The 250,888-nt window shown below is 42.4% G+C and overlaps 1 protein-coding gene across 3 annotated transcripts; it reads right to left on the bottom strand.

Moving 5' to 3' along the window:
- Positions 1-7,310: 7,310 nt before the first annotated feature.
- On the bottom strand, positions 7,311-230,092 carry FREM2 (FRAS1 related extracellular matrix 2). Of its 3 annotated transcripts, XM_073342495.1 has the most exons (24): positions 224,823-230,092; positions 216,964-217,053; positions 118,953-119,099; positions 112,450-112,680; positions 107,987-108,112; positions 104,103-104,354; positions 74,532-74,681; positions 72,423-72,632; positions 71,567-71,764; positions 67,521-67,685; positions 67,241-67,423; positions 56,006-56,136; positions 51,894-52,052; positions 48,732-49,035; positions 46,280-46,411; positions 38,563-38,894; positions 28,084-28,276; positions 21,873-21,977; positions 20,550-20,677; positions 20,324-20,458; positions 16,981-17,107; positions 14,414-14,601; positions 13,363-13,509; positions 7,311-11,226 (listed from the first exon to the last, which is right to left on the bottom strand). In XM_073342495.1, exons 1-24 carry the CDS (start codon positions 229,972-229,974, stop codon positions 10,714-10,716), a joined length of 9,498 nt encoding a protein of 3,165 aa, XP_073198596.1. In that variant the 5' UTR covers positions 229,975-230,092; the 3' UTR covers positions 7,311-10,713. The 3 variants fall into 3 exon arrangements, with proteins under 3 accessions (XP_073198596.1, XP_073198601.1, XP_073198609.1); XM_073342500.1 differs by lacking the exons at positions 7,311-11,226; positions 13,363-13,509; positions 14,414-14,601; ... (2 more) ...; positions 20,550-20,677; positions 21,873-21,977 and adding an exon at positions 26,341-26,936; XM_073342508.1 differs by lacking the exons at positions 7,311-11,226; positions 13,363-13,509; positions 14,414-14,601; ... (2 more) ...; positions 20,550-20,677; positions 21,873-21,977 and adding an exon at positions 26,817-26,940.
- Between the last annotated feature and the right edge of the window lie 20,796 nt (positions 230,093-250,888).

Below are 250,888 nucleotides of genomic sequence, written 5' to 3'. Positions count from 1 at the left end.
ATGGGGAAAGTGGTGGATGTGATATACCTTGACTTTAGCAAAGCTTTTGGTACAGTCTCCCGCAGTATTCTTGCCAGCAAGTTAAAGAAGTATGGATTGGATGAATTGACTACAAGGTTGATAGAAATCTGGATAGATCGTCAGGCTCAGTGTGTAGTGAACAATGGCTTAACGTCTAGTTGGCAGTGGAGTGCCCCAGGGGTTGGTCCTGGGGCTGGTTTTGTTCAACTTCTTCATTGATAATCTGGATGATGGGATGGCTTGCACCCTTAGCAAGTTCATGGATGACACTAAGCTCGGGAGGAGAGGTAGATATGCTGGAGGGTAGGGATAGGGTCCAGAGTAACCTAGACAAATTGGAGGATTGAGCCAAAAGAAATCTGATGATGTTCAACAAGGACAAGTGCAGAGTCGTGCACTTAGGGACGGAAGAATCCCATGCACTGCTACAGGCTGGGGACCGACTGGCTAAGCAGCAGTTCTGCAGAAAAGGACCTGGGGATTACAGTGGATGAGAAGTTGGCTATGAGTCAACATTGTTGCCAAGAAGGCTAATAGCATATTGGGCTGCATTAGTAGAAGCATTACCAGCAGATTGAGGGAAGTGATTATTCCCCTCTATTTGGCACTGGTGAGACCACATATGGAGTATTGCATCCAGTTTTGAACTCCCCACTACAGAAAGGATGTGGACATATTGGAGAGAGTCCAGTGAAGGGCAACGAAAGTGATTGGGGGCTGGGGCACATGACTTATGACGAGAGGCTGAGGGAACTGGGCTTATTTATTCTGCAGAAGAGAAGAGTGAGGAAGGATTTGATAGCAGCTTTCAACTACCTGAAAGGGGGTTCCAAAGAGGATGGGGCTCGGCTGTTCTCAGTGGTGGCAAATGACAGAACAAGGAGCAATGGTCTCAGTGGGGGAAGCTGGATATTAGGAAAAACTTTTTCACTAGAAGGGTGGTGAATTATTGGAATGGGTTACCTAGGGAGGTGGTGGAATCTCCATCCTTAGAGGCTTTTAAGGCCCAGCTTAGCTTGACAGAGCCCTGGCTTGGATGATTTAGTTGGGGTTGGCCCTGCTTTGAGCAGGGGGTTGGACTAGAGGACCTCCTGAGGTCTCTTCCAACCCTAATCTTCTATGTATCCAGACAGACAACCTAACCAAGGATTCTTCTACCCAGATCATGGTGTGGACTTGCGGAGACTGTGGTATTTCCCACTCATAGAAGGCGAGTCTGGGGGGACTATCCAGTGTGAAAGGTACCTGCTGGTGGAATCTCTCAGGAAGCAGGTGGGAGAACTACAGGAGGAGGTGGCTAGGCTGAGGAGCATCCGTGCCCATGAGGAATTCCTTTAGAATATTCATACGGAGACATCCGAGGCTGAGGAAGCTATCCGGCTACAGAGGACTGCTGTCACACCACCGGGGGAGGAGGATATGGCTCTGTCACAGGGAGGACAATGGCTGCTGGTTACTTCTGGTAGCAGGCAGTGCTCACCCCTACTCCCAACCCACCCACCAGAGTGATGGAAAACTGATGTGCTGCCCCAGCAACAAGTGATAAGGAATCACCCCCAAAGGTGGAGGAGGAGAAGCCACATACCTCCAAGGCTGGGAGGATCGCAGCCACCACTCCCAAGAGGAAATGGAGGGTAGTGGTGATTGGTGACTCTCTTCTGAGGGGGACGGAGGAACCCATCTGTTGCCCTGACATGGCATCCCAGGAAGTATGCTGCCTGCCACGGGCCCATATCTGAAACATTATGGAGGGATTGTCCCCATCTGGCCCTCTGACTACTATCACATGCTACTCATCCACGTGGGCACTAATGATACTGAGAGGTACGACCCTCAGCAGATCAGAAGTGACTACAGGTGATCTGGGAGTAAGGGAGAAGGAGTTGGGAGCGCAGGTGGTGTTCTCTTCGATCCTCCCGGTCAAGGATAGCGGCCTAGGCAGAGGCAGGTGCAACCTGAAGGTGAATGCCTGGCTGTAAAGATGGTGTCACCAGGGGGGCGTCAGCTTCCTTGACCACGGGATGCCGTTCCAAGAAGAAGGACTGTTAAGCAGAGATGGGGTCCTCCTATTGAGGAAGGGGAAGAGCATATTTGGATACAGACTGGCTAACCTTGTGAGGAGGGCTTTAAACTAGGTTTGAAGTGGGCACATGACCAAAGCCCACAGGTAGAACATGGAGACCTGGGAGAAGGGTCAGAATTGGGGGGAGCATGGGCTGTTACAGCAGGGATAAAGGAGAGAGAAGACAGAACGGGGTGGGGGGAAGTGGAGATGTGGAAATCAAATCAGTATCAGATGTCTGTATACTAATGCAAGAAGTATAGGGAATAAGCAGGAAGTACTCAAAATGCTAGTAAATAAACACAACTATGACATAGTTGGCATCACAGACACTTGGTGGTATAATATGCATGACTGGAAAATTTGTATAGAAGGGTACAGCTTGCTCAGGAAGGACAGGCAGGGAAAAAAGGGAGGAGGTGTTGCTTTATATATTAAAATGTGTACACTTGGACTGAGATTGAGATGGAAATAGGAGACAGACTTGTCAAAAGTCTCTGGGTAATGATAAAAGGGGTAAAAAACAGGGGTGATGTCATGGTAGGGGTCTACTACAGACCACCTAACCAGGAAGAAAAGGTGGAAGAGGCTTTTTTTAAACTAACAAAATCATCCAAAACATAGGACTTGGTGGTGATGGGGGACTTCAACTACTCAGACATCTTGCAGGAAAATAACACAGCAAGGCACAGATTATCCAACAAGTTCTTGGAATGTATTGGAGACAATTTTTTATTTCAGAAGGTAGAGAAAGCAACTACAGGACAGACTGTTCTAGATTTGATTTTGAAAACTAGGGAGAAACTGGTTGAGACTTTGAAAGTGGAAGGCAGCTTGGGTGAAAGTGATCATGAAATGATAGTTCATGATTCTAAGGAATGGTAGGAGGAAGAACAGCAAAATAAAGACAATGGATTTCAAGAAGGCAGACTTTAGCAAACTCAGGGAGTTGGTAGGTAAGATCCCATGGGAAGAAAGTCCAAAGAGAAAAACAATTGAAGACAGTTTGCAGTTTTTCAAAGAGACATTATTAAGGGCACCAGAGAAAACTACCTCACTGCATAGGAAAGATAGGTAGTATGGCAAGAGACCACCCTGGCTTAATCAGGAGAGCTTCAGAGATCTTAAAAAAAAAAAAAAAAAAGAGTCCTACGAAAAGTGGAAACTAGGTCAAATTACAAAGGCTGAATATAAACAAATAACACAAGTATGTAGGGACAAAATCAGAAAGGCCAAGGCACAAAACGAGATCCAACTAGCTAGAGACAAAGGGTAACATGAAAACATTCTACAAATACAGTAGAAGCAAGAGGAAAATCAAGGACAGAGTAGGCCCATTACTCAAAGAAGGGGGAAAAATAACAACAGAAAATGTGAAAATGACAGAGGTGCTTATTGACTTCTTTGCTTCAGTTTTCACCAACCAATGTGGTGATTGGACATCTAACCATAGTGAATGTCAGTGAAAATGAGGAAGGACCAGAGGCTAAAATAGGAAAAAAACAAGTTAAAAATTACATAGACAAGTTAGATGTCTTCATCACCAGGGGGTGATGAAATGCATCCTAGAATACTCAAGGAGCTGACTGAGATGATATCTGCGCCATTAGTGATTATCTTTAAGAAGTCATGGAAGATGGGAGAGATTCCAGAAGACTGGAAAAGGGCAAGTCTAGTGTCAATCTATAAAAAGGTGAATAAGGACAACCTGGGGAATTACAGACCAGTCAGTTTAACTTCTGTACCCGGTAAGATAATGGGGCAAATAATTAAGCAATTTGCAAACATCTAGAAGATAAGATGATAAGTAACAGTCAGCTTGGATTTGTCAAGAATACTTCGTGTCAAACCAACCTGATAGCTTTCTTTGACAGGGTAACAAGCCTTGTGTATAGGAGGGAAATGGTAGACGTGGTATATCTTGACTTTAGTAAGGTTTTTGATACTGTCTCGTATGACCTTCTCATAAAAAAACTAGAGAAATGCAACCTAGATGGAGCTACTATAAGGTGGGTGCAAAACTGGTTGGATAACCATTCCCAGAGACTAGTCTTCAGTGGTTCACAGTCATGCTGGAAGGGCATAACGAGTTGGGTCCCACAGGGATCAGTTCAGTTCTATTCAATATCTTCATCAGTGATTTAGATAATAGTATAGAGAGTACATTTATAAAGTTTGTGGACAATACCAAGCTGGGAGGGGTTGCAAGTGCTTTGGAGGATAGGATTAAAATTCAAAATGATCTGGACAAACTGGAGAAATGCTCTGACTAAATAGGATGAAATTCAATAAGGACAAATGCAAAGTACTCTACTTAGGAAGGAACAATCAGTTGCACACATACAAAATGAGAAATCGCTGCCTAGGAAGGAGTACTGCAGAAATGGATCTGGGGTTCGTAATAGATCACAAGCTAAATATGAGTCAACAGTGTAACAATAGTGCAAAAAAAAGCGACCATCATTCTGGGATGTATTAGCAGGAGTGTTGTAAGCAAGACACGAGAAGTAATTCTTCAGCTGTATTCCGCACTGATTAGGCTTCAACTTCAGTATCGTGTCCAGTTCTGGGCGCTACATTTCAGGAAAGATGTGGACAAACTGGAGAAAGTCCAGAGAAGAGCAACAAAAATGATTAAAGGTCTAGAAAACATGACCTATGAGGGAAGATTGAAAAAATTGGGTTTGTTTAGTCTGGAAAAGAGAAGACTGAGAGGGGACATGATAACAATTTTCAAATACATAAAAGGTTCCCTACAAGGAGGAGGGAGAAAAATTGTTCTTCTTAACCTCTGAGGATAGGACAAGAAGCAATGGGCTTAAACTGCAGCAAGGGTGGTTTAGGAAAAACTTCCTGTCAGGGTGGTTAAGTACTTGAATAAATTGCCTAGGGAGGTTGTGAAATCTCCATCATTGGAGATTTTTAAGAGCAGGTTAGACAAACACCTGTCAGGGATGGTCTAGATAATACTTAGTCTTGCCAGGAGTGCAGGGGACTAGATTAGATGACCTCTTGAGGTCCCTTCCAGTCCTATGATTCTATGTATTAAGATCCAGTACCTTTAAAGTGCAAGTGACAATCATCAAACAGCTAGAAAAAAAAACTGATGCATTCTTGAAGACTCACTCATGTAATGGACCAAAAAGTGTGGTTCAAAAATCTCTTAACTCATCCATTCACTACCCATGTGAATCAAAGAACAGATACTTATCTAGGAGTGGTGATTCAAGATGATTACCTGGATGGATCAACTCTCTGGGTAATTAGCAAGAGATCCAAACCCCAAAGGAAGAGTATCAATTAAAAAGTGATTGCAGACCTGCTTTCCCAGTTTAAGTATCTGATGTAGAGGTTAAATCCAGAGAGTTTTTCTGCCTAAAGGTATAGATAGAAAAGGAAGGTGAGGTAATATCTTTTATCGGGCCAACTTATGTTGGTAAAAGAGACAAGCTTTTGAGCTCACACAGAGCTCTTCTTGAGGTCTGGGAAAGGTATTCAGAGTGTCACAGCTAAATACAAGATAGAACAGATTGTTTAGCATACAGAGTTAACACGTGTTGCAAAAGACCAAGGTTTAGCGAGCAGCTAACACCTCTGAAGTCATAGAACAAAGAAGGATTAGGGGGTTACACATGTTGTAATAAGCCATAAATCCAGTGTGTTTATTGAGTCCATGATTTTCAGTGTCTAGAAAAGTTATGAATTTAAGCTCCCAGGCTCATCTTTTGAGTATGTTGTGCAGGTTTCCTTGGAGGACAAGGACTGAGACATCAGATATGGAGTGATGGTTTTGTGAAAACTGCCCACTGCTGCCTGTGTCTTCGTAAAATACAGGAATCCCTGATAGCACAAAGCTGGGTAACAAATCAAACCTACGAAGGGCCTGAATCTGGCAATGTTTGTATATTTATCCACAATGTGACCCTTTCCAAACTGAGATTTCTCTTAATCTGCCACGGGAAAAGAGGGGAATTAAACCCAAGCATATTTCAGAGGTCATTGTGTAGGTAGGGTGTCATAAATATAAAGGGAAGGGTAAACCCCTTTAAAATCTCTCCTGGCCAGAGGAAAAACCCTTTCACCTGTAAAGGGTTAAGAAGCCAGGATAACCTCGCTGACACCTGACCAAAATGACCAATGAGGAGACAAGATACTTTCAAAGCTGGAGGGGGGGAGAAACAAAGGCTCTGTCTGTCTGTGTGATGCTTTTGCTGGGAACAGAACAGGAATGGAGTCTTAGAACTTAGTAAGTAATCTAGCTAGATATGCGTTAGATTCTGTTTTGTTTAAATGGCTGAGAAAATAGCTGTGCTGAATGGAATGGATATTCTTGTTTTTGGGTCTTTTTGTAACTTAAGGTTTTGCCTGGAGGGATTCTCTATGTTTTGAATCTGATTACCCTGTAAGGTGATTCTTTTACTTTTTCTTCTATTAAAATTCTTCTTTTAAGAACCTGATTGTTTCTTCATTGTTCTTAAGATCCAAGGGTTTGGGTCTGTGTTCACCTATCCAAATTGGTGAGGATTTTTATCAAGCCTTCCCCAGGAAAGGGGGGTGTACGGTTTGGGGAGGATTTTGGGGGGAAAGACGTTTCCAAGCAGGCTCTTTCCCAGTTACATATCTGTTAGACGCTTGGTGGTGGCAGCAATAAAGTCCAAGGGAAAAAGGAAAATAGTTTGTACCTTGGGGAAGTTTTAACCTAAGCTGGTAAAAATAAGCTTAGGAGGTTTTCATGCAGGTCCCCACATCTGTACCCTAGAGTTCAGAGTGGGGAAGGAACCTTGACATGGGGTATCTCTGTTTTCCATCTCCTCACTCTGAACTGATAACTTTTGCCATCTTGCACTGCTGTACCTCCTTCAAGGATCACTGCTCTAAAAGTCATATTTTTAGTGGATTGAAGGTTGCTGCACTGACCAACACAAATGATCTGACATTGTGATGTCATTTTTCAGACTACCCCTTTGCGGTCACTATTTTAGTGATTGCGGTAAAAATATATTGGTCCCTAGTGTGTGTGGTACTTCTGTCTATCCCTCTGTCTAGGCACTTCTGATCTTCTGAATCTGTAACAGTAGATATGAAACATCCATTCTTTATTGGCCATTCCACTTGTGGCCCAGGAATGAAACCATAGTTCTTAAATTAAAAAGCAAACAAACCTTGCACCAATCATTTTATATTGGGAAACAATCACAAGAAGAATGAAAAAAAAAAAAGAGCTTTATTCCAGACTATGGTAAATTTGTGCTTGACTGTCTGAATTATAAATTACAGTGTTTACCCCAGTAGTGTATTACTGGCCATTCTCAATAATCTGATACATATAAATACTTGATTAATAACCAAAAGGGGAAGTAGCTTTATTTTTCTCCTGATATAAATGCCAAATACAACAGCCATAAACAAACAAGTTGTTTCAAATAAATATGGGTGCAAATCATTTTGACAGTGTAACAAAATCTATATGCATCCAAACAACAAATTACAATACAGTAATTACTATATAAAAGTCCTAACAATGCTGGTTATTGCTGGTAGTATAAGCTCTCCCTGGGAAAGTAGGCTCAGTACAAAAATCTGCAAATAGGTTAAATATATACAGTTAATTCATTGAGTGCATAGATAAATATAAATGTATCTGTGCACAGTAACTGGGATTGAGGCACTTATTCAAATCACTATACACAAAGCCCCTTTTTAAGCAGAAGGGCAAATGTCAATAGGCCTCAAATGATCGTGGTGAAAACTGAGATTCTGAAGCCATAATACAAAGGCATTCTGTTACAGATGTATTTATAACCCGCTGAATTCTAAGAAATCCAATTTGTTAATTATGGCACAAATCTGGCAGACCTTACTGAAACCAATGGGTGTTTTGTAAGAGAGGATTTCAGGATCTCACCTCATGCATCTCATTGATACTTATCTATCTTTTCAGTGTTTCATTTCCCCCCCACCTTTTTTTTATCAGCAGCTTTGATTCTATATTGTTTTATATAGTGGTTTTTTTTTAAAAAAACCCAGAACACTAGCGACTTTAATCCCCAACAAAGCAAAGATTTTAAATAAACTGAATTTGGATAACTGCTTAGTTACCGGTCCAGTACCCTAAGGGTGCTATGCTGCTTTCTATTGTACACTTACACAGTCCTCCGAGTAATTAGTAATTGCGTTGGGCTTGTTTAAAGTAATTACTACACTGCCTAACAGCCTCAGTATTTGGCTTGTAAAATAAATGGGTCCCGGATTGACTTCATAAAAGGAATAACAAGAAGATCTTGTATCAATGTTACCAAATGGCATTCCTATTTGTTAACATTCAAAAGCAGAAACATAGCTCTATAACTTTTTTTTAAATTACTTCTCTGCTTGTAGAAAACAGGCCTATTATAAATACTGATGTATGCTATTATTTACATATGTTCCATTTTACTATAGAGTCATGTATTGCTTCTTCTCTGTACATGTAGAACCTAGGGGACAAATTCTGCATTTGGCTGTGCATTACTCCCATTGATCTCAGTGGGCTTGGTATGCAGACACAAAGGCATATTTGGCCCTAGATTGTTGTTGCTACTTATCTACTTCTGAATTTGAGGTAAAAGCAAAAAATATCTGCCAGTTAAATCTTTGATACATCTGGCATGAGTTATAACATGGGTCTCAAAAACACAAACATCATTAGCGACATACAGCACATCAATGGTGAACTTAGTGGGAGAAAGTTATAATACATGGGGTGGCTTCTGTAAATAACTCTTTCAGGCCAAAAATGTTTGGTAACATTTGAAGGCCAGTACGCTTTCTGGCTGATTTAAACAGGAGAAAGGTAGAGTGTGGCTCTCAGGGTAAGTCTACACTGCAAGTAGATGCTCATGGCTGGCCCATGCCAGCTGACTTGGGCTTAAACTGCCTTTTAGCCTGAGTCCTGCGAGCCTGAGAAAGCTGGGCACGGGCCAGCTGCGAGTCTCTAACTGCACTGTAGACATACTCTGAGAGCGCTGAAAATGTCTTTAGATCATACAGCCCATTAGGATAAACCCATAAGGAATCAGTGGGTTAGATTCTGATCTCAGTCACTGGTGCAAATCTAGAGTAACTCCTCTGAAGTCACTGGACTCACATCAGTGTAACTCTAGAGTAAAAGAGACCAGAATGAGTCCCTCCGTGATTCGATAGTAGAGAAAGAGGATGTTCTAGAAATGGCATAAAGAGCCTGATTCTGATCTGACACTGGTTTAACTCCACTGACTGCAATGGAATTACTCCTGCTTTATGAGAGTGTGAGAGAGGGGTCAGACTCGCTCAGAGCAAGGACAACTGCCCAAGACTGTGGAGATGACAGAGCTTCTGTGGGCCAGCAGCTGCAGAGACACCTTTTGGGTGGATCAGGCCCTAACTGGATAAACACTGTAATGAAGCACCACTGATCCAGTCTTCTGCAGATCATGCTGCTGTCATATTACCTTAACCAAAAAGACAGAGAAAACCAAAATTATTCTTTCAAAAGTAAAGTTACTCATAAAACAGCATGTTTCTCAAGAGGCACAATGATTATGCATCAACTTAATAAATATGACCTGCTCCCATAAAATGTTTGTATTTTCTTCCCATTGTTGCCACTTGTAATGTGGTAACTGCCTAGTAAGCACTGAATTCTACATCACAATTCATAGCCTCAGTTCGGACAGAACCTTGTCTTCTGCATTTTGAATCTAACACTATCCTTCCTCTAGACTCTGCAATGTTACCAACTCATGCATTTCCCACCATTGGATGTGCACTGACAAATACAATACTGTACAAATACTTTTATAATCCATTATAAGCATAAGAGGACACAACTGTCCAGCGTTTGTAAAAATCAAGCTTCCTTTTGGACATTATCATATTCTTTGGCTTTATATAAACGTAAATAAGGAAAAAAACAGAACAAGAAAAAAAAGTCAGAACAAATAGCTGATTGTGAGTTCCCAGTGAAGAATGTGTAATGTACCCTGGCATATGTGCCTGCTTATAACTCTGTTGTGACTAATCTAAATGGTCTTTGGAAGAAATGTCAGTTAAACGCAAGCGATACAATTCATCAGTGGTGTAACTTAACTGAAGCCGAAGGACTTCTAACTGGGATGAATCAGGCCAGGGGATTTTCACACTCTACAGACTAACAACAACAAGGAAGTTCTTTCTGAGAAACATTCAGAGAGTGTCAGCATTGCACCTCCCAAGTAGACAAGAGTATAGTAATAAGAGACTTCCTTTTGTATTGCCGAGAGGGGCCCACAAGCACCTTTGGATAATTTCTTCTCTTTTTAATTGACAGAAAACACAAAAACAAAACAAAAAATCATTCCCTTGCGATGCAGTTTCTTTCACTGCAGCTTATCGTTAGCGCATGATGTACGGACATCAGGGTTGCCTACTGTGCAAAACAGGAGGTTTGGGTTGGATTCTTCCTTTATGTTTGAGAATGGTAGCAAGAGCTCAAATCAGTATTTTCAAGTACAGTTAGAGCCATACGATCCTTTTCATTTCCAAGCATAATGGTGACCGTCTGCTAACAAGGAGCAGTTCAAGTTTATCTTTAAGGCACTCTGGAGACAGGTTCAAATCCCATGGTCTTGGAATCAAACCTCAGAGCTGTCAGTAGTGTAATTATGTGGTGGCATCATTGGCTCACTGCTCTCTGAACCCTTTGTGACTTCTTTCTTCTCTGAGCTCTGTTTATGCTTGAAAAACAAAATAATAATTGCAATTAAACCAATGGCAAGTAAAACGGCAGCAGCTCCACCAGTGATCGTGATTATGTTGACCTCTGGGTTTCTGTTATTCAGCTCCCTGGGGAGAATTTCATTGACTGTAACTTCTCTTTGTGGGATCTGTTTCTTGTTGGTGCGGTCCAAAGCTATGTGCTGAATGTTAGTTCCTCTGCTGTTTTCTATGCCAATTTCTTTAGCAAGCTCTGGAGCTTCTTTGACCCCTCTCTTCTGTCGTATCTGCATTGAAGTTCCTGGATTCCCACCACTGACCAGAGAGTGATATTGGTACTCCACACTTCTTTTGCCAATACCTCGATTGGCACTTTCTTTTGATCTCACAGTGTAGATTGTATGTACGTACCACTCTCTACCCAAAGACACCTAGAAAACACAACGTTTTGTTCAACATTACCCACCTCGATGATGTGGTTAAACACCAATACAAACTGAGAAGTAAATTGCAAGCTGTTTCATCATCTGATCCTGAAATGCCCGGACTGCACTCCTGAAGCCATGCTCAGAAAGAATATGCCACATGTCAATCTGCCCAGCACCTCAGCAGGAATTGGCAATCATGCCATCCACTACACACAGGGTGTGGAGCCTGAGTCCCTCCATAGCCAGCCTCCATTGCTGCCTGGTGCAGATGGAGGAGCATAGGCCATCTCCTCCCTGGCCTTTATTGGTGGCGTTGTGTCATTGGCCTCACAGAGTCCTTGTGCAAGGACTACAGCTTTGGCTGTACTCCAAAAGAGAAAGAATCATTGCACATTCTGCCCACTATGCATGCCCAACCAGAGGTGAGACACAGTCTGGCCTTGTATTTGCACCAGCTCATCAAAAAGAGGGCATGCAATGAATAGGCCATTTCATGTTTGCAGCGTTGTTGTAGCCATGTTGGTCCCAGGATATTAGAGAGACAAGGTGGGTGAACTTTTATTGAACCAACTTCTGTTGGTGAAAGAGACAAGTCTTTTCAGATCTGAAGAAGAGCTCGTGTAGTTTGAAAACTCGTCTCTTTCACCAACAGAAGTCGGTCTAATAAAAGACACTACCTCACCCACCTTGTCTCTCTAGGGCATTTCATGGCTAGTCCATATCTAGTTTTAATAAACTATGTTTACCGCCATGTCGGCATTACCTTCCTATAATTTACTTTTATCCCCCCATTGCCTTCTGTATACCTACCTACCATTGTCTCTTGCCACTCTCATTCTGTTGTCAGTCTAAGAGGGCAGAACAAATGACTAGATTACTACTGGAAACAGAACCCTTAAATAGCAAATGGGATTTTACGATCTCTGTGCGCCAAATTGTGAAACCCTTACTTACATGGATGAGCAGTTACTCATTCAAACAATCCCACTGGTTTTAATGGGACTCCACATGCGCTTAAAATGTTCAATAGTCAGAGTAAGGACTCCCTATTGTTTCTTCTACTTGGTTATTTTGACCTTCACATCTGTTTTTGCAAATGTTACAGGGGAAAAGTAAAATTTGTATGGGCTGCATAAATCAAGAGGCTGAGCACGAATGAAAGATATGGCACTGAGGAAGTAGTTGGTCCCTTACCTGCTCACTTCTAGATGTTCTAGACGTTTTGTGCTTTGGACGGTGTAGAACGGTTGTACAGAAAGTGATACTGTTTTGGTAACTTTCGTTAGCTGGACTCTGCTGAAATGTACTTTCAACCTTAACTCAGGAAGCATTTGTTTGATTTTGCCAGGTTTTTTTTTTTTACTGACCATGAAAACATTTATGTTGGGTTGGTTTATAAAGTCCAGAGGAGAAGAGCCCTTCTCTGAAAAGTCTTATGAGGTGCATTTAAGGCCTTAACCAACTCCTGTTGAAGTCAGTGGGAATCTTTCCATTGACTTCAATAGGAGCTGCATCAAGCCCTTAAAGTTTACCGGGATAAGAATTCCCCTGCCCTGTGTGCCCCTTCCAAGTTCCCCCACTTCATCTCTCTCTGAGACGTCAATTCCAAGAGCAGTTAGCACAACTCCATGCCAATCCTAGTTCACTGTTCTCCTTATCATCACTCATCCCGAACTTTTCCTCTCTAGATTTCTCCCACCCCTACCTTTCTACCTCCCAATCCAGGACTGGAGTCAAAAGCAGGTCACTTTATCATCATTTACAAATAATTTTAAACTTTGCAGTGTACGTATGTACAACAGCTTGGTACATTAATGACCTGGGATGTAGCCTCAAGAAACTGGAAAGGGCAAAAAACAAGGGGAAATCCCACAAAAATAAGACAGAGAGCTGCAGGGGATTAGTTCAATCTCCATGAATATTCTGGGTCCTGCTTTCACTTATACTGGTTTACACCTATGCAAATTCACTGACTTCAAATGGAGCGACTCCAGATTCACACCAGTGTTGGTGTCCTTATTCCAGTGTACACATCCTCAAGTTCATTATTCTTATAATCAAGTATTTCCCTATATGATGCCTGACTCTATTTGAGATTCTTAGAACAGTATTCTTGAGGTTGACCCATAGACTGCTCACCTGAAACAGTGGTGTTGAGTCTACTTTAAATCCATCCGAGCCAGGTTGCTTGACTAAAGGAATTGCCTCAGGATCATCTATGGCTAGTCTTGCATTAAAAAGCACATTTCCAAAGCTTGTGGCTTGTGTCTCTGGCTGAGCTTTGTCCTAAATGGTGAAAGGGAAAAATAATTCTGTTTGTACATTGTACATTCACACATTCACTTCCGCAAAGAAAGAGGTTTTTATATTTACATGTAAATGCAACTTTCCCAGGAACATAATCACCACATACTATTTTACGTTATCTGGTGCATTCCTAAGGGGAAAAAGTGCTCTTCAGCAACATTGTGATTACATCTGACTAGCACTTCTTGTGTGGGTTTTCCTGTTTTGAACCATATAATATATGTAGGCTTGGCAGATTTCCATGCTTTTTAAATTATTTATTTAAATTTTCACAGGTGTGGGAAATTATGGGGCAGGTCAGACAATATTGGCATCAGACAATCATTTAATGACAGTAGATGTTGAGATTCAAAAAGTTAAAGCTTTAAACCCAAATTGTCAACATCACATGTCAAAATACATTAAGTAAATATCCTTAAATCAAACTCTAATAAGTTCTCAAACAGCATTTTGTTTACTTTGCCCATCTATAAACTTTAATTATTATCAATGGAAGTATGTTTGTGGTTTGTGTGTGTACAGTGAAATCACTGTTCACCAACTTTTACTGATAAAAATCTAATCCTTCCAAGCTTAAACATATGCGACTATACAAGCAACATGTCATACTATTATCTTGACAAGTCACACTGTAAGATATGCCACAAGTGATGAGAGTCCCTGGCAGGACTATCCCGGTTGTAACCAGCCCATGAAGGTCCTGGATAACAATATTATGCCCTAACCAAGCTGCACTAGACTAGAACTGAAGTCAAAAACTTGATGGAAGCTGCTAGGTATGTTCTTAAGAGACCCTTGCCTGCAGCAGGCTCAAAACAACAAATGGTGTTGAAAATCTGGAAAAAAAATTACACATGTTTTTGATTAAACGCAGAACACTTACCACAATCTTAAATCTATATAAGAGGGATGGAGAATCAGCTAGACAGCCATATTCTGCATTTGGTGGACTATACTTGGGTACATATCCATCCGCTCCGGTGCACAGGAAAACCTTCTCAATGCTACAGTAAAAGGAATCACCCAGGTTCTGTACTGGATCCACCATCACACGACCATATATAATATCACCTGAAAACAATCATTGTTTCAAATACAATATATCGTTCTGTAAAGCAAGTATCCAAGAACGTCAGATGAGCTGATGGTGGCCAGACACATGTACAACAAGCATGCTCCCTTTAACAAATTGGCCTCAATTCTGAGTTGTGCTCCAGTCCCTTTACGCTGCTCTAGCAACATAAATGACCTGGAACCCAGCTGGATTTTCCCACCAGGAATCTTGCTGGCAGTAGGGAATGGGTTGCACTCCATGGCTGGTGTAGTCCTACAACACCTTCCTGCTTAGGGGTTTGCCTGAGGGGCAGGAAGAGGCATGGCTAGAATGCACTGTGCTCCATCTATTCTGGGCCAGCAGAGTAGCCCATAAGTGGCCATTCAAGGCTGCTATAACTTAAAGCAGTCACTAGGGTGGCTCAAAAATTGAGTTGGGTGCTGCTGGACCCATAATTCACAAGGAGTAAAGGTATACAGAGCCACTTTTGTCCTCCCCCCATCCCATCTTGGACTGCAGCCTTTTGTCTTCTAAAAATGTGTTTGGAATAGCAAGATACCTTCTTCTATGTCAGCAGGACCTTGGCCATAGGGCGTAAGAACTTGCTAATACTTAGTCAGATGGGCAGTACTTGGCACAGTGAAAATGACATCTACTCTATGGGAAATTATTCCTCTATTTCCAGAGTGGCTTTTTTTCCCCAACTCTGGCCTCTTAACACTTGATTAAATCTGTTCACACCTAACTTTGCCAAAACTGAAGAGAGACATATGGAGTTTTTAAGACTTTCTGCTGCCTGCCAAAATTTAAGGCAGGTTTTGCTTGCTAAACCCACAAAAGACTTGTGGGTTGTCAAAAAATATGCAACAAAAGAGCACGGCCAGTAGCAGACCATGGTAGTCCATGGCCAAGAGTAAAACAAACATCAGAGTGAATAGGACAATGTGAATTTGTCTTGAGAGAGATATATGGCTTGTTATTTATTATGTGTATTACAGAAGCACCTAAAGGTTTTGACAGAGACTTACGTCCCATTATGCCAGGTACTGTACAACCACATAGTAAGAGACAGTCCTTATCCTGAACAGCTTACATTCTAAATAGCCAAGACAGACACAGGCTGGGTGATTTGCCAAGGGTACACAGCAGATCAGTGGCAGAGACATGGATAGACCCCTCGTCTCCTGAGTCCCAGTCCAGAGCTCTATTCCCTGGATCTGGCTTCCCCTCCTTGGGGTGTGAGCTTAGACCTTGAAAGCAGGAATTCCTGGGATCTAATCTCAGTTTTGACTTTGATTTCCATTGAGAGGACAAATCAATTAATCTGCCTTGTTTTCCCCATCTGTACAAAGAGGATCTACGTGTCAGATATTGGCATCCCATGCACTATCTTCAGGGGACCATATTGTATTAACTCTGTGTGTCACTCTGGGCCAGGGATTGTATGTAGTGCCATGGGGAAGGGTTACCTCAGCTCCTCCAGGAATCAGAAACAATGGGTGGTCATTAAGGTGAATCCCTTAGGTTGTAAACACCTCTAGAGAGGTACCACTCCCTGGAGAAGCTTGCATATACTGCTTCAAACTGGGTTTTCCAGAGACCAACAGACATAGAAAGGGCTTCTGGCATAAAAAGGACTGAATTTAGACGGACTTGGGGCTTTCTCTTTCTGATCCAGCAATTGGACAGGACCTTCTGTCCAAGGGGGGGTCTCAACTCATGAGGAAGAGTTAGCTGCCTATGGCTCCACAAGACTGACTGGTGACTCCTGGTATATTTAGTGGGTGTTTAAATATGCTTATGGTTTTTATATGGTTTCTCTGTAATACTTTTGTCTTAAGAATAAACATGTTTGCTTAGACAGAACTGTGTGGTAACCTGTAACTGCTGGCAATACATTGTTTGTAGCCAAACCACAGGAGCTGGCCATTACGCAGACTGGCTTGCTGGGGATATTCCAGTGTAAGGCAGGGAACTGAGCAGCCTTAAAACTTCCCTGTCAGAAGGAAGAAGACAAGGGTTTGTGCCCAGAGATAGGTGATGACTGGAGACAAGATACTTGTCTGGGCACTCCTAGAGCGGACCACAGAGGTGGGAGGGATACAGGGGCAGTTACCCTTAGCTTTTAGGGATGTTGTTAGAGAATCAGCAATGTTTGTAAAGTACTTAGAATATGAAACTGCTATTTTTATTATTGCTGTTCTGAGAAGTGAGCAATGAGCTGAACAGGTCTAACCCTGAACGGAGACCAGAATATGATCAATTCCAATTTAGGCTTGGCAAAAGCAGAAAGACCACATGGTGGCAGTTTGTTCTGATTGAAAGAAAATGCTGAGAGAGCGGAACATAGTAAAGGGATGTCACATAAATTAGCCATCATCTATGTACCATTTTACCTTCTGTGAAAGCAACATCGCTCTCCTGCCCAAATCCCATCGAGCCATCAGATAACCAGAGAGTCTTCTTCGAGAGGAGGAACATCTGGGTATTCAGGCTGAACTCAGCAGCCACTGGGTCGCTGACCTAAAATACAGCATAAAGCTCTTCAACATGCGGTCATTAATCTGGTCTGTGTATTCACCTATATGAATATATTTACCATGAAAAGTCAGTTATTTACACTATTCATTTCTTAATTAATATTAAAATTAGTGTCTACTATGTTTGCCTTTATATACTTGATACAAATCAATTTTAATTATGCATATTACAGTAATACCCAGGGTCAGTTCAATCAGTATTGTGTACTCTACAAACACAAAACTGAAGACATTCCCAGAGCTTACAATCTAAATATGGTCAAGACGTGACAGGTGGCATAGAATACAATGGAAGGGGGTGGCAGAAGACCAGAGCAACAGTAATAGGAGAACAAGGACACCTACAGTTTGGAGGTTGCACAGGTTTTGTTTTTAAAAAGATAAATAAACAAGAGCTATTAAAGAGTCACTAACAAAAGAGAGAATTCTATTTTTTTTCCAAAAGGTAAATGAACATCCTTCTCACTTGCTCTTGTGTGAGGCTGATGGGGTGAGTCGTAAAAATACCATTAGAAACTATCACTAGAACTTATGCAGCTGACCTACTCATTCCTCTTGAAATCACTTTTCCACAGAACAGACTCCAAAATATCAAAGCAGCAGGGTTTGGCAACTGAAAATGTACAACTGAGGCTCTCCTTATAGACCAACTGCTACTCTCCATGGAGATGAAACCTAACAACACTGTTTATAGAAGAAGTTCCTATCCGATTTGTTTGGAATTTTTCAGTTTTAATGCATGGATTCAGGCTACAGGATCTAAAGTCCTAGAGGTTCAAAATTCAAATGCCTCATTCACACAGCTGGGTTCCAGCTTGTTTTCACAAGCATGTGAAAGAAAATCAAAAGTGGCTGAATCAAACTTTTCTTTTAGAGAGAGTAAATGTCTAATGAATAAGAAACTGGAAGTGTATTTTCAGCTAGTAGCACTGGAATTTAGCCAGGCAATTTATAGTAGCGTTAAAGGGAACTGTATAACTGAATCTTATATAAGATATAGTTATGCAGTTCCCATTAACACTATATATAGCTGTGTATAGCTGTGAATATACCCCTGACACTTCCTCTTTTAAGTCTATCCATTTTTTTGCAATTTCACATGAATGTCTCACTGTCACACACTGATTAACTCGTGGCTGTTACAGCCGTACTTTAAGCATACAATTATTTTCATGACGGAAACACTTTAAGCAAAGGTTCTCAATAATATAAGATGTAAAGACTATTTGGGGTGAGAGGAATATCACCTTACTTGTTTTTAATCTTTGACATTCGCACCAATATTTAACTATCATCACTGCAGATGGCCTGATTTGTGTATGGATGAAGAACATTGTGGGAATTCACTAAAGGGCACATCAGTGGGTCCAGAGGACCTCCTGTAGGAAAGCCACTGTGATCTCTGCTGCACAAAGAAGGGGAAGGATTTGGGGAGGTTGTGAATGGGTTGTACACCCCAGTGCAGCATGGATCCCAATTCCTCTCTGAAGGAAGTGTGCAGAAGGCATTTAAAGGTGAGAGAGGGAAGAGTAGGGAACGGAAAAAAAGGAAGAAATCTCCTGCTTTGTGCAAACAATCCTTTCCCTACTTGGGTAGTAGGGTGCTGTTTACAAGGGTACTAGGATTCTTTCTTCCTGGTCCCCAAGATACTGAGGCTGGGCTTTGGGTAGCAGAGTTGCCACTAGCCATGAATTTACACTGTGTCTTGTAGAAATACCATGAGAACAGTGCTTTCCCAGGGAGAGAAAAAAAGAAGGACACAAAAAGCTTCAAGAAGGAAATGTAAAAACAAAGTATTAGAATGGGAGACACCCAGAATATAAGCATCCTTCCTACTTGATACTTGCTTTTAAAAAGAGCCCCTCATTCATTCATGGTGCAAACAATTCCTAAGAGGGACAACATAAAAATATGCATCATATTATTCTATTTTAAAAAACTGAAAAAACAAACAGGCAAGGTTGTATAGTCCAGTAGATAGGGCACTAGACAGGGAGTCAGGAGAGACAAGTTCTATTACCATTTTCACCTCTGATTCACTTGGACCTTCAGACAAGTGACTTAGGGCTTGCCTACATGGAGCCACAGACTGGTCTACATGTGTGAACTGTAAAGCACTCTCATATGTTATGCTCTAACTGCCCCATAGAGACCCTGCTGGTGCAAACTCAAAAGTAGAATCCTATTTCAAACAGGACTTCGTTAACACACGCTAGGTAGAGGGTCTACATGGGGCAGTTAGAGCACGATATGTGAGAGCGCTCTACAGTTTACACTCCCGTAGACCAGACTGTGTTGCAATGTAGACAAACCCTAAAGCCCACACTGTGATACCTGTACTCATTGACTTAAGTGGGACTATTCTTGGAACAAGGTGTTATTACAATCTGGCCCTTCACCGTCACCTTTTGTTTCTTCATCTGTAAAATGGGGATAATAATGCTCACCCACCTTTGCAGAGCCACTTAAAAATTTTAGGCATCAGTGCTAAATATTATCTGTCTATGTATCTGTGTTCCTATACTGGTGCCTATCATGACGATGATACAGTTTTGGGATCTCAGTCCAGTCTCCAGTGGATAGTTATACACCACAAAAGCCATGACCAAAACTGGCAACAACTAACACTCTATTAGCTGTCACAGCAGAGTGGCCAAAGATCACCTGAGTCTTGAGGCTAAGGGCTGGTCTTCACTACCGGGGAGATTGACGCTGCTGCAATCGATGCAGCAGGTGTCAATTTATCGGGTCTAATGAAGACCCACTAAATCGATGGCAGAGCGCTCTCTGGTTGACTCCGGTACTCCAGCTCTCTGAGAAGAGTAAGGGAAGTCGATGGAGAGTGTCTCCAGTTGACACAGTACAGTGAAGACACTGGGATATGTTGACCTAAGCTACGTTGACTCCAGCTACGTTATTCACGTAGCTGGAGTAGCATAACTTAGGTTGGCTTACCCCGGTAGTGAAGACAAGCCCTGTGACACACTCTCACTCCTTCAGTAGTCCCTCCAGGTCAAGGCTGAGTCACCCTGGTGGGGGTAGCGCAAGTAATTTGCACTGTCATTGCCCATTCTGTACCTGTTCTGTGGCGAAGGAAAGGACTCCAGCCTCCAGGACTGTCAATCCAGCATCCTTCATGACTACCAAAGACATTTTTAGAATTGAAATAAAAACCATGCAAAAAATTTCTTGATGGTACCTGTTGGAATCGGATATCGAGGTCAAATGTGATTGGCTCTCTAGGACTACAGATCACTGGTACACTGTACTCCTGGTGAGGCACCGTGGTACAAGCTATCAGCTTCACGGTGTATGTCCCAGAATAGTCTCGGACCTGGTAAAAGCAAAGGAGAGACATGGCACTTGACTAACATATTTCAGAAGCGGGACAGAGCAAACCAAGGAAGGGAAAGCTGTGGTTTTACCGCAAAATCTGAAACAAAGCTCCATTGCTGTATTGGTTGGTTGTATGTTGGTTCACTCCGCACAAGGCTGAGGCTAAATGTCAGGCCTGGGTGATCAGCTGACATAACCATGGAGCTCAGAGTGGAGGCTAGAAAGATGTCAACAGACAAGCTTGTCAGTTTAAATGTCTAGCTGCAGATTCTCAGAACCTGAAAAGCATTCCCAGCGATTCAGAAGCCACAATATGATGGCTGATGCCAATACATTTACAGTGCATTGGTTTTATTAACTGAAATTAACAAAACCAATTATAGTCAACACAGCTGAGCCTGGTGGACTCTTGTTCAAACATCTGTTGAACAATCTCTTATGGGGCTATGCAACCAAAGCTGTATAAAGATTAAATTAAACAGAAAGGCAAAACGGGGAGAGTGGAATGGTAAAGATCTATAATCCCTCCTATTTTTAACCTGGAATGCCAACCCAGGGAACGTAAAACAATTTCTAGTGCATTGTAACTTTTTCAGCTCTGCCTTGCATGTAAAATGCAAAATGTATTTTAAAAGTAAAGAAAGAGTGGAATTGCTATGAAGGAGCTTTTTTGGTTAATGAAACTTGGTTAAACTAAAATAATATAATTAATGATGCTTTTTTTCTTCAACGCACTATTGTACATGATCTTGTTTGGAGAGTTTAATTTATTCAGATATTCTTGTTCACCTCCAGCATTCATGTCCAGAAGTACACTTAGGCCCCAGTCCTACAATCTATCTGTGCAGCTGGAACCTGCATTTAGTCTAACTGAAGTGAATGGGGCACAAGAATCAACCTGCATGGATCAGATTGCAGGATCAAGGCCTTGGATATCATTACATGCCAGTGAGCATTTTATTAACAGCAAGATATGGTTCACACATTCTTTTCTACTCTTGGAAAGGTAGATATGATGGTCAGACCCTCATCTGGTATAAGTCAACATAGCTGTGCTCAAATAAATGGAGCTACCCCAATTTACACCAGCCATGGATGTGGCATGATGTATTTGAAATTCGTTACACATTATGAATTTATGAGCGTAAAGCAATGGTCTTCAACCTGTGGTCCATGGACCCCTAGGGGTCCACAGTCAATGCCTAAGTTTTCCAAAGGGGTCAGCACCTCCATTCAAAATTTTTTAGGCGTCTGCAAATGAAAAAAAGGTTGAAAACCACTGCCATAGAATAAAGCCCCTGCTGCTGAGCGCAGCACATTAAAAAGATCCAGATTTTAGTAGTAGGAATAAGATAATAAACAGTATAAAACTCACAACTATGAGATATTATCAGACCTCAGAATTGACTTACCAGGATGAGATATCACAAATAAACCATGAAATCGGGCTTCAGTCTTGAAGTTGACAACCAAACGCCCTTCTTCACTGATGCGCATACTGGTTGGGTAGAGAGAACCTGCCAGCAGATGCCAAGTAGCACTGATTATTCAGGATGCAAATGGATCATAAATGAGTCATGGTCTGATGAAACACTGGCACCCTTTTATTTCACATTGCCAAGTCAGTCAACAATTTGGCAGGGAGTCTGCTGACATCCTCTGGATTTACCCATGGTGACTGTCAAGTAAGAATTTATGTGAAGGGCCCATACTTTGTGTGGTACTACAGTCTTCCAAAGTATAAAACATGCCTCCCTGGAACAGCAAGGATTTTGGCTTGGTACCCACAGTCAAACATTCATCTAGACAGAGGGAAGACCATAGCACCAGTTCACTCTTTCTGGTGCAGGAAGGTGCAAAATGCACCTCTTTACACTTATGCAGACCACTGAGTTCAAGCAGGGATTTAGTCAACTGACCTCCCTTTGGGGTTTCCACTGAGGGAAGGTAACTTTAATCTGTGCCAGCTCTTCAAGAGGATTCCTACCAGCAGAAGCTGCTGAGGGGATTGTGACAGAATATACCCCTGTGTTCACACCCTACATCCTATTGTAATAATGTTTGTACAAGGTATGCCTTGTGAGGTATCATTTAAAAACTCTTAACTTGCTGATCTATAAAATCATGAAAAAATGCACCTAGTAACTTTATATGCAAAGCTATGAACATAAGCTAAAATCATGACTGAAATATGTTTCCCAGATAAGTCTGGGTAGTCACCTACCCTCAGAGACAAAGGGCAAGCTGATGCCTCAATCAGATGTCAACAAGACTGATGGAACATTACCAGCTAAGTGGCCATTCTTTGGCAAGGAAGGGGGCAGGGACAAATATCTACATCTTAGCAAAGAAACAGCATGGACGCATTTTTCAAGAGGGTGACTGAAATTATAAAAGGAGGGACAACCACCCCAGGGCACCTCCTCTCTCCCCGTCTGTCTCTGGCATTGCACCTAAGACGACAAAGGGCATGGCTACACTTGCAGATGTAGAGCGCTTTGAGTTAAACCCGCCTTCGGAGAGCGCAGTAGGGAAAGTGCTGCAGTCTGTCCACACTGACAGCTGCAAACGCACTGGCATGGCCACATTTGTAGCATATGCAGCAGCATTGGGAGCGGTGCATTATGGGCAGCTATCCCACAGAGTACCTCTTCCCATTCTGGCGCTGTGGCTTGTGGGAAGGGGTGGGAGGTGCAGGGCATTCTGGGTCCTGTCCCAACGTCTCATGATGCATCGGTTCGCATCCCAGCAATCCCTCTGCTTCCGTCCACATTTGGTGCCATCTTTCAACGTTTTTTGTACTGCGCGCGCTTTCTTCCCTTTCAGTCTGCGGGAATGGAGCCTGAACCTCTGAGGCGTATGCTGACGAGTCTCGACAGCACGTCACGTTTGGCAGTCGAGTTATTCCTTGTGATCCAAAGTGACAGTGAGGGCTCCGACAATGATATCGACTCGAATAATGCATATGACACGAGTTTGCTTGTGGCATTCACAGACAAGCTCACCACCATGGAACACTGCTTTTGGGCTCGGGAAACAAGCACTGAGTGGTGGGATCACATCATCATGCAAATCTGGGATGACGAGCAGTGGCTGCAGAACTTTCGGATGAGAAAAGCCACTTTCATGGGACTGTGTGAGGAGCTCGCCGCCACCCCGCGGCGCAAGGACAGGAGATTGAGAACTGCCCTGATGGTGGAGAAGCAGGTGGCTATTGCAATCTGGAAGCTGGCAACTCCAGACAAAAATCTATCAGTCGCTAACCAGTTTGGAGTGGGGAAGTTGACTGTTGGAATTGTGTTGATGCAAGTTTGCAGGGCCATTAATCACATCCTGCTCAGAAGAACCGTGACTCTGGGTAACGTGCACGAAATTGTGGATGGCTTTGCATAAATGGGTTTCCCTAACTGTGGAGGGGCGATAGATGGCGCACATATTCCAATTCTGGCACCAGCCTACCTAGCCTCTGAGTATGTTAATCGGAAGGGGTATTTCTCTATGGTTCTCCAGGCACTTGTGGATCACCATGGGCATTTCATTGACATTAACGCAGGCTGGCCTGGAAAGGGGCATGACACATGCATCTTTCGGAACACTGGCCTGTTCAGGAAGCTGCAAGCCGGGACTTTTTTCCAAGACCAGAAGAGCACCGTAGGGGAAGTCGAAATGCCCTTTGTGATCCTTAGAGTCTCCGCTTACCCTTTAATGCCTGTCTCATGAAACCCAACACAGGGAGCCTCAACAGCAGCAAGGAGTGGTTCAACAACAGGCTGAGCCAGTGCAGAATGACTGTGGAGTGTGCTTTTGGCTGTTTAAAGGGCCGCTGGTGCTCTCTGTATGGGAAGCTGGACCTGGCGGATGACAGCATCCCCGTGGTTATATCCGTGTGCTGTACCCTCCATAACATTTGTGAAGGGAAGGTTGAACGATTCACTCAGGCATGGAACTCGGAGGTTCAACACCTGGAGGCTGAATTTGAACAGCCAGAGAGCAGGGATATTAGAGGGGCCCAGAGTGGGGCTGCAAGGATTAGGGATGCCTTGAGGGAGCAATTTGAGGCTGAAAGCCACCAGTAATGTCTGGTGTCCTGCATAGGAGTGAAGTGCAGTGGTTCCAATGTCAGTAGGAATCTGTGTTTGTTACACTGACTTGCAGTGCCTGTTTCTTTCCTGGGCTAAGGTATCTTTTACTTCATGCAATAATAAAGAATGTTTTCAAAGCCAAAAAATCCACTTATTGAGAAGAAAATGCATTTATTGAAAAGAAACACAACTGCTTGGGAAACAGAAAGGGCAAGGGGGTTGGGTGGGGAATGGTACAATCACAGATTTGTGTATGTCCTGTTATCATACTCAGCCTTCCTGTCTGAAGTGCTGTGCAATGAGTGCTGCACTTCAGGATGGTTATACTGCATGGTGATGGGGGTTGAGTGCAGTGGGTAAGGATCATAGTTTTCAGGGCTGGGTGGTGAAGCTACAGGTGTTGGAGGCAGCTGGAGGTGGTAAGAGTCTGGATGTTGGGGAAAGTGGGTTGGAGGTGACATGGGGGCACAAGGGAAAGAGTTTTGGGACAAGGGCTGAAGTACTGCTCCGCCTGCATGGCTTCGAGTGCCTGGATAGAGTCCGCTTGTCACTCCATTATGCTTATCAGCCGATCCATGCTTTGTTGCCAGAGCACCGCGCTTTTGTGCCGGTGCTCCTCATTCTGCTGGCAGATCCTCCTTTTACTGTCCTGCCACTCCTGCACTTTTTGATTTTCATTACTTGAATGCTGCATTACTTCATGCAACATGTCTTCCTTGCTTCTACGTGGCTTCATTCTAATTCTTTGGAGTCTTTCGGCCGATGATAACATGGACGGCTGAGATCTCAAGAAGAAAAGGAGGACTTGTGGCACCTTAGAGACTAACCAATTTATTTGAGCATGAGCTTTCGTGAGCTACAGCTCACTTCATCAGATGTTTACCGTGGAAACTGCAGCAGACTTTATATACACACAGAAATCATGAAACAATACCTCCTCCCACCCCAAGCAGGACAGTGGGGTGGGAGGAGGTATTGTTTCATGATTTCTGTGTGTATATAAAGTCTGCTGCAGTTTCCACGGTAAACATCTGATGAAGTGAGCTGTAGCTCACGAAAGCTCATGCTCAAATAAATTGGTTAGTCTCTAAGGTGCCACAAGTCCTCCTTTTCTTTTTGCGAATACAGACTAACACGGCTGTTCCTCTGAAACCTGAGATCTCAAGGTTGCATCTGTAAGGGCAAAATGCAACACTTAACAGATGCAGCATTGTTCACATCAGGCAGAGCAATGATTCCCTTGTACTTAAGGGCAAGCACAGTCTACACCATAGCATAATTTTGCCCGTCCCAAAGCAAGCACACATAACCCACGGGAGCCCCAAAATGGTGAGTAAGCACAGGTTCAAGCATGATGGATTGTTTCATGGCTGTACTGTCCTCTGGGTTTCTGTCCTTGGGGAGAGCCAACAGTGGCAGGGGGCCCCTATACTGAACACTGTCCCCACATTTTCCACAGGAGTTCGTCCTGGAAGATATCTCGCTGCTGAGGGTGACCTGGGAAGCAAGGGAGGGTCTTCTACTACAATGCGGCTTCTGCCCTGGCCCATATGCAGCTTGCCTGTGTGCAGCAATGGTCCCCCCACCCCTCACGGCGCAATGGCACGGACAAGTTAGCCTTATTGGGACAAGGACCACAGTGGCTCTCCTAAGAAACCTACGCAAGCGCATTGCCCAAGTTCTGGAGGAGACCTTTGAAGAGATCACTGAGGCCAATTACCGTGATGTGAGAGAGCACATCAACGCCCTATTCCGCATCTAGGCATGCATGCAGCCCTAACCAGCCTCGTCCCAAGAGCCCACACCGAATAACTTCCTTCCCAAAATAAAAGCTGCTTACTGGGAACCTCCTCTGGTGTTTGTCCTTCCCCAAGCATCGGCTGCCGTGACTGGCTACCTTCCTCCTGGCTTGAGAACAGCTCCTGGCTGCATGCATCTAGGGATTCCGGGGTGTCTTCCTCCGCCTCAGCACCCTCGCTCTCGCTTTGTTCCTCCTGCCTTGTTGAACTGGGCTCTGAAGTGTTCATGGTGGTATTTGGAGTGAAGGTGGTGTTACCCCCAAGTATCGCTTCCAGCTCTTTGCAGAAAAGGCAGGTAGCAGGGGCAGCACCGGAGCAGCTGTTTGCCTCGCGGGCTTTGTGGTAGATGTTCTGCAGCTCCCTCACTTTAACCCTGCACTGTAGTGCGTCCACGGTCATGGCCCCTTTCCATCATGTCCCTTGATATCTGCCCCCAGGTATTGTAATTCCTACGGCTGGAGTGCAGCTGGGACTGGACAGCTTCCTCCCACTAAACACTGATGAGGTCCAGCACCTTGCCATTGTTCCATACTGGGGATCGCCTGGCGTGGGGAGGCATGGTCATCTGCAAAGATTCGCTGAGAGCACTCCATGCCTGGCTGAGCAAACAGGAAGGGGGTTTTCAAAATTCCCAGAGAATTTAAAGGGCGGGTCTGATGGTTGGTCACCTTAAGGCAGGGCAGTAAAGTTCAAAGTGATGACCAGAGTGGCTAGAACAGGCATTGTAAGACACTTTTGGAGGCCCATCAGAGCGCACTAACAGACCAGGGTGTCCACACTGGCGTCGTGGTGCTCCTGCGGGGGGGGGGGCACAAAACATTATTTCACTCGCTGAGGTGGAGTACCAGGAGCAGACCAGCCGCGGAGCCAGAGCGCTCTACATGCCCTGCCAGTGTGGACGGGTAGTGAGCTAGTGCACCTGGGGCTCCTTTAATGCACTGTAACTTGCAAGTGTAGCCAAGCCCAAAGGGAAACAGCTGTTGGCCTCTGGAATTTTTAGCTCTGCAACCTGAGCCCCAAGAACCTGAGTCAGCTGACCCAGGCTCTGAGACTCAGTGCCACGGGTTTTTTATCACAGTGTAGACAGACCCTCTGAGAACCTTTCTCAGACCTGAAGAAGTGCTCTGTGAAAACTTGAAAGTGTTTGTCTTTTAACAAAAGAAGTTGGTCCAATAAAAAATATTACCTTACCCACCTTGTCTCTCCATTATACTGTAACATATCTACCATCATGGTACATAGCGAGTTTATTTTATATGACTTACGCTTCCTTTGAGAGATTAATGCATGTGTCGTCGCTGAGGTTAAAACTGCTTCCAACTGTGCAATATTTCATAGCCAGAAGAATAATGAATTCATGTGACTTAAAAGTTTTATAATCCATGACAGTTTATGTGACAATGGAATAGAAAAACACAACAAATCCTAAATTTCAGTCAACATGTAAGAAAAAGGGAATTTTATGATTTTTCATAGGTGGTTGATAAATGTCTTGATATTTTTCATTCAATGCAATAACACATCTGAAGTCAAGTTTACAGAATTTCAAAATCAGAGAGTCTCTCTAGAATATTGAACAAAATGGCTGACCAATGGCAGTTTATTTGCAATTAATTATTTCACATATATACTACAAAGCAATATTTTCATATTACAGTTGCTTCAAAAATTATTCTTCTGCATGCAACCTAAAGCTTCAGCAACAGAGCAAGAGTAAAAATCAACAACGTCTGAAAACATACCTTGGAGCTCTGCTTCAGGTGGGCTGCCAATTCCATCCTTCCACAAGATGGCAGTGTCATACACAAAAGTCAGCCGAAGTTCAGACTGTAGGTCAAAATGCTGCCAGCCACCTATACCCACAGGTGAATGGAAAACATAGGAGACATACAAGGGGACTCGCAAGGTCACATAGGACTGCACTAGGTTGAGGACCTATAAAGACCAAAATCAGTTAGTTAGGTACGTGGTAATGAAATATAGTCCAGTACAAACAACATTAATGCATAAGCAAAAAATGCAGAAGAAATAGATGACGGTCAACATTTTGAATGAGATGAGTACTCTCTCTTCCGAATTGTACATGATGAATAAAGCACTGAATTTCAATGGCTTGCACGTGGACACAAATCCTCTTAAGTGCCCTGCTTTTATTTGAAACAGGATATGAATTCTGACAATAAGGAACTAATATTTGACCCGTCATTCTTGTTCAATCTTTGTAAATAGCCAATTAACAATGGCTAGATAGAGAACCAGTTGGGGATAGCTGATTAACAAAACAAATCTTTGTTTGTACATTTTATCCTTCTCCCTCAACCTTCACCTAGTGCTCATCTTCTGAGATGTCAAATCCCGCAATAACCTCTGCATGGGAGGACCCTGCATTTGCGTGGAGCTCGTTGCAAGATTGAAACCTCAGATTACATTCTCTTAATGGCTGGAACTGTGGCTTCTTCTATGGGTAGATAGTGGGTGTCATACTGCGTGCATTCCATAAATAAATACTAATAGTGCATTGAAATATCAAGTTAGAATACTTTCAACTGAAAAGAATTAGAAAGTTAAATCTGATTTTAAAAAAGAGTAATTTTGGTTTATATCATATAAATACTAATACTCTATTTAAATATTTTCAACCAGAAAAGGTATGTTTAATGACGTAAAGAAGAACAAGGTTAGAACATCAAGATCTATTATATACAATAGGATTATCTGACTTCTATGCCCTTTTTATTTTCTGAACAGATTTTTTTATATCTATTTCATTTAATATTCATTTTTTGTGAAATAATACTGCAGTTACAGCCCTATTATTACAGATAGGGCCATCGAGAGCCTGTAATTGAGGAACTTTTACAACACCATGGGTTGCATTGGAGGGGAAAGGGTAAGAGAGTAATGGAGAAGACAGAAAGATTTCAGTTTCAGTGGGAGGGGGCACTTAACTGCCATTTGTGGCTTTGAATATCTCCCCCAGATTAATACCTTACAGGGTTTTAAAAGCGTTTTGCAAAACCTCTAGTGCGGTTTTAAAATTTTACAAGTTGTGTGAAATCCAAACCCTTTGTGATTCAGATCCATTTATTGGGTCTCTCTTACTCCTGGTTTATGTTTTCCTGTCCCTGACAAAAAGCATAGTAATTCATGAAACCACAAGTATAGCAATATTACTTTTTTGCAGCACTTCACATTCTGAAGTAAGTACTTGGTTACTGAAAATGTTGGCAGTTGTTAATGTGCTTCTACATGCAAAATCATTTAGCCTGTGCAATGTGCTGTCAAAAAAACCTCCTTCCTTTCATTTCATCTGCTTGTGGAGTCATCTTCTAACACACATTAACATTTAAACTCTATATCATCTGAAAAATTATGAAAAGGAGAGTCTTTTCTTACTTTCTCCTGTTTTAAAAGATATTCTAGGTCCTTTCAAACATTTGTATTTAAAATCAGAGATAGAGTCAGCAAAAGATCACTTGGCTCATCCAGCTGCATGATTTATGAAAGCTCAATTAATACTTAGCCAGTTTCTGTAATCTGGTCTGTAGAAAAACTTGTCTCGCAGTTCAAGGTATAATTGGAAAATATTTTAAAAGGTGTCTGTTATTACTAGTACTTACCAATTGATCTTGAAATGTGTATTTATGATTCCTAAAGTGCTATGTAATAAAGTGGCCTCACAGCTAATATTAGGTGCTACTGTTATGGTCAGTTAAGATTAATGCTCCTTTGTTGGTTTTAATTAATATGTCCAGGAACTTTTTTCTGGATCAGGGCAATAGCTTTCCTGTCTAGGTGTACTAAATGCCAAGAAGTTCTTAGACAAAAAACGTTGCTCCTTCAGTCAACTATGTATCACACGAATAGGGCCAAGTTCACCCTGAGGGAACTCCACTCACTTCAATGGAATGACTTCGGGCACAGATTTGGCATGTTGTTCCAAAGCAATACAACAGGATATTAACTTATGTTAAGACAAATGCAGGCTGTGATGCAGCTCCCGACGAGATCTGATTTGCCTCTGATTCAGAGGCAATCTTGCACTCCTGGCACATAGTCAAGATTCAAACCCATTTGCTTCCATAACTAAACACATCTCTACCAGCTCAAAAGACCTTTTCTTGATCTTTACATAGGAATATTTGTTTTCCATCTGCATGTTCGTATAGCAAAAAACCAACCAACCAACCAACCAAAGGTCTTAAATTCAGTTTGTGTGTGATGAGGGGAGTGGGGAAAACAACACTAGCTAAAAGAGCTAACATGGTAAAAGGTTTGACATATATTCAATCATCTGTTGTAAAGAAAACAAGCATAGTGCAATGTTTTGCTTTTCTGTTACACTTTTACCCAAGCTGTATGCACCAGACATTGTCAGATATTTACGCATAGTTTACATGAACTAATTAACGTAATCTGTAAGCAACAATTTAGACTTGCATTTCCCCCCTCCATTCTATAGGGCACATGTCTCTCTATTGGAGACAATTAATTTCTACTGGTGGAAATAAGTCTGCGGGTCCCCGCTGAGTGAAAGTCTACCGAAAGACGGTTCCAGTGTCAGAAAGCACTGACAACCCTCGCTCTCTAGGAGGGCCTGAAGCCTGCTGGTGCAGCACAGAAAGAATAAAAGACCTGGCTGGGATCAGTGCATTAGGAGATGGGCTAATTCCTGTATGGAACTTAAAAGCTACCCTCCCCTGAGAGAACCCATAAAGGAAAGCAGGGGGTATTGTTAGGGTTGCCAATCTTCTAATCACATAAAACTGAACACCCTTGCTCCACCCCCTTCCCTGAGACTCCAATCCTTCTCTGAGGCCCTGCCCCCTGCACACTTCATCCCCCCTCCCTATGTTGCTCACTCTCTACCACCCTCACTTACTTTCACTGGGCTGGGGCAGGGGGTTGGGTGTGGGAGTGGCTGAGGACTCTGGTTTGGGGGTCTCGTGATGAGCAGTTTGGGGTGCAGGAGAGGGCTCCGGGCTTGGGGCCAAGGGGTTCAGAGTGTGGGAGGGGCCTCTGGGCTGGGGCAGGAGGTTGGGGTACAGGAGGACGGGGTGAGGGCTCTGGGGTGGGGCCAGAGATGAGGGGTTTGGGGTGCAGGAAAGGGCTCCGGGCTTGAGGGGCCGAGGGGTTTGGAGTGCGGGATGGAGTATGGGGTGCGAGCTCCAACTGGGTGGTGCTGACCTGAGGTGGCTCCCGGAAGCGGCCGGCATGTCCGGCTCCTAGGCGGAGGGGCTAGGGGGCTCTGTGCACTGCCTGTGCCTGCAGGCACTGCCCCCGCAGCTCCCATTGGCAGTGGTCCCGGTGCTTGGGGGTGGGGGCAGTGCGTGGAGCCTCCCTGGTCCCCCTTTGTGCCTAGGAGCTGGACATGCCGGCTGCCAGGGAGACTGCCTTAGTCCCGCTGCGCTGCTGACTGGACTTTCAGTGGCCTGGTCAGCAGTGCTGACTGGAGCCGCTAGGGTCCCTTTTTGGCTGAGCATTCCGGTCAGAAACCGGATGCCTGGCAACCCTAGGTAATATTGCTGGGCATGTTTCAGAGAGAAAGAGAAGGAGAAAATATGCCTCTGCCAGAATAGCTACCCTCTCGTGGGTTCAGCAATAGGGCTGACAATTGCACTCCTGATGGCCACCAAGATTAATCGAGTCCATTATCTATACTCCGATTCTACCACAAATGTTATTAAATAAGTTGCATCACTACACTATTTTCTTAATAAACAAGCAGAACCCTGCCAGTGAAAATAATCATTTTAGCCCAGTAGACAGAAAAATAAAATAAAAAACGTGTAGTTCATCTCTTCGATCAAACGAAATAAAGCTAAAATAAAATGGGCAAGCTTATTAAAAAGCTGCTGTGGAGACTGGAGAAGGGATTTTTTTCCTGCATTCCAAGTTGAGTTACCAGTGAACAGAACCAAAATACTTCTGGTTCCAGTCTGGATAGAAAAAAACAAAGAAATCAACTAACCATTTCCATATAGTTTGAGAAACCCTATTTTTCCAGTCCTACTTGGGATATGCCGTTCAACTGAATATGGAAAACATTCCTTCCATTGTCATAGCTCCATTTTTTAGCACTGCCCACAGAGACTAATCAAAGTAAGCAGCTGTTCCTATTTTAACTTGATGTTATGAAAGCAGGAGGCTAACTGAGAGCTATAAAAGTAGAGTATCAGTTTAAGTGCTATGGAGATACAGAACAGGTGCATTACATATCTATGTATTCCATACTCAGTTGAACTCAGCAGTCACATTATCAGAGTTTTAGTCATTAGCAATACAATAATTAAAATAATATCTAGAATAATTTCTCAGAACTTTGTACGACTTTTAACCTTATGACGCTGAAGTGGATATTCATAGTTCACTGTCACACTCAGAGCCAAAAGAGAGGGGGGCTGTGGGATCTAGGAAATTGTGTCTAATGCCCTGTAACCACGTCATGCCTGGAGAACATGAGAAGATAGAACAGAGAAGCTGCTCCAAGCGGTACAAGAAATGCACTCTACCAATACCTGATAAAGCTGCAGATCAATAAATCACTCTAACAGCTGTTTATAGAAGTCATTCCTGTGAGTGAAGCAAATCTTTTATGCCTGTCAGCTCTGTGGGGAGTAGACTTACAAGCATCTCTTTTGCAATCGGAAATGTCAGAATGAGCCTGACGTCTGTTTCTGAACATTGATGGTTCCCATACCAGGATTACAAGAGGTAAAAAACAACCCCTGCCCCCACACACCATTTCTACAGGGTCTCTTTCCATTGGAGAACACTTTATTAGATACTCCAGATATGTTTCAGTGCCAAATCTGTCACAGCACAGATTAAATAGAAACGCACATCAGAAAGGACATTCTCTGTTTCAGGTCCATTTTAGGCACATTTTGCTCATAATTTCACTATTGCAACCCCACTGATTTTAACAAAACAGCCCTAGTGTATGTGAGGGCAGAACCTGGCCCAGGAAAATGATCTGTTCAGTGGTTCTCAAAGCCGATTGGCTGCTTGTTCAGGGAAAGCCCGTGGCGGGCTGCGATGGTTTGTTTACCTGCAGCATCCACAGGTTCGGCTGATTGCGGCTTCCACTGGCCGCGGTTTACCACTCCAGGCCAATGGGGGCTGTGGGAAGGGCCAGCATATTCTTTGGCCCGTGCTGCTTCCCACAGCCCCCATTGGCCTGGAGCGGCGAACCACGGCCACTGGGAGCCGTGATTGGCCGAACCTGCGGACACGGCAGGTAAATAAACCGGCCCGGCCCACTAGGGGCTTTCCCTGAACAAGCGGCGGACCGGCTTTGAGAACCACTGCGTTACATGATCCTTGGGATACTATCAGGGACAGCATGAGAGAGTGTGTCCTCATCACTAGGTGTTTATAGCATGAAAAGTAGTTAGAGGCAAGCAGTATTCCTTGAATCCTTTGTAATATATTTCTCAGTGAAGCAGGATTTTCATGCTAACTATAATTTTGTCCTCCAAGTTGTCCTGAACCTATTTTTCATTGCATTTGTAGGATATATCTCTTCAATTTATCCATGCAGGCTTAACAATGTTATCAACCCCTTATTTACACAATATCAGTTTGTTAAAGTGAAGAGTCAGCCCCAGGAAGGCAGATGGCCAGGTGAGTTAAAGGTAAAATGCAAAGCAGGTTTGTTTAAAAGAATTTGAATGGGGAGGAGAATGGAACGCAGCCTTGACATGTCAGGCCTCTTGAAATGTTTAACTTTTTACTTTGTTGCACAGCTGGTGCCCATACATCCACAAAGTATTCACTTTATAAAATAGTTTTTCTTTTCATCCCTTACTGAATTCACTTATTTCAAAAACAGCTGGGGAGGTGGTGGAAGACTTCTGTTATGGGACCTGGCATGTTTAAGGAAAAATCACAAGTTGATTATGCTAGCTGAGCTTGAAAAACTGCCATGAAAATATATATTTCTTTTTATTTGCAATTTATACTGTCCAGCGAATTCATCAGGAAAACTAACTCACAGCTCTCAGGTCCCATTTTGCTGAAGCTAGATCTAGTGAAGATGGAAAAACACCGGCTCTTTAGAGTAAAAATTCGTGAACTTCCGTATACAACTCACGGTAATAAAGTGATAGCTTTTAAATGAATTTTTACATGGACCATCTAAACATCTCAGCCTACACCATCTGCACTAGAAATATGAGCTGAACAGACTGGAAGGGAAATCTTTTTCAAACCCTGGCTAGAAGCAGCCTCTCTGTTGCAGAGTGAAATACAACTGCTCGGCTGTATTCCATTACAGTAGCTTCAAGCTACCAATCTGTACATTCAACATTTTAATGTACTTTCTTCATCTTGTTGTTTCTGGCAGAGACTTACTTTACTTGATATTGTTAATAAAATTTGTTTGAATGATAATTTTCTTGAGTCACCATGTCAAGCCTGGTAATGGACTGAAACAAGAGAAAGTAACTTCCACAAATAAGCACATGACCAGAACCACAAACTGTCTGGCTCTAGAATGTAATTACAACAGGAGGAAATAAGATCAAATGATACTCTATCAAATAAATCCAGGCTGACTTTTTCCCCCTATATAAATTAAATATGAAAAGGGACACCAACTTTTCTTAGCCCCCCCATTTTTAAACTTCCTTTCAAAAATAATACTTTGCACTTCTATAGCACCTTTCATCTGAGGATCGCAAAGCTCTTCAGAGTCATTAATTCATTAAGCTTCACAACATCGCTGTGCAGTATTTAAGGAACGTATGGGGTCATAACCCAGCCTATATCTATGGCTTGGATCTTTCAAGTATGTCAGATCTATTGTTTTAAGAGCTTTATATACTGTAAGTTTATATACTTTATATATCTTGAATTTCAGACTTTGGCTTACTGGATTGTGGAGTGTTGGCACAATGAGAACTGTTGCTAACTATAAGGGCTGACCTCAGCTTTAGCCAGAACACAGTTCTAATTTAGACTAACTGGTGTAGTGCCAGGAGATCAGGGTGCACATTTTCAGATGTAGGTTCCTAAAGTTAGGTAGCTACATCCTCATTTAGACACTTAAATAAAAGTGGTTTGATTCACAAGAAGGGATGAGCACATGCAATTCCCACAACCATTAGTTGTGGACTTGTGGGTGCTCAGCCCCTCTGAAAATCTCTATGAAGTACTCTGTGTCTCTCTGCTTCAAGAATGCCTGGCAAGAAACTTCCTAGCCCCTCTTCCCTGTCATCATGGTACAGACTGAAGGAGGCTGTGCTTGTATCCTCACACAGGGTTTGCTCCCTCGCAGACAGAGACCCCAAAAGAAATGCTCTGTGTAGGCAGTAGCCACCCATCTGCACAGTGTCTGTGGCTGCTGCACCTCCTGCCCCAGACTGCTTGGAGTGTTGCAATGAAACCAAACAAGTCACTGGTCCTCTGATATCATTTCCCCCAGCATGCACCCAGTCTTCTCCCAGTCCCTGCCATGGGTGGAGCTACCACAAAGCATGACATGGCATGAAGAGAGTTGCAGACCCCTTCCAGGAAGTCTATCCACTACATCCTCCTCAGCACTACTTTTTCGGCTACATGGGCCAGGTGGGGTGAAGAACCAAGACTTGGCCTTAAAGACACAAACACAAAGAAATCTTCACACTGACTGGCAATTCACCTGCCAACCTGCTCACCTTGCACAAAGAGAAAACATGACCCATCAGGAGCAGTGGGTAATATAATACACCTCTACCCCAATATAACGCTGTCCTCGGGAGCCAAAAAATCTTACCGTGTTATAGGTAAAACCACATTATATCAAACTTGCTTTGATCCACCGGAGCATGCAGCTCTGCCCCACTGGAGCGCTGCTTTACTGCGTTATATCTGAATTCGTGTTATACCGGGTTGCATTATATCGGGGTAGAGGTGTACTGCTAAAAGCAATGTCATTTTTGTCATTTCCTTATGTATTACATTCTGCATTGTGGAACACAGGCTTCCTTGGCGTGCTGAACCAAGAGCACGGTGAAAACTGCAGTTGCCAATTTTCATCCCACATAGGAGGATTACTAATTGTTAGCGGGAAAAAAGCAACCATGGTGACAACTGCCGAGATAGGGTACTGACTGACTAGCCTCTCAGCAAGAGGAGGGTCATATGAAGACAAAGACCAAACTCAGAGAAGAATTAAAAATGAAGAAGGCAGTGAAGCACGTTATGATGGGGGAGGTGGCAATGTTTCACTGCTAGAACCAATTCAGTTGGATATTTCACTTACAGCACTGTAATCTTTTAACCACATCCTGCAAGGCACTGAGCAATGACTTCACCGCTGCTTGATGCCTCTCAAGATTCCCCCGCCACACAAGTTTTTAAATCTAATTATTCTTACCTACAGTACAAAATTCTCCCTGAGTCTGAAGCAAGTGCCATGTTTTATCCTGAGCTAGAACACGTAACTTCTTTTAATACTCTAAAAATATTCATTAAAATGAGTAGTAATAATGTCCCTTATTTTTTCCAGCTATGTTTATATATGTGAAAAGCATCTTATCTTCCACCAATCTAGCCTATCGATCTGGCCTCATCATTGTAGTATTTACAAATATTTTAAAATAGAAATAATTACCAAAGAATAATCTGTCTTCCTTCCCAGGTGGTGGGAAAAATAGCTTGATTAGGTTACAGGGATTTCTCTGTGCTTGTTTGTGTGTTAAGGATTGTGTTGTGTGTGAGAGAGAAGAAATTAATGTGTGGTTTTAGTGAGTGTGTTGTATGTCTGTGTGAGAGCTCAGAGACTGCGGGAAAGCAGAGCTGAAGACATGAGTTAGGATTTAGCTCTGAAAGCGGTGGGGTCTGTAATCATTCTTATCTTCTGGGAACAAATTCTGCAGCCTAGCTCCAGCTGTTGTGCAAGTTTTGCATCCCATACTCACTAGCCTCCCCCTTCTTGCTGATAGTTTCAGGGTTCCAGTGGAATGTACCTCTTGGAGGTTCTGGTTGCAAAGGAAAAAGGGAACTCATAGACCAATCCCATGGAGGTCTCTGAATGTCAGAACAGAGACTTTGAACTGGACTCTGTAATAATAAATGAAGATCCAGGCAGAGAATGGAGTGCTGGGATGATGATCCTCCAACTCTTGTGTGGTTAAGTACATCGGCTGCTGCATTTTGCATTAGCTGTATATTTTACAGAGTATGTAGCATTATCCTAGATAGCAGTTACAATGAAGGGAAGGATGGTGCAGTGGTTATGGTGTTGTGGTTTTGATCCTGTTCTCAGCCTCTGAGACTATTCCAAGGTATGACCTTCTCCGTGAAATAAAAAGATAACTCCTCACAGCCAGTGGTGCTCTATTCTGGGGTTGAGTGGAGACAGTCTGGGCTTATGAAACAATTTATTGTACAGAAATGTTCTGGGACGTGACTTTGATGTCACAATGGCAGAAGAAATACAGGCCCCCTTTGCCTCCTTCACAATATTGACATAGACTTGACGGAAACCTAATTCCCCAGCTTTAACTCCATTTCCAGGACTCTACATGACAACCCCATATGACATGTAAAACTGGTGGAATCTCTCTTTCCTTCTTGCCTGAGGGATTTTTCTGTTGAGTGATGTGAAGCACACTCTCTTCTGTGGGCTGTCTGCACTCACAACTCCTGCTGCTCCAGGGAGAAAGAGACTAGCACTGACAGCTAAAGCCAAGCCTCCCACATGGCAGCACAGAAAATTGCCATCAGCATATGGGGTCAGCCTCCACGCCTTCCTCTTTAATGTTGCTTTAAGGGGATTGTATTTTGTCTACATCTAAATACCACAGTACTTCAATCTTTACTGGAAATGGGCTAACAATCACTTGATTAAAAACATAAACTTTTCAGAAGGGCTTCAGTCCAAAGTAGGACTGGAATGGGATATCATCACTACACAATCAAATGTAAAAATGTAAATGTATTGGATGAAAACCTGGCTATGCTGAAGCCAACGGGAGTTCTGCCATTAGCTTCAGTGGGGCCAGGATTTCACACATTATGTTTGCTGGTATTTAGTGGCTATTGATAGTGTTATGAAATAATCAGGTTCAGTACAGGTCTATGGATGGTTAATGAAAGAAAAGGCTTTCATTCTTAACTAAATGCAATTCTTAAGCCATTTAGTCTTAGAGCACATGTAAATCACAGGGAAAATTACTGAACTGGATTCGTTTATTTTGAGACCACTATACAGATAAGAAGTTAACATTTGGTACCTGTCCATCTGTCCCAATGGTGCCTCCACAATCAGTGAGGAGCTCAGACATGTCATAATAGCTGACAAACTCCCATAAACAGGCCTCCAGGTTCAGATTTCGGTAGAAGCGTAAAGTACCGGTGCCCCTGATTGACGCACTGTGTTGGTAGGGAATGGTCTCTCCAATCACATCTGGATTTTTGGTAGCATCAGTCAAGAAGCCATGGTGAGTCTTCACTTCTGTGTAATCCAACAGGTTGGAGCATTTATGATTTCCCACCCTAGTTCCATCATGGCTGAGGGTTAGCTCGAAGTTGGACAGCTCCCTCGTGGAGATAACAGGTAACATGCCTAGAAAACATACGGGTAACTGGTGGCACCGTAACTACATTTTAACATTCAGTTCTGCCAAAATTTGCCAGTCACCAAACACATTATATTAGGTATATTAGACTGTGCTTTGAACATACAGGAGAACCTCACTAATCAATGCACTTTAAAATGTAAACAAAAATGATGTCCGTGCATCTGCGTAGCAGAATATTGGAAAATAATGACATCTTTGTAATATGAGACGTTGGGTAAAATCAGGTGCCGAAGTCACTTTTTAGAATGGGAGTTTGGGTCCTAAAACAGCTAGGTGCTTTTCAAATTTTATGGGAGGTCTCATTATAAGATGTTGTTCCGGATAAATTATGTTATAATGCATTCATTGCACATTATTAAGATTCATCATAAAATAATGAAAACTGAGCTATAGCTGTTAAGATAAAAGCATAAAGTGCAATTTGTGATACAGTTTTCTTGCTTTTTAAATTGTCTGTTTACTTTTTGGCTAATTAACTGATTTCCTAATCATCCCAGCAAATCAGTTTCTACTGTATCCCTCACCATTCATTAAAATGCTTTAAAAACAGTCATTAAAGTCTCCTAAAACCTCTCTGAAATTGGAAAACATGATTATACACAGCTTGCAAATGGATAAACTGAGATCTAATTAGGGTAAGTAACTTGTCCAAAGTTGACAGCAAGACTGGGAAAAGAATTCTAGCTGTCTGCTCTAAACACTTTACACTCAAGCTAAATTTAAAAACTAGTTCACCAGTGGCTATTGCCAGAATGTTTAGATGCCCATTCTACTAGAGTGACACTTCCATGTAACATAAACAACTTCTCAGCTCGTATCAACCTCTGTTTTCTGAAAGGCATTCAATAAGCAGTGCATAGGCATCCAGGAGATTTCATTTCCCCCACCACCTGCATAACACTTAATATTTGACAGGATAAATTCATCTCTAGTGTAACTTAATCAGCTTCAAAGGAGTTATATTAAGCATAGATTAGGCCCAATTTGTGTAAACTGCAAATAATTTAGAAGCATTTAATTTTCACATCGAAGAACTTGAGGAAAAGAGAACATCTTGTCAGAAACTGTGATGGAGGTGGTCAGGCCTAGTGGTTGGAGCCATGGCAGTCGGGTTTAGGTGGGTCACAGCTGGGTGGGTCACAGCTGGAATCAGCAGTCCACCAGGGGTTGGAGTGAGAGCAAAGTTGCAGCAGGTGTAGGAAAAGGGCTTGAGCAGGTTAAGGCTTGCGGAGTCTACTTCAGGGATGACTCATCACCTTACATTACCCTCCCACCCCCGCTCTGGGTGCTTAGACTCTGCTTGTCGGGGTGTGATTGATGGAATTCACAAAGGAGGTCAGGTGCATGTATGTTAATGGCTGGTTCCCATGAACGGTTCACTGGGCCACACCCTTCCAAATCTATGAGATACATCAGTCATTCTCAGAGGAGCTTGGAGTCCAGGATCTGCCTCACCACGTGTTCTTCCTGCCCCTGAACCATGATGGGGAGTGGAGGTGGTTGTGTGCATCCAGGAAAGGAGTTGTCCACATATGTCTTTAACAAGGAAGCATGGAATACTGGATGTATCTTCATGTACACAGCAGCTGGAGCCTGAAGGGCATGGGGTTAATTTGTTGAATGATCTAGAATGGACCTAGGTAATGGTAGTCTAGTTTCCTTGAGGGTCGGGAGGTGCCCAAGTGTTGAGTTGAGAGACATCCTCTGTCTCTGACTGACATGGGAGGATGGTCCTGTCGATGAAGGTCCTCCTTGGCTGAGTTTAAGTATGATTTTAATTCCTCCTTAATGTGGTGGAGGTGTTGAACCAAATCAAAAGCCTTGGAGACATGGAAGGCCCGCAGTACAGACTGATGAAATTGGGGGTGGAAGCCATAGTTGGCACAGAAGGGTCTTTGGAAGGTTTATCTGTGACTGGAGTTACTGTAAGCAAATTCGGCAAAAGGCAAGAACTGGAATCAGTCATCTTGCTGGTAGTTGATGAAGCAACAAAATTATTGTTCTAGAATTTGGTTTACCTTCTCTGTTTGTCCATGCATCTGGGGGTGGTAGGCTGAGGAAATGTGTAGGGTGACTTCCAGGAGTTGGAACAATTCTCTCCAAAAGTGGGAGAAAAATTGTGGCCTATGACCAGGAATAATGTCTGTTGGTGACCCATGGAGCTTGAAGAGGTAGTCAAAAATTAAGTGAGCAGTCATTTCTGCAGTGGGGAACTTTTGACAAGGCACAAAGTGCACCATTTCATAGAATCATAGAATATCAGGGTTGGAAGGGACATCAGGAGGTCATCTAGTCCAACCCCCTGCTCAAAAGCAGGAACCATCCCCAATTAAATCATCCCAGCCAGGGCTTTGTCAAGCCTGACCTTAAAAACTTCTAAGGAAGGAGATTCCACCACCTCCCTAGGCAACACATTCGAGTGTTTCACCACCCTCCTAGTGAAAAAGTTTTTCCTAATATCCAACTTAAATCTCCCCCACTGCAACTTGAGACCATTTGGGTAAGAAGGTAGACAATGACCAGTATAGCTATGCAGCCCTGAGAAGTGGGGACATCAGTGATGATGTCCATTGAATCATAGAATCATAGAATAGAATCATAGAATATCAGGGTTGGAAGGGACCCCAGAAGGTCATCTAGTCGAACCCCCTGCTCAAAGCAGGACCAATTCCCAGTTAAATCATCCCAGCCAGGGCTTTGTCAAGCCTGACCTTAAAAACCTCTAAGGAAGGAGATTCTACCACCTCCCTAGGTAACTCATTCCAGTGTTTCACCACCCTCTTAGTGAAAAAGTTTTTCCTAATATCCAATCTAAACCTCCCCCACTGCAACTTGAGACCATTACTCCTCGTTCTGTCATCTGCTACCATTGAGAACAGTCTAGAGCCATCCTCTTTGGAACCCCCTTTCAGGTAGTTGAAAGCAGCTATCAAATCCCCCCTCATTCTTCTCTTCTGCAGGCTAAACAATCCCAGCTCCCTCAGCCTCTCCTCATAACTCATGTGTTCCAGTCCCCTAATCATTTTTGTTGCCCTTCGCTGGACTCTCTCCAATTTATCCACATCCTTCTTGAAGTGTGGGGCCCAAAACTGGACACAGTACTCCAGATGAGGCCTCACCAATGTCGAATAGGCCTCACCAATGTCGAATAGACATTGGTGAGGCCTATTCGACATTGGTGAGGCCTCATCTGGAGTACTGTGTCCAGATGAGGCCTCACCAATGTCGAATAGGCCTCACCATTGAGATAAGATGCTCATGGTTGGGTGGGGTTGGAAGCAGGATCAGGGCACCTAGCGGTTTGGTATTGGGGGGGAGGGTCTTCGTCCAGCTTCACAACTCACTGGAAGCATGACTTGACGGAGGAGAATAGTTTGGGCTACCACTGTTCAGCTTTGCTGTCTACCCATATGTGAAGTGGCCTGCCAGAGTGGAATCATGGTATAGCTGGAGCACTGGGAGACAAGGTGGTCCTTCAGGGACATAAATGTGATCCTTGTACCAGAGTATCTTGTTTGTAACAGAGAAGTTTGGGTCAGAATTGGCTGACATCCATGTCACCACAAGCACATCACTGGGCATAAGGATTTTACAAGGGTCAAAAGATTGATGTTGGCCAGTATGTTTACAAAATAGCAAGGCTTCAATAAAGGGGAGATTTGTGAGGGTTATCACCCTTATCTAGGTACTCCCCCTGATGGGATAATGCATTGGCTCTCTTATTTCAGGTTCCGGGCTAGCAGACCGGGGTGAAGTTGAATCTAAAAAAGAAGAGGAATCTAATGTATCTGATGCTGGTTCAGGGCTGTGGCAGTTCGGAGATTTCCAGATTTTTATGATTTGTGAAAACCTGGACTGGAAAGCCTGCACCTTCTATGGTGGTGACACTCCTGAAATGCAACCTTGATGACCAGTATTTCCTTATCATAGATTTCTTAATTTTGTTCCTTGAGTATCAATTTCATAGAAGAGAAGGCACAAGGGTGGAGGTCATTTGGGGGCCCATGTTGCTGAGATCTCATTTCCCTGATCTTGTAATTGGAGGCATCTGTTTTGATGAAAAAAGGTTTAGATGGGAACACCATCTGAGAGAATCCATGGATGAATCATCTATAGAAAGTGGTGAACCTTAGGAAGTACTGGATTTGATGGATGATTTTGGGTGTTGCCCAGGTCAAAACTGCAGATATTTTTTTGGGATCCATACTTATTCTGTTGGGAGAGATTGTATAACCCAATAAATCTACAGAGGTGTGATCAAATTTACATTTGTCAGGCTTCCCATACAGACTTGGTTTGAAGATGTTCAAGTACTAACCAGACACACTGGTCATGCAAGGTTTGGTTCTCTGAAAAAATAGGAACGTCATCTAGGTAGAGAATGATAAACTGGTCTAGAATATTCCAGAAGATATCATTAACCAAGTGCTGGAATGTGGCAGTAGCATTACAGAAACCAAAAGGCATGACAAGTTACTCAAAATGTCCATGCTGAGTACGAAAAGCTGTTTTCCATTCATTGCCCTCTTAGATGCGGACCAGGTTATAGGTGCAGTGTAGGTCAAGTTTAGTAAAAATTTTAGCTGAGCTGACCCTATCCACTGATCAATGGCAAAGGATATTTTATTTTTGATGGTGATACTGTTCAGTGCTTGATAGTCTATGCAGAGGTACAGGGTGCCTTCCTTTTTTTGGACAAACAAGACTGCAGCTCCGACAGGAGATGTAAAGGGACTGATAAAATTTTTGCAAAAAGAAAAGGAGTACTTGTGGCACCTTAGAGACTAACCAATTTATTTGAGCATGAGCTTTCGTGAGCTACAGCTCACTTCATCGGATGCATACCGTGGAAACTGCAGCAGACTTTATAAATACACAGAGAATATGAAACAATACCTCCTCCCACCCCACATATTCTCTGTGTATTTATAAAGTCTGCTGCAGTTTCCACAGTATGCATCCGATGAAGTGAGCTGTAGCTCACGAAAGCTCATGCTCAGATAAATTGGTTAGTCTCTAAGGTGCCACAAGTACTCCTTTTCTTTTTGTGAATACAGACTAACACGGCTGTTACTCTGAAACATAAAATTTTTGATAGATTTTCACTGAAGTACTACCATTGGGCCCTGAGTTCATAGGGTAAATTCACCCAAAGGGGATTTTGGCCCCCCGGATCGCGATCTAAGGGGCAGTAGCAGGGCCTATGTGGGTGCAGAGCTGCAGTATTTCTTTTTTTGAATACATCCTCAAAGTCCATGTATTTTGTGGGAATGGGTAAGTTATCCTTACTTGGAGCCTGCTGTGTGCAAAAAATGGAGGCTTTCCCCAGATTATGTCTAATGTCATTGAAACTAAGATGGACTAGGCACTGATGCTGACAATAATCAGACTCAAACTGAACGTTGTGTGCTCTCCAGGAAATGCCTAGACTGTGAAGGGAGAGTCAGGGGATACCAGGCATGATTGGGAAGTGGACTGAGTCAATCAGGTTAAACTGCATGGTTTCCTGCTGGTTTGAATTACAGTTCAGAGGGGTTCAGTCTGACAGACCACTGGGCCCAAGGAGAGCAAGCTGCCATCAATTGCCTCCACCAAGGTGGGGGCGAGTTTCTTTTGCACTGGTAAGTGATTTGTTTTAGCTACCCAGTATCCATGAAATTGCCAGAGCCTCTGGAGTGCATCAGCGTAAGCTGAATGCAGCTCGCTTCAGGTGTATAGAGGGCCCAAAGTCAGAGTGTCACCTGAAGGCGGGATTGGCCATTGTCCACGATGGTTAGGATACATATAGGTAGCAGAGGGGGTCTGGCCAGGGTACCCGATCCTGTTGTTTCATCTGACTGTCTCTCTTCTAATGTGGCTGAATTTGCTCATTTTCTCAGACTAGCCAGACAGAACAGGACTTGAGGGGATACCTGGTGGCAAAGTGGCCTCGTTCCTCACGGTACAGGCAGAGGACATTCAGACAACGATATTCCTTATTTTGATCTGAAAGGCACCTTCATGTCATGTCTACCTGCATGGGTTTGGGTCTGATGACTGCCTGGGGATGTGTGGCACAGGAATAGGTCTGGGCTAGGCAGTGGCCAAGCATGTACCTTTCTTCTTTTCTGGCATTACTTGAACAGTTGGTTGTCAATTTGGATACACAACTCAGTGTTGGAAAGCAATGCCAAGTGGGGATCTACCTGGGCCAGTTCATCTTTAATCTCATCATTCAGGCCTAGACAGAAAAGGTAAATCTGCACTGCTTTGTTCCAGGCCAGTTACCAGGGTGGTGTAGGCTGCAACAGAACGGGGATCTTGTTTGAGTGACTGCAGGGCAACTTCAGTGTAGTGGGTACGATCAAACATAAGTGAAAAGACACAAATGAATTAATCAAAGTCCTGCTCCAGGAGTGGCGATGCCTAATCCAGTGCTTCCTGTCAATAAGCTGCTGATGACATCTATCTTGGTTTGTTTTTTCATGTACATTGCTAGGTGTAACAACAATGATGGCAAACCCCCCCACCCAAACTTTTGATGGCTCCCATCAAATCTCTCTGGAAGCACGATCTTTGGACCTAGATCTTGGGCTGTCATGGCTGAGGGTGTTAGGGGGGCCTGGGACTGCTGGGACATGCAAGCGCAGGAAGGCATTTTCCAATTGTAGCTGGGCCTCTTAGTTCTCGAGATCTCGAACTAGTTCTGTCATTTCAGTGGCAGAGGAGCCTAGAGATTTCATTTCGATTGTAGAGAGCACCTGCCAGCATAGGAGATCCATCTTGTTCATTGAGCCCAAGAGAGGTCAGTCTGCTCTGTCAGAAACCACGATGAGCATGGTCGGGCCTAGTGGTCCGAGCTGTGGTAGTTAAGCCCACTGGTCAGAGACACAGAGTCAAGACCCAGAAAAAGGAGTCCAGTGTGGGGTTGGAATAAGGCCGAAGCGAGAGCAAGGCTGGAGCAGCACTAGGAACAGGGCTAGAGCAAGAGCAAGGTTTGTGGAGTCTGTTGCCATCATCAGGCAGGGAAAAGTTCCAAGTCCTGGAGTGCCATTGAGCAGAATGAGCTGCTGTTCCTCCTGTAAGGCTTATATACCTGCCCTGAGAGTCACAGACCAGTTTCTGGATTGTGGATTGCCTAGAGCCTAGTACAGGAGTGACTCTTCAGTCCATGTAGTTTAATCAGGCTGTAATTCAGGGATGACTCATTTCCTTACACATATATCACTGTGACATACTGTACTATCGCAGGTTCAAATGACACATTCATGGCATTTCTCCACTGTTACAAACACTACGAGATTACACTGTGCTTTTGGCTACTAAGACACTTGCTAAAATAAAATGAAGATGATGTGCACTCTGACCTATAGATGAAATTTTTACATACCATCAATATGAGGCATTGTGATGGTCAGTTTGATGAGATTAGCATAGTCTGGATCTTCCGGTCCAGTGTAGCGCAGCTTGGCAGAGAATGGCTCTGCCCCAACCACACCTGGCACCCGGGGCTGGCAAAGACCTAATGGAAAAGGGAAAAGCAATTTCACTTTGTGTCCAGAAGAAACAACATTTTATTCTGCTTTGCACTAATCTTAAGTTTCTTTTTCACTGTACATACTTTAAAAACTAGACAATTTTTTTGGAATGAAAAGCAGACTGTTAGGAGAATCCAGCATTAACCATAACTTTGAACAGGAATTGTTACCACAGAGGATTTAAGTGGAAATCAGAACTATTTTCCCAAAGTGGATCAAATTTTCAAAACTAGGTGCCTAAATTGAGCATACACATACTCTAAGCATATATCTGTATGCATAACAGGCTTGCAAAGCAAGACACTGTATATGAAAACACACAGGTACCTATTGCACAGAAATGACTGTCTGTTTGCACATGGGACCGTGCTAAATGTGGGGCTATTTGAGTGCTCATTTTTTGAAAGTGTGGTCCATGCATGCATTGGCAGGTTAAAAAAGAAAGTTCAAAATCCTCTTCAGAATGTAGTTTGGTTGCATGGTTAATTTCACTTATTTTGAAACAAGATTTTACTTTTATTTTTAAATGTTTTCCTCATGTTGTACCTGGATTACATCTCTAGAGCAGAGCAAATTGGAAAACAATAGAGGTAAGTTGTTTAGACTCAAATGATTTCTGCAACCATAATGTTGAGGAGGACTTAAATTTAAACAAGCTTACTTAAGATTATATTTATGCATATTGAACTGTTTGTAAATTAAGAAAACTATAACTCAGATGTCTACTTGTAAACCTGCAGTTAGTTTTCCTCATCATTCCATCCATGAAGGATTTACATTTGATAATTCAAAATATTGACTTAAGGGATGTCTACACTGCACATTAAACCCATCCAGTCTCTGACTCAGGTTTCAGTGCAGGTCCCCCTTCCTTCCATATACCAATAAGTCTGACTCGGGTCAGCAAGCACGCAAGATCCAGGTCCTAGGACCTTGCTAGAGGGGGTGGGTCAGAGCCCAAGTCCACCTGTGACTTGGGTCCAGGCCCTGTCATTTTGCAGTGTGGATGCAGCTCAAGCTGCAGACTTGAGTCAGAAGATTGGTGTAGTACAGTATGGATGCATGACCCCAACTGTGAGACCTGGGTCCAGCAATTGTAAGCCCAGGTTTACAGCGCAGTGTGGACACTCAAACACGGACTGGGAAACACCAAGTCCGCAAGCCACGGTACCACAGACCCAGGCTTAGTTTGCAGACATACCCTAAGGGTTCAGGGCCATCAGTTGTGAAAAGTTCACCCTGAGAGACGTTTCCAGCAATCAAGGGGTCTGTCCATAAATTACATAACACAGTAGAGGACAGGTGGGTACTTAATTCTGTGTTTGTTTCAGTGTTACAAAGTGTTAGAAGAGGGTGGATGGGTCTTGAAAAATCACCAAAAAATGCATTACATAATTTATGGCCAGCCCCCATGTGTCTACATTCAAAACTCAGCCCCAGAACCTGGAATTGGCCAGCACAGCCCCCAGAAAAGTAGGCAGAGCCAGTTGGGGAGTGAGTGTTGCAAGACTCTCAGGCAGAATCCCTTCTGGGATGCAGGGTCTTTGCTAGCACAGGGAGGGTGAACTGAGGTCACAAAGCAAAATAAAAAGTGACTAAGTAGAAATTCTATTGATTCAAGCCTCCAGATCCCTTACTCAGTAAAAACTAGAATAGTTTGCTGTGAATAGTTAGCTGGAAAGAACAAACCACTTGGAATTAAAAATGACAAATTCAGGCACAGAATGAACAATATATTCTCTATTATAAATGGCATATTACACAAAATAAAAAAAAATTACTGTAGCAGCAAAGAGAGCAGGGGTGACACAAAGAACTGTCATAATCTCAAATAGGATTTATACAGTGCAACGCTTTGGAATTCTGTTTTGATTGTTTAACAACTATCACATTAAACATAAAAAAAACCCCTTTGATTTCTGGTATGACCCTATATTTTTATTTGACTTTTAAAATAGGAAAGCCTGATTTGTCATGTGGAAGATTATTTAAAGGTGTTCAGCAAAGGCAGAAATGTGTTTGTGCTTTTTATAACTCCTTTATGATGTGCAGAGAAGGCCTAAAAGTTTTTTCCGCCTCCCTCCCCATTTCCCCCTGCAGCCTTTCCAATAAAAAGTTTATTTCTTGCTTGTTTTTTACATTAGAAGTTCAGGTTTTATTGATTTTTGAAGGCTCCATGAATGACTAGAGAACAGGCAAGATTATGACATTAAAGATGTCAAGTAAGTGAAAGCTGATTAAGTAAGAGAGAAAGTCATTTTTTGTGTGGTATGCAAGTTTTGCTATAGTTAATGGATACATTACCCTCATCTGTGCTTATTGTTACAATGGGACTCATGAGCTCTAGGCCTTCATTCCCATCTGAATTTACAGCACGAGCTGCACACTGGACCCGAGAACCAGCTTGAAAGTAGATGGAGTCCAGTGTGATCATCTTGGAGGAAGTGAAGAATGTATCAAAGTCAACCTCTCTCATTGGACTGGTCACACCATCAGGGCCAGTAGGGGCACTAACCAGCCATCGGTATCGAGTCAGCGTGTTATTGATATTCTCGCTGGCACATATTGAACCTGTCTTGTCATAGTCTGTATACTTAGGATTGCAAGCCTGTGGAAAGAATCAGACAAGTTATAATGATCTTATTTATTTCACGATAAAGAAAGCAATTCCAGTAGTGAGAAAATGATCGGGAAATTCAGATAAGGTTTAGCTTTAGCCACTGTTACTCCGGGGGAATTCTGTGCCTCTGTGCATGCACAGAATTAATGTCCCCCATAGATTTCTTTGCTTCCCCGCAGAAAAATGACTTTCTGACTGGGGAGCAAAGGAAAGCCACAACAAGGGTCATGTGACTCTCCCCAGCAATATGTTTTGGGTAGCTGGCAGAGAGGTAAATCACTGTGGGGCGGGGGCAGGACCGGGGAAGACACTTCTGGTGGCTCCTACCCTGTGCTGGGCTCAGCTGCTAGTCTTGGCTGGGCTCGGGAGGACGGGACTTCCTCTTCTTCTGCACAGCATCCGGTGCTGGGTCAGATCCACCCCCAGATTTCTCCCCAGACTGCAGAAAGCTCTGCAAACTCTCCCCCTACTTCCTGCACCCATTGCTCCTCAGCTGCAGGGGAAGGGATCCCTGTACAGGGAGCTTCTCCCCCATCCGCCCAACCCCCATGCATCCAGACCCCCTCATACCCAGACCCTCTTGCCAAGCCTCACCCCGCCCTGTCCCAAGAACCCCCCTGATGAGCCCCATTCCCCCTGCACCTGGACCACACCAACAAGCCACCCGCACCCAGATCCCCACCTCACCGAGCCTCAACCAGCTGCACCTGGATCCACACCCCACTGAGCCGCACTCCTGAGTGTTTGGAATTCCCTGAAGAGTCCCATTATCATTGCACCCAGAACCCCTCAACAAGCCCCTGTGCATCCAGATCCCCTCCACACCCAGATCCCCCACTGAGCCACCCACACCCAGATTGCCCCACACAGAACCCTCTCAACCCACACCTGGATCCCCCCACACTAAGCCCCTCCACACTTGGATACTGCCAGTCTGAGCCTGCCTGCCCACCCCAGTGCACCTAGTATGGAGGGGCAGGGCCCTGGGGTGTTTCTGGGGCAGGCCAGGTCCTTGAGCTTGTCAGGGTTGGGAGCAGCCTCACCGCTGAGTCCATGTACCGGGAGAGAGGAGGAGCTGCACAATTATCTCCCACTTTTGCGTAGCCGCTGGCCTGTGCTCCCCAATGCCATGCTGAAGCCTCCACATTTATGTGACAAATACAATTTGCAGATTTTTGCAGAATTTTAAAATATTGTGCGCAGAATTTTTAATTTTTTGGCACAGAATGCCCTCAGGAGTACACTGTGGAACAAAAGCACCAAAAAAACCTTATACCGAAAGTGCAAGTTATGGATGGAGAGCTAACCTGGGGCTTTAATCACTCAACAGTCAGGAAACACGACAAAGAAGAATTTTAGTGCAGGGCAAATTTAAAAAAATATATTTTAAGAATACCCTTTTAGCAACTTATTCTGCTATATCCTTATAAAGTTATAATTGTGCTTATAGGATTCCAGTTTTGATCTGAAATACTGCATATAGGTCAAATTCAGACCTGGGTTATGTAGTCAGTGCATTCAGTAGAGTTGCACCCCATATGCTAAGTCTGATTTGGCCCTTTGATCCAAGTCTCCCAATGTTCAAATGGCATTGTGCACAGATGTGTAACAAAGTTACATAAAAGCTTTTACTGTGATTTAGGAAAACCTTGTCTCGTGCAATCCATAACCTGTGAAGGTGCACACTGAAAAACTCTAAAGGAGATGGATAGAATCCCGACGCAATATATATAATTTTTTATCTCCACATTCAGTTTACAAAAATTCAGGCTCAGTGCACCAAGGATTACAGAGGACCCTGACCTAATTCACTGCACAGACTGGACAGTGCAATAAATTGACTTTAATGGTGTAGGATCAGAGACTGAATGAGACAAGGGCCATGAGGAAAAAATAGTGTGTAGTCACATAATTAAAGACACAGGACAAGGCCCTTGAGTCTGGCCAAGCTATGGTTGGCACAGGAAACAGGGGTAGGTGGGTGAAGGCTTTCTGTCCCTGTTCTTCCCCCTAAAAGTTGATTTGACCTCCACCCAAGTTAGAGCAGCTTCTATCCTACAGCTTATACTTGCTTGTAATTCACAACAGCAGGGATTGCCGAAGTGTAGTACTTTCTCTGTCCACATTCCTTCCTGTCCCCCTAACACTCCCTCTATTGGAGAGGTGTCTGAGGGATGATGTAGATTTGGCTACACTGGCTCTATGACATGTTCTATTAAAGGGGAATCCCCAGCTGCCCTGTTAAGGCAGATTTTGTGGTAGAAAAGGGCTGGATCATGGGCTGAGAATCCAGCCTTGAATTTTAATGTATGCACACAAGACTCAAGTTTGTATGTGAAACATTAATTTTGGCAATTTGCTGACTTTTGAGTGCTTCCCTTTGGACGTATAACTTTTTTAAAAATTTATCTTTTTGCTATAAGTATGGTAGTAAACTCTTGCTTGTATACAGCTAATGGTGGACGAAACTCTTTTAAAGTCAGATCCAAAAGAGTATTTAAATGTAATTTCTATTTTTAATATCTAAATTCCTGTATTTCACATTTGTTTCCTTTTTCAAAGATGATACATTTTCATATTATTTACCCAAGCATCTTGTATAAAGAAAATATAGTATCACACACAGTATTGGCAGTGAACAACTTTTCATGATGCAACATACATACCTTAATAAAAATGCTTTCTGGAGACATTTCTTATCTATCATTAGTGGCAAAAGTATTTGAAAAAGGTGTTCTATTTTAAAATAGCCCTTCACCACTTCCCTCAGGCAGTATACATTGCCACTGTTTCTTTCAAATCACACACCTACTAGCTTTGTTCCCACTTCTCATCTTGATACTCACCGTGATACAGACAACAGGGTAGCCAGCAACTGGACCAGGTCTGTCTTTGGCTCTAGAAGTATCATCATATACCAAAAGAGAAGCAACCTGAGGGACTGAAGGAAAGGTGACATCCGCCATGCTGTTCATTTCTTCAATGTACACAATGGCCTTGGCTGTCTGGCAATTAATATACAGAAACACAATTTTTTAGTGCAAATGTACAAAACCAAGACAACTCAATCTGAAGGCTGATCAGGAAATATTTCCTAGCAGCAGCAGCATTTGTTAGCCTGCAGAATAGTATCCCAAGAGAAATGACAGAAGCACCATGGAAGCACTGGAAAATATAGCACAGGATGAGAAACAGAATGGCAACAAAATATTTCAGAGTAGCAGCTGTGTTACTCTGTATTCGCAAAAAGAAAAGGAGGACTTGTGGCACCTTAGAGACTAACCAATTTATTTGAGCATAAGCTTTCGTGAGCTACAGCTCACTTCACTGGATGCATTCAGTGCAAAATACAGTGGGGAGATTTATATACATAGAGAACATGAAACAATGGGTGTTACCATACACACCGTAACGAGAGTGATCACTTAAGGTGAGCTATTACCAGCAGGAGAGCTGATGTGGGAGGGGGGGACCTTTTGTAGGGATAATCAAGGTGGGCCATTTCCAGCAGTTGACAAGAACGTCTGAGGAACAGTGGGGGGGGGAATAAACATGGGGAAATAGTTTTACTTTGTGTAATGACCCATCCACTCCCAGTCTCTATTCAAGCCTAAGTTAATTGTATTTGAAGTAATTTGCAAACTGGATACAGTTAACTTAGGCTTGAATAGAGACTGGGAGTGGATGGGTCATTACACAAAGTAAAGCTTTTTCCCCATGTTTATTCCTCTCCCCCCTCCCTCTCACTGTTCCTCAGACGTTCTTGTCAACTGCTGGAAATGGCCCACCTTGATTATCACTACAAAAGGTTCCCCTCCCACCGGCTCTCCTGCTGGTAATAGCTCACCTTAAGTGATCACTCTCGTTACGGTGTGTATGGTAACACCCATTGTTTTATGTTCTCTATGTATATAAATCTCCCCACTGTATTTTCCACTGAATGCATCCGCTGAAGTGAGCTGTAGCTCACGAAAGCTTATGCTTAAATATATTTGTTAGTCTCTAAGGTGCCACAAGTACTCCTTTTCTTTTAACAAAATATTTGTGTTTCTCAGAAGGATGAAGGCATGAGGCCTTCCATTTCCTGCCTCATTGTGTCCTTGAGCCACACAGCCATAATGGCATAACTTATCTCTATTGAATGCTGCAGCTTCACATGTCTGGTGGATCTGTGGTGTCTGTGGCTATATATCTTTTCTGCCTGATAATAGGGAGCCAGGCGACAGGTCTTATTTACAATTTATGCAGTGTGACACAGAGGCCCATTAGGGATTCTCTAATCTGTGTCAGAATCTCTTGTCAGGCCAGACGTACTTCATAACCTAACACACTGTCGTCATGATATATATCCATATAGTGGGATGTAACTTATCATTTCAAAAGTAATAACTGACTTATTAATATTCCTGTGCTGTGTACATGCAGGGTGTGTACTAAGGAATAGGGATGAATGCTAGAATTATGTTCTTAAAATGTGTTTGGCAAGCAACACACAAGCACAGTCTGCCCTAGACAAAGGAATGTGGATTTGCTGGTCATCAGGCAAAGACAACGAATGCACATTTACATAAATGGTAAACAATGCCATCAATGTAGCAAGTGGAGGAGCTAGCCTCTCGCGAAGAGCTGAACCTCAAATGATAAGTAATTGAATCAGCTGATTGTATACAATATTACTGTATTATAAAAGTGTATCAAGCAAGGTCTTTTATGAACGTTAACAACACATTGGTGATTAATATAACCTGAAACGTATGTATTAACACTATATGAGGAATTATGAATACTCACTGATATTACGCTTAAAGTCTATGACCTAACAAAGGGAGAAACAGCTTTTCTCCCAGACAGAAGGGAAGGCAGCTATCTACTTGTCTCCAGTGAAATTAAGCAAGAAGTGACCAAAAATAATGGAAGCCCACATTTATGGGAGGTCCACAAAAAGTGAAGAATGGTTCACGATTATCATCCTGTTGCCGGCACCCAGTGCCCAGAGGCAAAACAACAGCAGGGGTTTGTGGCCCGGTGTGCGTCACCCAATAAACACAATGGGGTGGAGAAGCAGAAAAGTTTATTTGGAATTCCAAAGAAAGGTACAGGGAGAGAAATCTCAAATCCTGCACACCAGAGCAGGTCATTACACACACTTTTATATTCCTTAATGCTACCGCACTACATATCAGCAAATCAAAGCTTTGCACAAATACTCTGCCTTCCTTATATGGGTTACAACAATGTTTATTTCCTGCAACCTCTAACAAGCATTCCTAGCAATTTAAACAACCAGCACATCCTGTCTGGCCTTGTAGCTGTCTCTCCTGTTACCTTTAACTTGGCGTCAGCAAACCTTACACTATGAGGCATTATCTACAACTGCAACATTGTTTTAAGAGCAAAAGAGCTTACTCAAACCAGCCAGGCCTGAGTTCTATTAAGGGGGGTTGACAAGAAGCCCTTAGGCCTTCAGAAGGGAGATTTCCTCGACCCTTATGGCCTTCCATCCCCTCGACTTAACTAGTGGCCATGCCCTGGGGTCTCCAACAATCCTGAGTCTGGGGACAAAACAGTGAGTTTGGGAAGATCCAAGGAGACAGAATAAGTTATCTTGGCATCAGTCACTGGACGGACACAAGGGGCCAGAGCTCTTGTAAGATGAGAAAGATGGGTCTTTACAACCTAGGGGGTTGAAGTCTTTGGGAACTGAATATAGGTGAGAAACCTACTTCAGCAAAAAATATTTTGCCTGGGAAGAAAAAGGAAGCAAGCTGTCTTGACTTTGTGGAAGATGACCAAGGGGGTGGTCAGTCATCTTGCTGGAGGGAGGTGTGGTAAGAATCGTAACAAAACTAGTTTTGGTTCAAGGTAGGTCTTGGTCATTAGAAAGCATTTTTTCACTTTTATTTGTTTGTAATTATTTCCATCTTTATCCCTTATACCTGAACTCACTTAAAATCTCTCTCTTTTTGATTAAATAAACTTGTTTTACTTTCATTCAAAATCAACCCAGTGCTGTGTTTGACTTGAAGGGATTATTAACTCCAGTTAAAGCAACAAGCTGTTGTGCTTTGTCTCTTTAAAGGAGCAACAGACCTTATTACTCCTCTGAACATTCCACGAGAGGGCTGGACATTTCAGGGCAGACAGTTCTGGGAAAATTCAGGGCTGGGAGTTTGTTGGCGTCACTTGGCTAGTAACAATCAAGACTCATAGAGACCAGAGTGTGACTTTATTGTAACAAACATGCTGTTGGCATCTGAGTTGCTGAAACAGGGTGGTTCTACACACAGATACTAAGTGCATGCTTGTACACTGACTGAGAGCATCGAGACAGGGAGCTATAGCAGCAGAGCATTTTAAGGCAATCAGGGCTACAGGACAGGCAGTGACACAACCTCTCACTGGTCTGGGTTGAATCCCACAATGTGACAACTGATTAAGAGTCTAAGTAGTATTGCGGATGTTGCACTTCTAAGTCATGGAGAATATGGAGAATCAGAGAAGGAAAGTATTAGTGTTAAATGCAGACAGAATGTATTAATAGATAAGACTGCTACTACTGGAGTTCAAGCAACAAGTGTAGCAATAACAGAACTATTATAGCAGAAGTTACATTTAATACATGCGTAGGCAGTCTGCTGTTATTACAGGACCCATGGTACTTCCACAGCTTCCAGCACAGGTGTCAGAAAGATCCTGTCAGTGTTTCCAAGGTGATGATAGTTACTGAGAACTATCCTGATAAAGAGAATTAATTTGCAAGGAGATATTATAGATATTTCATATATGTTCCTAAGAACATATATGTTCTCTGTGGCCCTTTGGGCTCTTCAGCCATGGAGGTGAATTATTTTGGATGGAAATTATAGGCTCTTCATTATAACCCAGCTGAAGAACAAGGCTACTAGGATAATAGCTATAAGAGGTCTGCCAGACTGTGCTGTTGAATAGTTTGTGTTACCTGTATCTCTGCCACCATGTTCTCATCAGGCTTCAGGTGAACAGTGAAGGCCTCTCTCATCTCTCTAACACCGTCAAAAAGAACCTCAATCTCCACAATGTGCTGTGTTTCACCCTCCTTAAATTCAATTTCTAAAAAACACAATAAGACATTTTAAAAATAAATCTGCTGTTCACAATAGTTAGGCTGCTGATCTATTCTATTCTGGCATGACAGAGAGAGCTACAAAAGTTAACACTTGTCTTGCAAATTACATATGTGCATGTGACTTGAATAAACTAGTTTACATTATCCAAACACAATCAATAATTAATTAATTAATTAATTAATTAAATGTGTACTAACTGGGCCATCTCATTTCCTGTGAAAGGGCCAAGAAAATACTGAGCTTGTGGAGTTTCCCTGGGATAATCCAGTCAGGGATGCAAGGTTTGCCCCTACCACTTAATGGGCTGGACTCTTTAAATCCACAGATGTTGTGAAATCCATGGGGAAATCCTCTGGATCACAGAAAACTTGCAAAGGGCTGGGGATTTTGGGCAGAGGCCCAGTGTTCTGTCCCTGTGTCTTCTGTGGAGCATGTTTCCCTCAGAAGTCAGACCACACTCTGTTGGCTTACAGCACAGGGGCGGAAGCAAGCGCAGGGTAAGGCTTATAGAGTCAGTGTCAGCTGACACTACAAGTTCCTATGGATCTGAGAAGGGATAAGTGAAACTCTTATGTGAAGGAAACACATCCCACTCAGCAACTGGAATGGGACATTTCTTATTTGACGGTTTTCTTTCTGTTAACAGCTTCTTTCCTCATTCATCACTGGGTAATGGTTAACTGCTTTCCACCTGTGGAAATCTGAGGAGGTCCAGTGTTCTTGCTGGAGGCGCCAGGACCAAATCCTGCCCTTCCTCTTAGGCCACCAGAAGAGTTCTTCCAAAGTGACAGAACTATTCCAACACCTGCTTATTAGCATCCGGTCATTTCCCAGACTACCAAGATGGGTGGAATGAGGAGAGAAACTGCTAGCAGAAAGGAAATTTTCAGCTAAGAAATTTCTCATTGTGCTGCACAGCTTCTTTCCTCACTCTTTTCATGGGAAGTGGCAAGCAGTGAATCACGGAAAGAAAGAAGCAAAGGATAAATAGAGTTTTTAAATTGTTATTAGAGTAGGATAATAGGTGCAAATAGAAGTCTCACCCCATAATATAGAGTAAGAATTTGTATATTAAAGAATTATTTGGAACCAACCCAGCAACATGTTCCTGCCAATAGACATCTCTGCAGAGGAATGGAAACCTACTTTGTAAATCTTCCTCAGATGAGGCTCATATCCTTTCCCGCATGATGATCCTAGGGAGCTTGCAGAGGAAGCCTTGACTCCATCTCAACAAATAAATTCTCAGTTGCTTAACATGGCAACTGGTGCAGTATTTTAACATCTTGCCTGCAGCAACGCTGAGAACCTAAGGCCTTGGTATTTTGGATAGAACGAGATGAACAGGGTACAAGTGATGGCATGTGTACTCCCTATGCTTGAAATATCCCTTTACAAATCCATTTATGCCACCACCTTCCACAGGAGTACTAAGGGCTGAAACAAAATGATGGGAGAACTAATTTCCAGGAATTGTGGAAAGAAGAACTTACTTAAAACAGAAAGGTTTCTGGAGCTATAAGAATAAGTTATTCCTCATTGCAACAGCTACTCCGGGGGGAATTCTGCACCACTGAATGTTCCCTCACAGATTTCTTTGCTTCCCTGCAGAAAGTGACGGGGCAGCAAAGGGAAGCTACATGAGGTTGGGGTGGGAGCCTGGAGATGTGCATGGATGTAGTTTGGGGGGACACTGCCCCCCAACAGAAGTGAGGCATGGCAGGGGCACACACGCAGAGCTGCCCGACTGAAAGAGGGTGCCACTTGGCTCCGCTGACTTTGCAGCTGGACGCCGCCTCCTGGATTCCAGTGCCTGTCGTGCTCCCCTTCTATGTGAAGGGAGCCATCCTGTTTTCTGTACAACAGTGAGTCCCCGTGGTGGGGCAGGGCAATGGGGATAGGATGGGGCTGAGAAAAAAGAGGCAGTGGTGAAGGAAGGGGATGGGATTGGGGAGGGGATGGGCAGGGGACAGTGGGGAAGAGGGATGGGATGGGGAAGAAAAGAGGAAAGAGGATTTGAAGGGGGAGGTGAACAGGAGCCCAGCATGCGGCATCCCCTTGGCAGCAGCTGCAGCTAGGGCTCCCCCATTAAATAGGCCCATAGACCCCCCCATCCTTCGGAGCCCAACTTTCCTGCACCTATACCATCCCATGAGCCCTCCGGATACCCACCCCATTGAGCGCAAACCAGCTGCAACTGGCCCCTACCTCCCCTGTACCTGAATCCCACTACTGAGCCCCCCACACCCTGATGCCCCTGCTGAGCCTCAACCACCTTCACCTGGACCCCTCTGCAGAGTCCCATTGTCCTGCACCCAGAACCCCACCATGAGCCTCTGTGCATCCACATCCCCCACTGAGCTGCCTGCACAAGACTGACCCACACAGAACCTCTAGCCCCACACGTGGATCCCCCCCACACTAAGCCCCTCTACACTTGGATCCAGCTGGGCTGAGTCTGCCTGCCCACACCTGGTGTGCCTAGCACAGACAGGCAGGGCCCCAGTGTGTTTCTGGGCAGATCTTGCCCTTGTACTGAGTCAGGGTTTGGTGCAGCCTCGCTGCCATGTCTCTGTTCCGTAGGGATGGGGGGCTACACGGTGATCTCCCACCTCCATGCAGCTAGTGGCCTGTGCGCCCCACTGCTATGCTGGAGCCTCCACATTTATTTATTGACAAATAAAATTTTCAGAATTTTGCAGAATTTTTAAACAGTGCACAAAATTTTTAGTTTTTTGGAGCAGAATTTTTAGTATTTTTGGCACAGAATTCCCTCAAGAGTAAACAGCAGTGTGGTTCTTGTATGGATAGAGGAACTAATTCCAAACCCGGTCTTTTTGAGGCAGTGGTAACTAGAAAGGCCAGCCACAGGTTTAATCTGTCACTCTAATTAATCTTGACACCTGATGATCATCAGATGAGGAGAGAGAGAGATCTCTGCCTAAAGACTACCACTAGGGCTGTTACACACTTTTCTGTGGTGTTTGGTTATAGGATTCCAATCAGCCATCCTAGAGTAGAAACTCTAGAGTAGCTAAGATCACCAGAACTGTGGTGGTTGCTGTTATTTATATTCTTTATATTATTTATTGGGAGGCCAAGGCCCCATTGCGTAGGGCACTGTACAAACAAGAGGCAGTTTGTTTGTACGAAGTGTTTGCTGTTTCCCCTTGCACCAGAAATATAAATTTGACCAGATCAGTAACTGAAATTTCTGGGTTGAGTTCTGCCTGCATATCAAAGAAGTACTGATGAGGCCAACTGAAAAACTCTGTTAAACCACACTTCTCTTCCATTAACCGGCTGTTAATGTAGGTCATCAGGTCTGTATGAAGAAGTCCCTGCTTTAAGTGGTCTGGTGTTCTCTGCAGGTGCAATGGAGGTTCGTTGGTTGTCTATTAAGTCTGAAGTGCCTTCTGGGCCACTGGAGGAGTAGGAGAAGGATTTCAGCTCTCTCTTCCCCTTCCCAGGACATTATTTCCACTGCTGAGGAGAAGCTGTGACCTCTGTTTATTCCCTAGTTTTGGAAGGATATAGACACTCCTGCTTCAGCAATAAGCCAGCCTCTGATGGGAGGTAGGAGGAGACTTCTCCTGTGAGCACCATGACTGCTCTCTACATGGTTTCTTCTACCTTCTTCTGAAGTAACTTGTACTGGTACTGTTATAAACATGACAATGGACTCGATGGACCCACTGGTCCGAACCCATGTGGCCATGTCTCTGTTTTTGTTCAGATATGCACAGTTAGATCTGTAGAAGTGAATAGTACAAGTTGCTGCCTTACAAAGGGGGCACTTGATTTTGCTTTTTTCAGTCCCAAACTCTCTGAAGTTTGCAAGACTTTCCCCTGAGACGGTTGTGAGGGGGGTTCCCCTCTCTGTGGGAATCCTCACACTCCTGGTTGAGCTTCTCATGGTGGAATCATGGCTTCTGGCAGGGGTTGAGGCCTCACATGCCTGCCTGACTCAAAGCCGACCCCCTGGTAGTGAGAAGGCCAATAGCTTGTGGTAGCCAGGCATAGATCACTCTCTCCAGCCTGTGCCCTGGCAATGTGAGGGTTGATGGCTTGTGGCATCAGGGCATAGCTCGCTCTCTCAAGCCCATATCACATCATAGTAAGGTTTGACGGCTTGGGGAGGCAGCAGGGCACAGTTCTCTGAAGCTCCCAGAAAGCTGCCTCTTGGACTTGGCTCAATGCTTGCAGGGCTTCTCTGCTTCTGCAGTGGGAAGCAGACACAACCCACTTGAGAAGTGCTGTACTGGAGAAGACAGAAGAGTAAAACCTCAGTAGTCCATTGATTCCTCACCTCAGGAGAGGGGAAGAGGTGCTTGAAGCTTAAATGAAGTCAGTACTGCATGAAAACAAATAAGAATTAAAGTTATAAAACAAATGGTCTGAAGAAACTGAACTGACATCTTGTTCCACTCCTGGAGGCAGAAAAATTCAGTGGACTGAGCTAAAAGACAAAGCCTAGTCTCAGAGCCCCCAACAACAACACTGGATTGCCGCTGAATTCCACAGGTGGGAGGCATTATCCACTAGTGATGAGCAAGGAAAGGAGCTGTGCCACCACAAAAATGACTATGGAATGGTTTTCCAGAAGCAACTGGAATGCCCACAGCCCTCTGCACCTTCACAATGAAATTTAACAACCGCTTGAAACTTGCCATCATGAGCCTAATTCATTCCTAGTGTAAACCCACTGATTTCCCTATAACAGAGTTACATCAGGGATTAATTTGTTTCATTATGGCTATGGCACCATCAGAATGGCTACATGATCCCCAAGCAGAGTTTTGTCTGAGGTGAAAAATGGCTGCAGGAAACCATCCTAGGCCTTCAAAGCAGAATGCTAAAGAAAATTAATCTGTTTATCTGTATGAACATTAATAAACAAAGTTGATTAAAAAATTGAAGTATTTTGACGTAAGGAGTAAACACAAAGGATTCATATTTCCCTTTTATTAGCCTGGAGGTTTATTTCAGGTAAGTTTCCAGGATGTCTGCGGCCCTCTGGGCGCTATAGCCCTGGAAGTGAACAGAAATCCTGAGGAGGTGCACATTCTCTGAGGATGCCACCCAGGGATTGTCTGGCTGCCACACCTGTTGCTTCCCTTTGTACAGAGACTATGCCCTGGTCTACACTAGGACTTTATGTCGAATTTAGCAGCGTTAAATCGAAGTAAACCTGCACCCGTCCACACGATGAAGCCCTTTATTTCGACTTAAAGGGCTCTTAAAATCGATTTCCTTATTCCACCCCTGACAAGTGGATTAGCGCTTAAATCGGCCTTGCTGGGTCGAATTTGGGGTACTGTGGACACAATTCGACAGTATTGGCCTCCGGGGGCTATCCCAGAGTGCTCCATTGTGACCGCTCTGGACAGCACTCTCAACTCAGATGCACTGGCCAGGTAGACAGGAAAAGAACTGCGAGCTTTTGAATCTCATTTCCTGTTTGGCCAGCGTGGCAAGCTGCAGGTGACCATGCACAGCTCATCAGCAGAGGTGACCATAATGGAGTCCCAGAATCGCAAAAGAGCTCCAGCAAGGACTGAACGGGAGGTACGGGATCTGATCACTGTATGGGGAGAGGAATCTGTGCTATCAGAACTCCGTTCCAGTTTTCGAAATGCCAAAACCTTTATCAAAATCTCCCAGGACATGAAGGACAGAGGCCATAATAGGGACCCGAAGCAGTGCCGCGTGAAACTTAAGGAGCTGAGGCAAGCCTACCAGAAAACCAGAGAGGCGAATAGCCACTCCGGGTCAGAGCCCCAAACATGCGGCTTCTATGACGAGCTGCATGCCATTTTAGGGGGTTCAGCCACCACTACCCCAGCCGTGTTGTTTGACTCCTTCAATGGAGATGGAGGCAACGCGGAAGCAGGTTTTGGGGACGAAGAAGATGATGATGAGGTTGTAGATAGCTCACAGCAAGCAAGCGGAGAAACCGCTTTTCCCGACAGCCAGGAACTGTTTCTCACCCTGGACCTGGAGCCAGTACCCCCGAACCCACCCAAGGCTGCCTCCTGGACCCGGCAGGCGGAGAAGGGACCTCCGGTGAGTGTACCTTTTAAAATACTATACATGGTTTAAAAGCAAGCATATGAAAGGATTACTTTGCCCTGGCATTCGCGGCTCTCCTGGATGTACTCCCAAAGCCTTTGCAAAAGTTTTCTGGGGAGGGCAGCCTTATTGCGTCCTTCATGGTAGGACGCTTTACCACTCCACGCCAGTAACACGTACTCGGGAATCATTGTACGACAAAGCATTGCAGTGTATGTTTGCTGGCGTTCAAACAACATCCGTTCTTTATCTTTCTGTGTTATCCTCAGGAGAGTGAGATATCATTCATTGTCACCTGGTTGAAATAGGGTGCTTTTCTTCAGGGGACACTCACAGGAGCCCGTTCCTGCTGGGCTGTTTGCCTGTGGCTGAACAGAAATGTTCCCCGCTGTTAGCCACGGGGAGGGGGATGGGTTGAAGGGGTAGCCACGTGGTGGGGGGAGGCAAAATGCGACCTTGTAATGAAAGCACATGTGCTATGTATGTAATGTTAACAGCAAGGTTTACCCTAAAAGAGTGTAGCCACTGTTTTATAAAATGTGTCTTTTTAAATACCGCTGTCCCTTTTTTTTTCTCCACCAGCTGCATGTGTTTCAATGATTACAGGATCTTCTCCTTCCCAGAGGCTAGTGAAGATTAGAAAGAAAAAAAAACGCACTCGTGATGAAATGTTCTCTGAGCTCATGCTGTCCTCCCACACTGACAGAGCACAGACGAATGCATGGAGGCAAATAATGTCAGAGTGCAGGAAAGCACAAAATGACCGGGAGGAGAGGTGGCGGGCTGAAGAGAGTAAGTGGCGGGCTGAAGAGAGGGCTGAAGCTCAAATGTGGCGGCAGCGTGATGAGAGGAGGCAGGATTCAATGCTGAGGCTGCTGGAGGATCAAACCAGTATGCTCCAGTGTATGGCTGAGCTGCAGCAAAGGCAGCTGGAGCACAGACTGCCACTACAGCCCCTGTGTAACCAACTGCCCTCCTCCCCAAGTTCCATAGCCTCCACACCCAGATGCACAAGAACGCGGTGGGGGGGCCACCGGCCAACCAGCCACTCCACCACAGAGGATTGCCCCAAAAAAAGAAGGCTGTCATTCAATAAATTTTAAAGTTGTAAACTTTTAAAGTGCTGTGTGGCATTTTCCTTCCCTCCTCCACCACCCCTCCTGGGCTACCTTGGTAGTCATCCCCCTATTTGTTTGATGAATGAATAAAGAATGCATGAATGTGAAGCAACAATGACTTTATTGCCTCTGCAAGCAATGATCGAAGGGAGAGGGGAGGGTGGTTAGCTTATAGGGAAGTAGAGTGAACCAAGGGGTGGGGAGTTTCATCAAGGAGAAACAAAGAGAACTTTCACACCATAGCCTGGCCAGTCATGAAACTGGTTTACAAAGCTTCTCTGATGCGTACTGCGCCCTCCTGTACTCTTCTAACCGCCCTGGTGTCTGGCTGCGCGTAACCAGCAGCCAGGCGATTTGCCTCAACCTCCCACCCCACCATAAATGTCTCCCCCTTACTCTCAGAGATATTGTGGAGCACACAACAAGCAGTAATAACAGTGGGAATATTGATTTCACTGAGGTCTAAGCGAGTCAGTAAACTGCGCCAGCGCGCCTTTAAACGTCCAAATGCACATTCTACCACCATTCTGCACTTGCTCAGCCTGTAGTTGAACAGCTCCTGACTACTGTCCAGGCTGCTTGTGTACGGCTTCATGAGCTATGGCATTAAGGGGTCGGCTGGGTCCCCAAGGATACATATAGGCATTTCAACGTCCCCAACAGTTATTTTCTGGTCTGGGAATAAAGTCCCTTCCTGCAGCTTTTGAAACAGACCAGAGTTCCTGAAGATGCGAGCGTCATATACCTTTCCCGGCCATCCCACGTTGATATTGGTGAAACGTCCCTTGTGATGCACCAGAGCTTGCAGCACTATTGAAAAGTACCCCTTCCGGTTTATGTACTCGCCGGCTTGGTGCTCCGGTGCCAAGATAGGGATATGGGTTCCGTCTATGGCCCCACCACAGTTAGGGAATCCCATTGCAGCAAAGCCATCCACTATGACCTGCACATTTCCCAGGGTCACTACCCTTGATATCAGCAGATCTTTGATTGCGTGGGCTACTTGCATCACAGCAGCCCCCACAGTAGATTTGCCCACTCCAAATTGATTCCCAACTGACCGGTAGCTGTCTGGCGTTGCAAGCTTCCACAGGGCTATTGCCACTCGCTTCTCAACTGTGAGGGTTGCTCTCATCTTGGTATTCATGCGCTTCAGGGCAGGGGAAAGCAAGTCACAAAGTTCCATGAAAGTGCCCTTACGCATGCGAAAGTTTCGCAGCCACTGGGAATCGTCCCAGACCTGCAACACTATGCGGTCCCACCAGTCTGTGCTTGTCTCCCGAGCCCAGAATTGGCGTTCCACAGCATGAACCTGCCCCATTAGCACCATGATGCATGCATTGGCAGGGCCCATGCTTTCAGAGAAATCTGTGTCCATGTCCTGATCACTCGCGTGACCGCGCTGACGTCGCCTCCTCGCCCGGTATCGCTCTGCCAGGTTCTGGCGCTGCATATACTGCTGGATAACGCGTGTGGAGTTTAATGTGCTCCTAATTGCCAAAGTGAGCTGAGCGGCCTCCATGCTTGCCTTGGTATGGCGTTCGCACAGAAAAAAGGCGCGGAATGATTGTCTGCCGTTGCTCTGACGGAGGGAGGGGCGACTGACGACACGGCTTACAGGGTTGGCTTCAGGGAGCTAAAATCAACAAAGGGGGTGGCTTTACATCAAGGAGTATTTCAGGCAGGACTTCACGGAGGGTTCCAATAAGAAATGGTGCACCTAAGTTATTGTTCTTATTGGAACAAGGAGGTTAGTCTGGCCTCTGATAGATACATGGCTAGATTTACCTCGCTGCGCCTTCTCTGTGAGTGACTACAGTGTGACCTAGAGGAATGAGTCCCCTAGACAGGGGAGGGGGGGAAGCAAATGAGTACAAAACAAATCTGGTCTATTTCTTGTTTTGATCCACTCCATCTATCTTTTACATCTTTGGCTGGCAGCAGACGGTTCAGAAGGACTGCATGCCATCCTCATCTCTTGCCTGCCCGGCAGAAGATGGTACAGTACGACTGCTAGCAATCCGTATCGCCTGCCTGCTCACCATAAGACGGTTCAATAGGACTGACTGCAAGACTAAAGAGAATGACCTGGTCAAGTCACTCCAAATTTAGTCCCTGCGCCCATGTCTGCCCAGGCGCTCCTGGCCGACGTGGCCAGGAGCACCTCCGACATGACGAGGATGGCTACCAGTCGTACTGCACCGTCTGCTGCCAGAAGGCAATGGGTTGCTGCTACTGTGTAGCAATGCCGTACCGCGTCTGCCAGCACCCAGCAGACATACGGTGACGGTTACCTGAGCAGGCTCCATGCTTGCCGTGGTATGGCGTCTGCACAGGTAACTCAGGAAAAAAGACGCAAAACGATTGTCTGCCCTTGCTTTCACGGAGGGAGGGAGGGAACGGGGGCCTGACGATATGTACCACCCGCGACAATGTTTTAGCCCCATCAGGCATTGGGATCTCAACCCAGAATTCCAATGGGCAGTGGAGACTGCGGGAACTGTGGGATAGCTACCCTCAGTGCAACGCTCCGGAAGTCGACTCTAGCCTCGGTACTGTGGAAGCACTCTGCCGAGTTAATGCACTTAATGAACTAAGAACATTTTCTGTGGGGACACACACACACTCGAATATATAAAACCGATTTCTAAAAAACCGACTTCTATAAATTCGACCTAATTCCATAGTGTAGACATACCCTATGACTCTGCCCCCTAAATGGAGCATGGGGGAATCACTTTATGGAGGGACTGCCTAATAATTGTCTCAGTGAGGTGTCCAAATACTTCCCCGGCTGACTGATGTCCAGAGAGTCTCTCCAGGCCACACAGGCTGTAGAATACTGTTCTCATTTTACAGCTCTGAAATGGAGCTGTCAGCCAGAGAGCAGAGAATGGGAACAAGATCATGTATATCAGAAGGGAGGGTATTGCTAAGAGTATCCCAGCAACATGCTCATTTCCCAGAAGATTGCTGGCCTATACTCCATCCCCAGCCCTTCTGTCTACTAGAGGTTCATGGAAGTTACTATAACCCTAACACTGCACTAATCTCACTATGACCTATAAGGATGTAGAAGAGAACCAGGTTTAGGGCTGTTTGGGATTGTTCTCTGCTCCCCACTTCTTTCCAAGCATGGAGTGAGTTGCCTCCACCATCCTTTACACATCAGATCTGACAGTCTTCAGGGTGAGTCAGGTAAGTGAACAGCCAGGTTATGTGACCCTCTGAATCTTAGTTGACACTTATGGCCACATAAACTAGATTAGATAGGCTACAGAATTTTCTTCTTTACTCCAGTGCATATTTCCAGTTATTTCCCAAGGCATTGGTATTGTATACAAATTATCCATATCCTGATTTCAGGTCCTTTTACCTCATTTTGCCCTTTGTCTTTCCTACTGAAATATGCAAATCACATCTATGAGATGCAGCATTAGGTTACTAACTCAGTGTATTCTCTAGTTTATTTATCAGTTATTGCTTCTGGGTTAACTTTGTCGGTATAATTCTCATACAAAATTCCAATATAAAAGTTTTGCTTCCTTTGAGTTTTTATTCTGTGAGTAGGTCATAGGGGAAAGCATTTCGCATTGCTGAATACTTACTTCAGAATCAGTAATGCTTTCTTTTAAAAACATTCATATGCTGGATTACTCTCCGAATTACTGAGAATACACTGCAACTCCAAATTGTTGGAAGATAAAGAATATGAAATTCCATTCCTGTGCCTTATTAATCCAAAAGGCAAAAAGCACTAATGAAGGCAGCTAAAAAGTATTAAAAGCTTAAAAGTTCACAATGCCTTTTCCCCCTTTAAATACTGTACAATTGTGGCTGAAATAATCAATAGGATGTGATACTGATCTGACTGACAGCCGGAGAGTCTTTTCATACCTTCTGACACGGGGTGGTAGTCTTCTCCAGAGGTGGCAGAGCCATCCTTTGTGTGAACCCTCACAATGGAAACCTTTGACGTGTCTCCCAGACGAAGCACTGGAATGTTTACAACCACCAGCTGTCCTGTATCTTTTGGTTCACTGACACTAAATTTGGTCTCACCAAACTTAATAATGGCCTCTGTAATAACAGAAAAAAGTGTTTAATAGTGTTCACAAAAGAGCTTTTCAATACCAAAGTCAAAATGATATTTGTAGGGTCAAAAATAACTCCTCACTGTCTGCATGATCTCTGATCCTTATCAGGGTTTCATTTTGTTCGCCAATAGAAGCACCATAGGAGGAATCACTTCTTGGAGTGCCAAGAACCAGACGAAGCTCCTCCTCTTCTTCATGGAGAGAGTCGTCCACAAGTATGAGGGTGCAAGGTTTCTCAGTCTCACCTGGAATCATCATGCAGAAAGTAACATCATGCAGAACTTAAAATTGTTTCTAGATGTATTACAGGCATTTCTCTCAAGCTTTAGGACCCACAAGTCAATTCTATCGGTCACAGCACCTATACTGGCCCTATCTAAGTATATAACGAATGAAAGTAATAGCAATAGCAGCAGCAAAAACATTTTTATTTACTATAATAGTAAGACTGGGTATTTACATAGTTGTACAGCTAATACCTCACAACGCCTGTGAGACGTAGAAGAGTATTATCCTCATTTTCAGAGGTGGAAAATGAGGAACAGGAAGGTTCAAGACCAAATTTTAAAGAACAGTCTCTAATTTTGGGTACTTTAATTTACGGCAGACCAATTGATTTTCCTATCACTCTCAGTTCCCACTGATGCCCATGGGAGAAGTGGATTCTTATCACCTTGGAAGATCGGTAGAAACATGTCTCTAGTTGAACAATCAGAAAACAATGTGTGTAAAATTAGTCTATTCAAGCCCATTTAGAGCAGTGGCTCTCAACCTTTCCAGACTACTGTACCCCTTTCAGGAGTCTGATAGTTTGATAGTAACCCAAGTTTTCCACCTCACTTAAACCTACTTGCTTACAAAAACAGACATAAAAATACAAAAGTGTAACAGCACACTATTACTGAAAAATTGCGTACTTTCTCACTCTTACCATATAATTATAAAATAAATCAATTAGAATATAAATATTGTACTTACATTTCAGTGTATAGTATATGGATCAGTATAAACAAGTCATTGTCTGTATGAAATTTTAGTTTGTACTGACTTCACTGGTACTTTTTCTGTAGACTGTTGTAAAACTAGGTATCCCTGCCCATCTTGGCTAATAGCCATTGATGGACCTATCCTCCATGAATTTATCTAGTTCTTTTTTGAACCCTGTTATAGTCTTGGACTCCACAACATCCTCTGGGAAGGAGTTCCACAGGTTGACTGTGTGTCCCTAGCCTCTGTTTGCCAGAAGCTGGGAATGAGCGACAGAGAATGGACCACTTAATGATTACCTGTTCTGTTCATTCCCTCTGGGGCACCTGGCATTGGCCACTGTTGGAAGACAGGATACTGGGCTAGATAGACCTTTGGTCTGACCCAGTATGGCCGTTCTTATGTTATCTTCCTTTAGTTGTCTCTTTTCCAAGCTGAAAAGTCCCAGTCTTATTAACCTCTCCTCATATGGAAGCTGTTTCATACCCCTAATCATTTTTGTTGACTTTTTCAGAACCTTTTGCAATTACAATATATCTTTTCTGAGATGGGGCAATCACATCTGCACTCAATATTCAAGATGTGGGCGTACCGTGGATTTATACAGAGGCAATATGATATTTTCTGTTTTACAAGCTATTCTTTCTTAATGATTCCTAACATTTTGTTAGCTTTTTTGACTGCTGCTGCACAATGAGTGGATGTCTTCAGAGAACTATCCACAATGATTCCAATATCTCTTTCTTGAGTCGTAACAGCTAATTTAGACCCCATCATTTTATATGTATAGTTGGGATTATGTTTTCCAATGTGCATTACTTTGCATTTATCAATATTGAATTTCATCTGCCATTTTGTTGCCCAGTCACCCAGTTTTGTGAGATCCCTTCGTAACTCATCACAGTCTGCTTTGGACTTAACTATCTTGAGGAGTTTCGTATCATCTGCAAATTTTGCCACCTCATTGTTTACCCCTTTTTCCAGATCATTTATGAATATGTTGAATAGGACTGGTCCCAGTACAGACCCTTGGAGGACATCACTATTTACCTCTTTCCATTCTGAAAACTGACCATTTATTCCTACCCTTTGTTTCCTACCTTTTAACAAAAAGAAAAGGAGTACTTGTGGCACTTTAGAGACTAACCAATTTATTTGAGCATAAGCTTTTGTGAGCTACAGCTCACTTCATCGGATGCATACTGTGGAAAATACAGAAGATATTTGTTTTTATACACACAAATCATGAAAAAATGGGTGCTTATCACTACAAAAGGTTTTCTCTTCCCCCACCCCACTCTCATGCTGGTAATAGCTTATGTAAAGTGATCACTCTCCTTACAATGTGTATGATAATCAAGGTGGGCCATTTCCAGCACAAATCCAGGTTTTCTCCCCCCCACACCCCCCCCCAACAAACCCACTCTCCTGTTGGTAATAGCTTATGTAAAGTGATCACTCTCCTTACAATGTGTATGATAATCAAGGTGAGCCATTTCCAGCACAAATCCAGGTTTTCTCCCCCCTACACACATCCCCCCACCCCCCAAACAAACCCACTCTCCTGTTGGTAATAGCTTATCTAAAGTGATCACTCTCCTTACAATGTGTATGATAATCAAGATGGGCCATTTCCAGCACAAATCTAGGGTTTAACAAGAACGTCTGAGGAAGGGGGAGGGGGGTTAGGAAAACAAGGGGAAATAGGTTACCTTGCATAATGACTTAGCCACTCCCAGTCTCTATTCAAGCCTAAGTTAATTGTATCCAATTTACAAATGAATTCCAATTCAGCAGTCTCTCGCTGGAGTCTGGATTTGAAGTTTTTCTGTTGTAATATCGCAACTTTCATGTCTGTAATCGCGTGACCAGAGAGATTGAAGTGTTCTCCGACTGGTTTATGAATGATATAGTTCTTGACATCTGATTTGTGTCAATTTATTCTTTTACGTAGAAACTGCCGAGTTTGACCTATGTACATGGCAGAGGGGCATTGCTGGCACATGATGGCATATATCACAAATTGTATGATAATCAAGGTGGGCCATTTGTGCTGGAAATGGCCCACCTTGATTATCATACACATTGTAAGGAGAGTGATCACTTTACATAAGCTATTACCAGCATGAGAGTGGGGTGGGGGGAGAGAAAACCTTTTGTAGTGATAAAGACCCATTTTTTTCATGATTTGTGTGTATAAAAGCAAACATCTTCTGTCTTTTCCACAGTATGCATCCGATGAAGTGAGCCATAGCTCACAAAAGCTTATGCTCAAATAAATTGGTTAGTCTCTAAGGTGCCACAAGTACTCCTTTTCTTTTTGCGAATACAGACTAACACGGCTGTTACTCTGAAACCTATCTTTTAACAGTTACTCATCCATTAGAGGACCTTCCCTCTTATGGCATAAGAGGGAAGGTCCTCTGCATCATAAGATTTACATATAGTGGAAAAAACTTGTTCAGGGCTTGGAAAAAAACCAGAAGTTAAAAATGTCGAGCATATAAAAATGAGGACACAAGAAACTGTTCTCCAGTCAAGCAAAAGGAGGTTTGGATTGATAACCACCAAGAGGGACTCAAGCAATTTTTCCCTCAAAGGAGAAGTAATACCCAATTTTCTCATGTTCCTTCTTTGGGTTCAATATTTTGAGTCACCCAGGCAGACTGAGAAAGAAGAAATAAGCAGGAAGGAGGAGAAACATCAGACAGCAATAATTAATTTAGCTGTGTCCCTATGCAATGTTAAAGGGTGTTTACCCATTCCAGCGACAGATAGCTGGATTTGCTGATGGTCTGCCTAATGGGGCCAGAACTTCTGGGGGTTTCCTCTGTGATATCACCTGCTATCCAGATCTGCCTGCAGCAAAGCAATGGGATCCATCTGTAAGGATGAGTGGTTGGGTCTTAGCAAAAAGATATCCCTTGTGTCTCTATAGATGATCCCCCTCGAGTTCAGGATTAAGGCAGGATGGTGTGAGGAATATTGTCTCTGCTCACACTCTACCTATTCTGTAGAGAGAGAGCTTTGTTCCCCCAAGCAGTCTCTATGTCCCTTGCTATGAGAAAAAAACTCACATGATTTAAAGCAAAACCAACTCTGACAGAATAAAGGATTCTAACAAAGAATTGTAGCTTACCAGGAAGGAAAGTGATGATGGAATCGTCAGTGTTAGGACGTTCTTCAAAGTCCATCATTACCTGGGCTGAACCCTGCCGACTATAGCAGCGCACTGTAGATGTGTAGCAGATATCCCCGCTCCTATATATCATGGCAGAAATCTCTTCATCATTTTCGTTGACAATGTACATAGGTTCTTTAAACTGCATCTTAGGCACTAGACAGACACATACAAAGGAAGGAATAAAATATCCAGAATGATCAATTCCTATAGCCACTGCTTTTAAGATAATGGTGTTATGTGCCATGTTATATATGCTTATGATATGGCAGACTCCTCACCAGGTAGCAACTGATTTATTTAGCACATTTCCCACAATTCAAAGAGTGAAATCTTGGCCCGACTGATGTCAATGGAAAAATGTCCACTGACTTCAGTGGGTCCAAGATTTCACCACAATTGCTTTACAAAACTACAAGCTATGGCCCTGATTTTGATCTCACACTGGTATAAATCAGGAATATTACAACTTATGTCTATAAAATTACAACTAGCAAATGTAAAACTAATATAAATGTATTTATCTTCAGGCCTTATGTACATTTTCTACATTCCCCATGGTTTTAGGAAAATAAGTGAGAAATTATAGCCAGCCGAAAGTGTATGTAGACCGGTAAGTGCCCAGAAATTTTATAATGACCACAAGTGGTCAGGAGCCCGATTTTACACCTCATCCAAAAGATCACAACTTCAGCAATATAGTGTTTCCAAACACCATGCCTGGACATTAGTTCCATATGGACTCAGAAGGAAGAATATAATCTATTGCATTGCAAGCATCATTTTTCTTCCTGTGAAAATAATTAATACTTACAATCAGAGACTGAGTCATTGATGAAGATGGTAGCTTTGCTTGGTTCTCCAAGGATAGCATTCATGGGCATTCGCAGCACAAGCTCAAACCTCTCAATTCCTTCTAATACTGGCTGTCCAAGGTCATCCAGAATGATCACACGGAAAGTCTGCATGTTGACTCCAGGGGCAAAATCCAAATTACGACTGATGCCTACGTAGTCTACCCCAGCTACACAAAGAAACAACTGAAGACATTGATGGAACTGTTTTTCACAGCATTTAGTTAAAGAAAATAAGGGATCTAAAGTCAGGAAGTTGATGATAGTAACTCATAAAAATGTAATTATCTCTTTCTTTTATTGTCAATAAGTACTTTTTACTCATTTAAAACTCTCTAGAACTCTTGCAGCCATGCAAAGCAAAAAGCTTCTTACCTAGAAGGGATTTGGAGCAGGGCTGATTCTAATCTCACTTACCATGTTGAAAATCAGGAATAACACCATTTAAGTGAATGGAGCTATATTGATGTAAAACTTTTGTAAGTGAGATGCAAACTATAGTTTGGGACCAACCAAAGCGTTCTGGGAGAAACAATTTAACAGTTTATCCAGTGAGGGAAGACCAAAAACACAGTCTGGCTGTAAACTCCTATAATGCTGTTATGCTTTTCTGGAACAAAAAGGCATTCAATATTTAGGGTGAGGTAAACCGAACAGATCATATAAAATAATAGTTAAGAAATGAAGTAAATGGACATTCTTTCTAGACATCTTAATAATCTCATTTTCCAAGAGAAAGCACAAAAATGTGGAAAGGCATACTAATAATAAACCCAGACTTTAAGTCTTCCTGTCATGGGCATCATAACAAGAAGGCTTATGACAACTAAGAGTATTTTAAAATTATATCAGTAACTAAACACTAATGTCTGTTCATGCTCAATGTAACCATCTAGGAAAAATATCTGGACTCTTCATGACTTCTCCACATCAAAAGAACACTTTAGCATAAAATGCCATGTTTTAGAAACAGACTAAGTACAGTATGTCTCCAGCTCCAGATACCAATTTAGAACTTGATCCTTTCAGCATGTGGATGAAGGCTCTGAGGGTATGTCTGCATGTGGAGCTGGGGGTATGGACTCCCAGCTCACATAGACCTACTCACATTAACTCTCCTGGAGCTGGCACACTAAAAACATTGGTGAGCTGGGGTAGCATGGGCAGTGGGTGAGCGGCGGCATGGGCTAGTTGTGCTGAGTACCTACCTACCTACCTAACTGGCCCCCTGGGTATGTACTCGGGGCAACTAGCCTGTGGTGCCACTCACAGCTGCCTGTACTGCCACACCTGCACTATCATTTTCAGTCTGCTAACTCTCCTCGAATTAGCACATGAGTGTGTGTCTTGTGAGCCGGGAGTCATTCCCCTAGCTCCAAGGGTAGACACAGACTAAGTATAATAAGCTGAGGACAGAAAGAACTGTAGGCTGGCGGGCTGGCAAGAACTCTGTGCCTAGCATGTATTGGGAGGCAATGAGCAACTGAATGTGAGAGATAATAGTTCGTGGGAACCACTGGAAGGCTGAAGCTCATAATTTGCCCTTGCTTCCATTTCCATCTAAGGGCGGCTCTTAAACACATTTGAATAAGCCCTTACTTCATGTTAGCAGTAGGAATAACTGTGATATCTAAAAATGGGCTGCGTGCATCTCAAATGGATTATGGGAAGTGCTGAGCAGCTTCAATGTTTAATTAAATTCATGGTAGCTGAGGGCAGCCAGCACCTTCTAGGATAAAGCCCATGGTTTCCATTCGTCAGTTTTCATTTCAACACCTGTCCATGCCCCTTCTCTGCTCCTTATCATGCTCACTTTTCCCCTTACTAGCATGCAGTTCAGTGTGGGCACAGAGGTCTCCTCATACTTCTGAACATCACACACTATGGAGAAGCCTCCGTTCGAAGGTTCAGAGCAAACACCAAGTGTGGCATGCCTAGCCTTGTGGCTCTCTGAGCCACTTCTGGGCCTAAACCAGAAGTCTTCAGGATTGAATCCACACTGGATGTACCAGTGCTCCATGTTAAGACATATTAAGGAAAAATGACACAAGAGCGAAATGATCACTCACCCTCTGCAGTTATTGGTTCAGTTTTGCGAGACCTCACTGTAACAGTAGCAGCTTTGGACAAATCAGTTCCAGTTCTCCAGACATGCACCTCAACAAAGCCAGCACTCTCATCAACATAGTATTCAACATCTCCAAAGTAGAAGGCTGGTTCTGGTAAAAAGGTTAAAGTAATTTAAAATTATTAAAGTTTGCTTCTTACCAGAGAACCTACTTTTAAGCATATATAAAAAAATTAAAAATAAATAAAAGAGGAAGGATGGTCCAGTGGTTAAGGTCAGGGACTCGGCAGTCTAGGGTTCAATTCCCTGTTCCACCTCTGTGATCTTGAGACGTCTCTCTGTCCCTCAGTTCTCCATCTGTAAAATGGGGATGGCAACATTTCTCTACTTCAAAGGGGGACTGTGAGGATGAATACATTAATGATTATAAGGCGCTCAGACAAATGTGAATGTAAGTATGGTAGGCAGACAGAAACAAAAGAAGGAAAACAACATAACGTAGAAAAATATACCAGATGGACTGTCCTCATAAAGCCTGCAAAACACAAACCACAGTTGACCTACCTAGACACTTCTTCAAATTTCTTATAAAACTCCACCTCTTCCACCAAGTCTAAATCTACTGGTCAGATCTAGGTGCAACTCTTTCTTTTTAATTGATCTGCATCTGTTCATGCCTTTGATAAGGTCTTCCTCCTAAGTGATTTTGTTCTTTGTTTTCAGTTAGGATATTTTATTTACATGCTGTGTTCTTTATGGTGCACATATTTATGGTCCTATAGAAGTAAATAAAATATTAACATAGACTCCACTAGTTGTCATTCATTGTAGACACTTTCATTAGTGTTGGAGAGACCTAATGCTCTTACAGATTCTCCCCTCCACTATATTTAGTCTTGGAAGGATTACATTTTTATTGGTAAATGTTGGTAAACATCCATTTCACCGCACACACACAAACTGATGAAAACATACTTCCATCAATAATTAAAATTTACAAATAGGCAAAGTAAGAAAAATGTTGCTTGAGAACTTATTAGATTTTGAATTAAGGATTTTGACTTTATATATTCTGACATGTGATGTTGACAACTTGTATGTTAAAGATTACAAAAGCTTATTTTTCTGAATAGCAACATCTACCATCATTAAATAATTGCTGTCTGATCCCACCAGTAATTTCTTGCCACTGTGAAAGTTTAAATAGATAAAAATGAAAAAAAAAACATGTAAAATAAACATTGCTATTATCTGTCAAAATTATAAAAAAGTAAAAATTAAACTCTGCCAGTCCTGACTATAATCTACACAGAGAAAAATACATTAAAAATCAGCCAATAAATATGAAAATCATAGCCTATTTATCACTACTTTGACCTTTCATGACCTATTATTGCCAGTCATTTTGCTTCTGCATATCTCCCCAATTCCTTTCTAATACATTTACTTTAATGTGCTACCAACACAAACTGGATTTCACATGTTCTGGGGATGCATTCCACTTAGCACACTAAATACTAAAACCCTGCAAAATTTAAAATGGACATCATGGGGGCTTAAAGAAAAAAGACTAGATATAGTGAGTCTTCTCTTAAGCTATCTCAAAATGGGGGGGAGGGGGAGAGGGCGCAATGCACCCAGAGTGCCCACAATCTGGAACGTACATTTGTTTCAATGGTAAAACATTCAGACATGCTTATCTGACTGTAAATCAGTGTCTTTTTTTATTTAAAAGCTCCAAGGAAATCAAATAAAAATCTATGCCAATGCAACCTTGTGGCTAAAATTTTTACAAGTGCACAAGTCAATAAATTAAATGTTATCATACCTCTATCCATCTTACACGTAGGGCAGTAAAGTCAAAACAACATAGAATAACACAGAATTCTGTGACAGGGTTATGGTTGGTGTGAGAATCAGAACATTTCTCACTTTGTTGTGTGTGAAACGTCAACCATAACTCTGCCCTTGATATCAATCATAAGGGCTTACTACATTTTTCTATTTTGTTCTTAAATAAAATACTACATAATCCAACTTGATTTTTAAGAACCACAGTGGGTATGTCTATATGGAAAAAAAAAACCCCACCAAAACCAACAACCACCCACTTGCAGCAAGTCTCAGAGTTGGGGTCAACTGACTGCACGTTGCTGGGCTCAAGCTGAGGGGCTAAAAATAGCTGTGTAGATGTTCCCACCTAGGCTCTGAAACCTGGTGAGAGAGGTGGATCTCAGAGCCGTCTCCAGCCCAAGCAGGAACATCTGCATGGCTATTTTTAGCATTGCAGCACAAGCCCTAAAAGCCTGTGGCAATTGACCTGGGCTCCGAGAGTCGCTTCTGCAGCATTTTTTTTTTTTTTTTTTTTTTTGCTGTCCAGACACACCATTTGTGGCCAGACCTAAGCTCCCTCTAAGCTGCATGGGCGCGCAGCTGCCTACTAAGCACAGTACAGGTGCTCAAGGCTGCGGCAGGGAGAGATGTCTCTCCCCTAGCCCCGGACCTGCCATGGACAGGGGACAGGCGCCCTTCCCCCAGCACCGAACCTGATGCTGCCAGGGGACAGGCACCCCTCCCCCAGCCCTGAACCTGCCGCGGGTCGGGGACAGCTGCCTCTCCCTTGGCCCCGACCCAGCCCAGCCCCAAACCTGCCGCTGCTGGGGGACAGGTGCCCCTCCCCTGGCTCTGACCGAGCCTGGCCATGAACCTGTTGTGGGTGAGGGACAGGCGCCTCTCCCGCAGCCCCAACCCAGCCCAGCATCTGCTGCGGCCAGTGGACAGCCACCCCTCCCCCCAGTCCAGGTGCTGCTGCAGGGAGAGAGGGGGGAAGGGAGTCCTCTCTCCCCACCATAGACCCAGGGAGCCCCGCTGCTCCCCAAACCCCTCATCCCCATCCTTGGCCCCACCCCAGAACCCGCATCCCCAGACAGAGACCTCACCTCCCCACCCCATCCCTCTGCCCCAGCCCAGAGCCCAAACCCAAAGCCGGAGCCCTCACACCCCTATATCCCAACCCTCTGCCCCTGTCCTGAGCCAGTTCCCACACTCCAAATCCCTTGGCCCCACCCCTCCCACATGAATTTTTTTATGTGCACCAATATGGAGATGATGTGTCACACATCACCTCCTATTGGTGCACATAACAACATTAATTCGGCACATGGGTGGGAAAAATTAGAGGTAACACTGGACATGATCTATTCTCTGATTTAGGTCTTGACTCAAGGACGTAAGTGCTTATCTTTAACCATATGAACAGGAGCAGCAAACGGGGGAGTTTTGAGTTCTCCAAGTGAAGGAGAAGCGACTACATGACCCTGGGAGTGAGTTTGCTGTCTATTTGTTGTGTGCTTGCTGCTTTCCTGAAGTTTATAGTGTGGTCTGGTTGGGGGTGTATGTGCTGGGCCTAGCGGCCAGGCAGGCAAGGCTGAGCGCTTCCTAAGAAGGATATAGCCCGCCAACCTTTGATCTTAATTCAGCTTTTCAGGGAGAACAGGGATTTAAAAAGTCAGTTCATAAGCAACCAGAAGAGCTTGCGAACAGGAGCAGCAAGCAGGGGAGTTTTGCAAGGAAGTTTAGAGAGGGAACGTGAAAGCCAGATACAGCTAACATTCTCTAAGCTCAGACCAATAAACAGCCCATCCCTCAAAAACAAACAAACAAAAAGCTGCAAGAATAAAAATAATGCCAGCAGAAATCCAGTGCAGAGTGGGGGGCAATCCAGTTAATTGCACTGAATGCAGCATTTACGATTACCTGCCTTGTGGGCAGGTGGCGTACGTGGGCATTCAGTGTAAGCAACTCATGGTACAGTCTCTTGAGACCAGAGTGGCTGAACTACAGGAGCTAGGGGAGACAGAGAGATGCACGACTTTCCAGGACACAGTAGAGCAGTCCCACCCGTACTCTTGACAGCCTCTGTGCTGTTGAGGAGGATGAAAACTTGGGAAAGGAGAACAAGAAAAGGGAGTGGAGGGAAATGGTCCCAGAGTTGGGAACATCCTTCCAGATGATGTCACGGTGTCCTCTCGCATTAAGGATACCTCTCTGAGGGAGAGGACCCCAGTTATTAGGAAGAGTCCAGTAACAGTAATGGGGGATATGATTATTAGAAATATAGATAGTTGGTTTCAGAGTAGCAGCCGTGTTAGTCTGTATCCGCAAAAAGAAAAGGAGGACTTGTGGCACCTTAGAGACTAACAAATTTATTTGAGCATAAGCTTTCGTGAGCTACAGCTCACTTCATCGGATGCATCCAGTGAAGTGAGCTGAGGCTCACGAAAGCTTATGCTCAAATAAATTTGTTAGTCTCTAAGATGCCACAAGTCCTCCTTTTCTTTTTATAGATAGTTGGGTTTGTGATGACCAGGAGAACTGCACAGTGACTTGTCTGCTGGGTGTGAGAGTTGTGGATCTCTCGAGACATCTAGCCAGATTTATGTTCAGCGCTGGGGAAGAGCCCATGGTGATGGTACATGTAGGTACCAATAACATGGGGAAAGGTAGGAGAGAAGTCCTGGAAGGCAAATTTAGTCTGTTAGGTAAGAGATTGAAGTCCAGGACCTCCATGGTAGCTTTTCTCTGAAATGCTTCCAGTTTCACAATGGGTCTCAATGTGTGGATAAGATGATGGTGTAGGGAGGAGGGTTTTAGTTTATTAGGAACTGAGCACTCCATCTAAACCATCTAAACCAAAAGGGAACCAAATTGCTGGCACGTAAAATTAAAGAAGGTCATAGAGGAGTTTTTCAATTAAGGGCTGGGGAAAGACGAGAGATGCGGAGGAGCATATAGTTTGGACAGAGACATTGCTTAGGGAGGATATCCTAGTGAACAGGAGAGGATAGAAGTTGATAAAATACAGATAGGAGCTGAAAAGAAACAGTCAAATGGAAAAAAGAGTCCCATTCAATTACATTACTTGACAACTAAATTAAGAGTCCCATTCAATTACATTACTTGACAACTTGACATTACTTGACAACTTGACAACTAAATATTGACAAATTTGATAAGTGTTTGAAATTTATAAATGCTAGAAATTGAAATACTAAGATGGGTGACTTTGAGTGCCTGGTATTAAATGAGGATATTGATAGAATAGGCATCACAGAAACTTGGTGGAATGATGATAATCAATGGGACACGGTAATACCAGGGTACAAAATATACAGGAATGACAGGTTTCAGAGTAACAGCCGTGTTAGTCTGTATTCGCAAAAAGAAAAGGAGTACTTGTGGCACCTTAGAGACTAACCAATTTATTAGAGCATAAGCTTTCGTGAGCTACAGCTCACTTCATCAAGTGAGCTGTAGCTCACGAAAGCTTATGCTCTAATAAATTGGTTAGTCTCTAAGGTGCCACAAGTACTCCTTTTCTTTTTACAGGAATGACAGAGGCGGTTGTGCCGGTTGGGAAGTGGCACTATATGTAAAAGAAAGCATAGAGTCAAATAGAGTAAAAATCTTAAATGGATCAAACTATACCACAAAATCTGTACAGATAGAAATTCCATGCTTGAATAATAAGAGTATAGCAGTAGGAATATACTACCGACCACCTGACCAGGATGGTGACAGTGATAGTAAAATACTCAGAGAGCTTAGAAAAATCTATAAAAATAGAAAATTCAATAATAATAGGGGATTTCAACTGTCCCCATATTGACTGGATACATGTCACCTCAGAATGGGATGCAGAGATAAAATTTCTAGACACCACTCATGACTGCTTCTTGGAGCAGCTATTCTGAGGTGAGACTAGCAGAACGGCTTGGTAATAATGACCATAATGTAATTAAATTTAACATCCTTGTGTGTGGGAGAATACCAAAGAAGCCCGCCATAGTAGCATTTAACTTCAAAAAGGGCACCAATACAAAAATGAGGAAGCTAGTTAAATAGAAATTAAAAGGAACAGTCACAAAAGTGAAATGTCTGCAAGCTGCATTAACACTTTTTTAAAAACACCAAAATAGAGCCTCAAATTAAATGTATACCTCAAACAAAAAATATAGTAAGAGGATCAAAAAATGCTACCATGGCTAAAGAGCAGAGTAAAACAGGCAATTAGAAGCAAAAAGGTATCCTTTAAAAAGTTGGAAGTCAAATCCTAAAGAGAAAAATAGAAAGGAGCATAAATATTGGTAAGTCAAGTGTAAAAGTATGATCAGGCAGGCCAAATAAGAAATTGAAGAGCAAGTAGCAAAAGACACAAAAACTAATGTTGAAATTTTTTTTTAAGTACACCACAAGGGCAAGACGGCAGAGTGGGGTGAGGGAAATGGGAAAAGAGAGGTGGGGTGGAGAGAAGAGACAGTGGGGAAGGAAGGGGGTGGGATAGAATTTTTTGGTGCACAATTCCCTCAGCAGTAAACTCCCTACACACCTTCTTGATTTGGGTCTGTCCAAACCCAGTGTAGGAGGACAGTACCTGCCTTGAAAAGTTTAGAATCTAATTTAAAACCAGATGCAGTATTGTGCATAAAAAAGAGCAGGAAGGAGAACAAGGGATACAGAAAGTACATATGTATGATTAGAAATTATTGAAACCTACATTTTGCTATCCTGCATACAATTCCCTACCCTGAGGATAACAAGCAACAAAAGAATGAAACCTCACTGAACTATCAGTAGGAGAGCAGCTCTCTTCTTTCAGCAAGCATAATAAAGCATTTTTTAAAACCTATACGAGGGGTTCCTGGTATAGTTTATGTTAATGTAAAATTACATTGTGTGTATTTGTTTACATACTTTGGGCCAACAGGAGATAAATCTGCACATCACACATCTCACTCCCTTCCTGCACTTTCAACTCTAGGTACCAGTGTGTATGAGTGTGTGTGTGTGTGTGTATAGAGGAATGGGTTATCTTATTAACCTTATTCATAGCTGGACCTTGGGCACTAGCCAATACATTCCTTGCATTTCTTACTTCAGTGCAAGCAGACAAAGGTGAAGATAGAAAATGAGACCTTAAATAGGGTTTCAATGCAGAATTCTGCTATCCAGACCAGATCGGAACATGATGCAGCTTTGTGAACTGCTTTGTGAACGGTTGTCCCACTGAGTATGGGGACAAAACCCTCAATCTGATTTCCCACAGTTAACATTTAGACTGAAATCAGTCTTATTTCCCATTCCAAACTATTTGAGTACTGTCCTTATTTTAACATTTTAAACCCCTCAGATTACAAGAAAGAACTGCAAAAAACAGAGGCGAGGGTAAGTTATCACATTTAACAGTGATATATTTATCTGCATATAGTGCCACAAAGAAAAAATGCTTTGCACCTAAATACACTGTATTGCTAAGGGCTGGGAGCCCTACAGCTATCTCTAAGGGGAGAATCTAGTGTCCAGAGACAGCACTGTCAGTGATTTTGTGACCTTGGGCAAATCACTTTATCTCTGTGCATCGGTTTCAGGATAATACTCCTTACCTTCCACAGCAGTTAGAATATATAAAGTGTCATACAAATACTTTTTAGTGTATTATTAACATTAGAGGCTTTCATAGTAAAACCCTCACTACATTAATTTTTCATGATTTGCCTAGTGGAATTATTTCAGAATCGCAAGGCTTCAGTATACTAAATCTGCTGCAAAATATCACAGCAGTATATGACCACTAGGATTTAGCGAACATCTAAAGAAGAACAAATGGCTCCACGTTCTAAATACGGTGCTGTGCTATCCCACACAGGACATTTCAGATCAAACCCTGAATTTAGTTTTCAACTCCCTGAGAGCAAAGAATAGCACAAAGCCAGTGCATAGGGATAAATCCATTGTGTCATTAAGGAATTCTCAGTGCATGATTAGAAGTCACATTAATTTATGCCCTCCCAGCTGGAGGAGAATTGTGGCAACATGTGATGTGTGTACAGGGAGGGCTGAGGTTACATGAAGGAGGGAAAAACTAAGCCTCTAATGGCAGGCAGGTGAAGGCCAGATCCATTAAATTTCATGACCTAATCAAGTTTTCCTCAGCTAATATATATGTTGGAAAAATCTATGACTGATCCTACAGTGTGTTATGTATACTAGAGCACAAGAACATGACTGACTGTCAGTATGAAAGAATCATTGGGACAGAGAGAGAGAGTGCGTAAGCAAGCATGAGAATGACTCTGTTGCCTGGGGGTTAAAGCTACAGCAGTGGTTGGGATGTGTGAGACACAGGATCCAGTTCACCTGCTCCAATGATTTTTTTAAAATTATCTATGCACAGTGGAACAGGTTCAACAGGAGAGACTGAGGGAGCCCCACATCATAATATCCCACAGCCCAGTGGCTAAGGAGTTCACCTGAGAGGTGTTGTTCCCTGTTCAAATCCCTTCTCCCCCTTAGAAGGAAGCTGAACTTGAAGCAGAGGTCGCCCACATCCCAGATGAGTATCCTAACCCCTGGGCTATAAATTGTAAAAGCTTGCCTGCAGGGGCCTGATCCAGCAGGCACATTCTGAGTATGCTTACCAGATTGGGCCCTGCAGGTGAGTTAGGTGGAATTCTCCCAGTTAGTGAATCACCTTGGGCTCAGGCTCCACTGCCTGGTGTGCATGCTCAGAAACACAGATGTTGAGCGAACTTCTACTGCAAAAACATAGGTGCTGATCCCATTTAGGTGCCCACCGGGTGCCGTGGCTGCTGAGCAGGGGCCTGATTCTGGGATTTAGGTGCCTTTTGTGAATCTAGCCCTTAGTGTCTTTTACAAAAACAGCAGAGGACACTGTGCCACTAACCCTAATGAAATTATCACCATTAGGAACTGTTCAAAACGATAGCAAACACAGAGAGCCACTTTCATCTGTGGTGTGACTCGACTTCCTAACGAGGAGACATACCTAGGATAAACCAAAATTTTCTGATTAACCAAGGGGCTCCCCCCCGCCACAATTTTCAGATTCAGTTCAGGTTAAACCTTCCCCCACAGATTTTTCAGAACTGCCAGCAAACCAAAAAATCATTTATTTGCCCAGCTCTAGTTAGTAGAGTCAGTGCTCGGGCATTTCTAGCAACACATCCTCAAGCTCTGATTAGAGGAACGTTTCAGGACAAGATGCTGGAAATACTAGCTTTGTCAAGCTGGATGCCTGCCCAGTTAAAGCTACAGCACTGCTGAAAAACAGGCACTAAATTTGCTACTGCAGCGACAGGCTCACAGAGAACCACATTACTGCAGTAAGTTAGCTAGCCTCATATTCAGGAATGACTGTCACATATTTTGAGACACGTATCTGCAATAGCAGACACATTCTTCATGGTTACTCATCCTAGGAACCAAATCTTTACTACTGTTTTGTAGTTAATTTCCTGTAAGTCCTTTTAGGAGCTCCCCGGGGAAGCAGCAAAGCCAAGATACAAACAGGGAGGCATTGTGTTTCACACATCATGGTTGGAAAACATGCTGCCCCATGATTGGGGGCTCACTTATGGCAGATCTTTAATCTAGTAATCAGTCTGAATAGAGAGCATTGCAAATTTAATGACTTCTCTTTCAGAAATAAGAGAAAGCCTTTCATGTAGCGAACACAGATTGAAGACTGCAGATTTCGCTGGCATACAGTTAGAGTAATTAGAGGAGAGAGGATTGGAACTTAATTCCCAATGACCTCTGATAAGGAAATTAAATTTATGTTTTGTCCTTGCATCCAGCAGAATGGAAAGTATATATTAATTAGAACATCAACCAGCACTCAAGCAGGAAAATTAGACAAACTTTTGAAGCTGTCAAAAGCACATCCACACTTGATCATACTCGTAAAGGCAACAGGTATAAAAAGAAATCAATGCAAATATCCATTTTAATGGACCTTTCTGCCTCTAAAACAACATTAACAGCTACCGTAGAGAGATGAAGTATGACCAACCACAATGGGCAATGAAAAGAAACACACTACTTTTGCAAGATATGTGCAGTGCTTTGCCCGATTCTTGGCTTGCAATGCATGATGATGCACAAGCCAGAAAAAAGACAGCTTTACTCTTGGATCCCAGGGCAAGATTGCACAGCCAACAATAAACTGAGCAGACTTCTTATAGAAATAACTGAGACACAAACATGGAATTGCATTCAGGGTTTTTTGCAGTAACTTCTTAGTCTAACTACACTGAAATGAGGAGGGGTTTAGTTTTATTATTATTTATTTGTATTGAGGTACTAGCTCGGAGGCCCAGTGATGGACCAGGACCCAACTGTGCTAGGCCCTGTACAAACACAGGACAAAAAGATGGTCCCTGCCCCAAAGAGTTTACAATCTAAGTCAACTGTTCTGATGTCAGGGTAGCCTGCATGCCAGATCCCATATGCACTTACAGAGTATGCTCAGGAGATTTCAAATATTAGTAAAAAGAACTACATTGACTTCCTGCCCCCCCGTTCAAATGATGCATACTTCCTGAGTAAACTTTCCCTCAAGGTCTCTGAGGTGGGAATGTGAGGTTTGCCAACTCACTTTCTGAGAATCCATTGTTCTGGACTGTTTTGTAAAATACTATTTTCACTGACCTACATGATTTATAGAGGGGAAGAATAATAAAGGGGAAAATTTTCTGGTAGCTCTAATATGCGAGTATAAACACGAGGTAGCCGCATAAGCAATAGATGGAGTAACTATTTACATCTGGACAACGTGTGCTGTGGATTATTGACTAGACCTTTTAAATTGATATTCATGTTGTTTCTGACTACAGGCTTGAGGCCCTCTTGTTTCTTTGCAGGCTGAACAGGGTGGAATTAGCAGGTGGAAATTGTTTACTAAGATTTTATGATACTTGTGTGGAAATGTGAATTTATTAGACTAATGTTAATAAGGATAAACATCTATATAATTTAAATAATTATAGTTTCTCAGTTCATGTATGTTAATAAGGACAAAAATAAAAAGTTTAAAAAGAAATCTATGTTCACTAAAGAAAGTTTACATTAGCAAGAAGTACTTTTACATTTGAAAGTAGGTAGCACCATTACACAGCTATTTGCACTTACTTGAAATTACACAAGTGACTGAGCTTGCAGTTAGTACACTGAATTTAATTTGCCAAGTCATTTTTTTGTTATTGAGTGGTATAGAAGCAGGGGTCAAGATTACATGCAGAGCACAATTCTGGACTGGATACCCCTTGTGAAAATGCCAATGGTTTTTCATTTGATGTGGTCAAAACTGATTACTTTCCAACTGCATATGCTGCAATCTTAACAGTTTAGTCATCTCAGCATTGTTGTCATAACTTTCACAATAAAAAAATAAATTAATCTTGCAATCAAAATTACTAGCTGCAGTTAAAATTCCACATATAGTATCTCAAGCAAATAATATCAGCATTTACATTTGTCTCCCGTAGCTCACATCTCTCCTCTACCTTACAGTGCTTTTTTTTAAAAAAAAAATAAAGATTATTCAGTATCGTACGTAAAAGTGCAAACTTAATCTTAAAGGCTGCATTAATTTATAGATTTCAATTCTATCTTTTAAGAAATATACACAGAATTTTGTGAACTACAAAGGTAGTTGTATACATTAATTGGGCTGATTTGCTGGGAATAGGACCTAATGAATGCTATAAATAAACATGTTTCAGAATGGTCGTTGCGTTAGTCTGAATCAGTAAAAACAATGAGGAGTCTTGTGGCACCTTACAGACTAACAAATTTATTTGGGCATAAGCTTTCGTGGGCTAAAACCCACTTCAAAACATGTCATATAAAATCTAGTTTTAAGTGATTTCTGATGTATACTACTACATACATGAAGATCTTTGTTTTACTACCTTATCCTTTACATTAAAGTGTATGCATTCTTGGTCTTCCTAATTGCTCGTGCTGCTCTGAACCCAATAAAAGCAAAGCACGCATTCTGAGTGCTACACAAATTATTTGCACCCAACATATCAACAATAAAGAAAGCTACACAGGCAACATGTCAATTCAGAGTGTTCTAACATTCATGTCAAATATGACATGCATCCAGTCTCTGCATAGCTGGGAAATTAGAGTGCTGAGGTTGGTGCAGAGGTGCTGCAAGATCAGACAGCAAGCTTTGCTTTATTAAAAGTGCAACAGACTTGGTTAGACAAATCCTGGTGGACCAACCCTGATGGCAATAGAGCAGGGGTAGGCAACCTATGGCATGCATGCCAAAGGCAGCACGTGACCTGATTTTCAGTGGCACTCACACTGCCCGGGTCCTGGCCACCGATCTGGGGGGCTCTGCATTTTAATTTAATTTCAAATGAAGCTTCTTAAACATTTAAAAAACCTTATTTACTTTACATACAATAGTTTAGTTATATATTATAGACTTATAGAAGGACACCTTCTAAAAACGTTAAAATGTATTATAGGCACGCAAAACCTTAAATTAGAGTGAATAAATGAAGACTCGGCACACCACTTCTGAAAGGCTGCCGACCCCTGCAACAGAGTTTCCTTAATCCTGCAAGAGGGTGCTCCGCACCAGTCTTACCCATCTTCAGAATAGAATTTACCCCCCGGTAGTCCAGAAAGGCTGTGACACCATTAGTTTTGACTGCTGAAGTTCATTTTGCCCACGGCAATTGTTTATAGTTCTATATGGATTTTAGAGGCTTCTTTCTGTTTATAAGTGGATTAACATTTATCGCTGTGTTGCAAAACACTGTTAACCTTTTAAGAACCCCAGATTATCCTACTCATAGGTATAATTATTATTATTGCAAATGTCCTTGAGACAAATTTGGTAAGCAGGTGGACCTTAGTGTCGTCTCAGACAGCGGAAGATTTTTGCATGATGACCTGACCCCAGATGATGGGGTTAGGGGAAGAAGTAGTAGTAGCCATAGTCATCCTTGTGACAAATCCTGCAGTCCAGTGAAATCAGTTTTCAGAGATTCCAAGGCGAGAAGGAACGATTGTGATCATCTAATGTCTGACCTCCTGTATAATGCAGGCCCTAAAATTTCCCCAAAATAATTCCTAGAACATATCATTTGCTTGACTAAGGTTTGAATAAAGGATTGTAGGATTTATCTAATTTATGGCATCATTACTGCACAGACCATTCACTTATCTGAAGAGTTATTTCCTTTAACATTTAAATAAAAAATATTAGGCAGCACTCCATGAATAAACACACACGTGGGATTTGGGGACACACCTGCACAGGATGGGATTGCCTCCAGCCACCATCTGACACTGTGCATTACTTTCCTTTGGGCTACACCTCCTAAAGTATATTAAATGAGTTCAGAATCTTTTTACCATTTTTAAAAGAATGAACAGGAAGCAAAAACTGATGCCTTTAACAGAAACAGCACAGAAATTAGCAACCACAGCAAAATCCTCAAGAAGCTACTGAAAAAGTGAGACAAATACATGGGACAGATTTATTAGTAGTACAAAAGCATACTAGGAGCCTCACAGAACACATAGTCAAGCAAGCCCCTACCTCAAGTAGCTCACAAACTAGGATTTAGACAAGAAATAACAAGTGAGATTGAGTACAAACAAGAGTGGGCAGGGTAGATTTGGACAGAGTTTTATAAATAAGACCAAGCAGAGACTCAGTAGGTGTACATTTTAAAAAGCTTTTCTATTTTTAGGTTAGTTTTAGTTTCATATAGTAATTAGTTCACTTTTTGTGTGCTTTGCAGCAGAGGTTAGCCATTAGCAGGGATTCGAAGGAGGCAAGTGCATTTGCAAAGGCAAAGAGGTTCAGTGAAAATGGCCTGGAAAATTTGAATGTTGTTCTTCCTAAATGGGGTTAGTAACAACAATGAACAAAAGCAAAAATAAACAAACAAAGCAACAAACACAATAAACAAATCAGGACTATGTATTCTGAATGCTTCTGCTTTGTCATCTATATCTTGTAACATCCACCTGACTCACTATGGTGTCTATCTGACTCGATCTCTAGGATTTCACTATCGAAGTCACTCTGGTGAACAAGGGTTTCCTCACCTGGTGATATGGTACTACCAGGGACCTTTTTCTCTGGAACGGGAAAGTACTTCTTTCCCCTTACGTTTTCAAACTTCTTTACTGGCAGGCCTCAGAAGGAAAACAAGGGAAGCAAACACATTTTCACTGACACACCATTACTTATAAACAAGTGCTTGTATAAAGGTTTTTAAGTAAATGCACCAGCTTGTGTTTGTTGTTCTTTGGAATATGCAAAGTGAGAGCAGGATAGAGAAGAATTCCTAGAGCCCTGATGGATAAGACTGATTTCTCTCAGTAAATTCTGACTGACTCTGCATAAAAGCAAATACTTGCAGAAAATGTGAGAAGTGTTTTTGTAATAAAAGCCGTTTGAATTCAACTGTAACTAAAGCAAAACTGAGTATTTGCTGCTATAAAACCTAAAACAGGATTATTCATCTTCTGAGCCTACTCTCTACATGAATATTATTAGCTTGGAACAATCAGAAGAATCTTATCATGGTCACCTTATTTATTTCACATTTAATTTTTAAAAATATAATTATCTCTTAAACATAGTAGAAACTGCTAAGTTTCTTTGAAGAACAATTTATGAGGCAGGAAAACTTTTTTTTTTTTTTGATGAATGACTTCGAGAACAGGAAGTTGACAGTGAATAATGATGGAGAAATATAAACATTATGTCTTCCAGGTGACTTTTGCTACTGACACTAGCTGAGTAAAATGCATCGCCCCACCACAGCATTTATCATATATCTTGAACCAACTCATGATTTTGTTCAATATTTTGTTAAAAAATAGTGAAGTCTGTTCTTTCTCCTGTATGGAGACAAGTGCTTTTCTAGACTGAAGGCATCTTCACCGAACTGTAATGGAGCCCAACAAGCATGTTGTCACACTTCTCTCTCCAATTTCTGCCTGTTCAGTGTTCAGCTAACAGCGCTCGCTACTATGCACGGTGCTACCATAGCATACTATGTTTGTTTAACTCGCATGACACACTGTTTTAGAGATTCCCTGAGATAGGATCAGATTATGGCTGGCCCACCCCAGGTGTGTGTGTTCGCTGTGGGAGGCAAGGAGGGAAGAAGGGAATCCAAGAAACCTTCTGCTTTCCTGCACCTCCTTATAGGAGCCAGTCAGCCATTCCAGCAGTTACTGCTTGCACTTAGCAAAGGAATCAGGGCGAGGGCAGGACAATGGTCTCACGTCCTCCCCACCCTTTCCATACCGCACAGTGGAGCTGAGCTGGCATGATGGGGAACACACTTTGTACCACTTTAAACACTCTTTCATCTGTTCCCCCCAAGCATTTTGGCATCATAGGCTGTGGCTTAACAGCTACCCTAATGCACAAAATGAGATGGTAATTAGATCTTTAGAGGAAGAATGCGTAGTCCAAGAGACTAGGTCTTATTAGAGCTCCAATTAAGCAAAACACACAGTTTTGTTTTAAAAGACACATGCTGTTTTGCACAGTACCCCTACAATCTTATTGGAAGGATTAACCAGCAGTAGGAAAAGTTCAAAAATATATGAAAAAGCAAGATGTGATACAGTGACACGCTCTCTGGTGATGAAATAGGGAGCATCACATCTTCTGCACTGGAGAACCTGTTATTAATATTTAAAACTCATCACGGACAAAATCACAGAAAAAACTTGCTGATTCTTTGGGTGATAAGTTGAGAAAAATAACAAAGCATGTCAAGCAACAGACAGCAAATATCCAGAGCAATATTAATAGCATTCAATCAGCTGAAGCCCATATTTCAGATATCAATAATCAATAAAATGATAGAGTATCAACATAAGGAGTTGCAAGACACACAAGATGATTTGGAGAATTATAGAGAAAATTGTAGGCATCCAGATGCCCTGCATAACTATTTATTAACTGGACCCCAGAGATTTTGAAGATGACCTCAAAAAGGAACAAGTTGAAATATCAACAGGGCCGACCGTATATTTAGGACTGCACCTAAAGACAGAGGATTCTCAGCATGGCATGCACCTCAGTGAGCTCTCTGATATCACAGTGATCCATCAGTCCTGCAAATAACATCGCATAGCAGAACTAGCAATCAGTTTTAACTCTGCCAAATTTAGTTAGAGGCGCCGATTCTGTATAGGTCAGCACCATCTCCTGTGATATGCTTGTTGGTGAGTATTTCTGTATTTGCTGTTAGGGTAACAAAAGTAATGTGGAGTATCCAGAAGCATCTATTCAAAATCTATCTCTGGAAGGGACCAATTTTAAAAAGTTTTTGCTATATATAAAATCACGGACAAGAAAAAGAAAATCTATCTACATATGAAACCACTGACAGTAACAGGTGCTGTAAGAAAAGCAAATTCCAACTAGGCCCAGTTGTCTCTATGATACCCTCCAGTGTGAGATATGATGTTAATTTATTGCTGCAACACAGCCAAGAGTGACTTCCTAATTTATCAACTCTTCTATTATAAATGGAGCATTCTGTTTCACTCATGGTGAAGATGGCTAATGCTTCTAATAATAAAGTATTAGTGAAGAACCCTGGGGTAAGGAATGTGTGATAAATTGGCAGCCTTCCATTTTTTGCCTTGATCAGTTTTCAGTTTGGCCATCTGCTAAAGACTGGAGAAAGGGTAGGGACTACATAGATATTTTGCATACAAAAGGGACACAAGAAATGTGTAGGACAGTGTTTGTCCAGAAGATAAGAACGACCATACTGGGTCAGACCAAAGGTCCACTGGCCAATGCCAGGTGCCCCAGAGGGAATGAACAGAACAGGTAATCAAGTGATCCATCCCGTTGCCCATTCCCAGTTCCTGGCAAACAGAGGCTAGGGACACCATCCCTGCCGATCCTGGGTAATAGCCATTGATGGACCTATCCTCTATGAATTTATCTAGTTCTTTTTTTGAACCCTGTTATAGTCTTGGCCTTCACAACATCCTCTAGCAAGGAGTTCCACAGGTTGACTGTGTGTTGTGTGAAAAAATACTTCCTTTTGTTTGTTTTAAACCTGCTGCCTATTCATTTCATTTGGTGGCCCCTAGTTCTTGTGTTACGAGGAGTAAATAACACTTCCTTATTTACTTTCTCTACACCAGTCATAATTTTATAGACCTCCATCATAGCCCCCCTTAGTCTTCCCTTTTCCAAGCTGAAAAGTCCCACTCGTATTAATCTCTCCTAGTGGGAAAGGGCTGACTCCACTGCTGTTCTCCACAGACACAATTAATGCTTCTTTATGGGTGAGAGTTATTCTCAAAAAAGCTACTGAAAGGCCAATGCTCAAAACAAAATAAGTTGTTCATCTTGCTAACTGTCAACCAGTATCTCCCCCTTCCTTTTTAGTGGAAAGTCACTGAGAAAGAGGCACTTGGGGCAGCTCAGACAGCTTCTCGAGTCCACAGATTACCATGACTCAAGCCAATCAGGGCATAGGACTGGGTTTGGTACAGAAAATGCACTGGCTGATCTCCTCTTAGCCAAGCATGAAGATACATTGACAGCACAAATTCTTTTAACTGCCAGCAGCCTTTGATAACATTGACTGTAAGATTTCATTGAGCTGTTGTCAAACCCTAGGGAGGATGGAGTCATTCCAATGGCTTTCACAAGCACTAGAATAACTGAAACTAACAAACAAAAGTAAAATGGTTAAGAATGGCTCTGATCAGGAGCCAAATTCTGATTGCCTTACCCCCTGTGTAGCTCCACACCAGTCAATGGAATTAGATGGGAGTCAATGTAGAACGTAGAAAGTAGCTTTTGGTCTGTATTTTTATAGCATCTAAACAGAAGAACTGTATCTGACAGAATGACCTGGACATCTAAAGAATTTTCAGTGGAAAAGGGGGTTGGGACTTATTTTTAAAGTTCATTATGTGTTTGGAAAGAGCCAACAATATTGAAAAGGGAGACTTTAAATAGGAAATATAGGTGTATTTTCTTCTGCTTATGATGCTAGGAGTATGGAGTGAGTAGTTCAGCCCAGAAAATATGGGGCTGATTCTTCTAAACTGTGACTGCCTGACTGCACATGCCAGGTGTATTTGTATAGGCATAACAATAACTGAATGCACAAATTAGTAGTGCAATTACTTGGGCATTTTTGCATTCACATAGTATAGACACATAGGGCCTGATTTTCTCTCTCAGCCAATGAATTATCCAAATCAGGTACTAAAATAAGAGGGCCAACCCTTAGTCAGTGTGAATTGGCATAACTCCACTGAAATCAATGGGGCTAGGCCAATGTGCATCAACTGATGATCCGGTCCAGAATATTGTACTGAAATTTAGTTAATGGGTTTTATTTAAGAAGGGCAAGTGCAAAGTAGGGCACTTATGAAGAAAAACTCAAATGCACTGCTACAAAGTGAGGAATAACTGGCTAGGCAGTAGTACTGCAGAAAGGGATCTGGGGGTTATAGTTGTTCACAAATTTAATACGAGTCAGCAATGTGATGCTGTTGCAAAAAAAAAAAAAAAAAGCAAATATCATTCTGGAGAATATTAACAGATGTGTTGTATTTGAGAGTACTGTGTCCAGTTTTGGGCACCACACTTTAAGAAATATCTGGACAAATTGGAAAGAGTCCAGAGAAAAGCAACAAAGATGATAAGTTTAGAAAATCTAACCTATGAGAAAAGGTAAAAAAAAAGCATGTTCAGTCTTGAGAAAATAAGACTGAGGGGGGAATCTAATAACAGTCTTCAACTATATTAAGGGCTGTTACAAAGAGGATGGGGATCAATTATTCTTCATGTCCACTTAGGGTGACCAGATTTAACGAGGAAAATATCGGGACACATGGGGAAAGTGGTCCCGATTTTATAGGGAAGTCTGGTCACCCTATGTCCACTCAAGGTAGGACAAAGAGTTATCGGCTTAATCTGTATGCTTCCTCTAGGGATATTTACAGTTTAACTGCTTGCAGAGTGAGTGCCAGCTAGTGGTTCCTGTAGAATACTAGAAGACCCAGGAAAGTTGGGTTCTGTTCCTAACCCTGCCACTGGCTTGCTGTGTTACTGTGACCAACTCACTGAATCTCTCCATCTCTCAGTTTACCTATCTGTAAAATGGGGCAGAACTGCTCTCCCCTACAAGGGATGGTGTGAAGGCTAACGTGGTCATTTTCTTTGACAAGCTAAATAAACTGAAAACCATGCTGTGATATAAGCCTCTGGCCTTCGCCTCCCCAGTAATGGTGCTGAAATGTTTAACAGGGGTTCCACAGGAGGAGTCTGAATGGCTGCTTGCCAGCCTTATGTAAGTGAAGTGGAACAAATCTGTTGAACGCCCTTCCTGCTGTGAACAGTATGTTTTTTTCAGCAATTCTAATAAGGCAAGAAGAGTGTTCGTATGTCCTGCAGAGAGGCAGTGTGCTCTCTTGGCAGCACTAAGTACTTGGGAAGAAAAAAAGAACACCTGGGGAGATGATAACCTCCCCAACAACTTAAACCGAAGAAAGCCTCTCACAAACATTCTCCTTTTTGCTGTGCTCTACCATTTTATTCATTACTGCTGTTCATTTTCAGATTCTAAACATGATGACCACCCAAGAGTTTGATATTGGCACAAAATCCATTTTTACAACAACATAACACTATTTAGTTCAATCCCCAGGTGCTGCAACTGTTGGTTTTAAACTGAGTGCATTGGCATCCAGAGAGAAATATAGTAAAATCAGATCATTGCATTAAGTGATCATTAGTGCGCCTCTGAACCCAGTCTTCATGCCTGGCCTTTCTTCCCTGATCTTCTTGCAAACAACGTCTCCATATCTGTTTGTGTGGGCATTGCTCCTCTATATCATATTTGTCTGACTCAGACTTAAAGCTCACTGAGGCAATGACCTTGGGCCAAATTCTCCTCTCCTTTTCACCTGAGCAATCTGAGGTGTTCAGCTGGGTGTAGAAGTGTGGCAATAGAACTTAGCCTGAGCTTCTCTTTAATTGTACATGAGCTGTGCACTCTCACAGTGCTCTGAACAGAAGTGTACAGAAATAAGAATCTATTTTAAAAGGACAGCATGCAATCTAAAATATGCTTTTTTGTTGTAAACTACCATTCTCTTTAAACACTGTGAGCCAATCCTGCCCTTATATGAGCATACACAACCTTCACTGACTTCAATGGCAGATACATCTGCATTTCCTAGGGCAGAATTTAACCATGGTAAAAATGATACTTGACTGTAAAGTGGTTCATGAAAAAGTGTGGCTAAATTACACCCCTGGATCTCCCTGCAGAGGATTCCATGAGAATAAGTGAGGGCAGTATCTGGCCCGTGGTTTTTAATACAGGGTGTTTGGGAGCAAGATTATACATTATTCATTACCAGTGGCACTGGATTGTAAATTCTGATACAATCTCTTTATGCTGTTCTATTTACCTAACTGATTTACTTGCTTTTATATGCAGATGAAAAGCAACTGGGTAGACGGTTAAGACAATAAGTCTACATATCACTGGGTTAGTGATTATTCAGTGCAAATTGTTCCAATACGGTTATTTTATGGGAAAATTTAACATCTGCTGTATTTAATGCAGAAACTGTTTGTTTGGACTTTTTAGTGGCCACTTACTTTTTTTATTCAGAGAAATGTTGAATCAGTTTGTTTATTAGATGACTAAACATTTCATACAAGTACAATTTCTGTGTCTAAAGAATATTGCTAAGCCTGATTATTCAGTTGGCTGAGTGAAGATGGTGAAATGATCTTTTAGTGAACAAAAATAATATTTCACGAGTGAAAATGAATGTATTAAATGCAAGCTCATGTTAAACAAAATATTTATTGTTAGCAATGGTGAATACAATTTTTCAATTTTTGTTTATTCTGGGGTCGGTTTATTAATTCATAATATCTTATATTTTTATGGTACCAATGGATCCTAATACATTTACACCTCACGGCCCAGAGGAGCCCCAGGCCAGCTGCAAGAGTGCCTCCCCTCCCTAGACCCCACGCCACCCGGGGGGAAAAGAGTCTCACTCTTGTCCCGAAGAAGCTTTTGATATGCCCCATGCAGGTTCTGGGGTGGCTGAGGAGGTGGTATTTGCTACTCAGCTTCCTGGGTTCATCAGTAATCTCTCTGGAGTCCAGGGAGATTATTGATGAACCTGGGAAACTGAGTAGCAAATACTGCCTCATCATCTGCCCTGGAACCCGCATGGGGCATAATAAAGCAAAACTTCCCCCACCAAACCCCGCAACTGGGGTTCTGGCACCCACGGCAGCACCGGGGAGGCTATTATACCCATCACCCATGTCTGGCTCCCTGCCAGGGCCTCAGGGCTGGGGGAGCTCTCACTCTCTGCTACAGCCCTGAGGCCCTAGTGGGAGGGGGGTGCAGAGCTTCTCCAGTCTTGGGGCTGCAGTGGGGAGGTAGAATGGGGTGGGAAGTGGGTGGAACAGGGGTGGGACAGCAAGGGGAAGGGGAAGAACGGTGTGGGGGCATGGTTGGGGCCACAGATGGAAGATGTGCGGCCTCCCACTTGCTCTGGCAGAGGGCCCCATGAAAACTTAATCCGCCTCTTGGTTTATTACAACCATCTCTAACCCACTTAGCTGCTCTTTTTGTCTTTGACTGTAGAGGTGTTAACAGACCACTTCACCTTGAATAATCTCTTAAAATATATGTTAACTACTTAGGCTAAACAATCTGTTCCATCTTGTATTTAATGATGATACACAGAGTACATTTCCAGACCCAAAGCAGAGCTCTGTATAGCTCAAAAGCCTGTCTCTCTGACCAGCAGAAGTTGGTTCTTGCTTCTTTTAGTTGGAAAATTTTAGGCCACTTTGTAACATACATAGTTGCCAACCTTCACGCAGTAAATAAGCACCCCGACTTTCAAAATAAGCCACAAATCAAGCTAATCCCATTTTAAAATGAGGCCAAAACAAGCCAATTCCTAAAAATCCCAATGCTCTATGTGACTAGATCCCCCTGGTGTGCAGTCTGGGTCTGTGGTGGGCCTGCTGTGCACCCCTGACTCTCTCTCCCCTTGTCTCGCCTTACTGGGAGCCGATCAAAAAAAAAAAAAAGAAGCAACAAGCTACAAGCCAAACAAGCAATAAGTTACAAACCAAAACCGAGCCAACAAGCAACTCACAAGCCAATTAAGCCAAAAACAAGCCCAATTTCTGTGTTTTTTTCGTGGGTTTGGCATGTCTGGTAACATACTATGTAATCACTGCACACACCACTGTTGCTGTTTCTGGGATCTCCCTTTCTGAAAGCAATCATCCCATTTCCTGCAAAAATTTTCTACATTCGGCTTATATTATTCCTAAATAGATATCCAGTAAATATTCCTCCTTACCTTGGCTAAGGTTTTTACAACTCTAAACTATCCAGTAACTTTAAAGTAATGGCACAGACTCCATTTTCTTTAATTTACCTGATACAGCCTGTTGACCTTTGTGTCCGTCACTGGTTATTTTCTGCCTCCCTCATTTCCTAAATGATATTGTTTATTAAAATTCTAACTATCCTACAGAGATGAAAGACTTCACAGTAGTATTCTGAGATGACAATATATTTCCAGATGGTTGAGACTGCCAATTTGAGGCTTGATCCAAAGCCCAAAGAATTCCACTGACTTTAGTTGGCTTTGGATCTGGCTCAACATTTCTGGTTTCAGACTGCTTTAATATTAAGGTTTTCCATCAATTTTAACTGCTTTGTTGTCTGTCTTAATAATACCACCTCCACTTTTCTCACAAGTGGACCAGGATCAGTGGACATCAGAGTGGGCATTGTGCCTTCTTTAACGTACCCGTTCCCCTGTGCAATCAATCCCTAACAGAAACAAGAGAATTTAAGTACAGAACTCAGTGGGAAGATCTCCTACTCAGCACCAGAGGCTGACAGGATTATTCTCAGTACTAACCACAGTACTATCAAAAGTCGCCCCAAAATGCTGCAGAGAGCTGCTCGTATTCATGGTATTTGTGCTCCCCCTTACAAGCACTAACCAGGCAATGTTTAAAATGCACCTAAATTCTATCTTACTGTACACCCTTCAGACATTCTAAAACCTGAATTTATTTTCAAAGCATTGCCACCTTTGTTACTTAAAAGTTGCATTCAGAGTTAGATCTTAGTACCCTTTAAACAGACTGGCTATTAAAAGCGCTGCAACTGCACAAATGCAGCCCAAGGACATGATTTTTCCATTCAGATGTCAGAATATCCTGAAATTTTAGACAGAGCTTTTGATTCTTTCAGACTTTAAATACCTTAAGCCTTGGGGTAAGTCCCTTACAGGATCATAAATAATAAAATGTTTTCTTTCTGCAGTTGATTACCAGCTATCTACTTCTGTATTAAAGAAACATCTTTCAGATATTTAGTTCAATGTTTAAAATTTCAGAAATATGATCATGGAGAGTGTGTGTATATCTATATCCATATCTATATATAGATAAATTCACTGAAAATTATTCTGTTGTTTTTAGTGGTAGGGAGGAGAGAGGGGGGTTCTGCCAAAGGTAGAAAGGCTTGGTTCCCTTTACTCCCAGAAGAGTTTCACATAGTCAAGTGTTTATAACTTTGGAATTGCAAGCTGAAATGACCATATGTAAATACTCTTTCTGTAGGTTTCTTCACCTACTGTACTTCCTTCTGCATGTTATGTTTTGTAACCTTAATCTCTGACGCAAACAGATCCATGTTATTATTTAACATTTCAATTGTGGTAGCATATGTAACATTGAAACAAACAATTCCAAATGCTATTTACATCATAGAATCATAGAATATCAGGGTTGGAAGGGACCTCAGGAGGTCATCTAGTCCAACCCCCTGATGAGGACCTGGACTGGTGTTCCTTTGATTGATTTTTTTTGCCCCTTTTCTATCCTCAAGTTTGTGCTGTATTAGGGAAACTCAGTTTCAAAGTAAAAATATCCCCACAGCACTGTAGATTTTAAAACCATATTTCCTCAGCCTGTAATACACCAGTACTTGCCTCATTTAGAATTACTTCTTTACAAATTTTTGTTCCGACCACACAGTTTAACTGCACATAAGCCACATTTAAATACTGTATTCCCTGAGGGGAATATTACACTTAATCTTTCTTGGGTTCACCATAAAGCTTGAGGTGAGTCTTTTCAATTATTCTTGGTTTATCAATTGTCACTATTATATTCAAACTCAACTATTTTAGTTTAAATCCCATGGGTTTATACCAGAAAGAAAAGAAACTGATCAAAGGTTTTGAAGATGAATGTTTCCTAATTAACTTGCACTGAATGCCAGTGGATATAGGCAAAAAGTTTCTAGTGCTGACTTGACTTCCTTATGAAAGACCTGATGTAGAATTATTAAACTTTGACCTTTCCTGTTTGTGGTTTATGACCTCCAGACACTGATGCATGATGTTAATCCAGTCACAGTGTTTTGGGAAATCAGCACAAAATGACAGGCTGTTACATTTGGCCAAAGAATCTCTGTTACCTAAGTGTAAATCCCATTAACAAACAAACAAGAATAATAATATAGCTCCATATCCCCTACAGATGTGCAGTAATGGGACTCAGGATTAGTATGATAATATTTCTGCACTTGATAGGTTGCTATAAATGTGTCACAACCTTAACTCTTCCATTGGAGAGATGTTTTAGATACAAGTATATTTATAATATTACAAAGCCAATGAAAATGCTATTTCTTTCATGTGGCATATTTTTAACAAATCAAAGGACTGAACACAATTACCAGGAATTTTGTGCAGCATACACAATAATAAAGAAGGAATGATTCTTAAATTCTACTGATCATTTTATGCTACTTTCCAAAATATTGACTTCTCAGGTGACCTACAAAATATTAAATAAGGACACTATCAAGTTAGACAAAACCAAAAAGCATTATACTTCTGAATTGATCCCTCTAGTATACTTCTTTATAGTGCATTCAGATTTTTTCAAACTCTAAACAGAAGAGTGACGTGCTAAATGAATTGTCAGCAGCTTTTTAAAAGCACTTGAATTTCTTCTGGGAGAAGTTTCACTGACACAGAAAGCACTGCACAGCTACCTCTGTGTGGGATGGCCTACAAAATATTTCAGATATACCAGATGCAACATATTAGGCTGTGACAGATAAATTGGGATGTGTCTAGGAACACTTGTACCTAAAAAGAAAATTTACCTTTTAACAGCCAAAACAGCTACTGTTTTTCTTTTGCCAGCCAATATAGAATGTTCCATTACTTCACATTAGAAATATAACACCCACACCCTTTCAACCCTTTTGCATGTGAATAAGTGTACTCAGTGAGACTACTTGTGGGTAAAGCTACTCATGTGTGCAAGAGTTGGCAGGATTGAGGCAATAGCTATAAGAATGCAGTGAACACTACAGTTAAAGCTGAGATGGTACAGGAAGCAAACTGCTTTTGCTGTAACGTTTCCTACTACTGACATTAGCATAAAGATTTTTCTTTTTAATTCCATCTTTGGTGCATGGCCATTATGTAAGGTAACTTGATCTTAGTTTTTCTGGGCTATGTTACTATTGATCAGTTTACCGCCTTAGCTACCTACTCAAAGACATCCTGATGGTAATAACAGATACCATATAGGTACTGTGTTAAAGTGTGTGCATAAGCTGCAACTGCACCTAACAAAATGAGTGACTATATTATTCTAAACATTTTCACTCAGTGGGATAAATGCTAAACACAGTTCTCAGAAGCACTGGTGGAGATTTCACTGAAGTCCGTGCTTTGAACCTCCAGGTGAGTTTGCATGTCCAGTAACTTCTGCGGGGGATACCTGTGGCTTTCTTTTCAAATTTTAAGACGTCTGCACATCTTATAGCCCATGTACGCAGCTGGTTTGTGTTCAGTCTTTAATAAGCCTGCAAACTACAGGTCCCAACATTACTCTGTCAGAAATGGCCGAGAAGTTTGTGAACTCAGTAAAATTCCCCCCAAAACATCAAATATCTCAAAAATTAACTAATTAAACTTACAAAAATGCTCCAATATACCAGTAAAAAGAAAAGGAGTACTTGTGGCACCTTAGAGACTAACCAATTTATTTGAGCATGAGCTTTCGTGAGCTACAGCTCACTTCATCGGATGCATACCGTGGAAACTGCAGCAGACTTTATATACACACAGAGAATATGAAACAATACCTCCTCCCACCCCACTGTCCTGCTGGTAATAGCTTATCTAAAGTGATCATCAAGTTGGGCCATTTCCAGCACAAATCCAGGTTTTCTCGCCCTCCACCCCCCCACACAAATTCACTCTCCTGAGTGAATTTGTGTGGGGGGGTGGAGGGCGAGAAAACCTGGATTTGTGCTGGAAATGGCCCAACTTGATGATCACTTTAGATAAGCTATTACCAGCAGGACAGTGGGGTGGGAGGAGGTATTGTTTCATATTCTCTGTGTGTATATAAAGTCTGCTGCAGTTTCCACGGTATGCATCCGATGAAGTGAGCTGTAGCTCACGAAAGCTCATGCTCAAATAAATTGGTTAGTCTCTAAGGTGCCACAAGTACTCCTTTTCTTTTTGCAAATACAGACTAACACGGCTGTTACTCTGAAACCAATATACCAGTGTTTGCTGAGGGCAGTGAAGTAAGCTAATTATGAACATTCTATGTCAGCCTGTGTTTGAAATATGACATGATTAATAAACTCTGAGAAACTTTGCAAGAAGCACAATTCCTGGATATTTCAAACTGCCATAGCTCATGAATGTTGCAGTTGATTACCTCAAACCTTCCATACAGAAAACAAAATCACCTCTGTCACGTCACAGGGTCACACGTTAGAAATTCCAGGCAGACTGGGTACTTATAGTGTAATTAGGAGGGATATCAATTTTCAGCTTTTTAACAGGTAACTAGTTATATTCTTAAGTACTGAAAAACTACTGTGCCCATAATATTCTGAAATCAGCTTTACACAGGGCATGCACTGTACTGTGTGGTAAGGATACGTTTTTTCATATCGGCCTCTATGAGACATAAGAACATAAGAACTGCCATATTGCATCAGACCAAAGAAGTATCCTGTCTTCTGACAGTGGCCAAAGCCAGGTGCTTCAGAGGAAATGAACAGAACAGATAATCAAGTGATACATCCCCTGTTGTCCAGTCCCAGCATCTGGCAATCAGAGCCTAGAGACACCCAGAACATAGGGTTGCATCCCTGCCCATCCTGGCTAATAGCAGTTTAAGGACCTATCCTCTATTAATGTATCTAATTCTTTTTGAACCATTATAGTCTCAGCCTTCACAACATCCTCTGGCAAAGAGTTCCACAGGCTGACTGTGCATTGTGTGAAGAAATACTTCCTTTTGTTTGATTTAAACCTGCTGCCTATTAATTTCATTTGGTGAACTCCTAGTTCTTGTGTTATGAGAAGGAGTAAATAACATTCCCTTATTTACTTTGTTCACACTAGTCATGATTTTATAGACCTCAATTATATCCCCCCTTAGTCATCTCTTTTCCAAACTGAAAAGTCCCTGTCTTAATAATCTCTCCTCATACAGCAGCCGTTCCATACCCCTAATCATTTTTGTTACCCTTTTCTGAACCTTTTCTAATTCCAATATATCCTTTTTGAGATGGGGCGACCACATCTTCATGCAGTATTGAAGATGTGAACATACCATGGATTTAGATAGATATGATATTTTCTGTCTTATTATCTATCCCTTTCTTAATGATTCCCAACATTCTGTTAGCTTTTTTTTTTTAACTGCCGCTGCACACTGAGTGGATGTTTTCAGAGAACTATCCACAATGACTCCCAGTTTTGTGAGAGCCCTTTGTACTTCGTAGTCTGCTTGGCACTTACCTATCTTGAGTAGTTTTGTATCTTCTGCGAATTTTGCCACCTCACTGTTTACCCCTTTTTCAGATCATTTATAGAATATATTGAATAGTACTGTTCCCAGTACAGACCCCTGGGGGACACCACTATTTACTTCTCTCCAATCTGAAAACTGACCATGTATTCCTACCCTTTGTTTCTGATCTTTTAACCAGTTACTAGTCCATGAGAGGACCTTCCCTCTTATCCCATGACTGCTTACTTTGCTTAAGAGCCTTTGGTGAGGGACCTTGTCAAAGGCTTTCTGAAAATCTAAGTACACTATATCCACTGCATCTCCCTTGTCCACATGCTTGTTAACTCCCTCAAAGAATTCTAGTAGACACAATGATCTAACTGCAGGCCAGATCACAGCCTGACAGGAAAAAACATTCTACTGGAAATTAGAGAACTCCACAATATTCCTTTCACAGAATTTCCAGGAGAACAATCCTCCTGAGTGAGAAAAAGGCTTTCGACCCACGCAAGCCCCTAAAACTCACTGAGCTCAGGGCAGAGTCCGTTAAAGGACTGGGACTGTTACCTGTAATATGCTACCTGGGACTCCTTTCTACTGCTACGGAGATTGCACAAAAGATGCTGCTGCCTCAGGCAGCATTAGCTTTAGTGTGCATTCTCTAGGAGAGAATACAATATTTTTCCCCATCCCCTCCCCAGCCCTACACCTCTCCTGCCACAGATCTCTAGCCCATCAACAAAGTTCTGCTCCTTTCAAAGCAATACATCAGAGCCATGGGTCACTCTGGCCAGAAACAAAGCATCTAATTGTGTTGGTCTCCTGATACAAAATATGAACATTATTCTGACATCAGATTTGTCAACGGCTTGTATTCATATTTTGTAACAAGAACTAGACTCTTCTGGATTATCAGGAGGCAGCAGCCTTTGCTTAACTAGAAAGAGTAAGGAACGTGGATAACAAACATCATCGATTTCCATTCGGTGTGACCTCCCAGATCACACCCTCCAGAAATCATAGAATCATAGAATCATAGAATATCAGGGTTGGAAGGGACCCCAGAAGGTCATCTAGTCCAACCCCCTGCTCAAAGCAGGACCAATTCCCAGTTAAATCATCCCAGCCAGGGCTTTGTCAAGCCTGACCTTAAAAACCTCTAAGGAAGGAGATTCTACCACCTCCCTAGGTAACGCATTCCAGTGTTTCACCACCCTCTTAGTGAAAAAGTTTTTCCTAATATCCAATCTAAACCTCCCCCACTGCAACTTGAGACCATTACTCCTCGTTCTGTCATCTGCTACCATTGAGAACAGTCTAGAGCCATCCTCTTTGGAACCCCCTTTCAGGTAGTTGAAAGCAGCTATCAAATCCCCCCTCATTCTTCTCTTCTGCAGGCTAAACAATCCCAGCTCCCTCAGCCTCTCCTCATAACTCATGTGTTCCAGTCCCCTAATCATTTTTGTTGCCCTTCGCTGGACTCTCTCCAATTTATCCACAGGAGATAAATCGTGAAATCTGTCAGAGTGGAAAGGTGAGCTTCCAATACTCAGCTAATTTTACAATGATTGCATGTTCTTGAAGTTTAAAATAGCAATACTGACTTTTAATTAGGGGGATAGTGATTTAAAAAAAATCACTATCCCCCTAATTATGCTTTCAAAACTTCTGAAGGCCATGATCATGCATTTGAATCAAGTGAGGGAGAGAGGAAATCCAGTAAACCCAGATCTTACATCATGATTGAAGGGCCATATTATATGCCATTTCTGTCCCTCACTGGTAATACCATCTTGATAAATTAAGTCTTACCATCGTCTTTGTCAGGCACAATAGTAACCTGAGTCCCTGGGAATTCCGAACCAATTCTTCCACCCATCGGCATGCTCAGCAGAACATCAAATGTCTCAGCTTCTTCATACAGGGAATCATCTATGATGACAATACGGCACATTTTCTCTCGTTCATCTTTGTCAAAGCGGAGAATGCTGTTATGGTCCTCGGGCCTGGATATGTAGTCTGAGTAGGACAGCACAGACGTTGGGACAGTACCAGTTGCTGTTCCTGTGAGACAGAAGTAAATAAGTACCTGTAATATTTTAAAGAATCCCTTACTAAGGTTGAATTGTATTCTCTTTAGCTTTCCATTTTTATTCCTATTTATTTTTAGACTGATAAGATGCATCCATTGCAAAGTATGTACAGGTATCCATTAAATGCATGTACAAAGAAACACTGGAGTTGCCATATTGGATCAGGCCAATGGTAGATCTAGTATTCTTTCTCCAAGAGATGCCAGTATCAGCTGAGTCTGAGAAAGGTGTTAAGAAACAGTGAAATAGGCAGTTAGGAGATCGCCTGTCCCACGGAAAGTTTCCTTCTAATTTTCCCAATAGTCAAAGGCAGAGTGAAGCCGTGAAGCATGAGGGTTGCTATCTCTTACAGAATTTGTTTGTTTTTTAGTATTTACCATAATACTACATTGGTATTATTATGATGTACAAAATAAACAATTCTTAATAGCAGAACAAGTTGACTAATGACAAATCAGTGAGCTCAAATGGGATTTTTTTGAACTGGACTATGTTCTGTGTGAGAAGATGGTCTTAAAACTGTCCTAATGGCAACTAATGCAAACTCTATTTGTTTTAATGAGCACAAGGAACAATAGTTTTCATTTCTCTGTTTTTTTCTGTTTGCTGGCAAGACTGAAGAAGCCCATGATACAGAACTGATAAAATATAACAATTTCTCTCATCTGAAAAATGTTATAAAGTCACTGCTGAGATAGCCCTGCATTAATCCTCTCCAGTTATCCTTTTAGAACCAAATTCTGGCACTCTTTGTTTTCATTCCCAAACAAGTGTGCACTAACTATATCTCTTTGGAATTTCCAGATAGGAAACTGCTGTAATATCCACATACCAATGTTGTGAAAAAGATTAAAATTCAACTCAACATTTGGCCACCTAACCTTGCATAGAATAACCAGTACAACTGCTGAGAAACTATTCCACAAATGTATTTACAAAATATTACACATTTCTGCCAATAAATAAGGCGTTACACAAAAGAGAGAGGTTTTAATCAGCGCAATTTAACAGGTCACTTTAACATGTCAATCACTGGGAGTTGCGCACAGTTCAAGGGCACAACATAGCCCAGAAACTTTTGGTTAAGAAGAAAATGTTTTTCAAGGTGTTACGGCTTTTCGCAAATATTCTGTTTTAAAAGTCAGCAGGTTGGATTGTACTTGAAAGAGGTGAACTTGGTAAATGTACATATATGTAACAATAATAAGGGGGAAAGGCATTCTTAGGTAACCAGCACTGTTGCAGTATGTGCCCTGCTTTCAGGATTTCATTACAAGCTGCAGATGCACTTAATTTAATTCTCCCAGCTTGACAACTATGCATCCAAGGTCATCTACAAAAAGCATTAATCTTTCCTACTACCCAGATTTCTTTTGATAAGTGAGTATCTCAAAACACCACTCCATTTCTGTGCCTTTAATTTGGTGGATCTCCAACCTTTCAGCTATGCTGAGCCATATGTAATTATTCTTGGGGTTGCAAGAGCCAGGCAGTTGAGTGAGTGAGAGAAGTTTTAAGCTTATGCGCTATAATTGTACTGAAAAAGCATTTTATAACGTGCTCAGCTACAGGCTTTTACATCAAATACCTCAACATAGTGTAAAGAAACTACATCATGAGGTGAAAAATGCGGTCGAAAAGCTAACCACTCAGGTTTTACAAGCAAAAAATTAACCAAGTAGCTTTCATCAAAGGTCTTACCAGTTTCAGAATTAGAGCTGATTGAAAGCTGGAACTTCTGTCCTTTGGGAAATTCTTCCAATGTTTATTTTTATTCCAATTCAGGACAAAATGTTGAAATATTGAAAGTTTTCATAAAATTAAAAGTTTTAAAAAATGGATTCAGAAATGCTGAACCATTTTGTTTTGACAATTTTGAACAAAACATTTTGACATTCCTAAACCAAGATGTTTCATTACAGCTCAGTTCAGCATTGACTTGTATTAAGATGAGCTGCCTGGTGCCTCATTCTCCTGTTCCTCCCTATGGGATGAGCTCCCTGGTTGAACTACATCTCTCACGATGCACCACGGTGGTTCAGTTAGAGGAGAGACCACGGTACATCACAGAGGAGAAATATAGTCTGGCCAAGGAGCCCAGCCCAGAGGGCAGAACAGATGCATAAATCATCCGAACAACATATCCCACAATGCACTGCAGCAGCTCACCTTTTCAAACAGAGCCACAATGAAACATTTTGATTCAGTTCCACTAACCTAAGTATTTCGATTCAGGGCAATCTAACCTAAAATGAAATATTTCATTTTAATTTTCCCAACAGAAAACTGAAAACTTTTGGTGCAGAAACCACATTTTCTGTTCAAAATCATTTTGATGGAAAAACATGGGACAGCTCTAGTCAGGGAAAAAATAAAAAAATAAAATAAAAAGAGACACCTATATACAAAGGCCCTAAATTACACATCCTATTTCGTGCTCATTATTTTGCAGATGCAAACAACTCTGGGCTCTACATTGGACCTGCAATTATTTCCTGCTGTAATATAGATAATTTAACTGTCTACTGACCTGAGTTTCAAACATTATGTTATTTAGGTATCATAGAATCATAGAATATCAGGGTTGGAAGGGACCTCAGGAGGTCATCTAGTCCAACCCCCTGCTTAAAGCAGGACCAACCCCCAATTTTTACCCCAGATCCCTAAATGGCCCTCTCAAGGATTGAACTCACAACCCTGGGTTTAGCAGGCCAATGCTCAAACCACTGAGTATCAAAGTGAACATGATCCCTGAAAATAATTTGCAGATACCAAAAAGGAGACTACTGTTTACAAATCTAGTTTAGAAGGGAAGAAGAATAGCTAGCCAAAATAAGCGCACAAAAGGCTTAACAAAGGGGTGGTTAGCAGAAACAAGAATAATAATAAGTACTATTTTTATTTCTAAAGAGGTTTCCACCCAATTGTTTCTTTACAAACATCAATAAAGAAACCTTCCTGGAGCTCAGCTTTGTAGCACAGCCTCTCCAGACCTCAGGCCTCTTTGAGGCAGAACCATAGTGGTTCTGCTGCTTTATTGGCATTCTGTGGTGTTTCTATAAATACTAGAATTTCTCACTAAAAAGAAGAGGAAACCTGTAATACTCAAGAAAAAAAGCCAAAATATATTTCTCTCTGTCATAAAAACTATGCACTTAGCTATGCTAAGCACAGCTGTATCTTGAAAGCTCTATCAGCTCAAACAACATTTTTTAAAAGCTTGTCACTGTTTAATGAAGTCAAATGGAAAGACTACGTCTACTATCATACTACCTGTAGAGAATCTTTCATCTGGAGGATCTCAAAAAACATAACTGACATTACTTCCAGACATTAGGTATTGTACACAAGACCCTGTGAAATAGGCAAGGAATATCGATCAATGAACTGCAACTATTTCTATAATGGAACACAGCATCTATTTAACAACACACAGAACAGTTTAAGAAATAAAGTGAAGAGGAATAGCACTACCAATTGACATAGAAACTATACAAGCAGAAAATAATTACCAGTGCTGGGAATTATTTGTATATTCTGCAGACAGAAATAATAATTATTTTAGCCTTGGTTATTATTTTCACTTAATCTAGATTCTGTTACCTTGCTGTGTATAGCAGATCACCATCAATTCCTGGCTGACATCTCCACTTCTTCTGACAGGAACGAACAGTTCCCCAATGTCTTCTTCAATTGTGTATGTGGATTGAGGAATAAAAACGGTTGATTCTGCAGAAATCACACATATTTAATTGTGTTATTTTATATACTCAAAGAGTCACAGGAGAAATAGCCAGAAGTTCCCCCCTCCCATAAATTCAATGTAACAAAATACTCATTTCTCAATGGTATAGTGAAATGTTATGTGAAATTTTGCAGCCAAAAAGAAAGCCAGTACCAAGGCCAGATGCTCTAAGGAAGGGGTTCTCAAACTTCATTGCACCGTGACCCCCTTCTGACAACAAAAATTACTATACGACCCCAGGAGGGGGACCAAAGTCTGAGCTCATCTGAGCCCCGCCACCCTGGGTAGGGGTGAGGGAGGAGAGGGGCAAAGTCCAAACCCAAAAGCCTCAGCTTCAGTCCTGGGTCATGGAGCTCAGGCTTTGGCTTCAGCCTCTGGCCCCAGCAATTCTAATGCCAGCCCTGGCGACCCCATTAGAACGGGGCTGCAACCCACTTTGGGGTCCCGACCCACGGTTTGAGAACCACTGTTAAGCACTTACTGATTAGTAGTTCCACTTCCTGGGATTTAATCACTGTAATGGGACAAATCACATGATTTACCATTACACCTGTCAGTAAGGGTTTGAAGGACTGGTCCTCCAATGGGCATCCAGAATTCTATCCAAGATCTTTTAGTATTTCTAGACTATTATTATTACTAGTTGTTAGCCAGGAAAGGTTCACCACTGAGGATCACACAATCATTTCAGTATCCTCCTCTCTGACAGAAGTTTGTTAAGACCATTCTTGCTCATTTTGCACACACAAAACATGTGTTGGAGTCCTTTGGCATCTGGGGTGCTTAAGATGTAGGACTGGGTCCTTTGTGACTTTCACTTTGACTCTACACTATATGAAGTAGTATTCTCCTTAGTACAGGGATCATCTTTTTGTTCTCTGTACAGTGGTTAGCATGTGGTGCTATAATATAAAGATGATAATAATTTGATTTTATAAGAAGTTATAAATATACCAGCCGACGAGTGATCCCTAATTTTGTTCTTTGTTTGATTTTTCTGAAACTGTGTAACCAAAACATAGACTTCAAAAGAAAACTGGCCATTAGTGTGAACTCACAGAAAAGCCTGTAAAACATTTAGGATTTGGGCATGTCCATTATCTCTTTAGGCTTACATATATAAAAAAATAAGACATCTCTTTCATGTTCTCTGGAATTCCTTTTTCTTATCTAAATAAGTGCTGCAGGCATATTTTTTTCTTGTAACCAGTTTTGCTCTTTTGGCTGGGAACGTATCTTCTGTTAATTAAAGCTAGCTATTTCCTTTTGGGTGCCAGAAGGGAAGATGGAAAAAATTCACCACTAGCTTTGAAAGTTATTTTAGCATTCTCTACTTCTGCAGAATTTTTAAAAACATCAAGCGTAAGAATGTCAGGTCCTATTTTTCAGACAAAGCAAATAAAATACTGCACAATCTGAAAACAAAAACTTCTAGTTATTCTATATTCCTATAAAGGCCATTGGCTTTTATGGTGCCTTTGGATTTCAGATTCTATTTTCTTATGTCCACCAGAAACTTAAGAGAAATAGATAGTTGTGGATACAGAGTATCCATCCACCCTTACAATTTCAACAAAGATTATCTGTAATTTACCAAGGTTACTTTAATATAGAGGGTAAAACAAACAAACCAACCAACCAACCTCCATATTTTAAAATCCAACTGCTGTAATGATTCTGTATAACTTAGATGACTATTCAAAGCCAATTATTTGGTTATTTCAGAATTTTTTGTAAGCAATTTCTTGAAAGTGTAACGTGATTTATTTGAAAGGATGTCCCACTACACATTTTCTGCAATTGGAAAATGCTGCTGGCATGAGAGAAGGTTAAAAGACTGCTATGAAAATGCTGTAATTCTGGTTTGATAAGATCTGTTAACTTTCATTATTTCAGAAAGACAAAAAAACCCATGGAAAAATATCAACCTTTTAGTTTTAAAGTAATACCAGCTTAATCTTTAAAGAATTGATTTCTCTTTTTCTGTGGAAATAAATTAATGCAGAAAAATTCTATCCTATGGAAAAAATGTTAAAGATGCAATACGTTTTGTGCATCCTGTCTTTGCATGACTATGTAACTATACTGTTTAAAATTGCACACAACAAATTAACAAATCTTACATGTGGAGGTTGCAAAAATCTTTGGGAAAATGGCCTATGTGTTTCCGTGTTATAATAGCTGCCTAAGGCTCATGGCTGACTGAGTTTATATTCTCTAGAATTAGCATATGAAAATTCTTCTTTATTCAAAACCTTCCTGTTGTAACACAACAGTACTTCGCACTTATTAAGGTCTGGCTCAGCTTTCAGCAGGGTCTCATTATTTAGTGCCTAATTCTGAACCACTTCAGTAAATGGGAGTTTTAACACTGACTCCTGTCATCACCTGTACACACGATCCACCAACATTTTGAAAGATGAATTGAGAGACCAACCCTTTCCCCCCGCACCCTCCAGTTGCCAAACCAGTCCCAGGTTCCCCCTCTTACCATATGAAATCTTGAGGGCTGGCACTGATTAAGGACCACACACAACCCTGCTAGAGCGCCCATTGGTGATTATAGGAACTGCATGCTTAGTCATTTCCATGTCCTCAACATACTGTATTTAATTTTGAACTTGATCTACAAACAGTGCTGCCCTCTGTAACTAAATAGGAATGCAAGATAACCCCCAGGTTTGATATATTCTAAATCTGAAACTAGCAAATGAAAAAGATTTGCTGGACACATTTTTTCTTGCCCAGCCACCTTCAAGTGTTAATTTGAAAAGAACCATAGAAAACAGGCTGTTCCAGCCTTTGCTTCTCTCAAGATTCCTTACTGACATCTTTCTGTGACCATGACCACTTGTTTCAAGTGTCTGGATGCAGTTCAAAAGCAAAACCTCCAAATGTTAGTAGGGCTGCTACTCCAGCACATGCTTTTGTTATCGCTTCTCTCCTCACCTACATTCAACTATCGTTTTATCTATTGTTGACACCTCAGCTGTCAAATGTATCCCTGAAAATAAACCAGTTGTACCTTCACCCCTAATGCTATTTCTCTCCCATAAATCCCTGCTCGGGCAGCAGCAACCTGTGCAGAACTTCTGAAGTTGGGAGGGAAGAGGAAATGGAGCAGATCTTTATATTATTTGGGAGGCTCAAGTGTCACTGAAGGGGCTTGACCATCCCTTACTCCATGTGTGATTGGGTGGGGAGGAGGAACAGGGAAAATAGTATGTTTTGCTGAGGAGCATCAGCCAGGAAGGCTTATCTTGGTCCATGCACCCCAGTCAATCTCCCCTACTGTAATTCAGCTCTAGAGAGGTATTTCTCACTCCCATAGGAACACCAGCCCTGAAGTCAGAAGGCAAATGTTGTTTCAGAGAAACAGGGTTGCAGGCACATCATATTGAAGCCTCTGTGCTGAAGGAACAGCTTGGGCTAGAATTTGGCTCAATAATGCCTAATTGCTTATTATGATGAAGAAGAAGCTACAGTAGCACCCAAAGAGCTTACAATGTAAACTGAAGCCAGATATACCTAATATAGCACTTTACATATTTAAAGGGATTTGCGAACATTAACTAAACTCTGAGCAACTTGCGTTAGCTGGAAATATTATTAGAGGAAATAGAAGATGTCTTCTGAGCTAATCAGCATGATTTGGTAGAGTCACGCATTCAGCTAATGAAATCGTGAGTGATTTACTTAATTCTGGGGTAATGAAAGTGGTTTCTGAATTTAGAACTACCTTTGGAGGCCACTGTTGGTGTGTAAATTATTTCACTGTTTAGTATAAGGTAAATATACATGAGATAAAATCAACATCATCAGGTTACACTTTTTAAGTATATTGAACAACAAAGCAGAGTTTTTTCTCTACTTCTCTAAGCTGATTTCCTTTGTGCACTCCAATAATTATACCTTTGAAGAAGGTTTAAGGTTTTTTTGCCTGACCTTACAAGGCAGGCAGATGCCTACTAGCGCATGAGCACTACTGAGAGCATGGATTTTGATTGGAAAGGGTACCCTAAAAGGTTTAGGAAGACTATGAGCCTCAAAAGCAGCTCTATTAAGTCCACAATAAAACAATGCAGAACTAATAAACGAGGGTAAAGACATGAAAAAATATATTACACACAAAAACACACCACATTCATTAGGTTCTCAGGAACTACAAAGCTGAATGTGACCTCTGACAAAACATCAAGATGATACCTAAATCTGTCCTCAAAAATATAATATTGAAGGAATCACTTTACCAGTCCTTTCTTACAGTTTTCTCTGCAGCTGCATCTACAGATTCAGAATAACATTTTTGAAATGTCTTTACCATCTCCTGGGTCAATAATTTCCACTGTAGCCACTTCAGGAAACTCTAGGACAGCCATGACAGGCTCAGAAAGCACAATTTGGAAGGTCTCAGACTGCTCATGTTCACCATCACTCAAAATCCGCACTCTCCAGGTAGCTAAGGTTTGGCCAGGATTGAATTGCACCTGCTTCTGGGCTTTTCCTTTGAAGTCTTTATCCCTCTCAGCAGTTCCATCTTTAGTGCTAATACCTGTTGAGAAAAACAGAAAATAGGACCATTAACAACAGATCAATTCTATTTTTCTGTCATTCACAGATTCATAGATTTCCAGGTGAGTAGGAACCATTGTTATGATCTAGTGACCTAACCTCCATATGACACAGGCCATAGAATTTCCCTGAATTAACTCCTGTTTGAACTATAATAATTACTGATTTCCCATTACCAAATAATAGTTTAGAAAATATACACTTTTCCCAACAGAGGGTATCTGCAGGGTTTAGGCTGTTGGGTAAATCTTCAGAAATACATAGGAGCCACCCAACGTAACCCTGTTACTCTGTTTCAGAATTTGAGTTGGAACATCCAGCACAGGTAAACACAGATTAACCAAGGTTGGCTACTGTCACCCAAATCAAAACCAACTGCTGGTAAATTCAATACTTTCCAGGCTAAATGTCAGCTTTTCTACCCCAGGACATTTCAGTTACATAGTTGTTTAAAATAACTTTTTGTTTTTGTTCTTTAATTCTCTGCTACTCAAAAATGCCTGAACCCTTTTTGCTGAAACTTTTAAAAAACCATTTACCACTTTCAGGCAGAGACCAAGCCTGGAAAATTTTAGCTTGAAAGATGGAAGTTTGGGGAAGTTATGAAAAACTAAACACGGGAAATGACAATGAATGGTTATGAAATCTGAAATATAGTGACATTCTCACTACAATAACTATATTTGCTGTGACATCAGATTGTTTCAGTCTTTATATAATGGCCACCACTAATCTCAAACTTTTCATGGATAACTCAGGTCAAAATCGGGTAGCAAAGCCGAGGGATGAAATTCAGCACTGTGCCCTTTAGAGAAAAAACACAGAACTTGCAGCCCAGGAAACTGTGGGTCTGAGGTATCTTTAAGTCATCTTTGTGCCCTCCTGAGATTGGGCTACCTCAATGTAAATTAGACAGCCTGTCAAAGTTGTCTCCATCACATATTTCTGCCCTCATCTCCACCACAGGAATGCCCCCCACAACAGGGTTTCTGAGGAGGTCCTCAAAATACAACTTATGGCTGTCTTTCCCACTTCTGGCATGGGGGGATTCCCCCTGCCAGATCCAGGGCTTTTGAAGACCCTTTTGCCACTCCAAGCCATTTACCCTGTATACAGAGACAGGAAAGGGGGATAAGAACCTCCCCTAACAACTTTTGCACTCTTATCCTGGAATTACACTCAGCAGGATTAGGTTAGTCAGATTCAAGTTAACCAGCCGGTCAGTCTTGGAATCACTTCCTTGTTAGAATCAGAGTCCAAAGGATTTAGAAACTAAACTGAATTCACTTTACAGAGGCAGAAAATTTTGTACATACTGTTATTGAAAAGGTCAGACGACAAATTTGTCTTGTTACTTCCTTGAATAAAATCAGTATCTGTTAGCCAATATCAATAACAATTTAAACCAATCAAGAAAATTCCTTAACTTGTGCTTTATTATTACACATAGGTGCTGGAACTATGGGTTCTGGCTTGCAGTGGTTTCCATCAGATACAAGGTTTACAGTTTGGTTCAATGGCTCTCAGCACCCCCACTATACAAATTGTTCCAGCACTCCTGTTATTATATATTATTTTCCGATGTAGCATTTGCTCTTTGAAAGAAAAAAGAAGTACGTAGCCAAGTTAATGGTCATAAACAGAGTCACTTAGATCCTGCTTCAGCTAAGAACTTAAACATGTGCCTCATTTTAAGCAGTGCCTATTGACTTCAGTGGGACTACTCGTGCTTGAAGCGTATCTTGCTGAATCAGGGACTTAAACGGTTTTTCCTCTTCTTCCAATCAGTTTAAGTCCTGCCTGTGCTTTGACCTGAACCTGTGCAAGATTAATATTTCAGCGTCCAAATGTATCAATACTGCCAGTGCAGAGGGAATTGGAATTTAAAAAAAGCAGATCCAGAAGCCAGAGATATGTGTGAGGTTGTAGAATGTGATAGCACTTTTTCCCCCCTTCTCACTCCTCATCCACTGTGAGCAGTTTTCAACACCTCTTGGATCAACCACGAATCACTGGCAACACTGACGGAAGAAAATGAGCCTACATGCTGCAATTCCTAATGCATATGCTGGTCATTGCTGGATCACGATCAGTTCACAGCAGCATGGCTGGTAAAGGATAATATGTTAATGTTTGTCTTAACAGTTTGCTGCCCACTGTGTTCTACAAAACAAATGCACAGGAGACAAACTTTATGACTATACTCTCAAAACAATTCCTAAACTTATAGGCAAAGAGTTAGTGCTGTCTTTGGATTTAACTGGGGCTAGAATCCAAATTCTTTGTTGTCTTTATTTATAAAACACGGATCTTCAGGAATGTAAGCTCCTCAACAGATGCTCTTCTTCGGTATCCCACTAAACATAAATGGATTCAACAAAAAAAAGACAGGTTTCTGTCTTTAGGGAAAACTCTGCATCTCTTTATTGTTCACAGACTCAGTATGTGTGAATTCTTCATGTTTAATGACAAGATCAAATACTGCTCACTCTGCTCCGGGGACTAGCCCTTATCAATTCAATTATTCACATTTTAATTGATCTATGTGCTGCAGATAGACACAACTATTATACACAATTAATCACACACCAGCGTGTGTGGTTTGTATACAGTTATTGTGCCTGTCTGCAGCACGTAGATCAGTGGTCCCACAAATGTAAGGCATGCCCCCCAAAGGGGGCTGGAGGAACATTCCGGGGGGCCCACAGTGAGGCCCACGCCAGCCTCTATGGGGGTGGTAGGGAGACCACGCAGCCCCACTCCGCCCTCAGCCCTGCTCCAGCTCCAACTGTAGCTCCACTTCCCCCCTTCTCCACTCCCAGCCCAGCTTTGCCTCATTGCCTCTCTGCCTCCAGCCACAGCTCCTCCCCCATACCCAGTTCTGCCCCCAGCGCTGCTGCTAAGCCAACTGTGCAGCAGTGGGGTGGGGGCTGGACAGATTCCACTATTGGTAAGGGGCGGCATGACAGGAAAAGTTTGGGCACCACTGATGTAGGTTAATTCCTAATACATACGCCTGGGGAGCCAGGAATGGAATCCTACTCTTTCGGCTCAAAAATACAGAACTAAAGAAAAGGAAATTAGAACTACGGTAGACCCTCCTTAGTTACAAGTAGTAATAAGTCCCTCAGCCTCCCCAGTCACTCAGCTACCAGAGAACAACATTGCACATATGCGTGTGGGCATGCAAATATACACACACACAAAGCCAGTGGCGTCCAGGTGAGTAACGCGAGCAGGATTCGCCGCACTGCTGGCACTGGCAGCATCATCTCAAGATACTTCTTCTTTTGGATTATACCATCCGACCACCCAACCCTATCCCTCATTTTGTAAAAATAAAAATGTAGCATTGAGGGAAGAATTTTTTCCCCCAACAGCTCTTGTTTTTAAACTAGTCCTCAATCTTTTCTCAATGTTGGACTGGCCACGTTTGAGGTGGCAATTGGTTGTTTAAGCTGTTTCATTGTCCTCTCTTATATAGGATTCTGGAGACCATTTAGATTTATCAAGGAGCAAGTTTCCAGAATATAAGCAAAACTCAAACAGTAGTGTAGATGGCAGGAGAACATAATCCACAAATCAGCAAATCAACAATCTTAATACAGAAATATTCTCCTCTCAAACTCATATGGCATATCAATTCCTTATGAGCATAAACTCCCATTGACATCCTGGGGAATTCCACATGCATAGAAAGTACAGAGTAGTAGGACTGAGATCAAATATGTGGACTGGAAAGGAAATTTCTTCCCATGTTGCACAATTACAACTGAGCTTTGTATTAATTATTCTTGCATAAACTTTACTCTAAGTTAAGTATAAGAGCATAAAGTTTTTGCTCGTTTTAATTTGAGTAAAAAGAGAATAAAAATGGAAAGCAATGGACAATTTGTGGATTTTCTTGACATGCTGCAGTACCCAATACATCTTAGAAAATATAGATTCTGCTAAACTCTCAAGCCTACTGCAGTTCGTTATCATGACTGATGAGGATGAGCAGGCTACAAATGGAATGCTTTTATTTCCCAGTTGTTGAATAACATTTCATGGTTAATCACTCACAGGTGTAGCACACTAGAAATGAGCTGAAGTACAGCTGTTGTGGGATGGAACTCCTATGTATGGAAATAATTGTTTATAAAAAGGTATTGTTAATCATTATCCTCGAAGGCATTTGGCAAATTCTGCAAATTGTAACTATTACAAAAGGTAGTTTCAAGTTGTGAGGTGTTTTAAAAGTTTCAGTAATTAAGTTTATTAATTAAACTTACCTGTTTAGCTGTGGTTAATCAAATAAGGCTACTCAATAACAAATGAATTCATGCAAAACACAACTGCAGATGCAAATAATTGTAAGGATGGTTAAAAAGCTTTCTGATCCCAGTTTGACAGTTCCTTTCCACTAGTAAACAGTCTTAGACTATGAAGTGTATGTGCATATGCATGTGTGAGACAGAGGGTAACATTTACAAAAGCACTGAAGAGCCAGATTTGTAGCAGTATTTAGGCACTTAATGATGCCGACTGGTGTCTAGTGGGATTTTCAAAAGCATGTTAGGTGCATAACTCCCCTTAGGCACTTTTGAAAATCTCACTAGGCGCCTATATGCATCTTTGAAAATCTGGCCCTTGGTCACTTAGATGCTTTTGAATATACTGTCCAGTCAATAACAAATGCTAAAATTCTGTAGCCTTAAATCAAATCAAATCAAGAAAAGTTCCCATTGACTTCAATAAATGCTCTACCTGACAAAGAAGTGCTGACTTTGTCTCAAAGAGTATTGATAAAAATTCAATGCTGGAAAATCTGACCGACCAACCAACAAGCTTCTGAAATATATTTTATATTCCAGTTCATAAACTAAAATCTATGTAATTAAAATGTTTTTATTGTATTTCAGTTAATATTCCCTAGCAAATTCTTTTTGTCCATTTTGAACTTTTCTGTCTCAGGAAACTTGAGAGCATTTACAAACTAGAACCTTTTCAGGTTCTCCTTTAGTTCTCCTTTAGACCTTGCTTAAAAGACGACTGTTGATAACTGTTCATAAGCAACATAACTGGGGACTAAAACTAATAAAATCAGAGGGCAACTTTTTTTTTTTAAATAACTTTTCACTTTCCACATGACAATACAAGCCCTCTCCCTAACCATCAGGCCAACTGCCCCATCCGAAAAAGAAAGCGTTTCACAGCCTGGAACTGCTGATGTTAACTGTTGCTGTTTTATATTTAGCATTAATAATCAAAGTCAGCTAGAGAAACTTCCCCTCAAATCTTGGCATTTGACACTCTCAGTCTTGTAATGACAAAGTTCAAGGAAAATTATGGGTAGATACAACACACAATTTATCCTCTCTGATGCCATACTGTGGCCAATTCTTTGGAAATATGTATCAAATGGAATTGCAAAACGGCAAATTTGTTCTTTTCATTCATCTGGTGCACTGAGTGACAGACCCTGTTCATACTAACTTGAGCCAAATGTTCCAAGTAAGTTCCATAAAAATTCATCCCAGAGTCAGAAATCACAGCTCCTTTCATTGGGCTAATGGATATTTGGTCGGAGTCTATAAATGAGGTATTTTCTACAAGTGTGTTGTGCACAACACAGATAAACACGCATAAAATGCACAAATTTATAAAACCACCATTTTTACTGCACATTCTTTAGTTTAAGCATTTTTAGTTTTCAGTGTATAATGGATCAAATTTAGTATTTTTTTAATTAAAAGGCTACTTCATATGAAAAAGGAGTTTGGGGAACTAATTAGAATCAAGGGGGCCCTTTCAGAGCCCCAATTTCAACCCTGTTAACCTAATTTATTTGTAAAGATATATGGCCTTATTTTGCTCCCATTCAAGCCAGGAGAATTTCTACATTTGAATTCAAAGAGAAGGATTAGGTCCCTTGCAGCTATAACCAACGATGAGTTGCTGCAGAAATCAGAAAATGTATAGATGAAAGATCCAATGTGGTTACTGTTGAAAAGGAAATTCCTACTAAAGATTGTTTTTTGACTCGAAAAGGACATAAAACTATCAGTAACTGATGTATAATTTGATTTTGTGCCTTAGTTTAAATGAAACATACAATTATTTGAACAAAAGAACCTTGTTCTAATAAATATTCCTTCTAGTGTACCTAGTTGGATGAGTACCAAACAGTACGAAGGTAACATATTGTGACACATTTTGCTAATCTTGCTGGTCTATGGCTCAGAAGTAATTTATAGGATTGGAACTTACTAATAAAAGAGGTTTCTCCCAGGTAACCTCTCCGCTTAAGAACAACATCTAGATATTTAGAGTCTTCATTTACCAAATAATATTCCTTCTCTAAAGAGATCCAGGCCCAGTTCAAACGAAAATGCTGGCTCTTCAGCTTATTGCCTCCTGTAAAACAAAATGGAAAACAAATGCTTATTTACCTTGCCTTTTTTTTCTCTGTGATGCAAATTAATGTATCCTATCTAAGCCATATGTTTCAGCTGTAAATTCAAATTCCTAATATCGTGGAGGTTTAACAGTAAAAAAAAACTAATAATGAAGTAGTCCATGACACAGTTCGTAAACACAGAAACAAGTTCTATGCTGGATGCATATAAACAGGTCACATTATAACTAGGATGTTGATCAATTAATCGATTTTGAGTTTTCATCAAAATAATGCTTGGAGTTCCCTGTATTTAAAACAAATAAATGAATGACCCAAAACTTCCCAAGTCTGAGTTTGTATTTCCAAAATACACATTACACAGGATATCATGTGGAACTTCCGAGATATGATCAGAATGCCTCAAGCAAAGGAAGAACATAAGAACATAAGAATGGCCATACTGGGTCAGACCAAAGGTCCATCCAGCCCAGTATCCTGTCTACCAACAGTGGCCAATGCCAGGTGCCCCAGAGGGAGTGAACCTAACAAGTAATGATCAGTGATCTCTCTCCTACCATCCATCTCCACCCTCTGACAAACAGACGATAGGGACACCATTCCTTTCCCATCTTGGCTAATAGCCATTAATGGACTTAACCTCCATGAATTTGTCCCGTTCTCTTTTAAACCCTGTTATAGTCCTAGCCTTCACAACCTCCTCAGGCAAGGAGTTCCACAGGTTGACTGTGCGCTGAGTGAAGAAGAACTTCCTTTTATTTGTTTTAAACCTGCTGTCCATTCATTTCATTTGGTGGCCCCTAGTTCTTATATTATGGGAATAAGTAAATAACTTTTCCTTATTCACTTTCTCCACACACTCATGATTTTATATACCTCTATCATATCCCCCCTTAGTCTCTTCTTTTCCAAGCTGAAAAGTCCTAGCCTCTTTAATCTCTCCTCATATGGGACCGTTCCAACCCCTAATCATTTTAGTTGCCCTTTTCTGAACCTTTTCTAATGCCAATATATCTTTTTTGAGATGAGGGTACCACATCTGTATGCAGTATTCAAGATGTGGGTGTACCATGGATTTATATAAGGGTAATAAGATATTCTCTGTCTTATTCTCTATCCCTTTTTTAATGATTCCTAACATCCCATTTGCCTTTTTGACTGTCACTGCACACTGCGTGGATGTCTTCAGAGAACTATCCACGATGACTCCAAGATCTTTTTCCTGATTAGTTGTAGCTAAATTAGCCCCCATCATATTGTATGCATAGTTGGGGTTATTTTTTCCAGTGTGCATTACTTTACATTTATCCACATGAAATTTCATTTGCCATTTTGTTGCCCAATCACTTAGTTTTGTGAGATCTTTTTGAAGTTCTTCACAGTCTGCTTTGGTCTTAACTATCTTGAGCAGTTTAGTATCATCTGCAAACTTTGCCACCTCACTGTTTACCCCATCTCAAGATCATTTAGAATAAGTTGAAAAGGATTGGTCCTAGGACTGATTCTTGGGAAACACCACTAGTTACCCCTCTCCATTCTGAAAATTTATCATTTATTCCTACCCTTTGTTCCCTGTCTTTTAAGCAGTTCTCAATCCATGAAAGGATCTTCCCTCTTATTCCATGACAACTTAATTTACGTAAGAGCCTTTGGTGAGGGACCTTATCAAAGGCTTTCTGGAAATCGAAGGACCCTATGTCCACTGGATCCCCCTTGTCCACATGTTTGTTGACCCCCTCAAAGAGCTCTAATAGATTAGTAAGACACGATCTCCCTTTACAGAAACCATTTTGACTTTTGCGTAACAATTTATGTTCTTCTACGTGTCTGACAATTTTATGCTTTACTATTGTCTCAACTAATTTGCCCGGTACTGACATTAGACTTACCGGTCTGTAATTGCCAGGATCACCTCTAGAGCCCTTCTTAAATACTGGCGTTACATTAGCTATCTTCCAGTCACTGGGTACAGTAGCTGATTTAAAGGACAGGTTACAAACCATAGTTAATAGTTCCGCAATTTCATATTTGAGTTCTTTCAGAACTCTTGGATGAATGCCATCTGATCCCGGTGACATGTTACTGTTAAGTTTCTCAATTAATTCCAAAACCTCCTCTAGTGACACTTCAATCTGAGACAATTCCTCAGATTTGTCACCTACAAAAGACGGTTCAGGTTTGGGAATCTCCCTAACATCTTCAGCCGTGAAGACTGAAGCAAACAGTTCATTTAGTTTCTCTGAAATGACTTTATCATCTTTAAGTGCTCCTTTTGTATCTTGATCGTCCAGGGGCCCCACTGGTTGTTTAGCAGGCTTTCTGCTTCTGATGTACTTAAAAAACATTTTGTTATTATCTTTTGAGTTTTTGGCTAGCTGTTCTTCAAACTCCTTTTTGGCTTTTCTTATTACATTTTTACATTTAATTTGGCAGTGTTTATGCTCCTTTCTATTTACCTCACTAGGATTCGACTTCCACTTTTTAAAAGCTGCCTTTTTATCTCTAACTGTTATTATCTTAAGAAATCGGCACGTATTATCTTAAGAAATCAGGGATGAGATCTGCAATCATTCAAACTGCTACAGCATAATTAAATACAATTTCTGACACATCACTCCACAATTGCAAAGAGACTAATTCCTGTTACTTGGGAAATTAGTCTTTACCCATACAGCCTGCTTTGAAAGATCACTGTTTTGTTCACTGATCCCAGTGTTTTTCTGGATCAGAGATTATAAGTCAGGTATGTATTACATAACATATTTATGACACAGCTTTCACATCTTATTAGCAAATGGGTTTGAGAAAGATTATGTCTTCCTGATAGGTGGGATACTCTTCAAAAGCATATGAAATTATAACTGTAGACTTAATCATAAAAGCATGATTTATCTATGTAATTTAAGGTGATTTAGAGCACTGCAGGTGGTTATTATCACTCCCATGAATCACTTCAGGAAAACACATGCATGTATACTACATTCAGCAATGATTATTTTCTTCTAAGGCTTTCAATTTATATATTCTATTGATTAAGCCCCCAAACTGAATCACCCCGCTGGCAGGGATTTTTTGAAATTGAAATTACTACACATATAGATCAAGAGATGTCCCTAACAGTGTCTGTGACATGGCACAAGAAGCAACCCTATGGCACAACTGAGTACCATATCCATGGAAGCAAACTGAAATCCTGAGTGGGGAAGTTCCCTAGTAAAGCAGCAGCCCAGCAGCTTCCCAGGAATGGTCTGGGACTCTGCAAAGCCTGACTGCCTTGCCTTCAGACACTGCAAGTGAAGTCCAGCATGGCAGTGCCAGCCCAGTGGGAAGACTGAATGGTCAACATGCACTGAGATTGCAGGTCTATGTGTTGATGACATGGCCATCAAGTTGAAGAATATACCCACACACTCATCAATGGAAAGAGCCTCCACAACATCCTTCCTTCCATTCCTGTGTGGATAATGCTTATATTATTCACTGTGAGTGCCCTACTTTTGTGACCAGATGAGTACAAAAAAGAAGAACAGGATCCACAGTTGGAAAGGAGAACTCATTCACATGCCTTCTTTCCCATTCAAGTCCAAGCATCTGTATAACACAAGCCTGCAAACTAAGTATGGACCTGCCCCGTTCCTAGCATCAATCACACTCAAATATATCTACTTTACACGGCCTTATGGAGTTTACACAATTGGAAGAACATAGCACTTAGATATGGTGAAGACGGGCACTATAAAAAAAGACAAACCAGACAGACAGAGCTTAATTTACTCTAAAATAAATGTTTCAGAAGAAAAGTCTGTAAACAGATGGCACTTTAAAGGCCTACATAAGAACACAATGTTTTTGTCAGATGGAAAGATAAGAGTTGCACAGAGGTAACATATGCATCACTGGCAGAGAGCTACGTGCTGGTTGTACATACTTATTTATTTGTATTATTATTATAATTATACATATTTTAACAAGCCAAAACAAAACAAAACAAAAAAAACCCACCATCCAAACAGATTAAAATGATAATAAAATATAGCACAGTTTTATTTTCTCATGTACAGTTTACTTCCATCTGCTACACATTATCCTTGGTGAAAGGGCAACATAATGTCGGATTGCAAATATAGGTATTCTGACTGTCACAGACAAAAGTTCAGAACCCATCAATATTGAGTGAGTCAACATGGTGGAGTCTGTTTGCCATTACTCTGCTGGGGCCCTTCATTTCCAGAGGAAGATTAAAGCAGTGATCAGCATGGTCGTGGGAAAAATATATATTTAGCACCAGGAACAAAGATGTCCTCTTATCAGCAGACTGCTAGGCCTATTTGCTCCTGTGAGAGTATGCAGTCTGGCTCCCCTCCCACAAGGTGCAGCTGAAGGGCAAGGTTTGCAGGGATAACTGCTGGCTGAACTGTGCAGAGAATTGACTCGAGAACTATTGTCATTTAAGATTTTTATATAAAAATTGTAAACAAAATATCTTTTATTGGACTGCAGAGAAATATTTTCAAGTGTTTTAGTCCACTCAAATTTTAACTACAGTAGGAAGGGACAAATGGAAGGTTTTTTTATAATGTGTTCCACTCCATTCCCTTGAACAAGCAGACAGCCTTTTAAGTTACTTCCAGTCTGCTTCCAAAATAAGCCTCCATACGTACTTCTTTATGGAGCTATCAGAAAAAATGGGAAAGCTATATAAATGAAAGCAAAATAGTTATCAAAGTACCACGCTGCAGTCACTGACCTAACCTGTTATTGTTCCTTTGAACTCTACCAACTGCTGTGGAGAGAGGTGAGTCTTACAAATGGATGTACCAGTAATTGCTGTACAGCAGTGGTCTCCAACCTTTTATACACAAGATCACTTTTTTGAATTTAAGTGCAACCAAGGATCCCTTCCCCAATGCCCCATCCATTCCCCGAAGCCCCACCCTGCTCACTCCATTCCCCTCTCCCTCCATCGCTCGCTCTCTCTGACCCTCACTCACTTTCATCAGGCTGGGGCAGGGGTTCGGGAGAGGGTGTGGGCTCTGGGCTGGGCTGGAGGGATTTGGAGTGTGGGAGGGAGCTCTGGGCTGAGCCTTGGGCAGGGAGTTGGGGTGCAGGAGGTGGGTGAGAGGTGCAAGCTCTGGGAGGGAGTTTGCATACAGGAGGGGGCTCCAGGCTAGGGCAGAGTGTTGGGGTACAGGAGAGGTAGGGGGTGTTGGCTCCAGGAGGGGGCTCAGGGCTGGGGCAGGAGTTTGGGGTACAGTAGAGGGTTTGGGGTGCTGGCTCTGGGGGGAGCTCAGGGCTGAGACAGGAGGTTGGGGTGCAGCAGGGGGTTTGGGGTGCAGGAGGGGGTATGGGGTGCTGGCTCCAGGCGGGGGCTCAGGGCTGGGGTGCGTTCCTGGCCATTGGGAGCTGCGAGGGTGGTGCTTGCAGGCAGGAGCAGTGCACAGAGACCCCTGCCCTCCCGCACCCCCCGGGGTCATGGGGGCGTGCTAGCCACTTCCAAGGGTGGCATGGGGCTGGGGCAGGCAGGGAGCCTGCCTTAGTCCTGCTGCGCTGCCGGACTTTTAGCAACCAGAGATCGCAATCGACTGGCAGAGACTCCAGGATCAACCAGTCGATCACGGTATATGGTTTGGTGACCACTGCTGTACAGTGTTTATACATTAAGCACAACGGTTAAAACACTAAATACAGCTATCTACTGAATGTTAATTAAGCCTGTATTTACTTTAGCTAAAACTTGGTTCTATTAGCACAATGAAATTCAGTGTCAATTTCATAATTAGAAGGAACGGAAGTAGAAAGAGCAGTAGAGTAAGGACAATGGACTTAAAAAAAGCAGACTTTACAAAATGCAGAGAACGGGTAGTTTTTATTCCCATGGGCCTACATAAGGGAAAAAGGAGTTCAGGACAGCTGGCAGTTTTTCAAGGAGACAATATGAAAGGCACAACTGCAAACTATCCAGATATAAAGGAAAGATGGGAAGAATAGTAAAAGACCAATCATGCAGGGGTGCTGGAACAATTTTTATAGTGAGGTGCTGATCATGGATTGAAAACCATGTATTTGGTGTTTGTTATTACTACTTCAAGCCAGGGGTGCAGCAGCACCCCCAGTTCCAACACCACTGCAATCAGGAGCTCTGTAATTACATGAAAATCAAAAAGGAATCTTACAAAATAAAGGAAACATGGACAAATTGCTAAGTGGAGTACAAAAGCATAGCTCAAGCATGTAGGTACAAAATCAGAAAGACTTAGGCACAAAACGAGTTACACATAGCAAGGTACATAAAAGGCAATAAAAAGAGGTTCTTTAAATACGTGAGAAGCAAGAGAATGACAAAGGAAAGCATAAGTCCTCTACTCAGTGTGGAAGGAGCGCTAATAACGGATGACATCAAGAAGGCTGAGGAGTTGAATATCTATTTTTTCTTCAGATTTCACTTTAAAAGGTTCATGGTGACCAGAGATTCAACACAATTAAGATTAACAAAAAGGGGGAAGGAACACAAGCAAAAATAGGGAAAGAGTAGGTTAAAGAATCTTTAGGTAAGTTAGATGTATTCAAGTCATCAGGGCTTGACAAAATTCACCCTGGGGTACTTAAGGAACTAGCTGAAGCAATCTTGAAACCGGTAGCAATTATCGTTGAGAATTCCTGGAGAATGGTGAGGTCTCAGAGGACTGTAAAATAGCAAACATAGTACCTATCTTTAACAAACGGAATAAAGAGGACCCGGCGATATGGATCAGTCAGCCTAACTTTGATCTTGGGAAAGATACTAGAACAAATTATTAAACAATTAATTTTAACCACCTTGCGAATAGCCAGCATGAACTTTCTTGAACAAATCATGCCAAACCAACCTAATTTCCTTCTCTGACAGGGTTACTGGCCTAGTGGATAGCGAGGAAGCAGAAGATATGATATATCTTGATTTCAATAAGGCTTTTGATACAGTCCCATATGACATTCTCTCTCATAAGCAAACTATGGAAATACACTGGACACAAACGCTAGTGGAAAGACTATACTCAAAGAGTAATTATCAATGGTTCACAGTCAAACTGGGAGGGTGTATCTTGTCAGGTCTTGCTGGGGTCAGTCCTGGGTCCCGTATTATTCAATATTTTCATTAATGACTTAGATAATGGAGTAGAGATTATGCTTATACAATTTGCAGATGACACCAACCTAGGAGGGGTTGCAAACACTTTGGAGGACAAGATTAGAATTTAAAACGACCTTGATGAATTGGTCTGAATTCATCAAGAGGAAACTCAATAAAAACAAATGCAAAGTACTTCACTTAGGAAGGAATGAATCAAATGCACAACTACAAAATGGGGAATAAATGTCAGTGGTATTACTGCTGACTGAGATTTGGGGGTTACAGTGGATCACAAATTGAATGAGAGTCAACGTGTTGCATTTGCAAAAACGGCTAATATCATTCTGGGTGTATTAACAGAAGTGTCATATGTAAGACATGGGATGTAATTAGGACTGATGAAGACTCAGCTGGAGTACTGTGTCCAGTTCTGGCTGCCACATTTTAGGAAAGATGTGCACAATTTGGAGACAGTCCAGAGGAGTGCAACAAAAATTATAAAAGGTTAAGAAAATCTGGCCTATGAGGAAAGGTAAAAAACTGGGCATGTTTATTCTTGAGAAGACAAGGCTGGGGGAAATTTATGAATTTTTTTTCCATGCCCACAGAAGGTAGGAAAAAAAGTAAGGGGTTTAATCTGCAGCAAGAGAGATTTAAGTTAGATATTAGGAAAAGCTTTCCAACTACAGGGTAGTTAAGCTCTTGAGCAGGTTACCAAGGCAAGTTGTGGAATCCCCATCATTGGAAGTTTTTAAGAACAAGCTGGACAAACACTTATCAGGGAGGATCTACGTTTACTTGGTTCTGCCTCAGTGCAGAGAGCTGGACTAGATGACTTCTAAAAGGCCTTTCCAGAAGTACATTTCTATGATAATGTCCCTTATTAGCTTTTTAAGGCAAAACTGCATGGGGATATTTTTTAATACTGTGTTGTAGACACAGGCTTTTATACAATGTTTTAAACAGCTTATTAATGATTTTGTAATGGGTCTCAAATGTCTTGGTCACTGTTTTAAATAGTTAAACCCTCTTTCTGGTCTACTTTATACTGGCACACATTTTGTACATGAAAAAACTATTACTTAACAGAAAGAAACAAACTGGTGTTAAGGAAAAACATTCACATGGAGAAACCTAATTGACGTGTTACCAAACAAATTTTTGTTGTCTGTGCTAAGGAGGTTGGCAAAATTTAGTCTGTTGGAAACATAAGGTTGGATTAAATATACGATTAAAAAGTTCAGAGAGAAGACTAATGTGAAACATTTTATATTGCCTAATTTCCACTCCTTTTTTTAGATTACGCTCCACATTTTAAACTACTTTATTGTAGGAAAACAAACTTTTGGGTGAGATTTTCAACAGATCCTTTATTTATGTAAGCCTATTGTTACTATTATAATATACAAAGTTGTTAACTCTATTCAAATGATCAGCATTGTACTATAATAATTGACAGATTATAAATTTAGGTGAAGAAATTGTATATTTTTTAAGTATTTTGTGCAGAAATTATTAAATGACATATACAAATAATTTAAAGAGAGTCAAATGTTATTCTGAGAACAAGAGACATTTATTTTCATTTCAAATCCCTTTCAGAATAGGATGCAACTACGCATGCTCCATTCTAGCATACTGAAATATTACATCCATAAACAAAACTATATTAAAAGAATATTAAGGTTTTAAAGTCAAGCACTCAAACATGAAAAAATGACAGAATTAAGGTGGCCTGTGCCACCCTCATTTGGCCTCCTGCTTAATTCACTACCTGTGCTGCCTATAGTAATAAAATAAATACCTGCAAATAAATTAAGGGAGTTTGTATCGCTCATGAACCCTTCCCTTGGGTTTAAGCCAAACTGCTGTGCAAATAATTAAGGTACTATAAATCAATGACAGTTTTGCTTTCATTCCTCTCCCAGATAAGTGCTTGTAATACAAATATATCAGAGATTTAGTGAGGGGAGCCATTACCACAGTGATTTTAAGACAAAACAAAAGGGCTGAGTGCCAAGTTACAATGATGTAGTCCAAGGAAACTCCACTGACATCAATGAAATTTGCCCTTGATGGTGTAACTATGATTATGCTTAAAACCCAATGCATTTAAATACTCATGATGCCAAATTAGTCAGTAACTTTTCTTTATTTCTAGCAGGGCCGCTTCCAGAAAAGTCAAGTCATGTAGCATCTCCTGTTGCAATTACTGAATACAAAAAGTTATGTTAAAAGAAAATTAAAAGGGTGAAACTAATCATTACTCTATGTTACAGGGAAAACAGTTCAAAAATTAACACTCCCATTTAAGCAGATGCTTGAAAGTCTGAACATCTTACACCTTTCTGGTTCCTCTAATTTACCAGCGTACGTACCTAGGTTGGCCACATGCATTTAAAGGAAATAAACACTACATGAAAAATAAAGGATAAAACCCTTGGGTCAGATCCTTAGCATTCACTCCCGTGGTGGAAAGCTGCCCTAACATAGAGGGATTACTGCTGGGTGACATAAAGCTGGCATAGCAAGATCTATACAATCTGCTCTTAACCTCTCCAGCACTGTGAGGTTAAGATGCATCTGGAGCTCAGATGCACTTGAGGAGTTAGCCCTTTGTTTAAGGAACCTCATCCCAAATGTTTTTATTCAAGATACAGAATCATTCTGTTGTAGCCCAGTGTATAATTCTTTGCTTGATTACTCATTGACAACATACTCCAAAATCAAATTTCTACATTACTGTATATTTTATCTTTATTAGCATTTATGACATTCTGAATTTTTAATCACAGTTGAAAGATGATGGATTTTTCTGGAAGGAGTTCTATTATTAATATTTTATACCCAGATTAACACCCAGGTTTCTTTCTTTTCCTACCACAGCCTCATTCTTATGCTCCTTTTCCAAGAACAGAGGCATGCTTTGATATGGTTTTCTTCACAACTGCAGCCTGAAAATATTGAACACTAAGGATCGGTTTCTGTTCTCAGTGTATGCCACTGTAAATGTATAGAACTCAACTGGAGTTTGATGGTGTAACTGAGATCAAAATCTAGCTCTATGAACTCCAAGATTACTCATTACTTCCTCCCTGCTATGGCTAGTAGTGGTCCCCTCCTTCTCACCTCCAGTGCTGGGTGGTAAGGAATACTGAGAGTGAACCTTAGCTCTTCTGCATGTCTGGAATATTCAGCCAACTAGAATCATAGAACCATAGGGTCAGAAGGGTTCGCAAGGGTCATCTAGCCTTATCCCCTGCCAAGATGTTAACATTAGTTCTACTTGCCGAGATTTCAGTACCAGCATTTATAACTGAAATTAATATGGCACATACAGAATGCTTGGTGCGTGTGTATCATTTTCCTCTATCAGAGTAACAGCCGTGTTAGTCTGTATTCGCAAAAAGAAAAGGAGTACTTGTGGCACCTTAGAGACTAACCAATTTATTTGAGCATGAGCTTTCGTGAGCTACAGCTCACTTCATCGGATGCATACCATGGAAACTGCAGCAGACATTATATACACACAGAGATCATGAAACAATACCTCCTCCCACCCCACTGTCCTGCTGGTAATAGCTTATCTAAAGTGATCATCAAGTTGGGCCATTTCCTGCACAAATCCAGGCTTTCTCACCCCCCCACCCCCATACACACACAAACTCACTCTCCTGCTGGTAATAGCTCATCCAAAGTGACCACTCTCCCTACAATGTGCATGGTAATCAAGGTGGGTCATGTCCAGCACAAATCCAGGTTCTCTCACCCCCCCCCCCTTTTTTTTTCTCGGACACACACACACACACACAAACTCACTCTCCTGCTAGCAATAGCTCATCCAAACTGACCACTCTCCAAGTTTAAATCCAAGTTTAACCAGAACGTCTGGGGGGGGGGGGGGGGGGGGTAGGAAAAAACAAGGGGAAATAGGCTACCTTGCATAATGACTCAGCCACTCCCAGTCTCTATTTAAGCCTAAATTAATAGTATCCAATTTGCAAATGAATTCCAATTCAGCAGTTTCTCGCTGGAGTCTGGGGTCAAACTGGACAGTCTCTACGTAAAAGAATAAATGGACACAAATAAGATGTCAAGAATTATAACATTCATAAACCAGTCGGAGAACACTTCAATCTCTCTGGTCACGCAATCACAGACATGAAGGTCGCTATCTTAAAACAAAAAAACTTCAAATCCAGACTCCAGCGAGAAACTGCTGAATTGGAATTCATTTGCAAATTGGATACAATTAACTTAGGCTTGAAAAGAGATTGGGAGTGGCTAAGTCATTATGCAAGGTAGCCTATTTCCCCTTGTTTTTTCCTACCCCCCCCCCCCCAGACGTTCTGGTTAAACTTGGATTTAAACTTGGAGAGTAGTCAGTTTGGATGAGCTATTGCCAGCAGGAGAGTGAGTCTCTGTGTGTGTGTGTGTGTGTCCCGGGGGGGGGGAGGGGAAGGGGGGGGGTGAGAAAGCCTGGATTTGTGCTGGACATGACCCACCTTGATTACCATGCACATTGTAGGGAGAGTGGTCACTTTGGATGAGCTATTACCAGCAGGAGAGTGAGTCTGTGTGTGTATGGGGGTGGGGGGGTGAGAAAACCTGGATTTGTGCTGGAAATGGCCCAACTTGATGATCACTTTAGATAAGCTATTACCAGCAGGACAGTGGGGTGGGAGGAGGTATTGTTTCATGATCTGTGTGTGTGTATAATGTCTGCTGCAGTTTCCACGGTATGCATCCGATGAAGTGAGCTGTAGCTCACGAAAGCTCATGCTCAAATAAATTGGTTAGTCTCTAAGGTGCCACAAGTACTCCTTTTCATTTTCCTCTATATAACAGGATATGGCAATAAAGCCTCAGGTGGGATCCAAACACCACCCAAACAAGTACGCTTCTGTTAACTGAATGACAGCTCTCCATTTGCAAAGTAGGGAAAGATAATGAAAACCATGAATGTTGTGTTATGGTCCATTGGTAACGATGCATACTACAGGACACTGAATCACAATCAGAAGTGGGTGCTAAAAAGAAGTATGGTTTAGAATACAGTTGACATCAGAACAGGGCTCAGAAGCACTAAAAAGACATCCTGTGTTTGTCACCTGAACTCCTACCAACTCCTTGGTTTTTGGATTTCACCCATAGTTGCATGCTGTAGCCACTGACAGTACATCGTCATGGGAAAGAACACAACTGTCAACACCTCCTCAGCCGAGACCATGAGTGAAGGGTTAGTTCCAGAATCCCTTACCCTTCAGCACCTCTCCTTGGAGGTGGACGTGTTGTCATTTCTTTGGGGCCATCTGAGTGAAGTTACCTTATAAGAGTTGTTTTCTCAACAACAAGATTTATTAAAAATAGAGAGAAAATAGTAATAGAGCAACACAAACAGTTTGCATAACATGTCTACATTTACAATTTTCATAAATTAAACTAGACAGGCATTCTTGACATCCTTGTCCTCACTGCACGCTAACCCTAGTGTAAACAATCGCAGGGCAGTCAACCTGTGGTAGCCTATCCTGCAAGAGTGCAACCATACACAGTGTGCTGTCACTCCCTGCATCCACAGTCACACTGTATCTGGCCATGACAAGCAATACAGCTATCTTGGAACATATCCCAATGTTCATAGCACCACAACTCACTGTGTCACTTTATGGTCGCATTCACAAGCTGTTGTGGGGCTACTTGTCTGCTCATTCTAGGGACTGTGGGAGGCAGTTTCATGCAGAGAACAGGTCAGTACATTCCTTGGTTTAGGCATTTAGGAAATATCAATCCAAAGAGAAACTGAAATTAACCGAACTTAACATAACATAAAATAAAATAGACCAAAATTAGTCAAAAGAAAAAGAAAACAATTAACGATTATTCTCTTAATGATCTGCCTGATAAGAAGAGCGTGGAGAGAAAAAAAGTTCTTTTAAAGCCTAGTACTTTTCTATCTTTACCTCACTTTAAATACTTGAATGAGTCAGCCTTTAGAATATGCAGTAATGTTGTAGCCATGTTGCTCCCAGGGTATTAAAGAGAAAAGATGGGGAAGGTAATATCTTTGAACAGACAATTTTTTGTTGTTGAGAGAGACAAGCTTTTGAGCTAATCTGAAGGTTTGAAGAAGAGCTCTGTGTAAACTCAAAAGCTTGTTTCTCTCGCCAACAGAAGTTGACCCAATAAAAGATATTACCTCACCCACTTTGAGCTTTTAGAATAGCCTAACAAGATATTAATGGCTCTCACTAAAAATTCAACTGTAGGTACTAAAGCAGTGTCTGAGAGTTATCAAAAATTTAGGTTAGAAATACAGGTTTGGAATGGAGTGTTTGAAATCTAGTAAGAGGTTCACTAGTGGGCACTGTTCTGCTTTATCAAAGACCTATGATGGCTGAAGCTGGAGAAACTGTATGTAGGTACACTGCTAACTGCAAGTAGGATGCTGAGCAAAGGCAGATTGAAAGTCCACTTCTAATCAGGGGTCAGAGCACAGATAGACAGCAAGATAGTACAAAGGAATAGGTGCCAAGGGGCTGAATGAAGAGAAGGGATTGGAGGACCATCACATCTCGATTGCTGTGACTGCCCCATGTCTGCATGTTTTCACTGCAGTTATCTTGGGGAAGCAACATACAACAACAGATACTTGGGGTCTGCTTTATAGCTCAAGGAGCAGTGGCTACCATGTGGTATGGCACTAATAAAGGTGTGTGAATGTGTGAAAGTGAAGTATGGTGAGGGGAAAAGCCACAGTTGAGTCCAAGTCAAATCTGTCATGAGGACAAAACCTTGTAGACACAGAAAAGAGAAAAGCAAAGCTTGTAACTCTAGAGATCAGTTCCCTCTGACCATTCTCTGATCTGCACAGACATAGCCGCCCTCTTTGTTTCTGTTGAAGCCTTCCCCCCGCAACCCCTCACATCCCTCACCAGAGTTGTTTATCAAATCCCAGGTATTAGATTTCATTATCATATCAGGATGAGGTTACACAACCATTTCCACAACAGAGTTTTTGATCAAGAGTAACAACAAAGAAATACAGAAATCTTTGTCCCCCATAAAAGGACTACTGTCCCCAAATTACCCGTGATAGGTTCTCTCAACTTCCTGTCTCCAAGTCCAGCATTTTACAGACCATTTTGATTTCTACTTCCTTAGCCAAGCCTCGCTAGTCAAGCTAATTGACTTTTGATTTGTATACGCATTGTTCTTGGCTGACCATCGAGGCAGCATTTAAAAATAGCTTGCCTCTTTAAATTCCTCATCAGTTTCCTCTTATCAATTTTCTATTGTCATGAAATACAAATTATTGGCAGATCCCCACGTCCTGTGTTCCAGTATGTCTCTCCCACCTGATTTACATGCTAACATCCCCAGTCCTGCATGTAACACCATGAAGGTGGACCTTTAGATCTTCATGGAGCCCCCCTGAGATCAACTGAAGTGGCATCTCAGGGGTTTACCTGTGGGGAGGCACCTGCAGGGTTGTAGCCCGATTCTCTTTTATGCTAGTTCTCTTTCCCCACGTTCAGAGTATATAAAATCCCAGACAATTCTGACCAATGCCCACTGAAATCAGAGAAATACATATAGTAGATTTTATATGTTTAGTTTGGGAACTATATTTCCGTCAACTCTAACTGATTTTCCATAGTACTATAACCTTGTATGTTATAGATGTTGTGCACACTAGTACAAATGAAAGAAAACATACATCTACACAGTGAACATTTCTTCAATCATATATAGAATTTTCCAGAAGAAATGTTTAGAGAATAAGTAACAAATGCTCATTTTTCACAGTATTAGCGCTCTACACCATCCACTGTTTATCTGCTGTGCAACATAATTAGAACTCCCATATGCTACAAAATTGCCTTTCTTTGATCTAGAAATCCTAACAGCAGCAGTAACATACATAGGCAAACCCAGTACATTATATGCTCCACTGAATGGGGTTTTGAGATTGATTTTAACCATCTCTACAGTGTAAATGAGTCAAATAGTGTAATCTGAAACAAATTAAAATGTTTCATCTTTACAACTCCCTTTCAAATGCTGTCATGACACCCTATCTCTAAATTAACCCTCTGAGGTTTCCACCGAATTCTCCCCTTCTGAACTCTGTCTGCTTCATATATGTCACTGCAACTCAATATATTTTCAGAGTAACAAAGAATCACAACCTCTAATTAATCCCTATCTCAAAACAATAGATTTTCAGATTCTTAGGAGACAACACACACTTCCTATCATCACAACCTTACTTTGTGCCTGACTGAATGCAATTGCTGGGTATCCACTGAGCTGCAGACAGTGCTGGACATTAGGGCCGTTGATTAATTGCAGTTAACTCACATGAGTAACTCAAAAAATTAATCGCAATTAAAAATTATCGTGATTAATAGCAGTTTTAATTGCACTTTTAAACAACAGAATACCAATTGAAATTTGTTAAATATTTTTGGATGTTTTTCTACATTTTTTAATACATTGACTTCAATTATAACACAGAATACAAAGTGTACAGTGCTCACTTTATATTATTTTTATTACAAAAATTTGCACTGTAAAAATGATAAGCAAAAGAAATAGTATTTTTTCCATTCACCTCCTACAAGTACTATCGTGCAACCTCTTTATTGTGAAAGCGCAACTTACAAATGTAATGGGGGGGGGTTTGTTACATAACTGTACTCAAAAACAAAACAGTGTAAAACTTTAGAGCCTACACGTCCACTCAGTCCTATTTCTTGTTCAGGCAATCGCTAAGACAAACAAGTTTGTTTACATTTGCGGGAGATAATGTTGCCTGCTTCTAATTTACAAGGTCACCTGAAAGTGAGAACAGGCATTCGCATGGCACTTTTGAAGCCAGCATGGCAAGGTATTTATGTGCCAGATATGCTAAACATTTGTATGCCCCTTCCTGCTTTGGCCACCATTCCAGAGGTTGTGATGCTTCCACGCTGATGACGCTTATTAAAAAAATAATGAGTTACTTACATTAAATTAAGTTTTATGTCTCGACTCCTTCTTTTTGGCTTTCGGCTCTGTGGCACGGGTGGTGCCGGAGGTGCCAGGAAAGTCATATGTACTGACTCTTGGCGCCATCAGCACTGGGGGTAAAGACCGCGCAGGGGACCGGTTCTTTTTCTGTGGTTCCCGCTGCGGAGAGGTGGAGGCTCTCTTCCTCTTTTCTGAGGAGGACAGAGTCATGCTCCTTGACGGTTCAGATCGTGCTGGTGAGCACTTTCTGGAGGACCTGTGGTCGTCCTTGTCTGATCCTGGGAGAAGTACTTTTCTTCATTAGGATCATCTTCACGTGGCAGTCCCAGTCTCGGCGGGTTCATGCCTTCAAGTTGCAGCAATGAACACTTAGAAGGAATGTGCTTCTCTCTGAGGCACCTCACACATTGCCGCATCTCTTAAAGCCAGGGGAACCTGGCATAGTCGTTAATGTACGTGCCCTGAGGGGGGACTACGAACTAAGGAGAACTAACATATCAAGTATCGAAGAATAATTTTTTTAAATGAACTAACTATGAAACTACAATAAAAGAAAACTTATTTAAGTACTAATTTCTATTTTTTTAAACTCTAGAGAGAAAGGGCTGTCGCACTGAGGAGAGCTCCGTCTTCAGCCGAGGATGGTTGAGAAGGAACTGAGGGGGGGCGCGCACATGCGCTCAACGGGACAGACAGGTGCTGTGAGATAGCTGGAGCGCACGCACAGCCCGGCTGAGCACTGCTACAGAAAAGCCTCCAATCAATGGCGCTGGAATGCACCATCACCTTAAGTGGAGCACCCACAGGTACAGCACTCGAAGAAGAATACAGCTATATAAATTGATGGTACACCCACACCTTGAATACCGTGTGCAGTGCTGGTTACCCCATTTTAAAAAAAGATGCATTAAAATTGGAAAATGTGCAGAGAAGGGCAACATAAATGATTAGGGGCATGTCACAGCTTCTATATAAAAAGGGATTAAAAGGACTGGGGCTGTTCTGTTTAGAAAAGAGATGACCAATAGGAGATACAATAGAGGTCTATAAAATCATGAATGGTAAATAGGGACGTGTTATATACCCCTTCACATAACACAAGAACCAAAGGTCACCTGGTTAAATTAATGGGCTGCAAGTTTAAAACAAACAAAAGGAAATACTTCTTTACATAATGCAGTCAACCTGTGGAACTCATTACCAGGGGATGTTCTGAAGGTCAAAAATATAACTGGGTTCAAAAAAGAATTAAATAAGTTCAAGGAGGATGGGTCCATTAATGGCTATTAGCCAAGATGGTCAGGGATGTAACCCTATGCTCCGGGGATCCCTAAACCTCCAAATTCCAGAAGCTGGGACTGGACGACAGGGGTGGATCACTTGGAATTGCCCCATTCTGTTCATTCCCTCTGAAGCATCTGGCACCAGCCACTGTCAGAGACAGGATACTGGGCTAGATGGACAATTGGTCTGACCCAATATGGCTGTTTTTATGTACTCGTGTTTACATGCTTAAGTACCTTGCTGAATGGCCTTTAATGGGAGCGAAGAAAGTTCAGCTACCCCTGCTAGTCCTTTGCAAGATGGAATCCAGTAGTGGTTGATAAACTATGTTCAGAAATGAAGGAGACAATAATTATATGCAATTGAAACATTTATCCGCTAAACTCCAAATATATTGCACGCTGTTTCCATGCATGTTTTACTGGAAGATGCACAAAGAGAACATAATACCACTGAATTCAATAAATCTAAACCAAACGAACACCGTACAGAAAAGGATAGCTAAAGCAGGCACACCAAATGACTGCTCACACTTTTTTGTCTGTAATTTAAAATTAAAGGATTATCTACCAGTGAAGATTTTTCCTTAAAAGAACAAAGTACGAGAAATTAGGGTTCAGATACAGTTATATCAAGGCCACTTCAAACAGACTTCAGTACTGTAACCTTTAGCTATTTCACAGAAGCAGCAGTTGGGTAAATAAAAGAATCAATATATTGGTTAGTCTACTTTTGTGGCCAAAGAGGACACAGATTGTTAAACTACTTACAAATTTAAAAGCATACACAATGCAATCAGAGATGCCACAGTGCTGAGAATAGCATATAAATTCCTAATCCAAAAATCCATTGACGTTAATGGAAAAATTGCCATTGATTGTAATGGGCTTTTGATCAGGCCCTAACTGCCTGCATGGATTAGATTACATAGAAAGATTAGATAGAAGTGCATTTAGTGCTTTCATAAAAGTACATAGGTACCACTATAACTTGCATACCTATCTACTAGCATACATTTAACTGCAGGTAGTTCAATTTCAATGGTAATTGAAAGAACTCAGCACCAGACAGTATCAGGTCCTCAGCATGTTATTTGACTAGTTAACAGCAATCTATTCACATTTACAAATTAAATTTGCATGATTGCACCTATAGTGAATCCTTTCAGGAAATACTTTCTCACTGGGTGTGCCTGAAATCTCCCATGAAGTCAAAAGGAACGGAGGGTTCTCAGCACCTCAAAGGAGCCACTCAAAACATTGTAGGATCAGACCCTAACCTTCTAACAACATGTAAAGAATAAACAGACATATAAAAATGAACAAAAGAAAAAGCAATATGGGAAATTAGAGTAGCAGGATGCACTGGTACCAGTATTTGCAACTGCGTATATTTCTAAGCTAACTTTTCCAATATTTAAATATCATTTCATGTAATTATTACACTGATTTTACATTTTTAGAAGAAGAAATAGGTTTTTTATTAAGCATTTTTTCTGTTCCTGAACAGCTTACTATTTTGTATAATAGCAAACTAACCTAAGGTTGGCAAAATAATTTAAACTCCATTGCGAGTAGTCAAAAAGGAAAAGAAAACTGTACCATTTAAACCATCACATATGCTTTTAAATAATACTCATTTAAACTAGAGCAGAATGTTTTTCCCCCCAAAGGGATCTACACCCTGTGCCTCCCTCTGAAGAAGAAGAAGAAAAAAAAAGCACCTGGTTTAGTATGGTTTCATGCATGCACAGCCTGCAGCTATAAGCAAAGTTATGAGATATCTGGCAATGCATTCTTAAAGTAAACTTAATTGCCTTGAGGTCTCTGTTCAAACTGTAAGCCTAATTCCTTTTGTGGCGCCAGACAACTTCCCCAAAACAGCAGACTCTGCCTGGAAATGAAAGCAAGGTTTATTTTACTCAGTCACAGAATAACGGGTTTAGCACTGCTTGTTTTGTTAATACCCCGGTGTGAAATTTTCTTCTGATTGATATTTGCAAAACAGTGCCACCCACATTATCACATGCAGATTAACAGGTAAACAGTTACTGTAATTAAAAAGCCTGATTAGGGAAGGTGTTGCAATTGAGACTTCTTTTAGCATGGCACAGGATGTGGCCTGTAACTTGCAGGAACTGATTCCAAATTAACTACTCCGTGCCGTATTTTAAAAAGTATATTGTGTTCTCACAAATAGAATAAATAACAGAAAAATATTTAAGCATCAAAATGGTCATATTCTATATATTGTATTATTGTAAAAGGCAATTAAAAATATCATTTCCCTTTCTTTAAATAACATTTCCATTTTATGGTGCCAAGTATCAGGAGGTAGCCGTGTTAATCTGTATCTACAAAAACAAGGAGTCTGGTGGCACCTTAAAGACTAACAGATTTATTTGGGCATAAGCTTTTGTGGGCTAGAACCCTCCATGCATCCGATGAAGTGGGTTCTAGTCCACAAAAGCTTATGCCCAAATAAATCTGTTAGTCTTTAAGGTGCTACCAGACTCCTTGTTATTTCCATTTTATCAATCTAGCCAGGATCTTGCATGTGCTTAACTTTAAGCATGTGAGCCATCTCATGATTTTAATTACACTACTTACATGCTTAAAGTTAAGCACATGCATAAATACTCTGTTGAATCAGGGGCCTTAATTTGTAGTTATTATTTTGTAATAGTGATTTCTAAAGTAATTAATCTGTAAACTTCTTGAACAGTTGAACTTTTAAATCTTGACTGCTGAAAGCTGCATCTTTGAAGAGCATTTCTATCATTATCAGATGACAATGCAGATTTTGAAACTTTGGGTTCAGAGTTTTAAAAGGAACACATGCAAATAAGGATTAAAGTTATTACAATGTTATTTTGCAAAACACACTATAAATTGGATGAGAGTATTATTTAATTCTTGCTGTACTAAGTTAACTCTTGTTAAGGTATACTTTTCCTCCCCATGTCAAAGCAATTGAACTGGTCTTTTATTAGGAGCACATCTTTAAAAGGATTTGAATTTTGGTTCCCTCGCTGTTCTGGCAACACAAGAAATAAAATGTCAGACTGAGTGGGGGAGAACAAATGCCATGCACTTTCATTTAACATTTACTTTTAATTTATTTCAGATTAATTGTGCTGGGTAATCTTTAGTACTTAATTTTTAATATTATTTGATCAGACACACTCCTTTGTGGCTGCTTTGATCCTTTTAAAGCTATGCCAACCCTAAAACTGTAGCTCTTGCAGGTGATTTAACTCTACCAAGAAAAGATGAAATAAAAAAGATCCTTTGTTTAGATAGTTTGATACTGAAAACAAAGACAATAAAAGGGTTCATTTGTAATGCATTATAACCTTGTATCACTTTGTTCTATCTAGAGATATTAGTTCAAGAAAACTACATGAGCAGCCACTAACAAAGGAAATATTGCTTACCCAAACTACCTTAACATATCAAAATTGTAAGGATTTTTACTGATATTATGGGGGTATCCCAAAAAGATCTATATATTCTCAACACTGCAACATCAGTATATATGAAGGTAAGATGGATATTTGGTAAAAATAACCCAAATCACCTATCTCAGAATTTTGTAAATATTGTAAATACCTAAATTTGCTGCCATCAAAATGTGGAAATTATATGCAGCAGAGAAACTGCTTTCTACTCAAATGCAGAAGCAAAGATTCAATGCCAGTGTGAACACTGGGAGTTCAACACTGCAGCACAATGTCAACAGCCTGCTCCAGGAACAAATGAAAGGGGCAGGTGAAAAGAGGGGGTTATAAGGGGTGTTATGAGAGTTCAGTGTTCAGGATACTTTCTTTCTTAAGTTTTGGGGGGAGAGGGAGGAGTTTTAAAAGCACTTTTAACATTTCTTAGCACAAACATGTAAAATTTGTAAAGGACGTTCATCATTCCAGCTTAAAGGTGAGCTGAAAAGCTTTCTACCTGCCAAGACCTGAGCTCAGAGTTCTGTGTTTCTTCTGCAACAGTTGATAACATCATTAGCACATAAAATGAAGCAGGTGCTGCTGCATTCCCTGCATTCCTGGTCCACAGCTTGAGGTGCTTGTGACATCCTAGGTGTTGGAGGGAAAACACCTTTGAACTCAAACCTCAGCAAAATAAGAAATGCAGCTAAAGTTCTACTACGTTGTTTTAAAATGTATTGAACTGTAACTCTGAAGCTGACACATACTTTCTGGTTTTAGTTTAGGATATTTAATCTTCTACTTTTAATATCATTTCATGTCAATTTAAAACTTTTATATGCCTCATCAACTCTATAATCCCTTTGCTATCAATTATTTATTAATTATTATTACTTGCATTGCATTGTCCATAGCGACCCAGCCATTGATCAGGACCCCACTCTGGCACAGAACAAAAAATGGCCTCTGAGAAGCTTGCAATCTAAACAAACAGCAAGAAACAACAGGGGCATGCAAGAAACCAATGGGAGGGGTGGGGAGCACAAAGAAACAAGACAAAACTGGTCATCATGCTAAGCAGCGGTCAAAGCAGACCAGCCGCCCAGTCGCACTGAATGGACATTCTGGTTAAACAGGACTGAACAGGTTTGACTGTGCTCAGATATTTCCCCCACCCCATCCTCTCTTTGTTAGTATTACCCAGATTAAACCAATTTTCAGGTTGAAAACTAAAACCTTTAAGACCTCTTATACCACAGAGTTTTGAGCAGAAGTTTGAAATCAGGGGTGGGAGGATTTTGATTAAAAATAGACAGCACAGTGCACCTTATATAACCTACTGCCCTGGTTTCTGTATATAGATTAGACCAGAGGCCTCCAAACTGTGGAATGTGCCCCCCGGGGGGGGGGGGGGGCAAGGAGGAATGTTCAGGGGGGCATGGTGGGTCCCAGGCCAGTCCCCATGTGGGGCAGGGAGCAAGCACCACCCAGCCCCTCTCCACTTCCAGCTCTGCTCTGGCCCCACCTCCAGCTGCGACCCCGACTCTCAGCCCTGTGCCCAAGCGTCACCCCCCAACTGGGATGGCAACTTCGTAATATTTAAAAAACGGACACTCCACTAGGAGTGCTGAAACCGCACCGTCCCCGCCCCTTCTGCCTGAGGACCTGCCCCTGCCCCATCCTTTCCCCCCAGGGCTCACTCCACCCCGCCTTTTCCCACAAGGCCCTGCTCCAGCCCTGCCCCTTTCGCTGCTCTTTCCCGCTCCCCTCCTCACTCGCCGCTCTTCCTTTCTCTCCCTCAACTCTGCTCGGGTCGAGAGGGACTCGCCTGTGGAGCCACAGCTGGGAGCTGCAGCTGCCTGATGCAGGTAGGGGCTGGCACCGGTGATGACTTCGTGTCTCACTGCCTCTCCCACCTATACTAACCAGAATTTGGGTGTCCAGTCAGTATATCTGACAGGACACAATCAGGTCCCCTTTTCGACCAAACTTTCTGGTAAAAAACCATGCACCTGGCCACCCTAGCCCCCAACTATGGCCTGACCGCGGCTCCATTCCTGGTCCCGGTCCCAGTCTTGGCCCCTGGGCATGGCTCCGTTCCTGGCCCAGCTCCCTCCGGACCCCAGACCAGTGCAACCCTGAAAAGTCTGGGGACCACTGGGTTAGACCATTAAAGACTTTTGCTGGTTTAGTGATTTAACAGTATTTTCTCCGTAGGAGACCCACTTTCAGCTTCCAGACTGTCCCTCACTCTTCCAAGTTGGAGGAAGCTTAGACTCTGAAAACACATGGGCCCCCGAACTGTATTTCTTGAAAATGCTTGACACGTGGTTTAAAACCAACCACATTAAGCTGGAACAGGTGTAACACACAGCTTGGGATGGACCAGACACCTATTATCCAGAGGCCAGATATGTAAGATGGAATCAGGGACATCACACAAATGAAAGCCCATGGCTCCTTGCAAAGAAGATACTGGAATGGTTATCAAGGTGCTGCTTGAGGGTTCTTTGTCTCATATTTGGCTTGAAAGTAGAATTCTGATAAAACACGGATCCCTGTATCTTCTGATTGCAACAATGGGCACAGGAGCACACTCTCTCCTCTTCGCTTTGTCTGGCCACCACGAGGGACACAGCAACACTCTCTCCCCTGCGTTCACTCTGCCTGCTTGCCACCATGAGAGTGCAACTGTCCTCATTATGTTTTCTCCACTGCTGGATGGTAGAGAGGTGAGGTCTGGGTTGGGGGTGAGGAGGAGACAACTAAGGAGTTTCCCCTTCCTTGAGATGCCGGAAAACTCTGTTTAACTTCAGGAACCACATGTCAGGACCCAGTGTACCCAGGGTCTTCCACAGCATGCCAAACCACTCAAAGATCCACATAAGAGTGCGCAAGAAACGTGAATCCGCAAATCTTTTGGGTAGGGAATGGGAGCTGCAAACCTGTAAAGTATGTAACAACATTGTGGAGGCAATTATTCCGGTATAAAAGTGCTTCCAACTCAGGAAGTGAAATAAACCATACCAGTGTAAGGTACCTTTATACCCACATATCTGCATCCACACTAAGACTTGTCTCAGTATAACTTTTCTAGTAGATCAGGCCTACATTGACAAGAACTTAGACTTATGTCAATGAACTTACAAATACTTCCTATTCTTTATTTACCCTGATTTTAGATTTTATGGGATTCACATTTTGACCTTGAAAAATTCCTTGTTTAAAAAGAAGTTTCTAATAGATTCTGATCTCCTCTTATTATGCTCATCTACCCTGGAGCTTACAGTAGTTTCCATACCTGGCCTAAGTGTGAATAATATCTCTATTCTTTGTCACTTAACATACACAATGTATGGTTCATTGGAAAGGTTATGAGCCCAAAGCATTTTACCACAATCCATATATGGTCATGGAAAAACACTTACTTTCCCCTTTATTTGGTTAATGTGCAACTCTCAATGCGAGTTCTACAAAAGTCCTTATGGTAAAGGGCATGGGAACCATGGAGAATTTCTACATGGCAAGGGAGGGGTAAAATGCAACTTGAAAGGACAGTCTCAAGAACTAGTGTTCAGTGCAGACACATTTGCTGTAATCTAACTTTCAGTGTGTGCTGATATGAAAGAGGCCCCTGTTTGTAGTCTCAGCAGCCTTTTATCAATGGACATTACAATTTACAACTGTGAACCTGCCTCCAGTTCCCACCTTGAGATATGTGACATATGAAGAAAGAGCTTTATTTCTGGCTGGTATGAAAGAACATGAGGTGGGTATTTTCTATCCCAGGGATTCTCAACATTTCTCATAGTGTGAACCACATGTTAATTGAGAGATTGACTTGCAGGCCACCTCCTCACCATTCATGGTAACATATCATCGCTGTGGCATGTACAGCAATTGCTTACATGGAAAAGTGATATTTCATTTACTTTAAGCTTCTTTTAATACAATTTAACAGTTGGAGAGGAGAAAAGCCAGTAATATGTGACCAGCCAGCAACCCAAAAGGATGCCAGAAAGCATCATTGCAGATCACAGTAATCTATGAACCACAGTCGGACAACTGGTGTTCTACCAGATTTCTTTATTTAAATGTATAACAGAACAGACAACCGCATCCCAGAAGGGGATGTGGGGTTCAGAGTTCATTTAAAGTATTATGAATCCTTCTCTCAGGGGCATTTCAGAACAGTTCTCTCCAATTCAGAGTAAGCTTTCTAACTGCTGGAGAATGAGAATTTGTGACGTTATCTGATTAAAATATGACTATATAGATGATTGTTGCTACTACTGTTATATATTTGCAACAAATCTTGTACAAAATGTGGCATGTAAGGTGTCTATGAAAAGGTTATGATTTGCTGAATATAATTATGCTATTTGTATGCACATATTGTTTTTTTATTTGAAGTTATGAGTATTGGCTCTATATCTGTATTTCGAATGTTTGCTCCTGGGGTAACGCTCAGTGGTGAGCTGGAGCCGGTTCGCACTGGTTCGTGCAAACTGGTTGTTAAATTTTGAAGCCAGTTTAAAACCGGTTGTTAAAGGGGTGGGAAAACTCCGGCCTGCAGGCAACATGCGGCCCGCGGGACCATCCTGTCCGTCCCACCTGAGCTCTCAGCTGGGGAGGCTCCCCTGAGAATTTTTACTCACCCGGCGGCACTTCGGTGCTGGGTCCTTCACTCGCTCCGGGCCTTCGGCAGCACTTCGGCGGTGGGTCCTTCAGTGCCACCGAAGACCCAGGTCCAGAGCCAGAGCTGAACTAGACACAGGAACTGAGGCAGGGTGGGCAAAAATGGCTTTACACCATCTTTTCACCCCCTGGATTCTGAAGGTCTGGACAGCTGCTCTAAAACTCTGCTACACAAAAGACCTCCCTGGACCTTTGCAAGGGGCCAGAAGAGCTAGAGCACTGTGCCCTCCAGTCACGCCACCAGCATGCCCCATACGGGGACCTGGAAGGGCAGGTGATTGGGGGGAGAGCAGTGTAGGACATTTCTCACAACCCTGCACCACTGAGGGAATCCTCTTATACCGGGGGACCCTGCCATCTATGCAGCTACTTATGCCAGGATCCAGAATCAGGGGCAGTAGGATTAAAGGAGTGTCATTAATAATACAAACTTTAGTCAAATCAACCATTTTTTCATGGGTTCTAAAGCTGCAAAGTACCTAAGGGGACATATTTCCCAAGCAAATATGCAGTAATCAAAGTGCCAAGAAAATAGAGAGGCTGACAAAGTTTTAGCAAAAAGTTTCCCAAGTAAATGTACCTGTTTGCTTTGTCAGGGCTAAACTGATCAGCAAATACGGGTTCCACCTCTGATGTGGCTCACCAAAGTGGTAAAACTGTTTTGTTAAGCAGAAATATCAGCTTCCCACCCACCCTAAAAATTAAAGATTATGCTGCAAGGAGCTCCAAAAGATTGCTAAGGCAAATCAACTATTCTGTACAAAAGTTACGTCATCTTCCAATTTTAATTCTGATCTCACTCACAGTAGCTTTTCACATCTTTCAAACATCAGTGCCCTTCAAACTGAATCCTAATCTCACTGTGCTCCATTTCTTCAAGCTGCTTTAGATTTAGTAAAACATAATTCATTTGGTCTGATTTAAAACCAACCCTGATAACAGCTTTAAATAACCTGCCAAAAGATCCTTTTTCAAGGCTGTTACAATAAATCACAGTGATATATGAGGGAAGATACACAGGAGAAAGAAGGGCGTCTGGAAGAAGAGACTCATCTTTAGTGCTAAGTAAATGAGAACTGCCATAATCACTATCCTGAGACTGGTATCATATGAAGAGAGGAAGATGACCCACATGCTTTTAACAGGTCTAAATAATTGTTCAGACCTAGTCAAGTCTCATGACAGAATGTATTCCTTTGGTTAGTATCTGTAGAGAGCTCATCAATTATAAAATGGAGTAAGGACCGGTCTTTTAGACAATGCAGTTCTTATTGCTAGCTGTAAATTCCACTGAAGTCAATGATATGCTATGCAGCCTAATCTTTGACGTTTTAGAGGAGCTGACATTTTCTGCCCATGCTATGGCTGAGACAGAAGCGGCACCACACTAGATGAAACAAGTCAATGCGCCTTTACCAGGAAGTAAGCACTGTGCCTGGCAATAAGTGTTTGCAGGACTGGGCCCTAAAATACTGTGGGAAGAAACTGTATTAATTAATTATAATAATGCAAAAGTCAGAACTTGCTAACCATATTCCCATTCATCATATTAATATGCCTAGGTAATTACACATATACATCATTAAACAACTGCAGCAGGCTGGAAAACAGACACTAATTTACTTGTTTGTAGCCATGTTATGTCACCAACCTATGTAATTAAACAAAGCACTGATCACTTTACCATAAATGCCCCTAGAAAATTATGTAAAGAAATGAGAGAGAATCATAATACCAAAGCAGATTGAAAGAACACTGTATTTTGATAGAATCAAATCCTGCAATCTCCAGGTCCCGTCCACCCTACAAACACAGGATGATGAAAGTTTTAAAGCCACTATTATGTCCCACATTTATTGTAACAGGGAATGACACTAACTCTTTCCAGCCTGTAACCGGGCCCTTTGAAACAGCAGCATTTGTAGTGAGACCTAAGGTCGGTCAGTCCTTACTCAGGAGTTCACAGGAGTTGTGACTGAATAAGGATATAAAAATCAGATTGATGTCCACTGAGAAATATAAATGCAATGCAGTTCCATTATCATCTTAACAACCCGAATCAGAAAACTGCATTATTGCTTAGCGCTGGGAGCTCCAGTCCACTACCACAAAATGGATATGGTCCAATGGAGCCCAAATTCTTTGACTGTCAGGACAAGTTGAATTAATTTCTACTTAATTTCCCAGGCTTTCCTGGAGGCTGTTGATTAAAAGGGAGCATATTTCAGCTGTGTTGTGCCCTGAGCTCTGTACCATTAATACACTGACCCTATTCAATCAGAACGTATTTTTGTAAACGGTTTGCAAATGCACCTAGTTTTAGATAGGTGTATTTTTAGAAATCAAAATAAATTAAATTATTATAAGAAGCCACAATCCAACTTGCAAAACCGGCATACGAATTTTAAAATAAAACTGATGGCTGTTTATTTTATGTCAAGCTTTAATTTATAGCTAAGAATCAGACAGTAACAATTGAAATGGACAACAATGTGTATAATATACAAATGACTCAGTTCTGCACTTTCAAATGTTTGTAACAGTTTTGTTTTAAATCCGTTCCCCTCTCATGCATCTCTTTTACTCCTCAATGAGTCCTAATTATGCATGCAATTTGAAGTTTCTAGGTTCAGTTGTTTATGAGATATCCTATGAAAAACAACCCACTGTGGTCAAACTTGTTACAATGGGAAAGATGTTTTGTTTACCTGATGTGATACTAAGCACCCCTGTATTCAACCCTTGCACACTACTGTAGTAATGTTTGTATAAAAGATGTCTTGTGAAGTGTCATTTGAAAACTAATAACTCACTGATCATTAGTTTTCTTACATGATGTACGTATGCAATGGGTATTAAGAGTTATGCATATTTGCTGGAATTATAACTAAAGTGTGCGTAAACCAGATATGTGAGGGAGAGCTGTTAAACAGGTGTATCCTCAACAAAGGAATGTATGTTTACTTCAATTTACATATAAGCAGTAAAAAGTCCCATCACGCTAACAAGGGGTGGAGGCAAACCTCACACTAGAAGACAGCATGGCGTCTACACCAAGCAGGAGAGAGAAGGCTGGTCTGGGTTTTACTTTTCAGAAGCACCCATTTCCAAGGTTGACTGGTCTGTGAAGACAGGCATGCTGAACCTCCAGGGATAAGCAACCTAAACAACTGATTGTACACATTGATGTATTAGAAAAGTGTATAGAGTGAGGTCTTTTCTGAAAGCCAATGACATACCAGTGATTAATATAATTGTGAAATGTATGTATTAACACTATATAAGGAATCATTGATATAAGAACAGCCATTCTGGGTCAGACCAAATATCCTGCCCAATACCCTGTCTTCTGACAGTGGCCAATGCCAGGTGCCCCAGAGGGGATGAACGGAACAGGTAATCATCAAGTGATCCAGCCCCTGTCGCCCATTCCCAGCTTCTGGCAAAAGGCTGTACAGTCTGCCCAGACAGGAGGGAATGTCATAGCTATTTGCCTGTCTCCTATGTATATAAAAGCATGGTAGAATTGAAACAGTGGAAGCCACATTTACACAGAAATCATACAAGGGGATGGGAAGCCCACAGGAAGGGAATGACAGGATGAGGTCATCCTGCCTTTTGAAACAAAGTCACTGTACTTTGGGAAATATAAGCAAGGGCAGAAGCCATCTTTGGCATCCATCATTAGACAGACACAAGACGTCAGAGCTCTTGCAAGCTGCTTAGACAAAGATCTTTCATTTAAGAAGACCAGGGAAGCCAGGACCTTGTACTTTTATGGAAGGTCCTGACAGAGGGAAAGTCAGCCATGACTGGGGAGAAGAATGATTGGTGAGAGAAACCATCTTGAACAAAGCCTGAATCTTGCTAGATTAAATTTTAAACTTTTTGAAGGTATTTTGTTTTGTTTTACTTGTAACTCTTATCTTCATTCCTTGTCCTTGAACTCACTTAATCCTATATATATTTTGTTAATACATTTATTTAATTTTTACCATAAACCAACTCAAATACATACTTCCTTTAAACACAACATTATCTCCCAGCTAAGTTAATAAGCTGTGATGTGTTTTGTGTCTTTAAAGGAACCAACAAACCATATTATTTCTCTGAACTATCCAGGAGATGATTGGACATTGCAGAGCACACAGTTTTGGGTAAATTTGGGACTGGGAGTGTGTTAGGATCACCCTGCAATTAGTAACCGAGGCTGGAGAAAGGCAGTGGGGCGGTAGACAGGCTGCTGGGATCAGACCTATTCAATCAGAGCTGTCTAGCACAGTGGTTCTCAACCAGAGGTACGTGTACCCCTGAGGATACACAGAGGTCTTCCAGGGGATACATCAACTCACCTAGATATTTGCCTACTTTTACAAAAAGCTACATAAAAAGCACTGGCAAAGTCAGTACAATCAAAAACGTCATACAATGACGTGTTTATACTGCTCCGTATACTATACATTGAATGTAAGTACAATCTTTACATCCCAATTGATTTATTTTATAATTATATGGTAAAAACTAGAAAGTCAGCAATTTTTCAGTAACAGTGTGCTGTGACACTTTTGTATTGTTATGTCTGATTTTGTAAGCAAGTAGTTTTTAAGTGAGATGAAACTTAGGGGTACTCAAGTAAAATCAGACTCCTGAAAGGGATACAGTAGTCTGGAAAGGCTGAGAGCCACTGGCCTAGCACACAGACACTGCATGCTGGTAGGCTGGTTAGGAGCAGCCCAGGTTGGGAGCTACAGCAGCAGAGCATTGTGAGGCACCCAAATTTACAGGGCAAGTGACGGCACAAGCCCTCACTGGTCTGGCCTGCACCCCAGAATTTGATACCCTTTCATAAGTCTCAACACCAAGGAGATATGAGATTTTGCTCAAACTTTCAAAAACACAGATCTTGAGGCAGATTTGCTAGTGAGGATCCCCACTGCAAAATTGGTCCCCAAAGACAACTGTTTAGGAAAGTCATGAACGTGTAAAAACAGGGGTTAAGAATGGAAACTATTTTGAATCCTTTACTGCTGAGAAATCTTGAATGGTGGGGTGAACAAGAGAAAGGAGTGCTGACCCCTTAATGACTGCAAATTTAAATGTCATGTTAAACAAAAAATTTACACTACTCAGAGCCTTGTCAAAGGCATACTCAATAAGGTAATCCCTATATAAATTTGACAATCATATACCCAATATTTATATCCTTTGACTTTTGCCAGAATATTTTTAACAGGATACAGAAATGTTTAAATGTTTACGCTTCTAGTCAAACTAATTTCTGCTTTCCCTCTCCATATTTAGGCTTACATTCTACTCTATTTCAAACACCAATGGTGAGCTAAAGTTCAGTTTTCACTTGAGTTTATCTTATTCAGCTCTGAATTTACTGTAGTAAAAATATCTTCAGCACACAATCCACTATGATTAATAATGTTAACACCAATTCCACTGATGCAGAATAAAAACTAAACAGATCCTAAATCTGGCCTCTGTAGAACAGAAGTACTATCAACACAAAGGAACTGCAGAATATAAATTTTTGATATGTACAAATTGTTGAACATGACAAAAACATACTGAATCTATCACATGCATTTAAAAATTTGCAAACAACTTGTGGAAAACTGCTAGAAAGTTTTTTGTTTTTTTTCCAAACAGAAACAGCTATGTATTACATATTTTTAACGAAACAACTGATATTTACCATGACAATCTTAAGTCAATGCTTATTTCAGCACTGCCAAGACTGTAAGGAAAAACGTATGATATGCATTTTTTATACTAAGATTCTACAGTGCGCACAGTATGCACTAACTGCAGGTGCTCATATACTATGGCAATGGGCACAGTATGGCAATTTGGACTTAATAAAATAGTACTGCACGTTAAATCCATTCCACACCAGGGAATGTGGGATCTCCACTGGTGTAAATAGTCACAGCTCAACTGAAGACAATGGAGCTATGACCATTTACATCAGTTGAGAGCTTCTGGCCTTCTAGTCTCTGTGATATGGAAAGTTCACAGTACATCTGCAAGGGAGGCAAAGATGGAGGAGCTGTGCACGGAAGCCCCTACATTACCTGTTTGCCAGGGACCGTGCTCCATACCAGTACCCAGGGATTGGAACTGAGCAGGTTCACAGTGACTTTGTAAACTGGTGCTTTTTTTCCCCTCTTTTCTTCCTTTCTTTTTTTTTTTTTTCTTTTTTTAACTTCAGTGTTGTGCTCCAGAATCTAAGTTTTCATTTTAAACAAAAGTAAGTCTGTATCCACAGTGTAAAAATTTACTAAGTAGACTTAATCCTTGGGCTAATACCAGGCTGAAATACACCAAGTCACACATGCACCATCCCCTGTGTCTCCTGCTGGCAGAGAAACCCACACTGACAGGCTCTGAGATCCTGGTCTCTGGCTTGCTGAACCTTCAGCTCCTAACTACTGCTGGCTCCCACGGCACACACAAACAAAACAATTAACATAACTTCCCATCACACACACACACAAGATCAACAAATTAAAGCTTCCACCTCTGCCAATAAATCCATTAATTCTGGGCCACCTTCCACCCTACTCTCTACTGAAACAATTTACTCTGCCCCGCTCCCAACAGATTAATACTAGGCATCTCTCCAAATAGCTTAGTCTATATGTTGGTTCCCAGTCATAGAATTGTCTTCTGGGAGGCAGAGGCAGTGCCGGGTTTACAATGGCTCCACTGCCTCTATGGAGCTGGGCCCATGCTCCGCTTGCACTGCACCCCAAGACCCTGCTGACTCCCCCCACCCACCACTTGCTCCTCTCGGCCTGCCCGCTGTCTGGCCGAGGGCTCCTCTCAGCCCCCTGGCCGGACCCCAGTGCACCTCCGGCTCTGGGCAGTCTCTGCTTTCCACCACCTGTGGGGCCCCACCTGTCTCCCTGGAGCTGAGCTGCCTGGGACAGGTGCAGAAGCCTGGCCAGTCTCAGCCAGGTGTGTGGCGGGGGAGACAGTATGGGGGGCTTGGCTGGGCCCCTCCAGGAAAGTGCATCTTGAGGGAGCCCGACCAGGCAGGCCCTAGCCTGGCTGATCGCACCACTTCCGAGGGGCCAGAGCGATCCCTGGCCCTGGGAGCAGCCCTGGCTGCGCTGCCAGCTCAGCCTGGCAGACACAGACGCCTCCCAGCAGGGCCGGTGAGTGTGGCCGGGAGGCAGGGCTTGGGGGAGTGGGTCTGTGGGGAGTATGGGGCAGCGGTGTTGGGCTGTGAAGGGGTGGGGAGGATCTGTGTGTGCTGGGGCACTAGGGAGTAGGGGTTCTGTGGGGGGGGTGCTGGGCAGTTGTGGAGGGGCTGTGGGCAGGGGTAGTGTTGCGCAGGGCGCTGTGCATTAGTGGGTGGGTCTGCAGGGGCGCTGGGCATAGTGGGTCCAGGGGGTCTCTGGCCACAGGGAGTCGGGGGGCATTGGGTGGGGGGGGCTGTGTGGTGTGGCATAGGCCTGCCCCCAAGGGGAAGGGGCAGGCTGGCAACACAGGCCATTGTGCGTCTGGCAACTGCTGGTTTGCAAATAGTGCCCTCGCACTGGGCTGGGCAGAGCAGGGCTGCCCCTGCCATGCCATGCCCCATGGCCTCTGGTTGGCTCCTCGCTCTGGGGACTGACCTCCCCACGCCATGTTCCATTGCCTCCATGGGGGCCCACAAATATGTTTGGTGCCGGGCCCACATACCACGGGGAACTCCCTGCCAACACCACTCCATCAAGCAGAGAGTTCTTTGGGGGGAATCTCCCGGCATGAAAGCAGAGGGTTTTGTGTATGGGACCCCACTACTACCAACCCAACAGAGACGGTGATGGGGACACACCCTCTCCAGAGATAACAAGGCCCACAGACATATGCAGAGGCCTTTCCCAGGATGGTTGTGGCAGCCTTCCGGGGACGGGGGGGGGGCACACTACTCCTAACAACTGATCTTCTTTGGCCACTCTAGCAGTGCCAGCAGCAGTCAGGCTCCCTCTCCTGCCACTAGCATAGGAGTAATCTCTCTGCAGATCGAGGAAGACATGACTGCATCAGTTTAAGCTCAGTTCATGTTTGGTAGGTTTGCTTTGCAACTATAAGGTCTGGAAACTTTAAAAAAATTGTAAAAAACTAAAGCTTATTTTGCAGAAGGTGGTTGCATTCACACAGGAAAGATTTCTATTTGCAAGTCTCTTATGGTTGTGAGCAAGGATGTAAGCCAATGCACTGATTTCTGCCTGTGTCTGCAGACAGCCTGAAACAATAGCTCTGAGGTATGACATGCCCCATTTTTCTCAGAATGTTAATTAGGAAACCTAACAATAACAAGTGCAATGTAAGCATTGTTATACATTTTACTGCACAGCAAAACACCAAATTAAAGACAATGATCACCTGATGTCACAGCAGGCAGAACATGCAAGAAAAGAGAGGGACAATCACATTATAAAGATCTGTACAACAATCTGCTCTGAATCGCAGCTCATTTTGGCCTCAAGCAAAAGTGGTCTCATTTGTGTGTGGGACTTGGGATAGTATTATCACTTCCTGCCTCCGACCATCTGCACTGAAGCCAGTGCCTAAGATTCATTCATATGGTATAACTATATTGCAATCAGAAACCCACACTGGCCTGTGCCAGCTAACTTGTGCTCACGGAGCTCTGACTATGGCTCTGTTTCACTGCAGTGTAGATGCTCCAGCTCGGGCTGCAGCCCAACCCCTGAGACCCTCCTAACTTGCAGGGTCCTAGAGCCCAGTTTCCAGCTGGCAGGGGCCATCTGTGAGTGTCTAATGGCAGTGTAGACATGCCCACGGAGGGGAGTATGGGTCAGGCAAGGTAAACAGCTATTGGATCTGAGCTTACATGGATCTTACATGGGGACATGAAGAAACAGCAGCTTTATTTCAGCAGAGACTGTGCTGCAAGCTCAGGACTTGCCCTAGGGCTGGGTTGGATTTCATTTCCCACTCCTTGTGCAGGATAGCCCATAAAACCTGATCATTCTAGCTTTAAGCAGGATTTGAAAACTGCACACCATAGCCTCATTTTTCTGTGAAATTGGGTCAGCGACGTCAAATGCTGTGAAACTGTACTGATTTGTGATATGTGGGTGGGCAGAGTGTTATAGAATCCTAAAATATATGGAATACCAACATCTCATTCATACACAGGCCAAAGTATTTATACAGTCAAATGGAACGATCACAGAATAAAATGCCGACAATGCTACCATTTGGGAGTCTCACGTTATCACCTAATGGTGATATTTTAAGTCTATGAGACCTCTGTTTAACATACAATAACCTGCTCACTATTCTGTTAACTCGTCCTTCCACCATTCCTTCGTCTCATCCACCTATTCTATATTGTGAGCTCCTTTTGGAAGTAACAGTCTTTTTACTGCATGTCTGCAGAGTGCCTAGCTGACCCTGGGACTATGGGCTTTGATTGGAGCCCATAAGTGCTGCTGAAATACAAATTTATATAATAAAAAATTAATAATAATGGCAGATATTAAAAGCTCAGAAATCAATAATTTCAGTATTCTACATATTAGAATAATTTGAGAGAAATCAATGCAATTTAACAGCCCCAACTAAAGTTGAGTGTGCCTCCTTGAGTATCTTGAAAACAAGTTTCCGTTCAGCAAAATATTAGCATTCATAATAAAATGTAAGTATCCAGGTGCAATTGATTGTCATTTGAGGTTTTCAGGTCATGGACGCTGAGGTAAAGGGCACCACATGGAAAAGTGGGTCTATGTCTTGGCAATATGTAATTACTTAGCAAATGAACTCTATCACTACCATCATAGGGCAAAATTTATATTTTAATTCTAAGTAATATTTGTCTAATTATTTTGTTTAATTTTGAATTTGTACGTTTAAGGAAAAAAAAAAACCTACAAAACACCACTAATTTACTCTGATACTCCGTGTTGGTACCACTTAGTATGAAAGAATGAAAAGCGGCCATCATTTTTAAAAGTGTGCTTTGCATGTTAAATTAATTTAGAAACAACTTCATCCCCCCGATCTCATACTGCAGTGTGTAACTAAGGAGCACGCTCCACTACCAACACACATCACATCACTGGTAACAATATGAAAATGATTCTTGCCAGAAGCTAGGAGTTGTTGTGGACCTAAAGATAGGTAGTTGATAAGTCACAAAGGTCCCAACCGTACTATGCTTCCCAGGAAAAAAAAAAACCCTGCAGATTCAGGGAGGATTAGGTTGGATATTAGGAAAAACTTTTTCACTAGGAGGGTGGTGAAACACTGGAATGAGTTACCTAGGGAGGTGGTGGAATCTCCTTCCTTAGAAGTTTTTAAGGTCAGGCTTGACAAAGCCCTGGCTGGGATGATTTAGTTGGGGATTGGTCCTGCTTTGAGCAGGGGGTTGGACTAGATGACCTCCTGAGGTCCCTTCCAACCCTGATATTCTATGATTCTCTATCTTTCTATTCAGATCCATTTCCATTTGTTCCATGGGGAAGGATGTGCTGTGACTGAAGGTCAGGGCTTTCTGTAATGCTGCAACATGCTCCACTTGCTTATGTGTGAGGTGACAGCTGCTTATAAATTACTCCACCCACCAACCTTACTGAAAATAACAACAGGAATGTGGCGTCACAAGGAAAGAAAACTTTAAAAGTACTTTTTTTGAAAAATCTTATTTTACAAAAACACACACGCTCATCTAAACTTACCCTCTCATAACAAACAGAGTGAGCAGAAATGGCTTGCTGTAGCCAAGTTTTAATGTGGTCTCCAGAAGACCTCAAGTGAAGTCTCTCTTTGATTTAACATTGTGTCACTTATGAAAGCTGACCAAAAGGGGACCATGAGGGAATTCAAAATATATTTTGATTTTACAGGCCATGCTAGTTTATGGAACAAATCAGAAGGAATTAATGTTCTGGTATTTCCATAATTGGCCAAATTTACAAGAGTTCTCAGTATCTTGGGCTCCCACTGAGAATAGAGATGCTGGATGCTGAGCTCTTTTGGAAATCTGGCTCAATATCTTAAGCTCCTCCTTTCTCTGATTTTTCAATGAGTGTTTCTAATATATAGTTTAATCCTGCAAATACTTATGCACATGAGTTACTTCACTCAGGTAAGTAGTCTCATGAACGTCAATGATAGTACTAACCTGTAGAAAATTACCCATACAGGAAAGCATTCAAAAAGACTGAGCCTACACCAATTACTTGCTGGAATACCTTTTTGTTGTTTGCCTACATGTTTGAGAATAAACACATGCATATGACAGACACTGAAGGGAATGTGGTTGTCTTCCAGGTAACAATGAATCCAAACAGCATATTCTTTGGTTTTCTTTGTTCCTTTTGTGCTCGTTAATGTAAATATATCACACATAGGAACCAAACTTTAAATTAACCTCTGGCACCAATTAAAGTATCTCAGCAATTCATGTTTGTCCAAGTTCATTTAAATACTGTGGTGTTTTAATAGCACATGACAGCGCATGCAGAAGAAATCAGGTATTGGACATCAAATTAAATCTAAAATACTCAACACTCCCCTACCCTCTGAAAATCAGCTTTAAACAGGGAATTATCTATCATCAGTCCCTGACTATAGCACTTCCACTAAACCCTAAAGGTCAACAGACCCAGGCTCTGTCAGAGCAATGAAGAAAGCGAATTTCAGGGGCCCTCTATTGAAAACACTCTGCCCCTAGTCCTAGATGCTCTAACCAAGGAATTATAATCAAGAGCATATCAACTGATTTCAGCTAGTGCAAAGGCTCATGAGGAAAGGACTGGATTCTCAGCCAGATAGGACTCAAACCACGAACAGCTTTAAAGCTCAGTATCAACAACTCTTGAATTTTACTCCAAAATTAAAGAAGAACTAGTGAAGTCCTTGTAGCATGGTGTTACACGTTTCCAGAGCTAACACCACTAAGCAATCTGGCCACAGAACCAGGTGTATTCTCCAAGTGGTTTATGGTAATGACATGTACAAATTAGAGCAGGGGTTGGCAACCTTTGAGAAGTGGTGTGCCAAGTCTTCATTTATTTACTATAATTTAAGATTTTGCGTGCCGGGGCTGGTGGCTGGAACCCCAAACTGGCAACGGGCTGAGCAGGGCCGGCGGCCAGGACCCTGGCTGGCATAGGACAGCGGCTGGAACCCCAGACCAGCAGCAGGGGCAGCAGATGGAACCCCAGACTGGCAGCAAAATGAGCTTCTCAGCCCGTTGCCGGACTGGGGTTCCATCCGCCAGTCCCTGCCAGCCGGTGTCCCGGTCACCAGCTGATTCAGCCCGCGGTTCCGTCCATCCAGGCTGGCAGCAGGCTGAGCGGGGCTGGCAGCCAGGACCACAGGCCGACAGCGGGCTGAGCCGCTCAGCCCGCTGCCGTTCTGGGGTTCCATCCGCTGGCCCCTGCCAGGTGGGGTCCCGGCTGCTGGCCAGGGATTCCGTCCATCCAGGCTGGCAGCAGGCTGAGTGGGGCCGGCTGCTGGGACCCCGGCTGGCAGCAGAGTGCCACTAAAAATCAGCTTGCATGCCACCTTTGGCATGCATGCCGCAGGTTGCCGATCCCTGGATTAGAGATTACCAAATTGGAGTTCACCAGGGCTTCCCCACAACATCGAGACTCTCAGTATAGGGAAGCGGTTAAAATTCAGCAACCAACGATGTGGCTTTTGTAATAGGTGCTGCAACTTGGGGTGCTGCAGCACCCCCCGCCTTGAAGTGGTTTCCATTATAAACAGGGTTTACAGTTTGGTTCAATGGCTCTCAGCACCCCCACTAAACAAATTGTTCCAGTACCCCTGGCTTTTGTCCCACTATACACAGATCTAGTGCCACAAGAGCATCCAATCCAGTCCTAATCTGATCAATCATCTCTGCATGTAAAATAGAAACCAGTGAGAAATGCAGAGATCTAAAATATAATCTATTAAATATTACTAAAATAAAAACAATTAATTCTGTAATATTTTAACCATTACATATTAATGTAATACATATTTTACCTTATTATAAAAATAACAGAACTCAGATGATCTATTTTAAAGAAATCAAATATTTGGCACAAATCTGGAATTCTTTAAGCATGCAAGTCCTTTAAGCATACTTGACCATGGCACTCACAATGGTATAGAGGTATAATGACAAGCTGGAAACTCCAAACTGTTTCCAAATGCAAGGGTATGAAGGCTGCTGAAAAATGCAAAATTATGCCTTTATTAAATGGCTGTCTGGAAATCTTTCTGTGGTATCTGTTTTTAAACACTCATTTATCATTTCACAATAGACTAGGGGCTGGATAACTGGGAACTGCAACACTTAAAGGTCTTGAGAAGTTTTAATGCAATTAAGATAATCATGGCTCTAGACACCAATAACTTTAACAGGAACAGATGACATGGAGGCAAATATGGAAAAGAATGGTATTATAAAAAATAAGTCAGTTAATCCATTGAGTTCTTAATCCACAATGAAATTTACTGATCTGAACTGTACCAATCATTGCCAGGGTGTTTTACCGAAGAATGTCCTGCATCTAGGCATGTCGTTTTTATTTGTCTAAACTCTACTGATTAATATAGAACGTATAATCCTTTAAGCAGCGATCATATTCAGCTTTGTGTTCTGTGCAGTACAGTGCGTGCTGTTGATACTCAATAATAATAAAATAAATAATAATTATTGGATAACATGAGCTGTACAGTGAGACTTTTGCTGTCCTGTGTACTCTGACATTGTTACACTCATATTAGGAGGACAACATTGTCAAGAAGTGGAACAAAGTAATCCTTATTAAAAAGTGATCCAATGCTACAGTCAGGTATTTTCATGTGTCCTTAGTGTACCTGTCACTAGTTATCGTAATTAATTACTTTAGCAACATTAGGTCTGTTTAGAATTACCTAAATTTTCATATCCTTAGTTATTATAATAAAACAAACCTGTAGAGTACATCGGCAACTACTTCAGTCTAAGTCACATTTTACCATGGAAACTATTAAAGATCAGGAAACAGAATATAAAAATAGTTTATAGAAAAGCAAGGTGACCCAGTGGTGTTACTGCACTAGACAGCATTTATCTACATTGTATTGCCAACACAAAATCTGAAGAAATTTGACTGATTCGTCCTGAAGTTCAGGAGTGGGCATCATGGCTGATTCAGGTCAGGATTGAAGAGTATAGTCAAGATAGTATATGAAAACTGGCTCATCTACTGCCTCTACTATAGGCAGATGAAGACAGTGTTACCAGTCTAACTTCCACTCTCAGACTTTATAAAGAAGGCAAAACAAATTTTAAGGTACAATATTTTATGAGTTACTATTTTGCTTGGGGTTCTTTTTACTACTATTTACATAAGCACATGAGAGTACTTTACTTCTCTTATTACAGGATTTTAACATCCAGTGACAAAAATGGCAAAGCTTTCCTTTTCTATTCAATAAATGGTCACCCATCTCATTCTGACAGAGAAGTACAGTTTTATGAACTCATCCACACACAATCACCACGGATTTTGATGAAAGCAAAGCGACTGCACTATTTGCTCCATTTTCATCATTTTGCAGTAAAAATCTTAAATTTGCCCTCTGACCCTAAACTACATTAATCTTAAGGAGTACTTGACGAGCCAATGTCAAGGAGGACCAGCTAATATATTTTCTGTCAGACCAGTATATTCTTTGACCATGGGGTGACAGGGCTGGAGGGTTAGGTGAAGTTCAGGATTCTTATCATGCAGAATAAACTTGATGGTACAGGTAGATACATGGACATCCAGAACCCTTACGCTTTCTGAGCACAGGGACAAGGAAGCGTTAACGCTACCAGGAACTGCAAAGGGGATGGGATCATCACACTAGCAGCTGACACAGAGAGAGCACATGTCCTACTTCCCATCAGAAAGCCTAATGCTTTCTCTGTGCTCCTCCAGTGACATTCAGGATCTTAGAAAGGCACACTGGAAACCTAAGGCAAAAAGTTTTAAAACTTTAATCACCTAAGTTATGTACCTAAATAAAGTGGCCTGATTTTCAAAGGTACCGAGTACTCACTGCTCCTTAATGGCACAATATAACCCTAATGCATCTAGTCTTACTGAACTGTAAGGTAGAGAAGCATCATCACCTCCACTTTAATGCTAAATATATATCTATGAGTATTTAATGTTGATGCTTGTAAAACACTCAAATGTCATGATGCTGAGAGCAGTAAAAGCACCTAGTGAGAGAGATTAGATGTGGCTGGAGGAAGACTGAGATGCAACTTGCCCAACATCACAAAAGATTTCTATGGAAGAGCCAAGAGCAGAACCCAGGGCTCTTGATCTCCAGCCTTATTTTTTAGCCACAAGACCATCACAGGAGAAAAAAATCACGTGATGTTTGGACCACAAGCAAATGTAGAATTGCTGCTTTTGCGGGGAGAGAGGGGAAGAGGAGGGAGGATAGAGTTCACTAAATTTAAATAAACTAATAAATAAACCCCAATGCAGCCAATTTATTTAGTGTGTGCATAGTCGTCGAGCCAAGCAATGGCATCTTCAGTGGTGTGATGCAGTTCTTCCAGGCCACCGCTGACCCTAGTCAGCAGGCATTCATCAACGACGTGCAGCAGCATCTGTGTTGTGCCGCAGCTGCACCAAGGGCTGTCACGAAGGCCCCAGCAATACCGGTTGGCAGCACAGAGACCGTGCCCGGTCTGGAACCTGTTCAACAGGGACCACTGACGTCGGGGCTGGTCAAAACTAGGCAGGCAAATTGAGGGGTTGGCCAGGAGGGACTGGTTGGGGATTATAACAAATATCCATTCCTCTCGCCAGAGTGTTTCTGCCGTGCAGAAGCAGGCTGCAGCCAAGAAAGCACACACTATGATTTAGGACTGGCTGTTAAAAGCAGTTACACTGCTTTCTTACAGGTTAGATGCAAGGCCAAGGAATTTTTGCTCTTTTCACTAAAAAAGTGCATTGCCGAAGGTTTCCTATTTGTTCTTCTTATGGTAAAGGCTAATTCTCTCCCAAAGGTATAGTCAATTATGGCAATATTTCAAATATGCAAAACCCAAAATTTTCCCAACATCTTCTTTTTTCTTTATGAGTCCAGTATGCATTAAAAGTGGCTCATATTTTTTTAAATAGCACACTTCCTAGTGAACAGGACTTTCTTTTTTTCCCCATTTGAATTAGGGCTGGTCTACACCCAGTGTTTATATCAATTTAACTGTATCAAGGTTTTTTCTGTTTGACAAACAGATATAGTTAAATCAGTACAAAAAATGTATGTAGACAAGCCCTTAAAAACATATCAGTTTCAAGAAATGACCCAGTCTGATCAAGTGTGAGTTCACTTCCTTTTCAAGCAAGTGCAGTTATAAGTATAAACTTTGCCCAACAGCTAGCTTTTTGACCTTTAGATTTGTACTAAGAATAAATGCTCCTGGGAACACAGATTGCAGGTTATTCTTATAGTAGCTGCACAGAATTCTGAAGCATACATAGTAACACTTCAAAAAATAAGAGGTGGAATTATTGGCTGGGATGGGGTGATGCAAAGCAATAGAAACAGCAGCTGTAGAATAGAACAGATTTCACACAACTCTGAGATACTGTAAGAATCAAGAACATTGCAGTTTAAACATTCTTGGCTGCATTTTTGTATGTCTGCCTTTGAGATCACAACTGATGTTGCCTTCAAAAATAGCCATGCACACACTTTGTATGCAAACCAGGCAGATGGAAAGACTGAATGATGTTTGTTCGAACATGCTAAATTGTGTGTATACCACTTTTTCAGCCCAAAACAGTGACAGGACTGAAAATGTGGCCCTTTGTGTAGATACAGCAGTAAACATTACAGTTCATTTTCTGACTCTGAAACTATCGGTCTACCTTTCTAAAGAGATTTTACATTGGTGGCCTACCATTAAAGTTAAGGTGGGATACGCATCTAAAATATAACATCTCCTTATACTTTCCTTATTTGCTTTTGGCATTATAACCCACATTCAGCACTTCTTTGTGTTTCTTATTGGAAATCTTAGCAGTAAAGTTTTTAATTTAAATACATTTAGTCCCTTCTAAAAACTGTGCTTTGGACAGGCCACTCTGTGGAAGACCAATCTAACAATCAAGTTCAATGCTTTTCTGTAAGCCGCATCTCTCCAAGGGCTAAATGTAAACACCCTGCTTGTGATGGTAAGCAGTTACTCACACATACACGCAGTCAGACTAACTTCACAGGAACTACTCGCATGAGTAGCTCCTCACCAGTGTTAATGAGAGACTCACAATCTGGCCCCATATCTTTCAGGTTTATTAGAGATGGACAAACCAAAAAACAATAAAATATACGAAAGTGAGAAAATAAAGTTGGATAGTAAGCAAAATAAGCCCTAAATGATGCTATTAATCACTGAAGCACTATGGGTGATAAGATCCCTCTCAAATCCTAAGGGCAAGTCTACACTACAAAACAAAGTAGTCGACCTAAGTTATGTTGACTTACAGCCACCACAATAATTAAGCTGCTTTGGCATGTCCATGCTATGCTCCTTGTGTTGGCGGTGCATGTCCGCACCAGGAGCGCTTGCACCGACCCACTGTCAGTGTGGGGCATTGTGGGACAGCTTCTGAAAGGCAGCAACAGTTGATGTAAGCAATGCAGTGTCTACACTGACACTGCCTTGACCTAACTACATCGACCTAAGCACTACACTTCTTGCGGAGGTGGAGTTATTAAGTCAGTGTAGTGAGTGAGTTACGTCGGTGGGCCACAAGTACTCCTGTTCATTTTAGTGTAGACACTTACAGAGTTAGATCTATGTAAGCCGCCTCATTTAACCCGCTCAATATCCAATTCCAGGTCAGCTTACACAAAATCAATTTTTGTTGGAAGGGTACAGAAAGGAGACAAATATAAAATGCATATTGGTCAAAACAGTTAGACAGTTAGTAAGTTGTAAGATAAAGTGTTCCTAAAACTGGTTCCAAATGTTAGGTACAGGATAATGTTAAATGGAACTGAAAACCTAATTGAAATCCTTTTTGGTGACACAGAGCTCAATCTAGGTGCCTTTTTCTTTACTCTGAGTCCGAAGGCTTAACTCACAATCTCTGACTGCACCCCATCCCCTTCCTGGCTGGTGAGAGTCATGAACAGCTGGTCCCGCTCTGGACCAAAATAGCCAATACTTCATTCAAACTTGCAACACTAAGGAAACCAACCCTGGATACATCTGTTCTTGTCAGCTACTGCCCAAACCTTCTTATCTGAGTAAGCTCACAGAGAAACTAACCGAAAGCCAAATACAAGCTTATCTAATCAAAGCTAATATCCTAGACCCAGCACAATCTGGATTCAGGCCAAGACATACAACGAAAACCACTTTAGTTTTAATAATGGATGATTTCCTGCTGTCGATGGATGGTAGACAGACATCCATTCTCATCCTCCTGGACTTCCCTGAAGCATTCCACACAGTCAACCTCAAGATACTGCTGCCTCACCTGAGAGAGGTGGCAGGAGACCAGGAGACACTGAAAGAGTAGTGAGAGGAAACTGTGCCTCTGCCACTAGCCCCTTCACATGTAGCATCACACAAGGATCAGCTTTATCTTTGATCCTATTCAACATCTACATGCAGCTACTACGTGATGGGTCAGACAATGTGGATGCATTTTGCCAGCCCTGTGCAGCTGGCACATAATTTTACCTATCCTTCACCCCAACGACCCCACCCCTAACATCAAGATGGCCCACTGCTTGAACAAGATCAGCTCCTGGATGAAGAACAGCTGATTGAAACTGAATCCAAGCAAGAAAGAGGTGATGCTAGTGGATAGAGGAAAGCACGTGATGAGTTTGCAGCCACCGAGCAGTCTCCTTTGGTTGAAGGTACACACCACAATTGGACGGTTCAGTCTGTAGTTTAGGATTCCTGGATACATCACTAACACCCATCTCTCACACATAGCAGCATCCATAAGAGATGCTTTCTACCATCTCTGGGTGGCTAGGAGACTCCATCCCATCCCACCGGATGATGACCTGGATTTAAGTTTTATATTCCTTTGTCACCTCCGGTCTGGACTATAGCAATGGAATATATCCGTTCATAAAGCCACCAGCGCTTAGGAAACTTCAACTAGTACAGGACACTATAGCGCATCTACTCAGCAACACAGGCTACCACGAGCCCCTCAGACCTGTCCTCCACCTTCTCCACTGGCTTTCTATACAACACTGAGTCAAGCTGAACATCTCATCAAGGTGTTCCATGAGCTGGGCACAGCATACCTAAAAGACTACCTAAAGCTCCAACTCCAGTCATCAGGTACAACGGAGATTTCTACCACAAGTAGGGTGACCAGATGTCCCGATTTTATAGGGACAGTCCCGATTTTGGGGTCTTTTCTTATATAGGCTCCTATTACTCCACACCCTGTCCCGATTTTTCACATTTACTGTCTGGTCACCCTAACCACAAGGGTAATGCATGTCTCTGCAGGAGACAGAGCTTTCTCAGGTACTGGTCTGAGACAGTGGAAAGAACTCCCACAGGAACTAAGGCCTATCTCAAAACTTCACCACTTTCTGCCCCAAGTGCAAGGCACATTTCTTTGGCCTGTCTTCTTTAACACACACAGAGCAGTAGGTACATGAAAAAACAAACAACTTACCAAACCAAAAAACTACACTGCACACACAATTTTCCCTGTGGGGAGAGAATGAGAGAAAGAACAAGCCTGTTGTGACAGATGTTAATCACACTGTTTCATGCACTACTAGTAGGTACTCAAATACCTACTAGTGATAAGTGGGGTATCACCTGTACAGAACACAACAGCCTGAAAGTCTCAAGTTCCAGCATGTTTCAAAGAAGTGTTTCCCTGTTCCAGGGCGGCTGTGGTTTTATCAGGAACACATTTTCTTTGTCTTCTCCAAAAGCCCACACCTTAGTAAATCAGCTTGACAGGTAAGACCCCTTCCTAAAATTAGCAGCATTATGAACAACGTTGTAAACATAGGTTTCAGAGTAGCAGCTGTGTTAGTCTGTATCACAAAAAGAAAAGGAGTACTTGTGGCACCTAAGAGACTAACAAACTTATTTGAGCATAAGCTTTCGTGAGCTACAGCTCACTTCGTCAGATGCATGCAGTGGAAAATACAGTGGGGAGATTTATATACATAGAGAACATGAAACAATGGGTGTTACCATACACACGTAACGAGAGTGATCACTTAAAGAGAGCTATTACCAGCAGGAGAGCGGGGGGTGGGGGGGAATACCATTTGTAGTGATAATCAAGGTGGTCCATTTCCAGCAGTTGACAAGAACGTCTGAGGAACAGTGGGGGGTGGGGAGGGGGAGAAATAGTTTTACTTTGTGTAATGACCCATCCACTCCCAGTCTCTATTCAAGCCTAAGTTAATTGTATCAAGATTGCAATTTAATTCCAATTCAGCAGTCTCTCATTGGAGTCTGTTTTTGAAGTTTTTTTGTTGAAGAATTGCAACTTTTAGGTCTGTAATCGAGTGACGAAAGAGATTGAAGTGTTCTCCAACTGGTTTTTGAATGTTATAATTCTTGACGTCTGATTTGTGTCCATTTAGTCTTTTACATAGAGACTGTCCAGTTTGACCAATGTACATGTCAGAGGGGCATTGCTGGCACATGATGGCATACATCAAATTGGTAGATGTGCAGGTGAACGAGCCTCTGGTAGTGTGGCTGATGTGATTAGGCCCTAGGATGGTGTCCCCTGAATAGATACGTGGACACAGTTGGCAACAGGCTTTGTTGCAAGGATAGGTTCCTGGGTTAATGATTCTGTTGTGTGGTTGCTGGTGAGTATTTGCTTCAGGTTGGGGTGCTGTCTGTAAGCAAGGACTGGCCTGTCTCCTAAGATCTGTGAGAGTGATGGGTCGTCCTTCAGGATAGGTTGTAGATCTTGGATGATGCGTTGGAGAGGTTTTAGTTGGGGGCTGAAGGTGATGGCTAGTGGCGTTCTGTTATTTTCTTTGTTGGGCCTGTCCTGTAGTAGGTGACTTCTGGGTACTCTTCTGGCTCTGTCAATCTGTTTCTTCACTTCAGCAGGTTGATACTGTAGTTGTAAGAATGCTTGATAGAGATCTTGTAGGTGTTTGTCTCTGTCTGAGGGGTTGCAGCAAATGCGGTTGAATCATAGAGCTTGGCTGTAGACAATGGATCGTGTGGTGTGGTCTGGATGAAAGCTGGAGGCATGTTAGTAGGAATAGCAGTCAGTAGGTTTCCGGTATAGGATGGTGTTTATGTGACCATCGCTTATTAGCACCGTAGTGTCCAGGAAGTGTGTATCTCTTGTGTGGACTGGTCCAGGCTGAGGTTGATGGTGGGATGGAAATTGTTGAAATCATGGTGAAATTCCTCAAGGGCTTCTTTTCCATGGGTCTAGATGATGAAGATGTCATCAATGTAGCGCAAATAGAGTAGGGGCATTAGGGGACGAGAGCGGAGGAAGCGTTGTTCTAAGTCAGCCATAAAAATGTTGGCATACTGTTCTAAGTCAGCCATAAAATGTTGGCATACCATGCGGGTACCCATAGCAGTGCCGCTGATTTGAAGGTATACATTGTCCCTAAACGTGAACTGGTTATGGGTGACAACAAAGTCACAAAGTTCAGCCACCAGGTTGGCCGTGACATTATCGGGGATACTGTTCCTGATGGCTTGTAGTCCATCTTTGTGTGGAATGTTGGTGTAGAGGGGGCTTCTACATCCATAGTAGCCAGGATGGTGTTTTCAAGAAGATCACCGATGGATTGTAGTTTCCTCCGGAAGTCAGTGGTGTCTCGAAGATAGCTGGGAGTGCTGGTAGCGTAGGGCCTGAGGAGGGAGTCTACATAGCCAGACAATCCTGCTGTCAGGGTGCCAATGCCTGAGGTGATGGGGCATCCAGGATTTCCAGGTTTATGGATCTTGGGTAGCAGATAGAATACCCCAGGTCGCGGTTCCAAGGGTGTGTCTGTGCGGATTTGTTCTTGTGCTTTTTCAGGGAGTTTCTTAAGCAAACGGTGTAATTTCTTTTTGTAACCCTCAGTGGGATCAGAGGGTAATGGCTTGTAGAAAGTGGTGTTGGAGAGCTGCCGAGCAGCCTCCAGTTCATATTCCGACCTATTCATGATGACTACAGCACCTCCTTTGTCAGCCTTTTTGATTATGATGTCAGAATTGTTTCTGGGGCTGTGGATGGCATTGTGTTCTGCACGGCTGAGGTTATGGGGCAAATGATGCTGCTTTTCCACAATTTCAGCCCGTGCACGTCGGCAGAAGCACTCTATGTAGAAGTCCCGTCTGTTGTTTCGACCTTCAAGAGGAGTCCATGCAGAATCCTTCTTTTTGTAGGAAGGATACAGATACAGACAGACATCATCTTCCTTTCCAAATGCAAACAGATGGACATCATACCAAAAGGACTGAAGGTAAAAAAATCTATTACAATCTACATACCACACAGACTATGCTGACTGCTTGTGCCACACACTCTCAAAGAAACTGCGGAACCACCTGATCAACATCATCTACAGCAAACAGGGAAAGATGAAGAATGAGCTCTCAAAACTGGATACTCTCATAAAAAACCAACCTCCATACACACTTCCTCGTGGCTGAACTTTACAAAAACTAGACAAACCATTTACCACACACACTTTGCTTCTCTACAAAAGAAAAATGACACTAAACTATCTAAACTACTACATGCCACAAGGGGCCACAACAGTGGTTCCCTTAACCCACCCAGCAATACTGTTAATCTATCCAACTACACTCTTAGCCCAGCAGAAGAATCTGTCCTATCTCGGGGCCTCTCCTTCTGCCACTCCATGCCCAGGAACATGATATAGTGGTAACCTAGAATCCTATTTTAGACATCTCCGACTCAAGGAATAATTCCAACACACCTCTGAACAACATACTAACCCACAGAGACGTTCCTACCAAGACTACAAAAAGAGGGATTCCACTAACCCAGGAACCTATCCTTGCAACAAAGCCCATTGCCAACTGTGTCCACATATCTATTCAGGGGACACCATCATAGGGCCTAATCACATCAGCCACACTATCAGAGACTCGTTCACCTGCACATCTACCAATGTGATATATGCCATCATGTGCCAGCAATGCCCCTCTGACATGTACACTGGTCAAACTGGACAGTCTCTACATAAAAGAATAAATGGACACAAATCAGACGTCAAGAATTATAACATTCAAAAACCAGTTGGAGAACACTTCAATCTCTTTCGTCACTCGATTACAGACCTAAAAGTTGCAATTCTTCAACAAAAAAACTTCAAAAACAGACTCCAATGAGAGACTGCTGAATTGGAATTAATTTGCAACTGGATACAATTAACTTACGCTTTAATAGAGATTGGGAGTGGATGGGTCATTACACAAAGTAAAACTATTTCCTCCCACCCCCCACTGTTCCTCAGACGTTCTTGTCAACTGCTGGAAATGGCCCACCTTGATTATCACCACAAATCGTATTCCCCCCTCCCCCCCCCCCCCGGCTCTCCTGCTGGTAATAGCTCACCTTAAGTGATCACTCTCGTTGCAGTGTGTATGGTAACACCCACTGTTTCATGTTCTCTATGTATATAAATCTCCCCACTGTATTTTCCACTGAATGCATCTGATGAAGTGAGCTCACGAAAGCTTATGCTCAAATAAAATTGTTAGTCTCTAAGGTGCCACAAGTCCTCCTTTTCTGTTGTAAACATAGTGTTCAGCTCTCAATAAGCCAGCCCCCAAAGCAGGGAGTAATACTGATAGAGTGTATTACTGATAAACCTATTCTTAAATATGAAGTGCAACAGCATCATATTAGCAGATGAGCTTTCTGTTAGTCACCTTTGGTTTTCAAGCAATGCTGCCTGGTAATGAATATATTTCTGTAGGTTTCTTACTTTCTTCCATTATTTTCTCAGAGCCAACTAAATACCAGATTGCACATCTGTTTTTATGTAAACCAAAGTAATGCCCTTGTTGGGATTTAAAATTCTTACAATCTGCAAATCCTTGTTTAAGGCACCAAATTCTATATAGTTCCTAGAAATACAACATTATTACATTAATCCTAGCTCGGAAAACCGATACTAAGATAGTTTCCTGTCTCCGTTCCAACTGGCATTGTGCTGACAGTTGTACGTTTTATCACAAACAGATCTGTGTATTTCTTACTTGACTGCAGACATACAATAAGCGGAAAGGAAGAGACCAGTTGACAGAATTTGATTGATGGGTGAAACTAAATACAATGTGCAAATACTATTTGTCTTGCAAAATGGTCATGAAACAGTTTTAGACACTAAGCAAACGGACAGTAAAACTTTATGCTGTACATTTTATTGTGCCACATATGTTTTCATTTAACAAAGTATTTGTCATGATTGACCTTGTAATCCTGCCACATTTCTCAAAGTGACAGTTTTGATAGTTATGAGCTGCACTTTAAAGAGGCTTCTTGAGGAGATTTATATATGTAGGGCCAAATTCTGAAGTCCTTACTGTATTTTTACTCAGTCACTGAAGTCAATGAGAAGTTTCCCTAAGTAAGGGCTAAGTAAAACCTCAGTATGGGACCAAAACAACAGGGAAGGTAGTAGTTTCTTTCCATGAGAAAGAAACACCTGTAGCTAACTGCAGGAATGCAGTGTCTGTGGCTTTAAAAGGCAAATCAGTTTGGGAGATATAATACCACAAAGCCCATTTTAAGAGGGTCATTTCAAATACACAATCACCACACTCTTATTTGCATGTGTGATCCTATGAGGTACTGTAGTTCTTCTTTTTTTGTCACTATTACTTTACCTGTCTTTCCCTGGCCCAGCGGTCACCCTGAAACCAGGGGCGCTGGAAAGGGGGGGCCAACAGGCCATGGCCCTCCCACTTTTTACCGGACTTTTTACCGGGTGAATGATGCAGAGAGAGGGTGGAGAGGAATGAGTGGGGGGCGTGGCCTCAGGGGAAGAGACAGAGTGGGGACAGAAGAGATGGGGTGGGGACAGAGGCTTGGTGCAAGGGCAGGGGCTCAGAGGAAGGGGCAGTGCAAGGGCGAGGGCTCAGACGACAGGTGGGGGCGGTGCCACAATTTGGGAGCCTGCGGCTCCCCCCACTCTTAGGGTGCATCCGCTACTCCTGCCTGAAGCCCTCATCCTTCCGTAGAATCAGATTGTATCAGGCTGCTCAAGCAACAAACAAGAAGCAGACCTGCTGGGCCAATCACAGTCTTTGCAGTGACTGTTCCCTCATGGTAAGAGACTACAAAGAAGGTGGGGAGGGAAGGTGTATGCTCCCAGCCCCATCTCCACATTGGTTAGCAGAAATGGTCAGAAGTGTATGTGTAACCCACACACCTTCTGGGTGTGGTGTTCTGTCCCATCTAGTGGCACCGAGCCCACTTAGAGTTAAGTGAGTCTGCTCTACAGCCATAGCTAAGAGTCAGCTGGCTTTTAGCTAATGCGGTAGAGGCTCATGCACTAAGACCCAGAAGCTCCAGGTTCAATCCCGACGACCGGGGTCTGTTGGTGTTACATATGCATATCAGGGAGCGGTGGGAAGGGTTATGTTTCCTAAGCTGGAGTTCCTCTTGGGCATTGCTGCTCTGCACTGCCTCCAACAAGGGCAAGTACCAGTAAACAAGGGCCTGTGTTCTCCAAGGGAAGACAGACCTACGTTCTGCAACAAGGCCCCCAGATTTCTACAGCTCAGATACAGTAGACTGGAAATTCTATAGCATGCTCATTTACATTTTAAAAAATGGAGGGTTGTATTTAATTAAATATGAAAATGAGTAATACAGTCAGTACAGTAGTCCCCATAGTATATATTTTGATGATAAATTCAATTAATTTACATTGTCTCCACATTTTCAGTTTTCAATGTGCTGCAGCTAAAAGGTGTTGTACTGATAATGTATAACTGCATTGGAGAAGTTGGCAGAGAGAGAGAGAGAGACAAAGCTAGGGGCTAGGGCAACAGTAATCAGGGTTTTTGGTATCCAGGATGTCTTGGAAGGAAACAATGTGGGATTAGCACATGAGCTGACTATTTCTGCTAAAACCATCAGCAGTGAAATGGTTAAAGGTGATATCTACCTTGTTATTTTTAGGTTTTACTGTTAAACTATTGGTGATTCACACTTCTCAAATAATTGCTTTAGGCTGCCTGCAGACCCAGGAAGAAAAAATACTGCATTAGCTACACTGGGTTCACATTTTTAAGTTTTTCTTCACAGTCATAAGGACTAAAATCAGCTTTTAAAAAATGAAAATGCAGGGTGGAATTTTAAAAAATGCTCAGCAGAGGCTTAAGTTCACTTCCACTAAAATCAATGGTAAAATTCCCATTGATTTCAGTGAGGGCAGAGGCAGATCAATGCTGAGTGCCCTTAAAAATACCACATTCTGGAGCACAATACATGGGCTGTACTCTACAGCAACAGCTTTATGAAACATCTGGAGCCTTGCCTGGAAGACCCAAGCGAGCCCTTAACTAACTCAGGGTCACCACCATTTTCCATTTCCTGAAGGCATCATTGATATCTTGATTTCACCCTGATACAACCTTGTGTTTTTAAAGCAACAGATCCCCTGATAATCAGTTCTTTGTTGTACAGGTGCAACCGTGAGTTGTGGCTCTTTTGCAAAAATAAAATACAAACTCAGTCACATGGCTAGCCAAGATGTGATGCCAGCCAGAAAAAAAAAGCTTAAGCTAAAATGTGGTCTCTCCCAGTCATGAGTTGCCAAGGGTTCCAAGGATCATGAAAGAGTATTACTCAGCTCCTGACAGAGGAGGATCAGTCTTGTGATGACACCTACTGGCTAACCAGAAAGGCATTAACTGAGTCCTTAATGGAACTCATTTGAGTATTTTCTATTTACAAATGTAGACAAAAAGAAAAGGAGTACTTGTGACACCTTAGAAACTAACCAATTTATTTGAGCATAAGCTTTTGTGAGCTACAGCTCACTTCATCGGATGCATTCAGTAGAAAATACAGCGAGGAGATTTATATACATACAGAACATGAAAAAATGGGTGTGAGGGAATAAACAAGGGGAAATAGTTTTACTTTGTGTAATGACTCACCACTCCCAGTCTCTATTCAAGCCTAAATTAATTGTATCCAATTTGCAAATTAATTCCAATTCAGCAGTCTCTTGAATAGAGACTGGGAGTGGTTGAGTCATTACACAAAATAAAACTATTTCGCCTCGTTTATTCCACACACACACACCCCCACTGTTCCTCAGAAGTTCTTGTTAACTGCTGGAAATGGCCCACCTTGATTATCACTACGAAGGGTTTTCTCCCGCCTCCCCCCTGCTGGTAATAGCTCATCTTAAGTGATCACTCTCCTTACAGTCTTCTGTACAGTCTTTCTGTCTTCTGCAGTTTCAACAGTATGCATCCAATGAAGTGAGCTGTAGCTCATGAAAGCTCATGCTCAAATAAATTGGTTAGTCGCTAAGGTGCCACAAGTACTCCTTTTCTTTTTGCGAATACAGACTAACACGGCTGTTACTCTGAAACCTCTCCTTACAGTGTGCATGATAAACACCCATTGTTTCATGTTCTGTGTGTATATAAATCTCCTCGCTGTATTTTCCACTGCATGCATCCGATGAAGTGAGCTGTAGCCCACGAAAGCTTATTCTCAAATAAATTGGTTAGTCGCTAAGGTGCCAAAAGTCCTCCTTTTCTTTTTGCGGATACAGACTAACATGGCTGCTATTCTGAAATGTGGACAGTAAAGCTGTCATGACGCATACTAACTTGGAGACTAGCGGCTGTAATATTTAGGGAAAGTAAGGCCTTCTGACAACTCAAATTCAAATTTGACATAGCACCCTTTCTTTTCCCCTCTACTGCCAATGCTCGTTCTAATTGTACCAGTTTCCTCCCATAATCTAAAAAGTTAGCAAAATAGAAACCGGAAGTATCTAGGGTAAGTTTGGAATGATTCAGTATTGAGAATTGAGATTTCCCTATTCCAAGTGTTATTGCAAATGTCACTAGTGCTTCTGAATGGGAAATCAGAGGCAAGATGTGTGTTTTCCCTGTCCAATGACTAGGGGTTCTTTTTTTTTTCCTTTTCTTTTCAGTATTAGCATCAATGACAGAATCTATACCTTGCAAATAATCAGTAAGTGTATTAGCACACACATGCACAACAAATAAAAAGCATAACCCCCAATTCATCCCAAAACAGAAGGAAAGGGGTGGCGAGAAAAGCCATCTTCAGAGCTCCACTTTAAAAAAAAAAAAAAAAAAGTTGCACATATAAATTATCCTACCTAGCTAGATTCAGTCACGTCCCTGCTGTTGCAGTTAGTCAAGTAAATAATGTGACATCTTATTTTCCACCCACTTTCATTTCCACTTAAAACTATTAAACTGTTTGTTTTAAAATATGTATTGGTCCAAAAAACAAAACCACAAAAATGTAAGATTTCATGATATATTGGGTGTTCACTGTGATCTGAAAAAGCAATGTGAATCTGTGTCCTCTGTAATGAGAGGAAGGATGGTCTCATGAGTAAAAGCACAAGCCAGGAAACCTGCATTCTATTCCCAACTCTGCGTTGAGTAGGCCACTTAGGCCCGCCCCAGCTCAGCTCACTTCCGCCTCTGCCTCCCCCTCCACTGAGTATGCCGCCCCTTCTGCTTCTCCCTCCCACAGCTGTTTCGCGTGCAAGTGCTGGGAGGGAGGAGGAATGCAGTGCGCTGGGGGAAGAGGCGGGGCCAGGGCAGGGATTTGCGGAGGAGTCACAGAATCATAGAATATCATGGTTGGAAGGGACCTCAGGAGGTCATCTAGTCCAACCCCCTGCTCAAAGCAGGACCAATCCCCAATTTTTGCCCCAGATCCCTAAATGGCCCCCTCAAGGATTGAACTCACAACCCTGGGTTTAGCAGGCCCATGCTCAAACCACTGAGCTATCCCTCCCCCAATAGGGTCCAATAGGGGTGCGGGGGGGGAGGTGGGGGTAGGGGCACGCGAGCACCCACTGGCGCCAAGGAAAGTTGGCACCTGTGCATACAGGACTTGATTTTCTGAAGTGTTGAGTTCCTATAACTGCAAAATAAGTCAATGGAAGCTGAGGGTTCTCAGCACCTGTGAAAAATTATTATGCTCTACATGTCTCAAGTTGACAAAATTGAAGCACCCCTAATTAGTGGATGCTTTCATACTTTCAGAATACATTGACCTCTCTATTTTCTGTGCCTCAGACCAATGTAAGGGCTTGTCTACACTTACCGGAAGATCGATGCTGCGGCGATCGATGCATCGGTGGTTGATTTAGCAGGTCTAGTAAAGACCCACTAAATCGACCATAGATCGCTCTCCCGTCGACTCCTGTACTCCACTGGATCGAGAGGAGTAAGGGGAGTCTTTGGGAGAGCATCTCTCATCAGGAGAGCATAGTGTGGACCCCACGGTAAGTAGCTCTAAGCTACGTTGACTTGAGTTACGCTATTCACGTAACTCAAATTGCATAGCTTAGATCAACTTTTCCCTGTAGTGTAGATAAGGCCTAAAATGGGGACAATACATCTTTCCCCTGCCCCCCACCGCCCTCTAGGCACTTCTTCTCTAATCTCTGGTGTTAATCATCAACATAGGGACAGTAAAGATAATTTTTTTTAAGATTTTTCATCTTGAGTGTCTTTAAATGTACTTATGTTTTATATTTGATTAGCACCATGCACTCCTTATGCCCTCACTGCAGAATTAACTTGAATTGTCTACACATAGGTTTTGTCTACACTTGAAAGGCTACAGTGGCACTGCTGAGCCGCTGTAACGTTTCAGTATAGACACTACCTACACTGATGACAGGGATTCTCTCATCGGCATAGGTAACTCACCTCCCCAAGAAGTGGCCTAGCTAGAAGAATTCTTCCACTGATCTAGCACTGTCTAAATGGGTTGATGAATTAGTTGATGAATTAGGCTATCTCAAGCTGCAGTCTACACCCTTGGAGGGGCCAGACAACTCAAGTTAAAAGCACAAACACAAGTTAAGGGTTTGTGTGTGTGGATGGGCCTCAAGTTACTGGCAACACTCGAGTTATAAAATATACGTTAACTGTACAGTAAAGACAAGCCCAACGCTTTTTTTAATTGGATAGCAGGATTTTTCCTTAGCCCCCTTATTAGCATAAGGCACATGTAGATGTTTAAATTAAGATTGAGATATTATCCCGCAAAAGAAAATTCTGTCACATTGTCATGTCTTCGCATTCCATAAAGAATGTGTATGTGACAATATGAGAACTAAGGTTAAAGAATCAGTCCACCAATCAGTGTTTCTGCTTCTATCCACTGACCATTTCGATTAAATGTAGGACACGTTCCTGGATGAGATAAAATTTATTTGAAACTTTAAGTCACATGAGTGAGACAACTGCCAGAAGCAAACTACTACTCTGGGAGCACCCTTCACTGATCACTCTCTGTGTTCATTTAGTTTTATGCTTCTTTTTTTCCCCTTGGGCAGAATCACTTGTTAGTCATATCTAAAACGTACATAGTCACATAGTTCTCTGATGTCAGGAAATAACTTCTTAATGCATCCTGCCTTTCAGCTTTGCTTATGAATGGGTAACTCCTGGGTTAAAAATTATCTTTCAAGGTTTATCTTTCAATGTTTGTTTATGCCAGTAACAGAAAGTAAGAGTAAAATTAAAGAAAGGTGCCACTTTTGTGCAACAGTTTATTGCACATTAAAGCTGTTCCAAACACTGTGGATGTGTCAAGTGGTTTCAAACATCAACTATTTGCCAGTATGCTAAAAAATATTTTTGGGAAGTTACCTTGCTTGCATTTCCCACACACACAAAACATGAAGTTATTTAACAGCAGCCATTTAAATTTAGTTAGCTCCTGAAAAACTAAGATTTACCCCCCAAAGAGTCATTTTTGTAAATTCCGTTGTGATGTCTTACATTCAGCACCCTATAAAGATTCCCCTCTGAATTCCTGACCAGAACCTATGAAGAAAGTAATGTCACTAAATATTCCATACCAGGTTTTACACACAGCCCAGTGCCGAGAGAGTTAAGAGTAAATTTTTAGAAGTGGACATAAACAAATATACTGAAAAAAAGAAAAAAAAATCCTGAGAGAAACAACAATATTGCATTATTAATGTACCAGATATAGTGCAGAAACAACCCACTGTATTATACTGTAACCCTACTCACTGCAGGGTGCCATGGTGACTGCACCAGGCTTGTATACATTGGGTGTACCGTGAGCTCAGTGGCAAGCACTATGAGCGCTCTAAACACTAGACTCGAGCTCTCAGTGGGCTCCCAAAACAGATTCCAAAGAGGGAAGAGGTATCCTTTTCCTTCCTTTACTACACAGGTATGAGGAATCCACTTCCATTTCTGCCAGAAATAAATGGTTCCAGTAAATGAACCAAATGACAACTCCTGACTCAGCCCCCTAAGGGCAGGCCTGTACGGGTTATGAAGGTGAGTCTTTTCCAGCTCAGGGCAGAATGCTCCATTGGGGATTCAATCGGGCAGATCCTCAGGCCAGAGTTTCGTTCTTTTTGTCCGTCTTTTTCAGACCCATCTGCACAGCTCTCCTGGATATCACCTTGATCAGTAGAAATAGCAACCTAACATTTAAGTATGTTCCTTGTATAGAAGTCACCTTTTATTAACCATTAAGGTATCCCATTACTACATCATTTGAAAAAACTGGAAGAGTCCCATTTATTCTTTCGTATGGAATGCAAAGTCCCATGTTGTATTTTGTAGTACTACAGTAAAACTGTGTTATCTGGCCCTGTACCAACTAGAAAGCTCTATAAACCAGCATTTCTAATCTTCATAGAAAGTCCAGTTTATAGTCCGGTTGGCGCGGGGCCAGCAGGCTCCCTACGTGGCTCCACATGGCTATTCGGAAGTGGCAACATGTCCCTGCTGCTCCTAGGCGGAGGTGCAGCAGGCGGCTCTGCTTGCTGCTTCAGCCTGCGGGCACCACCCCTGCAGATCCCACTGGCCATGGTTCCTGGCCAATGGGAGCTGCGGAGCCAGTCCTCAGGGCAGAGTGGGGGCAGCGCACAGAGCCCCTGCTGCACCTCCACCTAGGAGCAGCAGGGACAGGTTGCTGCTAGCGGGGAGCCACCCGAGGTGAGCACCCTCCAGATCCTGCAGCCTGCACCCCTTCCCGCACCCCAACCCCCAGCCCCGCACCCCCTCCCGCATCCAAACTCCCTCCCAGAGCCTGCGCCCTGCATCCCCACCCACGCCCCAACCCTCAGTCCCGCACCCCCTCCCACACCCAAACTCCCTCCCTCTTAGTTAACTGACATTTTTCACTTACTGGCACCCCCCATTCCCACAACATGCTGGATAAAAAAAAGCTTTTACTGTACTTGGATCACAGGTTAAAAACATTTCAACACCAAGTGCAAATAGAAACAGGAAGTTAGCCAAACCCCTGAGGTCAAATAGAATTATCTACATCTGTCATCTAAAATGTTTTTCTGCAGACACATCCAGAGGCTAAGTTTTATTCATTACACAACTGGGAGACAGTAAAATGTCAGGGCAATTTGGAATCAATACAGACATAGCATGTCTGGATAAAAGTGTGGCAACTTCTTGGTACATTACAGCAACATCTTTGCACTTTTCCTTCATAGTTACAGAGATGGGATGGTAGAGTTTTGTCTTTAATTTCAATTGGAGTCTCATTAACCCCCTCACTTGTGTAAAATGTAAACATTTAGGGTTTCTGTATCTACAGTCTATCTTCTTTGCGAACTTCTTTCTATGCTTTAAAGAGAAATACATAGCTTGATCAACATCAGTAGTTGAGCCTTAATTTGTTTAATTATGCAGCATAAACTGTAAACTCTTTGGGGCAGAACCATCTTTTTTATTGTGTTTGTACAGCACCATGCACAATGGGACCCTGGTCAGTGACTGGGGCTACTTGGCACTACCGCAATACCAAGAACGTAATGTTTTCCAAAGAATTTACTCAATGTAAAACATGCAAGTATTATGGAATTTCTCAATATTCTCTTCTCCAGAGATTAACCAGATACTTCTCAATTTTTCACTCGAAAGACTAGTACAAAATACAAAAATCAAGTATCTTTTGAAAATGTGCTTTTCAGTTTAAAAAAGAAAATTGTAATATGCCAGAGACACCTTTATCCAGGCCTTAGGTCCAAGCCTATACTACAAAGTTAGGTTGATAAGTCACCTTGCATCTACCTATTTCTGCATTTGTCTATACTCAAATTTGTCTCCGGCCAGTGTAAGCACCCCATTATGGCAACACAGTGAAATGCCCTCCCCAAACGTTGGGGAGCGGTGGTTGTCTTCCTGAGATTGATGCAGCGTGAGTGTAGACACTAAGTGACCTGTACTGATCCTAACAATCCTCCAGCAGATGTCCCACAATGCCCCATTCCCTGTGACAGTAATGGCTCTGATCACAGTTGAAAACTCCACTGCCCAGAGGTTATGGAGACTGGAAGCCACCTCACCAACCACCTTAGAAAAACCCACATATACCTGAATTGCCTCTTCCTGATTGCCCAGCTTGGTGAACACCCCCAGAAGCTCTCTCTTGTTGTGTGCAGCTGCACAACTGACCCTGCTGGCTCCATGCTCTAGATGTGCTCCTGCCTGGAGTAGACAGGAGGTATTGGACCTCCTGGGCCTCTGTGGAGAAGAGGCTGTGCAAGCACAGCTATGGGCCAGCCACAGCATCAATGGAAAGCCTGCATGGTATGCAAGCAAAGGGGTATGGCAGCGATTAGCAGCAGTGCAATGTGAAAACAAAGAAACTGAGGCAGGAATACCACAATGCCAGGAAGGCCAACAACCAACCTGGTGCTGAGCCACAGACCTGCCACTTTTACAATGAGCTGAATGCCACACGTGGCGTAGACCCCTCACCAGCACCCTGCAGACCACCGTGGATACAGCTCAGAGATGCCTGAGACTCCTGCTGCGAACAGCGAGAAGAGGAAAAAGAGGAGGAGGAGGAGGAGGAGGTAGAGGGAAGAGATATGGCAGGGGGTTCCAGCTATGCCACAAGCCAGGACCTATTCAAAACTCCACCACAGCACAACCAAACCCACCAGCCAAGCACGGACAAGGCCAAAGAATCAGAATAAATCTCAGGTAAGCATGTACATGCATTTTCCCTTACAATGTTTAACGTTAAAGATGGCATCCGCCATCAAGTTAACAAGACACAGGTATCAACTTTTCATTGGTTTTTTCATATAAGAGGTAGTGGTACCACAAAGCTGGTTTAGGCAGGAGGTGAATTGGTGGGGAGAAAAGCCATGCAAAGCAGTTTGTTTACACACACAGGGATGTGCCTTGTATCCTCCTGAGAGATCTCGACAAAAATCTTTCATGGAGATACTCTGCAGTCCTCTCCTGAAGGTTTCTAAGGATGGGTGCCTTATTTTTCCTCCACAGCAGGACACTCCCATGCCACTCCACGATGAGTGTGGCTGGACCACTACAGGAAACAGGCTAGCAGCCTATGGGCCCAAGTAGCTTCAGGTTGCCAGTAGTCGCTGTGTTCTCTGTACCTTTGTTACCCGCAGGAGTGAGATATCAGCTAAACTCACAACTGCCTGTGGAAACTAGTGCCAACAATTCAGTGCCACTGCCCTGTACTTCCACCCAGGGAATACAGACCAAAATTTGATTGTTTTATGCAACTGAAAATCTTAATTCCCTCCTCCTTCCCCTCCCACACCCACTCCCAGTGGGCCTCACTCACCATAGTGGGGGCTGGAAAGCAGTGATCCAAAGCTTAAGTATAAATAAGCATGTCTTATTCAAAGTTCTTATGGGAATAAGGGAAGCAAATTTTGAAACGTATCTTTCCCTTTCCATTGTGACCGTAAATCCAATGCTATATCTGTGTGTTTTTATCAGCAACTACTGCCATTGCAGCCATGAGGGGTGCCCCCTGCACACCCACAGAACAATTGACGCTAATGTGGCGGAGAAAGAAGAGGGCTGGAGAGGAGAGATCAGGGAGATCCTGCAAGCCAATCTTCATCGGAACGTGAGCAAAGGGGATGGAGGACCGACATGGCAGATGGCATGGAGAAAGACAGAGCAGACAGGAGAAAGGCTCAGGAATCCCAGCAGGAAAAGGAGAGAAAGATGCACCAGGACACAATGGGTCTTCTCAGGCAGCAAACTCAAATGTTGCAGACGTTGACTGACCTACGGGTCCAACAGTCCAGAACTTCCCACCCGTAGCAGTCCTCTGAGAACTCCATGGTGGCAGCTCCCTACACCACATCCTTACCCCTACCACTTCATGCCAGGGGACAGTAAGGAAAACCACAGCTTCGCCTACATTCACCTGTGAGAACCATGGGTGGTGTATGTCTAGCCAAAACAGACTACATTTGTGCACTGAAATGGACAAAAATGTTCACTGCCTTTCCAATTTTAAAGTGTCATTAATTTACGTTAACAATTAGTATTGAATTGCCTTCTTTGCACATTGTTTTTCTGCACCATTTTTGCTACTCAATAATTTTTTTTTTTTTAAATAAAATCATCTTTATCAGTTCACAATGCTTTTTGAGGAATGCACAGCAGCACTCAAACCACCCAGTACTCGTAGGTGCACTGCACCGCAGAACTCATAGGTTCAAGAAAATACCTTGTCTAACATTTATAAATGTGCAGCAATCACCACATAATTCACAGCCTCAGTTAAACAGTATATTTATAAATGTAGAGTGGGCATCGCATAACTCATTGCTTCACTAAAACAAAGTCTAATATTTATAAATGTATAGCAAGCACTACACAATTCCTAACAGCAGTCAAAGCTTCAGGGCCAGAGAACAGTCCAGCACAGAAAATTAACATGGCTGAGCTCTGAATTCTCTTTCAAAGCCTCCCTCAACCATATAGTCCCATGCTGGACTGTTGTAATGGACTTTGTGTCTGGCTGTTCAAAGTCAGCAGACAGCCACTCCATTTCTGGCCCCCATCCTCGTGGCAGCTTTGCCCCTTTTGCCTCACAGATATTATGCAGGACAAACAGGCAACTCTAACCATTGGGACATTTTTCTCATTAAGATATCAATCTTGTGAATAAATACTGTCAGCATTCCTTCAATCTACCAAAAGCTCATTCAGCAGTCATTCTGCACCTGCTAAGCTGGTAGCTGAATCTTTACTTGGTGCTGTTGAGGTGGCCAGCATACGGTTTTGTGAGCCAGGGGAGCAAGGGCTAGGCTGGGTTCCCCAGAATCACTATTGGCATTTCCATATTGCCAATGGTATCCACCAGTCAGGAAAGAACGTCCCTGCTTTCTGAACAGTTCTGTGTCCTTAAAGATACAAGCAACACGCACCTTCCCTGACCAGGCCACAGTGAGATCGGTTAAACATTCTTGGTGATACACCAACGCTTGCATGACCATAGAAAAGAAGTCCTTTCTATTGATGTACTCTGTGGTAAGGTGGGCTGCTGCTAAAATAGGGGTGTGCTGTCCATCCTCCAACCTCACTGCTGCAAATCCATCCACCATCTCCTACACATTGTCGAGAGTCACAGTCCTGAACAGCAGAAGAATATTAAGGGTCCCCAGTGTGTATTTTCCAACTCCAAAATGATATCCGATTGGTGCTGCAAGCTTTCAGAATTGCCACTCACTTCTCTGTCAATGCAGCTCTCATTCTTATGTCCCTGAGCTGGAGGGCTGGGGCAAGTTCAGCGCACAGATCCAGGAATGTGACCTTTTGCATTCGAAAGTTCTGCAACAACCGCTCATCATCCCAAACCTACATTATAATGAGATCACATCAATCATTGCTCATTTCTCAGGCCCAAGAGCGGCACTCTGCCATCTGCAACTGCTCCATGAATGCCACCAACAATCTTGAATTGCTTTTCGTTATATTCCTTAGCAATCTGTCCTTGAAAGAATTGTCATGACCCCTGTTGTTGTGTTACTTCCTGCAAATCTGCAAATACTGGAGGATCATGCATCCTGTATTTGCAATGTTCATTAGAAGAGTGCAGAGCTCTGAGAACTCCATATATTTGTCCGAGGTGGCAGTCACTGAAATGTACTGCACAGGTTTGTGGGATTTTAAAAAATAAGGTGCAAAAATTATGGAATATGGATGGCATAATGCAATGGAGAAACCTGCATGCTGGGAACTTGACCCTTAGCTCCCGGAGATTCCTGGGCAACTCATTTCTATCTCACAACACATTGCAAAAATTTCCCAAAAGGCACTGGGATGGCAGCTCATACCACACTGGGATACCTACCCATGGTGCATTGCACTTTTCATCGAGATAAGCACTCCTGATGAATATGCACAGGACTGACACAAGCAGTCAAGCATGCACGTGCACAAGCAATATACTAACTTCGGCATCTGTACCAAAGTTTGTAGCGTAGACATGACCTTATGCAAACAAACTCCCACTGAGGTATTTTTCCAAGAAAAGGCCTCAGGATTTGGCTTAGGGTGACCAGATGTCCTGATTTTATAGGGACAGTCCCGATATTTGGGCCTTTTTCTTATATAGGCACCTATTACCCCCCACCCCTGTCCAGATTTTTCACACTTGCTATCTGGCCACCCTAATTTGGGCCCTAATTCACTATCCATTCTGATATCCCAAAAGGGATGCTGCCCCCATTCTCTGCTGTTAGCATGGATGCCATACTCTGATTTGGTCATTCAGGTGTTAGGATTCAATTTGGTATACCACTCTCAAGTCATGCCCCACCTTTTCTTTTTAATACACAAGTTTTAAAGCAGTACAGTGTTAGAACATACAAAAACAAAGCATGAAAACATCATACAAAATCTCCAAACTAGGTGAAAAATACTTATTATCACTTTGTAACAAATCCACTGAATGTCCACCATAAAGTAAACTTGGAAAAGGAATCTCTCTTTATCAAGAAAAAGGAAGATGAAAATTCTCCGAAGCAGTCAGTTTTTAAATGTATTAAAATAACTAATTCCACAATCTTATAATTCCAAACACTTGAACATGCATCACTCTGCATGGTTAGACAAATATATAGTAAGAAATCAAAGTTACAAAACAAATTAAGTTAATGGATGTAATGCAGATAAGCCCATCCAAAGCAACATAATGCTATTATTCTGAGAAATAAAATACTCAATAAGGTGAGAGCATGACCCATCATTTCAATAATCAAAATGTGTATACCTTCAAGATGCAAACATCCCTTTTGCCACATTCTTAAGATGTTTAATCCACTAATCTATAGCCTATATTTTTGCAGGGTACTAAGGAAAATCAGAATGGATCTTCTCACAGTATGACTGAAAGAATCTTTATGCAAACTAGGAGATACTAAACTAATCTGAACTAGAAACCATGACATTATTGTAACATGTAATTTCTACTTTTTCTATCATAAATAATTATTATTATTATTATAAAATATTATAAATATATTATAAATATTTTGCATAAGTCTTAAAACACCTGCATCACTTCTCCACTTGCCTCTCTGTAATTTTTTTTAAAAAGCAGGATAATGTTTGGAAATGCTCAGGCCCCCCAGCTTGACAAAATTATAAAAATATATTTTAGAGCATTTACAGCACTATGTGAAACAAAAAGCCTTCCAGATGTTACCATGGAATATTGCTTTCATGTGGGAAATGGATTACTAACATTTTAATATATGTCTATTCTACTTTACTTATAAAGCTACCATATTAAAGCCAATGGTATATACTGTTCAATGAAATCACCAACAAATCAGATACAACAAAATCTGGAGATCTGTTAAATTTTGTAGCTATGGCTAATTAAACTTCTGATTCATTCATACAGCTTAAAAAAATCGAGGAATACGTTGTGATTCAATTCCACAAACCTGCAAAAACTGCATAAAATAATCTTCTCATAGTTCATTTCAGGAATGAATCATATTTTAAGCCTTTGTTTCATATACATAGTTTTTAAATTGAAGAATTATTTTGATGGTCCCTAATTTCAAAATTAATAAATTAAACAGATTAGCACTTTGAGTTTGTCTACCATCTCCATGAGTCTCATAATTCTACCAGCTGCTCCACATAGGAATATGGAGCAATAAATAGCATTAAATGTGTATCCTCAAACCCACTACACATCAGATACGAAGAGGAAGAAAAAAGATAGCCTCCAGCTGTTTCACCAAGAACTCCTGCAGCAGCCTTTAGTGTGAATCCCCCCCCCCCCCCCCCGATAAGGTCTATTCACTACATAAAACTAGTGGTTATTGGGTGACTGCTCTGGTTTATTTTGAGTATGGAAGCCAGCTGGTAGTCTAAACTCAGATGGATATGATTCAAAGTAGCCTGGGAATGCCTCTTGCTTCACAGCAGGTGAAAACATGTGAACTGTTTATATACTTAATGCTTTAAGATTTTCGTTCCTGTGAGGCTGAACAGAATGTCATTATCACTGTAAAATGAAAGTACTGATACATCTGGACTGATACATCATAGCATGTTCCCCACTGTTAGGAATTCATAGGTTTAAAGAAGATATTTTTGTACATTAAAGACTATTTTCTTATCGAAATATATATATGTTCATGTCCAATCCATATAAAGTTAAATATTGACCACTTACTATTCAACAACATGAAGTTTTTCTGTCCTGATATAATGACTGGCATAATCCAAGAAGTGAAAAAAGTATAAATATTTTCAAGGGTTTATGTGTAAATGTCATTGTCAGTATTATAGTAACATCAAAGTCACAACAAAAACTGGGGTCCCATTGTGCTAAGGTGTTTACACCTGCATAGGAGGAGACAATCCCTTCCCCAAGGACATTACATTTGAATAGGCAAACAAATGGTGGGAGAAAGGATTACCCCCATTTTACAGATGTGGAATTAAGGCACTGAGATAAGTGACTTGCCCAATACAAATACCATCTCGATCTTACACAGTGGTTTTCACATAGATCTCAAAGTCCTTTACAGGGCAGTTAGCACTGTCCCCATTTTACAGATGCCCAAGTCACACAGGGAATCTGTGGCACATCCGGGGATGGCATCCAGATCTCGCAAGTCCCAGTTCAGTAACTTCACCACAAGATCACCTTTCTTCCACTTAGAAAGACGGAAAAAATCAGGAAAGTAGATTTTCCCAGTCATAATGGTTTGTTTTATCTAAGAACTGGGAACATTCAGTTTCACTAACATTGTTTCTGCTTCCTTAATTTCACTGCCACTAACTGGATTTTGTGCATCAACCACATGTACATATATACATACAGACATGTTATTAGGGACATTGCCTATATTCATACAACACAGAAAAAAAGCACCTAAATGTTTATAAAGAAGCACAAAGTCATTTGGCTTACAATTCTGTAAACTTCAGTGCTCGACTCCCTGTCTTCTCTAATCACTTGGCATTTTAAAGGATTAAATGTATCAGATAAAATTCCCTTGCATCTTTTAGCATTTTCTTTTATCTGCATCATAACTTTCTTAGTATTTTGCTCCACTGACAATTATCTCTGTATTCTTTTTCAAACTTTTAGATGAAAGGAATGAAATGTACTTGAAAGTGCTTTATCATATTTACAGTCAAGGCAAAGAAAACACAATTTCATTTCCATGAAGTCCACCAGCTCATTAAATTAAGTCTGCTTTAACCATATACTATGTATGTCGGAGCTGTTTTCTTTTTCAAGAAATAAGTTGTAACGGTGATAGCCCCTCGTTCACAAAGTGGGAAAAACACAGAACTTTAACCTTAGCTTTAAGAACATTACAGTCATTGACTACACAGAGCTTCAGTGAAGTTTTCTTGATTTCTATTGATATAAACTGAAACCAGACAGCACAGTCTGGCCTTTCCTAATTAAGATTTTATAAATGCCCAATCACTATGGTAGATGGTATTCTGGACAACACATTAGACTAATTTTCTCGCCTTCAGTCTTGGTGCCCTGAACCAAATGGAGGGTACATTTGATACATTCTGCAACTCAGAATGTAACAACAATAAAAATGCAATGAAAGTCTTTAAATAGGTTGAATGAGTTTTTCAAGATGGAGAAGAAACATGGCAGTCCATCAAAAACACTGGTCTCTGGGTAACAGGATTCTAACCAGTCTAATGTCATAGTTAATTGTTTATGCCTGATTAGTCCCATTTCAACTGATTATTAAACTAAGTATTGATAATGTTCAGTTAGTTTAGTATACTGTATTCCTCTATTTGGATGGGAGTCCCAACTATTGGACCCAGCTCTTATTTACAACAGTACTATTCCATTAACTTCAGCGGAGGGTGAAAGAAACCCCATGGTGGACAAATACGGAATTACAATCTACTGGGGAAATTTCTTCCTAACCTCTATCAATTAGTGGTTGCATGGAGGCTTGAAAGTTACACCCTTTAAAAAAAATTAAAGAAAAAGAAAAAAAAAGACTTACTCTAGCTCATGTAATTTTGGACATTCCCATGTCCCATATCAATGTTAATCCTTTGTTAACTCTAAGTTCCACAGGTTTATTATGTGATGTGTAAAATAGTATTTTTTTCTACATTTTTGATTTGATTGCCTTTCAATTTCAATGGCTGCCCCCGTATTCTTGCATTATTAGAAATGGTACATAGGAGCACACAATTTTTCTCCTCTACACTCTTCACTGTTTTGCATATCTGTCATGTCCTCTCCTGTTTGTCTCCTCCATAAATTAAACAGTCTTATTTTTTCCATCTTTCTTCATAGAAAAAAACTTTCTTTCCATATTTCTAATTATTCTGTCACACATCTTTGGACCCCTGCTTTCGCTTCTATATCTCAAAAAGAGAGTGACCACCAGTGAACATAATATTCCAAGTGAGAGCATGCTATCAGTTTAAATATTTTCAGAATTATTTTCAAACCCATTCCTTATGTACCCTAATATTTTATTTTTTTTAATCATGGCTGCACACTGAATAGATGTTTTAAACAAACTGTCCACAATGATGCCCAGCTTTTTTTTTTTCTTCAGTGTTTAAGGTTAGAACTCAGCAACGTGTATTAGTTCAAATCCTTTCTAATGTTTATTACCTGGATTTTATCAACAGTGAATTAATCTGCTATTGTTTTGTCCATTCATCTACCTTTGAGTCCTCTGAAGTTCCTGATGTTTGTCACTGGTCTTGACCACACTAAATGTTTCCAGTTCCACTTTTCCAGATCATTAATGAATATATTAAAGATGACCATTCCTCACAAACATTAACCCTTTGCCAAGATGAAAATTGACCATTTATTCCTATTCTTTCTTTAGTCCCTCTTAATCAGTTTGTAATGCATGACAGAATTTTACCCCTCGCCCTATGATTATTTAGTTTCCTTATAGCCACTTGAGAAAGACTTTTTCAAAAGACTTTTAGAAGTCTAAAGCAAGTATGTCAAACAGTTCTTTGTACACTAGATTCTACTAAAGGCTAAAAGAATTTTAGTAGATTAGCAAGGCTTTGCTGGCATGTTTATTTCTTATCATATGCATGTAGGTGTTTTAACATTCTAATTTAAATTATAGTTTCAATCTGGTACCTGGTACTACAGTAACCTTATTGGCCTATACAGCCCAGAAACACCAGTAGTGCCTTCCGCTCCCTCCTCCCAAAACAGATACAATATTTAACACCCTCCAGTCCTTTGTTATGTAGCTGATTTTAATGAGGGCGTAGCTTTGTTAGATGCTCAGACACTTGATTTTAAGTTCCTCTTGGACATATATCATCCAGTCCTGGATGCTTTTCACATTATCAGTTTGTTCAAATTGTTCCAGGACTTCCTCTTTGGATATATCAATCTTTGACAGTACCACATATTTATTACCTAAAATAAGTAGATTAATTATGAGTCACTTAAACTATATTTCCTTTAATGTGTTTTAAATTTGTTGTATTTTAGATCCTCTTTAAACTTTCAGTTAAATGCTAATATAGGCTAAGAAACTATCAAGACTAACATGCAGATTTTCAAAAAGCTTAAGTACATAATTGTGCATACATAATGTACACCTAACTTGTGTCTGCAACTAGCATGATTGCACTTTGAGCTGGGTAAATGCCTGTTCAAATGAGCAGGCTAACCCTAAAGTGCATAAATGGTTTCAAGACAGAGCCTGTATAATGTATCATATCTCTGTTATTGAAAGAACCTTAGGATGAGAAAAGGATAGGGACATTAATTCATTTCTTTCATAAAGGGGAAAAAAAGTCCTTTGGGACTAGAGTTCTAAATCAGTAGTTTCAAGACAAGGTTACATATACTATGAACTGAACGAGGAGATGCTCAGACCCATCGCAGAAATTACTGTTATGCTGGGATAAACGGTGCAAAATAGAATTAGACAAAGTCATTTATATATAGCCCCAGACTACAGAATTACACTTCCCAAGGTCACTGGTGCACTGGCAGATCCTAAAACCACCTTGGACAAGGTCATTAATGCACTGCCATTGTCTGTAGACAAGAGAAGTAGATAAGACCACAAACACTGTACGCTAGCTAGGTTACTAACCAAAATGATAAAGCCAAATGATTGATACTAATCTTAACAGGTACTATATAACAAAATGTATGAATTTCCCTTCGTGAAAATATTTGGTGCAGAAAACTACTAAAGGGATATTTATCAAGCATACTGAAAACTTCCATTGATTTGAACGGGTACTTCAAATATTTAAATTTAGAAGACTGACACCATATATACTGACAGGTTTCAGAGTAACAGCCATGTTAGTCTGTATTTGCAAAGAGAAAAGGAGTACTTGTGGCACCTTAGAGACTAACCAATTTATTTGAGCATAAGCTTTCGTGTAACTCACGAAAGCTTATGCTCAAATAAATTGGTTAGTCTCTAAGGTGCCACAAGTACTCCTTTTCTTTTTACCAAATATACTGATTAATTGGACAAAAATGGTAATAAAAAGCAGTTTGTCCTGCTATGGTATTTGTGGTCTGAAATGAAATTTTAGAAAGGTTCATGAACTATTATTTGTACTAACCAACTCTCGCTAATAAAATTGATATTACCATGCTGTTAGTCTGAATTGCAAAAATCAAAACTTCAAAGACATTAAAGCAAAACAACCATTTTTGTTACACCTTAATTAAAGAGAGGGCAGAACTCACACAAAGTTATTGCAGTGGCTTTCACTTTGTTTACCAATTCCAATTTTAAAATGTTCTTATATGAAAATAAACTGCAAGCCCTGCTAATTTAGCAAAATCGTATTAACAGAGCACGGTCATTTAACACACAGCCCTGAGTGGAAGACAGTGCTGAGCTGCACTGCCTAAAGTGGATTCACAGAGGGATAGTGCTTTAAGGGAGGGGAAGAGGACAGGTGTTTTTCACTCTGACAGGGAATCTCAGTCCTTGGGCTAGTAAATTGTGGAGTAAATATCTCAAGTCCTTTTAGTGGAACTTGCCGTTAAACAACATTTCTTGTTGAAGAAAAGGTTGCTAAAATGAAGGCACAAGTTTACTGATAGATACTGCTTTGCACTGAAACGCACCCCAAATATTTAACTCTACTCTTAACCTCCAAGCCCTCATTTATCAGCTTCTTGATGATCTCTTATCAATTTTAGAGTGGAGAGGTGGGCTGGGCCTGAGAGCTTATGATATTAAGAACAGTGAAAGCTAGAAGTTGTTCCCAAAGTGTTACTTAAATGTCTAATGACAGCAGCACCACCCACCCACCCAGCCCTTCCCCATGTTTTCCAAGAAATTTGTACTGAAACTTTGACCCTTCAGTGTAAAGGATAAATATACTTCATATACTTAAAAACACACTACTGCCTAAAACAGAATGTTATGTCTCCTACCCATCTAGGTGGCTGACTGGATGAACAATATCTATAAACAAAGTTAGAGGAAAGAATTGTTTATGCAAAGCTGAGCAGTGAAAGAAATACTTGCCTTTCTTCAGGTAGAATGCTAGTTCAGGCATGACAAGAATTCAAAGTTCAAGACACCATTGTGAGCCACATTATCTACTAAATCAACCTCAGCTGAATACAAACAAGAGCAGGAGTAGAGCAGAAAAGAAAGATGACCTGTTTGAAAATATACAAGCCACACAAAGTCAAGGGCCCTGGTAGCTCAGGGGATTATTAGTGGGCTACAAAGCCTTTTGCCTTTAGGTCACAGGTTCAAATCCAGATCAATTAAACAATAAACTAGAATTAAACTTATTGCCCTCATCCAACTGGTGGGCCACATGACATAAGTTGGTGGTCTTGGTGTCTGGTCATAGTAGGAAACTGTCTATAACATTGCATTTGGTGTTAAGTGACACCATGGCTAGCAGTAAATGAGGATAAACTTTTTACAGCCTTGTCATTTGAAGTGTTCTGTCCAGAAGAATGGTTTGAAGCATATTGGTGGGACAGTGTACAGAAGCTGCCACATTGGCTACTAGGTACACAACAGGGGAGTCACTTGTGTAGCAGAAATAGAAAAGGTTTAAAGACATGGAACTAAATCCTGCTCTCCTTTCTACCAGTGTAAATCTGGATGACTTCCCTTTATTCTAGATTTACCCTGCTGTGACTGAGCAGAGCAGAATTTGGCCCATGAAAGTCTTAAGAACACTGCACCTGTATTTCAAAATATAAAATTATTTAGAAAAGAAAGGTATACGGGTTAGGTCTGTTACACATCAGAGATAAAATGTGATTTCTATGCAATAAATTTGGCATCATTTAGACAACTTTCATATTTATTTGTTAATTATGTTTGCCTTTGAAATTTAGCAGGAAAAGGTAGATTTTATTTTCTTAAAATATTGCACACTTTTATAAATAAATAATTCAACGGAAAAAAGTTAAGAATGTTCCACCTCGTGATCTTGTAGGGGAAAAACCAGTACTGTATCATATTTTAGAAATAACATTCAGTCATTTAGTTAGAGACTGTATCAGAAGTCATAAAGAGCCAGAGTTAACATTGCATATACAGTGCCCACCACAATGTGGTCCTGGTCTATGACAAGGGTCCCTACGTGTTATCACAATACGTAACAACAACAACAACAACATTCAACCTTAACACTAGTATTTCCTGACTTTTGAATTCTTAGCCACATGATCCTAAGATTCTCATTATACAGCAGAACTCAGAGTTACAAACTCCTGGGAAATAACTCTGAAATGTCTGTAACTCTGAACAAAACATTATGGTTGTCCTTTCAAAAGTTTACAACTGCACACTGACTTAATACCACTTTGAAACTTTACTATGCAGAAGAAAAATGCTGCTCCCCCCCCCTTTTTTTTTCCATAGTCTACATTTAACACAGTACTGTATTTGCCTTTTTTTTTTTTTTTTTGGTCATCTCTAAAGCCGCCTGATTGTGTATTTCCAGTTCCACATGAGGCGTGTGGTTGATTGGTCAGTTCGTAACTCTGGCGTTCGTAACTCTGAGGTTCTCCGGTACTTTTGTGAAAGAATTTTCTGGGTTTATTAAAAGAAAAAAAAAACGTTGTAGAATCAGCACTATTTTTTCAGACTGTACAAGAGTGCTTTGGCTTGCACTAGTTGTGTACTTTGGACCCCATCCTTCCTCACTGAAACCACTGAGAATTTTGCCACTGACTTTAACTGAAAGTAGGATCAGGCCTAACAGGCAAAGGTTTCTACAGAACCTTGCCTCACTGATGAAAAGATTAGTAGATTTTACAACCAGAAGGGGCCTTTAGATCATTTAGTCTGACTTTCATCCTCACTGCTAACACGTGCCACATTATTTCTCATTTGAATTTGTCTGGTTTTAACTGCCAGCTTTAGTTTTTTGTTATGCTTTTCCCCATTAGATTAAAGAGCCCTAACACATTTAGTATTTTCTCCTGTGAAGATACTAATACACTGTAATCAAGTCACCTCACAATCTTCTTAAGCTGAACAAACGGAGCTCCTCAGATCGCTCACATTCGGAGATTTTCTCCAGCCCTCAAATCATTTGTGGTTCTTCTCTGCACTCTAATTTTTCAACCTCCTTTTAAAACATGAACTGGATGCAGACCATTTTAGTATCAGTCTCCCCCTCCCAATGCCACATACAGAGCTGCTCCTACTCACTACTCCGCTGTTTATATATGCAAGGATCATATTGGACCATTATCTCAGCATTGCACTGGGAGCTCATGTTCCATTGCTTGTCCACTATGACCCCTAAATCCTTTGCAGAGTCACTTCTTTCCAGGCTACAGCCAGCGTGAGCTGGAGCCGGTTCTCTAGAACCGACTGTTAAATTTAGAAGCCCTTTTCGAACCGGTTGTTCCGCAAGGGACAACTGGTTCTAAAAAGGCTTCTAAATTTAACCGGCCAAAAGTGGCACCTTAGGTGCCGACTCCATGGGTGCTCCAGCCCTGGAGCACCCAAGGGGAAAATTTGGTGGCTGCAGAGCACCCACCGGCAGCTCCCAACCCCACCTCCGGCCCCAGCTCACCTCCGCTCCGCCTCCTCCCCTGAATGCGCCGCCCCGCCCTGATTCTCCGCGCCCCCCCCAGCTTCCCGCGAATCAGCTGGGGAGGGCTGAGAAGCAGGCGGCGGCTTCACACTCAGGCCCAGGGAGGCGGAGGGCGCGAGGAGGGCCACCCGCGCTGTAGCAGGTAATCTGGGGGGCGCACAGGGAACCAATCCCTGCCCCAGCTCATCTCCGCCACCCTCGGCCTGAGTGGGAAGCCACCGCCTACTTCTCAGCCCTCCCAGGCTTCCCACCGAACAGCTGATTCGCGGGAAGCCGGGGATGCGGGGGCGGAGAAGCAGAGCGGAGGTGAGGCGAGCTGGGGCTGGTCGCGGGGTGGGGAGCTGCCAGTGGGTGCTCTGCACCCACCAAATTTTCCCCGTGGGCGCTCCAGCCCCAGAGCACCCACAGAGTCGGTGCCTAAGGAGCCACTTTTGATGTGATCAGTGAGGGAAGCAGCCGTTCCCCCGCCCCTAGGAGCCAGAGGGACCTGCCGGATGCTTTCTGGGAGCTGCCCCAGGTAAGCACCACCGGAACTCCCCACTTCGCCCCCTGGCAGGTTCCTCTGGCTCTTAGGGGTGGGGTGGGCACCCACTACAATGGCCCACGAGACCCTCCTGTCCGGTTCTGGGGGCAGTCAGGAGACAGGGGAAGGGGGTGGATGAGGCAGGTGTCCAGGGAGGGTGGAGGGGACATCAAGGAACACGGGGGGTTGGATGGGGTAGGAGTCCCGGGGAGCCCCCGCATTCTGTAGGTATGACCTGCTTTCTTTCTTCCTAGCTATTCAATATTACATTTGGCTGTATTAAAATGCATTTTGTTTGAATGGACCAGCTTACCAAGCAATCCTATAGAATCATAGAATATCAGGGTTGGAAAGGACCTTAGGAGTCCAACCCCCTCCTCAAAGCAGGACCAATCCCCAACTAAATCATCCCAGCCAGGGCTTTGTCAAGCCTGACCTTAAAGATATCTATAGATATCACTCTGTATGATTACCCTGTCATCATTACCTACCATTCTACCAATGTGACATCTGCAAATTTTATCAGCAGTCACCATTCGTTGATGAAAATATTGAATATTGTCAGGCCTAGAACCTATCCCTGAGGAACTTCACTTGGAATAACTCCACATTCAGTGATGATTCCCTTCATCGACGTTATTTGAAATCTGTCATTTAGGCATTCTTAATCCATTTAACATGTGCTCGTTGTATAGTACTAGTATTTTTTTACTCAGAATATCATGTAGTTCTACGTCAAACACTTTACAAAAGTCCAAATATATTACATCTACACAGTAAATTACTACCTTTTCCAACCAAAGAATCAATGAACCAATGAAATCAGGTTTGTTTGACAAGACCTATTTTCCATAAAACCAAACTTACTCTGGACATACATCAAACAAAAAACAAAACTAAGTAGAGGTAATACCATGGAAAAGAGTGCTTAAAAGTCTCCCTTAAGTCAAAATGAACATGCCTATGTTAGTGTACCTAAAGTGCGTTAAAAGAATGTTATTTAGGTTGCAAAATCAAGCATTCAAAAGTTATGAAATGCCAGATTTATTGTTGCCCACTAAATTTTGTGCCCCCTTGTGGCTCTATCCTGTGCATTGAATGAAGCCAATATCCTATAGAAAAACCAGCATGTAACTAAGCTCGGCAGAATTCAATTTTTTTTAAAATAATTTTGACAGATATTATCAAGGTTTATTTGTAAGCATTTTTTTAATTTTTATTCATTTAAATTTTCACAGTTGCAGGAATTTATGGAGGAGTCAGACAATAATTGTTTAATGAGAGTAGACGTGATTCAAAAATTTTAAGCTTTATAACCTTTAAAACATAAATGGTCAACTTCACATGTCAAGATATAGTCAATATCCTTAAATCAAACTGTAATAAGTTCTCAAGCAGCATTTTTCTTATGTAGCCTATCTGCATATTTTGATTATTTATCTATCTGGGGAGGGATAGCTCAGTGGTTTGAGCATTAGCCTGCTAAACCCAGGGTTGTGAGTTCAACCCTTGAGGAGGGGGCCTTTTGGGATCTGGGGCAAAAAAAATTGGGGCTTGGCCTTGCTTTGAGCAGCGGGTTGGACTAGATGACCTCCTGAGGTCCCTTCCAGTCCTATGATTCTATAGAAATATTTTTTTCAACGGTTTGTATGTCATGATGAAATTGATGTTTACTGATATTTACCAATAAAAATCTAATCCTTCCAAGCCTACATGTAATCATGTAAGTAAAATACTGTATATACACAAACGGGCTGAATGAAGGTACATAAATGTTTGCACAATCAAGTCCTTATAGATCGATCCAGTCCTGCCTCAATGAGCTTACACATAAATAGGATTGCCAAATAAAATAAATCAAAATTCCAATAAAAACACTGTAAATATTCCCAGGCAGTGATATAAACCAACACAAGACAACATTTTGGTAGTGCATACACACCAGAAAGTAGTAAAGACTATGAACAAAGTGAAGCTGACCATTCTTGTTTAACTGAAACGTGAGAGAAATGCAACATGTAGACAGTATAAATGGTGAAAAATTAGATCTTTAAAATGATTTCATTTTGAAAAAGCTCTCGTGCAACTGAAGCAAGAAAAGGAATATTTTATAGAACATATTGGGCCACATATTTTTAGGCAGAGTTCCTATCAGGAGCGCCTCCTGCTTAACAATTGATGGTATGATATGGCCCAGTGTTTTTACCTTGCTAACAGCCCTTTAAACAATAGTAGAAGCAACTTGCAAACTAATGATGTAAAACTGCATTCACTCATTATTGAATTCACTTTGCAGTTACTAGAGCTTTACCATAAACAATTTAACTAACCTGACTTGTAAATCTAAGTTATAAATTCCTTTGGGGCCCTCTTCTGCTCTTTTAATATGTAAGCACTCTGAAAGTAGCAAAGAGCCATTCCACAGAAACTTAATTCTCTTGGCTGCCTGAAAAGTGGGATTAGTAAAATGCATTTAGCAGCTGATGTGTGGGCTGTTCCAGAGGACTTAGTGTGGGGGCTCAATAAGGAGCAAAACCAGACCCCCTGAAATATCTTTCTTCCCCCTCCCCCTCAACCATTCCAAATGTGTGGCAAATATTTGCAGATCATTAATGCATCTTGGAAAAATATGATTTACTGTGACCCACCCTAACCTATGGGTTTAGCAATAAACTTGGAATGTTATGGAAATGTATTTTACTGGGCTATTTGTCCAAAATGCATAGATACTGCATATCTATAATCCTCCCATTTGGTTCAATTTATTAAAATAAAAATTGGAATCAATCATTTTGCCTTTTAATTTATTAATGAAAAACACTAAGAATTCTGATGAGTGGCGATCATTATGAAGACATGAGAAAGAAACTGTCACAGAGGATAAGGATACAAGCATACAAAATGTGAGCTGCTGCTATGTGTACTCAATGGCAACAGGTACACATATGATGTATAATATGTTCAAGAGGGAGAAAGTGCAATAATGTTGAGGCTAAATAAAAAAAATTAACTGGACATTTTGATTACCAAATGGCTATGCTTTCTTCCAACACTGCTCTCCTTTCTGGTGGTTATAAAAGGTGGAATTATGGGACAGTTTATTGTTGAAATAAATTAAAATCACATTTTGCTGGATAACAATGAATGAGAGGGCCTTATTAAAATTACTTGAAAAAAAGAAATGTATCTTAACCATAGTAGTTTGTTACTTCTCACTCTTTAATAAAAGTATTACACTTTAAAGACAATGGGGCAGATCATCAGTGGTGTAAATTTTCATAGTGCCACTGAGGACAATGGACTTATGACAGTTTAAACCAGCTAAGCATCTACTGCAATATATTTAAAGATGTATATAGTAATTTTAGTCTTCAAAGAGTTACAGGCAAGACCACCTATGTGAGACACTAGATAAATTTAATTTTGCAAAGGGAGAAATTGAACCACAGAAAGGTCAAGTGACTTGCCCAATGATGTTCTGCAAGTGATTGGCAGAACTGGGACTAGAACGCAATACAATTGCTTCCATATCTTCCTTCATATAGCCTTCTATGAATGGTAAAAACTCTCAGAGCTTATCTGCAAGTCCCCTGCCCTGTCCACGTTTAAGTCCATTTTAAAGATTCCAGCTGTGCTGGAGTGCCATGCTGTGGACAATCTAGCTGATCTGCATATATAAAAAAAAACACCCTAGTTATTGTTCTCCTTCCCCTATCTATTTGTTCTAATGCTATGAGCAATTTAGAGCAAGGATTGTCTCTTCATGAATTTCTAAATGAGCCTAGCTTATCACGGGTGCAACCAGAAACTAGTAACAGTCCCTCCTTTCCAATCCCTTGCTTGCTCGCTTGCAGAACCGTACTGCCAGTTCTTATCTGGAAACTGGACTGAAGTCCACTATTGTTTTCCCTTTGGCCTTAATTGGAGAGTGAAGAAGACCAGAAATCTGCCAACAGCCCCAATTTGACCAAAACCATCCTCAATTTTAGAAGTTTGTACGGGCTCAAACCCCAAATCTCTGAGACAACAGTGAAAAGTTGCTGGCATTTTTAAAAATATTTCCCTCTCACCTGCTGTTGGAGGGTGTGGTCAGTGTTACAGCTGTTGGGGCAAGTAGCTAACAGATTATTTTTCTCCTTCCCCAGCCCACTCAATGCTCTTGATGCTGGTGGTTCCTTCTCCATACTGTATGTCTAACTACAAAGCAGGAAGAGGAACTGAGGCAGTGAATTTAGTGAGGGGGAAAAGCAATCAACTAGTCCAGCAGTTAGATGCAGCAGTGCTTAGTCCCAGCCTTTGGGAGAGTGAACCATAGAGGAAAAATATATGCCTCTTGAAGGTGCTACATGGGGAAACAGCCAAACATTCCTGTAGACACTGGAGGCGAGGAGCTAGAGTTTTAGAAGGCAATAGTTATGAAGGATTGAACGCTTATGAGACTAAAAGATGGCTTGATATTTCAGTAAAAATTTTGATACATGTCCAAATTTTTACAACAGTACATAGTGTATTTTACTGAAGTCCATTTCTTTAATAGAATCTGATCTTGATCCCGCTGAAGTCCTGGCAAACTTCCCATTGACTTCAATGGTCCTTAACTTCTAGGCAAAAAGGGTGAATTCGCAAAGGTATTTAGATGCCTACCTGTCACTGATTTCAGGAGGAGTTAGGTGCCTAAATACCTTTGTGAATCCCACCCAAAGGGCCTCATCCAAAGCATACTAAACTCCTTGGAAAAGCTCCCATTGACTTCACTGGAACAGGCCCTAAATTTTCACCAAAGGCATCCTTACTGCTTTAATCAATGTGCCCCACCCTAACTACAAAGCTTTACCCAGGCAGCAAGGTGTGTGATAACAGCATTCCTTCAATCCCAAAGAAAATGTTTGTGAAACAGTAAAGTGACAGAAGCAGTGTGCTAATACTTAAGTTACAAGTAACTGGAATTTGAATCCTGGCAAACATACAGGGAAATGTTCTATCAAGTCTAAAGAATTAATGTTTTACTAATGATTCTACCGTAAAACAAACTGAAAGCCTGCTTCTGAAAGAAGAAAATAGAAAAATCTCTCTTTTCACAGAGATTTCTAAGGGCCTTGTTCTTAACAAAATTCCTTCTATTGCTAAAACCAAAAACTAATTAGCTGTTGAGCATTCTGTAAAAGAAAGATTAACTGAAGAGACTCCCATGTAGGCTATTAAACCACAATATACCAGTTTAAGAAATTCCCATCTGGGCCAAATCCAAACAAAAAACTATTTCATTTACTCTAATGATGATTTTTCACTTTGCTTTTATTATTCCCAACTTCACTCCTCTCACCTTCCTCTTTTTAAATTCTTAGTTACCGTCTATAAAGAATCAGGGGGTAGCTGTGTTAGTCTGTACCTACAAAAACAACAAGGAGTCCGGTGGCACCTTAAAGACTAACAGATTTATTTGAGCATAAGCTTTCGTGGGTAAAAACCCCACTTCTGTCAGATGCATCTGAAGAAGTGGGGTTTTTATCTGTGAAGAATACGTCCTCTTACTACTGTGAGAACTTGAATTGCATCCAAATATAGTGTGTGTGTATTAAATAAAACCAATCTCTTCCTTTCTCCAGCAGTACATGAAAGTGTTGATTGGGCCAGAATGCTCAGCATCTTTCAGGATCCAGCAAAGGCACTTAAGCATGTGCTGAACTTCAAGCACACGAATGAGTAATAAGACAGCTTAAGGGCTCTGATTCAGGACAGCATCTCCACTCAGAAGAACACACCCTTACTTGTCCTCCCAAACCAGGTCAAGTTTTGCTGGATCACACCAGAGGGGTCAGCTCCCAAAAGATTAAAGATATAGATTAATAAAACAAGAACACTGCCTTTCATCCATAGATCACAGGTTAAAATTTAGCCCAGGTGAACAAAAGTTTGCTAACGTCATTCCTTTTCCCAATAAACAAGTTTCCACATCCCAAATAGCATCACAATTTGCCCCCATGTTAGCAGTCTCAATGGAGAGGCCAAGTAATGAAGAGAGAGAGAAACAAAAACATTAATGGATGTCTCCATACAAACTTAAAACATTCAGTTTAAAAGCAATCCTGATGATACATCATATGTATGTTGTGGGGGATATGGGAACTCTTTGCCTGTTTGATTTTCGAAGTAACACTCACATGAAAGCTTTGGGTGAAGAATCTCTGCCCCACTCAAGTGACATAGAGAAAGCAAAGTCTGGCCTTAAGCACTTAGCTGTGGATACACTTGGCATGGGGAAGTCTCCAGCAGATGTAAACCTGAGAAGCTGGCTTCTATGCTTTCTTCAACGCAATGGGGGAGAGTCAGGGCAATGGAGGGGCATGTGTAGGGTGTGGCAGGATGTGCAGGTGGAGTGGCTAGAATGCAAAGCTCCCCAGAAACTGTTAGTTGGCATACAGCTGCCTGAGGAACATGGCCAGCTAGCTCAGTTCAGAGCAATTCCCTGGCTGCTCTGACCTGCACCTGGGGCCAGAGTCAAAAAAGAATCTGGGAGCTATAACCAGCTCCCTGACAGACCTCCTGATATGATAAGGGAAGCTTAAAGACAGCAGGGAAAAATCCACGGGTGCAGGGCTCAGGGCAATGAAAAGGATTTTTTAAATGTATGTTAGGTACTAAAGAGATTCTGACAATGGTATAGGCCCAACACTAGATAAAGATGGTAATGTTGTTAATATTAATACAGAAAAGACAGATGGGCTCAGTAAATATTTCTGTGCTGTATTTGGAAAGAAGCAATATGATATGCTTGTAGCAGGTAATGGGGATGAAGTACTTTCCAGGCCATTAGTAACCATGGAGGATGATAAACAACATCTGCTGGGGTAAGTGTTTTTAAATCAGCAGTCCCAAATAACTTGTACCCAAGATTCCTTAAAGAGCTGGCTGAGGGAATCCCTGGCCTGCAGATGTTCATTTTAATAAATCCTGGAGTACCAGGGCAATGCCAGAACACTAGAAGAGTTCTAAAGTTGTGCCAATATTCAAAAAGGGCAAGTGGAATGATCTGGGTAACAATAGGCTGGTTAGTCTGATATCAATTCTGGGCAAAACAATAGAAAAGCTGATATGGGAGTCAATTAATAAAGAAAGAATAAAAGGACAGGAATATAATTAATACCAGTCACCACGGTTTTATGGAAAACAGATCTTATCAGACAAACCTGCTTTCATTCTTTGATGAGATTAGAAGTTTGGTTATACTAAAGGTCTCTTTAATCTATCAGAGAAAGGCATAATAAGAATTAATAGCTGGAAGCTGAAGGCAGTCCATTGTTTTGGAAATAAGGCACTGATGATCAACAGTGAGGGTAATTAACAACTGGAACAAACTACCAAGGGTAGTAGAGAGTCTCCATCTGTTAATGGTTTCAAATCAAAACTGGATGCCTTTCTGGAAGATATGATTTACACAAACACAAGCTTTTTGGTTCAGTGAAGGGGTTTCTGGGTGAAGTTTAATGTACAAGAGATCAGACTAGATGATCCTATGGTTCCTTCTAACCTTAAACTCTGTGAATCTATGGGGCGCCAAGTGGAAGATGGACACAGCACAGAATCTACGCAAAATCTGAAGCAGGCTCTGCTCTTCCTATTCTAAGTTTCAGCTCTTTATATATTGATATTCTAAAACTTTTATTTCTTTCAAATTTCTATACCTGTAAGTTTAGCCTCAATCAGGAGCACTAAGGGAACTTTCAATAATAAATCTCTCATTAAATGACAGACAGCCACACAAAAAATATCTTTGGAGGGGACACCTTTCTATTATGAAGTCTCCCCAGTTCCACATGACTGCCATCTTTGTGTCTTAACTTCCCACAGAGGCAGGGATACAGCAGGTTCAGGCAGCCAACTGGTCACACATATCCAGGACCACAGTAGTGACAGGTCTTGTGCCTTTATGAGTAGATGTCTTTTTTTTCTACAGAAGCCCTGTATTTTAAGCCCTATATGCAACAACGGCTGACTTTTAGCATGGACATCATCACTCCTCCTTCACATCACATCATGAGTGTTTGCCATCTGAAACCCTAGGAGCAAGACCACCTACAGAATCTGGTTCTTTTTCCTCAGACTGATAGCAGATGTCTTTCCAAACAGCAGCACTAATCCATCCTCTCACTAAAAGGCTGGAAGCTTCAGCTACATCATATTCAAAACTCCTGCCACAATGCCTTCCACAGAGCTGAGTTGGGAAGCCGACCAGGGAGGAGTCAATTCATGGAGTCAGTAAGTCATATGATGTAATACAAATAAGAATTTGAATAAAGATATTAAAGAGGCAATAAAACTCATCATATGGTCTTTGCTAATATGTTGTTAAACTGCCACAAAGAGGTATTATTATGATGGCAAAAGATAAACATGCTTCATTTAAGAAGCATGAGCTGTAATTGTTTAATGCCAACAGATACTTATTTAAATTATGATATCTCATGTTTTAATGTTCTCCAGTAGATCAAGAATCCCTAGCTTTGTTTGTCAGAAAATAATTGTAACATAGCTCTGAAGTTAACTTGTATAAAATCAGATGGCATATATACAACTTTTCAGAAAGGCCTGATGCACCCAATATAAGACTAAATAACTTTCTGGGTTAACACCTTCTGTAGATGCAGAATTTGGCAAAATATTATGGGCGGAATTTAGGGATCTGATGTTATTAACTGATTAATAAAGCTATAAATAAGAATAATAGTCATAGCTCCATTCTGTACCCTTCAGTGTAGTATACTGTGTAACCAAATTGCCTGAGCTACTATTCACTGAACAAAGAAAGGATGGAGCTTGTCTACTTCAGCCAACATCCCTTCTCTCATCTCATGTTTCTCTAGCACCTATTAGGCTGCCTCAGTCAAAAATGTTTGTATCCAAGCCCTGGCATTATTGCACAGCCTTATTATAACTCCTTTTAGGCATTAGTGTTTTTCTGTAAGTTCTCATGTCACCAGCAATCCACTTTATCCCCTAGTTTTTTCACTTTAAGACTTGTATTTGGACCTCACTTTACTGACTATTGCTTTTATTATTTTTGCTGTTGGCCACGCCTTTTTATGCATAATAACAAACAAGTCAGTAACTTCGTTTTTTTATATTAGGTACCTAAGGAACGTGCGCTCAGGGCAGCCCGCTTCTGTGGGGTCGCCTCATCACTTGGCCTTTCGCGCGCCCACACCCTATTTGGCTCTGCTGTTCCAATTGCCCCCCCCCCCCGCCCACCACTTTATTTATTTTTTTGCCCCGCTGTTTGTTATTGTCCTTGGGCTTCTTTGTTTTTTTTTAACTCAGCTACTCAGAGAACAGCAAAAACACTTTTTTCATACTGGCAGCAAAACACCTATGGCCAGCCCTGTTAAGTAGTTCATGTTTGCACAGAACTTGAGTGAACAGAGCATTATCTGAGCCAAATCTTGCTTACTTCACTCGCCAAAGCACTCCCAATGAAAACAGTGGGCCTACTCAGGTGAGCAAGGCAAGCAAAATGTGGCTCTAAAAGAGTTAAACATCCAATCCACCTCCTACTGAAGTCAAGGGGAGTCTTTCCACTGACTTTAATAGGAGCAGGATTGAGCCCTCTATATTTCCCACTGTAATCACCTGCTGACAAAAGGGCATGGACCTCTCTTATTCTTTATGTTTTTCTACACAGCTCTTCGTTTAGCTTTGACTGTTTAGCCACATAAAGCAATAACATAAAACCGCCCAATGATTCAGTTACAGAAAATATTTTTTAATACTGTAATGTCAAACTACTATTTAAATCTTCTGGTAAAGCTTACAGTGAGAAGTGTGGCATGTGGAAAATTGTCTGAACACCAAACAGCTGCAATAAGGCTGGCAATAGATCAGAATCCTATTCAGTAGTCAGCAAGGGAACATCTACCCTGCAATAAAAGGCCCACAGCAGAGCCGCAGCTGACCTGGTCAACTGACTTGGGTCAATTGGGTGAGGGCTGTGGGGCTAAAAATTGCAGTGTAGACATTTGGGGCTCAGCTCAAATGCCTACACTGCAATTTTTAGCCCCGCAGCCCACGCCTCGTGAGCCCGAGTCAACTGTCCTGGGCTCTGAGACTCAGTGCCACAGGTGTTTTATTCCAGTCTAGACACAGCCCAAGTGACTAAAGGTACCACCTGCATAACACAGGATGCCCCAGTTTTTAGTGCCAAAGATAAATGTAACTGAACTTTCCTTCCATGACTGACATGCCCAAATCCCACAAGAGAGTTCACGCAAGGGTACTCCAAATAATTCTTAATGTTATTTTAGTATATTGATTCTTTAAGAACTGCCAGATATTTTGATATAAGTTCAAAACTTTTGTTCCTAAATTATTATACCACATACTGGAAGCCATGTCAGTGTTGTGGCTTCAAAGATTTAGCACTGACACCTGTTTTAACACTACACTTACACCCAGGAACATCACACTGCTCACTCTCTGTCTCAAATGAACAAACTGAAAATGGGGGAGGGATTGAAATTCCAAAAATGCTTTATGCAATGTTTATATAAATAAGGAATATGACAGACAAAAAAGTGATACTTTATAAGGTTAATAATTGCTTTAAGCAGTAGTCCAGGGTTTCTTTTATTAACATCATCATTTCTTGTATAAACATATATGGAAATGGTCAATGAAGTTTACCCAGAAATTAGTTTTAAATGCTTAATTTACAGACTTATCTTTGAAAGGTTCCTTGATTCTGTGAGGATTTAACCAAGTGGTAAGTCAGGAAAGTGTGCCGCAGTGTTAAGGTATTTGTGTGCTGCAGTGTTAACGGATCTGAAATGAAGTGTTCAAGTGATATTTATCTAGTGATGTAAATCGCCATTTTCAGCAAGCCTGGGCTTTCCAAGGCTTAGGCTTAAAGACAGAAAAATTGCTCAAAAGAGCTCTAATCACAGATTCTTGTTTCCCTCCTTCACTGGGGATCCTCAGCATTCCTGGTACAACCATTATGAATCTTTGCTTCCTCATTCAAAATCATTCCACCCTTAAGGCACCATATCACAGCCACTATACAGCTGGTCAGGAAGGATGGGACTCCTTAAGAAGCAGTTCTGACAGACTCCAAACTGCAGTCTGGGGGTGAGGGTTACTGTTGAGGCTAGGGCTATGCAGGAAACAGTTTACTGATTCCATGAGAATCTGAGATTTTGAAAAGCGTTCCCATTTCAAATCAGGACAAGTCAATCCTGAAAACGTTTGAGATCCGAAACTCCCTCCCCCCCAAAAAAATGTTGATTGGGTCAATCAAAATGTTTTGTTTTGATAATTTTGAAGCATTCAATTTCAACTTCATTTTTTTTATGTTTATTATAAATTAGCTTACATTTTGAAATTTTAAGAAAAGTGGAACTTTCCTGACATTGCTGAAACACACTGGTTTGGCATTTTCAAACCTTTTTTTTTCCCCCAGTTTTATTTTTGAAAAACAGGAAATTCCTCAGAACCAGCCCCTTTCCCCCAAAAAGTTTCAGCTTTGTCAAGTCAGCATTTTCTGATAAGAAACATTTCATCGAAAAATTCCCGACCAGGTCTAGTTGAGACATACCACCTGAATCCCTCCAAACAGGGCTTCAGTTCTGTTCTTAAGTGCTCTGAGCACTAGATGACTTGCAGAAGAAGAAGAGGAGGAAACAAACCAAAACCCACTGCCATTAAAAGGGCCAGAAGAGAGATGAAAGACTCAGCAACAAGGTCCCCAAATGTAACATGTACTAAGGGCCAGATTCACAGCAGGTGTAAGTGTAAGTCAAGGCACTCCCATTGAGGTGAATGGTGTTACGTTAATTTATACCAGGTTAAGATCTGGCCTGAAATGTTCCAAAGGTATTGGTCATATCAAAATAGAAAGGATAATTTTATGTGCAAAAAAATGAATCTACGCACTCCCTGATGGCGGTGATAAAAAAGAAGGTTTTGAGTTTTCTACTACTAGCACTGTATGAGGGAATGAGTACAGTAACTCCTCACTTAACATCCTGCTGCTTAACATTGTTTCAAAGTTATATCGCTGCTCCATTAGGGAACATGCTCATTTAAAGTTGTGCAATGCTCCCTTATAGCGTCGTTTGGCTGCCTGCTCTGTCCACTGTTGGTAAGATTCTGTGGAAGAGCAGCGACTTTACAAGGGAGCATTGCACAAGTTCCTCTTCTCCGCCTACTTCCCCTCCCTCCCAGCGCTTCCCCCGCAGCCAAACAGCTGTTTGGCGGTGCTTAGGACTTTCTGGGAGGGAGGGGGAGGAGCAGGGATGCGGTGTGCTCCAGAGAGGAGGTGTAGTGGGGGTGGGAAGAGGTGGGCCTGGAGTGGAGCAGCGACAGGAAGAGGCAGGCCTCGATCATCCCCCTGGCAAAGTCAGGGCCTGTTCTTCTGGGGGGAAACTACCTCTGCTGCTGCACAAGGTGCTTCCTAGCGTCCTTGCCTGCAGTGGGCTGTACCTGTGTGGGATAAGCCAGGGGCACCTCCCAACCACAGTACAGTACTGTACAGTATATAATGCCTTTTGTCTGCCCCCAAAAAATTTCCTTGGAACCTAACCCTCCCCCCCCCCGCATTTACATTAAATCTTACAGGAAAATTGGATTTGTTTAACATCGTCTCACTTAAAGTTTCATTTTTCAGGAACATAACTACAATATTAAGTGAGGAGTTACTGTACAGGATTGGGATCAAACAATGCCTGTACTCCAGTATTAGCTCTAGCATTCTTGGCTGTTTGACTGAGCATAAGACAACTTTTCTATCAATGTTTTTCCCCCACCTGTTAAATGATTTTTCCTTATTTTACAGAGGTATTTGAGGATTAATTAGTTAATGTCTGTGCAATACTTTGACATTATGGTTCCAGATTCTGGGGTATGTTCTGTCTATTTTGCTCTGCACTAGCAGCAGAATCTGCACATAAAGTCAATGTAACCCATCTGAACTAGTCTGATGTTTCTTGAGACATGCACCAAACTCCAAGAGGAAAATGACAATTTTTTATAGATTGAACAAGACAGACATTTAGCTCCACATTCTCATTAAGAGAACACAAAGTAAATCTGAAGCACACTGGGCATAAAATGAAGGTAGAATACGGTCCTTAGCTGTCAACCATGTATTTACTTCAGTCATTTCTCATCCAAGAAGCAAGAATGCTCCACATAGTGAATATGGGGATATGGTGTGGAATTTTCTGCGCGAGGAACAGTGTCTCAATGAACTGAAACAAACTTGTGCATTAACTTTCATTCCAAATGGATTAGTGCCATTTTGCACAGTTGAAATGCTAACTCTACACATGTACAGAAGGCACCATGTATCAAGTTGATTGGACTTCTTTAACACTGTAAAGCTGCCTTACTTATTAAAGCCTATCATAAATCTATTACACTATGTATAAATTACACAAAGAGTCTGTCTTTCACCAATTAAAGGCTCAGACATTTTTAGTTAAGGTTGAATCTCCCTCATCAACCCAATAAACATACTTATGTACTACAGGAGTCTCTGAAGAGTTTGTGACCGTACATCCCATAAACATGTACTCCCAACAACATGGGTAAAGTCCAGGAGTTCAGCCACCACCCTGGATTTCCATTTCTTCCTACTACTGCCACTTCTGCCTCCTGTGTTCTTTCCTGCTTTCTGGCAATATTGTTTCCTTTGTTGTTAATATTAACATGGCAAGGGATTCCAGGCAGTTAAGCTTCAAAATGCACAACATTTAAATGTTTGCTCATATGAAGAGGATGATATTTCCAACATTTTTTTTTCCTTTTTCCACCTATCACTACGGTGTGCATGATTAAAAGGAAAAAGGGTAAGTGTGGCTCTTATGCCACCCATACATAATCAAAGACCAGTTTCAGCAAGCATGACCCCTAGCACCGATGTGGACTCATATTAATGTCAACGGGACTTCACACAGGCATAGGGGTATGTACCAGCAGATCCCAATACAGGACAGAAAAGTAAATCGGACGACAAACAGTTACCACCATTAAAACCTCAATACAGTTACCACATAATAATATCTGAGATAGTATAGTTATTTCCTGTTCTGAGAATAGTGAAATTTGCAAGAGACCATCCTTATAAAACAACCTGCTGTCTTAAGAGACTGCCCCAAAGAATTCCCAAACATAGTAAGCAAAACTCCACTCCACCTTTAGTAGAATATCACTTTTGAAAGTGTTTGGTTCAATACAGCTTTGACTTTCCGAAAATAATATTTCTGGAGTAATTTGAACAAACATTCACTCCTTGATCAAAGTCATATTCTGACTGATTTCACTGTTTGCACTGTGATGCAACTCAACCAGAGTTATGGGTTCCCATAGGAAGAATGAATTACTTATTTTACATCTTTAGGTAATGCACAGTAGACATCACAACCTTGTTTACTACTGCAAGATTTCAAAAAGCAATGCTAATTCAGGAGACAAATCAAGACAGGAGAAAACTGAAGCATGTCATAGATAATTCTATTGTGGGTTTGGGTATTCTGTACTGAATCTTTCACTCCTTAATGTTGTGTTTATTCTTACAGAAGTAGCTGGCTTTGCACCAAGAACACAGAAACAAATGTGTCTGCACCACTGACATTCTGCCAAAATTCTACATGACCCGCGCAAGAGAGGCTTTGATGTTTTTTTTGAGGAAGAGTGAAATTTAGAAAGGCAAGTTTCTGCTTTTTTCTCACGTGAAATTATAGATCTTGAAGAGTCTGCTAGTATAATTTAGTTATTATTCCAAACAAAGAAAACTATTAGTTTCTCAGTCCCAAATTTCATCCCTTCCAAGATCTTTAGCCAACTATTTCTCATAAAATATGTTTAAATACAATTCAACTCAATGTCTTCCACGGTTTAAATAAAGACTTTGACATTAATGTTAGTGTTACCTTACCACCTAGGTAAGGCATGTGCAACATGATAATGTATCTGGTAGAGCCCTGTTGAAAATACCCAAAGGGTTAGAAAATCAACAATCAGCTTTGAAGTAGAATGATTCCTTGTATTATTATGAAAAAAAATCCCATACTATTACAGGTTACAATTGGACACAATAAATACTGTTGTCCCTCTGCCAAGCGGCAGCAGATGTCCAGGACTTTGCAAGCTGGCTTCCCAGTAAGAGAGAGATTAGTGACACAGAGTCTGGGTGTACGCTATGTGTACCTTGTTTTAGCTACACCTGTACACCCACAGTAGTGGCCAAACACTACAGAGGCAGATCTTGCCACCAGGAAGCTCTGCCCATCACCAGTGCCCATGTCCTAAGGAGCAAATGTGTCTCAAGAACTGACTCTAATCACAGACCAAGGCAGAGAACAAACTCTCCAGCTGCTCACATAGCTCCCTCTACACAGAGCCTTGCGTAACAAAACTAATACCACCAGACTGCTAGTCTTCCTAACACTGGAGCTCACACGTTAAGAAAAAGAACTTGGGAGACTCCGTGTAACAACAACATTTGGTGACTCTTGCCATAACAATACTATGGTATTGCATGCAAAATATGTCACACAGTGTTTCATAAACATATCTGTACTTAACCTTTCATTCCCCGGATCTAGGTACTGGTTTAATTAAAATATTTTGGGAAAATAAGCCTGATGCCATAAATAATTAGTTCATCTTTGGGTCAACGGGCCAGTACAGATTAGCAGTCACATTTTGAAAAGTGGCCTCTAATTCCAAGAGCCTGATTTGTGCCTCAGGAGACATCATCTCTTAGACAGATCCCCGACATACAGGAGAGGGTACACTCTGTGCCATCCAGAAGGATGGCATAGAGCGCCCCACCCCCAGTGCATTGCCCCACTCCACAGGCCAGTGAGGATGGGCTCAGGGCTATTGCCAACCTCCTTTGGGGTAATTTGCTAACTACGGAGAGGGTGAGCTGAGCAGTTCATAGATTCATAGATATTTAGGTCAGAAGGGACCATTATGATCATCTAGTCTGACCTCCTGCACAATGCAGGCCACAGAATTTCACCCACCACTCCTAAAAAAGACCTCACACCTATATCTGTGCTATTGAAGTCCTCAAATTGTAGTTTGAAGACCTCAAGGAGCAGAGAATCCTCCAGCAAGTGACCCGTGCCCCATGCTACAGAGGAAGGCGAAAAACCTCCAGGGCCTTCCAATCTGCCCTGGAGGAAAATTCCTTCCCGACCCCAAATATGGCGATCAGCTAAACCCTGAGCATATGGGCAAGATTCATCAGCCAGATACTACAGAAAATTCTTTCCCGGGTAACTTGGATCTTACCCCATCTAAAAACCCATCACAGGCCATTGGGCCTATTTACCATGAATATTTAATTACCAAAACCATGTTATCCCATCATACCATCTCCTCCATAAACTTATCGAGTTTAATCTTAAAGCAAGATAGATCTTTTGCCCCCACTACTTCCCTCGGAAGGCTATTCCAAAACTTCACTCCTCTGATGGTTAGAAACCTTCGTCTAATTTCTAATCTAAATTTCCTAGTGGCCAGTTTATATCCATTTGTTCTTGTGTCCACATTGGTATTGAGTTTAAATAATTCCTCTCCCTCTCTGGTATTTATCCCTCTGATATATTTATAGAGAGCAATCATATCTCCCCTCAACCTTCTTTTAGTTAGGCTAAACAAGCCAAGCTCCCTGAGTCTCCTTTCATAAGACAAGTTTTCCATTCCTCGGATCATCCTAGTAGCCCTTCTCTGTACCTGTTCCAGTTTGAATTCATCCTTCTTAAACATGGGAGACCAGAACTGCACACAGTATTCCAGGTGAGGTCTCACCAGTGCCTTATATAACGGTACTAAAACCTCCTTATCCCTACTGGAAATACCTCTCCTGATGCATCCCAAGACGACATTAGCTTTTTTCACAGCCATATCACATTGGCAGCTCATAGTCAACCTATGATCAACCAATACTCCAAGGTCCTTTTCCTCCTCCGTTACTTCTAGTTGATGCGTCCCTAGCTTATAACTAAAATTCTTGTTATTAATCCCTAAATGCATGACCTTACACTTCTCACTATTAAATTTCATCCTATTCCTATTACTCCAGTTTACAAGGTCATCCAGATCCTCCTGTAGGGTATCCCTGTCCTTCTCTAAATTAGCAATACCTCCCAGCTTTGTATCATCTGCAAACTTTATTAGCACACTCCCACTTTTTGTGCCCAGGTCAGTAATAAAAAGATTAAATAAGATTGGTCCCAAAACTGATCCTTGAGGAACTCCACTGGTAACCTCCCTCCAACTTGACAGTTCACCTTTCAGTAGGACCCGTTGTAGTCTCCCCTTTAACCAATTCCCTATCCACCTTTCAATTTTCCTATTGATGCCCATCTTATCCAATTTAACTAATAATTCCCCATGTGGCACAGTATCAAACGCCTTACTAAAATCTAAATAAATTAGATCCACTGCGTTTCCTTTATCTAAAAAATCTGTTACTCTCTCAAAGAAGGAAATCAGGTTGGTTTGGCACGATCTACCTTTTGTAAAACCATGTTGTATTTTGTCCCATTTACCATTGACTTCAATGTCCTTAACTACCTTCTCCTTCAAAATTTTTTCCAAGACCTTGCATACTACAGATGTCAAACTAACAGGCCTATAATTACTTGGATCACTTTTTTTCCCTTTCTTAAAAATAGGAACTATGTTAGCAATTCTCCAATCATATGGTACAACCCCTGAATTTACAGATTCATTAAAAATTCTTGCTAATGGGCTTGCAATTTCTTGTGCCAATTCTTTTAATATTCTTGGATGAAGATTATCTGGGCCCCCCGATTTAGCCCCATTAAGCTGTTTGAGTTTCGCTTCTACCTCAGATATGGTGATGTCTACCTCCATATCCTCATTCCCATTTATCATGCTACCATTATCCCTAAGATCCTCTTTAGTCTTATTAAAGACTGAGGCAAAGTATTTGTTTAGATATTGGGCCATGCCTAGATTATCCTTGACCTCCACTCCATCCTCAGTTTTTAGCGGTCCCACTTCTTCTTTCTTTGTTTTTTTCCTATTTATATGACTATAGAACCTTTTACTATTGGTTTTAATTCCCTTTGCAAGGTCCAACTCTACTTGACTTTTAGCCTGTCTCACTTTATCCCTACATATTCTGACCTCAATAAGGTAGCTTTCCTTACTGATCCCTCCCTTCTTCCACTCCCTATATGCTTTCTGCTTTTTCTTAATTACCTCTCTAAGATGCTTGCTCATCCAGCTTGGTCTACAACTCCTGCCTATGAATTTTTTCCCCTTTCTTGGGATGCAGGCTTCCGATAGCTTCTGCAGCTTTAATTTAAAATAATCCCAGGCCTCCTCTACCTTTAAACCCATAAATTCTTCAGTCCAATCCACTTCCCTAACTAATTTCCTTAATTTTTGAAAGTCAGCCCTTTTGAAATCAAAAACCCTAGTTGCAGATTTATTTTTGTTAATCCTTCCATTCAGTTTGAACTGAATTAGCTCATGATCACTTGAGCCAAGATTATCCCCTACAACCATTTCCTCTATGAGATCCTCATTACTCACCAAGACCAGATCTAAAATGGCATCCCCTCTAGTCGGTTCAGCAACTACTTGTTGAAGGAATCCATCAGCTATCGCATCTAGGAAAATCTGAGCCCTATTATTATTACTAGCACTCATCCTCCAGTCTATATCTGGGAAGTTAAAGTCTCCCATGATCACACAGTTTCCATTAGTATTTACTTTATTAAAAACATTAAAAAGGGCTCTATCCATATCCAAATTAGATCCCGGTGGTCTATAGCACACCCCAAGCACTATCCTAGGGGAGGCTCTAATAGTTTTCTTCCCCAATTTAATTATTGCCCAGACAGACTCAGTCATATCCATTTCATCGCTTCTTATTTCTTTACATTCTAGCTCATCATTGATATACAGTGCTACTCCACCACCTTTACCTTTATTTCGGTCTTTCCTAAACAGCACATACCCTTCAATACCTGTAGCCCAGTCATGACTACTATTCCACCAGGTCTCTGTTATACCTATAATATCTGGTTTCACTTCCTGCACCAGTAACTCTAGTTCCTCCATTTTGTTACCTAGGCTCCTCGCATTAGTGTACAAACATCTTAATTTTTGCTGTTTGGCCTCACTCACATTCTGTACCCTATTAGGCACGGTTATTTTACTACCAGTATAACCTATTAGACTTGTATCTACACTGCCCTTCCTCCTACCTACAGCTGTATCCACTCTTACTTCATTTTCTTTCCACTCTATGCTAAATTCTGGCATGGAGATTACCTGGACATCTCCCAACCATCTCCCCCAAATTCCTAGTTTAAAGCTCTCTTAATCAGTTGTGCCAGCCTCCATCCTAGAAGTCTATTTCCTTCCCTACTCAGATGAAGTCCATCCCGAGAGAACTGTCCTCTATCCATGAATGCCTCCCAATGGCCATACATCCCAAAGCCCTCCTTATAGCACCACTGCCTAAGCCATCTATTGATAGTCATAATCTTGTCACACCTTTGTTGCCCTTCTCTAGGAACAGGCAAAATCCCACTAAAGATCACCTGAGCCTCAATTTCCTTAAGCGTCCTCCCCAGCCTAACATAGTCTCCCTTAATACTTTCCAGTGAGAATCTAGCCGTATCATTTGTTCCCACATGAAGGATAATTAGGGGATTCTTTCCCGCTCCCTTTAGAATCCTTTTTAACCTCAGGTCTACATCCCGTATCTTAGCACCTGGAAGACAGCACACCCTCCTATTTTCTGGATCAGCTCTGGTTACAGGCCTATCTATTCTTCTCAATAAAGAGTCCCCAATCACATAGACCTGCCTTTTCCTAGTGACAGTGCTATTCTCCAGTCTATCCCCTGTTCCCTCTGGCTGCAAGTTTTTTCCATTCCCATTCTCCCTTGTAATCCTTTTCAACCCATCCTGTATCCTCCTGGGGCTCATATTTGGTGTAATCTCCATTAACTCTTCCCCTTTTCCTATAGGACTAACCGCTCTTCTCTTCTTCCTTGCCCTGTCACCTTCAGTGACTACCTGCTGAGCCCCTTCTTCATTTTCCAACTCTGCAAACCTATTCTGAAGCTCTATTTCTCCTTCACTAGCCCGTCTTTTCCTCTGCCTAGTTCTTTTAGTCACATGCTTCCACTGACCACTTTCCTCACCCAGTCTCCCCTCAAAATTCCCTAGTCCTGCTTCCATCTGCAAGTCTGAGCTTTTCCCTTCAGATACCTCATGTCTTTGCTCCATAATCTGCTCAAACCCCTTCCTAAACTCTACCAGACTTTCCACCTGCATCTCCAAACCTCTGATCTTTTCCTCCATCAGCTCTATCAGACGGCATTTCATGCAGACAAAACTCTTACCAGGTGCCCCCTCCAGGATCATGTACATACCACAGCTTCCACATCCAGTCATCTTCATTGTGTCATCTGCTACATGGGTCACTCCCACTGCCACCTCTGAATCTGTCATAGCCTTCCCACCTAAATCCTGTTAATCTGGGAAACACAAACCACACCAAACCAAACCCCACACAAGCACCACAAGACAAACTCCGCTTTCAAACTCCCACTCAAACTCCCCTGTTTACAGCTCTGTTTGCTAGCTCCTGTGCTGCTGCAGCTGTCTGTGCTGCTGCCTGACTGGCTGCTACCTTTATAGGACCCCTAGTCAGTGAAGCCCCGCCCCCTAATCAGGGCTCAGCTTCTCTTCCAGCACAAAGCCCCTACACATACAAATACTACCAATACAAAGCCAAACAAACACAAATACCTTCTCCTCCAACAGAACTCCCACTCAAACTCCCCTGTTTACAGCTCTGTTTGCTAGCTCCTGTGCTGCTGCAGCTGTCTGTGCTGCTGCCTGACTGGCTGCTACCTTTATAGGACCCCTAGTCAGTGAAGCCCCGCCCCCTAATCAGGGCTCAGCTTCTCTTCCAGCACAAAGCCCCTACACATACAAATACTACCAATACAAAGCCAAACAAACACAAATACCTTCTCCTCCAACAGAACTCCCACTCAAACTCCCCTGTTTACAGCTCTGTTTGCTAGCTCCTGTGCTGCTGCAGCTGTCTGTGCTGCTGCCTGACTGGCTGCTACCTTTATAGGACCCCTAGTCAGTGAAGCCCCGCCCCCTAATCAGGGCTCAGCTTCTCTTCCAGCACAAAGCCCCTACACATACAAATACTACCAATACAAAGCCAAACAAACACAAATACCTTCTCCTCCAACAGAACTCCCACTCAAACTCCCCTGTTTACAGCTCTGTTTGCTAGCTCCTGTGCTGCTGCAGCTGTCTGTGCTGCTGCCTGACTGGCTGCTACCTTTATAGGACCCCTAGTCAGTGAAGCCCCGCCCCCTAATCAGGGCTCAGCTTCTCTTCCAGCACAAAGCCCCTACACATACAAATACTACCAATACAAAGCCAAACAAACACAAATACCTTCTCCTCCAACAGAACTCCCACTCAAACTCCCCTGTTTACAGCTCTGTTTGCTAGCTCCTGTGCTGCTGCAGCTGTCTGTGCTGCTGCCTGACTGGCTGCTACCTTTATAGGACCCCTAGTCAGTGAAGCCCCGCCCCCTAATCAGGGCTCAGCTTCTCTTCCAGCACAAAGCCCCTACACATACAAATACTACCAATACAAAGCCAAACAAACACAAATACCTTCTCCTCCAACAGAACTCCCACTCAAACTCCCCTGTTTACAGCTCTGTTTGCTAGCTCCTGTGCTGCTGCAGCTGTCTGTGCTGCTGCCTGACTGGCTGCTACCTTTATAGGACCCCTAGTCAGTGAAGCCCCGCCCCCTAATCAGGGCTCAGCTTCTCTTCCAGCACAAAGCCCCTACACATACAAATACTACCAATACAAAGCCAAACAAACACAAATACCTTCTCCTCCAACAGAACTCCCACTCAAACTCCCCTGTTTACAGCTCTGTTTGCTAGCTCCTGTGCTGCTGCAGCTGTCTGTGCTGCTGCCTGACTGGCTGCTACCTTTATAGGACCCCTAGTCAGTGAAGCCCCGCCCCCTAATCAGGGCTCAGCTTCTCTTCCAGCACAAAGCCCCTACACATACAAATACTACCAATACAAAGCCAAACAAACACAAATACCTTCTCCTCCAACAGAACTCCCACTCAAACTCCCCTGTTTACAGCTCTGTTTGCTAGCTCCTGTGCTGCTGCAGCTGTCTGTGCTGCTGCCTGACTGGCTGCTACCTTTATAGGACCCCTAGTCAGTGAAGCCCCGCCCCCTAATCAGGGCTCAGCTTCTCTTCCAGCACAAAGCCCCTACACATACAAATACTACCAATACAAAGCCAAACAAACACAAATACCTTCTCCTCCAACAGAACTCCCACTCAAACTCCCCTGTTTACAGCTCTGTTTGCTAGCTCCTGTGCTGCTGCAGCTGTCTGTGCTGCTGCCTGACTGGCTGCTACCTTTATAGGACCCCTAGTCAGTGAAGCCCCGCCCCCTAATCAGGGCTCAGCTTCTCTTCCAGCACAAAGCCCCTACACATACAAATACTACCAATACAAAGCCAAACAAACACAAATACCTTCTCCTCCAACAGAACTCCCACTCAAACTCCCCTGTTTACAGCTCTGTTTGCTAGCTCCTGTGCTGCTGCAGCTGTCTGTGCTGCTGCCTGACTGGCTGCTACCTTTATAGGACCCCTAGTCAGTGAAGCCCCGCCCCCTAATCAGGGCTCAGCTTCTCTTCCAGCACAAAGCCCCTACACATACAAATACTACCAATACAAAGCCAAACAAACACAAATACCTTCTCCTCCAACAGAACTCCCACTCAAACTCCCCTGTTTACAGCTCTGTTTGCTAGCTCCTGTGCTGCTGCAGCTGTCTGTGCTGCTGCCTGACTGGCTGCTACCTTTATAGGACCCCTAGTCAGTGAAGCCCCGCCCCCTAATCAGGGCTCAGCTTCTCTTCCAGCACAAAGCCCCTACACATACAAATACTACCAATACAAAGCCAAACAAACACAAATACCTTCTCCTCCAACAGAACTCCCACTCAAACTCCCCTGTTTACAGCTCTGTTTGCTAGCTCCTGTGCTGCTGCAGCTGTCACACAGAGTCTGCTATTGCAATTGGTTGTTAGATGGACAGTGCTTCGTGGGTGTGTGTGGATGGAACACAAGGGCTGATCACAATCTGGCTCAAAATAGCTTTGTTCTTGAAAAAAGATTTTAGTGTTAAATTAAACTAGTTAAAACTCACTGTTGTTACAGATAAAGCAATTTAATTTATTGAAAAATATACTAAAGCATCCTAACTTAATCACCTACCATGCCATAGGGACATCTACACCTAGAAAGATCTCTGGTCATTTCTTAAAATGTAACTCACTGATAAAATGTTAGCTATGTTCACACATATTGTTTCCAAAATCTTGTATCAATATTTGTTATGTACTGTTAAGCCGTTTTCGCTGAAGAGCAACTATTGGATATATTTTAAATAGAAACATTTTCCACCTCCAAATTCTCAGTTATTGAAATTCATTTGTTACTGATCACCCTGAGTAAGGCCCTGCATGTGACCAAACCCCGATGGATTTGAGGGGAAGGATACACAGAACGGGGACTCCACACGACCTGTGTGCTGAGAAGATTGGATCCATGATGGCTCCTAAGATTCTTAGCATATGCACAACATGCTTCAGATGGCACGGTACCAAGATTCATCACCAAATTTGGTCCGCTGGTTGAATCATTAGCTTCCCTGGCTTGGGCCGGGTACTAATGGAGAGTGCAAAGAGAGATATTGGGCCCCGTGATCAGGAACCCCAGCATGGGACTTCTGAAGGGCAGCAGTCACTACTGCAGCTCATAAACTGGTGCAGTAATTACAGAGAGATTATGCTGCAACTATGTGTCTGGGTTGGGGATACGCAGGAAAACCACATAAAGCCCCATAACTTGAGCTTTATGTGGGATTTGAGGATTTCACCTTTTTACCATAGTAGTCTAAGTATTTTCACATTGAATATAGTTACCATTCCTTTGTAGCCACAATAATAATAGTCCACAATACTGAAAAGCACAGAAGCTAGTGAAGTAACAGCTTACACAAGCTTCCTGTAATTAACCTAAACATCTGCACAAGGTAGTTCAACCCACAGAAAGCTGTTCTAGAAGTTGAGTACTTACCACCATCTTCAACGGTAAAATGGAAAAGGTCATTAGTGGCGTTATCACCTTCTCTTAAAACATAGCATATCTTCATGTCATCAATATCAGCTGGAAAATGTCAAGACAAACACATTTTAACTTAAATGTAAACAGAAACAGTTTGAATAGGAACACTTAGTTATCATTAATTTGTTCATCAGAGGTCTGATTTCACTGTTAGGTTAGGTCTAACCTGCAATGTTAGCACATTGTTAGCAGAACTTGAGTTGGAGACACTGAGTTTGTTAACCTAGGACTTGAGTGTCCACCCTGGCTAGGAATTGTTGAACCTTGGGTCCCAACCTGAGACTCCAGAGTCTACAACGTATTATCTAGACCCGAGTCCAACCACCCACATCCCAGATTTCCTAGTGCCTTCCCAAAATGTGGCTAATTCTTGCCCTTTACTTGTGGGGCTGTGTGGGAAAACTTGACTGTCCACCAAACTTGACTGTCCAGAGGACAAAGAAAATTGGCCCAGGGGATAGTGGGATACTTTCGGCAAACTCCCAGAGCACAAGTCCAGTGGGGCTGTGTCTACACTGCAAAGCAATATGGCTTGAACAATAGATCCTGGCTTGACTCAGGCTTGGACCCTTCATCCCCGTGGGGTCCTGGGACCCTGGGTTAGCATGATTTATGTGTACATGGAAGGGGGGTTAGGTTTGAGTCCGAGTTCAAACAGAAGCCTAGGCTTACACTGCAGTGTAGACATACCCTTAGGAGTCAGAGGATTTCAGTATTAATGGATTGCATGTTTTAAAAAGCAAAGTTAACTGTTTTTTTCCTATTTATATATATTTGATCAACAGAACCCAGAGGAAATGTGCATACATGTGTGTTATGAGTGCTGGTAAGACGGTACGGTCAATGGTGAGGGTTTTACGTGGCGGGGGGGTAGGGGTGTTGTTTTGTTTTTGTGTAGCACTTTGCTCAGCTGAAATCATCACTACTTCTGCTACTGTTACTGATGCTGACTAGTACCTCACTCTGTAAGTAGTCTAGAATATGGTTCTACTCAACACAGATGAAGGCTGCAGAACTGGTCCTGAGTGCCTTGCCACTCATTCTGAAACATATGCTAACGTACAGAATTAGCGTCCACTACAGTTACATGTCGTGTGTCAAGCATGATCATTCAGACCACTGTATAACATTGGTTTTCTGGATCAACAAGCTGTCCAGTAACAATTTGGACAATAAAAAAGGAGAAAAGGGATCAGTCTTTCTGATTGTACAACTAGGGAAAATCTTGACACTCAAAGGAAACCTATTGCCATTGCTTACCAACACTAATGAATGCTGTTGCAAGGAGGTGCACTGTATAGACTAAAAGGGAATGAAGGAGCCAAGATAGATTATTGTGACCTAAAAGTGCACAACATAGGAATGCCAATAATAACAAGGTTACTGATCCTAGAACCCACATTACTTGCCTACCTCTTTCAAATCCATCCTCTGAATTTACTCTTAGAACAAGCTTTTATTAAATTATAAAACTTAAACAATTATTTTATGCCATATTTTAATTGCATTATTTCATGTCTTTCCTTATTTGTGGTAAAACTTGTTTTTTTCATTTTAATTATTGCACTGAATTTGAACATGCCTGTATGCAATGTGTTTGATGTCAAACTGGCCCCATGCAGCCAAATTCTGTCCTTACTTATATACCAAACTGAAGTGAAACCAACTAAGTTCTTTGAATCCCAGTACAGTGCCCTTGTAACTAGACCATCCTTCCTACAGACCATCTACTCTGCACAATATGGCTTACAATCTTTATAACTGAGCCATCATAAACAGGAGGTACTCAAACACTAGTGATGCACTGAAAAACCTAGACAAATTCAGTTAAATTAAAGTAAGAGAGCATTCAACTTATTTAGTTTAATAGATGTTGGAACATCAATTGCCGCAAAATAAATAGAGAAAAAAGGCAAAACAGTTATTTGTTAATATGGGTTTTCTAGTTTCTTTATGGGGTGACATTTTTTTAGTAAATACAAACTTGTCCTTGTCACTTAATTTGAAAGAGAAATCCTTTGTTTCTCCCAATCATACAGGGCATCATATCATGAACAATTTTAGACAAAACTTTAGAAAGTAATAGTATTTAAGTGGAACTCAAGTATCGTACAGATTCTCCCCACAAGTCAGGACGCGTATTGGTTGGTAAAAACATGTCAAAAGCATTTTGTGGTAAATGTGGTTGGTAAAAACATGTCAAAAGCAGGTTGTGTGCCCCTCTGCATAATAGTTCAAAAACCAGACATGTATCTTTTATGTTAAATAATTATCTTTAGTACATATCTTTTTACTTTCTTTTATCGTAGAATCATAGAATATCAGAGTTGGAAGGGACCTCAAGAGGTCCCCTCCAACAAAGAACTCCTAGAGTAATAAAGAGGTTGCAAGTGAATATCCTCATGTCAATGTGGCAAAAAATTAAAACTCTGATCCTACAAACAAACACTTACACAAGTGCTTAACTTTACACACACAAGTAGTGCTATTAAAGTCAATGGAACTAACATGCATAAAGCCAAGCACCCACATAAAGGCTTGCAGGATCAGCTCCTAAAACGATAACATCCACCAAAAAATATAATTAGATAAAGCATCCTACATGGATGTCTTTCTTTCTGTTTGTTAAATACATATTAGAATTATTTGAGTGAACTTACATTATCCTTCCATAGCTCATTTGGTTACATTAGCACTTCCTTAGTTGCAAGCAGTGATGCATTCCTTTGTGACTACAAATTCAGCTAAACTCTTGCTGAACAGTTTCTGGAATTGTGGCCTGATCTGCAATCCTATAGCTTTCTCTTTGGCAAGGGCAAATCTGTTAGCCATACAAGATTAGAAATTTGATTTTCCAGTTAAAATTAAGCCAAACTCATTTGATTGTCATGAGTTTTTTTCCCCCCAATAATGTACTTTTATTTTATTTATATATATTTTTTTTTAAAGAGAGAGAGATAATGCTTTCAAAAGTACTTGCCTCAACAAGGAAAGGTGTGGAGCAATACCACCCCAGAGGGGGTTCAGGGAGGAATTTTGATGAAAAATTCTGATTGCAGCCCATTCACTAAATCCCATTCACAGTACCAGATCTGTTGGCAGGTGTATTAGAGTTAAAGATCAGGCAACGGATCAGCCCTCGTCACTGGCCCCTTTGGGATATTATGTGCCCCAGAGAATTGTGCCCTATTTTTGTACACAGTTGTCAGATGGGCTTCTTTTGCTTTCACTCCCTGGCACACCCATAGAGCTACAGGTCATGCTCTTGCCTCTAATAATCAAAGCTAACCAAACTGGATTGAGTAGGCCCTAAAATAACACTTAGCACTTATATAGCACTATGCATGTTCAGAACACTAAAAAACAGTAGCTTATTAAAAGCAACATACATTTTATTTTCCTTAATGGAAAAGACTTGGCAGTTTGTTAATAGAGTTCCCCTGTTCATAGTCAATTATCTAATCTTAATGACTATCTTCTATGAACAAATTCCAGCCCTAACTTGCAGAGATGAGTGCTGTGCGATTATGCATAAGCAATTTTCTTAGTAAATATTTTTGTCCTCAGTGGAACTGAGAAAGAGTTTGAAATTACTGGCTGGGGGAGAGATTTTTGTTTTCATACATTCTCCACCTTTAAAATCCTTGCAAGCCTAAGGCAAGCTATGTAAAAGTAAATGGAGAAAATAAATAAATAAATACATACATAAATCAAGCAACAGAAAGTAATGCTTTGAAGTTGAATCAACTTGAGTAATAGAAAATAGTTTTATTATACATTTTCATATGTTGCACACTAGTTGGGCTTGTTTTGGGAACATTTGATCCTTCTATCTTGCTATCCTTTTTTCTTCTTCTTTATACTACATTAATATATTTAAGCGTATGGAGGAAGCGAGAGCAAAAAGCAATCCTGTATGCTTGCAAAATCTTGGAACTTATTAACCTGGGGCTCAACTTTGCTAACTTGTAATTTACTCATGTGACTAATTATTTGTATTATTTTAGTGCATAGGGGCCCCAGATATGGACCAGGACCCCACTGTACCCTAATGAAGTCCACTGACTACTCACGTGAGCAAGATGCTACCTAATGTAAATCTAAGAAAAATATCTAACATCCTTTAGTAACCCAAACCAACCCATATTCTGTACCTGAGCAAAGGAAGACATAGCGCAGGGAGAAAACCTGAACCGGATTATCAACTATCAGTGCAAACTCCTATAGTGCGTGATGTGTCCAATTACTACTCTGGAGTTTTCAATTGGAGTTTGTGGTTTATCTGAAATATTTGAGTGATTTTCTTTCCAGCATTTGGCAAAATATTAGCAGCTACGGAAAAAGTATCCTTCCCAAATAGTATACAAAAAGTTATTGTGTGACTAATATTTTTCCCCACTGGGGCAGTTGCTGCTAAAGCACAGTGGATCTGAAATCAGAGGAGTTCTCTCTTTCTATCAGATCAGTCTGTTCATTAATATAGTTATGGAGGCACCATCTTAAGAATGGGAAAACAATGTGGGCAGAAGCGTCTTCCCCCATGCTTGGTTCACCATCCTGTAGCTAAAGCTCTAAGGCTAGGACTCATGGCAATAAAATGGCCCGGGGGGGGGGGGGGAGGAGAGGGGAGGTAAGGAAGAGGGGTTAGGACCAGAGCCTTCAAATTGCTGCATACCTCCTGCAAGAGGCTGAGCTTTATCAGCAACCACTGACATTCATGAACGTTGAGGGCATTCAGCTCCTCACAGGAGATTCTCTGTATGTTGCAAGATGGGGCCCTTAAAAACGGAAAAGATAAAAAAAGAAATAGATGGCAGTAGGAGACTCATGGAGTCAGTAACAGGAAACTCTCATTGTCAAAACTGACCCTTGACAGTCTAAAAAAGGGGGAGGGGAGAACTGTACTCAGTGGGCCCCAAAGATGGGAGAGGTCCAACAGGAAGAAAGAAAGGCTGTTGCCTTGCATGTTGTGTAATCATTTATACCAGTGCCGCATGAGAGTGAACAGGGTGCAGAAGGCTACCCATTCTGGATCTGGTAATGTTTTACAGACTTCATGCCAGTGTCATGACTACACAAGGTGCAGGGCATCAGCGAATTGGGCCCAGAATTCTGTCCAGGCCCCCACTCTACAAGACTGAGTAAGCTTCTCTTACTAGCTGCTGAAACTTAAACTTTCTAAGTCTAGCCAAGAAGCTGAAGCTCCTCAGCACTGATAACCCTCTCCACACCCCCAGTAGGAGAAATGGTGAAGAGGGCATCTGGGGCAAAAGGGAGCATCAATGATCTTTCATCCACATCTTCCACCTGCAGGTTTGCCTTACTAATACTCCTGCCGCTTCCTATAAGTGAGGCCTTTTTCCCCTTCCCTCTTCCCAGCAGGGCTGATGTCATCCTTCTTCACTTGAGAGGCTACACTTGCCCTTGACTAAGGCCTTCCAATTTTGCAAAACTGCTGTCCCTAACCAGGAGTTCCTCCCATGCCTTTCACAATGCCTAGAGTTTCCTCCAATGCCCTGCTTTGGGACTGCTCCTTTCCTTCCCAAAACTGCTACCTTCCCCAACCCATACCTCTTGCTCCCATGTTTTTCTTCTTCACCTGAAGGCACCTGCCAGGTTTGCCTCCCTCCTCTTGGAAGCACATGCTTCTCCGTCCTATGACTGTTCTGCATGCCTACATGACCTAGTCTGTGCGAGGCTTTTTTTATTTCCCCCCCTACCACCGGTGGTAGACTACTGCAGACAAGGTGCTGGAGGCCACTGGCATTTTAATAAATACGCTGTATAAACCTGCTCTGAACAGGGACACACACACACACTGCACTTAAAAACACTGGTGCCCGATTGAAGCCTTAACTACATTAGCACTAGCTCCATCAGCACCGCTGTTGGAGACAGCAGCTGGTAGCAACAGTGGAACGTTTTTGGCAGAAAAGCCCAGGTGCAGACACACCGTAGCATGGGTGTGTTGTGGGGAAGCGTGGAGGGTCGTAACTCCTGCACTCCCCAATAGCTGCAAATGTCTGGATTAGGTATAATATAATATAATAATCAACCATTTATATATAATATAATATAATATAATAATCAACCATTTATACGGCACCAGGGTTATACACCCTGCTGCGTACAGCATGCAGAATTTCACTGCTTAGCCTCTTACACATCCTATCTCTTCCTCCAGCACGCTCCATTCTTCTGCTATGCAGGATGTAGCAGCCAGAGGGCTGCATATCTGTCAAACAAGGTGGGTGGGCCGACCAAGTGGCAGGCAGTAACAAGCTGTCAGTATTCTCACAAATGAGCCTCCTTGCTTTCTGGAATGCTGTGCTGTGGTTTGCTCCTAGGAATACACATGACCCAGTCTATCTCAAATGTAAGACAAGGCCCTTAAAAAGGAATATTTCCACTCAGAGGAGTGCATATTCCCTACTCCTCTGTACTTCTCCCTGATACTCACCACTTCAAAAAGTCCTAACAAAACATCACTGGGAATGTTTCTTTATACATCAGCTGTGTTGGTTCCCACAGTTTAGGCAGCTTGAATTTCCTGCCATATTGCAATGATTTGGGGCTTCTTTTAAAAAAAAATAAATAAAAATAAAAAAAAAAGTTTGCCCATCACTGCAACTCTTGGGATACCTTTGGCATTCAGTCAAAATATGTAAGGTTTGTGGGGTCTGTTTGGTGGATCTGCAACTCAAGCAAACAAACTCACTACACCTAAGGCTCTACGAAGCACCATTTCACTTTTACTCAGCCAGCTATTAATTAACAACAACATAATATTGAAAGCTCCCCAGTGGAAAGATAATACACCCTTTTTGACTGAAGGTGGTTATTCCACAGCCTTGTTTTAAGGCTTTATTTCAGTGCATGGAAACCACATATGTTCTATCCTAACTATGCCACCTAGTACAGTTTACAAAACTAAGCAGCATTGACATAATTTAAAATATTTACATTACCTCTTATTTTACCACAGAGACTCGGTGATTTAAAGTTTGTGCAATTAGGGCAATAAGGTAGTAGTGAGATATTTGCTCCCTGGGCCTAGAGATAATTTTAAACTATGTAAAGTGCACCCAGGCAGTACATGACCAGTGCCTTAAATAGACTAGGATAGTTACTAATGGAGCAGTCAACTATTATTTTCTAAGGAAAACTTGGGGGGAGGGAGGGAAAAGAGTTATGAGTTTCTAATGTTTTATGGACCAATCCTGTAACCTGTACTCATGTTGAGTAGCTAGACTAAGACCTTGAGTAACGAATACTCAACATGAATACAGGATGCAGAATTATTTAAATTGTAAAATCTTCAGGACAAGCACAGTCTTATTCCGTTTTTGTCTGCAGCGTTACTGTAGCCAGGCTGGCCCCACAGTATTATTGAGACAAGGTAGAGGAGGCAGTATCTTTTACTGAGCCAAGGTCTGTTAGTGAAAGAGACAAGCTTTCCAGCTACACTGAGCTCTTCAGCCATGTAGTTTGAAAGCCTGTCTCTTTCACTAACAGAAGTTGGGCCAACAAGAGAGATTACCTCACCTACCTTGCCTCTCTAATATTGGGGGATATTACCTCACCCACCCAGTCTCTCTCATTCGCTTTGTATAGTACCGAGCACAACTGGTAGCTGTTCTCTGTGGGAACCTGGACACTACCACAAATATACATTAAAAAAAAAAAAGAATCAGGCCCTTAACGCTGTGAACAGGCTCTTTCTGGGATCAACTATTTCAGAATTAAGTATGCTTCATTCCTGCATGCATGTTTCCAGTGCTCTAAAGACAGAGTACCAGACACGGAAATACCTTGTGTGAACTGAGTGATACTATGGTTGCCTTTTCCCAGATGGATCAGGAAGCCATGGCGAGGAGCCTCTGTGATCCTGATCTTGAGGGTAACATGCAAGCTGTCCCTGTCTTCCACTTTGAACACTTTGTTGGTAATCATAAAACCCAAGTGGCCAGTGGTCAAAACACGGAGAGAAGGGGCACCCTTATTTACTACAATTTGGGGTACACTATTGTCCACGGCCATTATCCGAATGTTCATTGTTTGGGGTTTCCTTGTTTCAAACACTGTGTCAGGGAAGATATAGAAATCAGTATGGGTCCCATCTGTAACAGTGAAAGAGAAGCTGTCTTCAGCTGACTCTGTGCCATCATGTTTGTAGCTTATAAGATTTTCATTCAGATCTTGTTTGGTAAAGGATGTAACCGGCTTGGTGTTATTGAACATGAGCTGACCGTGAACCGGCACTTGGGTGATAATAAATTTAAGCAACATATCAGGGGTGTCTCTGTCTTCCACCGTCAGTTCAAAGGGGGTTATCAGTTTATTTTCACTTTCGCTCACCACCAGGGTATGGATTGTGACCACTGGCTTTTTATTATCCACATCACTAATGGAAATTCGGAAAGTGCGAAATACTGGGTTATAACCATCAGTCACTTCAAACTCAAAGCTGTCCATTTTCACCTCATCTTCTGAGGTATGAATATAGTAGATTTTATTGCCTGCTAACTGGAGCTGAGTGAAGGTGGTGATGGGCATCCCAGACTGATCCGTGCATTCGAGATGGCCACGAACAGGTGCCCGGGTAATACTGAAAACCAAGTTCTCATCTGGGCTATTCAAGTCACTGGTGCTCAGTAAATCAGTGGTAAGTGTAACTTTCCCCCCTTCCTTCAAGGACACCCCTTTGCTGATCACGTCTGGGAAGACAATATCAATGCTACCTATGGTCACATAAAAATATCTGTCAATGAGAGGATTTATCCCATCTGTAACATCAAATTTGATAAGATCCCGAATACCTTCATGGCCAAAATGCATGTACTGAATTAAATTTCTGTCCACTTCATCTTGGGTAAAGTTCATTCCAAGAGTGATATTCTCAACCCCACCTGAAAGTTTTATTCTTTGTAAGAGCCCTTGTCCTGGCCCATACCTTAGAACGTAAGTCAAGGTTTTATCTTCAGAATCTAGATCAGTAGCCTTCAGTAGTCTGTTGTGAATGATTTTAGTCTCCCCTATTTCAATTTCCAGCCCATCATTGATGGTCATTCTGGGTGTCTCATCATCCACAGGAATAACCATGATGAGCACAGTTTTCTCTACAGCATGTTTACCATCTGTGAGTTTCACCTCAAAGCTGTCTTCCTTTGTTTCAGAGTCATCATGTTCATAGATAATGCTGGAGCTCTCAGTTATCTGATCCAGGGTGAAGCTCTCCACTAAGACAGTCCCATTGATCAGCTGGTTCACAATGTGGCCATGCTTGGGAAACTTAGTGATAGTGAAGGTCAGTTCATCAGCAGGGATGTCCCCATCTGCTGCATTGAGGATGGGAGTATCAATAACCAGGCTCATGCCTTCCATCACTACAAACTCTCGCATAAAGATTTCAGGCTCTTCGTCATTGGTTGGGATAATGACAATGGGGAAGAAGTGCCTTTCGGAAAAGTTAATGCCATCAGAGCAGCGGAAAGTGAACCTGTCTTCAACAGGCTCCACACCCTTATGGATGCTTTGAACGTAAAAAATGTGCCCTTGCCTGAGGTCTTTCAAAGTAAAGGCACTTATAGCTGTACCTGCTCTGGACTTTTCAGATCCTAGGGCTGGAGAGATGTTCTCTACATAACCAGAGGTGGGCTGAGCAACTATGGTGCACAGAATATCATCACTGGGTGTATCCACATCTTCAGCCCTTAAGTGGGCATGTGTAATGACTCTTTTGTCACCCTCCACTACCATTAAGTGTTCCCCCACAAAAACCTCAGGGGCTTGACTGTCAACAGGAAGGATGGTCACCAGCACTGAAACTCCCTGAACAACATTGCCCCCAATGCTCCACTCTTCAGACAGGTCAGAAAGAGTGAGGTTAAAAGTATCTTCTTTAGGCAGCAGCCCTATTTCACCACCTGTGTGAGCATATACCACAGCCCCATCCAGCACGTCTCTCTGGGAAAACCTTTCTGCAGGCACACCCTGGACCAGGATGTCCCCATGTTGGGGAGGGTCCTCCACAATGAAAGTCAGCATCAGATCATCCGTATCCTCATCCGTGCCCTGGATGACATTAGCGGTGATCTCAGCCGCACCATTCTCCAGCACGTCCAAGTAGGAGCCAAGTGTCCCTGGGGGCAGCCGTAAGGTGGGCACCTCATCATCCACAGGGTGCACGGTCACCTTCAGTGTGATGGGCACCACATGGACCCCATCAGTCACATCCAGACTGCAGGCATCATTGTGAGACTCAGCACCACTGTGCACATAGACCACCCTGCCATGTTTAATATCCTCTAAACCAAAGGCTGCTCCCATGGCCAGGCTGTGCCCAGAGAGCTGCAATTGTCCATGCTGGGGAGCCTGGGTCAGGGTGAACTCAAGGTGAGTGGGCTCAGTGTCAGTGTCACTAGCATCCAGCTCAGCCAGGCCCAGCACATGCCTTCCCCCCTCATACACAGTAAAGCCGCTGTTGGTTATCTCAGGGGGCTGGTTGTCTATGGGCTGCAGGTAGATGGTGAAGGTGCCTAGGGCAGCATTACCAGCTGCATCCTCCACCCGGTACTGGAACTGAGCCAGGCGGGGAGCCACCCCCAGCTCCTGCTGTGGGGGCCGGTAGGAGATCTTGTGGTGGTTGATCTGGGCCTGGGTGAAATGCATCACCTCCACTGAGTGGTCATCAGTCAGCACCAGTGATCCCAGGCGGGTGCCCTTGGCCCCCCCGGGGTGGTTGGAGTCTGTGTCAGTGGGGGGCTGGGTGACGGTGTAGTGGATCTCCCGGTCCCCAGAGTCCTGATCTGTGTAGCGCAGGTGCTTCCTCCGCAGTGGGGTTACCTGCTGCTCAGCCACCACCAGACGCAGGCTGCTGCCACCATGAAGCACTGGGGCCAGGCGGTCCACTGGGTGCACCCGGATCACAAAGCTCTGGGGCCCAGAGCGGTTGGGTGGGTCGTTGTCATCCTGGACCCTAAAGACAAACTGGTCCAGCACCACCCTGGGACCGGGGTGCCCGATGTGCTGGTAGAAGAGCTGCCCTTCCACAATGTCCTGCTGCAGCCACTCACTCACCAGCCTCTCATACACTGGGGGATCCCCAGGCAAGCCCAGCACCCTCCTCCAGGGGGAGCCCCCATTCTCACCCTCCCAGCCCGGGGGTGGCTGGGCCTGACGGAGCAGCAGCTGCCCTGCGCCGGGCCCGGACTCCAGCACAAAGCGCAGTGTAGCGTCGTCTGAGTCGATGTCAGTGGCGCTGAGGGCACGGGCGGGGATGGGGGCCATGTCGCCCTCAGCCAAGGACAGCCCCGTGTTAGCGTTGAGCAGGGGCGGCTGGTCATCGGTGGGCACCAGGGTGATGGGGAAGAGGAACTCGACACGGTGCCGGGCGCCGCCGTCCTCCAGCCGCAGCACCAGGTTGTCGCTGAGCGGGGACTCGCTGCCGTCGTGCTGGTAGATGATGCGGCCAGCCATCAGCTCGGCCACCGTGAAGTGCTTGCGGGCCTGGGACTCCCCCAGCAGGGCCAGGGGCTCCTCCAGCAGGGCCAGGTGCCCGTGCCGCAGCCCCGCCAGCACACTGACCCGCACCTGCTCCAGGTCGTCCTCATCGCTGATGAGCAGGCTGGGGCTGGGGCCCGGGCCGGAGAGCGGCCGCGACTGCCCCTCGTAGAGCACCAGGCCTGTGTTGCGGGTCACCACGGGCGCCAGCGTGTTCATGGGCTTCACCACGATCATGAAGGCGAAGGGCTCGGAGGCAGCGCCCTCGGGGTCCAGCACCTCCAGCTCCAGCTCGAAGAGCCGCTCCCGGGCCGAGTCCTCCGCCGGCGGCTGGTAGGCGACCCGCAGCTCCCGCACGTCCCGCTGGCTGAAGGAGGCGATGGGCAGGCTGCGGTCGTCGGTGCTGACCACGTGGCCCTGGCCCGGCCCGAAGGGGGAGGTGATGTTGAAGAGCAGCAGGTCCGGGGCCGACTCGGCGTCCTCGGCCGCCAGCATGTCCGGGGTGAGGGCGGTGAGCACGAACTGGTCCACCTCCATCATCAGCATGGCCACGAAGCTGGGCCGGGGCGGCGTGTTCTCGGCGCCCGCCCGGATCCGCACCAGCACCTGGAAATGCTCCCGCCTCAGCAGCGCGCCGGCGCCCGCCGCCTCCCGCAGCTCCACCACCAGGGGCAGCGAGTCTCGGTTCGGGGAGCGGCCGGCCGCCGCGTGCCGGTAGCGCAGCCCCAGCCGCAGGAACTCCTCGCACTCCCACCAGAGCGAGGGCGACGGGGCGCCGGCCGCCGAGGCATGCCACGGGGCAGCCGGCAGGCTGAGGAGCTCCCCGTAGCGGGGCAGCCCGCCCAGCCCCGGCAGGGCGCCCACCCTGCAGCGCTGGCTGCCCGGCTGGAAGGCGAACTCCAGGCTGCGGCCGTCCAGCGCGTTGCTGGTGCCCAGCAGGCTCTCCACGGTGAGCGGCAGGTTGCGGGTGACGATCTCCAGCTGGGCGAAGAGCACCTCCACCTCCAGCGCCAGCGGCAGCACCACGGCGCGGCTGGGCGAGTCGTAGCGCAGCTGCAGGCGGACCCGGTCCCGGGACGGGCTGCGGGAGCCCAGGTGCCAGTACGTCACCTCCCCGGGGCCGAAGTCGCAAGGGAAGCGCGGCGGGGTCAGGCGGCCCGGGCGCAGCCACAGGGGGTCGTCGTCCAAGACGCGCAGGTGGCAGCGGTCCCCCGGCTGCACCTGCAGCACCAGGTCGCTCAGCGGGTCCAGCCAGACGGAGCGGCCGAAGGGGACGCGCAGCCCGCGGTTGGCCACCACGATGGAGGCGTCTTCCGGGGGTCCCAGCGCCGAGGGGTAGGAGAACGCGGGGCTGCCCGGCGGGGGCGGCTGCTGCGCCCGGACCCCGCCGCCCCTGCCCGCCAGTCGCAGCAGCAGCAGCAGCGCGGGCAGCAGAGTCCGCGCGGCGGGGCTGCCCTGCATGGTCCCTGCCTGCCGAGCACAAGCCAAGCGAGTCCCGTCTCAGCCCGCGCGGCGCAGCCAAGCCCCCTTGCCCTGCCTGCAGCCCCCGGGCCCGAGCTGCCGCTCCGCAGCCCGGCGAGCAGGCTGCGTTATAAACTCGCCCCCTAGCCCGCTGCGAAACCCCTCCCTGCTCCCCCCCTTCTCGCCCCACGCTGTCCAATAAGCACTCCCGGGAGTGCTGTCGGCGGCAGGGATTGGTCAGCAAGAGTTGCCAATCGTCTAAGTGGCGAGAGGCCCGAACCCCCTCCCCCTCTCCTTGCAACAGGTTGTTTGGAGGGTCGCCGCGGGAAAAGCAGCGGAGTTCCGTCCCCCCCTCCCGACTTGGAGGGTTGGCAACAAACGAGAGCTGGGAAGGCTGCTTTCCCCGTGCCATTGGCAGCAGGGGAAACAGAGTCCTGCAAGCGCAGGGAGGGTGTAAAAACTCTGGGAAAGCCCAGCAGCCAGATCCTAGGGTGCTAACACACGCTGCCCCCCCACCATCCCTCTCTGCAAAGGGAAAGTCTCGCCCCGTCCGAGCACTCTCCAGCAAGGAGAGGACTCTCCCTTCTACCTAAATTCTCCAGCACTGCCAGGGGAGAGGGGGGTGTGGTAACATCCCTTGTTTCATGTTCTCTGTGTATATAAATCTCCCCACTGTATTTTCCACTGAATGCATCCGATGAAGTGAGCTGTAGCTCAGGAAAGCTTATGCTCAAATAAATTGGTTAGTCTCCAAGGTGCCACAAGTCCTCCTTTTTTTACTGCCTTCAAATTCATCCTTAACAAGGCGTCATTCCCCACTTCCAATGAATGAAACTACTCCAGCCTACTGCAGCTTCTACAAAATACCGCCTAGAGCAGAGGAAACAATCCTAGGAATTGCTCAGGGGAACTATGAGTTAATAAATCCAAGAATTGGTGGGGGGCACTTTCTTTTCTTTTCAGAGCTAAAAGAGGGAGAGGAGTTGTCTATAATTGGCAAGAAAGAGAAATTAATGGAGAGAGAGGGAGGGAGGGAGGACGGTGAAGCTGGAAAACCGGAGGAGGTTAAGGAAAAAAGTGCCCCAAGGTGCTGAGAAAGCAGGCACAGCGCAGAGCTGTCATTTGAGAGATATATGACTCTGTTTTTGTTGCAATAATTAGAGTGCAAACTGTGTTAGAAATCTGCTTGTCAGCATCACATTTCTTTGCACCAGAAAGAAAACTGATAAATATCTGTAGGGCAAAACACCTTAAGTTATATCCAGTTTCACTCTTTAGAGGTGAGTGGTTTGAGCAGTGGAAGAATAAAAGTTTAAAGCTCTTTCTGCCTCTTGTGTTTGTATGTTTGGGTTTAAAAACTAAATAGAAACTACAAGGAGTAGAAATGTGCAAAGGTATTAGTTTCCCTTTGGATTTTTAATAAGGGCACATGGCCTTTCAGTTATCAAGTTTGTCATCTCAACTTCTCTCTCTCATGAAAATGGAAATGCATTCTGTAAAAATAGCCCTGGAACAGAGTTATAGGCAATTCAAAACAAAAAGGATGCGGGGAAATAAGTCTTAGAAAACAGATTTTATTTGAAATCAGTTAATGTTTATGCTAAGGGGACCATAATAAAGTGACCTATTGTTTTCTAGATGGAGCATTGAATGTGGAAGACAAGGTGGCAACAGCCCTGGAATACGTAATGAAAACAACTTATTTGTATTAGTGATGTGGACGTAGCTGGAATTATTTTAGCAATTTGGTATGATGGATATCACGGAGGTGACACCTTTACAGTCCTAGATGGGTCACTCTGTGACCAGCAAATCCATATTTATTTTAGTATAATATGAATACAACTATTATTAAAAGCATTTTTGTGACTGTTATAATTACTATATTTCAAGCCTGCAACATTTTCTTATAGGGATGGAAACACCTAGGGGCTATTATAAGAACCTCTGTAGAAAGAGACAGACAACTAATAAGTTCTATTTTGTTAATTGCAACATTATACAAATCAGTGTACACTACATTTACATTTTCTTTTAAATTTCTGCTTCCTTGTCTTTAATGAAAGATGAAGAAGTGGCACAAATGTTTCCCATATTCAAGAATATCCCTCACATTAAGAAATCTAGCATTAGAGGTGACCCTTTATAAAAGGGATGGAGTGAGGGAGATTACCAGTGTACCAGGTGATGGAAGAACCCCATATTTCAAGCTCTGGAGTAAAACTGTCTGGGTTTTATTTTTAAACAGAAATTTTGGGGTTGGGGAGTGGTAGAATCCAATGTAAAGGAATATCCTCCTTCACCAACATATGTTAATTTGTTAAAGGGGTCTTGTCCTTATAAATTTGACCCCATGTAAGTTTTGTTAAAAAGAGGCTTTCACCCATTGTTGGTCCAATATGAATGCTCTCATTAATTTCAGTAGAAACTGTTAAAAAAAATTCTCCAACCAATGTTTGCAACTCATATAGTCCAAATTTCTTTAAAAGGACATTAAAGCCAGAATGTGAAAATAGATTAGAAACCAATCACAAACAAAGCAAAACTGACTAGGATTTTCACTGTTCATCTTATTAAAAAAAAAGATAAATCAAACAATATAACTAATAAAAAGTGCAGTCATTTCAGAAGTCAACTTTTGATAATCAAAATCTTACACAGGTAAGGAAATTTTTAACCTGACAGGTTTCAGAGTAGCAGCCGTGTTAGTCTGTATCCGCAAAAAGAAAGGGAGGACTTGTGGCACCTTAGAGACTAACGGGGGGGGGGGGGGGGCGGACAGCACTGGGAGTGCATGCGGGGAGCGTCATCGGCCAAGGAGAGGGGAAAACAACAGGCAGAGGCGGCGAACGGAGGAGATGGGGGGGGTTCGAAACCTGGGCGCCCTCATGAACCCTCTTTTCTTCCACAGTCACACGCGCGTGCCGCCCGCTCCTTCTCTCCCTGACTTTCTGTCACCCTCCATACGCTTTCTCCTGATGAGTCTCGCCCTCCCACCCCGACCGCGCCCCGGTCCCTGGCATCCTCATAACCCGGGAAAGGGGAGGGGACCAGGACCTTGTGGGCAGCCGTGTCGCCACAGACAGCCACGTGGGGCAGGCCCCTCTCCCCTTGGGACCCGGGAGCCAGCACCCACAGCTTCCCCAACCCCAACGCAACATCCCCCGAAAACTCCACCCCGTCCCGCCGCACGAGCGGGGCACGAGGGGGCGCAACGGGAGAGTGGATGGGGCGACAGGGAGTGTCGCTTAAATCTCTTTCAAGATGTATCCATTTGTTTTAAACAGAGTTTAATGTTTGCTGTGATGTTTCACTAAATCAGACTACACACCCTTGAGAGGCCATCCCATCTTCTCACTAGTTCATTTGTATTTTTACCTCATTTTTAAGCATTCTAACACTGCTTATTGATCTCTGGTTTGTTAAGAGCTGTAACCCCTTTGGCTGCAGGACAAGAGTGAGAAATCCATTTTAAGGAGTTGGATTTTAAAATATCTATATTCAAAATACAGACAATTTCAATGTGCAGTTTATTAACTGGATGGATTTCCTATATTTTTCAATAAAATTAAGACTAAATTGTGATAAAATATGTAACGGGGTGGATTTGGGATGTGATCTTTCTACTACCAAACTCATGAAATTTTGCCACTGATTTCAATGACTGCAGGATTAGGCCTGTGATGTTTATCATTATCAAATGGTAAATCTACATGTGCACAAATCACAGCAGTCCTCTAATTTTAGTGTTTATTGTCCTGTCAAGCAAGTCAGCAAGCTCTTAGCTCACAACCCAGCCTAGAAGTGAAAGATAAAAAGAATCTTCTTTTAATGGATAGAGTAAATAAAAAGGTGGTGGGGGGAGAAGGGGGAAGATTTAAAAGGATTTTACTCTGCTTGCTATCTGCTGGAGTTTGCTTCGTCCAATTTAGATTTTAAGAAGTTACAGTTTTGTGATACAGAGGTTTGATCTACTCTATAAATACTTCATACAAAGTCCTAGTTATCAAAGTCTGCCCTCTGTTGTTATATAATAGTATTACATGTTAACTCTTGCAGGGCATGATTACTGTTATTACAATACTCCTGACAGGATTTCAGACTTACAGAATTAATTTCAGTAATTAAAATTTAATTAAAATTAAATATAAAAAATAAGTGACTAAAAACTGTACCATTCAATTTAAATGAGACCAGTTACTTCCAAATAATGTTTGTATGCCTCTAGACCAGGGACGGGCAAACTTTTTGGCCTGAGGGCCACATCGGGTTTCCAAAATTGTATGGAGGGCCAGTTAGGGGAGGCTGTGCCTCCCCAAACTGTCAGGTGTGACCCAGCTGCTGCCCCCATCCGACCCCCCCTGCTTCTTGCCCCCTGATGGCCCCTGCGGGACTCCTGTCCCATCCAACCCCCCCCATTCCCTGTCCCCTGCTGCCCCCCGGGACCCCTGCTCCATCCACCCCTCTCTGTTTCCTGACCGCCCCTGGACCTCCCGCCCCGACTGCCGCTGCCATCCCATCCAACCCCTCCTCTCATTCCTGACTGCCCCCCGGAACCCCTGCCCCATCCAACCACACTTTCTCCCTGACCGCCCCTGGAACCCGTGCCCCTGACTGCCCCCCACCGACCCATCCAGCCCCCCCCCCCCTCCTTCCTGACTGCCCCCATTCAACCCCCCTGTTTTCTGCCCTCTGACCCCTATCCACCCCCTCTGCCCCCTGACCATCGCTCTGAACTCCCCTGGCCTCTATCCACACACACACACCCGCTCCCTGCCCCCTTACCACACTGCCTGGAGCACCGGTGGCTGGCAGCACTACAGCCTCGCCGCCCAGAGCATTGTGCTGGCGGCGCAGTGAGATAAGGCTGCAGGGGAGAGGGAACAGCGGAGGAAGGGCCAGGGGCCAGGAGCTCAGGGGCCAGGCAGGAGGGTCCCATGGGCTGGATGAGGCCCGCGGGCCATAGTTTGCCCACCTCTGCTCTAGACATGCTAGCACCAATAACAGGCATGCATTTCTTCCTAACCTATAAATAAATAAAAACTGTTTACTTCACCAGTATGTGTTGAATGCCTTGCTAAGAGGAGCAATTCAAAAACAAACTTAATTGGTTAGTGGGGGCATTCAGACACACATGGACTCAGATTCAATGAGCCTAAGGACCTTTTTCTGTTAGATTGAGGAGCCCATTATTATGTATTTGTTCCTAATGTAGGTACCTATAGACTGTAATCAAGTCATCCCTTAACCTTCTCCTTGTTAAGCTAAATAGATGGAGCTTCTTCAGCCTATCACCATAAGACATGTTGTCTAACCCTTTCATCATTCTTGTGGTTCTTTTTTGAACCCTCTCCAATTTGTCGACATCCTTCTTGAATTGTGGGCACCAGAACTGGGCACAGTATTCCAGCAGCCATATCACCAGTGCCAAATGTATAGGTAAAGTAACCTCTGTACTCCTAGTTGAGATTCCATTGTTTATGCATCCCAGGATCACATTAGCCCTTTTGGCTATGCTGTTCTACTGGGAGCTCATGTTCAGCTGATTATCCATCAATCAATAGTCACTATTGCAACAAAGGTGCCAGTTCTGTAATCTACTGTACCAGTAGACCCTTCTTCCTGTGAGGAGCTTCACCTGAGTGCAGGCAGGCTCCCTTGACTCCACTGAGGCTACCTACACTGAGCAACATGCAGTATCAAGGCCTAAATGATTGTCGTCATATGTCGGCTATCCCCTGATACAAGGATGTCATCTGCCGGGGATAAGTCACTGATGACACTTAAGATGGCTGAGAAGTCCAATTCATGTTCTACAGGTATTTCCACATATGTGACAGATGGTTGCTTGGAGAGAGCACAACTGCTGGGCAGGATGCTGTACATTCTCCTTCCTCCTCTACTGTTTCTTAGCCTCTTGAGCAAGGTGATTCTCTTCAAAATCTGTCTGAGGCTTGATGTATGATGTGACACCCTTACAGTCTATTGCCAGCCAGCTCTTCCCAAATTCGTGGGGGGCAATGCCTTCCTTCTTAAGATATATGTTCAGGGTGTCCTTGTAGCATTTCCTCTGTCCACTGTCAGTCCTCCTACCATGGCTAAGTTGAGAAAAGAGGACTTTCTTCAGAATTCTAGTATCAGCCACCTGCACACAATGAACAGCCCAGCGAAGTTGATGTTCGATAATCTTTGCCTCGCCACTGGTGATGTTAGAGGCAGAGAGAACATTGGCGCTGGTATGATGGTCTTTCCATCTGATATGGAGAATCTTCCGGAAGCAGCACTGTTGGTACTACCCATGTTTTGCACTAATAAAGAAGAGTGGGGATGACTACTGCATTGTAGACAAAGATTGTTTCCATTGCAGATCTCTGTCAATAAAGACACAATGGAACAACTTTCTGAAGTATGCACTGGCACAACGGATCATATGTTCGATCTCCACATCAAGATTGGTAGCCACCTCTCCCAGACAGCCAAAGTAAGGGAAATGCTCAATGTTTTCCAAGGGTTCACCACCGATGACAATTTGTGGGAGAACAGGGGCAACTTGCGCTGGGGCAGGCTGGTGGAGCACCTTAGTCTTCCCAATGTTGAGGGAAAGTCTCCGGCTATGATAGGTATCTGACAAGAGAACTAGTGTGGATTGCGGGTCAGCCTCAGTGTGCACAAGGATAACACAAAGAAAAGGAGGACTTGTGGCACCTTAGAGACTAACCAATTTATTTGAGCATAAGCTTTCGTGAGCTACAGCTCACTTCATCGGATGCATTCAGTGGAAAATACAGTGGGGAGATTTATATACACAGAGAACATGAAACAATGGGTGTTACCATACACACTGTAACCAGAGTGATCAGGTAAGGTGAGCTATTACCAGCAGGAGAGCGGGGGAGGGGAATACCTTTTGTAGTGATAATCAAGGTGGGCCATTTCCAGCAGTTGACAAGAACGTCTGAGGAACAGTGTGGGGGTGGGGGAATAAACATGGGGAAATAGTTTTACTTTGTGTAATGACCCATCCACTCCTAGTCTTTATTCAAGCCTAAGTTAGTTGTATCCAGTTTGCAAATTAATTCCAATTCAGCAGTCTCTCGTTGGAATCTGTTTTTGAAGTTTTTTTGTTGAAGAATTGCCACTTTTAGGTCTGTAATTGAGTGACCAAAGAGATTGAAGTGTTCTCCGACTGGTTTTTGAATGTTATAATTCTTGACGTCTGATTTGTGTCCATTTATTCTTTTACGTAGAGACTGTCCAGTTTGGCCAATGTACATGGAAGAGGAGCATTGCTGGCACATGATGGCATATATCACATTGGTAGATGTGCAGGTGAATGAGCCTATGATAGTGTGGCTGATGTGATTAGGCCCTATGATGATGTCCCCTGAATAGATATGTGGACACAGTTGGCAATGGGCTTTGTTCCAAGGATAGTTCCTGGGTTAGTGGTTCTGTTGTGTGGTTGCTGGTGAGTATTTGCTTCAGGTTGGGGGGTTGTAAGCGAGGACTGGCCTGTCTCCCAAGATCTGTGAGAGTGATGGGTTGTCCTTCAGGATCGTTGTAGATCCTGGATGATGCATTGGAGAGGTTTTAGTTGGGGGCTGAAGGTGATCGCTAGTGGCGTTCTGTTATTTTCTTTGTTGGGCCTGTCCTGTAGTAGGTAACTTCTGGGTACTCTTCTGGCTCTGTCAATCTGTTTCTTCACTTCATCAGATGGGTATTGTAGTTGTAAGAATGCTTGATAGAGATCTTGTAAGTGTTTGTCTCTGTCTGAGGGGTTGGAGCAAATGCGGTTGTATCGTAGAGCTTGGCTGTAGACAATGGATCGTGTAGTATGGTCTGGATGAAAGCTGAAGGCATGTAGGTAGGAATAGTGGTCAGTAGGTTTCCGGTATACGGTGGTGTTTATGTGACCATCGCTTATTAGCAACGTAGTGTCCAGGAAGTGGATCTCTTGTGTGGACTGGTCCAGGCTGAGGTTGATGGTGGGATGGAAATTGTTGAAATCATGGTGGCATTCCTCAAGGGCTTCTTTTCCATGGGTCCAGATGATGAAGATGTCATCAGTGTAGTGCAAATAGTGTAGGGGCATTAGGGGATGAGAGCTGAGGAAGTGTTGTTCTAAGTCAGCCATAAAAATGTTGGCATACTGTGGGGTCATGCGGGTACCCATAGCAGTGCCGCTGATTTGAAGGTATACATTGTCCCCAAATGTGAAATAGTTGTGGGTGAGGACAAAGTCACAAAGTTCAGCCATCAGGTTTGCTGTGACATTATCTGGGATACTGTTCCTGACGGCTTATAGTCCATCTTTGTGTGGAATGTTGTTGTAGAGGGTTTCTACATCCATAGTGGCTAGGATGGTGTTTTCAGGAAGATCACCGATGTATTGTAGCTTCCTCCGCAAGTCAGTGGTGTCTCGAAGATAGCTGGGAGTGTTGGTAGCATAGGGCCTGAGGAGGGAGTCTACATAGCCAGACAATCCTGCTGTCAGGGTGCCAATTCCTGAGATGATGGGGCATCCAGGATTTCCAGGTCTATGGATCTTGCGTAGCAGGTAGAATACTCAGGTCGGGGTTCCAGGGGTGTGTCTGTATGGATTTGATCTTGTGCTTTTTCAGGGAGTTTCTTGAGCAAATGGTGTGGTTTCTTTTGGTAACCCTCAGATCAGAGGGATCAGAGGGTAATGGCTTGTAGAAAGTCGTGTTGGAGAGCTGCGTAGCAGCCTCTTGTTCATATTCCGACCTATTCATGATGACGACAGCACCTCCTTTGTCAGCCTTTTTGATTATGATGTCAGAGTTGTTTCGGAGGCTGTGGATGGCATTGTGTTGTCAGTTGTCAGTATACTGAAGGTCGGTAATAACAGTCACGGTGACTTTAGTTTTAGAATGAAGATGTTGGAGATTGCTGTACTCAGTCCCAATTCCAGAAGAAAGGTGGTCATGAATAAGAATCAAGATTATGGCAAGATAGATCGAAATGATTGAATCTTGTCTGGTTATGAGAGCTTGGTAACATACAAAAGCCAGTAGCAGAACACTTCAATCTCCCTGGACATTAAATAACAGATTTAAAAGTAGCCATCCTTCAACAAAAAATCTTCAAAAACAGACTTCAAAGAGAAACTGCAGAGCTACAATTCATTTGTAAACTTAACACCATTAATTTGGGTTTGAATAGGGACTGGGAGTGGCTGGCTCACTACAGAAGGAATTTCCCTTTTCTTGGTATTGCCACCTCCTCCTCAATTATTGAGAGTGGACCACATCCACCCTGACTGAATTGGCCCTGTCAGCCCTGGTTCTCCGCTTGTGAGGTAACTACTTTCTCTTCATGTGTCAGTATAATAATGCCTGCATCTGTAATTTTCACTCCATGCATCTGAAGAAGTGGTTTTTTTACCCACAAAAGCTTATGCCCAAATAAATCTGTTAGTCTTTAAAATGCCACTGGACTCCTCGTTGTTTTTGTCTGGTTAGGCATACAGGTAGTTTAGGTCATCTGTAGTTTGACATGTGAACTGGTTAAACTTCTATAGTAGGCATATAATAAATTAATCTGAACTCTTCATCCTGAAAACAAGTTTAAAATGTACTTACCATTTAGTAAGGAAATTTTTAAATTTTATTTTACTGTATATAGAAACAAAATGTTAGGGGAGGTTCACAAAGACTGAAGAGAAATCACATCTACTACTCACTTGACAAGGGCAATCAAAATTTGGCCTTTTCACTAAGTGGGAATTTTCTGAAATATTTTTATGAATGATTTGCTTGGTAGTGACATACTTGACCAGGGATTGCTACCCAGTGGGTGCAAAAGGTTTAAAAAGTTGCTCTAAGGGCAGAACTGGAGACATGAGGTGTGTCATGAAACCGTGTGGGGTGGTATGAACGGTGTTTGTGTCATGTTATTGTCTGAGGCAGTTGTTAAAGGACTGGCTGAAACCCAGCTATATCAATGGAGGATCCATAAAGACAATAGAAACTCTAAAGACTGAACAATTTACACCTATCCATAAGAAATCTGGCAGGCAGAACATGTGAACTCAGCATGGGTCTGCAGGAACAGGACAATGGACTGAGAGGTGACAGGAGGCTAGCCTTTTGAGACACATGGCAGCTCTCCTAGGACTGAGGGACAAAGATAGGGAAAGAAAACCAATATGGTTCCTTCAGCAGCATGGTTCAAGGGAGCCCTGGCTTGGCCAGTATGGAGAACACTTTAACCCTTGCTTCTCTATGCTAACCTAACAATCATCTACAAACCATTAGTTGTAGCTAGGATGACCAGATAGCAAGTGTGAAAAATCAGGACGAGGGTCGGAGGTGATAGTCCCAAATATCGGGACTGTCCCTATAAAAATTGGGACATCTAGTCATCCTAGTTATAGCACACTGGTAGATACTTAGACAGGGTGGCAAACTTTTGACACAAACAACTAAATGTTACAGGCTTATTAATTTACACAAAGTGCTAATTTCTTCACAAAATGGCAGGTTTCAGAGTAACAGCCGTGTTAGTCTGTATTTGCAAAAAGAAAAGGAGTACTTGTGGCACCTTAGAGACTAACCAATTTATTTGAGCATAAGCTTTCGTGAGCTACAGCTCACTTCATCGGATGCATCCAGTGAAGTGAACTGTAGCTCACGAAAGCTTATGGTCAAATAAATTGGTTAGTCTCTAAGGTGCCACAAGTACTCCTTTTCTTTCTTCACAAAAGAAATTCTAGGCCACATCTATTTGGGGAATCTGATCTAATCTATATCACTGTCATCTACTGAAATGTAATTGAAATTCCAGCTCATTTAAGTACTTATATGTTTGCCTAATGAAATAAGTAGTGTAGCATTCCTGACACCACATTTTCTGAAATAGAAAATAACACACTGAAGCCATTCAGTGGCTAAGAGAGCATACCACATGGAGTACTTTAACTCTCCTACCTGCACTACAGAAGCTTTATTGTCTTGTTCAGATATATACGATGCCTGGCCTGCCCCTAACCACCAATGGGGAACGTGATAGGAGGGCTTTGCCAGTAACAGGGGGCACTTCCTAACCATTCCAGACCTGGCACCAGGGCCAAGAGCAGACCTTCAAATTTTTCCTTTTTTGTGTGCTTGTAGTGTGTTAGTGGTCGTCCCTCCCCTTCTGGCTCAGTGGGAAGCCACTCTGCCTCACTATGTCACTGGGGCACTGCCCATTTGCGGGGGGTAACAATTCAAGTGGTAGGGTCAAGGACCCTCTGGCAGGATAGAGCAAAGCAAACAAATAGTCTTGGGGCTCCAGCCCTCAGGCAGGACGGAGGAACTAAATAGTCTTGGGACTAAGATCCTCAGGCAGGGCAGAACAAAGAGTCTTAGAGAGCTCAGAATGTCAGGTAGGAAGGAACACCAAACAGTCTAGGGGCTCAGGCCTCAACCAGGAGAGAGCACCAAACAGTCTTAGGGGGCTCAGGCCCTCAGGCAGGGTGGAGTACCGAACAGTCCGTCATCACAGCTCTGGCAGATGGCAGACAAATGCAGGTCCCTTGATCTAAGGTGGAGAGGCTGCCACCAGCTGGGTACAGCAGGACCCGGGTCCACTTTACTGCACCAGGTCCCAGCCCAGGGCCCTAACAGTAGCGGAGTGTTCCGCCACTGGGTCAGCAGGGATCCACCCAAAACACGCTGACCAGTGTTCAGGCAGCAACACAACTGGACTATAGTCAGCTGTCCCTGGGCTACTTCCTGTTCTTCCACCATTATGTACCTGCAGCTTGGGTCGTCCCTGCCTCTTTGGGGTACGTGGCAAGCAGAAGTCCTGGCAGTTCTTCGCCTGGGTCAGTCTCCTGGCAGGGTGTGGCACAGCCTGGGTTCCACTCTGGGGATCTGCAGTGGCCTGGAGATGTCTGCTCCCTTACCTGTCTCAGACTCAACTGAATTAGAGGCTCTGCCTTTTATACTTCCTGTCCCACCCCTTAGCTTCCGACGGGAGGGGCGAGCCCAGCCTGGCTCTGCCCACCGGGGAATCACAGAGTGGCTTCTCCCTCTCTGGCTCAGTGGGAGGCCACCTAGCCTCACTACAGTGCTCTTGTCCACCTGCTACTCACCTACCCTCCTCTTCTGCATCAGAAGTCTGCAGTCCTTCTCTGTCCTCCTTTCCCCTCTCATCCCCCAAATGGCTACATCTCCCCTTCCTGGTTATCTTCACCCCTCTACAGTTCCCTCCAGCTCCTTTTCCCCTTTCCGCCATAATCTTCCCCTCTTCCCACCGCCACAAATCTCGATCCCACATCCACATCTTCCTCCTCACCTCTGGTGACATTTACCCCAATCCCACCAACTCCCACCCCAATCCCACCCATCCCTGCCACCATCTCTGCCCCTCTCATACTGCCATTCCTAACCTCCTCCATTGCCCTCTCGCATCCCATCTTGTGCTGTCTCAAACACCTATTCCATATCTACAAAAGATCAGTCATCCAGGACTACTTCATATTGTGCTCCCTCCAGCACCTGGCTCTCTCAGAGACCTGGATTCCTCTGTCTGACATTGCCTCTGCAGATGCCCTCTGTTACAGAGGCATCTCCTTCTCTCACACCTCCTCCCTGGATCAGACCATCCTGGGGAAGCTGGGTTTCTTCTGTCCCATTCCTGCTGCTTCCTCCCTGCATTCCCCTTCTCTCTTTTCAAACTGCACTGATTCTGACTCTTCTCTCCCATCCCCCTCATGTTACTGTCATCTACCATCCATGCAACTCTTTCCCATCAGCCTCCCTCTCTGATTTTGACTTCTGGCTATCTCTCTTCACAATCTCCCACTCATCCTTGGTGCTTTCAGCTTCCATGTTGATGACCCACCTGACCCTTTAGCTGAACATTTCCTTATGTCTTCATTTGACTTGCAGCCCTGGTTCATCTCTTCTACTCACCAAATGACCCATTCACTTGACCCGGTCTTCATCAAGCACTGCTCTGCAACCCGCCCCCAAGTTCCCCCTCTCTTTCCATCACCTGGTCTCTTTCAGCGTCACCCATCAGCATCCCTCCTGCCCCTATCAGTGACTTCTAGTCTATCAGCACTGATGACATCTCATCTGCTTTCAGCCCTCTCCTCCCTTTCTTCCATTGATATGGTTGTCCAGTCTCTCCACTCTCTTCCACCCTTAACTCTTTTGCCCCTCTCTCCCATTGCAAAGTCTGTCCTGCCAACCCCCAGCCCTGGCTCACACCAAACACCTGCTTCCTCCATGTTTCTGGCAGAAATTCCATGACCAGGCTGTCTTCTTCCATTACAACTTCATTGTCTCTTCCTTCAGTTTTGCCATCTGCCTTGCTAAATAACCACTTCTCCAACTTAACTGAATCCCATGCTTGCAATCCCAGCTACTTTTTCCTACTCCTTTTGACTCATTCCTTAAACCCTCTTCTCCTCCTGCCTTCACTTCTCTCTCTCTCCACAGGATCTTGCAGATGTCTTCCAAATTGACAGAATATGATATGACTTTGAGCTTTCTCCTATGCTGCCCCACATGCTTGGGAAGCACTCCCTATAAACATCACAGAAATACCTCTATCCTCCTTCAAACCCCTCCTCAAAACACTTTTGCTGTGATGGGTACAAAACATGACAGCAGTTAGGCTGCTGGTGTACTGAGATCACTGCCTACCATGATGACCAATATGGTCTCATTGTTTCCCTGTATGTCTGCATCCATCTGTTGTCTCCTCTTATGTTTGGATTGTAAGCTCTTTGGGTGCAGGTACTATCTTTTTACTGCACTTAGCAGAGTGGAGTCCTGGTGCATTGGTGGGGCTTCTGGATGCTATAGTAATGCAAATTATAAGATTTAGCTTAAAACATCTAGTTAAAATAAATGTATGAATCTATTACACTATTTGACACTTTTAAAAAGTAAAATGTATATTGTTGCCTATTTTACAGATGCTGCCATAACTTACTATTTCCATTTTATTATGAATAAAACTTTTTAAAATATCTGTTTTAATATATACACCCACATTACAAAAAAAAGTTACAAGATAGTTAATAGTGAAAGGATATTAACAATTATGACAAGTAAAACCCAGCTAAAACTTCTTAAACCTCCCGATCATACACTTATAAACCTGCCCCCCCGAACTTTAGACAGTCCAGAAATTAGCATTTAGGCGTCAGCCTCACCGCTTTCAAACACCCGTTCTACATTAGCTACCAAATTACACCGCACATTCAGCCCCATTTGTCTTGGATTATAGGGATTTTTTTGTGTTAGGGTTTTTTTAAATGGTTATATATGTATATTGATATCAGTAATAATTTTTTTCAATACTTTGAGTGGATGAAATTGATACTCAGGGAGGATTTTTTTCGTATTATGTGTGTCTGTTTCACTGTTTAGTATCACAGAAGTTTGTACAACATGCATTTTATAGGTGTAGCTTAGGGTACAAAGTTATGCCTGAATGAATGTGTGATTTGTTTATGAGAGTGATACAGTTGGTTAGATGATGCAGGGACTTTTCCTGTTTGTTGCAGTGAATTGAGTGCTACAGTTAATGTCAGAATTGTTTATGCAACCGTGACTTGTAATTTCCGTAGTATTGAATGTGTGTGGCTTTTCCAGATGCGTATTATGGGAATGCCTTCTTTGAATTGCACTTGGCAACCTTACCTGGAAATTAATGAAGTTCTGTGTGGGGACAGATGAGGGGGATTATGCAGCCTGTATGCACAGTGGCAAGCTATTACGAGTAATGCCACCAACTTCCATAGGATTACTTTGTTGAATAAGAGTTAACCAATGTGAGTAAAGATTGCACAGTTGGGCACTTAACTAAAACTCTCATGTCACAGATGGAGTTGAGGATGAAATAAATGTTGCTTTCATTCAGTAGCCTGTTTTTGTAGAATGAATTTTACCTGTGTGATCAGTTGCATACGGAAAGTAGGGGAAGAGGGAAGTCAGGTAGATAGTTTAGGACTCAGGAGAAAAGCACAGTAAAATACTGAAATTGAGCTCTTTCAAGCAGTAAGATCCCCAGCTCTTCAAATTTAGTTTATCCTGTTTTTTTGTAGAAAAACAAAACAAAAAACAAATTGAAATGCATTTCACTGTTATTGGAAGGGTTATCTCAGGATGAGGGAAGACTGTCAATCTGGTGACAACTAGAACTGAATCGAAATAGAAACTTGAGAAAGGAGTTGAGGTGACAGTTACCATTCCTTGTTCTGCAGTGAGGAACCACAGATGAGGAAGAGGAAAGGGATTGGGGGTGTTCTGTCTGGTAGTGCTGTGGCAGGACAGATAGGTACGGAGAGAGACGCAACTCAATATGTGAGGCAACTACAATGGGTAGCACTGGTCTAGAGCAGCCACTGATCTTAGGGGGAACTGTGATTATACAACTCTCACTATGTCTCTGAAATTGTGGCAACCAGCCTCTGGCAGCAAAAGGTGGATACAACATAGGGGTAAAGTTTCTTACTGAAGTGGTTTCTCAATTTCCTGAATAGAAGCCCAGAGCACTATTGCCACACAGTGCAGTTAACCATTGCTGAATGAAATACAAAAAATAGTGTCCCGCTGTAGGGAAGGGGGTGGGGAGTGCAAAGCACTGCATGATTGCATAGGTGATGTGGAGCAAGCTGAAGTTATTTCTATAACCAACATCAAAAGGATCTGTTGTTTTAGGAGATGTTAAACACATCCTAGATCAGGCCAATGGAGCTTAAGTTCTCCATTATCAAGGAAGTTGAAAAGAACCTCTGGCACGCTAAATGCAGGTCAAATAGACATTTGAACACGACTGACAAACAAATCAAGAAAAGAAAAAAAACCCTTGTATGTAACATTGAAGATGATACTTTTCGGCAGTAATGTTTGCTTCATCTTCTATGGCTGTGTTATACGGGCAGTCAGACAAGATGATCCCAGTAGACCCTTCCGACCTTGGAATCTCTAAGTTCTGTTGTCCCTCCCGCCTAATGAACTCAGTTCCAGTTCTTATTTGTTCTGCATTTGCTGTGCTAGTGTTCTTTCTGCTCACTTACTGCTGTAAGATTTCATACTGATTGTACTAGCATTTCTGAGCACTTAGCAGGAAGACTGGTTACTCATTTGTTAAGCACTCTTAAATCTATCAACAAACAGTCCTCGTTCCTGGATATTTTGGTGGGCTTCAGTTTACTGGTGTTTGGATTGCTTATCTTCGCTACTTCCAACTTTTCTGTTCTGGTTATAACTAACTAAAATTATGGCTGCAAGGACCTCTTTAAATGTTGTCTTGTGCAGAATTCAAAGGTCTCTTATGTCAACTCAGCGTGCCAAATTCTGCTCTTGGATGAACATATGCAGTTCCCATTGCAGTTAATGGGAACCAGGCACGCGCGTCAAAAGGTAAAAAAGTTTATCTTTAGCACAAGGGAACATCACCATGTGTTCTGCTGTCTTGTTAAACAATCATGGTAGTAAGTAGTAATATTTTTGTGGCTGCCTCTCAGATTAAATTTGAGCCCGATAAATTGAGCACATGATCTGTCCAGCTATAGCAGAGGGATGTCTCTTACTCTCTTTATTGAAATACACACTCATCTTAAGCCAATCAACGAACAAAGTTTTGCAGTCTTTACTCAGGTAGGATTCCTAGTGATGTATTGCTAGGTAACAGGCATGCACCTAAGGCCAGCTTCTGATCTCATAACTGTGTAACCAAGATCAGGCTTATTGGGATTTGGATGCCATGTAGTGGTATTTCAATTACACTGCTTCTTAGTACAAGAAATCCCTCTTGCTCAACATCACCCAGAATAAATGACAGGAAGTTGGGCATGTCTACCTGGTACTATTCAAACACAGATTCTGGAGATTGCTATCAGAACACCTCTCTCTTCTTTTAAACCTCCTAAAATCTAACATGTGAACTGACTACTATTACTACTCCTGCTTCATTACCACTGTGATAACACCTAGAAGCCCCAGTCAGGAATCAGGGCCCCGTTGTTCACTTTGCTTGTATGTCATGCCCCTTTCTCCTCCCCAGATTCAGAGATTCCAAGGCCAGAAGGGACAACTGTGATCATCTAGTCTGACCTCCTGTATAACACAAACCATCAAACTTCCTCAAAATAATTTCTACAGCATATCTGTTAGAAAAACATCCCGTCTTGATTTTAAAATGGTCAGTGATGTAGCACAACCCTTGGAATATTCAATGGTTAATTAATATCACTGTTAAAAATATAAATCTTATTTCCACTCTGAATTTGGCTAGCTTCAGCTTCCAGATATTAAATCATGTTATACCTTCCTCTGCTAGATTGAAGAGCCCATTATTAAATATTTGTTCCCCATGTAGTACTTACAGCCTGTAATCAAGTCACTCTCTAACCTTCTCTTTGTTAAGCTAAATAGATTGAACTCTTTGAGTCTATCACTCTAAGGTACATTTTCAAATCCTTTCATCATTCTTGTGGTTCTCCTCTGAACCCTCTCCAATTTATTAACATCCTTCTTGAATTGTGGACACCAGAACTGGACACAGTATTCCAACAACAGCTGCACTAGTGCCAAATACAGAGGTAAAATAACCTCTACTTCTACTCAATCTACTTTGCGGATGATACTAAACTGGGAGGAGTGGTAGATATGCTGGAGGGGAGGGATAGGATACAGAAGGACCTAGACCAATTGGAAGATTGGGCCAAAAGGAATCTGATGAGGTTCAATAAGGATAAGTGCAGGGTCCTGCACTTAGGACGGAAGAACCCAATGCACAGCTACAGACTAGGGACCGAATGGCTAGGCAGCAGTTCTGCGGAAAAGGACCTAGGTGTGACAGTGGACGAGAAGCTGGATATGAGTCAGCAGTGTGCCCTTGTTGCCAAGAAGGCCAATGGCATTTTGGGATGTATAAGTAGGGGCATAGCGAGCAGATCGAGGGACGTGATCGTTCCCCTCTATTCGACATTGGTGAGGCCTCATCTGGAGTACTGTGTCCAGTTTTGGGCCCCACACTTCAAGAAGGATGTGGATAAATTGGAGAGAGTCCAGCGAAGGGCAACAAAAATGATTAGGGGACTGGAACACATGAGTTATGAGGAGAGGCTGAGGGAGCTGGGATTGTTTAGCCTGCAGAAGAGAAGAATGAGGGGGGATTTGATAGCTGCTTTCAACTACCTGAAAGGGGGTTCCAAAGAGGATGGCTCTAGACTGTTCTCAATGGTAGCAGATGACAGAACGAGGAGTAATGGTCTCAAGTTGCAGTGGGGGAGGTTTAGATTGGATATTAGGAAAAACTTTTTCACTAAGAGGGTGGTGAAACACTGGAATGCGTTACCTAGGGAGGTGGTAGAATCTCCTTCCTTAGAGGTTTTTAAGGTCAGGCTTGACAAAGCCCTGGCTGGGATGATTTAACTGGGAATTGGTCCTGCTTTGAGCAGGGGATTGGACTAGATGACCTTCTGGGGTCCCTTCCAACCCTGATATTCTATGATTCTATGATTCAAGATTCCCCTGTTTATGCATCCCAGGATGGCATTAACCCTTTTGGTCACAGTGTTGCACTGGGAGCTCATGTTCAGCTGATTATCCACCATGTCCCCACAATTCTTCTTCAGAGTCACTGCTTCCCAGGATAGAATCCCCCATCCTGCAAGTATGGCCTATGTTCTTTGGTCCCAGGGGTATACATTTAGCAGTATTAAAATGCAGTGTGTTTGCGCTCAGTTCAAACCAGATTGCTTCGTGTTAGTGACCTGTCTTCATTATTTATTTACCATTCCCCTAACTTTTGTGTCACCTGCAAAGTTTATCAGTGATGATTTTAGGGTTTCTTCCAGGTCATTAATAAAAATATTAAATAGCATAGGACCAAGAACCAATTCCTGCAGGCCTCACTGAAATATACCCAGCTGATGATGATTCCCTGTTTACAATTACATTTTGAGACCTATCATTTAGCCAACTTTTAATATATTTAATGTATGCGATGCTAATTTTTTTAATCAAAATGTGCGTTACCAAGTATAAGCACCAGGAGATATCAAGTTGGTTTGACAGGTTCTATTTTATTAAACCCACGTTGATAGTCATTTTCTATATTACCCTCCTTTAATTCTTTATTATCATCCAGTTTACACTTTTTAAATATTTTAAATATACCTTTCTTCCAGAGCTTCCCCAGTGTTCCAAGACATACTGAAAAAAACCAACATTACTGTCCAGTGAGTTCCTCTGCCAGTTCTTTTAAAACTCTTGGATGCAAGTTATGTGGACCCACTATGTCCATCTAGTCTATTTGCCTCTTTATCAGAGAATGGCATAAGAAGAACTAATGACTGGAGGCTGAAGCCAGACAATTCATATTGGAAATAAGGCACAATTTTTTAACAATGTGGGTAATTAACTATTGGAACAAATTACCAAGGAGAAGCGGTGGATTCTTCACCTCTTGATATTTTCAGATAAAGACTGGATGCCTTTCTGGGAGAGATGCTTTAGTCAAACCCCATTTATAGGCTCAATATAGGGGAAACTGGGTGAAAATCAATGTCCAGGGATATACAGGAGATCAGACTAGATCATCTAATGGTCCTTTCCAGCCTTAAACTCTGAATTTAGACTGTGAGCTCTTTGGAGCAGTGACTGTTTACTAATCTGTACAATGCTTTGTGACCAGCTCAGAATGCGGCCCTTGTGATGCCATAAAAAGCCATGATTAAATAACATGTGCAAGGCAGTAAAATAAGTTAATAACTGTTTGTATTGTGGTAGTACCTAGAGGCCAGCCACCATTGTGGAAGGCTCTGTCAAAAAATAAGAGAGATGGTCCCCATCCCAACTAGCTTACAACCCAAGTATAACACAATAGACAACAGGTGGATACATTAAACAGACAGGGGGTGAAGGGGAAAGCACAAGGAAACAGTGAGATATTTGTGAGTAGTAAAATAAGCAGCCATCACATCACACCAGCTGTCTAGCCTTTGAAATGACACTAAAAAGCCTTTACATTTCAGAAGGTCTTCAGCATGGCACTTTGGTCTGATCTCACTTAAAATATACAGTATAACATGAATATATTTCACATTATTGCCAACACCAAATGTTTAAAGTCATGAGTCAGCCTCCCAAAAAGTTACGAGTTTTTAGAAAATACATTATTTGCTTTATAGATTTTGAACTTTAGTGTGCACTTGGCTGCAGAAAAATAGCCCGAAAACAGAAACCATGAATGTTAACAGTGTAGTTTAGTATTTACATAGTGCTTTTCGTCAGTAGATCTCAAAACACTTTATAAAGGAGGGCGGAATCAGTATCCCCATTTCACAGATGGGGAAACCGAGGCACAAGGAGACGTGACTTGTACAAATGCACCCAGCCCACCTGTGGCAGAGACACTAATAGAACCCTGGTCTCATTAATCCTAGTTCAGTGCTCTATCCACTATGCAACACTGCCTCAGACTCTTTTTTTAAACAAAAGCTGAGATTCTCGCCTACACACTTGTTTCCAGGAGTTGGGGCTCTAAGTAAAATGCCTAGAATCATAAGAGTTGGCAACACTGATTTTGTGCGCAACCCTTGAGCAGCTTTTGATGGATTGGTAGCTAATAAATTAAATGATTGGCTTGGGTATTTTTCTTGATGGCAATACAATCGTTTTACCACTGACAAAAAAAAAAACCCATTTAATTTAACAACATTTAGAGTTATTGGAATTTGTTTTTATTTCTAGACACTAAATAATAGTATTTGTTACTAAATAATAGAGCTCCCCTTTCCTCAAACAAAATATATTTTTACACACACACACACACATGCACACACACAGAGTAAATATTTTACATTTTGTATATGGATTTGTTCCATTACAAAGACAGTTAAAATAGAACAGGAGTTTTAGTCAAAAACTGCCAGATATCC

Source organism: Lepidochelys kempii, chromosome 1 (assembly GCF_965140265.1).
Source record: "Lepidochelys kempii isolate rLepKem1 chromosome 1, rLepKem1.hap2, whole genome shotgun sequence".
NCBI classification, from domain to species: domain Eukaryota; kingdom Metazoa; phylum Chordata; order Testudines; family Cheloniidae; genus Lepidochelys; species Lepidochelys kempii.
Note: the sequence above shows the minus strand (reverse complement) of the source record. Positions and strands in the feature narration are given on the sequence as shown.

Excerpts from the sequence above, each read along its gene's own strand:
- FREM2 (XM_073342495.1), bottom strand. The coding sequence starts at position 229,974 with ATGCAGGGCAGCCCCGCCGCGCGGACTCTGCTGCCCGCGCTGCTGCTG. Across the intron at positions 112,681-118,952 it reads GGGAGAAACCTCTTTTATTA|GTATTAGCACTAAAGATGGA; the intron begins GTAAGTTCCAAT and ends TTTTCTCAACAG. Across the intron at positions 104,355-107,986 it reads GATCTGCTATACACAGCAAG|GAACAGCAACTGGTACTGTC; the intron begins GTAACAGAATCT and ends TCTGTCTCACAG.